Source organism: Chelon labrosus, assembly GCF_963514085.1.
Source record: "Chelon labrosus genome assembly, chromosome: 4".
In the NCBI taxonomy this organism is placed as follows: Eukaryota; Metazoa; Chordata; class Actinopteri; order Mugiliformes; family Mugilidae; genus Chelon; species Chelon labrosus.
Window position 1 is genome coordinate 18,858,109 of NC_140340.1, and position 288,358 is coordinate 19,146,466.

The following is a 288,358-nucleotide window of genomic DNA, read 5'->3' on the forward strand; positions in this document are numbered from 1 at the left end:
CTCTGTTTGGGTGGCTAATTAAATGATCCAAATGTATTAATTATGCGTCCATATTTTAGGCTCCCTGTTTTCCTTTCTCCCCTCCGCCATGTTCGTTTAAATGGTTGAATCCAGGAGGAATTAATCACTCTCCACTGCGGCCGACATTCCTAAATTAATCAGGCTTTTTCCAGAGATGGCAGGGAGTCATTAGAGATTCAGAGGCAGGCAACATCAAATCTCACACTTCCCTGTTTAATTTCATTAGCATATTTTATGCACACATTTTCCCGGGAACAAACAATGTCCATCAAGCACATGATGGACTGTAGGTTGAGTTAGACACATGGTCAAGGATGTTTGTTGGGTTTTTCCTTTGTCGTAACTATTATATAGAACAATGTAATTTTTAGTCTGATGTAAGGTGTTTCTCATCTATAGTACCAAAATGAAAAAGATGTTAAGAGTAGTCAATACAAGCCTTGTTGATAAAGGAGCTTCACATCTGCCGTTACTTCATTGAAGTCCATTAATGGAGTAATAAAACTGTCTGCATAGGAGGACGCACCATAAATTAAGACACCTACGTCACCCTAAATCCTGCCTGAGTGCCAACAAAAGCTTCTCCAGTCTGGCCCTCAAAGGATATTTCTATCTCCCATTTGTCATATCCATTACCAAACCAGAAGCAACCTTCATATTCTTGTAGTTTTAAAAAAAATCAACTCTCTTCAATGAAATGCCGGTGAATTTTTTTCTAAAGATATCCTGCCAAATGCTCAAAGGCTTTAGCTCAAAGGCAACTGTCAGTTTTGGCTGGAGCTAACACAAACAGGGTGTTTTCTCAGTGAGACTTCCTGGTATAAGTAAAGGTTAAATGAAGACAGCCATGTCAGATCCTAATGCGGGGGTCATGACGCGGTGGGTGCTCTCCATTGGCTGACTAACAGGACGTCCGGCTGAGTTGAGCCGGAGCCAGGGATTGAGCGGATGGACTGATACTGTGCTGGCTGGGCCGACTCCAGCTCCACTCCAGCATCTCCTGTCCATCTGTCCCCACCACGGTCACACAGGGGGAGAAGTCACTCAAGTGTCTCGACCTACTCTGCTCAATTTGGCAGACTCAGTGTGAGTAACTCTACCAGTAATTGGCCACTGAAGAGTAATATCTGTCTCACACACTGTATCGCCGTGTATAAATCTGAAGTTTGCTTTTCTTTTGTTTACAACGGATGACATTTGCACAAATCTAAACGAATCAATCCTAGTCACAATTAGTCTTTTCACAAAAACCATGTTTGCTTTCATTAGTTTCAGAAAGCTGAGATTTGGCAGGACATTTTGTCTCTAAGATTGACATATTATTTATTTTGGGCAAAATGTTGTCCAGCCAATTCCCTCTGAAATCCCTCAAATCATCCGGCCGATGAGTCCCGAAACCAGTCTCAGTGTTCATTTATGTGCAAATGTTTTGAAATGTTTGCAGGGGAAGCGGTGACATTTCTAGATTTAGGTGGCCTCTGGGTAAAACTAAAGAATAAATTCATGTGCCGGTTTTCAAAGAGAAATATGACCTTAGCTGGTGGTAATCGAGTGCAATCGTTTTTCTAAATCTTTCTTTTGCTACTTGATATAGATATCTTAGATAATGAAACATCAATAGGTGTTTCAAGCCGGCGAGTTAGATCACAGAAATCTGACTGAATCCTTGAGCCGCCTGAGAAAGAAGCAGAAAAGAACGGTGTTTTGTGTTTATTGATTAAACCGTGGAGGTGTCTACTTTGTGTTGTCCAACAGAATCCTGTTACTTTGTATTCTGCTTGTTCAAATCACTCAGCAAACTTCCAGGTGAAGACTTGTACTGCGATTTGCATTGTAAGCTTTTCTGAAACTCAAGTGCTATTCATTTCTCAACAAGAAATAATATATAAGACTGAGCTCTTGAGGCACAACAGCAAATAGCAGACCAAATGATATTTGCAGAGCCAGGTTTGAGTCTGGCATGACCTTAAACAGCAGACACCAGCAGTGCCACCCTGGGGTTAATTCAGTGTTGAGAGTCTCTAGTCAATTCCTTAGAGGAGTTACAAAACAGGGGAGAAATTAGCAAGAGCTGGTGGCAAACGGAGGTGGGGAGGCATGCAGGCAAGCGGCACCCTCATAGTTTCATCCATTTTTGTTCTCCCGGCTTTGGTCACGTCTAAGGCGTGCAGTCATGCTGCTCAGTGTTTACCCTGGATTATAGAGACAGCTCTTCGCCCTGCGCAGTCCTCCCTGCTGAATTCTCCGCCTCGCCACTCAGACACGCTCCAGCCCAGACGTGACTCATTCACACTCACACACAGGAACACGGTTTGCTGTGGCCTCTGGGGACACGAGCTCACAGCGGGCACCAATCACAATGGCAGAGGAGAGAGAATCCAGCCCCTCGTGGTCCACAAACACGACCCTCTGACCTGGATCAAGATCAGTGGAACCAAATTCATCCTCTGGGTTCAGCTTTTATTGGGGTGAAATGCTGTCATAGCTTCTGTAGCGCCCTGTTAGGCATGATTCATGGGACAGAAGGGATGTTAGGTTTTTATTTATTTCATTTTTTTTTTTTATCTTGTGTTTGACCCATCCACAAGATGAACAGAGATAAACAAAAATGTTCCCAGGGGATCTTTCTGTTTTAGTTTATCCATGTGTATCTTTTTCAAAGCTTGCTAAAGTTTGGCAGCATAAAGTTGGGCTTTGTGAGCAATGTTCAAATTTTCCATTTTAAACTCAGTTGATTATGACTATGAGGTTTATAAGGTCAAATGTATCTGCATTCCAGCAGCATGTTTCATAAGATGGTACATGATATGATTTTCACTTATAATAAAGACGGATTTAGCACAAACCGCACCGCGTTACACAAGTTTATCTTGTTTATGTTTTGGATTATAGATCTGTGTGAGATCGGGAACACTGTTGACAGACTGTGCCGGGATCTTTCTAAAGGTCAGAAGATACATCTCTGTTCTCACACTTAGTCAACAACAGGAGTCATTGTCACTCGCATCAGAGGTGATAAAAACTGTTTTGGTTTTTTTTTTGGCCTAGATTTCTAAGTCTGCACAAAGACAATAACAGTGTAAGGGGCCACGGGGGCGGAAAAGAGTCTGAACTACAATAGTCATAACGGCTTCTGTCCTCCTGATTACACGCCGACTGTGGAGAAGTGTGCCGGGTTATAAAGTTCCTTCTAGAAGATCATTTTAGATTTAGCTGCAGTGCTTCAGAGCAATGTCTGCGCTTATAGTATGTAAACTCATATGGATATTTTAGCCTGAGGTTTTCAGCAAACGCACACAGGACAGTCGATGGGGGAAGGGCCGGCGTTGTACACTTTACACATGGATGGGCTTGGAGGACGTCAGTCGCAACAGAACTTGACTTCCAAATGAATAAATGAAGGCAATTAGTAGATCTGTTTACAATGTTGTGGAGACAGAAGTAGGTCAAACGTGGCGGAGACAGGAGGGAGGAGGGAGCCAGCAAGCCAAAGCCAGCGGCTGCCGCTGGTACCTACACTGATGAGTCGGGGAATTAGGACATGAAAATGCCGTCTTTATTAACGATGACTTTTAAATTAATGTCATATTGAATCCCAAGGGACCAGTGTGGTTTATTAGAAAAAGCAATGTTTTGTGATCAGCCCACTGTGTTTTATCTGTGGCTGCGATGTGGAAGGGAGGCCCAGGGCGACGGGCGCCGCCTTCGAAATCCCCTTCACGGAAACAGAGACTCAGGCCTCAGAGGGCATAATGTGTAGCATGGATACTCACGCTGCAGATACCCACAGGATGTCTCCACTTTGATGCCTCGCAGTGAAGTTTTGTGACAGTTGGCCTGTGGTTACTTTTCCTCATTATGTGCTACATTGTAAATTGAAACAGCGTCGCTTCCCCAGACATTTGTCTCAGTCAGGGGGAAGAAAAAACTTACAGCCAGTATTTAGATTAATGGTTCTAACACTTTGTGATGCGAGTACTCTCAGGAAACCCACGCATATTGTTGTAAAGTCATTTAGTTTTGTTGGCAGCTCTTCTGGCATGTGCGTGTGTCCGAGCAACATTTTATATTAACAGAAATGAACCATAATTGCCTTTTCTCCACGCTTGTTGTTTAGTTTATTGGTCAGCTCAGATATTGCAGGCTTTAGGACTCTCTTGCCAGCCACTAATCTTGATGGTAGAGTAGCGGGGGATGCCAGAGGGGAACAGTAAAAACGGCACTATGTCATCGCAACACGTTCGGCTCCTAATAACTGCAGGATGCTGCAAGGAACCTGGGCAGAGGCAAATGTGACATAGGGGACCCATTCCAACACATCACCACAACAGAGTCAGCAGCCTCCTCTGCAATGCATGCCATTATCTCAGGCCGTATGCATTATACATGCAGATACAGTAGTATATCTGAAATTGCTGTTAAGAGCAGGGACCAGATGAAGGGCACTGCTGCCACAGCCAGATTTACCCATGCATGCATTTCTCCTCCCTTCCCTCTTTCTCAGCACTGTCTCCTCCTCCATAAATCTCATTGTTGGTCTTCCCTGTTTAATGGTGACCTCAACTGCCGAAGCCCTTGTGTTGCATATATGATGAGCATAGAGGGAAAAGTCAAAGTGACCTCCAGCATTGTGATGAAAACCCGTGCAGTTCGAGTGCAATAGAGGGTCTTCTATAATTCAGCAAACGCAGAGGAAGACAGAGTGAGCTGTGTTGTCTTTAGAGCCACACAGTGTTCGGCTGCATTGACTGCCCGGCTCCCCTCGTCCATAGAGTCGCTTAAGTGCAAGAAGAAGAACAAGGGGTAAACAGAGGAGTCCGACCAGAGTTCGGACTGATCTGTGGGCAGTGCAGCTGAAGGGAATAGAGAATGAGCATGGCGAAATGTGAGTGCTACTCTCAGGGCATGAGGCAAACACAGAACAGTTTTGTTGTTTCCTTTAGCTATGTTTAACTATCACCCTTATATTATTATATACTACCTGCCTCTAGCATGACTTAATTTTATTTTCTGTTCCAATCTTCTTAGTCTTTGTGTTTTTCGTCTGACTTGTCATTGCTTTTTCTGTGGAGCAAAGCTATATTTCTGCTCAGACTGATTCACTTACAGATGGCCAGGCCTATATTGCTTTTGCATGCATAAATCATGGAGATCTGACAGGGAAAATACATTACATTTGGCAGAAACCAGACCCCTGCAAGTGTATGAATGAGAAAAATAATCAAACACAGTGATGCAGTGCATCCATGTGAAGCCGTGAAGCACATATGTCCGTAATTCCCACACCACTGCACACAGAAATCAAAGAACTTATTCCAAAGAAGCCTGTATGTCTCCTCGGCTTCCTCCCTCTTTGCCCATATGGCTTCGTGGGGCGGAGGATGCCAAGGTTGGAGGTAGCTGGCACGAATAATTACGATCAAAGAAATTACAATGCAAAAGGAACAGCTGCTGCCTCCACTGCTGACAAATCACTGTGAGCAAGAGGAGACGGCAATAGACGGCAGGCAGGAGAAAGAGAGGAACAGGAAAGAGGAGGGGAGACAGTGCATGTTCTACTATTCAACAACTTTCCCTCTAAGTATCTGCTGCTCCAGAACCCATTTAACATTTAATCCGCATTGCAAATAAGGCCTTTGGTGGCCATTCACCCAAAAGCTGTACAAATACAAGCATCTGCCCAGATTATCTCAGTCTCTCTCGCTGTGGTCGGCCCATCCCGGCTTATTTCTAATTCTAACCTAGACAGAAACTTTATCCCGTTTCCCTCTCTTGGTTTTGAATATGCATAGTTATGTCCTCAATGTTCAGAAATAGAAACAGCCTGGTAAAATGACAATGAACACACAGCAGAGAACGTTTCCCTTTGCTCCAACCTCTCCCTCTTAATAGGAATACATCCTGGAATTTAATATAAATTCTCCAAGTCTATTAAGTCCTGTCCCACCTGGTTTGTGGCAGCCAAGGGCTGATCACTATGCAGCAGTCTCAAATATAGTCCAGGTAATCTGGGCTTCTGGGAAACATTGCAGGTAACCTTGTAGGTAGAGAAGCTCCCACTGAACTACCACACTTGGCATTTTTCCAGGAAGTAGTTTTTTTAAGATCAACCCAATGCTTTTTAGCAAGTTTCCTTAAATCCTCCATCTTCTCACTGGAGAAAAACTCTCAATGGTGTCATGGTGTCCAGTAATGGTAAAGGTGTTCCATAATTCAGGGCAATTGTAAGATTTTTTTATAACTGATCCTAAACATCTTGTTGTATTATTATTTATTATACTTTTTAGGAAACACAAACTGTACTAAAACTGATAAATATCACGTCAAACTTAGATGTTGCAGATTTTTTCACAAGGGAAGGGTTTGACGTACAATATTTGCTGTATTTCCTATATTTGTATCATTCAGCTCTGTGAACCCAAAGTCACTGGACTGTTTCCGCTCACATTTCTCCTGTGCGGTGCATTTTGTACCCAGGGAAGTTAAACTCCACTGATGGAACTGACTCTCTCAACCTTGTCTTAGACAAAATACGCAAAGTCAGGACTGATTTTTGCAGCTCCAAATGTGCCTTCTTGGCAACAATACAATAATAAGTCCCTGTGTTAAGTCCCTTTGGCTTTGACTGTGTGTCCCAAAATATTTTAGAAAAGTTTCATTATCCTTTGAAAGACTGGATTAATGTTACTCAAAGCTTGAAGAAATCTTTTATAGCATTTAGTCATCTTCTGCAGAATGCTTAAAACCAAGTCCACCACAGACTCTGACGATTTATCAAGCATCTTAAAATAACTCAAGGGAGCACAGTGTTCAGAGACCAGAAATGTCAGAGTCACTTCTTTAATCTGTCAGCTTTTGTGCTGGGTGGTAGATAATCACACTTCAGAGGGATTAAGGTAGAAGTCAAAGACGTCATATTTTGTAAATTAGGTTTGTTTGCTGAAATGGGAGTCATGTCATGTAACGCACTTCCGTGACCCATTATACATTTTTATTTCCAATTTTAATTAATAGCTAATCTGAACGTTCTACAACTGCTGCCGTTGTCTTTCATATGAGTCAAAATCCAGAAACACTGAGTGAGTTGAGACCCTCCAGGTCTCCCTCCAGCTTTCAAATTTACAACCGAACATTTCTTATTTTCTGGCTGCAGAGCCACAGAGGACATCAACCAAACATATAATAACAACAAATTAGTAGTTTTACTCATTATAAGTAAACTGTTCCTCGTGTGTGAAAAAACTAGAGTCACACTTTACGACGAAAAAGAGGTGGGAAAACTCTTCAAACTTAAAAATAAGGTGTCATTGCTTGTAAGAGATGTGACATCACTCAACTTTGTCAGCTTTTCTATGACCATATGCTGTCTGCATACACCAGTGCCAGAGAAAATCATGCAAAACACACACATCAGCAAAGTTGTTGCACTGTTTGTATCAACAACAGTGTGACAATCTGGAGGCAATGCGCCATATTGCAAGACCGCCATCACTGCATGCTGAGCACTGCCAAAGCTGCCATCTGGAAGGTGAGCTGCACGCTTTCCACTTGTACCTCTCCTCCCTCTCACTTCTCTCCTCCACTGTTTGTCACCACCTCTCTTTCCCTCCGTCTCTCTGCCTGTCTGTTCCTGCCTTTATTAGTCGTTTTCACTCCCGCTACCTGTCTATTTCCACTTATTGCTTTGCTCTCTTCTTACTTCTCTGCAAGGTTCCTTTCCTCCACCTGTGTATCCACCTCCCTCCAGGCCTGGATCACACACTGAAATAAGCGGAAGCGTGAAGATTGAAAGGCGGATGAGGGAGAGAAAACAGAAAGGACAACAGCACCATCGGCTGTGCTTGATGATCTGCAGTATTTTGTTCTCTCTCTCTCTCTTTCCTTCTCTCTTCCTTTCTCCCATCAGTGTTGGTTTCATGTCACTGTTTGCTCTCCTTCGCTTTATTACATCTCTCTCCTCTCTCTCTCGTCTTTTGTCTCTTCTCTCCAGTGCATACACTCCTATGCAAAGACACACCAGTATATGTGCATGCGCATGTGTATGAGAGCGCACACATGCAAACACACACACACACAAAACACACACACTGGAGGCTTCGACTCCTTCTTCCTCAGGCTGTAGCATCTGAACGGTCGTGTTTAATCAGTGTCTCCATGGGCAACGGGAGTAGCGATGGGTGGAGGGGGTGAGGCTTGGAGGTGGAGGGGGGGCTCTAACTATGGGTAGAAGCAGTGAGCTGCTGTGCACTCACATAGCGTGTAATTGTGTTACATACACTAATTCTCCTGATGTATTGTTGCAGCGTCTGTGCGTTGCCTTTGCCCCTGACCCACATTGCGCGCCCTGATGTTCAGATCACTCCAAAATCAATGCCCTGCTTCGAACTAGTGGTCATTTAAATCAAAAGCAGTTTTTTCTTGTTGTTTTTAATTTGTGTAGTGGCGTTTTCCTCTTCTCAAAAACTTACAGCAGCTCATTAATCTCCGTAGATGTGTGAGGTAGCACTTAACTCCTAGCTTGTGGCTGAAAATGACAGAGACAGATGTTCTAAATTACTTCACCTACACTGGTACAGCGTTGCCTTCAGGATCAAAAGAAATAATGCAGCTACACCTGCATTCCTTCTACACTCAAGACAGCCACTGCTAAGACTGTTAAAGGTGAAGGAATTACAACACTCCAGAAAACAAAGTAGAAACAAAGAAGGACGACTGGACTTGTTGGGTTTCTTGAAAGCGTTTCACCATTCATCCAGGTAGCTTCTTCAGTACTAAATGAGTGATGGGGTGTTTAGTTTTTTTTTTATTCAGAAACACGTCCCTCCAAGTGAGAACACCCACAGATGTTAAAAATAAAAAATAAATCGTAATTAATGAAACCTTTATAGACAATTACAACAGTCTGTACACAGAGATCAGAAATCTTGTTTTCCTGCTCAGTCTGATTCTAAATTGTGAAAAAATTGTATGGATATACAATACAACCAGAAACTGAACCAATCTCTAAAATGTAGACGTAGTAAATAATGAATGAGGATTTCTTTGTCTCTAGAAAATGGCACCTACAAACCTCGACTTGTCTTTCCAGAGTCTCAGTGCTTAATCTACTGTTGTCGACTGTTTTCGTAAAACAGATCTATCAAATGCACTGTAGTCCCTATAAAACTGATCATGCACAGGTCTGAGGATAATCCAGAGAATCTGGGAGATTTGTTGCGTTGTCATATCAGACCAAAATGATCTGCGTGGCTCAAAACCACAGGAAGTCGGAATCGTCTTTTTGTGTTTTTGGACAAAATGACCTTTTATAAATGGATCTAATGCCAAGTTGTGATTGGTTAACCATCAATAACGCCTGCAAAGAACAAAAATCCTGCCAAACCAAACCTCAGTTTCATTTACTGCTGTCAATGCAGCGGGAGAGAAAGAGACAGAGCTAATGTGGAGAATCATTTAAATTCCAAAATTAGCAGGCAACTGATAAAATGCCGAAGCGCATGACTGGCATGAGCACACCAAGAGAGAAGCCAATCTTTCTCTCTCTCCCTCTACGAGAGGCTTTACCCACTCTGGAGGGGCCAGGAGAATAAAAGCTAGTCCAACTGGCCGGCCAGATAAGCCGGACCTAGAAGAGCGTACAGAGAGGAGAGGGGTTCATCTGGTTTGCATGAGAGTCAAAGAGCTGGGGATCTAACTCCCACCACTCCTCATCCCCTCTACTACCTCACAGACAGACAGACAGACCAGGAGACAGACAGGGCGCTCGAACAAAGATGCACTAGGTCAACATCATTGTAGAGGCTGGCACTGCTACAGCTGAGTGCGCTTTAGTTCTCCCGGACTCCGGCTCCATCTCAGCCCCTGCCCAGCCTTATCGACATCCCAGTGGCTTCTGCTCTGCCCCAGCTGCCAAGGCTGCACGAGCTCTGGCTGCAGGAGGAGACAGGGCAGCAGAGGAGGGCTGACTTATCTCCAGGCTAAATACTTCACTCTGCTATTCTCCTGGTCACCAGTGATCTGATCTGATGCCCAGAATTATCCACATGAGTTCGGGGGGGGGTCGGCACAGGCAGGCTGCTGTAGCAGGCTTTGTCTGAAGTGGAGTGACTGATAATGCAATTATTTGCACCAAACCTAACAGAGTGCTGCTGTGCCTGTTGTCTGTGGGTCTGACTGGTGCTGAAGCTGAGGCATTTACAGTCGCTCTGTTTTCTGAGCATCAGCCCGCATCTGCCGGTTGTTACAGGTGGTCAGTTTATTTGATAACTAAGTAATGCAGCACTGAAAACTAAACCTCGACTCAGACTGACACCTACTTCTTCTCACAGCGTCCGAGGCGCATGAAGTCTAAACTTCATGCGCCTCGGGCTGCACTACAAGCCGCTGGTCAGCTGCTAACAGAAAAAAAAGGATAGACTACTCACCTTGAAATAGTCGGAGACCCATTCATGAGTGGCTCAAGTCCCGGTATTTCGCTGCGATTTACGGGGAGAGGAACGTCCCGCGTCTCAGTGGGTCAGCAAATGAGCGTGGACGCACGAATAAAGCGCCGGTTCATTTATTCTGAGACGCTGAGGCGACGTGCAGCTTGTAAAGTCATCTGGACAGCAGTGAGTATCTCCCCGTCAGCCTCTGAGCAGGAGGCAGGAGACGGTATCAAGTGACCCTCCCGCCTGGTTCAGGGATTGATCATTCTCTCTCCCTCCCTCCCGCTCTCTTTCTCTCTCTGTGTCTCTCTCTTTCTCACTCTCTCTGTATGTGTGTGTGTGTGTGTGTGGATGATGCCGGTGGTACATGAAGTCACCCATCAGTTCACTTGCACCTCACGTACAGTGTGCGCTTTTAGACCCAACCTCCTTCGCGTCATTCTTTGGCACAACTTCATTACATTTTTATGTCTTTTCCGGCATGACCTGGACTCATCAAACTTTATGTATTATTCATCAGTTCAGGTGAATGTTAATAATTATCAATACTGATAAATAATTTGTAGATTCAGTGAAGAGCCGATGGACGTACCTGTCTGTCTGTCTGTCTGTCTGTCTGTTGCGTAAATTGACATCCTTCTATTTGCACAAATTGGCTGTGTAAATTAAAACGTGTATGCCCAAGTGAAATGAACTGATGTTGCAGCAGCATGATTGCTGTTTGGATCCCACTCGGTTAGTCAGATGGAGGCACACGGTCAGCCCACTGAGACTTTGTAAAGAACCCATTCACACATTTTACAATAAATTCACTGCGTTTTATTTTCATTCAGAAGATAAATGCACACACCAGCGTGCACAAGTTTCCTTTGAAATACCACCATCTGTAGGCCGCACTGTGTAACCACACGTTTGTCGCTCAGACTGTAAATCCTTTGTTTTAAAGCTTCATTATTTTAGTCGTGATTAAACACACATGAATACACAGTGAGAGGGGAAGTCACATGATCCACGGATATCCTTGTGTTTGACTGGAAAGTTGCTACTTCCACGGAACTGCTTAGATTGCTGAAAAGCTCAGAAGGCCCATCTGACAGTTTTCCCCGGTGCATGTGGCGGGGCACACGAAGGGTCCATCAGCCAGCTGTCTGCCCCTCATTATTTGCTGCTTGGTGGTTTGGAGATGAGTTGGAGATGTCAGACGGGCTACCTGTTAGGGCTGAGCAGCTCTGGGTGGCCGGCAGACTCCCTCAGGGCTGACCAGATGGCAGCTACTCCTCACTGGCCCTGCGTCAGGTGCTGGGGTTCGTGAACCCCTGTTACACAAACACACAAACACATACTGTAATGCAAACACACACACACCTGCAGACGTAAAAAACAAACACAAATACAGTGCACAAACTTACACTCGAGGCAGCGTATGCACATGAAGAGTGTGGGGAGTAGATATGCAGACGCACACAGGAATGGGGGAAAGCTGCATTTTCAAGTGAGAGAAATGACATGTTTTTGCAGACATGTTGAATGGGCTCTTAGAGATGCATGCTGATGTGATTTTGCTTGCAACAATTCTTTTGCCACTGTTGGAATACCTCCCTGTCTGTAATGAAATACAGACTGATATTAGTCATTTTATCCAATTCGCCAGTAAGGGAGCTCTCCATTGTGCTGAAAAGGACACGATGTATGAGTTACAGTAAACACTGAGATATGCACAACGATTCATTCTTGTATGAATGGCACTCGATAGTTATGTTTGTTTTTTTCAATATTAGTCAAGACGGCAATGCAGAATATGAGTGTGTGACTGAGTTGCAGGCGACTGTCATCTGCACTCCATGCAGCTCTAGTTGAGCATTAGTTTTCAAGCTGTTGTGCAAAGCTGCGTTATCGTTCCTGCCAGAGCAGCACTTGAATGCTCAAGACTAAACTCACAGAGAGCAGGTGAGCCACTCAAGTGAAGAACACCTGAAAGAGACTGCAGCACGCACTTTGAAAATACTGTCATTGCACCTAAAATGTACCTCTGGGAGTATATCAGTCTGGATTTCTGATAAAATGTGTTATGTACAGCAAAGAGGGTAGCAAGATGACTTAAAACAGGGCAGCTGGATTTAACAGATTTTCTTCTTTGTTTGGAGGATGCCAGTACAGTATTGACAGATCTTTTGTTAAACTTTCAAATGGGGACAAATACAGTAACAGTCAATCAAACTAGTGTACATGTTAAATTAGTGATTCTTGTTCTCTTTTCCTTTTAGGTCCCTTTTCCTTCTTTCCTTTTCCTTACTTTTATTTAAGAAAAGAAGTTGTGCTTTCATTGGATTGAAAGGCAGACATTGAGTTAATTCATATCATTCATTCATTCATTCATTCATCTTCTGTAACCTCTTGTCCTGTGAAGGGTCTCGGGGGAGCTGGAACGTATCCCAGCTGTCATCGGGCGAGAGGCAGGGTACACCGTGGACAGGTCGCCAGTCTATCACAGGGCTAACACAGTGATGCACACTCACATGCACACCAACGGCTAATTTAGAATCACCAATTAACCCAATGAACATGTCTTTGGATGGTGGGAGGAAGCCGGAGTACCCGGAGATAACACAGATACAGGGAGAAGATGCAAACCCCAAACAGAAAGGCCCCACTCGGCCTATGGAGTCGAACCCAGAACCTTATTGTTGTGAGGCATCAGTGCTAGCCACCATGCCACTGCGCCGCCCAATCATGGTCCTAAAACTTGCAAATCAAAGGCTAAAAAGTTAAGACTGTACCTAAAGACACGACATATTTATAATGAGAGTATTCTAAAGCAGCCAGACAGCCTTTCACAAAATTCAAGTCAGTGAAACATTGTGAAATATGTCTGTAACTGACAGCATAGAGGCTGCCTCTTACGTGACTCGTGTTATATGTTAAACAACATTTGTGCACGTTGCTCATATGTGTGCTAAAGTTTTAAAAGAAACTTGAGTTAACTTCATTACTTGGCAAATAATAAAATATGACGCGTAGTTGTTTTGATCCTTGTGGAGAAATTCAACACATGCAGGGAAAAGTACACAGAGGAAGATGAGTGCGCTGCACTGTAATTTGCTGTCGGCACTTAATGTGTCCTGTGTTTTCAGACCTTAATTATGCTGGGATAACTCTTACTCTTAAGGAGGCCCTTTTCTGCTTCTCAACAAGTTAATTTTATCGTAGAGCAAAATTGCAAATTTTAAATCACCAGTTTGGGTAAGAAAACCCTGAGAGAGAAAACAGGAAGACAGCCTGCTATGGTTGTCCTTTGAGATAGAAAGGAGACAGAGGTAGTGGCAGTATGAACAGGCATATGCTATGAATAGTAAAAGTAATCAATGAATGCATTTTTGCTTTAATGTCACACACACAAGAAGGCACCTGAGCCAACCACAAGGACCTTTGTTTGGTTGAAATAGTTAATTCAAGAGCTGCTCTGAAATGAAGTATACATATAAATAGATCCCTGACAGTGATCTTACACACAATAGGGATGCAGGATCTTTGCAAGCCCGTGAGTGAAGTGCAAACTGAAATAAAAGAACAGCCACCTGAGGGCAAATCGAGATCTACAGCTTCATCAGCTTTGCAATTAGTTATTTAGGTAACCGCGGTGGTCATTGAAATGGCTCTGGCGCGTCTGGTGTGTGTGATATTTTGCTCTGCCATTGTTCTGATATGTTCATTATGATTATTATGCTGTTGCTCCGGGCTTCACTCAGACAGGGCCCAAGTGGAGCAGCCAGCGAGATGCAATCTACTTCATGAAAATTACCATAACAACACAAAGCTTTGGAAGGAGGCAAAGGGAGGCGCATGCAAATGGAACAGCAATGAAAGAAGACCGCCGGCCCAATCAAGCTGTCATAAAACACAGAATAATAACAACTGAAAGCCATTAAAACCTCTCACTCCGAGCCGTTACACCTCACCGTGCGAAGAATAGGCCTGAAAGGCCCTCGTGTGCCTCATTTTGCCTTAACAGTCACACGAACACACCGCGCTGTATACCACTCACATCCACTATCTCCACATTATAATGAGGCATTCATCAAAAGGAGGCTTGTGCTGAAAAACAATTATTGATCCACTTGTCACTTGTTGTTGCTTAGACTTCTCTAAGAAATGTTCCTTTCCATTGTGTCGTACATATCGACATCTTCTGATGTTTTTTTTAGACATTTTTCCAAACAGAGGCAACTAAAACCTGGTGTAGTTTTCATGAAGGTTAATTCTCTGGTTTATAACATGGCTGTGTTGTTTCTTCATGATGTGACGCTCTTGCCTTTATCACCAGAGGTTGTGTCTTCGATTATGGAATTTAACTTTGGATAAGTATGACAATATTCATCCTGCTTAAAACGTGTCAATATATAGCATTTCTCTGTGCCATGAAGCCTCATAGTCAAAAACAAATAAGCATATTTCCTTAAATGTTAAACTGCTGCGTTAAAGAAGGATGAAAACAGCGTACTGCGAAATGTCTGAGCTCCATTCTTTTCCAGAAACTATTAAAAACACATCAGTGAGCCACAGCATTTCACCGAGGGACCTTTTCATGCAGTTTGATGAACATGGACATTGTACTCCCGCACAGCACACTGTCCTGTTGCCATAAATACTCACTAGAACACAAAATACATATCGATCCGATCCGGAAAATAGCTCCACACAAATGCACTATTTACTTCTGTTTCAATTTATTTTACTAAATTAGTAAGTGATCTGCTCCCAGTGCAGTTCTCTCATCCATGTTCTCAAATGATAAAGTCTATTTGCAGAAACCTATAAAAAAAAGTATGATGAAAGTCAACGGAAGCTTTTTGAAGTTGTTTTCTTATTTCTTTTTCAGCAAGTTACGTTATTATAAAAGATGTAATCATCAATTTTGTGGAATCATTAGTCGATACGTGCACAGTCATCATCCTTGACTTAGGTATTAATTGATCTGTTTTTATTTTTTTTCCTGTAGTGGCCAATTAGCCATGGACTGAGAGCCACAAACAAGCTGAAAAAGTGGGGAAACTTTTGTTTTTCACGATATTTGTTGACAAAAATGTTTGCCAGCCTTATCCTTGACTAGACAACATTGCGTGCATAGAAAACAGCTTTAAAGGAGTGTGTGAAAAGCTCTGTTTGTTGGTCAGTTTTAAAGCATCGGAGTTTTCTGCGTCTGACTCAACATTTTAATTTGAAGACGCATAAAACAACCTGTGTGTTTGACCAGTAAAAGAGAAAATCCTTTTTAAAATGTATTGTCTGCTGAAGCTCACCACGTCAAGCTGGCTGCATCATTTTTGGCTTTTTATTGAATTTACTGAAATAAACCCATTATCATGTAACTCTGGTCTATCACTACTTCTGCACTGCAGTGTGCGTCTTCAAAGCAAGATATACAATTACCGGAAAAATGATAAATATACAGGTGCCTCAGCTACAGAACCTGCTGTGTTGTGTGTGATGCAACAAAGGAAACTTTCACAATATCAGCCAAACACAAATAAGAACGACAGTCCAAATCCACTGCTCGCCAACAGCCAGAGAGCGCCAATGGTAGTTGCTAAACATCTCAAAGGTAAAGCCTCTTACACGTATACATATATCATACTTATAGGATAGAGTTTCAACAAAAACAACAAAACTGCAGTGAGGAAGCTGCTATATACAGCATTAGTTCAAAGGGAACAAAACCAGAACGGTGAGAGATTAACTGCACGTTAAACTCCATCCTCAAACAGCGATCGTGTAATCATAGCTTAGCCGTCATAAATCGACACATCTGCTGGCTTGACAGGATTGGAATTTCTCCACATGCTGAAACGCTGTGCTTTTCAAAAATCTTTTTTATCGATCTCCCACCAGGAGACATTGTACAGTGTGAATGTTACCACAATGGCAGGTCATGTTCGATTTGAGCCAGGAACAAACCGCAAACTCTGTATGTCTCGCACCCGAGCAGCTCTTGTTTTAATGATACCAGTCCCTTAGTTGAGGGATTAAAGGCAAACATCAGATCAATACAACTGGTGTCAGGTGCCTCGAGAAAGCGGGATATTTAAGACTGAACAGAGTGTCCTGTCTGGAAATATCAAAACTACTGAGCACAGTTTTTCGAGAAAGTTGATCGATTGAGATATTTAAAGAATTTAATCTCTTTTCTGTGCCTTGCAAGGATGGGATAAAACAGTGCCCACATTCCCAGAGTGAGACCCACAGCATGCTGCAAAGCAGAGAGATATCCTGTTATCTTCTTAGCCAATTCCAAATATCAGTTGCCAACTGGCATGGGAAGAACACAGGAACTAAACTGCAAGGAACGGATTAAATGAGGGGTTGATTCACCCAGCTACACTCAAGAGCATGCGAGCTAACAGTAGTTTGCTGATGTTAAAGGTTTTATAAAGAAAAAAAATGTTATCTTAGAGGGAAAGCATTGCAGTTTAGACTAAGCAACAATACCATTTCTAAAATATATAGTGTTATGTGACTGATAATACGAGGACTCTTGCTTTGAGTTTGCAGCTTTAAGAAAAAGAGCTGTGAAAACAAGAAACCGTGTCATTAGTTAAATTTAGCGCGTTGTGACGATGATAGGTGAAAAAACCCTATGGTGACGTGAAGTTGATATGTACAAGTTTAGGTAGAGCTCTCCAAAGGTTTACTGAAAGGAAACACTGTCCACCACTTGGGTATCTAAGGCTAAATTCAACATACTGATAGCAGGTTTGGCATGTCAGGTGAACTGAGATGGGGTGGAATTGGCAGTATTTTCAAATAGGGAACAGAATCAGAAGAATCAGAATCAGAACGAATAGAAGACCTAGCTCTGTCCATACGCTTACAATATTTTTATATTTTGTTTGTTCCACTTGGAAACATTTGGGGTTGCAAATATACAAGAGGGTTACCCTGGCAACCACAGCCTGGAATGTCCAGCAGCGACCTGCTGTCAGCTACAAAGTGATGGGTGACGAGCAGATCGCTTTATACTGTATATAGATGACACTTTAGTCTTAAGGCCTTCTCACACTGTGCAGTTTTCTGCTATCCGTCACAAAAAATTAAGGTCATCTTTGACCTTTAGTCCAAAGCTGTATTGCCAGATGATCGCACTGTGAGACACGTTTTTAGTGTCTAACAAATGCAAACAAACCAATGAGAATAGTACAAAGTGATGACAGAATACCTGTGTGGCATCTTGTTAGCAGTATTTCTGCCTTAAGTTTAGGGAAAACTACAAACAGAAAGAAAGAAAAAACACAGGAAGCATGAAGGAACCCTCTGAAGAGCTGTCGCCATGACAGGTGATGAAGCATAGACGTGACAGGTCTTTGGCCAAAGGTTGCAGATGATGCCAGCTTAATTAAACCCTCACTTTGGAAAGTTCTTCTCTGACATTGTCAAGAACCCTTTAAGCGGTAGTTTAATTAGCTTGTTAGCTAAAGCTGTTAAAATCTGCCCGTGATAGTATTATTTTAGATTCTCGTCCCCTTTCTACCTCTCTGTGAAATCCAGTAAATTTGCCAAACAACCAAGAATATTAAGGAGTAAATATAGCCATTTGTCAGTGTCATATACTCGTGGTGAGAATGACAAGTGCAGAAACAGTAAGGAGGAGAGAGCTCAGTGTAAGAAAGGAAAATGGGTTCCTTCAGCTCAGTTTTACATTTGGCAAAAGCCAACAGAAACTTTCAGCACACATAAAGCTTGTTGTCCACTCAACATGAATCTGTGTGAAGTAGCGTGGTGGTCAGTGAATCACGTGATCATGCTGGAGATAATCTACAACATTTGGCAGGACCAGATGCACCCAGAGCTGCCAACATAGTTTTCTCATCCATGTTCCCAGATGATAAAGCCCGTTTACAGAAACTTAGAAAGGGGATACTAGATGAAAACCAATGGAAGCTGCTGTTTTGTTATTTGGTCCGTCAACATATTGCAGTCGGTAATTGTGGACCTGTCTGCACACGACCCACTTGTTGAAGCAGTTAGTCTAAGTTACTTAAACACCTTTAGTCCAAGTTTTTTAGTTCCCAATGGTAAATTTGTCTTGAAGGTATATTAATTTTCCTTGTTTAACAACAAACATGTAGTGCATTCAGATGAGAAAGCACAATGTTAAGGTTGTTTGTGTCTTTGTGCGTATCATTTTGGGGAATTTGCAAAAGTCAAGCAGTACATGCTGTTTCATCTTTTTGCCCGGTTTTTATTTGTGAAGTAATTCGATTTGACTCAGTCCTGGGAATCTTAGCATGCTCCCATAGAAAAGACGACGCTTATTTGGTTAGATGTGGTGGATTAAAACACAGAGCAGTTTCCACCCCCCGGCATCTTCCCTTCATTCAATCACACCTGGTATTCTCGATACAAAATACACCACGAGTAAACATTGTGCCCAAATTACAGCCTGCAAATTACAGTGTAAAATCTTTATGCACGCTGGGCTCTAACACAACACTGCATAATCTATAGGTACAAGCAAAGATAGGCAGGAACAAAGGGGTTAATGAATTTGCATTTATATTGTTTTCTGTTTAATGGTTTTTAGTGTGGGGAAGACAGCGCTGTGTAATTATACCTGAATTAGTAATTCTACATATTGCTGCTCGTATTCTCAACCCTTACTCTGTAATTGCATTCAGAAAGAGGTGATCAAGGGACTGCTGTATTCCTTCAGCACACTTATCCACAGACCTACACTCCATCAGGGAGATTTCCTACACATTTTCAGTCCTTTTACTGGATGGTAGTGTTTTGTCACTAAACTGTAGCAGTCATTACCAGCTGGAATGTTTCACGGATGCTTTTCAAAAACGGCAAGATGACTATAGCCGAAAGGTCCAAATAGATCTCAGATATTATGCACTCCCAGCTTTGTGGTCTGAGCTTTTCGGGTGTATTCACATTCAGCTCACTCAATCCACAAATCAAATTAAATCGGCCAATTTTAAACTAATGACAGAGACCTCATTCACCGGTTCTTGACAGACTAGAAATGGGGCAGAAGATTTCCTCCTTTATGAATTTTATCGCCTCCGTTGATTGAATTGGGAGTAAATTGACCCGTTCTTCAGTTACAACAGTGTGAAAATTAAGTTCTCTGATCTGTTTATATGAGCACAGTGTTTATCATCAGCTTATTACCGTCATTGACTCTGAAGGTATTTTGCAGGCTGCCGCATCCCGTGGAAAAGAGGAGGAGGAGGAGAGGCAGACAGTGAGAGCCAATTGTGTGTGAAAGTGATATGAAAACATGCAGTTCGATCATCAGTCATGCATTTTCATCAGCTGACATTTGCTGACATTTTGTGGCTTCCCATTTATTCCAGTGCTTATAATGCACCATATCAATGCTATAAAACACTAAGGAAACTAAACAGGAGTGGAAAACATCAGGGCATGTTATGGATGCTGGGCCGCTGTTAATCTAAACTTTGAGATCATTAAATGCCTTCAGCCAGATTTAAGTAGTTTTAGGAAGTCGGCATTTGTGCTTTGATCTTCTTGAGTGTCACAAGTTCCATTCCTGTCGTTCATTAGCATGTAAAACTTATGATCGATTATACATATGTAGAATTTAGAAGTGGGGCCTGCTAAATCATCAAAACTTGTGAGGATTGTTTGGCAGAAACTATGGTTTTACATCAAAATCAGAATCAATAAACACAGAACGGGCACAATTTGCTAGAATTTAGACAAAAACATTAATTCCACTCAGAAGTTGTTCAGGTCAGATGATATCACTTCTCTCTTTGAAGCCTTATTTAATGTCTCCATGCCAGGAACAGCGAGAGGCATTATGCTTTCGAGTTGTTCATTCATACACTACATCCATGCGTACATACAGCCAGTCCATTCTTTTGAATGTAATACCTCAGAAAAACCTTGAAGGACTCTTTTCAGATTTGGCCCAAATGTTCCCTTGGACTCCAAGACGAGGTTTATAGAAGTTGTGGGTCAAGTTCATTATCACCTTGCAAAGTACTTTTTTGGCCATCAGTCAACTTGTTTATGTGATATCTCTGGAACACCTTCAGGGAAGTTCTTCAGATTTGGCACAAACATTCGCCTGGAGTCAAGGATGAACTGGTAAGAATTCGGTGGTCGAAGTTCACAGTGACCTCATGTCGGTTTGATGGAAATTCCTTCAGATTTGGCACAGGTATCCACTTAAAGGTCAAAGTCTCTTTAGCCGACAAAACACATATTTGGATTGAACTCAACTTGCAAACACAATATCCCAGGAACACCTTGAGCAAATGTCCTCAATTTTGGAGCAACCTTTACCTGAACTCAAAGATGAAGATTGGATTTTGGATAGGACAAAATTATATTTTCTATTCACTCTGACAGCATAATGCTCTGCAGACACACTTTTCAATTTCTCCTAAGTCTTCACAACATATGTTATAAGAGTCTTTGCAGATGTGGATGTAAACTGCAGCTTGACTACTTGACAGGAAGCAGTGGTTGTAGTTGTAATCTGTTAGTTATGGTAAGTATTAATCAGATACAGTTTCTTGTGGCTTCTTCACAGCAAAATCCCATATTTCCCCTACTCACTGAAAACTTTTTTTTCCTGTGAATCCCTCGTCTTCTGATATACAGACAGTTAAACAGCGGACTCCGCCGCCATCGTATGATTTCAGGGTATTTTTTCATCCACCTCACTTTAGACACGTCTTTGCCTTTTAGTGAAATTTCAGCTTCGAGTTCACCACACTCCTCTTTTCCGCTCTGCCTTTTATGGCTTCATCACTCCACTGTGCACTACCTGCACGCTTGGCTCGTGTGTGAACTCGCCCTGCTGGGATGTCTACCTGTTCCTGGAGGTCATTCCCTCTGCGAACAGGTGGACAGAATGTGATCAGCTCACTCAGCATTTCCTGTGGAGCAGGATGTACTTTTTAAGCCAAATCGCTCTGGTAACCTGCCCACTGCGCTCACTGGAGCTGTGTTAATCCATAACTTCTTCCGAAAAATGTCAAGCATTGTTTCTTTTCTGAAGCAAATTAATTATTATTTTTTTGTTTATTTTGTCGGCATCCAGGCAAGTGAAAGGCGCTTGGAATGAGTATAAGCTTTCATTCAGGACACTGCGCACCGGATTTTGAGAGCGCTTCCATATTTAGGCCAACATTCCTCAGCTCCTCTTATTAAAGAGGGCTTGAGAAATCTTGAATACGTTTGACCTTCTTTACAGGATTTCATTTGCATGTGGCTTGTTGGATGAAAGTACTTTTTTGGTGCCACGTAAATTGGCCTTTTCTTGTCCGAGTAAAATATGGCAAAATATTCAGCGGGAACAAACTCAAACCTTCCCCGCGGCTGCAAATTAATGTGGTGAAATACAAAATTGGGTTCTTAAGTAAGATGGAGTGAGTGAGTGTGGTCAACAAGGTGAAAACAAGTGGAGCAAGTGTGGATAACTGCCATTTAAACTACCAACTCGGAGAGTTTTCAGAATCACCCCTCCGGAGATGTTTAAGGGGCCACCTATTGAAACTTTATCACAAATGTCAGAGAAGATGTGGTTTATTTTACGCAATAAGGAATGTACCACAGACCTTGGGTGATAATAATTCTTAAATTGGCTTGTGAGAATGACTAGATGAGCCTGACTCGGGCATACTATAGTCTCCAGCGCAGTACAATGTGTGGCACTGATTAGATCTCTGCAGGGGTTCTCTCACTTTCAGCCTTATTATTGGATTCTTTCAAAATACACAGGGTGGATGAAGCCTGAGCTCAGAATAGAGTTTAATGTGCAGTGCCTTCACCTTGGTGCAGGAAATCATTGCACAGTGGTTGAGCAAAAAATAAATAAATAAAAAACTCAGAGAGAGAGAGAGTCTGCTCCAACACTGGAAAAGACGAACCGTGCATCTAAAATAAAGCTTCTAGTATAAAGCACAGAGCCACACTATATATGTTTACATTCATCTTAGTGGACAAGATGCTCTGAAGTGGAGATAAGCATCAGTCCTTTAGCGTATCTGAATGCCTTACACATGTGGACTAACTGGAAATTGACAAAAGTAGTAATGAATAAAAATGTACTGAAAATTAACAAATGGAAATCGGACATTGCTTTTGAATTGTGGTTCAACAGAATCGTTTTAAAAAATAAACTTATGAAACAGGCCTGGACACAATAACCCACTGAAAATAATTTGACCATAGGGGCATGTTAAACTGAGGTGTGTGCTGTAATTAGCATCACAGATGTCTTCAAACTTGTAATCAGACCGTCTGTCCGTTTAAAGGGTGAAAAGTAGTCACTGTACTGTTTGGTATCAATATGTGCACCACACTGAACATGGACTACAGGAAGCTAAGGAGAGAGTTGTGTCAAAATTATAGACAAGCATGTTAAAGGTAAAGGCTATAAGATCATCTCCAAGCAGCTAGATGTTCCTGTGACTACAGTTGTACATATTATTCAGAAGTTTAAGGTCCACAGGATGGTAGCCAACCTCCCTAGAGTGATGATGAGTTCAAGAGAAGGATAATATGAATGGTAACCAAAGAGCCTAGAACAACTTCCAAAGAGATTAGAGGTGAACTCCAAGGTCAAGGTACATCAGTGTCAGATCGCACGGTCCGTAGCTGTTTGAGACAAAATGACATATAAATTACATATAAATGACCATTTGAAATGGATTAAATGGAAGACGACCGAGGAGGACCCCACTGTTGAAAGCAAATCATAAAAAAGCAAGATTGGAATTTGCCTAAATGCATATTGACAAGCCACAAAGCTTCTGGGAGAATGTCCTTCGGACAGATGAGACAAAACTGGAGCTTTCTGGCAAGTCACATCAGCGCTATGTTCACAGACACAAAAATGAAGAATTGAAAGAAAAGAACAGTGTAACTACAGTGAAACATGAAGGACAGTTATGTTCCAGGGCTGCTTTGCTGCATCTGGCACAGGAGGTTTTGAATCTGTGCAGGGTACAATAAAATCTCAAGGCTATCAAGGCATTCTGGAGCGAAATGTGCTGGCCAGTGTCAGAAAGCTTGGTCTCGGTCATAGGTCATGGGTTCTCCAACCGAATAATGAAACAAACGCTCACAAGACCCACGAATGGCTAAGAACAAAACATTTGACTATTCTGAAGTGGCACTGATCTAAATCCTATTGAACATCTGTGGAAGGAGCTGAAACATGCAGTCTGGAGAAGGCACCCTTCAAACCTGAGAGTTGGAGCAGTTTGCTCAGAAGAAGCGGGCCAAAATACCTGTCAACAGGTCCAGAAGTTTCAGTGAGACTGTTTTTGTGAATAACAGAATAGAATAGAATATTAAGTTAGGGGTACCATCATTTATGTCCAGGCCTGTTTCATTAGTTTGTTTTTTTAAATTATTCTTTTGAGCCACAATTCAAAATCAATGTTTGATTTTAATTTGTTAATTTTCAGTAAATTTGTATTTATTACAACGTTTGTCAGTTTCAAGTTATTTTAGTGACCTTTGTATGTTTTCCTTCTTTAACTGGAGGGTACCGACAATTTTGTCCACATGTGTATGCTGTGGTAATGTCAATGGGCTTTTCATTAGAAACAAACCAATACCAATACAAGACTGAGAGTGAACATGCGTGACCACATTTACACAGACACTATCAACCAATAATCACAATAGTTACCCAATCAGAACAACTGCCCTAGTTGGAGCAGACTGGCCTGATCTGAAGGGATTTGCAGTTCAATTCAGAAGGGTCGTGTAAACCGTAAAAATCCATTCAGTAAGATAATTTTGATACCATTTTTTTGACGAGTAAAGTCATTACAGTTCACCCTGAGAAGGCATGAATGATTGTATGACATTTTATATCATGCTATGTGTCGAGACATTTAATTGAAAAACCATCAAAGATCACCAGAGTCAGTGGGATTCATCCTCATGAATCATGAGTTCACCATGAATGTCTGAACACTTTACCACACTACATTTATTCCACAGCTACAGTTACTATTTCCTGATCATCTCATAAGATCAAATGCATTGTCATATATTAAACTACTTCAGGGTATATCTGTTAAAACTATTTGCTTCTCAACAAACTACATTAAAACACTCTGTAACTGGGATACCAGCATATACAGTTGCATCAGTGATACGAAAATTTCCTTTTGATGATTTAATTGTATTTAATACTTTATTAAATAAAATGAAAAAATTCTTACACTTAAGTACATACTTGAGAAAAATCTTGAATGCGGAACTTTTCTGTCTTAATTTAGTAGCAGTTTGGAGAAGGGTGAGATGAAACGAGGTCTAATGAACAGGTCACACCCCCTGCCCTCCACCACCACTTAATCATAATAACAATAAAAGGGTGTGATGGGAGAAAGGTATCAACTCAGACAAACGGCCCTTAAATTAGCATAGACGATTTCTTATGTCGAATGAACAAATGAGCTCCAAGTCTCCTCCAAGTCTCCCTTCCTGTCTGTCACAGGAATTTAAGAGAACAACACTATCAGAAAGAAAAAAAACCTGTCTCTTTCTGTGTGTCATACATATATCTCTGCTGTCTCTGGCTGCTGATGAATCCCAAATGGAAAATGTTTTATAATAAAAGTAATGAAAATACATCAAAAACATCACTGCAGGTGATTTTTCATCTGCCTGCTGTCATGTATGCTTTTAATATTGCAGCTCTCTCATCTGTTTACTGGGCACTTTGCCATGAATGCACTCCACAGATAAAAATCCCTCTGATGGACACTGTGTTTATCAGTTTTTTTTTTCTTTTTTATTAATCAAAAGCATCACAGAATAATTGTTATATTTAATGCAATGTCTGTCAGTGTCAAAGCTGCAGATAAGGAAAGCAAACGCACGCTCCTTTATATGTCATTTTCAGCTCGGTGGACTGCTACACTCAGTCATCTTCCCCCGCGCACACTTTTGCAATTGCGAGTCCAAAGCAATCACAAAAGTTTTGATGAGTATATATATCTGCCTCCGCAGAGTTCTGGCGTGACACATTTACCCACAGAGTGCCCCCAGAAACAAGAAAACACACACCTGAGGCCAAATCCATATTTCCTTTTGGTGGAAAATAATTACACCCCTGACAGGCCTGTCCAGCCGTCATATCACACTATCATCCCTGCAGTTCCTTATCTGGTTTGACGTTTGAATTAGGTGTTGCAATGTGCACATTTTCATAGGGGAGGCCAGCTTGTGTTTGCTGTCACACACAGGCACTACGGGAGAGATGATGACCCGTGCATCATGCTCAGCTGAAAGCCCTAATAAGCGTAGTCCGGCACCCGCCCTGAGGAAAAGCTGCAATATCAAACATCTGATCAGCGGGTCAGCTGGGATTTGTATCTCTGGGCCTTGTCTGATGAATGAATCATTTCCTCTCATCTGTCTCTCAAAACACACTATGTCCACAGGCTGGATTGTGGAGCACATCAAATACAGACAGGGATGTGGAGGGAGAGGAAAACATAGACACTGTGCTGTCATAAATATATGAAAACCCTCTTCAGGGAGAAACATGTTGAGTGAAAGAAGAATGGATTTATGGTGGATGTCATCAAAGATATTTTTCATGGAATTGAAGCCACCCTACAGACGTTATTTCAAGTAAAATGTCAATTTAACTTTGTAACTCCATTGCCTCTGTGTCTTTTCCCTCTGTCTCAGTCTTGGCTTAATTTATTTTAATTAGGACCTTGGAAGTAATTGCACTTCGTTCTTTGCAAGCTGAGTGATTTTATTTTTGCCTGTGACAGTGGCTTCCTGTGAACTCGTTGTTAGTGTTTGGCTGCCTTTCAAGCTGGTTTTGTCATAGCCTTGCTCTGTGGGGCATATTATTAGAAAAGCCCCCCCTCTACTCCATCCAAGTTCTCCCTAGTTTTGTTCAGGATTTGCTGTTCCGGGCGGAGAAAAAAAAAAAGCCAACAAGATTTTCCATCTATTTTTATGTGCACATCATTCTGATTTATTACCTCTCTTTAAAGAAATACACCAACGTGCAGTAAATATTTAGGTGGAGCCATTAGCTGGTTAGCTTAGCTTAGCATGTGTCCTAAATGCAACAAAATCCAAAACGGTTTTAGAGATTAAACTAATGAGATGTAACATGTAACATATTGGTTTATATTCCAGCAGTTGATCCACACAGTGTCTACTCCGTTGGCCTACAGAATTGTGAACATTCATACTCTGCATCATTTCAGGAATCGTGGCTGGCACGCTATCTTTGTGTTCAGACAAAAAACATCTGGGTGAGAGATATGGATGAGAAAATGCATTTCAGACCCATGCACAGCTGTTGCAGTCTGTGCATGGGTCTGTGTTTCTGGGAAGGTGCACATCAGGCTACAGTGTAGGGTTCAGAGCTAAGGCGTAGATCCAGAACCATGATTGTAGCTTTAGAGTTTAGGCTGATTTAGGCACATCTATGCTAGCCGTTCAATCTTTGTCCTAAGCTCAACTGACCGGCTGCTTGCAGTGGCGCCACGTTCACCGCGCTGACATGAAAGAGGTATTGATCGCCTCATCTAGCTCTGAAAGCAAATAAGCACATTTCCCAAAACGGTGCACTGAAAAGATGCCTTAAAGTAGAAGGTTCACAGTGGTTTTATTGTTCTTCTTCAGTGCCAGAAACTACAAGCTCAACAGTGCGGCAACCCATGCGCTGGGTGACATTTTGCTTCATTTCAGTGAAGCAGAAAGGGCCGATCGCTGTTCTCATTCCCCTAAATACAACAGCTCTAAATGAGCATTAATCCACAGTGGAAATGTTTACTCAAGTTCGAATAACATTTACTAAAAGCTGCTAAGCTCAGTTGTTTCCAAAAATAACTGAGCCTTTGTTTAAGTAAATTCAGCACTAAGACCTAATATAAAGTGACAGGTTTGGTACCTTAAATACAGTACTGAAGCTGGAAAACATTAAGAGTCAGATACGTCCCTGTCTTTTCATAGGATTTGTTGTCACAGAAAATAAAAGTATAACACCGGATTTATCCTTTAAAGCAAATTTGATATGCACAGTTGGAAATAGCAGGTATGTCACAGTGAGTCATCACTGTTTCAACATATACTGCAGTGCCACAATTAACGTAGGATTACATGTCTTAATCATAGGATTTTAAGCTTTGAATGTCCGTGCATCGGAAGAATCCACATTCATATTCCACCACCTAAACTCAGATCAACTTCTGATGCTGCCCTTCTCCCACAATAGCTTCCATGAGTCGACTAATCCCCGGTTTTCTCTGCTAAGTCGTGCCGACATATTATCAAAGGTTAAGCTACGTCGCAGACACAGAGGAAGCCTGTAGAATTCACATATTCACTTGAAGTTGTGGGAGAGAGCTAATGAGAAGTGAGGGATTATCGGAGTTATTGGCCGCGATCAGGTCAATTGGAATGGTGGCCGGGCATCAGGCGGCAGAGTTAGGACATGATGTATGGCGGAGGAAGGATAGAGGACAAGGGGGGGACAGCAACAGAAGCCCCAGACTGTCTCCGTAACAAGGAGGCATGCTCTGGGTCATGCACAGTGGTAATTCCCTGAAAGGTCACACAAGATGACACCTAGCAGCATTAAGCCTGGCCCCACTCTCTCTCCTCTGTCTTCAGAGCTATAATCTGTCTGATTCGTCTTTCTAGCACTGCTTGTGTCATCGCTCACACTGCTTTCAGAACCCACTGATGCCACCTCTGGCAACAAAAGGGCAAAAAGGGCAGCCTCTGCCACATTCCTCACATGTAATGTTTCTCCAGCTGCATCGCGTCCGACTTGAAGGCAGAATCTCGCTGTGTTTTTTTAGTGCCGGGGAAATCAATGAGAATGGATTTCACAGGAGAACGTGTGTAACTTTCTATTATTTTCTTTTATTACCTGAGGAGGAACAGTATGTCAAGGATTTATTATGGCGTTAGCGTTACAATGCTGAAGCAATTTGGTCAACTCTGGCCGTAAATTGGCTTGTCACATAAGATAGCATTACCGAGATGAACGGGAAATGCCAGGGAGCACATTAAATTACGAATGATGGGAATTGTATTAACATTTAAATGAGGCGGTCATGGTCCAGCGGGATTACAAGTTTTTGAGTGTTTATGGTGTGGAATGATGTATTGCGAGGAAATCAGAAATGAATTCTCGTGTGTTATTACATGCCTGTGGTTGTTCTTTACACAACAGCAGTTTATTTCTAAATAGCATCCTGATGAAACTGATGTGATCACTAATCATCATGATAGGCCCGTTAACAACTGGTATGCTGAGGTGAATAAATAAGAGGAAAAAGGAGAGGCGCGGCAACAGAGATTATTTTTTTTCCCCATTTATAGTTACTTCATATAACTGCTTCTTGTATGAGAAATGTCTCTCACTGGGCGAGTATTTCTCTCAAATCACAGCTCCTCATTCCCCCTGCTGCAGCTCCAGCAGGCAATAGGCAATCACAGCAAAGCATGTCCAGAGGGGACGGGGAAGGAAAATGAAAGCAGCAAGTACAGGCAATGACCTTTGCAGACTCCTAGCATGATAAATGTCAAAGGTTTTCTGTTTTTAATTTGTCAGAGTTTCTAGAGAAGCCTGACCTATGCCTGCTTTCAGCCACGTCGTTCCTATCACAGCAGTCGCTGAAGCGGCACCTCAAAACCTATTACCTCCTGCCTTTTGCTGAGGCTGGTGCTGTCAAAGCTGCAAATTAGCCCATTTGCAACCTTTCATAATGCACTGTAGCAAGGAACAGCATGTTTTTCTCAGGGAGGGACGACGCTAAACGATGTAATGTTTTGCAAATGTGACATATTGCAGACAGACTGGAGAATATACATTTAAATTTGTCAGGTGTCACTATTGTGCTGTTCTGCAATCCATTATGCTCTCTTAGCAGATTTTGACCTTTTTGTGTTTCATAGTGCGGGAAGTTAATACAGTAAAACAGCAGGATTGTGCTTGGCTTTGGTGTTTGTGAAACTATCTTTAAATTCCTTCACGCAATGTCATCCATTTGAGTTTAATGCAAGTATCCCATAAGTCTCCCGTAGCCTCCTTAAATCTGTGCAGCATATCAACAAAGACACACACCACACCGTCTGTATCCTCCTCCTCCTCCTGGCATGTCTTTACCTGGAGAAAAATCACAAAATGATTTCAATTTTTCCAGGTTGTTTTCCTGCCGCTCGCCTTCTTTTCAAACAGTGATTTTTTATTTCAAAAAATAATAACGTTTCAGCAATCGAACGACAACAAATTCAGAGGTCAGAAGTAAGGACACGCTGGCAGGTAGTGGAATCCGGTAGACTCGTGTTTAAATCAATAGCTGCCATCTCTGTGCTGAACCCTAAAATTTAATGAAAAAAACTTTAATGTTAAAGACACTGAGTGGAAATTAATTTTTCCTTGGGGGTGAAATTTGCCCTTTTTGCACTGAAGTATGGTTGCGTCTCAGACTGTTATGCTTTTTCTGACGATAATGTTAGGTTCCGAATTTCCCTTAGTATATATGAACAGTTGATGTTTAGGATCAGTCCACTTGTACTGTAATACACTGCCGGTGTAGGGGGAAGGTTGCAGAAAGTAGAGATCATGTGATTATAGATCATTATTCGTTTTAAAAGGCTGAGCTCTGACAGCGTGCAGCTATTGGCTCAGAGTTCGGCCGCTCTGCCCGAGGCGGGGGTGGTTGAAGCTGTAGATGTAGTTATTGGTCGGACTATAGCTGCATTTGTGCCTTTCTCAATCAGCCTCAGCAGCAGTGGGCGAGAGAGCTGGCTGAATTTTCATCCCAACTGCAATGGTACAGACTTGTGCCTGAGCAGACACGGGTGCTAAATCCAGCATAGATAACACCGATATGGTTATTGTTCTTCAGTTAAAGGTGTGTAACGAGCTGTATACACAATATGGCATATTATCACCGTTGTGTTTACAAGGTGGTACAGAGAATATGATATCAACATATTTACATATCCAGAAGATCCGACAACGCATTACTTTGAAGTCACGCTTCCAGGCGCTTCTCTTAAAGGGGAATTACCGTTTTTTACAACCTGGACCTTATTTCTGGCATAAAACACGTTCGTTTACTCACCCATATAACTTTGGTGTCATTTGGAGTGATTCGGACGATATTTAGATCCACCTATATCCATATAGTGGGAGTGACTGGGGCACCGCAACGCAGCCTCTAAATAACGCATTATCTGCCGCAAAACTTGTTCATGTCACCAATATTTTGTTATGATACGCTAGTGCTATTCCCCGTTGAGTCCAGAGTTACCTGTTATCATCATCCAGGTCAGAGGTCTGTAGATTGACCTACAGACCTCTGACCTGGATGATGTCATCTCTGAGCGCCGCACGCACCCCGCACTGCTGGTTTACCTGTAATTTGCTACTGCTAGTTTTTTGCAACATGGTTGAATATTTTTCCGATTCTGAGGTTGTGGACGACGACTTTGTTTATGATGGATGTCCATACCATTTTGAGCCAGAGTATATGGATGAGGAGCTTGTTGAAAGGAGGATGTGGAGGCAGAGAGAGGAACAGCTGGCCAAAGAACAACAAACCGCTGTACGTCCGCAAATAGATAACAGGTAACTCCAGACTCAACGGTGAATAGCACTAGCGTATCATAACAAAATATTGGTGAAATGAACGAGTTTCACGACAGATAATACGTTATTTAGAGGCTGCATGGCGGTGCCCCAGGCACTCCCACTATATGGATATACATGGATCTAAATATCGTCCGAATTACTCCAAATGACACAAAAGTTATATAGGTGAGTAAACGGTCATATTTTATGCCAGAAATAAGGTCCAGGTTGTAAAACGGTAGTTCCCCTTTAATGCTCTGTTTTTGTTCTCCACCTACTTTTGGCCCTTTTGTGCCTTATTTGATAGTTGGCGAATTGCCTTCAATTTTGTGTTTGACTAGTAGCTTATGGTACATTTAGTACATCTACAGTATTCTGCCTTCTGTAGTCATACGAGCAGCTCTATCAATTAAGCTATGTTTTGAACTCAATTATTAGTGTGCCAATATGCTCACATTCACGGTGCTAATATGCTAACGTTAAACCACAGCTGTATTCACTGGAATAAAAACTGCCAATAGCACCCTCAATTTTTGGACTCTGACAAACCTTTTACAAATGTAAAATTGGATGTAAAATAAATAATAATAATAATAATAATATAAACAAGAAATACAGAGAGAGCCCACTGAGAAATATCCAGGTATAATGTTACGAACCCAACTACTGCACAACCCACTAGCCTGATGTTGAAAAATAAATTCAATGCACTGAGATTCTTCTGAGAAAAATGCCAAAACAATCAATACATTTTAGAGCAGAAAGAACTAGTTTGCTAAAGTAAAATAAATAACATAATGATTGGAGTTTTAAGTACAATTTGTGACCATCAACTAAATCTAAGTTTATCTATAAAGATGTTTGCTGGGGGATTAAAAATTCAGTTTCTGAAAATAATAATAATAATAATAATTAAAAAAAAATACATGGAATATGTGAAGTAGACCCTTATATATTATTTCAGAAACGGATATATGGGACTCAAAGGTTTGATGACTGATTTCTAAAGCAGCAGCAGAGCGTTTGTCCCCCTCAAAGCATTCTTTGTTCCTATCTTGTGTGAGTGCTTGATCAATGTACAGCTAGTAATCATTAAAAGACCTACTGGTCGATTTCACATTAGACTCCATCTTCCTTATTAATGGACTTTTCTGTTTCTGCCTCCTCCTACTCTGTATCGATAAAGTGGGGTGGTGTTTTAAGATGAAAGTCTCTGTGAGTGCTGGTCTCGCTTCATGATGTGAATCTTGCTCAGATGTCTGCTCCAGCTTCCAGATGGAGTTTTAAAAGTAAAGCAACACAATGACTCCATGTCACATCACATTTCTGACGGTATCTCATTAACAGGCCATGAATTATGAATGTGGGCTGTAACTGAAGCCTGACCTGTGCTCTGAACATTTTAATTGAAAAGAAAGAAATGTTTAAACAAGGTGTCAAAATGTTGTATATTCGGCGGCTTTCCCATAAATAATAGAAAGAGAGAAACCTTGAAAACTCCACCTGTGTCTGAAGTAGCAGAGCTCTTCAGCATGCACCGAGGCTGCAGCACGCTGACCTTCATCTCGTAACCTGAACCTTTCTCCCCTCCTGAGGTCTGACGTGCTGCTGGCTTGGACGTTTTCCAAGGTCAGGTGGAGGCCCTCGGTTCTGTAGGGAGGTGATGAGGTGATGTGTCCAATGCCCTCTGCTGTTAATGAGTGTATCCTGAAGGACCACAGGGGGATAGAGTGAAGGTGGAGAGGTTGCGATGAAAGGCTCTCACACCGTCCGCATAAATGGGCCAGGTGTTATGTGTGCTGTGAAGGTTCAGGAGAGGCTGTGGTGGAGTGGATGCACTGTAGACGACAGGTCATGCTTCAACTTGCTGCTGTTGCACGACACCTAGAAGCATGACCGTTTAAAATAGAGACAAAGATTGCTGCTAGATGTACACACCGACCTGTTAACAATTATTTCTAGGTTTATTGATTTACATCGATGGATAGGTTATCTTCTCTTTGGAAAAATGAGCATCATGCTGTATTTAGTTTTTCAGATATGCTGCCTCGATGCGGAAGAATCAGTTCTCAAAAACAAACACCAACACTACAAATTGGACTGCATGCTATTTATCTGGATCATATACCTCTTTCCAAAATGAACACTCTTGTCTGCCCTCAACTCTCTTCCAGGACACAGAATAAGAAATTAGAATCAGAATAGTTTCCCAGTGCTGGGATGAACAAGACTGTGCTGGGGGGAAAAAAACTGGCAGTTCTATAAAGGCTAATCTGACACTGCTGCTGTGCCATTGATCGTCTGGCTTACTGTGGCTCTCCTCCAGACAAATGAGTCAATACATTATTCAGTGCATTGAGACTCCGACAAAACCTGTGACACTAGAGAAAACCAGTGGCCTCGGCTGCCTGCTTACTTAAAATATCTTTATGATCATGAATGGAGCCACAAATTTGCGCTGCAGGATTTATTTATTTTTTTAAGTGTTGCTGCCTTTACAAATGTGTAAATGTGTGATATGGCACAAATGCAGTCCTGTTTAAAAAATGGTGTAATCCATATTTATACTGCTGGTTTTGAAGCAGGCATTATACTGCATGATGACAACACATATGTAAATATGTAAAAATGATTAGCCGACGCAGTCATCGCTGTTGTTCACTTTTGAAGTGCAAATGCTCAAACAGCTCTTCTCCAGCCTTATTAATATAAGCTTCTTATGTGGCCGGTCTGATCATGTTTTTTTTTTCCTCTCTCTCTTTTTGCTTACATAATATTGTTACTCGATTGTTACCGAAGTATGACGATGACAAGGCTGAACAAAAAATCTTTATTGGAAGAATTCTAGCATTTGTTTGGTGAGGTGGAGCAATTAGGAGCGCAGTCGGGACCAGGGCTGGTCTGAAACTGCCTGTTAAAAAAACGTCTGGACTTTTGACGGCGCCACAGTTAATATGTAAGAATTCTCAGAAAAGCTTAAACGGCTTTGTATATGTTAAGGAGAGTGAAAGTTGTGTAAGTAGCAACACTTCAAACCACTCTGTCAGACTTCTGCAAAAGTTTCAAGATGTCACAAATGTGAGAAGTGGAGCTATTAAATTTAGAGCTGCTTTTTGGTGCTGCCTATCGTTGTGAATATATGGCTTTCGTATATGTGCAAGTGAAAACATTAACTTCTAAAATCGGCTGTAACTGTAAATGTGTAAAAGGGGCAAAGGGGGCAACTGCCCCAGGCCCACAGACCTCTAGTTGTGCCAAACGTTCAATTTCTTGGTATAATGGTTAGCACTGTTGCCTCACAGCAAAACCGCTCTGGGTTTGAACCTTCTGGATGGCTCGAGTTGTGCTGTTTGGAGCTTACATGTCCTCCTTGTGTCTGCCTGGGTTTTCTAGTAGTCCAAAGGCTTGCATGTTAGATTAATTGGTGTGTGGTGAGTGCTCATGAGTGTAAATGTTTGCTTTTGTTTTTATTAGCCCTGTGATAGACTGTCCAGGGTACACCCCACCTCTTGCCTGATGCCAGCTGGGGCAAGCTGTAGCTCCTCGCTGCCCTCTACAGGATGAGGGGCAATAGATAATGGATGGATGCGTGGATTACTTACAAATCAGTTTGGAAATTTGCACCACTATACGACTATACCAGCTTATTCCTAAATCATTATGTATTCCTTCATCTATATGCACTTTTTCCTGTTGGGGGTGGCATGGGGGGGTTGAGCCTGTTCCAGCTGGTTTTGGGCAAGATGGTTTGAGGGTCCACACACTGACAGATCACCAGTCCCTCACAAAGAGACAAAACAGCTGTTTGCAGTCACTTCCACACCAGCAGCCAATTTAGCATCACCAATTAACCTAACAGGAATGTCTTTGGACTGTGGGAGGAAAACTCACCCACGCACAGCGAGAGCATGCAAATTCCGTACAGAAAGGCTCTCGCCTTGATTCAAACGAGTGTCTGTTGAAAATTCAGCGTTCCGTGTTCACCTTCATTTGCGGCAAGAACACATGTCCATATATATAAACTTAGCCAGGAAAAATACATATACCTAAGTGGGTGCCAACAGCTCCTCCCAGACATTCATCCAAATTAAGGTTGCTGAGGTTAATCAGTTTTTTCCTTGTCTATTACTGTATATAAATAAGGTATCCATGCTGTTTGTCAAGATGCATAAAGGGAGTAAGATTGATCGCCAGCATGCCGGCATGGGAGCTGAACGTGTGACTTGCTGTAAATCTCATGTGCATATAAGGCAGTTCAAGTACCTTGTGTTTGTAACTCACAGAATGTTTTACTGCAGCTTTTGGTTTACATGTGAAGGGCTCTGCCTCGTGTTCAGTCAAATAACCTTTGCTGCATTAACCATCAGTTTCACTGCGGCCGTTTGTTATATTGTAAACGGGGGGGGGGGGGGGGGGGGGGGGGAAGAAAATTACCCCTTTATTTGTAACACCTTAAGGAAATCAACAGGGGGCACTCTCTCTCTCTTCCCCCATTTGCAAGTGCTCAAGAGTTGACTACCTGATTTTGTAGCACCAAATAGCAAAATGTGCCGTGAGCGTGCACCTATTTTCTTTTAACACAAACATCAAAACTCAGCTGGTTGGAGTTAGGCGGGGATGGAAAACACAAAGAGACGGCCACAACAAAATCAGAGAGTGGGCCTTTTATTAACGAGGCTGTTCTCGCTGACCTAGACTGATACTGTGATACTCTCAGCTTGTATAAACTCTGAAACGGTTGCGTTTCACTCGTGTCTTTTGTAATTACTCTGACTGCAGCTGTGTGATACACAGACAATCCATCAGATCTATTATTCAGTTTTAAGTGGGTGGAGTGACACCACTTGTTCAAGAAAAAAGCACAAGGAGGCTCATTTTTTTGTCACATCATTGGAATTAATGCTCCTTATCATCCAATGCCAGCCTCTCCCCACTCTGGCCAATTTGTCTGCTGCTATACAATACATGCAGGATTGTGTGAAATATTTAAACCCTATGTAAATGTATATACAGTAAATACTCTTAGACTTCCTGCTGCTAGATTCCCAAAAGGCCAAATTTGTCAGATAATTTCTTACACACATTATTCCGCACGTCCTTCAGCTGCGTGAAGACTGATAGTGGCGAGATGAGATATGGTACGTGCGGCTGTTATGTCAGCACATGCCCCGTGTTGTATAACTTTACAAGGTCTGTTGCTCTGAGGCACAGATAGCAATCTAAGGCTGTTTAATAGAGCAATCGTAAATGTCTCCAGCAGCTTTGAATTTAGAGTTGTGTTAAAAACATCCTGCTGCTTTTAGGGCTTTTGGGAGAGTTACTCTTAGATGGACAAAAATATTGAATGATGCACTGGACTCGCTCAGTGAACTTATAGGAAATAAATGTTAACAACATTTAGACTTTGTGAACTGGTTTGTGGAAAGAAAAACTAAATCAGGTAACGCTGAGATAGCTGGTGCTAAAACAAACCCTCTGCAGGAGCCTCACAGCAATCAGCAGCAACAGTGGCAACTACCAACACTGCAGGACAGAGCCGCACTTTAGAGTAATAGCTTAACAAACCCCCTGAAGGGAGTATTAAGGAGGTGGGCATGATGTGCACAAGCCAAGCACCTCAACATACTGTTATTGCTGCGATGTCGAGCTCTGCAGGCTTGCTCCATCTTGTCTGCATTCCACAGCGAGCACAGGGAAGTAGCTAGTGGAAAATTCCACCTTTGTGGCATTTAGGGAGAAAGATGAGAATGATAAAGGGCAAGATCCTAGTTCTTGCTACAGTGTAAATTTAACATGAAAAAGGTTATGTTCCTCTTTGTTGAAAGGTCTCTCTTGGCTCCGGTGGTTGATTTACGACCAATTTTATATCAGTAAATCATGAAAATACAGATAATTACTTTGTAATTTGGTAACTACCAGTTAAGATGCTTACCTGTTTACTTTTTTACTCAGAGCAAGATGAGAGAGTAGCTCTGCTCTCATCGTTTCTGTTCAGTAAATGAATTATCATACTTAATTTTGTTGGTGCAATCGGAACAACAACTGAAGTTCAAGCGGTCGTTTTTCACTTGTGACTGGATGTGGATCATTACAGAGAAGAAAAAACGCAATTGGTGAAAACAATTTAGTGAAATTGTGATTTGAAAGTGATTTGACAGGACCAGGCTATCTGCTATGCCCTATTTCAAGTCTTCTTGCTAAGCTGCTGCTGACGAGAGAGTTGTGACAATGTTCTCATCTGATTATCCGCAAGAAAGCAAACGAGCATATTTGCCAAGTGTTCTTTTAGCGTTTCATCTTATTTCAAAGTGATTTCACAAGTACTTATATTACTTTTCCCCAACATGCACTGATATGCACGCAGTGATCAAGTAAGAGCTCCCAGCCTACCCAAAATAAAATACAAAAACAAGAAATTCACTGCGCCCTCTAGACGAATTTTAACACCCAAGTAAAACACCGTACCTGTTAGGCATGTAAACTAACTTTTAGTTTTTATTTAACTTAATTTATACATTTCATGCAGCACGCCATTTTAATGCCCCCCTTCTCCAGACGTGTAAAAGTAAGCTAGCAGATGAATGTCAATCAAAATACAAGAGTGATATATTTGCTGCACTACCCTTTCGGTGCACTGACGACCCAGTGACATGTAACGTCAAGCACATTCTTTGGAAATGCTTTTCCAAGCCTTCAGAGCCGGTGTCTTAAATTGATGTTTATTGTGGAGCTTTCAGCCTCCTTTTCAGCTGGCAAAATGCTCGATGGTGTTTGAATGTAGTGAATGGTTTGGCCATTCTGAGGCCTTGCCGTTCTTGTCAGTGTTAAAAGCTTTGGTTGCAGTGTGAAGGTCTGGCCGCTGAGATCGGAGGAATTACTATGTACAACGTTTATCGACATACTTCTAAATTCATCCTGCTTTCGCCATCATCTGCTCCATAATCCACAAAGAAAAACTGAGCCTTTTTTCAGAAGCAGCCATAAAAGCTCAGACCATGAAATTATATCCTTCGAGTTTGATTGATAAGGTCGATGCTTTGGGTCATTTCCATCGCTGGCGAAGGTTTAATTTTGATCTGTTCCTAAACTTTGTTCCAGTCTTTTCCGAGTTTCAGTCTTTCAACTCGCAATCTTCGCTGTATTGACTCTGTAATTCTACTGATGTCTTCTACAAATTGTGGATTGTGATGCGTTTACATTATCGGGTGGGAAAAAAAAACAAACAAACATCTGCACCCAATTGGATAGTCCTCCAACCAATCAGCAATCACCACCACCACATTAAGGCCAGCCAGCCTGGCCGGGCAGATCTTTGCTGGAGCGTAATCATTTCTCAACGGAGAGACTTCAGAACAACTTTCTGCCACAAAAAATATGTAGGCGGGGAAGGTAGTCTGGTTTCCGGGCTACTATCTTGGACCTTAACAAATATTTTCAGTTACAAATATCACAAGGATTCTAAATTGGCCGTAACTGTGAGTGTAAGTGTGAATGGTTGTCTGTCTCTCTGTGTTAGCCCTGCAATAGACTGGCGACCTGTCCAGGGTATACCGCGCCTCTTTCCTAATGACAGCTGGGATAGGCTCCAGCCCCCCCTGCGTCCCTCCAGAGGACAAGCGGTTACAGAAAATGAATGAATGAATAGAATAATGAATGAAATATCACAAGACTCATTCATGTGGTGGACACAGTAAATCCAACCCCATCTGAAGGCAGCGTAATGCTAGAAGAAGCTAGTAGAAAGCTAACTTAGGAAGTCTAGTAAGATCATGTGTTTTTAACTCATCCAATTAATTTTTTATTCTCAAGATTACTTTGTCAGACTTTATCAGATCCCTCTGGAGCCACAAAAGGATTTTAATCATTTCTTTTCACAGACCTTTAAACAGACTTAATGGTATCGAGTTACATCTGTCAGTCGGCTGTCATCTTTCTCTAAAAGACCTGAAGGTTCAGGAAATTAACAAACATTCCTGACATCTTGATTTAATGGGGAAAAACTCAGTGCGGATGCTTTCAAAACAACCGCACAAAGAGTTTTCATTAAATAATCAACCAAATACAAAGGGCAGTGATCAGAAAGTGTCTTCACACATTCCAGGTTCCCACACGTTCCCCCGGTTTGCCTTTAAAACAGCAGCAAGGTTATTCCCAGAACTTTCCACAGTTCTCGTGTGGCTTTAGTTTGACTTGTTGTCTTCTGTCTCATCATGTGATCCCAGACTGACTCCATGATGTTGTGATTATAGATTTATGGGGGTCACATTGACTGTTACTGGACTCCTTGTCCTTCTAGTTGCTTAAGATAACTCTTTATGGCCCTGGTTGAATGTTTCTGTTGTTGTACAAAGAGTTTGGACTGATCATATGCCTCTCTTATCGTTCTTCCTGATTTTAAACAATCCTAGCATTAGACTGTTCATATATACAACCAGGGGCGTAGCACCAAATTCTGGGTCCTGTACACTCTTAATGTCAGTGGGCCCCTATCCATGCCAGTGCACGAAGCGCGCAAGCAAAAAAAAAATAAAAAATTCATGGGCCCTCTCCCTACTCGGGCCCTGGGTAGTCAGATCCCCTTTTCCCTCCACTACCACGCCCATGTATACATAAATAGGCCAAGTTGTTTTGGAGGTAGTTGATTGTTGTGTAAGATCCAGCCTGTTGAGGGTTGAGTTCTGAGTGACGTAGAATTCAGGTATATTATACTGAGCAAGTAGTTTGTGGCATCTCTATTATTCCTGGAGTTTAATTCAATTTTCAAAGCGATTGTTTGAGCTCCCACTGTATCTTTTAACTGCAATCATTTTAACAGATTAAAATCTGGGTGCCAGCCTTATACTTTCACACAAGATTCAGCATGATTCAGCATCTCCTGGGTCCACAGGATTGGTTCATCAAAGGATAAATCTCTGATAACTGACATGTCGGCAAAGCCAGCATTATTTCCCTCTTTCACTTAAGAAAAAGAAGATATTTTGATCTCGGTAAGACTACCTGTATGAAGATAAAACAAAAACTAATTCACCCCAGAGTAACAAATTATGTGCTGCATATTGAGAGAACACTGACATTTCAGTTCATGTCAGGACAGGTTGCGGCTTTCATTTCAGCCGGTTCAAGCTGTTCCCCCCATCTTTCTGGTGAAAGGACTATTAATATTCAATTATTTCTCAGAAGTTTATATGACAACATTTCCACAGCTTTTTCTCTGTAACTCAGCTATCCGGCAGTTTTTTTCTTCCACTCCTTACTCCCTTCTTCCTCTCTTCCTTTCAGTGCGGGAAAAGGAGCAGCACATCTTGACAACTTTCAAGTTTCAGCACATCACTGCATATCTTACCTGAGCGTGGTGGAGTTGCAGCAAACTGCTGCCCCGGGGCCTCTGAGCCTTACACCACCCCCATTTGTCCTCACCGGTGCTCTGGAAACAGACATGAGCTGCTGTTCAGTCATAGATCATATAGATAACATCAGGCAGTGTTGCTAGTAGATTCAGTTTTGACCAAAAAATCCACTCTTTTTCCTCTACTGTCTACTTGACTTTTTATTTTATTTTTTTGTACAGATCAAACAATATATAACATTTTATTTATTGAGATGCTTGTTAGCAACCCTGGTATCAGTCTTCTTACCTAACCCCCTACAAAAAAACTAATAACCATTACATCTCAAATGTCAGACCTTTAATATGTTGCTGCAACACTGTAGATTAAAATCCAAACCATTTCACCCCACAACCTGCAGTTTTATGTGAATCAAACTTCCACCTCAACTCCACAAAATGGGTGTTAATCGGGATAAATTAAGAAGTATTGCAGTGTTTATCGAGACAGAGCAGGCCTAACCTTTGCCTCTGCTGTGTAAATTGTGATCTTGAATCCTGAATACAGTCATCCTTGCTAAGGTGCAGCGCAGCATTCCAGGCAAGTCCAAACTCGACCGTGTTAAACTGGGTGGATGCAAGGAAATGGGTCACACTACTCAGTAACTTGTGTAAAAAAACTGAATAAAAATCGTGTTAAACTCCGGCCACCAGCAAGATACTCTGATGTAAACTTTCAAGCACACAGTTTAAATATTTTCTTTATTTCTACTCGGAAGGACACACCAAACGTGAGATGAATTAAAACCACTTCTAAGATGTGATTTTTTTTTTTTTTTTTTTTTAACAGTGAGGTCTGCACTTAAAAAAAAAAAGAAAAAATCCAAAAACAGTTGATTTACATAAAAGTACCATTTTCACTGGTGTCATTCTCCATCAGCAGCTTCACTCAAACAGGGAATAAATCCCCCAAACAACACGTCTAAAGAAACTTCCTTTGAAGGGAAGGCAAAGACGGTATCGGCGCACTTAAAAAGGGCTTTTTACGTCTGTCATTTACATAAATTTTGGGTTTTAAAGTATCTCGGGATGTGTTTATTACTGACACATTTTCACCACCGCAATAAGCCCCCAAGTTTCGAGCTGTTAGAGTAAGTCTGAAATCTTCCCTACTGGAAAAAAAAAATACAGAAAAACACACCAGACAGGAGATTTCTATGAGATTAATCATCCAAGTTGCAGTTTTGTCCACAAAATAAAATTTATTGCAGATTAATGGATGGAAACTGGTTAATCATCCTTGCAAAATAATGAAATGTAGTTATTGTTCATTCATGTTTGTTACTTCAAATTTAATCACAAATTTCTGTAAGCATTTAGTTTCCGTAATTCAAACTTTGGTGTAACGCAGGGGAGGAGATGCAGTTGCTTCGGTTTGAGGCTGTTGGGTGGGGACAGGCTGGGAGGCAGAAGAGGGGGAGGTTTAACCCCCGCTGCTGCTTTGCCATTGGTGGACGGGGGGGACAAAAATCCCTGTACCTGGTGCAGGTAAACACACTGACATCAGGCACAGCAGAGGTGGAAGTGGCAGGACGTGTGTGCAACGCAACAATTTTATTTTTAACCGACCACTCTGGATGGACGACTTGACAGCTTTTTTTTTTTTTGTGCGTGTGGCTTTTGCACAGGTTTGTATTGTGTATGTTGTCTAATTAACAGAGAAACAGAAAGAACATTTGTAGTTTACTTAATTTGAAAATCTCAGGTACTGTTCCTTTATTGTTATTGTATTATTGTTATCCTACAGCTCGTGTGTGCATTTTACATATCTTGCCTTGTCGAACAGGTGAGTTGAGCTTAGACTAAGAAAAAAATCACATTCCTCAGGCTTTTTTTTTTTTTACTTTTTACTTTTTACACAGAATTAAGTCTTAGAAAGGAAATGTGCAAGGCATAAGAGTGAGACAGTAGGAGAGGGTAATATTTGTGCGGTCTCTACATGTTCAACACCACCCTGCATTCATCAAGCTCAAAGGACTCCAGAAGGATGAAAAACAGTGAAAAACAGGTCCTGTCTTGTGCAGGGAGAGGCCCGTCTGGCACACCCTGCATTCACACTATCACACACACACACACTCACACATAGAAAGAGACATGAGCGTACACTCCAAAGGAACCTGTCTTTCACGTATCTGTGTATTTTAACTAATCTGCCGCTTCTTTCCCAACAGAAAATAGAAACAGCGTCACTGACCAACGTTCCCAGAGGCTCTCGTGAAACCATCCATGTATTCTATCCTTCATTCCACCGGAGTCTGTGTAAAGTGCCAATCAGATTTCAGTGGTTTGAAGAGTAAGACACATGGAATTTGTCATCTGGAGTTTGCTTTGAAATTATTATTGAGAGTTTTAATGGTCGCAACTTATACAATAAAGGAGTGTTGCTCTGTGACAAAAGAAATGACCTCTAATGTCCTTTGATGTCAACCTGAATGCAACAGTTTCTGCACAAGCACAAGAAAGAGGACTTTTCCATCTCTACCTTTCCTGCATTGCGACAGCAGCTGAATGGAGCAGCACTGATTGCACTTTAGAGTTATTACAGGATCACAGAGTGCTGGCAGCCCCACTTTATGTCTTTTGGACTGTCACTCACAGAGGTTGTTATGTCCTCACCCCGTCTCTCTGCCCTTGCTTCTCCAAGACATGGCAATTACATAATGACTCACACACAGCGCCATGTCCAAAGCAAACTCTTCACAGCTTGTTTCAAGGTGTAGTTCTGTGTCCCTAAAGTCTTCTCATCTCACAGGTGGACCCAAACACCTCAGACATACATTGTCAGCATTATTACTAATTCATTGTGGAGTTATGAACATCCCTGTCTTATTACTCCTCTAAAGAATATATTTTCCCATCAGGTTTTTAACCAATTCTCTGTGGGACAATTAACCTGCCTCATTACCACGGGACATTTCCCAGATGCTATTCAAAGCCTTAATTAGAGCTAAATGGGCAGCTGGAAGTCATTTGACAGCTACATTGAGCTCCGGATCAGCCGACTATAATTCTTCCATCCAATTAAGATGGAGGGAACATAATAAATAAACTAAGAAAACAACATTGTGCCAGATCAGCAGAGATTCGTACAAACTTGTTACTGAGGAACAGGGTTGTTATGACTATATTCATCCTTAATTACAGGCAGTAACGCAATAATTCCCATCAGTTATCTTCTAAAAAACACATATAAAAACACATATAAGAAAGTTTGTTATGAAAAGCACTAGAGAGGAAAGAAGAGTTTGTGTAATTCCTGTCACAAGAGATTACACCCAGTAACGTTTCAAAGACGGAATGACCCATGTATGATCCAAACTTTAGAAAATTCAGTACAGGATTAATCTCAGCTTCGCCTCTTCCCCTGCAGCCCCGTGAACAATCATCCATCCCAGCACGCCTCACATAGTAGAAACACTTGTGGCTTTCTCCAGGACAGGCTTCTCTTGTGCTACACACCTCAGCCTGCTGTTCACCTTCCTGTTAGATGCGATGATAACCAGAGGGCTTAGTGCTGCATACAGTGAAGAAAAGAATATACGCAGGTCAGATATCAGAGAGGAACTCATTGTTTGCCTCACAGTGAGAGTGTACACCCACAGCCCATTATCTACCCCATAGAGGACCACATATAAGGTAACAAGTGCCACCACAGCTTTGGCAGCCCGTTGCTCAGCTCCACCACTTCCACCACCACCACTGCTGCTGCTGCGAAGACCCTTCACCTGCTGGCTGTGTTTGTAAAGAAAAACCAGGATGATAAGACTGGCTAGAGTCATGAGGATCATGGGCACCACATCTCTGCCCACTTGGGCTGCCCCGTTGGCCTCTTTGGACAATTTTGAAGGGAAGAGCACATAGCAGAATTGCACGTTGATGCCGTTGTTCATCGGACTAGAAGCATTCTGAGTACTGAAAGAGAACATTATGGCTGCTGAGGACATGCACGTGTTGACGATCCAGAGGAAGAGGAACAAAACGGCCAAATAGTGGGCTACAAAGGTGCGAACAGAGGCCCAGTGTGATCCAGGAGGGGCGATGCTGAGGCACTGGTAGGCACTCAGGAGGAAGGTGAGCCAGATTGAGAGGGAGCGAGAAGTTCTGTAGACAAAGATCACAGCTTTGCACCCTGTGTCGTCAAAGACATTGGCCACGTGGAAGGAGGCCAGGGTCTCCAGGAGGCAGCGCACGCCCACCACCAGCAGGTTGGCACAGGCCAGGTGGAGGACGATGGCATCAGCTGCGAGGAGGCGGTTCTCCTGGTAGAACAAAATGAGGAATGCAACGATTACAGCAGTGTTTCCCGGAACTCCAACGACTGTGAGGGACAAATAGAGCATCCCACGAACAAACTCCTCTGATGGCATTCCTGCAGAGATTAAAGAAAGCATATAAAATAAAATCACATGCATATACGTCTGAAAACCAGATAATCAAATAATACAAACATCCTTGCAGAAGTTCATACTCCCACCTGAGAGCAGTCAAAGATAAAGAGGTATGAAGTGGACCTTGTGTCTGACACACCGTGATCCGTCTCTCCTGAAGTAGTCAGGTTGTTTGTGTTCTTATACTTGCAAACAGGTACCGGCTGTTGGATCTGTTTTGCATGGTCCACTGACTTCTCTTCCCTCAGCCTCCAATTACTTGAGATCAATTCAGATGACTGCTTCTGTCCCCTTGTCGGGATTCAGACAGACAGGAAAACACAGAGAAAGCTGTGATTGTGTTCATTTACAAGGAATAAAGAGCTCGCCAATGGACAGAGAAAATGCTGTTAATGACAAGATAATACCTATTAGTCCCATGTTTATTGTCAAAAAAAGATTGCAATCATTCCTCATTGTCACAGTTTCCCTGAGTGGAGACTACTAAATCCATTTTCTAATTACTGAGCCTATATATAGATTTCCTTACAAAACCCTTGACATTACTTTGGTATTTTTCATTTCTGCAATCAATTTTAAAAGCCACTACTTATTAAAGACACTTCCTCGTGTTGGTTAGTGGGATACCAACACCACAGTGTCCTCCAGTGGACAAAGATGAAACTAAGTAGGCAAAGGCCGTTTCACTCGGCCTGTGTGATAGATCACCCAAAATTTTTTCATTACCAGAGTGTGGCATAGCATCCAATTTATGATTGTGTAATTCATGCGATGAGATCAAATTTCTAAAAATGGAATTAAACCTTAACTGTGAGGATGTTGTAAGAACAAATCAGTGTGGCTAGGCAACATGATTTAACTGCAATGTGTCCCACAGCAGGGAATTGGTAATGAATATTAAGTTCATTTCTCACGAGAACATAATGAGACTTGTCCTCTGCTGAAATTAAAATAGACCTATAATACTACAATATGACCATTAATGAAAGTGGTCACATATGCTGTAGCGTCATCAAATTTCTCATTTAAGCTGAATCTTTTGCTTTGGTTTAATTACTATTTATTCTGCACATTTACTTTTAATTGGACTTTTTTCAGTTTTCCTGCTCAGAAGGAAATGTTCTCTTTCAACAAAGCGAAGGCGCAAAAACGTATATTACATAAAGATGTATCCCTCCAGTTTTGTTTACTTTAGTTTGTTGCATTGCCGGTCAGTTTTGACATTGTCTGATCAGTATTGTTCATCCATGTTCGGCATTTTATATGATACGTATTCACCAATGCATTCTTCTCTTAATATATGGCATTTAATGCAGAAGACAGATCCCTGTGTCTCTTTGGTTGAGCTTCATTAAAAATTAAAGATTGATTTTTGACTGCTTGACTCATCTTGAGTATATGGATCACATTTGATTAAAAAGGCCGACAAAAAGACTGAGAGAAAACAGCAGACAGGTATTTACCCTGACAAATGGTCTCTGTGGACTTGATGTTGAAAGCACACTTTAAGAGTGCCGTGTGTGTTTTTGACATTATGCACAAATTATTCACCTTGGTTGTGTGTTTGAATGCACAAAACATAAGTAGTCTCAGAGTTTAAAACCAGCCAATTTAAGGTTTAAAGACAAACTGAATTTAAAGTCATGAGAGGTCAATGCAAATAAGGACACCAATATCAGAGTGAGAGGCTGCCAAGTCAAAAGCTTCTTAAACTACATCTCTGCTGTGGGACAGATTAGTTGGCACGTTAAGAAGTGAGTATTCCCTCTTTGCCAGACAAAGCTGTTGCCCTCACCAGCATACTTTAAAAGTAAAATGTAACACGTCACATATATCACAATAATATTTAATATTGCAACAATATTAAAAATGAACTAGTGCAGTGGTGAAAAACAATTTACATCAGCCATAATCAAAGACATCAAATCTCATGTCGGTTGCGGGGGTGGGGGTGGGGGGGTTGTGCGTGTTGCAATCCCCTGAGCAGGACATGCTTGAACTCGCCATTTTAATTAGCTCTCAGAACGTGTAAACATGTTAAAAACACACTGGGAAACAACACGTTATGGTGATTTATTCCAAGGCTTCGTCCCAAGAGCACGCAAGCTCCTCAAGCAGCACTGTTTCAGCACACAGTCTGAATTTTGCAAATGAGTAATACAGAAGTTAGTGGAAGGTTGGAGAGCTCTGAATAACACATTTGCCATTTTCAGTTTATATCGCTACAAAACTCGGGCGTGTAGCACATGTCACTGCTGAGAGTTACATTATTATTATTATTATTACTAAAAATGAGTAATGGCTGGTTGTCCCTATGCCCCCAATTAGTACAGACATGCATTGTTATTTGACTAATTGTCTTGCTCCTTTGTGTCTTTGTAACGTGCTCCGAGGAAATGAAGGAGTAAAAGGAGCATGCACTGAAGCACCAGCTGTGCATGTAAAGGCCTCTTGATGGCTCATTCAAGGCATCATCAGGCTGCTTTTGCATCAACAGTAACCACACACTGTTGTCTCCACTGGGGTTGTTTAACTATGATTTTAACTCCACAGAGAAATAGCATTACTGTGTAATATCTGAGAAGACTGACGTGCGGTCTTTTTGTAGTAGAGACTAAAAAGGGACATTTTACATTTTGAATGTAACTGCACTCAAGTTTTAGAATACTTCCAGGGTGGGAAGTGTGTTGGGACACTAACCCTTAGCATGGAAACACTAGTAAAACCTTTAGAGAGAAATATAAATTACAAAGCTATCTATGTGTTTTGATTAACTCGCACTGTAGTCTCATATTATCTTCCTATAAACAGAATGAAGACTTTGGATTATGTCCCCATTGCCTACACTGTAAGCGTGTTAATTAAGGTTCTTTTAATGAACAGGAGAAAGCAAAAACAGTTTTACGTTCATATGGGAACCTATTGTTTAAGACAGTGGTACTGATCCCCTTGCAGTGCTCGCCCCCGAGACGATCTGAGTCTCATCTTTAGTTTGTTGCATTAATTTGCCAGACTGTGGGCTGAACAGGGTGATCTTAGCCAATGCTCCCAAGGGGCTTTGAAGATTATAAGTTGTAGTTACACCGGTTATACGGTTCATGCTATTTTTCCTCTGCAGTTTCAGGTGAGCTTGGTACGATACAAGTACATACATGTTATCTGGTTGTGTAAGTTAATGGAAACTATTTGGAAAATGCTTGCAGCAATGTGTATTCATTCCCAGTTTGTTTTGCAAATCCTGACAGGGCTTGCTGCCATGGATCTGTGTGTGACCATCAAAGGGGTCTCCTTCCTCTTGCAAACAGGTATGGGCATCTTGGGCAACACTGTGGTACTGCTGGCGTACGCCCATATCATTTGCACTGAACCCAAGATCCTTCCTGTGGACATGATCCTGTGTCACCTGGCCTTCGCCAACCTGATGCTGCTACTGACCCGCTGTGTCCCCCAGACCATGACTGTGTTTGGGCTGAAGGACCTACTCAATGATCCCGGCTGTAAGGTGGTGATTTACGCATACCGCATTGGCCGGGCTTTGTCAGTCTGCATCACCTGCATGCTCAGTGTGTTTCAGGCTGTGACCATCGCCCCTGCTGGGCCCCGTTTGTCAAGGCTGAAGCCAGCTCTTCCCTCCCTTGTCCTGCCCACCTTTGCAGGACTGTGGCTCCTCAACATGGCCATATGCATCGCAGCCCCTTTCTTCTCCATGGCTCCACGTAATGGCACTGTCCCTGCCTTTACCCTCAACCTGGGCTTCTGTCATGTGGACTTTAGAGACAGCCTATCTTATGTGATCAATGGAGTGGCTGTCTCTGGGAGGGATTTTGCATTTGTTGCCTTGATGGTGGGCTCCAGCGGGTACATACTGCTGCTTCTCCACCGCCACAGCCGCCAGGTGAGAGGGATCCGTCGCTCTCATGGCGGTGGGGCAGAGACCAGGGCGGCCAAAACTGTGGTGACCCTGGTGATTCTCTACGTGGTCTTCTTTGGGATTGATAACGTGATCTGGATCTACATGCTGACAGTGGCAAAGGTGTCACCAGTGGTGGCTGATATGAGGGTGTTCTTCTCATCCTGCTACGCCGCTCTCAGCCCTTACTTTATCATTTCCTCCAACAAGAAGGTCAAGGCGAAGATTGTGTGTGCAGCTGAGCAAGACCAACTGTCAGCGGACGGTCCAGAGTCGAATGAGAAATGACTCTGTCTCTATCTTGACAACCTGCTGACTCACCTGCAAGGCAGCAGAGCGGTTCTCTTAGACTTTATCATTTTGAGCATTTGTGCACAGATGACTGTTAAGTTAGCAAAGCAACGGAAGCTTTAGAAAGTAGCACAAGAGAGTACCGTGATCATACGAGGCTTTATCTTGTATATAGACAGCATATTTAATCAGAAATCATAAATAAAACTGTGTCAGTTAATCAACTATTTTTTAATCAAGCATTTTCTCTGGATGGTTAGTCATACAAAAGCAACTGGAACATGGCCTGAAGCATCATTAACAAACTATAGAACCATAACTACTGTCATTTTGGTAAAAGCACTGGAATTCACAAGATGTGTATTTTAGGAGTTGAATTAATATGAAAATATGTAAAAAATAAAAATAAAAAAAAAATATAGAGCATGAACTCAGTTTAAAAAATCCGACCCCATCTTTTCATAGCTCACATGTTTATTCGACATAAAACCTAGTTTAGTTACGTAACCATTATTATCATGTCATATGTATTTGTTCAGTCGCTCACCCCTGCCGCGCTTTGATTGGCTGAAATATTAGATGACAAATTATGGGTCAATTTTTGTCCTCATGTTAGTCTCTCAGGCATTATTTTCCCCTTACTGATGTGCACTTAACATGAGAAAAACGTATACACTAACATGCAGATGTCAAATTATGTATTAAACGTTTAAGCAATGTTCATGTTTTATAGTCTGACAATCATATGTATGTGTAATGAGTCTGGACGTCGCCTGAAAGACCAGACTCGGGTAAAACAATCACCCATTCAACCAACAACAAACCCCGGAAAAGGGAAGCGGAAGAATGAGCTAAAAAGTACAGAACAGCTTAAACAAACGTATTGGGAAATAATTATATGCGTAATGAAGAGAAGAAATGTTAAAATGTAGCATTTTACAGCTTATTATTTGTCTCGAAACGTCGCAGAGCAGGTGAAGCTAACACCATGCGTAGCTAGCAGTGGGCTTAACTTGACAACAAGACGCTGCGACGCCCCTCAAACTCATAAAAAGAAAATATTTAAGGATCAGTTTGTGATGATCACTAAAGGATTCCTGCTGTTTGTGCCAAACTCAGCGTGCTGTTTAACTCCAGGTAAGATACTTTGGCTACTTTCCAACGGGCGGCCCCAGTTAGCTAACATTTAGCTAACTGGGTTTTGTTTAGTGTTAACAGGTGCATAATTAAACACTGTATTTACAGATAACCTGATCTACCTCTCGTTTCTGCTTTTTAGTCCGCTTCTACCTGTGCAAACCTGTTTTTGTTTTTGTTTTCTGTTTAGTGAACAAATCTGGATTTCTGCCCAGTCCTTCCCTCTTTCATGTGAAATGACCTGATCCGAGCTCACTGGTTCCAGTATCTAATGACAATGGCCAGAATAGCCTGGTATCAAGAGAAGGTAAGACCAATATTTATTTAACAATATATCTAAACTATATGTCAGTTTATTAACTAACCTATTAAGCTCCCTTTAGTTGTGAACGTGCCACTGAAAAGGTTTTGTGGTTATTAAACAGTGTGGTGAGTTAATGGAATACAAACATTGACATGGGTCATATTTTTAGGTCAATTTTCATGCTCATAGATGCAGACGACCCTAGAAAAATCCAGCATACACCAGCTCAAGTTGATTTATTGTGTTTGTTAAATTGACAAGGGTCCAGCTCACTGACAAAAAAGGCATAGACATTAGGACTAATTACACAACTTTTATATAAAATATGCAACCTTTTGTTGTTGTTTACTGTGCTACTATGCTGTTAAAATGTCGTAAGTCTGAGTCGAATTACTGTCAGAGGCATCATTGTAATTTTCCAGTTCATTGTGCGAGCTTAGGCGCTGTTAATCTGATTTGCATAAAATAACAATAAGATTTGATGTGCCTTGTGTAGACGTGTCTGGAAAGCAATGGAGTGTAAAAGAAAGTGATTTCTGCTGCTAAACTTTAACTATTACACTGCTAATTCAAAACGTTTATCTCCAGTTATCTCTAGTTTATATAGATTCATTTGAAAATGTCTGTTTCCTACCCATAACACATAAGAAGCTCTTAATTTGATTTTAAGATGTTTTTAATTACCCAGTGTTTGTTAAGATGCCAGCTTTCTCTGTGCTCTCTCAGTCTGTACAAAAACAGATGAAAAAACATGAAATTGGTATATATTGCATTTTGTGCACTAGTGCAAGTGCTGTGTCTTGTTCCAGATCGGGGCCTACGATCAACAAGTCTGGGAGAAATCTCTGGAAAAGGCGGACCTAAATGTAAAACACTCAAATTTTTCTATAAAGAAATAGATGTTTGTGGATTTGAGTTGAGAATTGTCCCTAAACTGAAGGAACCTCTTACCATTCATTTATCCAGGGTTTGGAGAGCAAACCAAAGAGGACAGGTTACATCAAGTCAGACCTCATCGATGTTGACTTAGTTAGAGGTGAGTGTGACTGAAGCGACATTTCCAATGATTTAAACATTCAAGAACAAAGAAAAAATCTGTAAATTTATACATGTACATTACCTGCAAGTCTCTACTTATCTCACAACTTATCTCAACTGCATGCTGTGTATGTTTGTGCCTGTGAAATCCTGCCTTGTGTCGCCATTTAAATTAAATGTAATTTGACTAGTGTGAGTCAGTCTACGTGGATACATTAATAATGGATTAAACCGTTTGTTTCCTCTCTGCAGGATCAACATTCAGCAAAGCCAAACCAGAGAGTCCATGGACAGCTCTGACCAGAAAGGGTTTGGTGAGAGTGCTGCTGTTTCCGTTCTTCTTCCAGTGGTGGATCCAGGTGACATCCAAGCCCATCTCCACCTGCATCCTCGTGCTCTACTTCATGCAACGTTAGCTCACCATTTCTAATCCTAGTCCTGTTCATACGTGCAAGATTCTCATGACACTGACCTAAATAATAGAATAAACACTTACATGACATGAATCAGGGTCTAAGTGATATGCGTAACAGTTTAAAGTGGCTCATAATGTGTTTACATTATTTATCATCACAAAAGATTTAATCTCTGCCCATATTTGTCTAAACCCTTCATGACCCCTTTTTTAACAACGGTAGTGATCATTAATGTTCTTAAATGGCCACAGAGAAGATGGAAGTGCTAACTCAGAGAAATGCTACGCACTTTGTACATAAAACATGTAACATTTATCCTTAAATGGGGACATTATGTGTGTGTTCATTTTGCTAACAGAAGAAGAAACAGTAACATCATTTAAGTAAATAAAGCACAAACTTAGTTATTATGTTATGTTAGATCCTTTTAAAATGTATAATGATTTTCTACGATTAGATTCAAGTTTAAGTCCATTCTTACTGCCTAAAATCACAGACTCTGTTTAGCACCATTTAAATTATGTGCCACAATAAACTTGTTATCCACCACACCTGAACCACACAGAAGAGACCTCATTAGTAAGCATGAATTCTGTTATAATGTCTCCCCTAAGAGACCGTTTTGTTTGCTGTTGCCAAATGTTTTGCTCCCCTCAGTGGCAGCGGTGGTGCTTTACTTGGAGGTCCCCGGGGCCAGTGCCAGCGAGGTGTTCGGGCCCATGTGTCTGATGCTGCTGCTGGGCACCGTGCACTGCCAGATTGTGTCGACTGAGTCCAGCCGGTGGCCCTCGGGCAGTCCAGCTGCCAGCAGCGCCACTAGCCCCGCGCGCAGAAGGAGGTGCTTTTCTCTTGTTGTTAGCCACTGTATTTGCTTGTGCTAACGCTCTCTAACCTCTTGGTTAATGCAGAAACTCCCACCTTGAGCACACAGTTAGACCCAAAGTCATGAGGTTGTGACTCTGCCATTCTCAGATTAAACACTACTACTATTTCATTTTACGTTCACACCATCACAAATACTGACAACTTTTACATTAACTACTTTTATATTACATTTTTTGAACATATCAAAACAGAAGAAGCCATGAATAAATATCAGAATCAACATACAAACGGTTTGTAATATGCAGCTAATGATCTGAGAATCGTCAGCATAGACGCATGCTATATATGGAGTTCGAAACCACAGTTTTAGACATTGCCTGCTGTGACTGCCACTTTTTGTCGTTGACACTTATTTTTATTTTGTCTCCTTCAGGCCGAGGAAGGGCAGAGGGGTGAAAAAATCGGAGGAGAAGAATGAGAGCGAGGACACTGAGCAGCAGTTCAACGAAAGCCAGCGACTGTTCAGCAACGAGGAGAGAAGGGTACAGTCACTCCTCTCTCTAGTCAACAAACTGCTTGTCAGTGAGCTGTCAAAACTATTTGAACACATTTGCCACTCTTCCTAGTGGCTTTTTTTACTTCTAAATGACTGATGGGGTGTTTAAGAAGTTATAGGAACATCTGTGGGATGAAACTCACATGACTAGGGCGTATACACAACCCTTATGTTGCAATTACAGGATGTCGTACAGATTAACCCGATGGTGTCCTGTGTTTCCCAATGAGTTGTTCTCTAACTTCCCACTAAATACTCTAGACTCAGCGTGAATGTGGGTGAAACCTTTTGGGCACAGATGTTAATACCGTTTCTCAGCAGTGCAAGCATTTTTCACAATTATGAAAAGTGAGTGGTGTTTATTTATAGGTGCCAAAGAGATCTTTAATTTAATCCTATCTGTTTTTATGTGCTGCATCTATAGAAAGGATTTGTCCTGGATTTGTCTCATTTGAAAAAAAAAAACAACAGTATAGTAAGAATGAAAGTGAACAATCCCCTCTTTGGTCATGACTAAAGCTCACAATAAACATTAGAGCTTTTATTAATGTAGTATTTGCACCACAGAGTTTGTTGGACTGTCTCATGCCCACTTGCTAATATACAGGTGTAACTAAACTAAAACTATCGAGCTCTTCCAGCTTTGTGTGTTTGCATACATACATTTTCACTACTGGAAAACATAAAATACCACTCGGATTTAGGAATAACTATTTTGAAAATACATAATCACTTTTAACATGTATGTGTGGCTCAATCTTCTGTCACAGAGTAAAAGAAATTCAGGGTTTCGGGCGTCGGACGAGCTCTCCAGTGAGGAAGAGGAACGCGTTCAACCTGTGGAAGTAATTCTACCCACACCCCATCACAAGGGGCACCCTACTCCAGCTAGGCCGACATTTGCAACAGCGTCTTCTGTCAGGAAGAGAAACCTAAAGTCTAACCTCAAACCTCCGCTGAGACCTCAGGTAAACCTTATAGCTTCACTGTGTGTTATTTAAACTGGTGCAGCATGTATTTTAAACACATAAAGGCTGGATTATGCTTCCGCATAGTGATCACGCAATGGTCACGCAATGTCCCACGCAGTTGCTTGGACGCAGTCGTGAGACCGTGATGGTTCTGCGTGGGGTTTACGTGTCGAAATGCAATTCAATGCCACACCGGTAGAGGGCGCTATGATTTTTTGTGACCGACCGACCGAGACTCTTGTGACGTATCTCGCCTCGTATAGTTATTTACCTTCCGGCTTTTGTCGTAGTCACAGTGAACGATGGACACCGAGACAGAGAGACTGGCGTTGGAGCTCCAAATTATTCAGACCAACCAAACTGAAGACTTTTTAAAAATGGCGGTGTTTATGAGTGGAAACCGGAAAAGCGGTCTCCAGCGGATGTAGTTAGCGGACCAATCACAGCCAATGCCGCTGCGTTACTGCTGCGTTGCTGTTGCGTCGCCTCCACGCGCGTCGAGGATTTTTGGGAGGTGCACGTCTGGCCCTTGCGTAGGACGTACGGGGGTCCGCAAGGACGTAATAGGTCCGTACGCCCCCTCGTGCTGTGTCAACGCGGAAGCATAACTTGGGCTTAAGTGTTTGATTGCTGTAGAAATTAGAGTATAAGTAAACTAAGTGCAAGATTTATGAGTTGTATACAAGTTGTAGAAAGCTTTTAAAGCTGGCACGGCTTTACCTGCTACCAAGGTGCATGGAGGAGGAAAAGGAAACTTGTGTGTTTTTATAAATAAAAGATACATTATTTGATTTGAGGGCAGGAAGGGAGCGGGGCTTCCATTATGGTGAAGCCTCTTGAGGTGGAGCGGCTCAGGCCAAACGTCGGCTCTCGCCCTGCCTCCGATACCGATGACACAATGTGGGAGGAGCTTCTCCAGGGCCCTGACTCCGCCTCCACAGGAAGCAGCGACAGCGAGGCGAACGGGAGGTACAACGCCGGGATGGCCCCCGCACAAACCACCCCTCAGAGCAGTGACGATGAAAACCTCCAAGGAATTGCCCGAGTAAGAAAATCGTGAATTCTTTGACTTCGTACAGACCATGACATGTCCACAACCTTCATCCATAAAAGGCCTCCGCACAATTACACACTACTTTTACACGCACTGGAGACATGAGTTTCTATTCTCTGTTTCTATTGTGTTTCATTTCAGTGCCAGCTGTCCTGGCTGCAGGCATGTCACCCATCCAAGGACCGTGTCAGTGCCATAATTTGGGAGCAGGGCGAGTGTAAGAAAGCAGACATGTCAGTACTTGAGATCAGCGGGATCATCCTCACACAGGTACACTACTAGCACCTTGGCTAGTGTGAAACACATGTGAAACCACACCACAGTGTTGAAATCCAGCATTTTCATTGTTACAGATGCAACTGGGTGTACGTGCAATGTTGCCTTTAGAGCAAGAAAGTAATTATACAATGATTACAATGTCAGCATGTGTTATTCTGCTTTTGTCTAAGATACATAATCACTTATAAACAATAGCATATACATTCATAATATGTGTTCATTCAAAAAAAGAGCTTTTATCTGTAATTAGGGAGCGATCGTTGCTAGTGAAGAGCTAAATTTACTGCTGTAACAAGAGGTTGTGAGAATAAATGTTTTGGTGCTTCAACTTCGTTGAGGCTCAACATCATAGAGTGGAGTCCCAGATGAGGGTAGTAGACAGGAACAGAAGCCTCAGGAGTCTGGACACTGGTGGTGATGGAGACTTCAGTTGAGACCCCCTTGACAACCATGGTGAGGTGGAGGTGGAGATGGGGAGGAGGGAGGTTAGGACCGACTGACAGAATATTTGAACAGATCTTCCCTATTGAACTTTCCCCTAATCTTTGTAACACTCCACCAGCCTAACTGGACATCTCTCATCTCAGATGACTCTGTTTTTCATTACCAGGTGAAGTTGGTGGAGCAGGGTTTGGGTTACCTTGTGCTTGGCGGGCTCATGACGGCAACCCTGGCGCTTCTGCCCTTTGCCTTCCGCTTGGCTCAGCGTCTGGACATATCGAACCTCGGCTCCCTGTCCGTGGCGGAGCTGGCAGAAATGGCGGTGGGGCCGCGTGATGTCAGGGCCTACACCTTCTACTTCATCACAACAGTGCAGAGAGTCTGCCTCACAGGACTGTTCTTCTTCATGATGTGCGTGGCTGAGAGAACCTACAAACAGGTGAGTGCTGGCTTCACACTGCAGGCAGAAGTAGAAGTTGTAGGTTGATACAAACAAAATTGCAAGCGTTTGCTACATCCAGTCTCTCAAATATGATAATTTGCTAATTTCTCTCAGTTTTGTAGATAAAACCAGCAATTTTATGGGGAAAAAAAACAGTTAAGTGAGAATATAATCACTGGGTTCATTTAAATGATCATTAGCTGTATGCTTAAATGTTTGAACCTTTCTCTCTTCTAATTTTAATCGTGCGCCTGTGTTGCAAAGCAGCTATTATCAGAACATAATAATAAACATGGAGAACAATTTTCTTAATGTTTTATTTACCTCATTTCCTCAGTCACACATGTTTTGCTCTGGTTGTGATTGCTGCATACCAAAAAGGGATTACTCCCTTGCTCATTCACTAGTACTGCTGAAGTGTTATATCTGACAGTTTATGTCCATGTTTCCTCAACAGAGACTCTTGTTTGCCAAGTACTTCAGCCACCTCACTTCAGCTCGCAAGGCCAAGATATCTGAGATCCCTCATTTCAGGCTGAAGAAAGTGCAGAACATAAAGATGTGGTTGTCGCTTCGCTCTTTTCTCAGGGTTTGTGTTCTCCTGCTTTAACACTCCTGTGTACTTGTATTGCTGCGTACTGTTTCACCACTAGAGGGTTGTCTTTGTAACAGCGCGTCATTGACTTGTTTTGTCATTGCAGAGACGAGGACCGCAGCGCTCCGTTGACGTCATCGTCTCCTCTATTTTCCTACTAGCGCTTTCCATTTCATTCATCATTTGTGCCCAGGTCAGTCGTATGTGCTGGAACAGATCTGTTTTCTTTGCAGAACGTTGAGGTGATAATATTGTTCAGATGAAGTTACTCAAAAAATGCCACTATTTAATCATATTACCTGAGTAAAGATAAGCCACGAAGGTAAAATAGAAAAGATAAAAAGTATTTAATCTGCTGCAGACTGCTTATATGAACACTTTTGCTTCTGCTCGACCTCAGCTCCTACACAGCCACAAGACATTCCTGGAGTCTATGACAAACTGGGAGTTCTTGGTGTGGGGCTCCTCCCTCATCCTCTTTCTGTTGCGACTGGCCACGCTGGGCTCAAAGACCAACTGCAAATACAGCAACTCCTCCGTGCTGCTCACTGAGCAGGTAGGGCCCCCTGGCTGCAGAACACAGGAGGTTGCAGGTTATTTCTCAGTGGGTGCAGCACACCACCAGCTGATTCCCTGTTAGTGTCATTTATTGCAAGTTTAAATACATCTTCACTGTTAACGGTGTGTAAAACTGATCTTGGTTGCAGATCAATTTGTATCTGAAGATGGAGAAAAAGCCCAGTAAGAAAGAGGAACTCAATATAGTGAACAACGTTTTGAAACTAGCTACAAAACTGATGAAGGTAAGAATATGTTTTGACTTTGTTTTGTTTTTTTAAGGTTTTGACATTCATCTGAAAAGGAAATTATCTCTGGCGTGTTTCTCAGAGTGTAAAAATATTGGATGTATGTTTTATTTCAGCCAAAATTTGATAAAGCAGATATTTAAAAGTGTCTTCCGGGAGTGTCCATCGGGTTATTTAACAGGGACGGTCTCAAATTAATAAATCTACCATATATTGTATATATATATATATATATATATACAATATATTGCTTGATTTTTCAGGCTGAATCAAACCTTTTCTTGAATGCTATTTATTTAACTTTTTTTTTTTTTTTTTTAAATCTAACTAAAAAAAATATAGCCCCTACACAAATTGTTCAAAAATGAGTGATGCCTTATTTTGACCATGTAGAAAGTGACCATGGCTTCTCTTGTCGTCTCTCTGCTAGTGCTGTCCATACTATCTAATGTTTAGCAGTTTAATCACCTTCCATACATTACTTTATTTCTCCTGCAGACATCCCTAATACACTTTTTCAACACATATAGAAATGTTTGTATTTGTGGTTTTGTGTTGAAATATATTTGTGTTTGTTAAATTTCCCCTGAAGGGTCAGTGGTCAGCCTCCGTCCATCCAAAATAAATTCTGGCTTTGACCTTTTTTTTGACCCCAGGTATTGTCCGTGTCTTGAACCTTGCGTAAAACACTGTATTTTCTCTTGCCTCCTCCAGGAGCTGGATACTCCATTCAGACTTCTGGGTCTGACCGTGAACCCTCTCATCTATAACATCACCAGAGTTGTCATCCTGTCTGCTTTGTCTGCTGTGGTCAGCGACGTGCTTGGTTTCAACATCAGAGTGAGTAGAGTCTTAATGAAAGAGGTTGAAATTACACCCCCTCAGTTTCTGTGTTTCAGTTTCTCTCAGTGAGCGTAATAGAACGAAAGTAAGTTGCATCGTGAGAAGATGATATTGTGTTCCAGTGATTTCTGGTGCTCCTATTTGGACAGATTTTTATATGTTAATTACCTCGCTTTAATGAATGAGTGAGCTTTAAATGCACTTTAAAGCTGCGTATTGCACTCCAGATTTTTTAGCTGTTAGTACCCCACAAGGAAGCCTCATGGCTGTGAAAAAACATGTAGCCCTAGTTTTGGTGGTGTGTCCTCCACCGTTGCAACGGGGTGGACCTCTGATGGCAGACCTTCAGCCGATCCAGCATGGTAAATTGGGGGAGGAATGCAGCCAGTCAGAATCTTAAGCTTAATGAACCAGTGGAGGTGAAGAGAAACAGAAGTGACAAAAGAAACTCAAGGAGAAAGTCAAGAAGGCACACACAGAATGGCTAGTCTGGTTTTTGTTCTCATCTCATCTGAACTTTCAAATCCCAAAAAGTTATAACATTGACATCATCATCCAGAATGAATAAACTGTAGACGACTGATCAACATAATTTAATTTCCTTTTACGTCAGTGCACAATGTATCTGCCAGCTGAACGTTGGCTGTAGTCTTTGTGATGTGTTCAAGTGCAATTTTTTTTGTTCCTTGCACAGTATGGTGACGTCACAGTCGTCCTCTGTTGCTGTTAGTTTTTTGATGTTGGTAACTTTAGTGACCTATATGAGGTTGAGGTCATCCAGACAATCTGGAAAAATCTATACTTAATTGTTTAGCAAGTACAGTACAATGGCAAACCTTCAATGAAAGCAGAAAATACTTAAGAAATGCTCAGTTGAATTGTTTAATGAGGGATGCACCTCTGTCACTTTGTTTTTTTTAAGATGTCTTCTTACCGTACTATTTTTTTTTTTAATGAAAACTTCTATGTCCTCTGTTTAATTTGCAGCTGTGGAAAATCAAGCCCTAATGTGAAAACAACTACTAACAGTCGAACACTGGAGAGCAAGGAAACTCGCTGCAGACAGCTTCTCATCGACAAAAAAATAAATAAATAAGTGTGCAAACCTACTGACAGTATATTTAGTTTTCCGTGCCTTCCAGATGAAACTTCCATCTGCGTTTCATCGGTCACTCACAAGCCTGAGATGCTCTGACAATCGCTCACATACCACTGCTGGCTGCTCAGCTGATCTGGCATACCACAGTTTCCATCAGCCGTGCCACAAACCCAGTGCCTCACTTCTGACCCCTGAATGTTCTTCTGGTTAAAAATAGGCTCCTGTGGCATCCGGATTTACAAAGATATCTTGTACAGGTGTGTGGACACAAATTGACCTGTAAATGAGTTGTATGCCGATAATGTACATAGTATGTTCAGTCTCATGTTTCTCATCAGTATAGTACAAGAAGACAGTGAAAGAAGGAGTGTGCTATTGAAAGCCAGTACATCAAAATGGGTGTCCGCGTGTGTTTAAAGGACTTTTCACATGGCTCCACTTTGATTTGAACCTTTTTATACTATTTAAGGAGGAACATTGTGATTTGTTTGTGCTTTATTTATTTGGGGGATCTGTTTTAGCTCTTGTTATGGTACCTGTAAATGGCTCTCGGACCACTATCTGCCTTTTTGTATTGAGGACCACTGTTTAATAAAATAACTATGCAAATAAGCTGGTTATGCTTAAAGAAAATGTTTGATAGAGGTGAATAAAGTTTTTTTTTTCATCCATGCTGCCGTCAATTATTTTTTTTTTAAAATGTTTTTGCTCCTCGTCTTTGTTCACCCGATCCTCTGGAGAGACTTTATGGTTTTGCTTTCAGGGCTTTTGAATTGGTTAACAGTGGACGTAGGTCTGTCGTGGGTCTATTATGAGCGTTACGGTAAAATCTGACGTAGCGTGCGCACCTCCAGTTTGGAAAGACGCCAGCCGGTTGAGGAGGAGGAGGAGGAGGAGGAGGAGGAGAAACCTTAGTACCAAGGACAGGCCGACCAGTCTGGGTCCACCGGCCGCAGCGGCGGACGCAAATCCTCGGTGAGGCAGAAGATCCGGTGCGTAACCGCGTCCGCAGAGGCGTTGCTGGCCACCAGGACTCATCACACAGAGAGAGACAGGTAAATAAACAACACATTTAAATGCTACGCTGTTGGAAAGGCGTCATGCGTGGATCAAATCGGTTCCACTGAGAGAAAACATGTTTGTCTGCCTCGCTCTCGTGCGGCTTTTTAAACACAGTTTCCTAAGCCAAGTGGATTTTTTCATTGACCAGATGATGTGGCATCGCTTTCTCTTCTCATCCTTTTAGCTCATCTGCGCCCTATATTCTGCAGTCGGCGTTGCCTTGGATACATAAATGTTAATAGAAAAAATGATAATAATCTACAGCTCTGTGTGTCTTCTTCTGTCAGAGGAAAATGCTGCACATGTGTGTTCTGTCTCTCTGTTTCAGACCCATGTCCCTCTGAGAGAGAGCTGCTGTTGAACTGAGCTCAAACTAGACTTCAACATGTCAAACCCTCAGAGGGAGAATGGCCCTGCAAACTCAACAGAGGCCAAGAAAGCAGACCAGAGGCTGTATGAGAAGAAATGCTGTAAGTAAACTTCTGCATGACTGCTTCAGGACGTCCTGTAATATTAGACCTTGCATTGTTCGCTGTGGAAGGAGCTCACAAATCACTTCTTTGTGAAGGAGAAGTTTCCCTCATTAAGGCTCCAACATACAAAGGCCAGTTATTAGGACACTGATAAATTAATTCTGACCAGTGAATTAAAAGTACTCTGAGGGAAACCTTCTGTGGTTTCTAATGTTCTTAAGGAAATTGCTTTTCTGTCCCAGGACGTTTCTTTTTCTAATTTGTTCTTTGAACCCAGTCCACAGACAATATTTTAGCCTAAAGTGACAATTATTTTTGTCCAGTACACACATGACCCAGTTGTTATATTAGCAACAAAAGGCTCTTCGGGTGCAGTATTTACATTGATCATTCATCAGCTGTGTTGAAATACAGCCTGACTTTTCCAAGATGCATACATTTACATCAACACTTTACCACACGCGTCTGCCTGTTGCTAAGCATTATCTTTTGAAGTGAAGGTGTCTAACGTTGGAGGGGTCAGATGTGGTTGCTTGGGACTTTCATCTATGTGCGTATTTCTCCTCTGCAGCGTGGGCTTCCTACATGACAAATTCTCCAACAATGATTGTAATGATTGGTCTTCCGGCGAGAGGAAAGACCTACATTTCTAAGAAGCTCACACGTTACCTCAACTGGATAGGAGTCCCAACCAAAGGTAGCACACCTCTCATTAAGTTTCAGCATGATTGTAAATTATAAGAAAAATATTTTGAGGGAAAGAATAGTTAATTCACGGCCCACATTTTAAGTTGCAATCGACATGGACATCTATATACAATATAGATGACTTTGTCTTATTCAGTTAATGTACAGTACATAATATTATGGTGTATAGACTATTATTTAGCAGTTTTATTAATTAATTAATTAACTTAGCATCCATATTTTAAATCTGGGTGCTGACTGTCGGCCCATCGCAAACAGAGTCTTGCCAGAAAATATTGAGTGTTGTTTTAATCATTTGGATTATTTAGAGCAGGACAGTTAGATTTGCTGGTGAGATGAGAACTTTATATATTTAAACTTTACAATACTTTCACTCATTCTTTGTCACATTAGTTAAATTGTATCCATGTAGAGCAAAAACAAAACAAAAAAACAACCCCTTTCTGAGACTGTAAATCTGCAGCCTGGGGAAGAATTTAAATTTAAAGCTCATGAAAATCTTTAATGACAGTTTCAAAGTGTACCCTACTAGATGTGTGTGTATACGGTGTTTAAATGTATGTCACAGTATCTCAAATCTCAAATTAATGAAAGTGTTGACTTTAAAATAAGCTCTGGGACCTCAGCCAGGGCACAGTGTTAATGTCATTTGTTCCTTTTGCAGTGTTTAACCTGGGCGTGTATCGCAGGGAGGCCGTCAGAGCTTATAAGTCCTATGATTTCTTCCGCCACGACAACGAGGAAGCCATGAAAATAAGGAAGTAAGTCCTGCTTTTTTTCATTATTACACGGGATCTTGTGCGTTATCTATACAACAGCAGAGAAGCTACAACACCTCTACTGCCTGAGTGTCACATTTCTTCCATTCAACATAAGTCTGTTTGCTATTCTGCAGCCTCCACTGCTGCATCAGTGACTAAGCTGTTTTTGGCCAACAGTCAATATTCAGCCGGGGTCATCCTGGTCTTCTTAAACTGACAGACACACACAGAGAGTAACATCAATAAATAACGACCGCCTAATTCTAGCAGTTAGGGACTCTGAATCAGTGCTGAGCTCTCCAGGAAGATGAACAAAGTCCTGGATCTTAGCTGGTGGTAATGATTTAAATGAGGTTCGCCGCGCATGTGACAGGCCCTTGACAGCATCCCAGTGCTGAATTGTGACCTAGATATTAAACAAGCTGCCGCTGTCACTCTGAGGCTGACACACGGCCTCCTGAGTGTTGTGTAAGTATCCATGCTGGGTCAAACGGTAGCTGTAAATAATTCTGAGGGTTTGTCATTTTGTTGAAGCTATCAGCTGGCGATTGACGGAATAATTTGACAGTGTGGGAAATTGGCCTTTTGGCTGTTGAGAAATCAAACGTGCCTTCACAGATTGTTCCAAATGTTAACTGTCGCAATGCAAAAGAGAGATACTGGTCGACATCTTAGGAATTTACATATCTGCTTAGCCTAGCCTAGCTTAAAGGCAGGAGACAAGGGGCAACAGCTAGTTTAGCTTTGTCCAAGGGTAACAAAACCCATCTGATAGTCCCGCTATTCTCCAATTTCGCTCTATGCTAAGCTAACTACAGCTAGTTTTATATCTATCCCACAGAAGGGATAATAGTATTGATCTTCTCATGCAGCTCTCAGGAAGAAAACAAAATCTTTCTTTCTTTAACTTAATTGAATAATTTTGTATTTGTCAGAAAAATCCCAGCCATCAGTCTACCTCCAGCTAGATTACCAGTACCTGTAATCAAGACATTTTCTGCAGATAAATACTGTTTATTGTCACTGAGTCATGTATTTCTTTCTATTCTATATGCCTCCATGTTTCTAGGGTGGCAGCAGAAATCTTAGTAAGATATCTCATATTTCTCTGACACATAAAAATCAAACTGTCCCTGTGGTTGGACACAACAAAAGGGAGATGGGAAAATTATCTCTTCACCCAAATACTACAGATATTCCTTACACTCACAAAAAAAGACATGAATCTTTGATAAGCAAAAGAAAAAAACAGCCTATAATCAAATATTCAAAAACACTAAGAATCAATGTCTGCCTCTCAGCTACAATGAGGTATTTACTGCAGTGCATATTCCAGTTATTGTGAGCTTCAGTGGCTTTTACGAAGGGCTGCCACTATGTTTGCCTTCTCTCTTGCAGGCAGTGTGCTCTGGTAGCTCTGCAGGATGTGAGGGCGTATCTGACGGAGGAGGGAGGTCAGATTGCAGTAAGTCCTCTCTCTTTGCTTTAATGTGCATCCGTTTCTCTGTCGGTGCCGTGTCTCTGTGTTGGCTCACTTCCAGTTTGAAAAATGTGATGCAGAAGTGAAACACATCTGGCATTAGGATGGTCTTAATCCTACACTGGCCTACAAACATTTCAGCACAGAGAAACACTGTCTGTGTTTCCCTGTCTTTTATCAGGTTTTCGATGCAACAAACACAACAAGAGAACGGCGAGACCTTATTCTGGATTTTGTCAAGGAGAATGCTTTTAAGGTAAAATTAGACTTTGTTTCTGTAATTGTAATGTTTGATCTCTTCATGCTGGTATTTAAACTCACAAGCTGAACTCAACAGTCTGTTTCTGTAAGTTTTTGTGCTCAACATGTTCTCCTGACTTAAAATGAGACTAGGTGCTGAAACACTTTTTGGACACATTCACAAAAAGATCTTCACTTCACTTCACTTGAAACAGCTGCTTTAAAGACATCGTTGTGTGCTGCTGTGTAATATATATGACAGTATAATGAGGTTAAGAGCAAAACGAGACATGAAGTCAAAACTTAATATTTGATTCGGGGCAGGAATATATTCTTTTTTTATTGAATCAATTTTCAGATGAAGATTGTGTTTTTTTTTTTATCTTTTAAATGTTACACAATCTCACTTTGAATTAAACAAAAATGGCAGTGTGAAACAATGGACACCTCTCAGGCTCAACTGTAGCCATCGTTTAATTTATCTTTCTTTTACAGTTCTTTTTATTGTGAAGTTTACAGTTATACAAGAAAAAAAAAAAAGCAATTATTATATAATCTCACCCACCAAGCAAGATCATACCCCAAACTCAGCTGTCACACCAAACTTGAGATTCTTCCATTCCATAAAAATCACACTGGACCATCACAGTGGCTCAAGGCACTTGGCAATGAAAGACAGACAAAAGAAGTTTCAATTAATAATCACACAGAGGCAGCATGTCTGGGCCACCTTATATCATTCCTACATCTATGTAGAGGGTTAATTAAGAAAGTGTTTCCATGATTTCCAAGTTTTAATTAATTTATTTCCATTTCCCTGTAGTGGAAATCTGATGTTTGTTTGTTTTTTTTTTTGTTTTTTTAACAATTCCAGGTTAGACAACACACACAAACCAAATTCAAAACTGCATATGGACTGTTATAATTATTCACTAAAGTGCCACGATACTGTTCTTGAATAGAAGTCATCTGCATGTTCATTGGGCTCATTTTGTAGTCGATAATGATTTGATGCCGCAAGAAACAGCAGCTACTGTTTGCTCAGCAGATCAATGCTAATATTGTCATTTCCAGTGAGTGCACAGCTTACTATGTTTGATTCGAAATAACATTTCTCTTTATAATGCACACACTACGCGATAAGTACACAGTGAGTTTTATTCTTGTATCTCGCATGTCTACTTGAGGACATACTGTACATACTGTCTATGACCTATTTAATGCACAGTCCAATCAAATAGTGACGGTGAACATACTTAAGCTTTGTCTATTTAGAATAGTGTGACCTTTTTTTTTAGAAATAAGATTATTTTATTACTGCCAGTAGCAAATAGCACATAGTTCTCTTCTCTTCTCATCTGTCAACAAGAAAACATGGATATTTTCATTTAGTCTCAGACCTCATTTTGAAGAGGTTTCACTCTTTCCAACAGGTGTTCTTTGTGGAGTCAGTGTGTGACGACCCAGATGTCATTGCTGCTAATATTCTGGTATGATCTTATGTCACCTACATGACTTTGAATTCTTGTCTAGGTCAAGCCCATGATCTATTAATAATCACACTACCTGCAGCCTTATGTAAGAACTGCATTGCATGTTCACATAGTCTGAATGTGCTAAATACCTGTAACAGGAAGTGAAAGTGTCCAGCCCGGACTATCCTGAGAGACACAGAGAGAGGGTAATGGATGACTTCCTGAAACGAATTGAGTGCTACAAGGTCACCTATCAGCCATTAGATCCTGATGACTATGACAAGTAAGACTTATTAACGTCTCTGTTTTTATTTTTATATGATAATTCATAATTACAATTCAAAATAAACATTAATACTACTTCATTGTTTAAGCAAACAGAAAAGTTACTTAAAAAAAAACTGTCCTTACAGTTCAGAAGATAGACACTAGATGGCGACAGTAAGCAACAGTTTCATTCACCTTCATGATACATTGGCATCTGCAGGGACCTCTCTTTTATCAAGGTTATAAACGTGGGCCGGCGTTTTCTGGTGAACCGGGTGCAGGACTACATCCAGAGCAAGATTGTCTACTACCTCATGAACATCCACGTGCACTCTCACTCCATCTATTTGTGTCGCCACGGAGAGAGCAACCACAACGTTGAAGGGCGCATCGGTGGAGATTCTGAACTTTCCCCTCGAGGGAAACAGGTTAGATTGTCCAGGTTCACCTACGTAATCCTCATTTTTATGAGGATTTTATTTAATTTAATCCTCTCCATTTCCCATATCCTTGCCTTTATCCATTTACACAATAATCAAATAAAACCGAAATGCCATTAATGATGGACAGGCTGATACGGATCCCTCTCTCCTTCTCTCTCCGTCTCTCACATACATCCCAGTTCGCCCACGCTTTACGCGAATTCATTGACGAGCACAAGCTGTCAGATCTGAAGGTGTGGACAAGCCAGCTGAGGAGGACCATCCAGACAGCAGAGGAGCTTGGCGTGCCTTATGAACAGTGGAAGATCCTCAATGAGATTGATGCCGTCAGTACCCTGTCATTTCAGATTTTAAGGTCATAACAATTATTATAGTTTCACAGGGCTCTGGTTTAGAAGGACGGAAGCTGTATTTTGGATGGTTTTCTGAGACAGAAATGTGTCAGTGCAGATGTAAGAAGTAGAAAAGCGCAAGTCATTTGAGTTTTTTTGTTCGTTTGCCACCTTGAAGAAACATCCTGAGGAGCAACTAAAGGCCTGATCATGGTCACAGAAAAAGGAACACGTTAAATGAAAAGCGCTTATCAGAATCAGAATCAGAAAAACTTTATTAATCCCCGAGGAGGAACTGGGTTCATCACAGCTACTCCAATAAAGTATACATGTACAGTATTAAAAAAAAACAGAATTATACATAAAAAGAAGGAACCTATATACAATAAGATCAGCCACAACATTAAAACCAGTGACAGGAGAAGTAAATAACATTGACCATCTTGTGACAATTCAATGTTCTGCTGGGAAACTTTTGGACCTGGCATTCATGTGGATGTTACTTACACAAAAACAGTTTAGGAACAACTCAAAAAACATTAAAAAAAAACAGCATAAGGTTTTGACCTGGCCTCCAAATTCCCTAGATCCCAAACTGATTAAATATCTGTGGGATGCTCTGGAACAAACCTGATCCACAGAGGCCCTAATCCTCAACCTATAGGACCCAAAGGCCCCCACTAACGTGGTTGTGTATCCAGACACCACAGGTCACCCTCAGAAGGCCCATGTCCATCCTCTGATGAGTCACAACTGTTTTGAAGGCACAAGGGAGACCTACACGATATTAGGAAGGTGGTCATAATGTTATGCCTGATTGATGTATGCACAGTGCTGTGAAATTTGAACTGGCCAGAATTTATATATTCTCCATCGAACAAATATCTAACTTTTTAATCTTTAAGATCACCTTAAATTTTCCTGGACTTATTATTTGTGAAACTGACTGAAGGGTTGTGTAGGTGATAGTTTCTAGCGTTTCAACTTTGTTTTCTGTAGTGAAATAACCGTCGACTTTTTTCTGTTTCGTTATCCTTTCGCAGGGTGTGTGTGAGGAGATGACCTACGAGATGATCCAGGAGACGTTCCCGGAAGAGTTTGCTTTGAGGGACCAGGACAAGTACCACTATCGCTACCCAGGAGGAGAGGTGACCTGAACCAGTCCTCACAATCCCTTGTGTCCCGTGAAACTGAATTTGTCTAGTTTGTACCTCATCACCAGACTAAAACAAGCGATCGGTTTAGCTCCATCCGCTTCCTTTCTTATCATTCACTGTTGTTTACAAGCTGTCAAAGTCCTTTTAAACATGACATTAATATTTTAGGCCGTAATTGTCTCCTTTTGCTCGTCAGTCCTACCAAGATCTCGTTCAGCGTTTGGAGCCGGTTATCATGGAGTTGGAGAGACAGGGCAATGTGTTGGTTGTCTGCCACCAGGCCGTGATGCGCTGTCTCCTAGCTTACTTCCTGGACAAGAGTGCAGGTCAGATAAACACCAACATATACACACATAGATGAAGCAGATCACAGAAGACGACGGTCATATATGGTTTACTCTTTACTCTTTTTTCTCCATACCACAGAAGATCTTCCATACATGAAATGTCCGCTCCACACAGTGCTCAAGCTCACCCCTGTTGCATATGGTAAGTCTTTGCCTGAAAACGTAATTATTACACTGTACGTCAACATCAGAAGAGAATTTAAATACATTCCATCTTTTATCTTATAGGTTGTATGGTGGAAATGTTTTACCTTAATGTGGAGGCAGTAAACACACATCGAGACCGGCCTCTTGTAAGTTGCTCCGAATGGAGCTGACAGAATCACATTGCTGCGTCAATGTGCATTCGGCATTATTGAATAAAAGCTTTAAATGAAGATCATATGTACAAAATATGTGTTTATTGTTTACTTGCTCACTAAATTAATAGGCAAATCTTAAGGTGTCGTTCAAAATGTACGACAAATGTAAAGGACTGTTGTTTGTTGTGTCTTGTTAGTTTAGTTCAAATGCAATGCAATCACACCTTATTCCCTGTATGTGAGGCTTTGCTTCCTTTCCTGTTTTGTTATACCCCTTTGATATTTAACCTTAATGAATGAGCCTGGCTTGAGCCATGAGCCTATGAATGTGACATAAGAAGTTATCTTGGCACAGTTTCCCCTTGATGAAAGCCACAGATGAGCATGCTGCCTTGCTTGGCTGATCTAATCATTACTTTTCTCTATAACTCTATATACTCTATAACAGACAGTTGTAATTTAGAAGATATACCCAATAGACAGAAGCAGTCAGAGGTGTACTGTTACTGTTCGTTAGTGTTTTGTGTTGTGGAATGTGGGTGGAAACAGTTTCTTTCATTAGCTTCGGTTGTCTGTTGCTGTGGATCAGTGTGGCGATCGCGGCTACGTTGCCTGGCCGTGTCTTGTCAGGTGTCCCCTGCTGTTGTGTGTTCACAGATCTTTTTTCCCTTAACGCATGCGGTATTTCATCTTCTGCCAGGATAAAATCCAGAGGGACTCTGCTCTCATGCATCGGCGGAATAGTTACACTCCCTTGTCCAGTTACGACCAGGTCAAGCGGCCCCGGCTCTACAGCGCGGGCAACCAGCCCTGGCTACCACTCGCCCCCACCCCATCGGCTCTGATGCCAGAGGGACGGCAAAGCCAAGTTAGTCACAGAGTCACGGGTTCCCCCTCTAAATCTGTCGCCGTCAACTGTAATCGGTCACATCCCACCACAGTTGTAACCCTGTGTTTGGCACCTCCTTACCTCAGTTTTGGATCCTCTCGATGATTTAGTGTCTGTGTTGCAACTGACGCACATGAAATCCACCTCTCCATCAGTCTTTCTCTCTCAGGGCATGTTTTGAATGGGTGGCCCTTGTCTTTTAATGTGCTCTCAGACGTTTGTTTTGCATGACCTCTGCCTCACCACTGGGCTGTCCCCAGCTTGAATATGCAGAACAGCATGTCTACCTTTTGCTGAGGAAAGCTCCTTAGTTTAGTCAGCCTTTACTGGATGCAAAAGACACACAAACAGCAGACTTACCTTGTTCAGTAGTTTGTTATAAACGATCATGTGTACATATTGTAAAAATCATAATCCAGTCATACTTATTCTAAATCCGTATACTTTGATGGGAAAAAATAAAATAAAAAAACGAAACAACTAATACAGCAAGTCAGAGGTTGTGTAAAAAAACACACCCAGACAAACAGAAAAAGTATCACAAATTTAAAGTGCATATTCATATTTGTATGTTTTGTGTATTTGTTGGCCTCGCATTGTGGGTTCAGTGCTTCAGCCCTTCTCCACATTTCTATCTGTTTCTCTCTTTCTCCAAACCTGTCTTTCAGACTCGGATAGGAAGCAGTTGTCTGTGAGTATTTTTGGAGACTCGAAGCTGGCCCTTCGTTTTCTTTCCCATAATTCAACTCATCACACTGTAACCCATGTGTTTATATGTTGTCACTGTGGTGCATTTTTTATGGTTTTTAGCCTTTAGGTTTCTCCAACTTTCTGTTACCTTTGCACAGTGGAAGTTGATATCAGGTTTGTTTTATCTTAGCGGCCTTAACAAGGACACGCCATCATATATCGATTCACTGTTACGTTAATAAATGGCTGCAGTAATAAAAGAAAAATAATTACTTAAGATGTACTTACTTAACTACTTAAGATGGTAATACATGTTTTAAAATGGTGAAACGGTGGCAAACAAGTGAATATATATTTTAAATACATTAAATTGTGGAATCCAAGGGTGTTTCAGTATTGATCAAAGTGAAGTGTTTATGATTAAGCACTCACTGAGAACATGCTAATGCAGATGTTTTACCTCTCTACACATAATTTCAAGTCGACTCTATTAGTGTCCTTAAACAGGATTTGCTGCTGTAAGGAATTCATTTGTGAATGTCAGTGACATTTCGTTTTTCTTGAAGGAGTCCCTGTGCGAAGGAATCGACTTTGACAGCCCCGAAGAATCTAATGGCTGTGTCCGCTTCTGAATGAAGATGGGTTCGTCTTCCTCCTCTTCATGGCATACTATGGGCAAGTTCTCGGTTCAGTCATAAGTCAAAAGAAATATGTCTTTGATTTTTATTGTTTTGAACCATAGCTATAGGATAATGTCAGCTGAAAAAGTCACTTATGCACAAGGTAACATGTTCCTATTTATCTCCAGCTTTCTGTTTATCTTTGGTCTGCATGCCAAGGCTTTGAACTAGATGCCCTATAAGTAGTATCATAAAATTAAAAAAATGACTGCATGCAAAAAAGAAATGCGTAATCCACCAGGAACACGCTGTATTACACAACCGGCTACTAATTATCATTGTAAATACTTTAATGCCTTACTGAACTTAAAATATATTGATAGAATTAGCTCCTCTGTGTGCCACTGAATGTAATAAGTTTATGCATTAATATGATGAAAATCAGTTTCCAGATTTGCAAATAGAACATGTTATAATGTAGATGCTAGAAAAATATTTTTATATTGCAAATGCACTCATATACGACATACAAGCAATCTGTAGTTGTGATTGTTGTCAAATGCATTTATAAGCCAATTTGAGAGGGATGTGTTGTTAGAAGAAACGTCACATTGCTGGACAGCAGTTCTACCTATATACCAGCATAAATTCTAAATATCCGTCTACTGTTCTTCTTGTCCTCTATGAAGGGATTTTGTGCAACAAAACTAACTTGTTTATTTTCTTGATAAGCTTGGGACATTTGTGTTCATGTTATCATTCTGGCCATGAATGTGTTTAAAATCGCTTCATGCAAATGTATTTCTACTCTGACACTCAAAATCTTTTCATTTTATTTAATAGCAGACTGCAGTCAAAGCTTTATTGAATGACTAATGTAATGTTTGAATGTCGATAAGTTATTGCCCTGCTCGAAGCAGCCTACCGTGCCTTTTAAGCAGACAATAAAAGTGAATTTTGAAGGGATATGAATTCGGTATTTGTTTGGTTTTTGCTGAAATGTAGGAAACACACATGAAACTTTGCAGCTTGTCTCATCTTCCAAAATGAGTGATCCAATTATGTCACAGGTTTTGTGAGTTAATTTGAAAATTTCTTGATTAATGCAAAAAATTGCAACAAAAACGAGAGAGCAGAAAAATGTACATAATATGTCGTTCTTAGTAAAAAATAGCCATTCAATTAGATAAAATTACTAGGGTTTCTGGTTAAGGTGACAGATAGCTATGGCAGACGTGCTCTTGCGATATATGACTTTAAACTGTCCCAAAATGTGGATAAAAATGTTAACACAATTTATAGAATAGGTAACCTGTTGTGGCAGCACTCGTACCAAAGATATAAAAAAGACTGTGTATGCACGTTAATCTCTTTCTGATTTGTTGTAACCCTTTGGTTTAAAATACAGTTTCAACCAAGGCTGCAAGTTTTTCAAAACCTTATCAGACTCAGTTATGTAAATCTAAAAGAAGCAGGGTTGAGCAGTTATAGGCTACATCTTTTATCATTACATTAATAGTGTGTTACAAAATAGAGTCTTGGTGATTAAAAAAAAATTGAATGACTACAGTTGGTACTTACATAATTTGTCTAATAAAATGTTTTTTGGCATAAGTGTAAATGTCATTGTCACGTTACGGCACAGATTTATGTCTATTAGGGTAGTTACGGTACAAGCCCATTGACCCCAGCCATTGGCTGAATGTACAAGCCGTGGTTTATTTAAGTGCGTAATGACGTCAAAAACACGTGCCGTGACGTTCTATACATCGTCTCTCTTACTGGATGTTTATTGTTTGAGGCAGGCAGGGCTGCAGTCAACGGCAGGTAAGAAAATAAAATAAATTAACTCACTGTCGTACCCCATATTGTACCCTGTCGTGTAAATATTTGTCTTTTGACAAGTAGCATACTTTATCAAAGGTTAAACGTATGCGAAACGTTTTTAGAAATGGGCAGTTAACGTCAAGTTAATGGGCAGGTTAGCATGCTAACGTTAGCAGATGATACATGATTACGGTTAGCTATCGTAAATTTGTCTTTGAGATCAAAGTTTGTTTCGTATTCCATTATTATTTCCGTGATGGTTCTATTGGACACGCGTGGTGGTTTTTTGAAACGCAACTCACTGTTGCGAGAACAAAGAAACCAAAACAAAGCAATGTCGCTGTCAGATGTTTCATTTGCTGCTATTCGTCAGCAGTTCAATTGTTGTGTCAAGTCTATTCAGATAGCGACATTACGGTAAAAACAACTAGCACAATGTATGGTATCCCACAGTTTGATACCATTGACTGTGTAGCATTGTCTAGCATATACCGTTAGCTGCTCCAAGCTAATGTAACTTCATGCTAGAGTACATGGTAAAGCAGCGGCAAACTGTCGAGCTGACTTAGTTTACGTTAAATAACCACTACAAAAGGAGCGAGGGAAAAAAAACGCTTTTCGATTATTACGTATGTCATCAAATTCGTTAACGATTAGATGATCATGTTTCAGTTTGTGATCATAAAATATTAGAATATATTTGGGTCACAAAGCTAACCGTTGGTGTTTGAATGCATGTTCCTTCAGCAGCCATAAGTCCTTATAAAGGACCATGTGTGGAGGGGCAGCTTGACCATGTCCTACATTGGTTGTTATTATTATAGGTTCATCTGTTAATCAACTATTGATTTTAGCAGACATTAACTGGAAACTGGAAAACTGTCCCAGTTTAGTACAAGCTGCAAAAGATAATAAGATAATTTTAGAGGCTGACATAATTGATTATTGAAACAATTACTGTAAAAAAATAGTAGCAGGCGTTCTCTCCCCAGGCCCATTTGCACAGAAATCACTTTTTTCTCATTTATACTTTTTTTCTCACTGATGAATTAAATGTTTACATTTGAACTCAGCAGCCAATCAGACTCACCCCTTTGAAAATGAGGTTAAAGTAACCATTGTCTGACATTTTGTAACCTCTGTTAAAGTACTTTAATGTTTTAAAATGGTTGCGAGAAATAAACAAAATACATCTGCAATATTTGCTCCGTTGGATTAACCATTAATCAATGTGCCTCCCGTGACTTCTGTTTTATTAGACCAGCGCATGGGTTGTGGCCTTCATCAGGTGTGTTCCAGTGCATCCCACGGATACTTGATCAGCTTGAGATCTATTGGAATTTGCTTGTCTAAGTAACATACGCATGAATGCCAGGTCCAAAAGTCCTCCAACAGAACATTGTGTTGTCAAAAGATGATCAATGTTATTTACTTCTCCTGTCAGTGGTTTTAATGCAGTGGCTGATAAGTGTACTGTATACGTTTGGTAAGTGTACTGTATACGCCACGCGTTTCTCGATGACACCGATGAAGGCCACAGGTGTCGGCCTAATAAAGTTGTTCCATATTCTGCTGGGGTTGCTGGAGCCTTGATCTTTCCAGAATTATTCCATAGAGCTCCGGGCGTTACGTGGCATATTTGCAGGAAAACTCAGGCCGCCAGAGTTTACTGCGCACTTTAAACAGATAGAAACTGACCAGTACAAAGCAAAACTCGACAGATTATATATCATGGACCCTTATCATGCCCTAGGTGCTTTTTTTCGAGCATTAAACAGCCGGCGCGGACAATGTTCAAGACCTTGCAGTATCCGGATGTATACATAACTACCTCATTAACTTTCCTTCCTCCGACTTCAGGGAGTCACTGAAACCATACAAGAGCCTCAAGGGGTAAAAATGGATGCAAAAGTTACAAAAGTAACTGTTTAATCCCAAATTTATTTCTCATTGTGAGTAGTTTTAGTGGTGAATCAGCAACACCCCTTTGTAATCCACGTTATAAATATTAGCCGAACTTCACTTTATGAAAAGAAATCTGTTGGACATCGTGTTGAAAACATGCTAAAGAAACAAGACATTACACTTGGAAAACGCTGGATTCTGTACCTGATATGAAGTGATCGCCACACAAGCCGAATCCGTTTCTTGAGGGATCCCACCGCTTAGTTTTCTCCTCCCTGCTTCTTGTGCATTTTATTGCAGTAATCCACATCTGCCGAGTTGCGGGATCTTTGGGAATCCTATAAAACGATTTCCCGTTTGCTTGTCCCCACTATTCTGGCATCCTGGGGCACAACAGCTGTCGACCATTTTAAAAAAAAGAAATTCACCATCATAAGTCTGATTCGCTGCTCTCCAAACCTCAAACAGTTTGTGCACATTCACAAGATGTGATGTACTTCAGTTAAGATTTCATAGTAATTTATGAACTGATATACACATTTCATAGCACTTTCATGTCTTGTCTTGTGTTTTTTAACTCATACTTGCAGATTTGATATTGTATGTGTGTTTTTTTTTTTTGTTTGTTTTGTTTTATTTGCAGGCAGGATGTTGCGGCTTCGCTGTAAAACCAAAAATGGGAGCCACATAATGCAGGGCTTGACTCATCAGTCATGTGTGCAGGAGCTGAAGACCAAGGTGGAGGAGCTGACTGGTATCCCCTGTGATGTGCAGAAAATTATGGTTGGTTACCCACCTTCAAGCCTTGATCTTCGAAATGGAGACGCTCACCTCAAGGACTACCCCATCAAATCAGGTATGTTGTTGTGGATGTTTTTTTTGGTTAGTTTTTTTGCCAAATGAAGTTCAGCTCACCTCCTTTGTGATAGTATTTTGTAGAGGTTGGGAATGTCAAAAATGAAAATGTCTTGGTAAACCTTTCAATGATTGAGTGGATGTTTAACCCATCTCATGTAAACACATCTTGTTTACATTTAGATAAACTCTTCAGATGTAAGCAAAAAGATGAGTTAAGAGTTTAAAAGCTTTAAACATGGTAATATTTCTCTTCTTCCCTTCCCAAACTGAAGTCTTACCAGGATGAACAGTGTTGTGTCATTGGTGTGTCATCCTCCACAGGAGACACACTCATCGTTGAGGAGGAAAAAAACAAGCCAAAGCCTCAGGATCATCCCGTTGTGACTAAAGCACCACGCCTGGAAGCCTCACCTGTGCTGGCGCGCCGAGTGGTCCCAGCTGACAACTCCTGCCTCTTCACCAGTGTTTATTATGTGGTGGAGGGTGGCGTGTATGACCCAGCGTGTGCCCCTGAGATGCGAGGTCTCATTGCCCAGATAGTTTCGAGTGACCCTGCAGCTTACTCCGAAGCAGTGCTGGGAAAAACCAACGAGGAGTACTGCGCCTGGATACGACGTGACGACACCTGGGGAGGAGCCATCGAGGTGTCCATCCTGTCCAAGTTTTACCAGTGTGAGATCTGTGTGGTGGACACTCAAACTGTCCGAGTAGACCGATTTGGGGAGGACGCCGGATACCACAAACGTGTGCTGCTCATCTATGACGGCATCCACTATGACCCGCTGCAGAAAGAGATCCCTGCCTCCGACGCCCCTCCCCAGACTATCTTCTCTACCACAGACGACGTAATCCTGGCCCTGGCGCTCGAGCTAGCAGACGAGGCTCGCCGCAAGCGGCAGTTCACGGACGTTAACCGCTTCGCATTGCGCTGCATGGTGTGCCAGTTGGGCCTGGTGGGACAAAAGGAGGCTCGTGAGCACGCCAAGGAGACGGGCCACACCAATTTTGGTGAAGTGTAAAAGTTGTCTTTTTTGTCCCTTTCACAAATACAACCACCACCAACCCCGTGCCCCACGTCTGGCAAACTTTGTTGGTCTGTCTGCTTGTGTGATCCTCTACCTCACATTATCCAGTGACATCTTTAGAGAGTCTGCAGACACTGTGTTCAGCCTATAACCTGGTCAGTATTACTTTTTAACTGCTGTCAGTCCTCAAATTCAGAAACGCTACTGCAGTGCTCCGATGTCATTGAAACATTGTGTTAATCTGGTTAAGGATGGTTACAAATCTGTTAAACCGGATCAAGTAAAATATGCAAACAATTCTTAGGGTTTGTTTTGATCTCGCTGGGTTTTATAGAATAAACCAAAAGGTGGCTGATGTGCCGTCTGTTAGCAAATGCACCAAATTGCCACTTCTTACCTATGATTGACTAAATATATGATAAAACCCTGTATATGGCTCCAAAACAACCACTAAGAATTATTTGCACTGTGACGTGATCCCATTCACTGTTGTCTTAATCGCAGCACACAAAGTCTGACTGTTATTCATCATGTTGGTTATGTAGCATGTTTTTTTTTGTTTATTATTATTTCCCTTGTGGAGAGATGTCAGAAGTTCTCTTTGTACTGGGATCACTTGATTAACTGTAGATGTCTGAATTGTCCAGTACACGTGGCCTGTGGTGAGGCTGAGCTGAGTTTATCTATATCCAGGTGTGCCATCTGTGACATCCTTCTGAATTTATTGAGCAGTGGCCAATGAGACTGAGGTTATGCATCTTAAAGTACAGTATCCTATAGCAAATCATGGGCCAGAATTAGCCTAATTACATATGTGGACTTTTCTTCTTCTTCATTTTTATTTTTTTTTTGTGTTATGTTGCATTCACTGATGAGCTCGTTTTAAATTGTCATGGGTATGACAGATTTTCAGGAGCGCCAGTTTTTAATTCTAGTGTGCAAGATTCAAATGTGCTGTAAGAACACGCTGTATGTCTTTAAAGATGCATTTAGTTTGAATTGCTGCATATTTTTTTAAAAGCACGATGAGCTGTTTGATCGTAACAAATCAAGGCTAGGAGGTGGAGTGTATCGACTCGAAACCTGAAATGAGTGTACGCGATCAATTCTGCTCACTTGATGCATTTACTGTTCAGGGTCTTTTGCTAATCCACATCACACACACATTTACCTTTTTAATATTTGTGACTCTGAGTTTGAATTGTGTACATTTTTGGTTTAATACACTCTGTTCCACTGTATGTTTTGCACAACTGGAGTATGTTCTCACATTTCAAGCTAACGTCAGGTGTCATCTTTATGCTGATGCACACACTGCCTGCAAGGACGAGGCGCGCACTTGTTCTTGTTAAGTATCAGGTCAGAAATGTTTAATTGGAGAGGGCCACGATGACAACAACTCTGGTCTTTAATGTTTTTCCTGAAGCCCATTCCTTCGTGGCCTCACATTACGTCGATAAAACAGTATTTCAGTTTCACAGGTTTTTGATGATGATATCGTTCGTCCTAAGTTGTTGCCAAAAACAGTTTGACAATGGAAGACTTGGTTCAGACTCAGATGGTGGTGGGAATAAATAAAAGTCAAAAATATACATAATATGTGAATTATGACCCTCCCCCCCATGTTTTACTTTAGCTAGTTTACTTGATTTTTAACTGTGGTTAATTATGGATTAATCCGCTTGCATAAAAGGTGAAAACTATGAAATGGCTTTGTTGTATTTTGTATTTACAGAGTTTCCATGACTAACAATAACGATGAATGTTGCACACAAAGCACTACAGAATAACTGGATTTACTTGATTTTTTCAGTGTTGTGTCACAATTAAAAGTTACAGCCAACAGTTTTGTGTGCGTGTCATTTTATAGACAAAAATCAGACGATAATGCTTTGCTGCTGTCTTTGTTTTTTTTAATTAACGTTAAATCTTTATAGATGAAAGCCACTGGAAATTAACCCCAGTTAGAAAAAACAAAACCACTGATCCTGTGCCATACTATGAGAGATTAAGCTATCTATGTACATGTTATTTTAAGGAACATCTTAATCGGATTTAAGCCCTGTTCACTCACTGACCAACTGCAGCAGCTACAAACACGCCACAAAAAATATACGAGTAACATACATAGTTTGTCCAGGGGTGATGATGATATATTTAACTGTGTGTTGCATTTGCACATTTTCTTTGTAAAAAGCATTTTTAATGCCTTCAGTTTAAAGATGTCTGAGGTGAAAAACCATGGCTGCCTCCCGTGCCGGTGAGTCAGTTTCAGGTTTCTGTACAGGCTGAGTGGGACACTAACTGGTCAATCCGGTCCTTTTCCACCTCCTGTGACTAAAAACTCTGCTTAACCTAACAAGAAGTATTGATGCATGTGCTAACACACCAATTAAACTGATTTATGTGTAGCAAACAGTTCTGGATTCATTGTACAAGTCATTAAGAAGATCTGGTAACTGATTCATTCCAGGTAATACTTTCACAATATCAAAGATTTGCTTTATCTGTATTCCTATCTATTTATTTATTTATTTCAGTTGTCCAAACAACATTGCATTCCAGTCTGGGACAATAATGCAGTGTCTTTTATTTAATAAATGTTACTACAGTTAAAATCTTATGTGGGACACGGCTAAGTTACCAAGGAAAGTAACTAAAATATGATAAACGTATGTACAAGAGAATAACATGTAGCCCTATACTTTCTAAAAGGATCAGCTTTTTTCCTTATTAAATATACTGGTGATAAAACCATCAGTGTGAGGCCGCCCTAAACACGAAACTCCCAACATTTACGACTGGGCCTTTATAGCTACTTTTAGATTCACTCCCAAGAGTTACAACTAGGTTTTTATAGCTACCTGCTAACCTGCTATCTCTAGCTGAATCAACACAATTTGAAGCTGAAGCTCTGCAAAAAGCTGCAGATAGCGGTGCCTTTTTTTGTTCATAATTTTACTTCATTTTGTTACCACAGCCTCAAAAAGTCTGGGACACAGCTAAATCACCAGTAAAAACAATTTACTTTAGAATATCACTTATCTTTTTAGCCAACATCTGTTGTCTAATACTAATTTATAGATAGATGTACTTGTCTTGAAAGACTGCAGGTACTGATATGGAGTAATTACTCACTATGGAGTATTTAAAATGAGTTTTAGTCTATGGATAATTTGGGCCCGACAGCACACCACAGTTGACAGAGAGGGTTTGACACAGATTACAGTCGCTTCAGTGACTCCTTGTCTTAAAGGAGAAAGCTGCTCCCTGATTGGCTGAAAGCTTAGTGCACAAAGTCCTTCGCTCAGGTGTCTCAGAGCCGCGCGCTCCCCTGCCTCTTCAGTTGCACAGGGAGCAGATGATGAGTGGGTGACACAGCACGGAGACCCAGACAGGTGTGTGGAAGACTAATGCTATTTATCGCAAAGAAACTACAGCTATACTGCTTTAACGTCATATCAGCATTGTTTCTACTCTTTAGAAACTATTAGCAAGTTATTTTTAATTAAGATAAGATACACCTGGATATCATGTAGCCTGCATGATATCAGGTGTGCTAATTTAAATTTACCATATGTTTTTTTTTTTAAATAATAATAATAATACTTTCTGTTGCCACATGATAGAGTATTTGTGTTTAGTGTCAAACTGTAATTTATGTCGATTTTAGTCGTTATGGTTACAGCGTTTATTCAGCCTATTGCTTTTCTGTGCCAGTTTACCACTTGTTTGAACAGACAAAAGAAAAAAACCTTTTGTATACATTTCAGCTTATCCGGTGGCTCTCTTGTATTTTGTATTATATATTACACGGTGTATTTGTATTTGTATTTGTATATGGGTTAGATAATCCTTATTACAAAAAAAAAAGTCCCTGAGGATTCAAAAGGGTTCAAGGTTTAAAAATTAGCTTGAGAAAGAGAACAGTGATGATTTCACATGTTACATAATCTGCTTTCAATGGTCGCATTAAAGGTAATAAAAAGGTTGGCCAGCTGCTCTTTTATGGCCATAATGAAAACAGAGATAAATGTTCCAAGGAATTTGACAGTTGAATTTATTGCTTCAATGTCTCCAGTTTTGTGATAGCTAAGGTCATTATTATTATTTTTTGCTACTGTCTTGGTTTGTGGAACCGAATAAAGATAACACTTTTTACTAGAATCAACCAGCAGGAGTTAGAGATTAATGTGAGTTTTATTAGTCTGAGGTTTTGTCTTGGTATGGAAAAACCCAAACCCAAAATAGAATATAGAATAAACTAAAAGGGGGAGACAAAAGTGATCAACACAAATCTACTGGTAAGTCTAACGTACTTGGTCAGTATTCTTTTCTGTTTCCTTGAAGTCACGGCAGCTGCTGCTTACATATCAGCACAGATTGCGTCAGGTCAAATCACAATAAACATTATCACCGAGTTCCCACTGTTCTGTCTCATATCCTGACCTGCATGTGGCAGGACAGATGGGGACAGTTACACACTGGCCCAGGCAATATGGGACTTTAAACCTTCACAGGGGTGGGATGACACGGCAGAGTATGAACAGGAAACAGCAGTGCTTTTGTGCCTCCTTTGGCCTGTCTGGCAACTCTTGCTTCTCAGGTGTCGAAACTTTGTCAAGATCAGACAGGGGTTCCTTTATACTAAAATTCTTGCTCTCTTTCTTAAATTTCAGTAGAACTAGAACATAAAGTTAGTTTATTCTGGCCTCAAATGGCAGCTAAACCACATTTACAGTGTAACGCTACGTTAGGGGTATACTTTTATCCAAAGATGTTATTTTCCTTATATTTAAAGTCAATTACCTACATTAGTGTGGTAAAACATTCAACAAACATCCCAAATTATTCCTAATACTGCTACAGTGAGACAGCATGGTCGAACTGGATATCATATGGCTTTCAGGAGATCATTGCTGCAGCCCTCTACTCCCTCTGAAACTGATCCGGGAAAGGAAGATTAGGAGTGGCATGTGTGCTGTAATCCAAGTCACATGCAGTAAGAGGACTAGTTAGATATCTGTCAGACATTATAACCCGCCATTCTGTGGCTATACGGTCGATGAGATGATCAGTACGCAGATCTGTGTAGAAAATACACTAGATCCTACTAATGTGCATCTTGAGAAGGAACACAGAAGTAGTTTTAACCTTTCGTCTACATAGTATTTTTTTTTGAGGGATTTTGTACAATAATACACTTCTTAAGTAGATACAGTACAATACAGTTAAAGTTAAGCAGGTTTAATGTTTTGTTTTTTGCATGTTAACACATTTTCCGAGCATGAGTTTTTCCAAAGCCTTGACAAAAGTTTTGCTTCTAAGAGCCTACATATAAGGCCTAGAAAACACTAAACAAATGTGGACGCTGTTTAAGTATTTATGCGTTTTTTTTTTTGTTGTTTTGCATTAAATTGATTGCTGTTCTGCTGTAATCGATACTCAAGTGTTAGGTGCATTTTATTTCAAAGGGTTTCTAAAAGCAGACAAGCAAAAACATTTTACTAGGGATCTGTTTCTACCAAGCCTTTAAAAGCTGTTCATCCGTAGTTATTGAGTTGTTATTTAACAACTTAAATCTCATTTCAAGACTTTTTAATATTCTACTTTACACATGATGTAGTTCTGTGTTATCTTTACATGCATTTACATTTTATTTAGTGTGAGAGCAAGTTATCACCTGCAGATTGGTTATTATTTATCTCTCAATATCTGCGCACATTTGTTTGAGTCAAATGTGCGGCCTGCTTTTCTTCAAGCCTTGTATTGTTGATCAGTGTCTACACTCTCTGCTGTCATTTGTTTATTTATTTATTTCAGGATCTAAATTTCTTTGCAGTTTCATTTCAACAGTGTCTCAGACTTCATGCTGGGCCATGAAGAATTTTAGTGTGCTGTTGATGAGTGCAATTAGGACTTTTGATTGTATTGAAGGTTGGCACTTGCTGTACTGATTGCCGTCTAAAATAAAATCTCAAATCTACTCCAAATTTTTCTTACCATTTCAACCACAAATGTCTACAGAGGAGCCATAAGAAAACATCCTGTATTAACTATAACCACCAACAATGTTTAGAAACTGACACATTGTGTACATGTAAAAAAATGGCCCACAAGGCCATGAATCATACGTACAACTAGGCAAAAATATGAAAAACAACTTATGTTCCAGTTAGCAGACTCTCACTATGAATGAATGTCCACTCTACTCTACCAAGGGGGACATCATAAATTGTAATTCAACTCTCCCTTTATTCTCTTTCACAGAGTGCAACAATAGTTTGTGCCACTAACCTTGGATAAGTAGGACGCTAAGATGCCCAAAAGTGATACCTGGCCAGGCACTGGATTGGAAACGATGAATGGCATGGATAGTGCTGGCAGCTGTGACAGTGTTGTCAGCGCCAATTCTGGTTTTGTAAGTAACTGAGTTTACCCTCTTGAATGTAAGAATCTACACAGTTGTACTAAAACTCAGTATCCAAAGCAAGTTGAACGAGTAATAGAGCTAGAACATGAAATCCAAGGGAAGCATCTGATATTGTTTTATGTCACTTCTGAGGGTGTCACTTTGGGGATATCTGGTTGTCCTTTTTGAATTTCAGAGTGATGATAGTCTAGAGCACCTGACTGCTGAGGAGAAGGCCTGCCTCATGTTTTTGGAGGAGACTATTGAGTCTTTGGATACTGATGAGGACAGTGAACTGTCCAGTGATGAACCTGACCTACTGGCTGCTTATGACAGTCTTTCTAAAAAAGTGGCAGACTTGTCAGCCACCATGAGCAAAAGCAAGCAAAACAGTGAGTCAAGTTCTAGGCACAGATTAGTCAGTGAAATACAAAAGACTGGTGTTTTTCTCGGAAAAACATGTACGTCCTTATTTGTCTTTCAGGTTCACAGAAACATTCTTTCAAGGAACCCATCAAGGGGAATGTTGATGCCAAACTCACGCAGAGCTACCCGATTCCTACACCTCTTGTTGTTGACAACAACAACAAACCTGGTCACAAACACAACCAGAAACCTGCTCCTTCTCCCATACCTATAGAAGTTAATGTTGTGAAACCTCCTTCCACAAAGCCCAGGGACTACTCAGTTAGGACACCTGAGGGTCCTTTATCTAGAGGGCCTCTGTCCTATGAGGCACTCGCTCATTTGCGAAAGAATGCCTCCGCAAAGAAGACCCCTTTATGTCCCACAATTGATCACACCATAGACTTGGACAAGAGCCTTCCAGCACCAAAGGAAGACTCAAACTTTGGAAATCCACCAAAATCTGACAGCTCTCACTCAAAGTCTAAAATAGGCCCTCCAGTTAAGGCAGGAAAACCCAAAACGTTTCCTCCCAACATATCTGTAAAAACACAAAAAGAAGTCTCTATAATCTCAGACTCTTCATACAGTGTTAAGCATGCAACTGATTCCAAGGTGGTGAGACTGGAAGCTTTGCAGAAGCTGGGCCTCCTGAAAGATGAAGCGTCAGAAAATGAGGAGGTAGCTGCGCCGTCTCACCCCAAATCTCACTCCTCTTTGGACCCAACAGCCAACAGATTTACAAGAGGCCCACCTCACTCTAACACATCAAGAAGTCCATCGTTTTGTTGCTCCAAAGTGTCCGCAGAGCCCAAGAACAGGGCTCTGCAGAGCAGTGCAAGTTTCCATCACTACTCCAGATGTGACCAGCAGCCTGTATCCGCATCACATCACGCACAATCCAATGGCTTAACGACAGCTGGTCTGGAGTGCCCTGCTGCCCTCCACAACCACAAAAGCAGAGGGAACTGCCCTCAACCGCAGCCCACCACATCAGCCAAACCAGTGAAAACCAGCACCACAGCCCAGCCTGTAAACCACAAACCCTCCAACTCAGTTGGATATACTGCAATGGTGGTGCCTGGGATGGGAGGTGATCGAAAATCAGCCCTCAGAAAGCTTGGACTGCTCAAAGATTGAAGCCAGTAAACAGCAGAAGTCTACCTGCGTAAATGCAGTGCTCAGTGAGAGTTCATCAGCTTAAAGAGAGTTAGAGCATTAAGTGGGAATTTGGCACTTGGCACTTTTGGCAAACCAAAGTAGCAGATGAGGATGAAGAAGAGGAATGATTTAAAGGGCAATACCAGCACTTATAATGTAGATCATATACTCACTTGCTTAATGCCAGTTTTTCATCCAAAGCAATTTTTTTGGGCCAGATTTCTAAAGTAACTGAAAATACATCTAATGCATTTCAAGCTGTTGAGGAACTGTTGATGATATACAACAATCGAATCAAAATCTCTTATCATGCTTGCTGTAATGAATGTCAGCTAGTCATGATCTGATAAATGACGATGAGAGTGAATAAGGGTGAGCCCAAATCAGCCGAATGTGTATGTTACTGATTGTTCCAGGATCACTGATGTGCCTGTAAGTGAATTATTGAGTCAATTTCTTAGAACAAAGGCTCAGAGAATCAGATCAATTCATGCAGATTTTCAATTATGTGAAAACAGAGGTTTGAAAGTGATTTTGGGGTGATATTTTTTAGTGTTTTATGAACAGCAGTAGCTCTCCACCACATGATTTTAATACCTTGTATCATTTGCTTATCTGTTCCTTTCTACTACATTTTTTTTTTTTTTTTTACTGTATGCATGCGTTGCATGGTCTTAAAATGTGTCCATGTAACTGCCTTCATTCTCTAAAAACTGGAGATTTTTTAAATGAAGAATAATTATTTCTACCTGCTTCCATTACTGTCAATGAAATAAAAAATGAAAATAAAATATTTTATGCAGCCTGATTTCTGAAATTTGTGTACTTTTGATGCTTTGTGTAGACTGAGTTAGCTTATGTTAATCAAGTCAGACACAGACCCTTTGACTGAAACTTTCATTTCCATGAACCTGTACAGTGTGCTTCATTCAGCTCTCCTGTTACAGAATAACTACCAGTCTTACTACTCCCCTTACAGGCCACTCAGATGATGAGAATGCCTGCTCAGCTGTTCTTCCATTATCCGATTATCTTGAGCCGTACTTCCGTGAGAACTTAGCAGACCAGTGCTTTACATTCTACTTTTTCTCTGTGTATCCCTCGCGTGTAAAACTTCTAATTTCTTCCACTGCCTTATTTTAATGGCCAGGCATTTCTTGTGTACCAAGTCTCGGCACCTTTGGATTAATGCGCTGTTAATTATTGCCAGAGACAATTAACGGATTCCTTCTGTAATGTTATCTCTGAAGAGTGTCTGTGTCTAGTATGTCTGTGCATGGGCAAATAAATGGTGTCATATTTCGAAACTGACACGGGTCTCTGCCAGTAAAGTAATATTAAACAATGGATGATGAAATCAGGCCACGGCCAAAATGAGACACATGACACTCACACAGCAAAGTGACCTATAGAAAGGATTGCAATTACCAGTAAAGAAACAAATACAAATACTACAGTTTCTGTAGAGTTTTTAGTAGTACTGAAACCAAACTAGACTTTTTAATTATGTAATTCTTAAAACTGGTATGGGTTATCTTTTTTTATATTGCATCCAAATCAGGTTATGAGACTTTATTTGCATTTGTCCCATGTTTTTTTTTATCTTTATTAGGCCCAAGTAAGCTCACACCAACATCTACAGTACTGACCCCAGAGGTCATGTGTAACACTACCCGTCAACACTGGTGCCTTAACAACAGCCCTCCTCACCCAGTTGTTGTGACACTACAAAGTAATGGGTTGTCTGAGATCTTATTTCTTACTACCATTCAGACTAAAATAGTCTGTAGTTCAGACTACCGTTAAGACTAAACTTTCTGAAAGTTAAATGAAATTAGTAATAAAGCAGGTGATTTAATTTATTATTACTAATTTAGCAGCAGTGTGTAATCTTGGGTACAGAACATTACCCACAGTAAAATACAGTAAGATCAATATTACATAATCTGGACAGGCATAAAGCACAAATAAAACTGTACAGTGAAAAAATACAAGGATGATTGCATACTGTAGGTAGCATTTAGTTAAAAATTAACATTCATGATGTGACTGAAAACACATGACTGGGGTCCAAAAGAGCTGACTCCTGGGTACATTTAGATTTAGTGGTAGCTACCAAAGATTCAGCATTTGATGATTTATTACACACTCTCAGTGTGATGAGAATCCACGGTCCGTTCAAATCCCATCATTATGAATGTGAGGTTTGCTTTTTTTGCGCTTCACCTTACCATTGGAGAGTGGGACACCCAGCGACTCCAGACGGAAAGGACGAAGCATGACGGACTCTGAGCTGACAGACGGGTTCATGTTGGAACCGCTCACAGAGAGGTGGGCTGGCACGTTACTCAGGGGAGGAGAATGGGTGGCTGCAGGAGAAGAAACCAGTCAGATGAATTAGACCAAAACACAAGGGAGAGCGGCACCGCGGCTGCTGCAGAAAGTCATGTCACTTGTAGCTTCTAAGTTTTTTATTCTGACAAATTAAATTACGTTTTTAGATAACTTGTTAAATCTCCAGTCATATATGACTAAAGTCGTTTAGCCTGGTACTAATTATTTGCTAATAACTGTTCTCCCCCAACAGCAACAGAACAGACAATTCATAAACTAAAAAAAGACAACAAAATAACGTCAACCTGCAAATTTCCTGCACTGAGAATAAAGAGGCATTCGGCAATAGAGCTAATTAACAAAACTGTTCACGTGTACATCCTATTATAAGCCTGCAGTTCCTTATCTTACCGTGTCCCTTGGTAGCGTCACCACCCAGCAGCTGGGTGGCTCTTTTAGACTTGAAGTAGCTGCTGGCAATGTTCTCACTATCACTTCGGTTCAGCATTTCCTTGTACCGGTCTTCTTCCACCTGCTGTAATGCACAGCGGTAAGCACCAGTCAGTGTTTCAGTGTGTGTACTTCAAGTAAAAGACACAAACGTGCACAAACACATAAAAACACACCATAAATGAATCTCCAGTCTCGGGACCCGAGCCTCTGTAAACTGAAGGTTTTGGAGCCACTGCTACAAGAAAGAAAGAACATTTACAGAAATGAATCTGGAATACATGTGCAGGAGTTCATTCTGATACTTTCTGTATTCCTCTATCATAACGCGTATGTCCCACCTGAAGGCAAAGTTGTTTTCTGAACTGTCACATCTGGCAGCCTCCAGGTAGAGCTGTCCTCGTCCCAGACAGATTCTTTTTTCAAGCGGTCCAGGTTGCTGTAGTTGCAGTCACGCCGCACCAGGGGCACCATACGCTCCAGAAGGCTGTGCAGCAGCTGGCCTTCCCTCTCCAGCCGGCGGATGGTCGCCAGGTAGTCATTCCTCTCCACCTCAAACTCCGCCTGAAGGTCACGGATCTCCAGTTTGGCTGCTTTCAGCTGTTGATGTAAATGTGGTTATACTGTCAGATGACAGAGCATATGATTCAGCACAAAAAGTTTGAAGAATTTCATTCTGGATGAACTCTTTTTAGTTAAGACAGAAATCATTACATCTACTGTCACTGTCACTCACCTTGCCCTGGGCTTTGGCCAGCATCTGGTTTTTGGCATGAACTTCTTCCTGGATGGAATTGTAGACATTTAACAGCACACTTTCACTGTCTTCGCTGTTCTCTGACAGAGCATGGATAAGCTGAACTTTCCTCTGGTCAGCCAGGTTCTTCCTCTGCCGGTGTCTCTGTTGCAACTCTTTGTTCCGGGCCTGTTCACCTCCTACCAACACCTGTTCCAACTGCTGTAGTCTGGGAAGACATGGATGGAGTAAGTATTATTACCATCATGTCATAATGAAACTACAGTATATCTATTAATACTATATGAGCTATAAACTGATCATGTATTCCATCTGTAATGATTGATGTAAGTATGAAATATCTATCATGTATTGACAAAAAAGAATGTCGTCAACAATATGTCATGCACAGACACAGTTTAACCCACAAACCTTTCCAGTACATGTTTCTGGTCCAGAGGCTCTGCTGCAGTGACATCAGTTGACTCTTTGACCCCATTTCCATCCGGAGCTTTTGGGACAGCTGCTGCTGTTGCACAAGGTAAAGCAGGCTGGCTCACCAGCATAAAGGAATAACATCTAATAAGTTGGATCCACAGTTGTGCTTTTCAAGCCTCATTTCAGCAATATGACATGCTTTGAGTGATTGGCGGACATGGTGGTGGACAGTACCTTAGTCAAGGATGTTTCTGCAGTTGTACTGTGGCACATGGGATCAGTGTTGTGGCAGAGTTCCTCTTCAGCAACCTGTGTCATGCAACTGGAGCTCACTGATGTCGAAAAGCAACACAATAAAACATATGCAACAATCTTGTCAAAGTTCAGTTTTGATTAGACAGTGAGGGGATTTTTCCAACAGGGTTCCTTATTGAGGCCGAGTTTCTGTTACCATTCTTAGGGACAGAGCTCCCTCTGCTGGCTCGGGCCTTCTCCAGATTGGTCAGCTTTGATTCATAGGAGGAGCGCAGAGCAGCAATGTCCTCCTGCAGCTTTGCCTTGGATTCTTGCTCAGCATTGTAGTCAGCCTGCAACTTGGCCAGCCTCTCCTCATAGTCCTGTGGAGAGAGCAGAATACAGACCATAAATCAGCCACTTCTTCTACAAAGTGTGCATAGATGTGAAGTGATATAGTGGTGTGGGAATGGTCTGAGTTCACCTCTTTAATCCCTTCCTTCTTGGCTTCAGTGGTGCTCGGTTGTGGCCTTGAAGGAACAGCATGGGACACTTCAGCAGACCGATCAGCCAGCAGAGCTGTAAGAAAAAAGACAAAACTGTTTTTTAAAAAAACAAAAGAGAGTAAAAGAGTCAGCAGACAACCAAATAAAATAAGATATTTTCTCTATCTCCTTATAGATAGCAACATCTAAACATGTTGTTTTTCTGATATCTAAAAGCTAGTCACAGATGTTATGACTTACAAGAAAGGTCAGCAGTGCCCAGCTGGCCTGAGATGAGAGCCCGCAACTTCTTGATCTCCTCCTGATACTCTCGTAGCAGAGCATCCTTGGGGTCCTCATTGATACGAGGCCTGTTCTGGATGCTCTTGGCTCTGTTTGCATACCGCAGAGTGCTCAGGCTTTCCTCATAGTTGTTGTCTGCAGGTGAGAGGCAGGCGATCATCAAGGTGCGCGTGTTTCCTCCTAAAGAGTCCTGAAGCAGCCTGGTCAGCTTGGAGTCCCTATAGGGGATGTATTTAGATCGTCCATCCACCAGGGCAGAGATGACATTGCCCAGGGCTGAGAGGGAGAGGTTGATCTTTGTGGCCTCGCGGAGTCGCTCGCCAGTAGCACCCGTTTTGGACTGACGCTCACTTCCTGCCAAGTCCACAAGGTTGAGTTTTCCTGCACGCAAATGGTCCTGCCCGGCCGCATCTGAGAATTGGGTGAGACAATAGAAATGTAGAGAACAAAAGCTCATCAATGGTGAACTGCTGGTGGCATCATGAGAAAAAAAAAATCAGACTAATCTGACAAGCAGAGGTTTATGTGTTTGAAAGCCTTTCGTGCAAATTAAAGAGACATTGCGTTTAAAGCATCGTATACCTGTATGTTTGCTCACCGGTGTTGCAGATCTCCAAGTGAATAGTGAAGATGGAGTGGGAGCGGGAGGAGTCCTTGTTCATCAGTGTGTAGCCCACTGCACGGTTCCTCCAGCCTTGCTCTATGATTCTCTCGCACTCCCCCACACTGTGCACAGTGTGCATGGAGAGGTCCCGTACATACACCCCACGCTCTGGGTGCTCTTTGAGCTAGGCATTCATCAAGCACAGAAAAAGCACAATCAACATCTGTCACCCTGTTCAAATAACTTGACCTTTAAGGAATCATGTAACGCCTAAGATTTAAATTCACCATAGCAACATGTACAGTAATGTGCACAAAACATCAGCACTCTGTGCAGTCAGGGAAGAGTTAAAGAAGCAGGGTTTATAATTATCGTTCTTACCAAAGGACAATAATCCCTTTGGCTTCTACTGTTACACAGTATGGGCTCATTTGTTTATTGGAACAACAGAGACTCACCTCCAATCTCTGTTTGGTGTCACTTCCCAAAAGGTCTCTGATTTCTTCATTGTATATCTCCAAGTAAGAGGCCCTCACCAGAAACTTTGTATTTTCTGCACACTAGCTTGCACACAAACATAAAATGCATAATTATTCTCTCTGAGACAACCAAGTTTAGACAAGCCTGGACAAAAAGCTGTAACCATCACACAGTGCATACCTGCACATGGCTCCTGCAGAAAATGTTATTTCTACAAACTGGAATGGGGACTTTTGGACTTTCTGTTACATATTTACGGATTTACAACATGAATGTGTTGCAGTTTCATACCTGAATGCTTTCAAAGATGTGTTCAAAGGCCCGTGGGATGACGCCTTTCTGGGCTATGGGTTCGGACACCCCTTGCATGGTGAAAGACTTGCCACTTCCAGTTTGTCCATAGGCAAAAATTGTGCCATTGTATCCTTCAGTGACGCCCTGTAAATACAAGACATTTTGCACGAAGCTTCATTAAAGGATCCGCACCGTCCTGAACTTTGCAGACCTCATTATTTACTTAACATACTGCTGTCAGTCACTTACAGTCATTTGCAATTAGACATAGGATACTGATGTTGGACTGAGGGTGTCCAGTGACCAGCGTGCTACTTTTGTAAAGCTTGGCTCTGAAGACTGGAAATGAAATCAAAGAAATCTGTTCCTTACCTCAACCAAAGGATAGGCAATCTCATTGTACATCTGCTCAGTTGTTTGATCAACGTAGTAGGTCCCATCAAAGGTGAACTGTTTTGGTGGCTCATCTGCCGCACCAGGCTTTTCTATGAAGCACTGGCAGCGCTGCAAGTCCATGGTCAGCACCATCTTGGAGCTGAGAGCCTTCTCCCTGTCATTCAGGGGCCTACACCTGACCACCACCTTCACCGACTCCGAACCCATGTCTTCACATTCAGTCCTCACCTATTCTCTTGTGTTACAGATAAATGCCTTTTTAAACTGAAGATAACCTGTTCTGGTTTATAGATACACACCTACAGAGCACACTAGCAGGCTCAGTAGCTAACCTGGACAATCAAATGACAACTTCTTGACAACTAACGGCTAACAAGAGTTAACTAACAGTCCACATTTCGATTTAAGTCCACTGACAAACGACAAGGAGCCGAGTGGAAGCGGAAATATACCCAGACACGTTGCGGACCAACCTCGTCAGTTAGCGTTTCAGATCCTCGGCCATTCTGCTCCGTTGCCCACGGCGTTTTGAAGTTGCTTAGCAACTGTAAACAACCGTTGAGGGGGATGAAACGGTAACAGAGCGGCGGCCATTTTGGAGAGGAGGCGGTGAGTGTGTTTAATGTTTTATGTCTTTAATTATATCTTTATATAAGGTATTACTACACAGTCGTGTTTTGAATTGAAGGTGGTAACAAAACAAATCGTTCTAACATCTAAGTAAAACTGAAACAGAAAAAAAAAAACAATTTCCAGATTATGATTGTGGAATGACCACCTACAGAGCCACAAAAATCAAGCCCCAACTCTAAAGATGATGGAGTAATTTTAATTGGTAACAATTTTATACTTGGATTGGACTGGATACTTGAATTATACTTGTAAAAAAAATAAACTCACCAAGTTAAAAAAAAAAAACTCTTCTTCCCTTTTCCATGTTATCTTAGCCACATGAAATCAACATCTTTCAATTTTTGACTGCTTTACTCAAATTGCCAGGAATAATGATAGGATGTGTTCATTCTAATCTGGCATTTACTATGGCCAACAACAACAAAAAAAAACCAACACAAACACTGACTTACTGACAATTATCCTAGCCTATTTGTGGTTTGCAGCATTACAGTATTTACGATGGAATAAAATGCTGTTTGTCAGTACATATTTAATCTGAATGCTAGATCGCAAAATCAGCCACTGTACACAAACTGTCCACTACACGAATAACATGTTAAACAGACGTGCTACATATCAACCCCAATAAGGTTGCAGGTGATGTGTTGATATCTGAATTCATAAATGATGGAAAACCAACCTTTCAGACGTATGTGGACCAAAATGATAGGAGCCCATTTAAAAAAATAAATAAATAAATGGGTGAAATATTTGAAAATTGGTATGTTGGCCGAGTATGGAAAAGGCTCGATGATTACCAAAGTCCCAGGACATTACTACAATTGATTTGTACCATGTTCTACTTAAAAATCTGGACACCATTTTAGAGATTAGAAAAAGTGGCTTTAGTTATAGTCAGCTGTACAAGAAACAATCATAACCATGGGTAACTGCAAACGAACATTAAAACATAGATTCGGAGCACAGCGTACCTTTTTCCTGCTCAAAGTGCTCACAATAGTTACAGTAATACACTGATATTGGCAAGATAAGAGAAGCACTAGGCGTCATCGTGAAAAAAATCACTGCATAAACGTCTAAAACATACAGAGTGATGTGCAAGCAACATTAAAATATAAGGAAAAAAGTTGCATAATATCTTTACAAAACAAAAAAGAAAAAAATGTCGGCTTTGCCATCAGGTGCAACAATCCGAGTGATCAGTTCAACTCCATAGATTCAGGTTTTAATTTCAGGTCTAAAACACTATTAAAACTGAAACTACTCTGATGCCTTACAGGCACATATAAATATATATATTTTTAAAATTATCTTGAAATAAAAATCAGCCAGTACAAAATATTACATCTTTGAGAAATAAGTATCCTCTGATTAATTGACTTATACTATATACATTAAGTGCCAACACTATTCATAGGTGCATTACAGTTTGTGAAGCCTCCCCACCGCACCAAGTGATTTAAAAGTAAATTATTTCAAGTGTGCAACAGAAATAAAGAGTGACTTATTTTGCATCTTCTTAGGTTGGCAGTCATCATGCTCTAGTGTCCAGAGTTTACACCCATTGCTTTCTGAGGGTACTTTTTGTTTTGGTTTTGTCCAGGCTTTTATGCAGCTTTACAGGCAGCTGTATGCTGGTACTTTCCTCCCACTCATAGCAGTGGTTCACTCGGGCACAGCTCAGCGGACACTGCAGCTCGCTCTGGGTTTCTGTGTAGTGTTCAATCAGCTCTGCTAGGGAGCTAAACTCAGACTTGCATTTCTAAGATAGACAGAAAAAAAGATCAAATCACACGTTATACAGAATGAACATTTGAAGTCAAACATCTAAAAGAGTTTAATTACACTAGTGGAATTTTAGACGTCGCCTCAGTGCGGTTTGGGGGTTATTGCACGGCAAGTCACTATAAATTCTTGAAATATTTTAGAATATTTGTACACACACCCAATATTTCTGCATGTTTGACTTGCCCAGATCCCACACTCTGTAAACACAACACTAAATCATAGAGAAAATATGCCTAAAATGCTCCACAGGGGAACATTTAATGCGGTTGTACAGCCCATATTTGAAATAAGCTTGATGAATTCACTCTGATATACCTAAGTGACAAAAAAAACTATATATACAGTTTATATGTAACTGGGGAGAAATATTTATAGCTATGTTTTGCATCTGCATACGAACAAATAATTCTCTATACCATACAGCAACAAGCCCACAGCCCATCATCTGCTCATGGCTTAGTATGAACTATCCTTACAAATGTTAATGACTCATGCTGCACTCAAAGGTGTATACAAAACACTTACTCAAATTTTCACGTCCCTCTTTGTCCCTGCCTTTATCCTTTACCAGCGCTACTGTCGGCTTTGTCTCCCGGCTTGTACCATAGACTGTATAATTATGGACAACATGTTGCCGCTTCCTTGCATTGGCCAAACTGACGCTATTTTCCCGCGGATATGGGCAGCGCCATCTTGTGGCTTTGGAGCCAGAGTCTGGGCAGTACGGTCCGAGAGTGGAGTCGATGACCCGACCACTCTTCCTCCAGACTCACTCACGTTTTCGTTTAATTAATACTGCGCTCTGCTCTACCTCCACCAGTTACAAGGAAATGTTGGATTATACACTGTACTTTTTTTTTTCTTTTTCTCCACAACTCTCATGGTCCCACAGGGCACTTTACGGAACGGTTGGCATGGTAACTGGTTGTCGCCCTTATGTCACATCCTGTTTCTATAGCATCAAATTAACAAACTAAAACGAACCATATCCAAACAATTGACACTTGAACATTCATCAACATTATATTTGCTTTAGCAAAATAATTACCTCCAGCAGGAATTTCCCTTTACGAGTGTTTTCTATGAGGTGGGTGACCGGGCCAGAGGGGAAACGAATGATGAGAGAACCACATTTGGGTTTCTTGGGATGTGGACACAGAAGGTACGAACCAAGAACGTCATCTGCAAGCAGGGAATAGCTGCTTTCACTGTGAAACCATAGAGAAAACCAACGAAGTATTATCAACAAGAGCAACCTTGGGATGACTATATGTGTCAGATGTACCATATACTGACGTTGCGATACCAGCCCAACACCACACCGCTTGAGCCAGAGCTTCTTCTGTTTCGGCCAAGCTCGGTGCCCGGGATCTCCTCGCTGGCATCTTGTCTTGTTCCTTTCCTGTTTCGGATGCAAGAAGAGAAATCGCAGTGAATTTGTTAATGTTCCAAAAGGCGGAGTCATTCCAGCAGCCATGTTTGTGCGGGAACGCATCCAACGTAATATCAACTCAGTGAAGGGAGGGTGGTGATGAAATAACCCCTAAAAATAACAAAGCTCATGTTTCAACATGTTCAAAGGAACATCAGCGGGACAAACTAAAGAGTGAGACATTATAAGAAAATGTGTTACAAGTCATGCGAGGCAAGACATTCATCACTTTGTGAAGTCATCCATATGACAAAAAACACCCTCCGACACCCCAACGGTGAGTTACTGCCCTTCACCTAACACTGGAGGGTTTGCTTTACCTAATCAATTCTTTGACTCTTGATAGCGCTCTGTGAACACTCGGCCCACCTTGTGACAGTCGCTCCTGAACATTGCGCTGTTTGAGTGGTGTGAATGTGAAGGAGCGGTAAGCACCGGAGCTCAGCACTTTGGTGCGCATGGCTTTCTTGCGCACCAGGGATGGAGAAGAGGTGGGGAAGACTTCATCTTGGCTGCTGAGCAGGTCGTCGGAAGACTTCTGATGTTTCTGTGGAAGGACGGGTAAAGAAAGGCCATCTTAGTGCTGGTGTTGACACTGTAGCCTTGATTCATTTAGGATCTTTAAACATGAGGATGCTTAGTTAAATCCTTAATTTAGGGCAGTCAAAGTTAGACAAGTTATTTTATTGTGAGGACAACCGAGTTAAAATTTACATATATTTCTGCAGATTTTTATTTGGTCAAAGTGAAATTTAAACCGGACTTTGTCATGCAAATATACACGATCAGGTATAACATTATGACCGCCTTCCTAATATTATCCTCCAAAACTGTTCTGACGCATCAGAGAATGGACATGGACTTTCTGAGGGTCAACCGAATGGGGCCTCTGTGGATCATCCCACAGATACTTGAGCAGTTTGGGATCTAGGAAATTTGGAGGCCAGGTCAACACCTTGTGCTGTTCTTCATGTTTATTTTAGTTGTTCCTAAACCGATTCTGTGTGTGTGTCCGTGTGAGGCTGCATCCTGCTGGGTATGGCTGCTGCCATCAAGGAGTGTCATTGCTATGGGGTGGGGGTGCCTGGTCTGGTCTAGGTGGGTGGTACATGTCTAAGTAACATCCACATGAATACCAGGTCCTTAAGTTTTCCCTGCACTTTCCCAACTTGCTGCTTGAGTCTAAATCCCAAATGGTTACTGCATTTGGGAGTGAAGTGAAGAAGAAGAAGAAAAAGAAGAAGATACAAAGGTCCAAACCTTTGTGCCTGCCAACAACCCTCGAAAAGGAGCTCTTCTAAATGATACCAGGGCGCTGACGCTAAGTGGGAACCCGTGGTTAAGCAGAGAGGGGTTGCGGCGAGGCGCTGAGCCAGCAGAGTCGTCCTGGGCCTCTTCTGGGTGCTTTTCCAGATAATACAGCTGGAAACAGCGGCACAGCAGCAGGTTCAGGAACTGGGCCTAAGGAGAAAAATGGGTGGATGCAGACAACGGAAAGTCAAAATGGGGTTTTCAGTTTCAGAGTAATTTAATGTTATGGCTTATTCAGTTGTCCAAAGATTTTTAAAACTTTCTTAAAATCTTAATTTGTTATTTGATAACCAAATTCCTAGCAGGTCCGTGATGCAGCTTAGAATGAGTCGTCTTTGAATGAATGTAACTGAATGTTATCAGTCGTAACTGGTGGCCGATAATAATTGGCACCCATGTGCAAGGCTGGTTTTAATTTATTTAAGATTAGGGATGGTTGAGTTTGATGTAAGGTGAGACCCCCGAAAGGACTGTGATCCCTCTAGGACATCACTGTAAATATCAGCAAAAGCTCCAGTCAGTTTATTCCCAAGAGAGGTGTTCCTGCAGATATTTCCAGAATCAAGCGAAACGACTGTGCGAAAATTGTTTTAGTAATATTTTTGGAACAAATTGTAAACTTTTGGTCAATCAAATTTTATTTATCTTTAACATGTTTCCTCCAGCTGTGCGCCAGAGGTCATGTCATTAACTCCAGACTTCTCCAGTGTTTCAAAACAAGTCTGTGCTAGCTGTGCTCATACCCTACACGAGGTTGAACAGCACAGAAATCTTCTTCACAGACAAAAGAAAACCAGCTGAATGACCTACGGCGGAGGTATTTTGTAATACAACTTGCAAAAGGTTAGACTCTGGAGATTCCTCACCGCTCTGGCGTGCCTTGCTTTAAAGACATGGCAGTAGAGCTGGGTGTCTGTGCTGCCTGGATTATGGGAGACGAAGGCAAACTGTGCGTCGGTGGGCCGGGCGGTGGACAGAGAGACTCTACGCAGAGCGTGAGCCATGAGAAGAGTCTGCGGACGGATAGAGGAAGACATAGGAGACGTCAGAGTGACCGAACCAGGCTAAATGAAACTCATCTCGTCTTTGTCTGCCATTAGAGATATAATCACTTACAGTCTCATCCTCATCGTACATTTTCACCCCTTTAATGGAGAATTTTAGGGAGACCGGCCTCCTCTTCTTGCATGCCTGCTTAAAGACAAACCACCGTATTAGCTGATTAAATCACCATCGCAGTTATGAGAAAAGAAACCACACATTTAAGGACTCACTTTGAGGGACTTCAGCTGTGTGTGCAGTTGCTTAATCTGGTCATCCAAACAGCGGTCATCCACAGGAAATGAGCCCACATACTTTACCAGTGACCAAGATACATAGTGCGTTTAAAGAAAACACAGACAAAAAGACACTAATGTTGATGTAAAAATCACTTCTGTGGAGATACCTCTGCTGATCGGGTCACTGTGCCATCTTCTCTGACCGGTGCCTCACCCATGCTGCCTTTTTATGTCTGTAAAACCAGACCGTTAGTTAAAAACCATTCAAATAAAGTTAAGGTTGGTATAGATTAACACGAAGACACCAAACAAGTCAGTTAGTAGTTAGTAATCAGTTAGTAATTGTGAGTGTGTATGCAGCAGCTGTTTTCTCACGCGTTTTTTTGTTTGTTTTTTTTAACACTGCTGCGCGTCTTGGTTCATTTTCCGCGCCGTAAACGCGTAAAAGTCGCCACTGATAAGCGAGACACGTTGTCCAAATCTAAAACAACGTAAGGCGAAAGTGAGAAGCAAACACTGGACAGACAAAACTTTTGATCCGTTTCCGCCCCGGCGTGAAGGCCAAAAGCACACCGGAGCGTTTCAACCTGCGCCCAAGGCTTTAAAATCTCAGAAACTCACTGTTCAGAGTCGGAGCGTCGCCGCCACCTCCTCCGCCCGCCCTGCTTCGTCTCCACACGCCGCAGCTGACACAAGACACACCGAGGTACTCCTCACCTTCACCTTCACCTGTTGTTGCTGCTGCTGCTGCTGCTGCTTCTGCTCCGCCGTCCAGGTGTGCAGCTGGCCCGAGGCGGGGCTCTAGGAAAGGAGGAGGAGGAGGAGGAGGAGGAGAAGGAGGAAGAAGAGGAGGAGGTATCGGCTTAATTGTGAAGGCTTCTCCTACCAGGACATGAAACTCAGCGGAAGATAACGCGTTGGATCACAGCACACCTCCCCCTTTTTTTTTTCTTTTTTTTTTTTTTCTCAGCCCTGCACATTCCTGCTCTTTGCGCAATCTCACCAAGGTCACGCCCAGCGGTGGCTTTTAAAAGCGCCAACAATGTTACACGTAAAAGTATCAGTAAAAACAAAACAAAAACCCTCCATTCAAAACCTACTGGAGTAAATGTACTGGTATGGTTTTATAGCACACTTTTTAGGGCGAGAAGCCTTTTCTGACACTGTTCCAGAGAGTTTTCCTACTTCAGACTAAATAAATGCATACATAAAAGCGTCTGCAGGATAAATCTGGTGGACCACGAGGTGATTAATGTTTCATATATTTCAACATGCACAGTATTTTGTCCACTGCTGTCAATGAAAAAAAACAAAAAACATCTAGGCCAACAAAGAAAACCAGAAAATTGGGTTGATTTAATATAATGATTGTAAATGAAATAATTTATTGTAGAATACTAACTCAGTGGGTTCAAGTTGAGCTGTACAAACAATGATTCATGTTAAACTCCACATTCACATATAGCAGGTGAGATCAGGCTCCCTGTGGACAGAAAAGTTGCTAAGTTCTCTCAAATCTGTTATACGTTCTGCAGGTTTGTGCAGGTGCAGATACTGCTAGACATTTAAAGCTTTCATCTAACCCCCTAACCCTTCCCTTTATTGTGGTTCTATTCAGTCAGCAATTCCGTTTTATGTACTTACGAGTTCTCTATAGCATTGTGAAAATCGATGATTATTTAAGGTGGAGGCTTCAAATAAGACCACGTGGGATGCAGATTATATCGCCATCTTTGTTTTTCTCACACTTCAATTGCACAAAATACAATAAAAGGAGAATTTTTAAACCAAAATCTTTCCCCACCTACCTTTTGCCACTCCCTACTACTACTACTGCCTCTGTCTTTTATCTTCACATGAAATCATTGTCATTTAAGCTCATTAATGCATAAACTAAGCTAACTGTAATCCTGCTACAACTAGAGTAATGGATACATTTGGAAAAATAGAAGCACTCCTTTGCTTTGAATGCACACAATACAGCGGATACAGTGGATACAGCAGTGATGTGATTAATTTAATCTTGAGATACACTTATCTTACAATTGCCTCCCTCTGACTTACTGCATTAAATGTAATATTATAGTATTGCCCTTATTGCCTGTGTTGAAAACATATAATTTGCATTACTTATTACAGTACACATATACCTTTCTTATAGTCTTATACCAAGAGATGGCTAGTGCATTTCAATTAGTCTCCAAGTTATGAAGGAAAATGTAAAAACCGCCCTCGGTCTCCCCAAAGAAGTAACTGAATTTAGTCAGTGCATTACTTCCCTCTGACATGTGTTTAAGACGGAGGTAACCATACTTAAGTACATGTACTGGACCGATAAGCAGGCAGACAGTGTACTATAGCTTCAGCTATTACAGTTTATTTAATGAATTTAATGATACAAGCAAAAATTAAATAAATATATAATATCTAAGTTTAAGATAATCCTGCCTTCAAAAAATAAGGCTTATAAAATGACTGACATGCTCGTGTCTCTTTGATGCTTCAAAGTACAAACATCCTCCTGGTTTCTGTCAAAGTTAATTATTTTCTCACAAAGACTGCAAAATAATACATTAACACAGACCAGAGAGCAGACCGCTTATGAAGATTTTGTTCTCGTCAAACACAAATTGAAGGCTCTGATTGTTAAGTTTGACTATGATGGTACATATTCTTTCGTAATTTCAGACATTCACGTCCCCTTGTTTACCGTGTTTGAGCGTGTTGGTGCGGTTTTCCGTTTCCAGTTGAGTAAGATTAGTCTTCAAGTTAACACATGACACCGTGTCTGGAACTCCTAGAATCTACAGATCTATATTAGTGAGTCTGTGCCAATTTTTTGAAAATATTTCTCCACTAATCAGAAATCCTCAAACAGCTCCTGAACATATGACCTAAACAGTGACAGGCTGAGACCACAATGTTCACATGAAGGGTCTGTATGTGGAAATATTCTGCTTAGGTTTAGACAGACGCTACATTTTCTCGTGGTGAATCAATGTGAATTTCCTTAATTAAAGACTGAAGGTAGTTAAAAGCTGTCGCATATCCTGAAATCTGAGAAATGTGTACGATATGTTCAACTTTTTCACTCTATGTCAAATATATATGTATATATTAAAAAAAAATGCAGTTTACAAATATAGCCATTTTATTAATGACTTGGGAAAAAAAGCTTAACAACACAAGGTATACATGCATGCAGGGTATGTATGAGCTATTTTCCTCCTTTTTCTTATTCACAACACACACTTCTTACAGTTTGGGACTGGATTACATCTGGGGAGCAGTTATCGATCTGTGTATATGCTCGTTTACACACATGTATCAAAAGACAGCTTTTCTGACTGACTTGAATACTAACATAGTGACTCGTCCTCTGGTAAGTCCTCATCTTGGCACCTGCAGGCCTAATCATACCAATTTTTTTTTTTATAATAATTATTATTATAAATAAACAAATTTAAATTAGTGTTAATAATCATTAATATGGTAAAAAGGATAAATGTGATAAGGATTCAAATTTAGATGCAGTGCTGCATGGCCAAAATGTTGTGGTTTTATCCTGGGATATGGGACAACAGTCTTTAAGTCTGTGTTTTAGTAACTAATGTTTTCAACTCACATTTTAAGCTACAAACGGACATTCACTTCACCCCTCTGAAACACTGATATCTCACTTCACTTGAGATTAGGAATGTGTGCTGCCAGCACCTAGAGGGGATGAGGAACCTATAAAAACAGAAGTCACTACATGGCTCTAGTTACAGTATGTTGGATCTTGCTATGCTTTCCAGAGCAGCTTTTAACGGCAACACTAACCGAGCTTCTCTATGCATGATGATTAAAAAAAGAAGCTCTAAAAGTACAGTTAACTTAACAGGTAGGATAACGTACTTATTCTACAATAGAAATAAAAAACAAAAAAACAAACAAAAAAAAAAAAACTATCGCCCCATTAAAAAGGGAGAAAATGATAAAAAGAGAAAGAGAACTGGAACAAAGTGGCAGACTGCTGCTAATTCACAGCAGCCCAGTTTGTGGAAGGTGCTCCTGTGTTCAGCGTCTCCCTCTCTTGGACTTCCGGCCGACCGGCTTCCTACTCTTCGCCCCTTTTTTGACTTCAGGGGAGGACTCCTCTGGCTCGGGCCGTCTGGACCCACCTTTGGTCGCCTGCCTTTTAACTGCAGGTCCCTCAGGGGATGACTCTTCAGACTTGGATCGCTTGGACCCGCTCCTCGCCGTCTCCTTTGTCACTACAGCCTCCTCGGGTGACGACTCTCTGGACAAAGGTCGCCTGGACCCCCGTTTGTTTAGCTTTTTAACAGCTGGTGTTTTGGGCTTTTTTGCAGGAGCGCCTCTCTTGACAGGTGTGGCTTTAGTTGGTGATGCAGACTCCTTCTTGGTGACCGACGGTTTCCTTCCCACTCTCTTGGCTGGAGACGACGCTTTCTTGGCTGGTGACGACGCTTTCTTGACTGGAGACGACGCTTTCTTGACTGGAGACGACGCTTTCTTGGCTGGAGACTTCTTTGGAAGCGCACGTCCTCTGCCTTTAGCTTTTGACTGACTTGCACTCCGCGATTTCTTGGATGGAGGAGGACGACGAACCTTGGGTGGAGGCCTCTTTAATTTCCTAAGAGTAATTTGAACAGACAGCAATTACACATGTAGAAGGGGCATAATTATAATTACATGCAGATGAGAGGATCATTTATATCCATCCAAAAAAAAAAACCTCAACAGATCTGTGAGTGTCCTCACTGGCTGCATCACTGTGTCGCTGCACTGTCTGCTGCCAAAAGACTCGACACACAGCAAATACAGCAGTATCTATACTGCTTATTTTAAGGCGAGAGAGAAACATCTTTTCGATTCTTCTGTAGGTCATGAAAATTTAGAGAATCAACAAATTTATTTTACGAATCTTGAATCCAGACGTTTGGCGATAGTTAATAACATTAAAGGACCAGTTAGTAGGATTTAACGCCATCTAGTGGTGAGGCAGCAGGTCACCACAAAGTGAACGCCTTTCCAAGCATGTATGAGAACCAACACCCAAGAAAGTGAAACCGTGTTTGGTTTGTCCTTTTTACGATAAAAACATGGTGGGATCTGTGGAAGAAACAAATTAATCTTGGGCATAATCACTCACCATGGAGCTCCCAGAGAGCTACATACTTACTACTACTTTAATTCCCCCCCCCAACCAACAGGAACGATAGGTGAAGTGACGCAACAGACCGCTGGCAGCTGGTACAACAACGTTCTGCACGACATCACAAATAGCCTCAATAAAAACATGTCGCTCCATTTCTCTGTTGTTTGTTCCAGTTTATACGGCTACAGTAAGAAACAGCAAACAGTTTTACCAACATATACAAGTTGCTGGTGCCGCTGGATTCACGTGTTTGGCTTGTCACTATACACACACCTATGATTCCTCTTGTTCCCAGGAAACGTACTTAACCTGAAGTAGGAATAAGAAGACACCCACAACAGAGGTCTAAGAACTAAGAGAAGTTCCTGCAGTGCGGAAACAAAATATGTGGGTATTTACTCCAAAGCAAAGAACTATATGAGTTCCTTTGGTCAAAAAGCACCTATCTATGTAGAGTTTCCATAGTCTCCCTGTACCTATTAAATCTTACAGTCTAGCCCGTCAATGTGTTTTTCTCTCTAACTTTTTTAAATGTTTTGCGACTGGTGTCATTATCATTTAAAATAATATTCTGACCGCTGACTGGAAAATTTGAGAATGATAACTAAAAATCAAATAGGAACTTTTACTTTTACACGTACCTGTTACGGGAGGGAGCTTCATCCTCAGACTCTTCCTCTTCTTCAGACTCTTCCTCGTCTTCCTCATCCAAAGAGTCAGACATCCTCCTGCGCTTGGTTGCAGGTGCAGCTTTTTCCTTCAGTAGCTCTTTAAATTTGTCTGGGTATAAAACAGTAGGACTGGAGAGAAAAAAGGAAAAAATGTCAAGACATTTAAAGACAAATATAAGAGCTGTGTAATTCCTGCTTTTAAACCTGTGTGTGGCTGAAATACCTTGGGTAGAAGGGGAACGAGAGCTGGTAGGTCCCTGTGAAGCCGTGACCAGTGATCTGCTCCATCCATCCGAGTACTTTACATTTTGTCAGGGTCCTCCTCAGGTTGGCCACTAAAGTAAAGCGACAGGACTTTGAATGCACAAACCACTTTACCCAAAGCTCACTGTGCATTGCTTTTAACTTTCATGCAACGAAAAAACAAAACAAGTCCTTAAAGTGACGCTCCACCCAAACGTGGCGGTAACTATTTAGGGATTGAAGGTGCTAAATGTGCTTCTACATGGTAAAATTTCCTGTTTTTGTCAATGGAGTCCGGTGGCTTTGATAGAGTATAGACTGATATAATGATGGAAAAGGCTGTCTGACAGCACGGTAAAACAATAACATTATTGTATATATATTTACATACATACACATTTTATGTGGGCCTTGTTTTAGGAGCCTTCCCAAAGCAGTTCATCACTTAACTTCTGTGCAGGTACTTTTATTAATATATTAAGTATGATAAAGAGCCTCATACAAGCACACTCCAAAGAAACCAAACTATCCCTTTAAGATCCAACATGTCTTTAAGGCTTACAGAATGGTTGCCTCTTTCCTTTCCATCAGTATAACTCTAGTCTCATGTCTTTAACGGAGTCTCATATTTGTAGTCCTATCAGTGAACTGCAACAGGAATTTTAACAACTTAGAGGTTGATCAAAATCCAGTGTACACCAAAGCTGGACAGGGCGGTCTGCAGGTTTTAAGACAAACCTAACTGGCAGCAGTGAATCACTGTAGCTTTTAGAAGAGGAGCTCTTCAGTGGCGACTGATGGCCCTGTTGTCAGCTCATCTGTGATTGACAGAGCGTTACTTCCTCATTTTAAGTATCACATGATCACAAAAGCAGCAGCAACGCCGATAGTGAGTATTTCTAAAATTACTGTACTTTTTAAACTGGCACTTGAACTGAACCGTAAGCTGACCGTAATCATTAAGAATGGTGATGCGTTCACTGTCATACATACAGTCATGAACACCTGTGCGATGTCTCACCTAACTGGTATTCCTTTCTGTCTTTGTTAGCGTCTAGTAGATGTTTGCGCAGGGTGGTGGTGCTGCAGGTTTTGGGTTCGTTCATGGCTGTGATGGCGGCTGTGATGGCGTCCTCCAAGGTGCCGCCCTTCAGCAGGACCTTGTTGCCGGTACGCTTCAGCTGTGATAGTTGGATGGAAACATGTAAGAATACATTCGTTGGAGCGAGTCAGTTCCCATCTACAGCATCTTTGACATGTTTTCCTCCTTTTGGGACAAAAACTAGTAAAAGTCAGTTTTTCAGTTCGGTTTACCTGGAAAGTCCCTCTGGCTCCTTTCCCAGTGATTTGTTCCAGCTGTCCTCTCTCCACTGCCTTCAGCAGGGCTGTCTTCAGGACATCTGGCCTAAGACCAAACCAGAACAAAAGAATCATCACTATAACCAACAAATGAACCTGTTCATATTATAGAGATTTACTTCAGTGAGCACTCTCAACACTGTTTTCACTTAGATTGAAGATTTATCTTCTTTTACAAGGAAAACATTAAGCATCTGTGACTGGGGTGGTTATTCTTTGCAGCCACGGATGCCTGCAGACTTGAAAGGTAACGTTCCGCACCTGTTTTCGATGTTAAGGCTGGGGAAGTGCTGCTCCAGGTATTTCTTGATCAGGTTGTACGAGGCCTCTTTGGGCTCACAGAGCCGAGTGATGATGAGAGGAAGAGCATCTCCAAGAGACTCCTGCTTCTGAGCAGCTTTCTGAAACACAGATTACAGACGTGACGGTTACAGCCAAACGCACTCCAGTCTCACAGGGAAACAGGCTACATCTTCAACACACATGGGATATGTTGTGCTGTCATCTCCAACTGAATCTGGTCCAGAATATAACCCTTGACTGAGGTGCCAGCTTGAATGTCTCGGTGAAGAGACACCGCAGTCCAAACAGGGTTAAAACATTACTCATGACTAAGGATAGACATCGATACCGATTTCCTGAGTTGAGATTTTTCAAAACAACTTTAAAAAACTGTCACTGATTTAAGAGATTTGTGTTATTCCCACAATATTTAGCTAATTATAGTTACAATCTTGCATATGGCTTATACTGTTGTCATTTTTAAAACCAATCAGCTTTTCTGGCCTGGTGGTGCTCTCAAGACTCTCACACTGGACTTATCTCACGAGCGTTGTCATGCAAAACCAGTCTAGCAAGGCTGCAGCACGATTTCTGACAAGATGATGCAGGAAATGGCACGGATTTTATTAATCGATAATGGATCTTTCAAATGAAGCAATTAGAATCTGAAAATCAATTATTTATTTATTTTTTTTTTAAACCCAGCCCTACTCCCGACTTCTCTGTTTATCCATTTAAAAAACAATACGAGCCTTAGCTTAGCTTAGCCGAGCACGGAGGCCGGACACAGGTGGAAACTGCTAGCATGGCTCCGTAAAGCAGTTACAAAACCCTAGCACATCTAATCAACATCCGTTACATCTGGTTTGTTTAATGCGTACAAAAGCTGATGTAGGAAATCAACTATTTGCTGTTGCCTGGCAACCAACGAGACACCAGGAAGTTTACCTTAGTGAGGGGAGTCTGCTTCCCAATGCTGAAGGTTCCTGAGAGGCCTTTACCCTTCAGCTGAGCCAGGGACAAAAGATAAACAGGAGTAAGCAGACCGGACATATTCACCAGGTTTCTACACATTTTGATGGAGTTTTATTCCATAAAACAACTCTTAATGCATTAATATCGCTACATAACCGTGATGTTCTTCACCTGTTTGATGGTGCCCTTCTCCAGATGTTTCTTCATCGCTTTCTTGATGAGAAACTTCTTCTTGTCGAGGTCCATCCCCGGGTATTTTTTCACTATATATTTTAGGACAGACTTGTACGAGACCCCAGACCTGTCGTTACATGACTGCAGAAATAGAAACGGACATGACGTTAAAAACGGACTAAATAAAAACTATTAGGAGTCTTGAGTGTCGACGGAAGGCTCCACAAAGTCTGCACGCACCGTGATAGCCTCGATGAGGATGTGGTCCACTTTGTTCAAAGTGCCTGCAAAGTTTGTGACGGGAACCTTTTTGCTCGCCGCGACGCTCGCCCACGCGGGGATCGTCCGCTTCACCTTCTTGACTTTGCTCTTCTCGTACTTGTAGCCGTCCTTCAACCTGTCGCCAGAAAAGGAGCGAGACACATGTTCAGTGAAGCGGGCAGACCGTTTCGGGAGCGATATTTCACTGTGATCGTTGCCACCCTTTATCTATATCGCATCCTCACCTTAGTAGGAGAACATAGCAGTGTGTTGCGCACTGTCCAGCCGCGCAGTCCTTGCATTTGTCACTTTGTCCATTTGTCACCGATGGGAAAGACAAAATTAAGTTTCAGAACATCTGTCTTAACGACCACCATGGTGCTTTGACTCTCACTGAATTGAAATGCAAGTGATCTATGTACAGCGAGGTGAATGTTTGCTCTGTAGTGGTCTGGGAGAAGAAAGGGAGGAGGACCAAAAAAAAAAAAAGTAATTTTCAGTTTTGTTAATGTTCAACTATAATCACCTACGGCTAAACTGAGGGTTTAGTTTTATGGATACAAACAGAAGCTGCTGCTCTTTCTCTGAGTTTTAAAATACGGACTAAGGCGTCAACCAATCATCAGACTGTCCCGACGCCAGCGTCCTCTCCTCCCGGTCTCCTCCAATGTGCATGGGGACAGGGACGGGCACACCTGTCTTCTAACACTATGGTACAGGAGGATGAATGTGGCGGTGACAGAAATGCAACGCTGTCCCCCTCCCTCTGTGAGAGGAGCAGCCGGCTGTTATCCAGCAGAGGTAAGGATCATAGAAACAGATAAAAGTGCTCTCATCAGAGTGAAATATCGCAGCGTTTACACTTGCAGACTCCCTCCCTCTCACTCTCTGTGGCTGAACTCACTCTTTCTTCTCGGGCGCTGCTCCTTCCTTCTCCGCCGTGGAGACTTCGTCGGCCTTCTCTCCGTTCTCCGTGGGCTCCGCCGTCTCGCCCGGGGTCTCATTCTCGGCCGTGGCGGCGGAGGACGCAGCCGGCTCCTCGTCTGCAGAGGGCGACTCCTCTGAGGATGCTTCGGGCTCTGAGAAGTCGTTGAAAGAAAATGAAGATGCGTAATAAACTTTTTATTTGTGTGGCATTTTTGCCTTTATTTATTGATGATATTGCAAAGCAGTTGTTCTTAAACTTATTTTATAGCCAAGGGCCTAAATCTGAATCTCATGTAAAAATCAGTACATGAAAATATGTTAATTATTTAGATGCACAACTATAACAATGACAGGAATTACTTGGGGATCTGGGGGTATTGACAACAACAGTGCAGTGTAAATGTCCTGTGTTGAGAGAAGAGTGAAAACTATGTGACTGGGTTGAAAACATGCCAGTGATGATGGTGCGTTCAAGGGTCTCCGGTTCAGGTGATTGCCAACCCCGGCCTCACCTTTCTCTGCTGCAGCGGAGGGGGCCTTCTCCTGGGTCGGAGTCGCTGCTGCTCGGCGAATCGGCATCACACGGGATTTTGACCTGGACACCGGGAGAGCTCGTTAGCGCAGCGCCGCCGCGCCGGGGCCCGTTATGAGGGTTATGTGCGCGGTTGGAAGAGGCGCTGCTGCCAAACCCACTTCATTCATTGAGGCCCATTATTCTCCTCAAACAGCAGAAAAGGCGCAGCTCGCGTTTCAGCGCTGTCCGCTTTAACCTCCAACCTTTGCACACACATTTCGCTCACGTTCGCACGAGCCAGAGGACGAACTGCAGGAAAATTTTCTGCAATTTCGCCATTTTGTCTGTTGGTTTACACACAGTAATGGCGTCGCACAAGGCAGACAAAATTCATTTCAGTTGCATGGAGCAAAAATAAAACACCGGACAATCGCTTTTAATTATTTTCCAGCATCGCGACCGTGCATCTGCGTGTTTAGCAAACGGCTCATCGAGCTGCGAGTCGCACTTACCTTTGAGTTGACGGGAAACAGTGAAATATTTTGGGGGAAATTTCTGCACGATCCTTTATTTCGATTTCTCTGTTTACGAGCCCCGCCCCGTTTGGACAGTTGGTAACGTGCTGCGTCACACAGGCACGTCAAAGGGTTCCCACCGTCACCGTCACCGTGGCCGCGGCCCCCCTCCCCCCTCCTAATCAACACAACTACATAAAACTAATATGAAGAATAAGAAAGAAAAATGACTTGTTGTCAAAATAAAACAAATAAACGAATTAATAAATTATATATATATGAAAGTAAGTACTTTCATGGCAGTCCGAAATAGAAAAAACATATTATAGTTACCTAAAATCATCAAGTAACAACCAAGAAAACTGTCATGGCAGCTCAGTAAAAACAAACATAAACACAAAACAAAGGAAACAAAAACAAAATACATCATCATAACTATCCGAATAAAGACTACAAAAAATGTAGAAAAAGTGTTTCTTGGTTAAAATGGAGATCTGCTGCATGTTTACTGCACATTAAAGCAGTAGATATTTATTCAACTTTTAGTATTATCAGAGAAGTTGTATATTTTTATTCAGCAGACCAAGAAACATGAATGAAACCCTTCATGGAAAACTGTGAACAAACAAATATTAATGAAGCCGAGCTAGAAAAAAAGATTCTAATACTGACGGAGGGCTAGATTTCTGATACTGCATCGTTACCTGACCCATTTGCTTTAAATCTGACTTTCAATTATTTCAACGACAGATGAGTTTGCTCATCATTTGTTTAGTCTACAAATTGAAAATAGTTTTTATCCAATCTACAGTTCAGAAAGTAGATAACTTTTGGATCAAATGAAATTTGGTGTTATTGCTGAAATAAGATTAAACTGGTTACCAGTGTAGTTTCCAGTTAATTAACTGACTTACATCACTTAAACTTGGGTCCATGTTCACAATGAGTATCTTAGATTTGGGGCGACCACAGCTGAAAAGATGAATAAATATATTCAAGACATGTGTGGTCATCAGAAGAAGAAGTGTTGCAATGATTTCAAAACCAACCACAGCTTGTGGGTTAATTGATGGCGAGATGCTTCAGGGACTTCCACTGATCCAGCTGCTCCTTCAGGTCAAGCCAAACAAATACTCTTGCTCCCACACTCAGAAAAACTGAAAACACCCCTCAGTTCATCAGACACAAACGCTAAGCAAACGAAGCAGAAACAAAGAATCCGGCAACAATTAAAAGAAGAAAACACGAGAATCACTTTTTTTTTTTTTTTTTTTTTAAATACCTTTTTTGTCTTTAATGTATTTACAAGCTTTAATCTGCTCTGTAGGTCTTATGTATTACAAGCATCTCATGTTCAGCGACCCTGGCCATTTGCTTTTTGAAGTTGCATTTTTGCATCTGAATGAATCCAGTTTGTTCGTCCGACTTGCGTCTTGAATGCATACGTGTCACCTCTCATGAGGCGTATGTACATATCAACGCAGGGCAAGCCAAGGCTGAGGGAAACTCTTCCTGGTTATTACAAAATAACCTTCGATCTCCGACAGTGTTTATAGTTCCTGTGTATTCTTTCCTTTTTTTGTTGTTGTTGTTTTTTTTTTTTTTTTTTTTAAATCTCTGCGTCTCCCTTCATCCCAAAATAATTTTGCTTTACCCTGTTTTAAACAGTGTGAAATCCAGGGAACCTATTTATTTCACAATTATTATTTTGTTATTATAATTAATTATATTGTTATTTTTCTGCTGTCATGGTCTCACTGTGAGCATCTGCAAATGTTAAATAACTTTCATATTTGCAGTCCTTAAAAAAATAATAAATTAAGGAGTCCAGAACCTATGCATCTTTTAAGTCTCTTTTAAAAAGTAACAAAAAAAAAAGTAAGTTAAAATTTAAAACAAAAATATTTTCTATGTATTATACAGGTATTTAGTGCTTCTGCCGTTGGAATCCAAACTCAAAATGGCGGCATGTTTCAGAACCGTACCGCAGAAAAAAATTCCAGCCGTAAACATGTCGTCCTGCCCGCGCACCCATTTTGAAAGTGTGTTCTGCTGTAAGGAGGCAGTTCTACTCTGTCGCCGAGTCCCCCTCGTCAATTATCTTCCGACTCCTCCTCCGCCTCCCGCAGCCAGGTGAAGAAGGCCGTCACCGACTTCAGGGCCACGCCCTTGCCCTGCTGCTCGGCGGGGTCTTTGCTCGTCTCCCACTTGTAGAAAGCGTCCTCCGAGATGACGTCCTCGTCATACAGACAGTCAAAGAACATCCGGAGAAGGTCTGGAAGACAGAGGGAGAGGGAGAAAACGGCCGTTACAAACTTGCCGCCTTCTCACATGAATCACACAAAATGGAGAACTGTAGGCTGAAATATGTGCAGGTGTCAAATTATAAATTGTACAAGCTTCTCTGTGACTGACAAAAGAAACTCAGCACTCTGCATATCAAAAGTATAGCGCTACAGCTTCTGCATGAACATGACTCAAGTTTAATATTCTGGTCTCACGTCTGAATACGAATTCCATTTATTTTCAATGGACTCACTATGTAAAACCTTTGCCAATATATGTTCAACACATTAGACTATGATGCGATAAGTGATTATAATAAGAAGTGTTTTTTTATCCCTAAATTAGTAGATTCACTCAGTGTCCCAAATTTAAATAAATACACAATTCCATCTCTCAAACTTGTGCACCATGTGCCAAATATCATGCTAATATTACTGTAAAGAATCTGAACATAAAATCCACTTGTGCAAATGACAGAAATCATTTTAGCGGATAAGATGGATCAGTGAGAACTCATTTTATGTCTGAAAAGGGCGGAAAAATATGTTCCTCTTGCCTAACGCTGTATTTTACCTTCTCCACTGCTTTCAAAAATCGGTAAATATATAAAGATCACTGCAGTAGCTTACCAAGAACGAGTAATCAATAACAGTCAGCACTGTCATCTATCATGTCTACAGTACCTTCTGTGGGTAGATTAAATGACTTACTCCTAAAGAACTGAACTACAGTTTGACTGAAAAGGTGAAAGAGATTAAATGATGCTGTTATCAGAGACTGAGACTCCGCTGCCAACTGTCCAATGATAACTTTGCATTTCAACTTCAATTAGAAAATATTTCTTAAAAGTTCTCAAAGGAGATCTTCAGCCCAGCTACTAAAATCTCTCTCTGGTGAGATTATATTCTCTACATTAATCTTGCTAAATCCACCGATCATTGTGTAGGTCTCCCTTGTGCCTCTGAAACAGTTGTGACTCATCAGAGAATGGACATGGGTCTTCTGAGGGTGTCCTGTGGTGTCTGGCAACAGAATGTTCTTAGTGGGAGTCTTTGGGTCCTATGGGTTGAGGGGAGGGGCCTCTGTGGATCATCCCACAGATACTTGATCAGTTTGGGATCTAGTGAATTTGGAGGCCAGGTCAACACCTTGTGCTGTTCTTCATGTTTTTTTAAGTTGTTCCTAAACTGTTTTTGTGTGTGTACCTGCAGGATGCATCCTACTCGGGATGGCTGCTGCCATCAAGGAGTGTCATTGCTATGGGGTGGGTGGTACATGTCTAAGTAACGGCCACATGAATGCCAGGTCCAAAACATTCCCAGTAGTACATTGTACTGTTTCAAGATGGTCGATGTTTTTTTTTTTTATTTCTCTGGTCTGTGGTTTTAATGTTGTGGCTGGTTCGTGATGTACTCTCTACATTAATCGAGCTAAATATAGTATTAAAACACTTGAGCATTGTTAGTAACCACTATAAGCTCTCTGATGAGAAATTGAAAAAAGGAAAAATACATCTCTAAGTCTCCTCAGGAGACTAAAGTATGACGCAGCACTTACTTGGAGGCTGATCGAGGGCAACGATCAGCGCCTGAAGTGCATAAAGTGCTTGCAGCTGTCGCTCAGTGTCTGAGTTAAGGTACTTGAGTAATACAGGCAATCTCTTCTGGATGATGGCCGTGTCCACTCGACAGCTGGTGTTTTCATCTGCGCAGTAAAGCAGGAGGCAGAGTGAGAGCACGGCGAGGAACCTCCGCTCAGGGTTTGGCAGAGAGTAAATATTGCAATCAGCGGTGCGACTTTTAGCAGAACGGAGAAGAGCCTCCTGCAGGTGGTGGAGTGCTTACCTTTCACTGCGGCCTTACACACAGCTGTCATCAAAGCCCTCAGGAAGGGAGACGAGCTCATCTGAGATTCATCTAGGTTTGCCTGGGAAGTGGAGCACAGAGGAGGAGGAAACTATGTCAGTCTCATGTGGCTCAGCTTAGCCGTGATGAAGGAAACTATTAAAGTGTGTGTGGAAGTGGAGCACGGTGCCACAACGCCTTATATTACACCGTTATCCACTGTGTCACTTAACAGCTACGTGTCCAGGACAGATCTGCTTATCTGTGCTTTTTTTTTTTTTTTGCGAAGTGTTTGAGTCAAGTAGTGCTTTTACCCTAAGTGCTCTGCAAGATCATTCATTCACTCACTCATTTTCCACCTAGCTCCAACTCTAACTAATGGCACCGACTTCCCATGCAAGATTGTGGCTCAGTGTGACAATCAGGAGTAACTGGGGCTCAGTGGCTCCATTTACATGGGCACTAATATTCCACTAATAATCAGGATAATAGATCAGTCTAATGTAACCACCAGACTGGCGTTATTGGAAGGAGTCAGATAAAGGGGTGGGAGTAAACCTCATCATTTGAACAGGAATGTATTTGCTCCTGATAACGTTGTAAACACCGACCCTTTCTCTTCCTGATTACGTTTTCCCTATCCTGTGTAAACATCTGGTGACGTGACGAATTTCCAGGAGGGACAGAAACATGGGAGTGACACTGGTCCGTCTCGTTTGAGCTTTTTATTTCGAATGAATTACGCATCGTCAAAAAAAGACGAGGAAAAAAATATTGCACACGTCAAAAGAGTCGCATCCTGATTGTTGTTGATTCGAGGCACGCAAACACACGTGTCTCATCAGATCATTTTATTTAGTGCCCATGTAAACAGTCAGGCTGGATTCTGGTTAGAATGACAACCAGACAGAAAGTCAATCGTTTCTACATTCTGAGCCAAATCAATCACCTGACAAATACTGGATTTACGATTTATCTGGCAGTCTATAGAATTTGATAATATTTTATTTAAAAACACATAGCTTAAACTAAAATCTTAATATAGATCCCTTAGATTTGTGTGTTTCGTTTTAATTTGTAAAAGACATTCTAAGTAAGACGGTTTGTTTCTAATTGAGCTCAGACGATTCGTCACTTAACAGCCAACATCATCTCCAGTAAATCAATATGAGCTGATTTAAGGGTCTAATTCTTAAATATATATATTAAACCTAAAGTTTTATCCAAACAGCAAACAAACATCATTTCCCCATTAAAACACCTGGTAAATATGAGAGTGTGTAAAGGAAACAATGAGCCGCCCTCGAGAAAGACCCAACACCCTAAGACTGAAGTCATAGCTTCCAGGTGTGATTGTGAGAACCAGGAGAACAGAAAAACAAACACATGATGGCTGTTCTTATGCCACACTTTAATGTCAAATAATAAATAACAAATCATAAAAGGACAGACTGCTCTCTCTGCTCGCTCTCAGGCACTCGCTCGCAGACTGGTCCCTTCTGAGAAATGCCCCCTTTTCATACCTCTACCCAGTCAAAGATCTGCTCGTCACTGGCCATGTCCTCCAGGAGGAGTTTCTCCAGCTGCCGGCTCAGCTCCTCTGGAGGCAAGATCCTTCCAGACAGAGTCGCCTCGGGACTGGAGCTGTCCAACTGGACAAACTGGAGTTTCTGTTGGTGTCGAGATGAGAGGGCGAGAGGGCATTGATATAAAAGGAAAAAAACATGGAACCGAGAAATTATGAGACTTTTCATATAATACAGAATATGTTAAATTGTCACTCACATGCTGTGAGATGAAAGCCTGGACATCTTCTCCTTCTGGTAGAACGTCGGTCCAGTTGAGGCCAGATTCCCTCCACAAAGAACCCACAGTCCTATGGCTCTGTGGAAACAAGAAGAGATAAGATCACACATCAACAGGAGAGGTAAGCCACTTTTGGAGGCACAGGTAAAGAGCACATGCGTAGATATGATAAAAGAGATGAGAACGAGCTATGCAGATTTGACTAGGATTCACACTTTAACATAAGATCTGTGTTGCTCACCATTTGTTTGCATAGTATGTGCAGTATCTCTGAAATTAAGATCCCAGCTCTTCCCACAGGAAGCAAAGGTTTGCTTAATTCACTGCGAACAAACAGAGACGACATGAAATTAAAGCGTGACCATTTCTTTCCTCACGCCAAATATGCATTTATACAAATAACCATGAAAGTTCGTTATTTCTCTTTACGGGAAAGAGGACAAAAGATGTAGAAGAAGTCAGCGACCAAGTCTGATACCACTGAAACAGCAGCACTCATCTACGTACCTAAAGAGCTCTCTCATAGAGAAGCCCCCCTCCTTCAGCACAGGGCTGAGCAGCTCGGCCAGGTACAGCCAGATGTGGGGAATGTCGATGGCCATGTCGTCCGCCTGCTCCAAGGTGTCTGCAAACCTGAGAAAGCACAAGGACGGAGTGGTGCTCAGAACTGGAACTGGATCGGTTAAGGAGGAAAAACACTGAATTGTAGTTTCTTTTAATAATTGCATAAGATGGGAGAAGGCTTCGGTTAATTCATTTTTTTATTTGTTTTTTTTACACAAATGAAAAACTACTTTTCAAGAGAAAATTTTAATGTAGTTTTTAAAGTGCGTCATGTCTTTCCTATATGTTCTGACCTCGTTTATAGCCTGGAAATATTATATTAAGATGACAATTAGCTTCCTATAGGTTTTCTATTTTTCTGGTCAATAGGGAAGTGTCAGATAAATCACTTACTGTTGCCACATAACTGTAAGAAAGAGGAGAGACTACAAACAACATTTTTCTAGATAGTTCCTAGTACCGTATTTTTCGGACTATAAGTCGCACTTTTTTTCACGGTTTGGCTGGCCCTGCGACTTATACTCAGGTGCGACTTATATATTAAAATATATAATTTCACGTGTTCGTTATTTTCACACTGACAGCCGTGAGAGGGCACTCTAGGCTTGTGTGCCAGCATCTGCTACTTCTTTTACTCCTGCGTAATAGCGGCGGTGCGCCGTCTACCTCCGGAGTTCGCGGAGTTGCTTAGAAGTGACACAGAGGATGAAGAATTCAATGGATTTAGTGATTTGGAGTGAGATCGAGAGTTTGGTAAACTTGTTATGTTATGTTGTTTATGCTATAGTTATCTGAATAGCTGTTAACATACCAGACACCTATGAAGCTCGTTGTTCTATTGTTAGTACTATAACTTGCCTTTCAAGATGAAATGTGTTCTTGGTCTCCGATTTTATCAAATAAATTTCCCCCAAAAATGCGACTTATAGTCCAGTGCGACTTATATATGTTTTTTTCTTCTTCATTATGCATTTTTTAGCTGGTGCGACTTATACTCCGGAGCGACTTATAGTCCGGAAAATACGGTATACAGAAGTAATGAGCAGGCAACTGGCTCCCTATCCACAGAAACTGCCTCATTATCAGGCAGAGAGCATTAAGCAGGTGAACTGACCCTTTGTAAAACTGGGTTTTGGGCAGGATTCCCTGCTGCACCAGCTGGAAGAAGAGCTGGCCCATGTGGTCCCGTGTGATCTGACTACGCTCCAGGGTCGACTCCATCCCGACGCGCACAAACATGTGCAGCTGAGGGCCCAGGTCCAGTTCGTCCACGCACTGCACAGCCTCCTGCATGAAACAAAGGCATATGATGCAATTTCATGAGATCAGGGAAATTAAAAAGGAGAAGCAAAAAGCATGTCACACATCTGAACACAGTTCTGCTTTAAACACATCTTAAAGAAACCAACACTACTTTCTGTAGATAACTGCTGATTTTTAAAAATCTGATTTACCTTAAAGAAGCTGCTATGTATAAAGTCTTTTTTTTTTTACTCATAAATGGGTCTTCAGGATAAATTGTGAAAACTTTAGCACCTAATAATCACTGGATTGAGGTGCCATGATATTTGTCTTCTGCTGGTTTTCTCATGAATCTTAATACCTTGTAATCATTTATGTGCAGGAACTCGTCAATAATGGCCTTGGACTTCCTCTCAATCTCCTCCTCTGACAGTGCAGGTCTGTCTGGGCTCTGGACCACTGGCTCAGGTTTCACTGTCAAAATAAAAACGAGAGTCACAACTGTGTCTGATTGTGCTAAGAGCCTGATTTAGTTCCATGCACCATCACAGACTCTTCATGTTGCGCACACAAGATAGAAGAAGGGAAGAAAATATTCCTCAGCATGTTTCCTCACCAGGCTCCCTAACTCTGCTGCGCTCCGGTTCCGTTTTGTCCTCGGTGACACTCGGCCTCCGGGGCTCGGCTCCCTCTCGCTCCCGGTCTCTTCTCGGCTCCTCTGGGGTTTGACTGTCCAGCAGCTCTTTGGAACTGCCTCCCCTGGTGAACGGTCCGGGTCGCGACGATGAGGGGGGCGCAGAGATCAGCGGCTTCTCACTGCGTTCCCTGCCTGTACTGCTACGACTGCGAAGAGGGAGGAAAATGCAAAAAAAAAAATCAGCCAAAAATCATGAGGATCTCTGAGAAACCAAGAGCCATACAGAAATCTTCCTTAGAGAGAAGGGGAAGAACAGTAGCTGCTGCACTTTACCTTCCCAGAGTTCTCCTGGAGTCGTAATCTTGGTTCTGTGGGGGTGTGGTGGAGGGCTGGGCTGACGGCGTGGACTGCAGTGCAGAGTAACGGTTGAGGCCAGCTGTCCGTGACAGGTCTGATATGAGGAAGTTATAACAGTTTACATCTCAAAGAAATGATTAGGGATTGTTTAGGGTTACATTTGTCAAAGTGTCATTCATGTAAATACAACTCATATCAGCAGAAGGGTTTAAAGTAAAAAATATTTCTCTAACTTTCAGAAATCAATATCTGAACCAGCTGCAGTCAAAATGACACAGATCACTGCAGCGCTCACAGTTTTCACCTTAAGGCATCTGGTATTGTTAAACAGCTTGAATCAAACAGCTCAAGGGTGTTAGAGAAACGTAAATCACTAAATTTGGAAGATTTGGTGTTTTGTCATAACAAATGGGCTCCTGAGACAGAAGACAGAAAGGTGAGGCAGAAGACTTGGCTGCGTGATGAACGGTGTTTTCACCATCTTCTCAGTTGTGGACCGCGTCGCTCGTGTAATAAATGGTTCAGGTCACTGCGACATCTTACCGGAGTCGCTGGCTTTGGCTCCTCCACTGCTGCCCTTCACCCAGGTGACTTGAGCCCGTGGGCCCAGCTGGATCTTCTCGTCCATTTGAGGCTGCAGAATGATTTAGAAACAAAGTCAAGCATCTCTGCTTTAAACAAGACCATAAGGGAAACTTATAGACAAAAGACGCAAGTTGAGAAAAATTACTCCGACTCACAACAACAAAATAAATGACTGACACTCTTTTGAACTCTGAATATGCCCAGCAGAAGGAAAAATAAATGTATTTTTTGTCACTGGGTAAATGTTATTAATCAAAGTAAGTACCAGCCAAAATACTGGATCAATATGATAAGTGTTTTTCACATGAGAAGTTCCAGACGCTGCATTATTGAATTATCTTCTCTCTGTGCAACTAGCTGACCATGCTGCCAGCAGATGGGGCCCCAAAAATAAACTGACTTTGCTTTACACGGCAGTACCTCACCCATCCAGCAGGGGGGCTAGAGTTTGTAATACTAAACATGTAAACCACAATAATGTAGATCAGATGACAGCAGGGAACGTTTTGCGTGAGCAGCAAAGTTAAGATGATCCACAGGATTCATCTCTGTGATGTGTAAACAGTTATTTTCTGAAGACAGCTGTGAGGGACCAACGTGAAAAAACACTCAGTGAAGGTGGGACAAACTTGTCACGACATGATAAACATCCTCCCCAATTAATCTAAATTACACAGCAGACCTGACAAAGTTCAACCAAGACTCTGTGTGCGCTGAATCTGCGGGCTGCTCAGACTTATTACACAATGTGCTGCAACAATATACTGTCTTTGGTCCAGTATGGATCAGTGATTGGTTTCAAATCAGCGGTTGTTTCGGACACCACCACTGTCACTGATACCTGTTGACCTGATGGATTATTTTACTAAACTGTGGAAGATTAACGTGACGCACAGAAGCCTCTGAGAGGTAGTGCTGGGAAACAGTTTGGACAACATATTTAGCAGATGGTTGAATGGCCCATCAATCACCGTCCATCACAGGCTACACAGAACAACCTGCAGCCTCATGAGACAGCGTAGCTTTTTAATTAGCATGTTAGTGAGTGATTCTTGTCGTCTTTCCAAGGAAAATTTGTGCCCAAACTGTGCCAATTCTTCCTCACAGGACACTGACTGATCTGCACTTGTGTGATCAGCCACGAGCCACAAGAATCCAGCTGCCTCTCAAGGAAAAACCTCAGGTCAGACATCCACTAGTATCCCGTAATATATACACTTTCTGTGTTACAGCTTGTAAGGCATGATTAGCCTTCAGTAGTCCGACATTAATTAAAGTAGCAGCTAAAGCAATTAAGATTACGGCAAGTACTGTATCAGCTTCCTATAACGAAGTATAATGTCGCTGTCAGTGTGACTGTTCTAGGGCAGGATAATCTAAAGAGGCTTTAAAGCATTCACACAACACTACTGTTGAGGCGGCGGCAGCAGCTGTAAAGGTGAGAGACTCCCTGCAATATCGTTTCCGACACTCAGCGCACTCTGCTTGTAGCACTCATTGATGCGCACTGTCACATTATTAATTGTGGCTCATTTATTTTGTAGCTCTGTGGGTCACTCAATTTCACCTCTGTACAGCCAACGCATGTAACCAAAAAATCAAGACTATAATGCAGTAAAGTGTTCTATAAACTGAACAGCCTGGGAAATCCTTTCTTTCAGATCTGATCAAAATCTCTTTAACAGTTTGGCTGCTACCTTTTTTTAGTAGAGGACACTCCTGTAGTGTCCTAATTATAGGCTCTGGACGAATTATCTGTTATATATGTAACTACCTGGGGATTTATGCCAGTTTATCATTGTTCGTCTGCAGCTATATGAGCAAATGAACCAGGTTTAGGCAGTGCTTTTAAATGATATGACAGCGAGCCGTCACAAGACGTGTCTCCAGTAGAGATGTCAGGTTTTTTTTGCCCTCCCGATCCGATACAACCTTAAAATTTCCTCCCCTGGAGATTCATAAAGGCTTTTATTATCTCACTTGTATTCTCCTAGATCACATGTGCACCATGCGACCGTACTATCAATGGGGCTGCCAACGTTAATGTAGCTAGGAGACAATTATAGAGTAAGATACTACAGGATTACAGAGAAAGCTGCTTTTTTCCGTTTGTTTTTTTTGTTTGTTTTTTTTTGGCGGCAGCTTTGACGCTAGCCAACGAAGAAGATGTTTTGACGCTACGTGGACGTTGTTTTGGTTTATGCAGACCTAAAATAATTAACTACAAAAGATCAGGCTTAGTGGAAGCCTGATATGGATCCGTTCCTTTTAAAAATGCCATCGGGATCAGGACATCTCTAGTTCCTTCCAGTCAGAGGTGTAGTGTAGAAATGCATGTAATGCTGTCAGTGGGACAGACTTTTAAAGCCAGAATAAAAATATACAAGCTATATACTGTATATGTCTTCCCCGTCTTTGGCACTCGTCCAGCTGTTGGTGCCCTATCAGTTAGCTGAAGATCAGGCTGCTGGCTCACCTTGGAGATCTTTGGGATCTTGGTGGGGTCGATGGTCCTGCTGTTCTTTGTCATAGGCACAGTGTTCCAGGTCTCTTCTCTAGGTGCACGCTGTTCTCGCTGTTCTCGCTGTTCTCGCTGATCTCTCTGATCTCTCTGATCGCGTGGATCTAAGTGGCCAAAGCGTCCACACCACATAGAGGAAGGAAATGAACAGTTTTAAAGAAAGAAATGATGTGGCCTTTTTTCAGTCAACATACAAGGGATCAGACAGGGAGACATTTTTCACAGTTCTCGCTATACTTGATGAAATATTGTAGGTCAGCTAACAGATGGGGGTGAGTAGGGGGCTTCCTGTCTGCTGTTGGGCACAATAGCATCAGTGCAGGCTATAGGGACAGGAAGTCTGCCTGTACGCTCACAGGCTTCCTGAGTCAGTGTAGCTGTGTGCCAATGTGATTCTAAGCCTTAAAGAGGATTTAGACTGCAGGTCTGACCTGGCCGTCTCTTGCTGTCCTTGGAGAGCAGCTGCTGGTGCACTTTCCTCTGCTCTTCTTGCTCTTCAATCTTAGCCTCCTTGTGGATTTGCTCTATGGTTTTGGGGCCCTGGTCGGCTCTCCTGGACACCCAGTTGTGCTGGAATAAAGGGAGAAGTACAATTATTTCAAACAGACAGTAGTACAGTAAACGGATTTCTTCACTGAAGCTCAATTCAAATATCAGTGTGTTTGTTTTATCACTAGGGATGGGCGATATGGACTAAAAAATTTATCCCGACAATTTCTGGTATTTATCACGGTAACAATAAAAATGACGATAAATAAACACCAATTCAGCCTAATCTTTTTTAACTATAATGCATCGGCAAGTTTTATCTGAGTTGTTTTTTATACCGGACTCTTTGGATGAAGTCGACGCTGCTTCTGCATCCTTGCGCATTTTCTGGCTTTCTTCATATTCTGGTTTGTGCTTGTGTTTGAGGTGGTGGAACAAATTAGTGGTGTTACTGTCCTTTTTATGCACTATTTGTTAGCAAACCTTGCAAGTTGTAATTTGCTGCTCCGCATCACTTTTTAACCCCTTCATGCCTAGTGTCGCGAATTCGCGACGAACTGTTTCCGTTCAGACTGCAGCCAAAGTAACGCATGTAATACTCCAATGTCGGTTTGTGCACATTCAAAAATTTCCTAGGAACCTTTTGCAAGCACTAGTTTCTCGTAGGACCGGCTGGAGTGGTAAGCAAAAATACAATCGCGGGATGACATATTCTTACCGTGGGGAATGTTTTTGACGATATATCGTAAACGATGAAATATTGCACATCCCTATTTATCACATATATCAGTTCATATAAAAGAAGACAGAGATAATTACTGATGAATTAGCCAGTGATTGCTTCAGGGAGACAGCAGCATTAACAAGGTTATCCATTTCATTTCGTGCCTGTCAGTGACTGTGAGCATGGATGTTTTGTTTTTAAACAAAGTGGATCCACCCTAAATAACCTTGCTCATTTTAATTTCAAATCTGACAGGAGCGCACCACAGCAGAGTTTGAATACATGTTTTCAATAGTTCTGTACGAGACAGGGACATGGATTAAAATGTCAAAAGCTCGGTTTAATCAATGCAGATGTCTCTAGTGAAAACTAAAGTACGAGAGGACACTTACATATTGAGTCGTTTGTTCCTTGTTTGTTCCTCTTTCTTCGAATCTATATATGTGTTTATATCAGTGTTGTGAGCCCAGAAAACGTCCATGTGTCCCCAGCTATTTATTCAGTTCTATCTTCCTACATATAGGAAAACAACGCATAATATGGAAATGTCTGAAGGGAATTAAAACTAACAAATAAAACTGCTACAAGTCTGTTTTTAACCCATAAAAGAGGTATATGCGTATGTCAGAGATGTACTATTCGTGAGAGCAGTTAAACTCTGTAAGTGAAGACAGTACTGCAATATATATATATATATAGCATGTGTAACAGAAATCCAGGTGTCGTCACCGGTTTCATCAGTGGTCATTAAAATTTAAGGCAGACTTATTATCTTATGTTATTTTAATGCGATACTCATTTGGTAAATTACAATTTTTTTCTCAAGCTACAAATGCTTGATATGAGCAGAGGTTACATAAATGACAGCTGGTCTATATTAGCTGTGGGAGGAAGGTAGATTAAAACTCGTGCGGAGGATCCTGATGTGCTCCCCTCCAGAAATTTAACTACACGTCACGGTGACGCGGGCTGCAACAGGCAGGGTTGATCTGAGAGGCATTTCCTCATTTATGTCTCTGAGTGGCAACCACAGAAAATTCTCCTTCCTTCTGCATCCTACAATCTACTCAGACGTATTCTCTCTTTTCAGTGTTGCATTGATTTACAGAAAGTATAAGAAAGTATCAACCAAGCCTTTAACTGAACTGATTTGCAATTAGTAATTTAGATTGATCTTTTTTATTTTTTTTTCGCAGAGTCAGATATTGACAAAATTTGAAGATATGCCTAATCTGTTGTCTGAGGATTAATACTTATGCAATTCGTACAGAATCATGTTTTACGCAGTAAAATTAACGGCAGCTTGTAATGCACTCGCAGACAAACATGTGATCGGGTATTTTGAGTTATTTTTATAGTGTATTTTCCACAAAGGGTTTCCTAATCATCAGTCTTTCTGGAAAGGTGTTTGAATATCAAGAGTTGAAGCACAAATCAGTTTAGCAGAATATTACCCGGATGTCATGTTTCAGGATGCAATAAAAGCAATAAATCTGAACAAAAAGCATCATGAACATGAGATGTGATGCAGGACGGTCCAACAGAGAGTCACATACTCACCAATCTGAGGTCAATAATGTCCTGCAGCATAAACCGTATCCGGGACGACGTCTTTCTCTCCTTGACAATTTTTTCCATCTGATTGAAGTATTGATCCATCCGAGGCTGACGAAAGAGGTACAGAGAGGGTTCAATTGAGACATGAAGGTTAATCTTCCGTGCCTCTGTTTAACCTAACGAACAGCAGGTTTCAGGGATTCTCACATCATTTCACTTCACTGGCTGATTATTCAGTTTATTACTTGGGACATTTGGGTACGCAGCAGAACAATAAAATGTAACAACCCTAAAAGAATAGACCCAATTCACTGTAATGGCCTGCCAATAAAAGGGAGGTTTTGAGAGAATTACCACATTAAAACAGGATTAACTCATCTGCAGTACAAGAAAGCTGATTTATGACCACATTCTTGACGATCTAGTGCTTTTATTTGGGTAAACAGTGCAAACAAAAAGGCGACAAAGCCGATTTCAGTTGTTATGGTGACTTTATAGCGGTTTCCCTACTGGTCAGAGGGCTTTTCCTTAGATGATAAGTATCAAACCACACATCACAGTGCAGCAGCGATGCAGCAGTAAGCCCTTCAGGTCAGTTGGGTCTCCCCAAGCATCTGAGGACTCTTCGCTGCGTGTCACTGATGTCCACATCTACTGTGGAAACACTGTGGGGATATTCTTTTTGTTTTTGCCAACGTACAGTATATAAACAGTTTTTTCTACTCTGCGTCTGGAAGTGAATGTAGCCCAGCTCAAATCCCATCAGAAAAATCTCTTTTATGTCTCTTAAAAGAGATTTGCTGAAGATCAGAATCAGCTCAGTACTGACTTAATTTGCTAGAAGGTAGAAAAGCATATCTTGGTTTATATTAGTACAGACATACTGATACTCTTGTGGCATGAATATATTCACTTCATGGCTCAATCCCTGAAAATCTCTGGCCGTTACATATGTCGGGAGCAACTAGACTACAACATAAATGTAACCTTACTGCAACTGACAGTCACATCCACATATATCATTTTATATTCTGGGTAACATTCTTATTTACTTTCTTGCCAAGAATTATGTGTGAGGACTGGAAATTAGATTTAACTACCAGATGGTTAGCTTAGCTCAGAATAAAGACTGAGAAGAACAGGAGGACACTGCTAAACTGGCTCTATCCAAATATACACAAATACATCTGCCTACCTACACTTCTGAAGCTCACAATCAACACATTTATTTCGTAGTATTGGGTATTTTAGTATGACACCAAAAACAGTGTAAAAATTAGTTTTGGTTTCTAACTCCCTGATTTTGAGTCAAAAACTCACCTTGGCTTTCTCGAAGTCGAGGTCCTTGCCGATGGTGGTGAGCAGCCTGCACAGACACTCCAGAGACTCCTCATCGTGGTTCTTCAGCAGCTTCACCACGCAGTCGTGCATGATGGCCTCCGTCAACATCTTGAGCTTGAAGAGCTCGCCAATGAACTTGATGTTGCCGATGGAACGCCGTCGGGCCTTGTCCTTGGCTTCTTCCAGCTCTTCCTGAAGCCGATCACGCTCTGTCGTCTGGGAAGAAAAAGACAAATGCAAATTGTTTATTAATTCATTTTTTTTTTTTTTACTTTATTTGCTGTGATAAAAATGGATTATGTAATAAAACTGTAAGGAAATTCAAAGAGCACACACCGATGCAGCAGAGTCCAGCTCCTTCTGCTTTCTCTCAAACACCACATCGTCCACCTTGTCCTTCTCAAACTCCTTCTGGCAGCGGTTTAGCAGCAGCTTGCGAAAGTTTACTGTGGTGTTGGGTTTGTCTGTCATCTGCACTTTGAGCTGTGCATGAATGGTAGATAGTAAATACAGTAAAGAAGCATTAGTACAAAATTAAGAGGAGAAAGGAAACTGATAAAAATATTAAATTATGAACACTGATTCTCAAGCAGAAAGTATGTTTCCACCAAAATCTTCCAGATAAATCGAGGATTTAAACCTCCACATTCACAACCACAAAACTACATCTCCTTTGATCTAAATTCTCCACACTTGACCCATTTTGATCGGCAAGATGCTCGGCTTACCGTGGCCAGGCAGCGGCACATGTTCCCATAAGCCACAGAGAAGCTGGGCTCATCGATGGCCTTCTCAAAGACCAGGTCGATGACGCCTTTGAGCCTCTCCTCGGTGTCGATGGTGAGGTCCGTTACCTGCTTCATCAGCTGGTTGAACTTCTGAGGCGTCAGCTTGTTGAGGATGCTTCGCACTTTCCTGAAGAGATCCTGTGGGGAATCATGCACAAGAGGCAGTTAGTCATTGAGTTGACCAAACACTTAGTCCCACTCCCTGGTAGATATGCTGAAAATATCTTTCAAAAATAACTCCGGATGCTGAGTCAATACATGCTGTGGTAGGTCAAATCACTCAGGAGCCAGTAATCATAGGATTTAGTCTGCTGGAGGTAGCTGGATTTTGTGTGCGTCTCTCCGCTGTGTTTGTGTGTAATTGCCTTTACCTGTGTTTTCTGCGCCTCTGGATCCTCTGCGGGGGCCTCCCTCTTCAAGCCGGGTTTCCAGGCGTTCTCTGATTTTTTCAGCTGAATGTCATCATTCACAGAAACGTTCATGATGATCTTCCTGGGTGGAGGCCGCCGTGCACCAATGTTCATTAGCTGAGAATGGAGCGAAAGAAATAAAGACAGGAAAAAGACAGGGATTATTCCTGGTGTCTATGAGATGAGTGAAAGGGTACGGACACAGCAACTCGGCATCAAAGTACTACCGGCAATGACGGCTGACTGTGATGTCAGCTCGCCGCACCTGTGTCTGAAGCCGAGTCCTAATAATGAGCTCCTCACAGTAACATTACAGCAGATTCACTTGAACGCGTTGCTAAACTTGATCGGGGTCATTATTTTCAAACAAATCTTGACAGTAAAACTGTTTTACACTAGAAAAGGTAAGTAGTGGAAAAGGGTGAGTGTGTGTGTGTGTGTGTGATTTTATGAATGACTGTGGCAGCTTGGTAGCTCGTGTGTGAGTGCATGTGTGACTCACTGCGGCGCCTCGTCCTCCGGTCATCTGCCTGCCAAAATCTGCGAACGCAGGTGTGAAATCAGGTCCTCTGGAAATCACCCTGGAATCCACGGATCGAGATGGCAACTTGTTTTGGTTCATCTGTGTGACACATAGCATACACAATACATCATCACACACATGTACGAACACACACACACGCAGCATGATCTGAACAGCAGGGGGAGCAGTGATTCCCTGGTAATAATGGTAACAGGGCAAAGCCAGGGATGAATGTGACAGTGAGTTCATGAATTTCTAAGTCAGTGGTTCTTTAAAGGTGACCCTGTTTAAATCAAGTCATGCTACATTAGCAGCTTCTGGTTAATGTTTTTTTTTTTTTTACTATATCAATAATAAATCAAGCTCGTCTAGCTCAGTGGGGCTGCTCGGCGAGAGACGTCAGAACCAGATGTGGAAGGGAAGGACAGAAGACAGGAACGCAGGACAGAGCGAGATAGTTGTGGGGGAGGAGGAGAGAAGAACAAATCCAGCTCTTTGTCTTTCAGCTGTCCTTGACTTCCTCTCCACTCTTTTCCAGCGAGATTTCACTTTCTCCCACAGAGAAAACGAGACGCTGGGATTGTACCAATCAACTGTTCGCCAGTCTGGTTGTTCTTTTTGGAGAGGCGGGGGAGGGGCCTGCACTCTTAACACTGCCAAGTGTGACATAATAGCAATGTGATTTTAATCAAAACAGCATTTCAGCAGAACATATGCTCCACCCATACATACAGTATGAGCAGATGTGAGGAACAAACCAAACTGGAGAGTCTTTGATCCAGTTCACACAATCTAAACTGAAACTAAGTCTTATAAAGCCTGTTGGTATGTGGCTACAAAGTCCTGTTTTATTATTAAGGCTTTATTCAAAAACAATGATTATTTTCATTACTGATTAATCCCATTAAAAACTATTATGACTTATGCCCATCACACCATCCCAGAGCCTGAAATAAGGTCCACTAAAGCAACAATCTAAAATCTAAACACTGAATTTACAATGATTATAAATCTCCACTTTTTTTTCCTTGGTAACAGACTTAACCAATTCCCTTATTTTCAAATTCTTTGCAGATCATTAATCGTTGCAGCTCCATGAGAAACATGCATTTAATTTCAATTTACAGAGACGCTGCAGACAAAATGGACGACTACACAGCGGTAGTGTCTTTCGACAGTAAAATTTATCTGCAACAACGGTGGGAAAGTCAGTTTAACTACTGTTAGATTAGGAGCAGATCAGAAAATTCATGAACCTCTTTCTATTTTAGGAGGTGCATTTATACAGATACAATTTTAAGCTAACTATTTATTAACATATATTTATTTTAATATTTATTATTATTAAATATTCATCACAATCCTGTCACCTAAACATCTATATAATCTCTGTAGGACTGCAGGGCTATTTGTAACCCACCTTGTCCAGCACCACATCACTGATCGGTGGGAGGCCCTCAGGCTTCTGTGTGCAGGCCGGCATGAACTGGAAGCCCAACAGGAAGTCCCTGTCATACTGACGTTTCCCACTGGACTCAGCCAAGTCTGGACCACCGAGCAGGGTTTGAGCGGGAAGGGGGGAAAAAAAGGTAATTATACATAAAACAAAGGCAGAACTGGGAATGACAAAAGCTCCAAAAGGTCAGAGGCAAGTCATGTGCCTAACTTGAATGAATACATGCAGACTTCTTGCGGTTTTGCCTAGGGTAGCTTAAAAATAAAAAAACTGTGGTCCATTTCACCTTCAATGTCCTGCGGAGCCCCTGTCGAGTTCTCCTTGTCTCCGGGGGTGGCTCCACTGTCGCTGCTCTCCGTCTCTGAGGTGTGGCCTGCGCCGTTTCTCATCGGCTCCAATTCTGCCTCGCCGTTTTCCTCTGGAGGTGCGGCAGTTTTCCTATCAGCCTCAGAGATGTTTGCAGGGACAGGAGCAGGGGTCGAGGTGAAGACTGGTGGTAGGAGCACCGGGCTGCCACTCAGAGGAGCTGACAGCAGGGCCTGATCTACAGCAGGCTGATCTACTGGCCTGGGTTCATCCTGTGTGGAGGCAATATTCAATCGTGAAACACTTGACTTGTATCCCCCGTAGACATACAAGGCTAATATTTTTAGATAATATAGTCCTGTACACACAATATACATAGAACTGGAATACTTTTTCACAAATGGGAACACAAGCATCCAGCAATTTTGATCATGTTTATGCAACATTATCAACACAAAATTAAAACACAGTGAGAAACACTGAGCAGCTTCTGACTCATCTAGCCTGTGATTTCAATTATCAGCCAGTTTCACACTTTGTTTAATCTAAATCTAAATGCATTGCTATTATAATGACATTTAGACTTGTCAATGTCAGATGATCTATGGGATTCAGTCCTCAAGTCCTCTGTGCTAGTCACCGTCTGTTAATGCTGTCCTCATGTGGCACCATCACTGGCATGTTGTCTTTTTGGTCAGGTTTAAGGCAGCCGTCTTAAGCTTGATCTGGCGCAGAGCCTGTGCCGTAGGGGGCTGTACTGTAAGCATTCGTACTTCTAGTGTGTGGTGAAATGCGTTTTGGATCAAACACAGCTGTTATGATTTGCGTCATCACAACTGGGGTGGTTGATTAAAATATACCATTTATTTACCAGCTGGTAATTGGTTGTGTGGGAACTCTCCTACAGCGACAAGCCTAAAGGAAAACAATAAAAGAGAGGAAACCAGAGCGGGACAGAGCTGATTTTACAAACGGTGGGCTGCGTGAGCCATGAAGATGATAGATAACTCCATGCTGTCGTTCTCGGAGAATAACAACACCCCAAAGTCGTTTATGTCTGCTTCCCTCACCACACATGTGGAAACGTTTTCCACTTGAACTCTAGCCCACATTGTGCCTTCCCTCTTCTCTTTCAACCTCTCCGTCCCACTCCTCTGACACTTTGCAGTCTTGCCCCGAAACGAAATACCAATCGTTTGAAAATAAAGTTACAAGGTATTGCCTCTTCAGTCTCCCTTGTCATTTTGCATTGCGAGCTGGCGGCCTCTTCTCTTACCTCCTCCTCCTTATGAGGTGCATCTCCAGTAGAGATCCCTTCATTTGGTTTTCTCCAGGTCTTTGGTATAGCAGAAGCAGTCTGATTAACTGTAAGGAAACAGAAGTTAGCCACAGCCAGTGGGTTAACAACCAAGCCACAATGGATTTAAAAGGTAAATTAGCTTTTAAGACCAATGACTGCAAGAAAAACATGTTCATGCTTGTACAAGCAAACCTTGTACAAGCAAAATGTCTAACCACTTAATACAGCTCTATCTGAAAAGTAAGGGGCTCATAAAACAGCCACTTATTTCAGGCTGGTTTATCACTACAGATCCCACAGTATTTAAAGTACAATTTGAAAATGTCACTTGCAAACCCAAACAGCATTAGACACTGTACCTGTAGTGGGACTCTTCCTGTTGAGTGCTTGTTGCTGGGTCTCTGTTTTGCTGTCAGTAATGCCACCATGCGCCTCTGTCCCTCCTCTGGGGGTGAGGTCTTTAGTGTCTAAGGACTTGGTCGGCTCTTCGGCCTCTGTTGTGGCCTGCACTAGAGGCGGAAGGCCAGGGGGTAGCATAACTGGCAAAGCTGGGACAGAGACAGGGCTTGAGGTCAGGGTGACTGGCACCACAGCCACAGGTGCCATCGAGGAGAGCGCAGCAGCAATGGGCACCTCGGGCCTCACGTCAGAGGGCAAGGTTTCAGAGGAGGAGGCTTCTCTGTAAGCAGGGGCAGAGGCCTGGGGCTGGAGAGCAGCTGAGGACAGAAGAGGTGGCTCATGAGCTGGGGCGTCTAAGTCAGTCCCAGAGTCTGCGAGGCCATTCAGAGCCTTGGGAGCCAGAGATGGAGAGGCAACTAAAGTTCGTGGGGTGTCTGAAAGAGGCTTGTCTGTGTTGGGTGTAGGTGCTGAAGAGGGTTTGTTCTCCCCAACTGAGGCGGGGGGAGAAGAGGCTGAAGCAGCGGACTCCCTTGCTGAGGGACGTTCACTGGTGTTGGCCACTGTGAGTGGGAGACTGACGGGGGTGGTCAGTGGGGCAGGGAAGGGAAGCTCTGGTTCAACAGTAGGCGAGGGCTCAGATAGAGGAGCGTTGGCCTCCGGTCTCTCCAAGGGAGCTTCGGGCTGCACAAGGCCAGGTGAGGAAGACTTCTGGACAACTGGCTCCAGTTTTGGCGTATCATCTGAAAGAGAAGAACAAAGGGATTCAGAATTCAGTCAGCAAATGTAATAAGTTCTCTAAATAGATACACAGATTGTTGATTATCTGCAGCAGGTAATACGAAATATTCGAGGATAAAACACAGACAAAACTTTATATGGAGTGTAGAACTGTGCAACTGACCCATGCCAATAAAGTTACTCTTTAAAAAAAAAAAAAAAAAGGCTGGCCAAATGTTCCACTTGAATACAGGAAGAGCAGGAAGTGTTGCTGACTAAACACTTTGAATTTCAAGAGAAATGAAACTGAATGCATTCAGTCGGCATTGTGTCAAAGCAAATACAAGAGTGATAGATAACATGTTTGGAAAGGAAATCCCTGTTCAAGGAAAAGATATCTTGGTGCAGGGACACTATGGTTGCTGCAATAAAACCACAGATGACATTCCCTCGTATGCAAAGCTGTGGTCCAGTGGTGACATTTGAGTGATGTTTATTATTATTTGAACATAAAAAATATAGCTAAACTGCCTTGTTTATTGTATTTTAAGGAAAGAAAGTGTTTGGGCAGACCTGGCCCTGGTTTGGTGTCTGAAGCCCCAGTTGTCAGCGGCTGCTGTGGCTGTTGGGGCTGTGGTGGCTGCAGTGGCTCCAACGTGTAGCCTACGGGATGGGCTTGCTGTTGCTGAGGAGGCTGAGGCTGCGACTGCTGCTGCTGCTGCTGCTGCTGCTGCTGCTGCTGCTGCTGCTGCTGCTGCTGCTGCTCCGGAGTCTGGCTGCTGCTCAGCTGCTGCGATTTGAGGTAGAAAATGTGAGGATAATGAGGGTGCGGCCATAAAAACTAGCAACACAGAAAACCAGAGAGAAAGAGAGAGAGGCACAGAGATGTAGGCAAGCGCACACACACAACAACAAATAAACAAGCCAAAATGCAGGTTTGAGCAGAAATAAAGAGTCCAAAGAGGTATGGTTATTTATTACAAGGACAGTGATGGAGGACAATACAGGAGAAACGAGGTGGAGAATGGAGATCAATGTGGGAGGAATGGCAAGAGGAGTGGAAAAGCTCAGGACAATGAAGAGTAAAGGATGTAGAGGGAAATATGTAAAGAAATGAAATCAAGGGGCACAAAAAGACAGAGAAAAAAGAGGAAACACACTGTTAACATCCACAGAAGGACACAGGGAGGAAGAAGTCACAACGTCCCTCTTCAGAATCCATGCAAGCTGTCTAATTTGGACTTGGGTTCGTTTCATTTATTAAAATGTGCCAAGACTCCATATGAAGACAATTCAATTTTATGCATCTGAAAAGGTGGCTACTTGACTTTTTACATGCATTGCCAGCTCCCAGTACTCTTGGATCTAAAGACCAGGCTTCAGCACCGCCACATTTCCATATTTATTCCAAGCAGTGTGCCAAACACATTCAATTTCTTTTTAGGGAGAACAGATCGGATGTTCAGTGGAATTAGAGGATCTGAGTGGATTCTGTAGAAGGAGTAGGAGTTTACAGACAGTACATACACAATCCACTATAAAAGTTAATGGGGGAAAAGAAACAGTGATTGAAAGAAAGCAGGTATAAGATTAAAGAAAGATGTTAACAAAGTTACAATGAGTTCATTACCTGGCTGTAAGACAGCAAAAAGTTTTTTCACAAGCCATGGCCCCAGTTCTATGTCTAAACATATCCCATATGTGATGAAATTACATGTTTTTATTATTAGGGCTCCTACCATGGTTACCGTTGCTAATGTACTTCCAATTCGACAAACAAATCTAAAATGGTCAAAGTAGAGTGAAAATGAGAGTTTTCAATATTTTAACAATATTCTAAATGTCCATGTAACGTTTGCCACCTATACTAAATAACGTCAAGAGTTCTGGGAACCCTGTCATTTCTGTAGCTAAGCTAATTAGGGTAGAAGTCATTAACGCATGTTTGCTTCTCTCTAAACAAGCGCCCAAAGCGAACAATGTCCTGAGGCTCTGGAGGCGGCAAGGACAGGTGATTGGTAATATCAAACAGATCTGTAGCATTCAGAATTTATAGACATAGCTGTGAATGTCACGTCATGTACACTGAAGTCCCTGTAGCAACGTCTGCTATCATGTTATGCTGGCAGAAATGGGAAGAATTACTATTTTTTTCCAGCAGCTTGTAGGTTTTGTTATTTCCTGTGCTGTACCCACACTCGTCAACTGCTTGTCTTTCATGTTTTCGAAGAAACACATTAATGAGTTTTAATAATAAGACTAAGAGTTTTCCCCAACTAAAAAAATACTAAAAAAAAAAAAAGGTGCTAAGAAAATGATGCGTCTTAAAATATGGGAGCAATAAACAACACACAGGTAACATTTTAAACTCAAAGCCATCATGAATTTCTTATGTGAGATCGGGAGAATTAGAGCTCACACTGTGACCAAGCAACATGAGACATCCCTCCCGTCTTAATGCTACACTATCGCAGGTGAGACGTGCGCGAGAGCGTCAGAGAGCCATACCTGTGGTGGGGTTGGGGTAGAGGAGGGGGGACCGACAGGAGGTGTTGAATTCCTGCTCCCTGAACCTCCCGCCATGATCTCCTCTGTGATATCCCTGCCACCCTGATTGGGGTCACGGATACGGATCTGGGAGGACAATGGCACAAAAAAACAGACCTCACTAAAGCGCACGAGTCTTTGAGCAGCCCTGCATCAGCAACATTTTCTGCGTGTTTCTCATCAGCTATGATAGGAGGGAGAGGCAGCCAGCCTTTACAAGAACAAGTAAACGGTATATAAATAGTAAGAGTAAGTATTTAGAGTATTTTTACTCAAGCACAAGAAGAATATCTAATAGCAAAATGACTTAGAGGAGTTAGAGCCTAGACAATCACAAGCTCAATGTCCGTCTTTCTTTATTAAAAACGGAAAGGCAGATCATATATTCACAGAAAGGCTATTTATGAATTTACTAAAAAATTTAATTTTCAAAATATAAAAACGAAAATGTGTATAAATAGGAAATCTTATCAAAAACATCAAGCGTTTTTTCCAAATCTGCTACCCACGACAGAAGTCAAATTCCACCTGCCGATGATCACACCGTGTGCTGATCGTAACTAAATACTCAAAATAATCTTGTAAAATTAAACATAAAAATGTTCTTACGGGACGTTTGCGGTGTGTAAACATTTCAGATGTTTCTCCTAGAAAACAAAAGCCAAAGGAACTACTAAGATACTCACTGTTTTCTTCTCACGCTTGGCTGGTAGAGGTTGCTGTGGTGTAGGCACTATGATAGGGGGTGAGGGGGGGTAAACAGTCTGTCCTGGGTAGAAGGGTGGACCAGCTGCAGGAACGGGCGCGGGGACAGAAGGTGAGACAGGTGGGTGGTACCTGAGGGGATCTGAATGAATTTGCGAGAAGAGAAACACAGAGGAGTAGACATTTTAATAAACACAGGTTAGGTTTTCTGCTACACACGTAGTTATGTATTTGAGCTACTAGATGGTTGAATTTAGACTTTATGGGTGTAGTTAGTACTGGATGTGTATCTGTGCTAGATTAATGACTCACGATATGGGGCGGGGTACTCCCCTGGCCCTGGACCAGGATAGAAGGTGCCAGATCCTGGGGGCTGAACAGAATACTGCTGAGGAGGTCCCACGTAGGGTGTACTGTGGCGATACTGGAAATATGGAGGACAAGGAGAGACGTCATCAGTGAGGACGAGACACATACTCCACACCTTCATTTCATTTGGATCTTGGATCGTGATGTTTTGGATAAACCCCTTGACTTATGCCTTGATCCGATTTATAATCTGTAACAAATCAATTACCAGCTGCAAGTAGAGAGTATTTTCAGTTTGTAGTCCAACTAAAAAAAAATAATATGATAGGTTGTTTGCTGTAACAAATGAGGGGTTTAAATATTTGCCATTAATTTCCACATAAGCCAGTTTTGTGTATCTGTGTAATGTAATCTGTGTAATGATAAATTATACCAAGAAATAACGTGTGTGTGTGAGTAAACTATGGCATTGACAAGCTTTTCTCTTTATATGATACTCAATTCATCATATTTTTCTATTAAATATATGGCTAGAGCAAGCAGATGTTAGGATTAGCTTAGTACAAAGAACTGAAAGCTGCTAGCCTCGCCCTTTATAAAAAGGTAAATAATTCTGCCTATCAGCACCTCTGAAGCTCTCAAACTAACATGTTGTATTTCTTATTAGCTTAACCTGAGCAAATATTGAAGTATAAAAACGACACATACAAAGGGTTACGGTCTGTATTATTTCCTGGCTTTGCACAGTAACTCTCTGGAGACAGTGTTCATAATAAATACTCTTTAATCCGTTCAATTATCGTATCTGTATTCACCCACTGATCTGCTGGAGATGAAGAGACAATAAAATACTTCTGTTTGACTTCTCTCTGAAACAAAATGCAACTCTAACGTCAGAGTTAAACAGCAATACAAGGAAAACTCTTTAAATTCGATAAGACCCAGTTCTGTGTGTTTGTTGTACCTGTGGGATGTAGTACTGTGCAGCCTGTGGAGAAGGGAAAGGCATGGGTGCCATGGTCATCATGATTGGTTGATTAGTGGGGTAGACGGCCGCAGTGGGAGTCTGTGAGCCAGGCCGTATGGAGGGCGTGTTTGTCGGGATGGTGGGCCTCGCAGTCTGCATCTGAGCCCTCTGAAAAAACTGAGAGCAACAAGCGAGGGGGGGGGGGGGGGGGGAGAAAAAAAAAAAAAACAGAGAAAAACAACAGGAGACATTAAACACAACCCCACAGGCTGCAGTCTCATATCGTAGCGTGCTGTCATGCTTTATCTGAAACACAAGCAAGTACAGATTTTCAGATGTGTTCACTATTTGTCTAACACATTTCTCACCCTTGAGCCCTTGGTTTTTATCAGAAGAAAAATTAAAAGGAGAAGAAAAAAAGGAGGCCCTGCATCACAACTCCATCTGAACTTCACTTCTGTGCATCACTCAAGACAATTACACTGAACTCACACTAAACATTATTGCCTCCACAATCAGCCCATGATCTCCTCCAGGAATGCCTTAACAGCCTATATTATGAATTATGGAAATGCGTTGGCATTTAGCTTCGTTGAGACACACATGTCCTAAATATTTCATCCCACGGTCATTTAATCTGAAGCCTTAAAAGAATCATCATTCTAACAGAGGCAAAATCTTAATGAAAGGAACCCACGGCGCATAACTCTAACCGGTCTGCTACAGTGTGAAACCTCTGACGTACGTTATCATCTTAATCACTGACACCTGCACAAATTTCTCAATTGAGAAAGTGTGGCACACCCACACATGACTGAGGTGGTGGATTATTGAGGATTTACAAAATGGAGTCCGGTCCCACAACTGTGTTTCTGTTAAGGGACATATGTCGCATCTAGATCTGATATCTTTGTCAACCTTTGTCTATCAGTGCAAAAAGATATTAACGCAGTTTGACCTGTTATTCTTTGTCTGTATGTGCACATGTAATTGTTTTTATGGTCATTTTCATTAATGAATACAGAGAAGAGCTTTCCGTGTGTGCTCTTTGAACTGTTTAGTTTACTCCCATCACTTTCGTTTCTTCTCATGCACTGGTTTGCCAAGATTTCTCACTGACGCACTCCGCTGCAGATTCAGCGTGTTGAATCGGGTGAAAAGCCAGCGACAGGGATCAGACTAGCGGCAACAAAAAAAAAAAAACTAGGATCCTAGACTATCACAGACAGCTTTTACACATCCAAGTGGTTTAATTCCGTGGTCGTTTTTGGGTCTTTAAGTGTTTAAATGTCTTTTAAATTTTGCCAAGTAGTAATTTGATATTTTTAATTACAGAGTCAAACCTCCTGATATCTGCCTGTGTAATCATCGCTTTGATCACAAACATATTTATCCTTAATAAAGATATGCGAGTTGACTGTTTAATGAAATCTTCTTACAGTTGGATAAGCAGCAAATTAGTTATTTTTTTAAAAACTGAAGCAGACCAAGCTCCTGCAACATTAAGGGGAAAAGTGAAAGCGTAATTTCGTTCCTATTTTTAAGCTCTTCATTTTTAAAGTTTCGCCAAGTCTGGGTGCACCAGGCTGCACAGCTGTAAAAAATTAAAGCTGTTGGGACTATTGAGAGGTTTCAACTAAATGTTTTGTGCCTGAGCTGCTTGGCCACCCTTCCAGTTATAGTGAATGTGTGACACATGGCATGGCTCTGCTCATCAAGCAGCAATACGGCCTTTATTTGATGCATCAGAGAGTCCTGAAAACACAGGAATTATACACACACTGCCAACAGCGCCAGCGACTTCTATGAAGCACATGTCACGATCACTTAAAGTTGAATATTGAGGGGGTTTTGTGTTTGGACAGCCCATAAATTATATTGTTCAAATCAGTGTGTGCCGGGCCCGAAGAAAGACCACTACCAACAGCTGTGACCGACTTCCAAACAACTAGGGCTCAAGCTGGGAATACCCAACCACAGTCACAGTATGCTCCAGTGGAGGAGAGCAGAGTAAACAATGCTGTTAAAGCGTGTATAAATACCCAGGAGGGAAATCACCTTTAACATAATAAATCAGATTCAATGGGTTTATTGTAAATAGCTCAATGGAAATCTGGAAAATGAGCAGGAAACCGTTTGTTACCAGTTACCCGAGGACGGTCTCAGTAAAAGTGGTGGCGAAGCAAGAAATGAGAGTCAACAGACACAACTGCTTTTCAACACTGTCGACAGAAAGGAGCTTTGTGAGACAATCACTAAAAACAACGACCCCAACATGACTGAAACCATATAGGCATCCAAACATTAAACATGACATTAATCCAACACTTTTCTTAGTACACGGACATAAAAAGAAACTTAAAAAAAAACATATATCTTAAGAGGGAATACATCGTATCTCTCTGTCATTAAGCATGCTGTTCATTTAACGGTGCAAGGCCATTAGAGATGAGTGATGGATGGAGCAGAAATTACAGAAGTATGAGCTGAAAAGTCCATTAATGAATCCCTAATCGATTGAAGACAGGACATAGGGGATAAAATCTACTGAGCAAACACTATAGTAAGGATGAGAGGGTGTAAAGGGTTAAAAGTTAGGAGGGATCATTTAAGGATGATCCTCATCATGCCATGCAGGTCCGCAGAGATTTTTGACAACAGAGGTAAATGTTACCTGGATTGGCCTGAATCCTCCCTTGAGTTTTGAAAGCAGGAAAGAGAGAAAAGCCAATGGGAGACTGTACTGGTAAGACTTGAGCAACCACACACATCAACAGGAACCTACCCAATTATTTCCGTCTACCTAAAACAGAGACTGGTTCTGAGCCACTTTGATTACTCATATGACAGAAAATAACCTCCGAATGGGGGCTGGTTTATCAGCAAGTGGGTGGAAAAAAAAATAAGCTTAGTCACAGTTAAAATGTCTCATCAGTGTTTGATTTGTGGCCATGTGCCACCCTGACGTGGCATGCACAGATGCACAGATATCCACATGCACAAATGTCCACATCATCCAAAACATGCACTTTAATTCACTTTACATCTTCCTCAAATTGTGCAGATTGAGCCTGTGCGCTTTTTTTAAACTGGTGGTTCCCCAACCTGGCTGTCACCCGCAACGCTGACTAAGCAACAGGGGTGTTAAAGCGGCATGACAGGGTGACTTGCAGACACCTTGTCTGTATATGGAACTGTTAGGTGTCACTTCCCCTGGTATTTCAGCATGCCAGAAACATTAAATTTCTCCCCGTCTCTTTTTATAGATTGATAGCTGTCTGTGCAGAAGAGAAATAACAGGATGAAAACAGACTGACATGAAGAGTAAACACAGCAACACAACTGCTGCCAGAGTGACCCAACACTCCCTGTAATTTGAAACAAACTCCTCATCAGCGCCATGCCCTTGTACGGCGCAGGTTCAGGTGCTGATAAAAAATTACATTTCCATTATTTAGAGCCAACACTCAGAAAACATTCACAGGCAAAATTCAGATTAATAGAATAATTTACTGTAGGGCAGAGGTGTCAAACATACAGTGCAAAAGCGGCCTGCCAGAGGGTCTACTTTGGCGCCTGGCATGAATTTGCAAAGTGTGAAAATTACATAGAAGACTATAACTGTCATTTTTCAATAAAAGTAACAGCTATTCTTAATTTGTCTACTGTTTTAGTAAGTGGACAGAACACAACACTCAGAAATTAACAGCAGACAGCAATGTGCCGAAATTTGCATTTTTCATAATATACTTGCACTACAACAAAGGGAAACATTTTGAGTTGTCCTTATTTATAGGTTGTTATGTTATTATGATGTTACATTACTGGTCAGATCCCCTTGAAATCAAATTGGGCTGTATGTGGGCTTAGTACTAAAATTAATTTGCACCCCTGCTCTAAAGGAACTGTTATTTTAATGATAACACACACACAAAAAGTGAGTTTGATATCCTGACAAGTTGGAACAGAGAGAAAAAGGATCCTCATTTGAAAACTAACTTATAACTTGGCCAAATGATTCTTCTGATCTCTATGCTCCCATTACTGAGCATCGAGTGTGTTTCATGAGGACAATAGCCGTTTTCTCCATTGATATAAAAAGCCCAGTGTTTGCCTTCATCTGCTTTCCGATTCCACTTCCGTGGTGGCACAAGAGGTATCAGCGCCAGTTTGTGACAGCCAGAGCACGCAGTTGTGTGTATGTGTGTGTACACTAATGCCAGAAAACACACCCGTAACACTTTGACACCCGACTATTAATAGTCTGTTTAAATTCTGCCCACACACACACACACACACACAAGTGTCCAGAAGGTGAGGATGTTAGACAACAAGTTACACAGGTCACATCATAGGGTATGTGGGTAACACATCAATCTCAGAAAGGGGCAGCTGTGTGAATCATTATGGTGTGAATCAACAAAACCAAAGATAACAGGAAGCCACATGGACTGAATGTCAGCGCAAGTCTAAGACTTCACAAGGTGATACACAAACAGCGTTGTAAATACTCAACTGCCAGACAGTAGCACATTAACATGTCCTTCAAATTCAACCGTCGCTGGTTCCCAAAGTGTCTACTCTCAAGGCGTCATTTACACAAGTGTCAGCTATGATCACAGACAAACGCTGGCTCTCTTGGTTTGTTCCTTGCCCACAGCCTACCTGACCACCAGCTAGACCATATCACACTGTGTCTTTTGTTCTTTACACCTCAACTATAAAAGTCACCATAATCTTATGACTGATTCTTAAAGTGTCAATTGAGATTGTGGTTTGCAGCTGTGGTTGTGAAGAAATCTAGGCCACAAGGCTCTCACCAAACAACAAACAACAATAAAACAGCATTATCATGGTGGTATTACTGGAAACATGTGAGACCATGATCTCACATGTTGCTGGAGTTTTTATATATATATATATATATATATATATATATATATATATATATAAAAGTCTGACAGATTTAGCTGCGTAAGCATTTCAATAACAATGCTACACAGAAGAATCTTGTGTATAAGTACCTCTGCCAGGTACCAGGCTGTTGGCATGCTATAATGTCTCTTCTTAGCATTAAATCAAATTGTACAAATCCCTTAAAACAACCTTTAACATTCCACGACCAGACTAGTAATTTAGTGTCAGACCATAAATAAATAAGACATTTCACAGTGCTGTTAATTGAAAATACTAGGGAAGGCTCGATCCGATACTTAGGATCAGTATCGGTCCGATATTGGTCAACATTTCAGGATCGAACATCGAAAAAAATAACTATAGCCCGTCCGATCCGATACCTAAGCCCAAGTGCTCAACTTAACTTTGCGCGACATGCCGTAAACAGAGAGCAGCTGCTGTAGGCGTGTGTAAACAGAACGTCGTGACAGTGAATTAGCCTAGCGCTCTTATCATGTCAGCTGTGTGGAGTTACTTTGCACGCAAGGAAGAGAAAAGTAAAACAGCCGAATGCAACTTGTGCAACGCGAGTGTCTCAATGGGTGGCAGCAGCACCGGACGCAAGTGGTTGTGACAGTTATTTAAAGTTAGCAGTCACTTAAAGCAGCTATATGTCCTATAGCAGGGGTAGATCGCGTGCATTGGGGGAAAAAAAAAAGTTTTAGATGTTAGTCTGGCTTAACAATTATCTGTTGCACCTCCAAAACAAACAGCAAGACAAACGTTCATCTTTATTTATTTTACTTTATATTTACAACATACCCTCAGTTCAGCGGCACAACTTCAACCACAACAACTCAAGACTAGGGCCTACCGTCTTTCTTAAAGAGACAGCGCTGTTTTTCTAAAGGTGCAGTGCACCAATTTTTCTTGATAAAAATAAAAACAAAGATGGGTAGAGCTTTTAACACTGTAGCAACAATTAATATGACTTAGGATAGGTAGATCACTTTGACTTGGTCATTGTAAAAGCAGCTTGCAAGCCAAAGAAGTGTGGGCACCCCTGTCCTATAGTCTTCAATGGAACATTGGAATTGAGTCCATCCTATATCTAGTTTGATATGGGTGTTTTACATACAGTTCAACCCCAGAGGTTACATGTGAAAGAAGAAACATTCAAGTTTGCAGTTTGCACTGATTTGAAGTTTAAATAAAGAGCTTATGGCTTGAGGCACATCGTGGGCTATTTTATTTCTTCCCTTAGGGGAGCAGAATATTTGTTGCACAGTTTGACCATGGTGTTTTTAGATGTACATATTAAACAAAGTACATCTATACAAACTATATGTATAATTAACAACTTAACAGAGGAGAAAAGAAGGTATCGGATTGATATGGGTATCGGCAGACACTCCAAGTTGCAGTATCGGTATCGGCATCGGACATGAAAAAGTTGGATCGAGCCATCCCTAGAAAATACCACATTAAAATTCCAATGATGTAATTGAATACATAGCTATTATTATCAAGGGACATATACACGCTTCAAGAGTATGTCAACTATGATTATCTCTCAAGGCATATGCATTCAGATATATACTACGTTCACACGACGACAAAAGCTACAAAACGGCCAAGCTGGACATTGAAGTGTCACTCAAGCAAGTAGCTCGTTGATGTGAAACAAACACATCAGATTCCCTGTTAAACATGCTGGTGGCACCATTATGACTTGTATGGAAATCACACACACTGGCATTTACTGTTACTTTGACTGCTGACAGGAGCAGCAGCAGGATGAATGCAGGGCAGTCATTACAGTTGATTACATTCAGTCAAAGGCACCAAAACCCATTGCACCAACCAACCAGGATGAAATATCCTTGACTGTCTGAGAGTGAATCTGATCACAAACTTGCTGGAGACCAGACAACAAAATTGGAGAGACGGCTGCAGTGAAGGAAGGTGATCGGCTGGCAACTATGCGTCAAAGACTTCCGACACAGACTATTAATTATGATTATTTAGTTTGAATTCATCTTTCCAGTTACTTCTGAACTGGGGGTACTGTGTGTTAAAAGTCCCCCCCCCCCCCCACACACACACTTCTTTCTATACTGATTTAGAGCTAAAGGCATAATAAAGTACTATTATTTAACAAGAAGAACACGCCAAAGAACAGAGCCTCGAAAAATAATAACTGTGTAGCTGTCCAAATACTAAACTAGTTCCTATATTTAAACAGCTGTACTGTGTGACAACATGAAGCAGAGGAAACTTGAATCCATTCAAGTTTTATCATGTAAAACTACTATATAACTATAATCACTGAGAAAAGCTTTGCAATCCATGTAAGCAAGGATGGCTTCCACTAATAATGTGTAAACTCTGTTATTTTCCCCACTTACAGACTTGGCGGCCAGCAAGCGTCAATATATTTAAACCTGATAAAGACAATATTATTGGAATGAATTAAGATCAATCTCAGCATAAAAATAAATGTACATAGTTCAAAAAACAGCCCCATGATATCTTAATTATTAATGATATCTTAACTGGCAGCACAGAAACATCCCAATATAATTAAAACCTCTTTTCCAAGATTCTTGAAGGCTTTGAAATCTGACTTTCTTTTTTTTTAAGGAACAGCAGACGCCCCACAAACAACCCTTTGCCAGCAGGGATGAGCAAACTGCTTTGATGATGATGATGCAAGAGAGGGAGCAGGAGGGGCGTTCAGCGGGGGTAAATTACCTGATGGTGGGTTGGTCGAGGGCCCGTAGCAAACTGGTGGGGGAGGGAGGAGAGGTCCAGCAAGGAGATTGAAGCAGTGATGGCAAAGCGGGGGGAAGAAAAGAGCACAAGAGAGACACAGAGACAGTATAAGATGAGCGATGGAGGCATTAAAATACATCACAAAACCACAGAGCAACATAGCTAACACATGGCACATGATGCAGCACCAGCACCAAGTCACAGAGTGTATATGCAAATTATAGCTTGAATTCTTCATTATTCTAGGCACCAGATGTATCAGGTTTACAGACAATGTAAATGTTGCAATGCCAAATTGTAGAAAAACATAATTCGCATGCTGTGGTGAATATCGTAGTGAAATTAAAATAATTTCCAGCTTACTATGTGAAAGAGCGAACCAAGATAACCACACTGTTACGGTTTGTGTATACACACACTGACTGAGGTCTGGTTAGCCTCACTCTCCTGGTGCGTGCTGGGCAAGAGCCAGGCAAGATTTATAAATAATGCAAAATCATATTTGGATTTTTATTTATTTTTTTCCTGTGCTTTTCATGATGGGAGACTTTTCACAATATGTTTTAAAGCTGTTGTCAATACTGAACTGTCTTTCCTTAGGCTGCACTAAATAAACAGTAAGATTTAGTTTCACAAAATTTCAAACAAATACCAAGAAACAAGAACAACACAAGACTGCAACAAAGCCAGTCACAATTTAACTGTTTGTAAAAACTAAAATATAAATATATCCTTTCTTCTAAAAAAAAAAAAAAACAACAACTCAATATATACTGTATATAATATATTGGTGGAGTTTCCTTTTATTCAGCCTAGCTTTAATCACAATATGGTCTCCTCCGATGATAACAACACTAATGAGCTAGTCTTTGACAAACAACTCCAACAACAAATTATCTGGCATTTGGAAAAAATCATCTAATCGTTCAATCCGCTATCAATCAAGACCAACCTGAACTCTTTTCTGCAACCACATGCTATTTATTTTGAATCATTTTTTCCTTTATTTTCAGCCATGTCTAACTCTTAACTGCGTCATTCATAGTGTTAAATATTCACAGTGAGGCCTACTGAGCATCAATGATGCCATCAACAGGTTCATCACCACCAACAAGCCATAAGGGGACAATGAATACAGTTTACAGTGAAGCCCCTCGCTGCCATGATCAGACTTAAGGTACGGACACATCAACAACCAACACCAAAGAACTACTGACAATGAAGACTGTCTCTGATGCTGCTGGTGTCTGGACCAAAAAGTTGCACTGGAACACACCAGAAAGACTACACCAAACGACCCGTGACGAATACAGGCTACGGCACCTGCTAACTCAGGTGGCAGCAGTGTATTCATCATTCAAAAGGGGGAAACTGGAGAAGCTACTATTAGCTGGGTGGCTAGGAAGCTAGGTAGAGCTACAAACCGTTGGCCTCTCCTGAATCATGCTGATCAATTGGTCTAGTTTATTCATTATTCACTTTTGTCTCTTCCGTCTCTCGTTGGATAAAATACAGTGTTAAACTGTTGCACGGATGTTCTCTCTATTTGTAATTAAATATTAGACTCTCATGCTTCGAAATCACAGGTATGTTAGGAGGGGGAACCTCACACAGATAAGGCACAGATGCACCCAGTCTATAGCTCCTATGTTGTGTCTAGTTAATTTCACAAGGCTATCTCTAGAGTGGGACCTACTGTATATGAGTGAATGTAACCTTACTATGGTCAGTCGATTCTGTACTTGCTAGAGTGCATGTATTCACTTACTCAGTGAAGCCTTCAGACACAGTCACGCTAAACCACAAACTGTTTGGGTACTATAAGGCAGGAGGGCTGTAAATCTAGGACCAGAGGGAGACTCACCGGGCGACTCTGTGGCTGTGCATTCATTGGCTGCGTCTGGGGAGAATACACTAAAGGAGCGGAGCCAGCATTTTGCCCCGGGTTGTAAGGAGACTGTCAAAAGAAAAACATGGAAACAGAAAAGGAGAAGGTTTGTCAAGGATACTGATGAGAAAATGCACAGAAATAAGTCACTAAACATTGGCATTGTAAAAGGCACTGTAAAATAATACACCAGACATAACAGCCCCTAGTTACTTTGAATGTTGGTGAGAGAAAGTCTTGCCCAAAGATAATTGATACCATCAGGACGGCAAATCTTTTATTCCTTTATACTTGATTTGGTGAGCAGGTTAGCGGAGCAGAGATGGCTTTAGCAGTTCTCCTCTCTTCTTCAAGCTGCTGCTGCTGCTGCTGCTGCTGGTATCGTAGTGATAATTTGAGTTTGTGCTGGCTGACAAGACTATTTACAGAAGACTGGTGAGAGACTAGAGCTGCTTTCGGGTGAGGCAATGGGCCATTAGGCTAGAACAGCAAAGAGGAACAGCTAGATTCCTCGTAAGTGTAGTCACATACATCCAAAGACGCTGAGTCATGGAGTCAACACGCTTGTAAGCAAGAGTGTCAGGGCGGTCTCAGATGCCAGCATCACAGCTGTTGTGTGATAGTGTTTATGTCTTTGGAATTAATGGACTGACCTTTTACACAGTTACCTGTATAGATATAGGGATTTTCCCAAATGATAGGCAAAACATGCAGTAACCAAAGGATGAGTCTATTTCTAAAGCTCAACCCTGATTTGTTTCGTTGTGGCATTCTAAATTTTGCCATTGCCCAATAACATGTGTATTAATATCGCTCCTTTTCAGACACAGACAGAAGTCCCTGCTGATTTCTCCCATGTATTTAACCCTTACCTAACCATCTGAAACCCAAATTAACTAATTAACCATGCCCTAATCAGAGTGCTTCTACTCATAACCCAGAAGGGATCTAGGAATTTATACCCCTTGTAACATATTCCCAATCCTAATTAATTATTCCTCACAGTCACTTGTTACAGTGCTTCTTCCCAAAATGACAGGCAACAATTTAAAATGCTTAATTAATAACAGATGTGGCTCCAATATGTTAACACACAGACTTGCAAGCTCTCTGAATTTAGGAACAAATGCTCATGCACCATAACCTCCTAGTCAAATAACATTGATGTGAATGTATGCAAAATGGAAACTAACAAGGGTAGATTGTTTATCTCAGTTTTGCTACATTCTTGCAGGCATACCGGCCTCCAGCTCCTTATCGAGATTAAGTATCACATACAGAATGCACTAGATGCACGTTTGTCTATAGGCCGTGGTGTGAAGGAACTGCTCTTAGGATTCAAGCTTGTTTTAATCATATAATTGTCTGAATTTTAGGAAAAAAACAAATACACTCATGCAACCGTGACTTACTGCCGTTTTATAAAGTAGTGAAACGACAAATACGTTTAAAACCAATAAAAGAAGGTTAGGTGTGGGAAACACAGGCAAAATGAGTTAAAATTATCAAAACATTTCCTCAAAATTTATGCCATTATTGTAACCCTTATTCATTCAGACTTTATTTTAATGAAAGAAGTATTGTGTAAAAAAAAAAATATATATTTATGTGTCATAAAATAAACAGTGTGTAAGAGAGGATGACGGCGGTCGCAGTGACAAACTCACCCCTCCGCCTGTCTCCCAGCCCTTAGGGTAGCGATATGGGGAAGCTGTGGGTACTGATACCTGAGAGAGCGCTGGGGAGTGGGCATGGCCGGGCGGGGTGCCCGCCAAGTTAGGGTGTCCCTTTGTGATGTCGTGAGCAGTGTAAGGAGGGCCAGCATGCCTGGGTACCTGTATCACATGAAGGAGTAAAGTTAGCACAAAGTGAGGTATGTCTGTCTTTTCAGATGTCAAAGAAGAACAGCAGCAGTGGGATTCCACAGGTCATTAGTCCTCCCTCCTGCTGAGGAATGTAAATTAAGCGCTCAGGCAGCAGGATTAGCCCTTGTATGTGTGCAGAGGATGTGCATGGCTGTTGAAGCCTGCTGCTGTTGGGTAAAGAAAGAAGATTCCAACCTCTTCTGCAGCCGACTGTGCCAGACCATGCTGTGCAAGAATGTCTATGCTTCATATGGCAAAACTGGATCGAATAGTCATATTACATCCCACTCATCTGTGATAGATAAAAACCACCTGGTAGAATAGATACAACCCAGTCATGCTGACCAAGCCTCATTTATTTGGGCCAACTAAGGGTTTCAGGATGGACACCAACTGAGTCATAAGTATAAGGAAAGGATGAGATCTGATTCAGTTCTTAGTTTGTGGTGTGGCAGGATGGGCCTTGGCTGCTGCAGCGAAGGGCTGGCAACACTGCAGGTGCTGCTTGTTGTTGCAGCAGGCCTGACACACAAGGGAATGAGACAGGATACTGCAGGAAGAAAGCAGTAAGCAGAGGCGAAAAGGAAAGCCGGCTCCAGGGCTCTTACAAATCCTGACATTAAAAGATTTAACAGCTCTTTAAAACGGCAACTTAAATTGAAAAACTAACATCTCTAAATGTTTATATTTAAATGTACTGGGGACTGCAGTCAATACTCTTTACAGTTTCTATAGTATCTCTCTTTTCCGCATCTCTATGTCTCCGCTGTGTGGCCCACTTCCCTCAGATGACCTGGGATAAAGCAACTAATCTAGCTGCTGTTGCCAGGGGAGGAGCCTGCCCCGCTTCAGGCGAGTGACTGATTCTGAGGACATACAGAGTGATGGGATGGGGGAGGGGAGGCAAGCGGCTGTATGGGGCCTGTACATGAGACGGGGGGGGGGGGGGGGGGGGACCGGGTAAACTCCATGACCCTACAAGAGCACCATTTATTTCCACCAGTGTCATCATTGTTGCAGCCTAAACCCCTAAAACAAGCTTTTAGAGCTTGAAAAACATGTAAAACCCTGAATGTTTCACACTAATGACATGTTGCCAGCTGAATAGCCTATCTCGAAGCATAAAGTGGCATTCCTTGTGCGACTTGCACCTCCCACATTTCAGAAATGTACTGGAACATTTTCTTTGCGGTGTCAAAAAAGAGGCAGTTATAATGTATTTCTGTTACGAATTTAAAAGCACCAAGAGGCAATGAAAACACAAATGGCCACTACACAGAAATCTATAAAATGAGAGGAGAAAATTAAATCAATACCATTTTCTTGTTCCTTTATAAACAATCTTTTACAAAGACGCGCAAAAATAAACACAGGCGTCTTTGCCTTTAAATGTAGGACTGTCCGTTGCTAATCAGTGTCTTACAAAACCTGCAAAGCTCTCTACCATTCTAATCGCCTCGCTCCAGGTAAACATCAAACCTTGAGGGCCAAAGTTCAAAAAGCACTGCTCAATATCTAAGACAAGATCCTCAGAGGAAGGGCAGGATGCTATGTCTGTATGTCAGGTTTGTTTTTGTCTTTAGATAGAGACTGAAGAAACGGCTAGCCGCTGAGAACAAGACAAGACATTCACTGGCTCCAAAGTTCAGCCAAATCTAACTGACCGAATCTAATCGTCTACCTGATCCTCCTAATTTACATGTTGATGCTGCAGGCAGGTGAAAAAAAAAAGCCACAGAGAATTATTGGAATATTACTGTGGAAAAGATCGGATGCAGAAAATGTTAACGAACTCCTAAAGGAGTCAGTGAATGGCAGAGGTGCTCTGAGGTGACAAACTTGCACAGCAGGTCTACTGCTGTCAGATCACACCATTTCTTTTGTCTCAACAAGTATTCCTTCTCCTATTTGAAGAAGAATATTCACAATATTAGGAATATCAGGTTCCTCAGTATCAAAACAAAAAAACAAAAAAATACACTTCTTCTCCACTAAAAATAACACCCATTTCACTCTAGTATGTAGTTTTGAGTGTATTTACATTAGGGCATGATTGATTAGGGCATGATTATAATAGCTACCTAGCTATAAATACAGTTCTGTGGGGAGCTATCTACTCCACTTTTATCAACAAGGACAGACTGAATATGATGCAGTAAAGTTTGATGGCACAAAATAAATAACTGCCTCTAAAATTAATCAGAATCAATACCTCCCTAAAACAGTTTCAACCAAAACAAAACATTACAGCCTTCATAATGTGAGCGTTGTACAGAACTGCATTAGTTTTAGGGCAGGTGTACCTAATAATCTGTCAACTGAGTGTGTGTTTTAGCGCTGCGACTATGCATCAACCGTATTAATAACGTAGACTCCTTGAATACGTCGTTCGTCTGCTTTCATCACCATTCATGCCAAGCAATCTAAACTTTGTCTGAAAACGTCCAAATCCCACCTCTAAAGCAAGAGAAACACTTAAACAGATGGCTAATGAAATGGACATCCTACAACAGCAGCACAACCGCTAAGCATCAACATATCAACAGAGGCTTTCCAACTTCAAAACAACCAGGGAGCAGCGGCAGTATTTGGACTTTTACAGTGGTCTCAATCTTGGTTGGTGATCGGCGCCTGGCAGACGTCGTTTGTTGTGTTGCACACTAGAACTTAATGAAGCATAAATGCTAATGGCTAATATGGCAGCGCTTGCTCTCCAGTACATGTTTCCCTGCATATAGATCTATAAAACTAAATGACTTAGATTTCCATTAATGTGGTGCTCTTATTTACCTGCAAAAGTAATCTTCTGCAGATAAATAATGCAACAGCACAGGATATTAAAGTTATATTACATTCAACGCAATCGTATTAATGGTAGATAATTAGTAAGCAACATGTTTCCTAATAATGCCTACACTAAATAAATCCTAACTTTTATAATGAATAGTAAATTTAGTTAAAAGCGATTAATTTGTTTGTTAATTTCATGTTAAATGCCTGAAAGGTTGGTTAATGACAGATGTTACGGTTCTATTTAGTGGTATAATCAATCAAATCTTTGTTGCACCCCTTAACTGCACACTGTTCACACTATGGACTGTATGAGTCTCATACTGTGTCTAGTTTTTACTTCAAGTGTGCACTTTATGTATATGTCCTGCAGCATACAGTGCATACAGGTGGAAACGCAAGTATTTGAAAAGGGGCTGCACGCAGTGACTCACGCTGTAGACTGCAGCGACTCCAGGCTGTGTGTTGAAGATTCGGTCGTCCAGTGAAGCCTGAACCCGTGGGATTCTGGAAAGGGTGCGTTAAGGAAAGTTCAAGAAAGCTCCAGCTCAAGCTAAAACAAGTTCTGTGTCAGGTAATAGCTGGACAGCTCAACAGGTAACATCCCTGCCATGTTTTATGTGGTCATGTAACTAATGTAATAAATATTGTAGAGTAAATCTGGAATGTTTGAAAGTTTCCTTAAACTTCAGCTGAATTTACGTCATCTTTTAGCTCTACGTTTTTATGCAATACTTTCAGATTACGCAGGGCTTTCCTCAGTAGATCGATCTGAAGGATCCCACGACCACACCACTCCGCCCAAAATGCCCCATCTCTGAGAGTACACTATGTACCTTCACCATTTTGCAAGAGTTAAAGGGAAAATCTGAAATGGATTTCTGAGCTATTTCAGGAGGGGGGCAGCCAGAGCAGAAGATTAGACAACTGTTCAGCACTTAAAGAGGAATACCAAGGAAGAAACCTATACATGTAGAAAATATTGAATGTAGAAACTACATTCAATATTAAGTATCCTCTTGTAGAATAATAATAAGTTAGAGAAAAACCTCATTGTGACGCTTGTAAAAATCCACAAGACTCAAGGCTTTATTAATGCTCAGGGTAGTGTCTGAAGAGAAACCAGAACAGAAGATAAATTTCTTTACAGATTCTGATAAATGTAATAATGAGATTCCCTTGGGAGACATCACTGTGATGTTGGAGGAGACAAAAGGGGGAACGTGTAACAGCCACATAGAAGAGGGAAGCCCTGTGGTTAGTAACCTGCTCAGGCAGTTGTCTGCGACAGACCGGCACTCACACTGCTGATCACATGGTTTAAGGGAAACCGAACGTCTGGCTTTCTTCCTTTCACTCAACCGTGCCTCCCTCTGCTTTAAGCCCTCTTCCTTTGCTGTGCTCTTGCCTGCAGGGGCCGTCATCTCTCCTGGCCCCCTGCCAGCGCCACTACAAGGAGCCGACAATACAAGGGGGAGAGAGGCAGATACGGAGAGAAAGGAATTGTTTAAAAAGAGGCCGGCGATTCGAAACGCAGAAGCGCAGCAGGAAGCATTATCTGTTTCATTGCTGGGGAATTTGGAAAAACAACACGCCTACCGCTCCACACACACAGTACACAAGACACAGAAATTAGTAGTAATTAGAGCCTCAGTGTCTTCACAATGATCTGACAGTCTAGGTGAGACGGAGCACAAAAGATAGTATTCATAATTTTCATATTATGTCCATGTGTTGCGAGCTTCAGATGCAAAATATTTCCCTTTTCACTTGAATATCAGAAAGACTGATTTCTCAAAGATACACAGATTACCCAAGAGGTATGAGGCTGATATGTACAACATCCAAGAAATGCAGCCCTTAAAGTAGATGGGAAAACATGAAATAGAGTTTTTCCGTTTATCTTTGTCAAACATTTTGATTCCAGTTTCTTCAAGGTGCTTATTTTCTTTGTTTTATATCACTCTAAACTAAAAATGTTTCACCTTTAGAGAAAAAAAACACCAGATATTTCAAGATATCACCTTGATCAAATAATAAAAAAAAAAAAAAAAAAAAGCCTAATAATCAATGGTTGCAATAGTATTAACAACATGAAAATAATTTTTGACCCAGTTCTGAAAGGGGACAGAGAACGAGACATGAAGTGGGGGCTAACAACCTGATCTGTCTGCTCCACATGACCGCTGGCTTGCAGGGGCAAGTGTGGAGTCTGTAAACATTGGGTGGGGAGCTAGATGTAGAGAGGTGCAAGAGGGAGTTCAACCTGCTTCAGCAACAGGTGTAACCCCACCTGGAATTTAGGACGTGAAGGCAATGCAACTGCAAAAACAAGAGCTTATTTAGATGTATCCTAGCCAGCAGCATGCAGATTTCTGTTCTCTCAGATGGAAACCACCTGCTGTCATGCAGAGTGTTGTTATTCCCAGACTGGGAGCTTTATTTGAAGAGCAAGACTTGTGTCATACCTTTAATTTGGACACATTTCACATGCCATGTTTTGGGCACAACGTAAGAGTTGATATTTAACAGAAAACCGAATCCAAAGCACCCACAGCAAAAGCCTTATTTATCAGAAACCTGATCCAGTTTTTGTTTTTCCCCCCAGTCTTTATTTGTGGTTGAAACTAGGGCTGGAGCCAGACACATGTGTAGCAAAGCTTCCCTTTGATTTGACCAGCTTTTTCAGTTCTTGGCTGCATAATCCCTGAGAGTTCACAACATTCAGTGAGAATAATTGAGCGAGATTTATTCTTTTTGAAGTTTATTTTCAACTTAAAAGAATAAATGCTGCAGTTAGAAGCATTTCAATCCTATGCTGGCAGTTTGAACTGTTACGCTGTGTCATATGCAGGTGACCGCGCTGAGAACGAAAGACGGTCTAAGGTGAAACATCATTTATGTAAAAGCGTCCAAGTGGGTGGGCCAGGGAACCAGATGGTTGCAGTCGAGCTCTAATGCTTATATCAGGCACAAGCTGGCATCAGATGTCAGTAATTTGTTTGATCTGTTGTTCATTTTCTGCTTAGGTAAAGAGGGCAAGTACAATGTCAACTTAAGGACTTGCAAGGGAGTTACGGCTTCAGAAAATTAAAGTGTCAGTTCTGCGGAGTAACTACCTGCAACATCCAGCTGAAATTACGCCAATGGTGGGTGATCACATTTGACCCTTGCTGAGATGGAAAGCAATGGAGCTCTCGCGTGAGAAAGGATTGTGAGTGCATAATCTTAAATTAACTTTTCCTCAAAGTAATTCAACCGAAAGCACATACAGAGACAGTGAACGCAGGTTTCTCATAACACTGAGAAGAAACATCCGATTGTGTACGAGTTGAACTGCTGTTCATATTCAAGAAAAACACATTGTTCATGACAATGATCATGACAAGCCCCAATCAAGCCTTTCTTAAAGGAAATCACACAGTAGCTCCAACCTCTCCTCCTAGTCCTCCCACCCCACTGTGACCTGTAAGCCTCATTTAGGAGGAGAAAGCTGCTGCAGCTCCTGCTTCATCATTAGCTTACAGTAAAGCCACTTAAGTGCTGAGAGTATGGGAGAGAGAGAAAGGGAAAGACAGGAGGAAATACAGCTTAAAAATAGCTGGGGGTAGTGAATCAAGAGGACGGTGCAGGTCAGTAGAATACAGTCTGTTATTACTGAATCAGAGCTGTACAGCTGACAACCCGACTTCTAAATAAATGCCAGGAAGCAAGGTGAGCTTCGCCACTGCTGACTTGCCATATGATTACATTTCATTTCACGGCCACAGCAAATCGTTTCAGGCATATATTACATTGATCGACTGGAACCTGTTGTCTCATTTGAATGATGATGAAGACTACCTGGAAATCTCAGTGCTCTGAGGGCTCAAAGTGGAGGTACAGGAAGCGAATGGAGACGGCCCAGATGGTGCAGATACAAACCCTCCTTCTCCCTGCTGGCTCACTGGCCAGTCACACACACACACACACACACACACACACAAACACACACAGCGTTGGATAAAAGCGAAGCTCACAAAGCTCTCACTGCCTGCCTGCTGTTGCTGAGACTGCTCTTTCACTACAGAATGAACAATAGGTGGTAGGTTGGTGGATTCAACTCTAACAAACCAAATCTTAAGCAACAATGGCTCTGGATGCCTATAGAACAGAGACCATTTGTTTTTAAATTAAGAAAGCAGGCGGTCAAGCTGCACTTTTAAGGTGGTTCATTGCGGGAAAATGGAGGACTTGCAGAATAAAAATGGCATCAAATATAGCACTGACAACTGATTTTGGTTATTAAAATCATGATGAAGGGATGATGTGATGATGATGAAGAATAAAATAAATAAAACTAATTTAAGGCAACATATTAGCATTGTATACTTAACGGAGAGCCAGTACTAGCATAACTTTGAAGCCTGCGTAAGTCTTGTCTGTTGGTGGCTATAAAGCAGCACATGAATCTCTGAAAGGCTGTCAAGGTGCATTAAAAATGTGAAGTCATTACTGTCACTGTTAAGTCATCTGACTGTTACAAATTAATGTAATACATAAAGACGGGTGCAGGTGGTGACAAATGACCAATAAATGAAGAATTTGCAGGAATCCTCTGAAGCGGAAGCAGAAACACTTGCCAGTAGTCAGAAAGCAGCCAGGAATACTTTATCACCAGGTTACTGGTTTATATTTAAAATAGCAGCAGCACTGAGCTTAGACTGCAGTTGTACATGACTGAACAGCCACCAAGCTGACAAAAAAACACTTACCAGGAAGATTGAAGCAAACAAAATAAAGAGTATGACAATTAACCAGTCAATGCAAACGAGGACTTGAGACAGAATTACTTAACATTACTATGATAATGATGATTACAGAAGCATCTTCACAGAAGAACCACATTTAATACATTCTTGCTCTGATGCAAATATTAACATTGTACTGACGAAGATGTACAACTTGTCGTAAACAAGCGGACATAAACATGCTCAGCTTTATCACAAACAACCACTGCCGCATCAACTTGGACACTAGTACTTTGCCAATATTAAGAATAAAAGGCCAATCAGGACGAAAATGTCTCATGTTACCACCTCAGTCAGAACAGATTGATATGGACACCGGTACAATCAGAGGAATTTTCAATGAAATTGAGAGGGAGATATAAACATTTGATAATCTGTTCACTAGGAAAATATCAGCTACTTATAACGACGTAATCGATCCGACCATTTTCTTCCTGGTCGGAATAAATGCATTATTTCTGTGAATGTTTGCCCCTCACAGGGTAAACTTCAGGTGATATGATGAGTTTGCTGGAGGGACAGAAACTCGCTGGTAGCAAAACAACAAGTTGTTCAATCAAGTGTTTCGGGAAGATAAATTAAGGTGGAATCAACGTCGGCAGTGCTGTTGAAAATCAGTCCGTCCTGGTTCATCATCTTCTATTGAATGAACTCAGCGCTGTCAATACAGGTAGGGGAAATAAAATCTTCCACTGTTACATTTCAGGCAGATTCAACACGCCACGGCAGGCAGAACCACTTTGTTAACAGAGGTCTATTCTGATCGATGTTTTAGGTCACATATGATCAAATTTAATAGACATAGACAACAGAAATATTGTCTAAATGTAGCCACTGTGTGGGTGGCATGGCCCATTATCAGAAAATGTCAGTTTTCACACAGAGGGTATTCGAAACACTTGATGTGTTAACGTCACCTCGGATTAAAATGCTGGGAGAGTATTGACAGTGTGCAGGATGTCTTCTTCAACAGGCCACTCCCTCTCTGGAAAGAACGGTCCTGCATGCTGGCTCATAACAAGTCAGCAGTTTATTTATAACAGCCCACAGTGAGTATGCTCATGAGAATATCTTCTCATGCAGGCTGCACACACCTGTCCTGAAATACAGGACTGCTGTGCTGCGTGACGTACCAGCTGGGTACATACATTACGTCGCTGTACCGCATAACTAAAAAAGTAGTGTGACTGCATGCCGGGTTAAGATGACAACTAGCAAAGTTGTGACTGAGAAAAAGGCCATTTCAGCAAGTACACCGCGAACATGAAAGCTGAGAGGTAGGAGGGGGTGCAAAGGGAAAAAAGCAGGGGAAAATGGGGAGAAGCCCTCAGTGTTCTCAGCTGGGTCAGCAGTGGGGTGAGGTAAGTTGCAAGGGGGGGGTGGAAGGAAATGAGGGAGGGCTGAGGCAGGCTGGGTGACCTGGGCCTTTGTTGGCAGATGGTGGGAAGCGCCACCTTGGCCCCTCTCTCTGAATGCTAAGCAGCAGTGCTATTGTCTGGCAAGTGCAGCAGCAGCAGACGCATGCGCTGGGCGTCTCTCTGGCAACCAGGAAAAGAAACAAACTCCCCCCCTACCGCACCGTTCACAACCCGGTGCAGTTCAGGACTTGACAGACAGAAACATCCTGCAAATGGGAATTCCCATACACTGAGACCTCAGGCCAGACAGCGAGTAACATGCTCCCACACTCCTGACCTCAAAGGGCCAAGGGACCAAGCGAGAGTGAGAGGTCAGACTAGTGGCAACACTCGGAGGGTCCGTTTTCATAAAGACATGAAAATGCTGTGCAAAAACAGGGTTCAAGTACCATTGTAGGGATCTTGCAAGTTACACTAAGGTCCCAACACAAATTAACATAATTTTCTTTTGGTAATTTCACAAATTTGATGTTGGCATAATGCATTCCTACTGTTAACTGCCCACCTAAGGCACAAACAGTCATGTCAGGAATGAATCTTTATTAAACAGAAAATAGCACCACAAAATACAGACTCAACCTAGTTGCAGCAACACACCTTTGACCCACACTGTAAATAAAAAACGCAATAAATGTAGGATTTATTGATTATAGCACTGGTTTGAATTAAAAGTAGTATACTGTCAAATGTACCTAATATTTTCCATCAACCCGTAAAAAGAGGGTCATGTACAAAGCTTATATTGTATTGGCCGTTTAGGTTGGAATTAACTTGAACAGGCATTCATGATATTATCTCCATTTCCTCCATTGCTAAGCCATAATGAGATCTTAGCCATCGATGGCATTTAAAAAGATGCAGTAACAAGAACTGAATGATGCAAACCGCTCTTGCACAAGCGATCAGAACAAGTCAAATAAAAACAATTCCGACAACAAAAACGAAAAAAATATTTACCATTATTATATTTTTTTCACGAATCCCTCTACTTTACACGTGTAAATGACGAGTATGCACTTCTCACAGGGGAGACACTCATGATCGTACAGTTGAAAGTAGGTTAAACAAATTCAACAGTCATTTCAGAGGCCTTAAGAGTCAAAGGAGGACATGACAAGCCGAACAGAGAGAGCATTGTCTTTTGTGTTGTGTTGGGTTTTACTCATCTAACTCAGAGACAACTCAAAAGTATCCCAGCACAATGCAAGAGCAAGAGAGGGCTTCACATGCTGCCACCTGCTATTCCCAGCTACTTACTGCCCCTCACAGATGTCAGAAACATAGGGCGGCTATGATCGTGGGTGTCAGGAAATCAGGTTGAGACATCACACCCCAAAGCTAAGCCACAACAGACGCTGTCAGATCACAAAAGACACATCTCTCTGCCACTGGCAGGCAGGAGGCATCAACTTAATCCTCTCTCTCTCACACACACACACACACACACTACTGACACCATGCTGTAAATAAAGCAGGAGGTGACATAACCACTGTGACTTCACTCCACCAAAAAAGTAATGTAGAGTGATACTGGGTCATCCCTGAGTAAACTCAAAAGGTAAATGTGTATTTTTGGGGTGGTGACAGTGCACATATTAGAGACAGATTTCTGGGGCAAATAAAAAAATAAATAAATCAAACAGAAACAACTGTCACGATAACCATGAAGCAATTTTAACGTGTTCCTCGTCTGTTGAGGTTTTAACAGTTCATACCGATCAATAATCATTAACTTCCATGAATCTCTTTCCAGCTGATAATCTTTCTACCACCTGCCCTCCTGGGAGCTCTACCCCGGCACTGACAGGCCTGTCAAGGTGCACAGCAAAGCGCTCCTTCAAAAGGCTAATCTTACGCGAGATGAGGTGCAATTCCCACAAGATGGGCCTTGCACTAGCTAACATTAGCCCCACTGAATTATAAAGTCACAGGTCATCACTATCAAACGAATGAAGCTCTGCTGCTGCATTCACTGACCGGTGCACTTGTTAGCCACAGACGCTACTCTTAAATTAGCTAGGCTAGCTAGCTAGCTAGCTGGCTGGCACAGGGCTAACGCACCTTGCTAGTCAACTGCCAAAACTGAACAAAGCCGGTAACCGGTGTGGGAAGCCGGTGATGAAGCTTCCCTATACCAATGCCACTGTGTCTGTTATTAATGTACGATGCTAGTATATTCGTATGACAACTATATCTAGTGGAAATGTAAGCAGAAGCAGTGGTACCGCGTCAACAGCCCCGAATCAAACTGACATTTCCGTTAGCTTTGACAACCGGCTTGATAAGCTAACGTTAGCACACTTAGCTAGCTAATTGTCCCCTCCCCTCCCAGCTACCTCCAAACGAAACCATCATCCCCACATCCAACCTCTATTATCTATCACTAATAAACAGCCGTGTTATTGTCATAAAGAAAAGTTAAATGCACTGAATAACAACATGTTTTATATTACCCGTATGAAAGGATACTGAGGTGGTGGTACAGCGCCTTGCTGAGGAGCTGTTGGGGCTCCCGGCGGCAGAGACACGGAGGTCAGGGTAGCCCGCAGTTGGCTCGACGGAGAGGGGCCACTTCCAGGTCCGCTAACTGCGACAGCGGCGGGTTTGGGTACCACTTTCGGTGGCAAACTCATCGCAAAAAAATCAACAAATAAAAACAACACCTTAATAAATACCGATACAAACAACGCCTAGCTTGCATACATAGAGCAAGCGTAGCAGATTCTTGAAGCAGGGCCCAGATCCCTTTAACGGACTGGGATAACGAAGCTCGAATAGCAACACAAACGTCTTTTTTCATGGAAAGTCGCTGTTCGGATCAGCGGTGCTATTCATGGGGACGGTGGGAGGTTTAGCCTCCCTCGCCCGTCCGGAACCTCTGCGGATCCGGTTCGGTCCGTTTCTTTCAAACGAAATAATCGCCGCGATCTTCGACCTCCCTCGGCGATCTACCTTTTCTTCTCGGCAAGTATGTTTTCTATCATTTTTTTTCTCACAGAGATGAGAGACTTCGCCAACATGGCGTTGCGGCCGCTTCCAGCAGTCCGGGCAGGACAGATGATTCGGCAATTCTCGGCCAGTTACGGAGTCGCTCGGCTAATCAACCAACCTTCAATCAAACACAGGCACGGCGTGGTTGACGTCCTCAAGACGAATACGAAACAACATTTTTAACTTTTTTTTTTTTTTTTTTTCCGTTTTCGATTTCGTTAACAATATTAAATCCAGAATATAAAAACATATTTTATGATTAATACATTAAGAAATATAAAAATAGACACAGGGAATTGCACTGTATGTTAAGCAATGTTTCCAGTAATTTACGTGTCTGCAAGGCCAAAAACAATCATATTTATTTAGTTATTGACATATCAGAGTTCATAGCCTGTACTCTACCCTAGCAGATGCACTACACCATGGACTTGTGTATTGTCGGCGCCATCTAGCGTCTTTCTGGCTGCTTCGCATCTGCAAATGTGCAAGATATTTTTGAGTTTGATGCAGTGTAATTGGCTAAGTAATGAAATCTGAGACAGTGTTTACTATCTGTATATAAATATAAAATCAGATGAGGGTGTGTTTGTTAGAAATTGAGACTTCGAACAAGAGAACAAACTGTGAACTTGAAACACACATGTTTTAAGACTGGTTTTACTATACAAAATAATTTGTGACAAACACTCACTTGTAAAAACAGGTATGGCATATCCTGGCTTAGCCTACATGCCCAAGTTCTGAATGACACAGTTTGACCTGCTTGTACACAAGCGTTTTTTCAAAATGTTGCAGCATTTCAAAGAAGAAAAAAAAAAAAGATGATGTGCTATTAAAACATATTTATACCACTTCTTAATAAACGGCTTTAAAACTGTCCATAGGTGAGCGACTGTTTTGTATTTCTTTAGGTTATACAACCTTGCAGGTCCCAGCTGGTTCACTGTTACATATAAAAATCTGACTATAAATAAAATTACAATTAAAGTAAACCGGAGCAAATCCACGCACAGTGGAAACTAACAAGAAACAAAAAATAAGTTTACAAAACTTGAGAGTGGTTCTCCCATTTTTGTAAGCATCCGCTGGATTTCCAGTGTTCAAAAGCCACATTCATAGCTACATTTAAATTGTGAGTTTGGGAAAAGCGGTCTGCTAAACCAACAGTCCTTGTGGAGAAACATTAAAAGATTGCAGTCCACCATTCAGAACAGGCACATTTTGTCCTGGCGAGCATTAAGTAACAAGGCAGTAAGAGTTTCAGTGGTTCTTGCATTCCCGTGCAGAAACTTTGTCGAAATCTCAAGCTATTTTCCCCAAATGTCCATTTCACTCTTGGCTGAAAAATAGCACAGAGCAATGAGGCATCACCACAGCTCACACTTGTGTTTAGGGTTCATGGGAGCATCTGGTTTGCAGCCAAAGTGCTTTGAGAATTCATGAGAATTGGAGATGGAGCCGATGACTCTGAACCTTGACGGACTGTGAGGATCTGTGATTATACCCTCATGTGAGCTCTCAGGTGTCCTGACAGAGCACCATACCTGCAAGAGTAACAGAGAGACACACAATAAAGAATTAGTTTTTTTCCAACGTACTTATTTGAACTTGTGCTGTTTGAAGAATTATAAAGACGTTCAGGAGTCTGACTTAATTTTTGCATTAATTAGCACTCATTTGTTATTATTACAGCTCTGTTGAGAGTTTAGGAGGTAAGTAATTTAACGTTTAGATAATGTTTAGGTCAATTATTAACTCAATGTATAAAAATTAAAGTACAGACTAGACGGCTCACAATCATCAGCTAGAAGTTGACTTCGGTGCTGCAACTTTTACACAATGACGTTCGGGGATGATTTGGTTAGATAACAACTACTGTGGAGCCAATCATGTTATCAGACTTGCACAAGTGTTGTACTTACACTTTAAAGAATACAGCATTTTTTCAATGAGGGAGAATTTGTAATATTTATTGGCAGAAGCAAGAAAGCAGAAACAAGCTATATATTATTCCAGGCAAAGTACTTTGCAGGTAAGACATGGGATAAAAGCAGGAGCAGCATAAGTATGCAGACATCAAATGAGAGGAAAGAATAACCTGTAACTGATACAAACCTGTGCAAATCCAACAAAAAACAGCTGATGGTTGGTCATTCCCAGGGCGGGCAGTGTGGCCTCCTCGCCGTTCTTTTCGATCCAGTTCACATAAGCCTTCAAAGCGACAAACGATCATGTTACACTCATGCCTACACTCTTTTGTCTCCACATAGAAAAGTGTAGAGCTATAAACATCAAAGGAATCAGAAGATCAGCTTTAGGTCATCTATAGCGGGATATTTTTTTTTTATGCTGTGGGAAACATGCACGTCTTAATACAGGGCGGCTTTTACTTCCTTATGTTTTGCTCATCTGTTTCATAGCTTATGACCTTTCATTACACGGAAAGAATGTGTGCATGTGAAGAAGTAACCAGAGGCTGACAAGGCCATTCATAACCACCTGTTGCATTTCCAGGCTTCACTGTAAACAAGACAACCAACTTTTTCCAATACAGATTAATGGACATGATCCGTAACAGCCCCAGCTAATAAACTAGCGCACGGGATCAATGCCACATCTCTGCGGAAGCATGCAATGTGATAATGTAGCCACAGGAGACAAAAATTCTGCAGTTTTTATTATACTGCTCACTGTAAGTCATTTTCTGCTTGTTTAACAAAAAATCCTACTCAGAAAGATTCAGATGATCTTCAAAGTGAGTTATGCTTCCCATCTGATGTCAGACCTTGTAAGCAGCCTTGAGTCCTCCATTGTCGGCGATGTTCTCTCCCAGGGTGTGCCTTCCATTCAGAGGCTCTTGGTTGATGCTGTAGTTGCCGTACTGCTCCACCATGCACTGGGTCTGCTTCTTAAAGGCCTCCACGGAAGAGTTCTTCCACCAAGGCCGCAGGTTTCCGTCCTTGTCGTATTCTCTGCCTTTTTTTTTAAAATAAAAGTATGGATTAACACCGTGTTGTCTTGATTTATTTAAGAATGCACTGTCAGGAGTGTCATTTTTTTATTTTGTGACGTGTAAACGTTTCTTCACCAACCTTGGTCATCAAAAGCATGAGTCAGTTCATGGCCCATGACGACTCCAATTCCACCAAAGTTAAGAGCTCTAAAATATAAAAGATATACACACATATGAAAAAATATACTCACATAAAAAGTATACATAGCCTGAAACTACATCACAAAGAATTAGTTCTTTACATTTGTGTGTGCAGTTTGCAATAATATGACATTATAGAAAATGTGCCGCACTGCTTTTAAAGAATAATATGCTACAGCTCTTATATTTCTACATGAAGTCTTAATCCTCAGCCAGCAGCTGTTAAATGTTTGGCTAGCACAATGACAATGTTATTCTGGCTCTGTACAAAAGTAAAAAATTAAGCCTACAAGCACTTCTAAACCTCATTAAATATGGTAATTTCATGTTTGTTGACTTAATATGTACAAAAGCCAAAAGTGTAAAAACAGCATTATATTGTTTTAAGAAAGTGCATATGCACGACGATATCTTCAGCCTTTAAATATCTACTCACATCTCTAACTTGTTCAGCAATGAAACGAATCAAATAAAAGGAATAAATGAAATTAAACAAAACAGAAATCTAGGCTAATTATCAGGTGGCAGTACGCAGTCTACAGCACACCATAGGACTCTATAAAGATGTTCTGTGGATAACGCAGTTTATTTTCCACTTTACTGCATTTTTATGTGGTTTTTAATGTCAACAGTTTGTTTTGTTGCACAATTAAGGTGTAGTGTGCTCATTTCTGCTAAAAATGTGTCCAACATTATTTAGCAAGCTTGAAGTGCAGGGTGGAAGACATACTTGGGCCAGGAGCGACTATAGAACGGAGCCTGAAGGATTCCCGCTGGCAGAACCATCTCATTCTTGGTTGGGTTGTAATACGCATTAACGGTTGGAGGGGTCATGCTCCACCTGTGAAGGAACACAGAGCCACCATATAAGCTAACATCAAGGTCACAATAACATCACAATATTGATTCTGCACAGGCTGCGGTGCCAGGCTGACTGCAGATCAGTTTGGGGGGCATGGGAACTCTTATGTTAGTCCTCCCCCCTCAGCCTAATTAGAGCCAAGGATCTGTTCAGCAGAGAGAAGCTGGTTGCCTGGGAACGTTGGCGGATGGCAGCAGTATTCTGCTGAGTCAGTGCAATGGGATTGTGTTCCCATCGGAGCGTGCCGGTGAGGAGGTGGCTTTAACAAACTCACTGGTTTCTGTTGGGAATTTTCCTCAGCTGGTCTGCAGTCACTCTGCATGAGAAGTTGTAGTACTGCATGACATTTTGGAAGTAAAGTTCCGACACCACCATGAACTAAAAGACAGGAAGGAACAGAGTTCAGCGTCTTAACAAAGCAAAATGAGACTATATGATAAGTAAATATAACAGCACAGTTCCACATTTACCTACATCATTGAACACTTTATCCAGCTTTGTGGCGTTCATAATGAATTCCGGATACCCCACCATGTTGTATATTGCATCTGCCTGTGACATGAGAATAAAAAAAAAAAATGTAAAAGTCACATTCTCACACCAGGTGGCAGTGCTGTAATTCTCAGCCACACTTCGCACACAGAAACAGATCAGTTGTCAGCTAGAAGCATCAGTGTTAGCAGTTCCTGGAAAAGAAAATACACAACGTCTTTCTCTCACCTTCTCTTTTGCTGCTTTTTTTGTGTCTGCATCCATCCACTTCACATATTTCAGGCTATCCTCAAAAGCCCATTTTATATCTGCAACCATGTCTTCAGCCTGTAGCACAAGAGAGACAGATATAAGACAAAGTCGCATCATCTCAAACAGGAGGAGCAGTGATTGTGAGAGAAGGACCTTGAACCACTTACAATGGCTTTGCTGTCCTCGGCGAATGTGGCTTTGACGAACATGGCTCCGAGAGCAAAGCCCAGGGCGCTGTCTGTATCGCTGACACACAGCTTCCAGCGTGGAGTGCAGCTCTGCAAAAATTACACAACGTTGAAGACAAAGCCTCATCTACATATTACATTACGTTAGAGGATATTTGGAAGGTGTGTTTTCCTTTGAGTATGCCTGATTAAAACTATTTTGTCTGCTTCACTTGGTCACTTCCCATAACGAGAATGACTCACCGGTAGACAATGGCAGGGATAAAACAGCTGTAGTGAAGTTAAAGTGTTTCTAATAAGTCTGCTAATTCCATTAACAGTCTACTGCTATGGACAGTCTAGTTTATGTTGGTACAGCTGCAAACTCCCATGACTCTGAACAGATATAAAACTGTTGGATGGATTTCGGCATAAATGTGATGTGGTGATTTAAACCCTTTTGATCACTTTCCTACTAGAAGATTAATAATTATCTTGCCTTAATGATGCCAATAGCTTGAATTGCTTTTTCTTAATGCAGTGTTTTAGCACATAAAACATAAATGAATATCAATATACATATCTACTATCTATTTATTTATTCAGATGTAATAAGACACGATTTCACTCCTAATGCTTATGCTGACACAGAGTGAATGTTTTAAAAGCATATGTGGATAAATGTATGAGCAAGTGCAACAAAGTGTTTTTATTTTATAGGGAAATGTTACTTATTTATTTACTTTTCATCCACTTACTGAGTCTGTTTCTAGTCTTGCACCTGAATGATAATAAAAACTTTTTTCCAGACACACACCACAGTACTCTGTGGCAACAACAGGACAGCCCACGTGTCAACTTTTACCTAGTTTGCAGTTTAAACTAAAAAAAAACAAAAAAAAATTGCATGGGACTCCACCAGCAGAAAAAGAGCAAAAACAGAAACGGTACCTGAGAGGGAGGGATTTCATATTTGTACGGAACGATTCTTTTGAAGATAAGACTGATTTGTCATATATGTGGTTGTATGTTTTGACAACTCATACCTGATGTACATATTTAAACTTTCATTTCTGACTTTCTTACTGCTTACTTTCTTAAAAATCCATATTCTTATGTGATTTTCATTAAACCATTCTTTTAGCAAGATCCAAACACAAAACTATCCCTGCATTTCTCTTAAAACAACGGTTTTAGAAGTGAAACAGTCACTAATAATTAGTTGAGTGCCGGTAGAAAGTGGTCCCTATATGATAAATTTATTATCGGGTAGGAGGAAGGACAAACGTAGCTGCATGTACAAGTACTGAAACGGCACAAGGTCACATTGAGGAAATGAGGAGTATTCTGAGCACGCAAAGCTGTAAAATCTACACGGTTTCACATGGAAAAAGAGACACAGCTGCACTCCCACATACACCAGAAACAAAAAGAGATACGCATTAGAAGGTTTTGGTTTGTTATTGCAGCTTGACCCCGGTGGAGCACAAGGCTGAGGGAACAGGATCTTGCTCAGATAAAGGCTGGGGTCGCTGGAGCCTTCACAATCTAACAGCCACTCACTAAGAAGGAAGCACAACTTGCTGATGAGCCAGTTCGATGCACGCTCACTTGCGTCTGATTGTCTTCATCCGAGAGTCTAAATGGTGCCTTTGTCCATTTTACAAAAATCGTTTCTCTCATTGAATTGTGTAGCGGCGTGTTGCAGCGCAGATTGTTTTGGTTTACGGTGTAGATTTCAGCTTCCACCCTTATACAACAGAGCTAAAAGAATCTGTGGTATTTCACAGAACTGAATAAAATACATTTGAAAAACAGAAGGTTTCTGTGTTGAATGTTTCGTCACAATCTAGACAGTAGTTTGATTGAAAACTATTCACCATGTTGTCTGCAGATTATCTGGAATTAGTGATTTTATCAAAATCTGCAACTGCAGATTTTTTTGAAATATGTGTCTTGAATTTCAAATAAATGCAAATCCACACGATCTGCAGCATACTTTTAGATTTACAAGTAGACCTGAGAATTAGTTATTTTTTTTGAGTGAATGCACACAACCTCAACATAAATGTCTCCTAATTATTATATATGTATGTCCTCATGGGAGTAGTAAGTTTAACATCTATTAAGACTGTAATACATACATCAGTGCAATCTATTTAGAGTTTTTCATAGAATTAAAATCGCATGTGACTCACTGTGTCCGTATTTACAGGAGAAAATCATATTTAAATGTGTTTATTTCAGCTACATTACATTGTTGTCCTATATTCTTTAACACTGCTGCCCCAGAGACTGTCACCTGTCCTCATTACTTGAAATGCACACGTGATAACATAAACACCTTATTAGAAACCGGGCTACGTGGCCAAGGCTAAGGCCAAGACGTGAAAACTTTAGATGCACTAGGCTGATTTCTCTTTTAAAACTCTTATCCCAATTAATGAAATCAGGTTAGTTGCTTAAGATGAGCGTATCAGGCCGCTGCAGAAAACTGCAGCAAAATGACTGCGCTTGTTAAAATGTGAGACGGGAAATTCCGGCTCTGTTGGTGGCTATTTTCATTTATCTGTGTTCAGTCAAAATGAACCCTCTGTGCCGCACACAAGAACAAGGGGTCAAGTGAAAAGCTCTTGAAACCCAGCTGTTTGGCTTAGGGCCACATCCTCTGCCAGCATATTGTATACTGAACTTCTAAAAAAGTGCACATACACTTGGGATGACACTGTTTCTTCTAATGCCTGGTAACAGTTGAAACAAACATTTAATAGTGTTTTTTTTTTTTTTTTTAAGCAGTAAAATGGAGACAAAGCAGTGTAGTCCATCCTCTGTGTTTAACTCTATCTGTGTCATATTGAATTACAGTGACTATAAAATTCCTAAATGTCCCTCGCTTACCTTCTTAGTTCCAGACATGACTTCAAGGAAGCGCTGCTCTGCGTCCTGGAACCTTTGGTCCAAAATGGAAACCATCTTTCTCACCACCTTCATCATCATGTAGTTGTTGAGTAAGCTGCAAATAAAATGTCAGATTGTTTTTCTGCTCTCTTCAACACTGGCTTCTATTGTTCCTGGGCACAATAGGCAACTACTCATACTGCTCATATATACTGTACTCACAGTCACTTGCTAATTTATTAGGTGCACTAGCTAAACAAATGCATTCTAATACAACTGTCCTGCACTAAATTGCCTTTCATGATTGTTATAATGTTCAGTTTATGATGAAATAAAGTAAGAAAGGTAATTTAACTGGATGATCATTTAGGAGGCTGTAGTTTGTAGTCCTGTTGAACAGTTTTGAAATGTTATTTAGCCTAGCCCACTCACTAAAAACAGTTTAATAGTAGTACAAACCACAGCCTCCACAATGAAAACACAGTTGAATCAACAGCTCTCTCAGTTATTTTAATGTGTAGGCGTGTATTATTGCATTACACATACATTTTTGTGCCTACCAAACATCTTAAAACTAACTTTGATGTATGAATGGAAAACCTATTAAGGTGACTTGGTGTCTCACCTTTTGTTTGTTTTATTAATGAGGTCAGAAACTTTCTGGAGGTATTCTTTGGCATAAACAACCACTGGCTCTGAATCATTGAGCGGGACAGGAGCAAACACCTCCGTGAGGAATGGCATCCAGTCCACTGCTGGAGCCAGGGTCTGCAACGGCAAAGATACACACTCTTTAGTAACGCAATTTATTTTCTTAGGTATTGTACTTCTAGCTCATACAATGAAACCAGGAGACACTCACTGCCAGGTCCTTGGCCTCCATTTTATGGTAAATTAGCTCCTCATCTCTTCTCTCCTCCTGAGGGACTGTGATGTTGGCCAGGGTGGTTTCAAAGTTCACGATCTCTTCCATCATAGCGCGAGACGTCTCCTCTGAGCCGCCCAGAAGGACTCCTAACTCCACCAGGAAGTTGATGTATGCCGTGAGATACTGCAAAGACCAAGTTGGTCACACGGTGAGTTGGTGGTGTGGGCAGTGGTGGAGATGAGGTTTGTGTGTGTTTGTGTGTTCAATTTAATTAGGAAAATAATCCTAAACTATGCAACAACAAGCTTCTATGCAGCCTTGATTTGATTTGTTTTTTAAATTACTTCCTTTGCACATGAAGAAAGCGCCTTTGGGAGAGAATTCGTAATATTTTTGTTCTTATTACTTCCCTTCAGCTAGCACACAATACCTTTTCATTTGCCGTTTTGTTGAGGTAGTAATCCCTTGAAGGTAGTCCCAGGCTGGACTGATCCACCTAGTCAAGAGGCACATCATAGGACTTTATGTACACGCCACCATTTCAACTCTCAAACAAACTCTTGTTTTCATTCCTGTGTTGCCAGCATGCAGGCTAAAAGCAGAGGCTCACCAAAGATCATATCTTTACCAGTCTCATGACACCCTACAAAGGAGTGAACTCTAAGTGTCAGCATGAATCCAACACCACTTCAACAACAGGCGCATTGTTCCAAGAATATCAACAGAGGTACAATCTGTCCCTGTAGGGAATAGTAAATAAAAGCTGCTTCTGTTGGAAGGAATATATAAGTATGAGTGTAAAAACGGAAGGCTATGAAAGCAGTCTTTATACAAAGCTCTCTCACCTGGATGATGTTACTGTTCGAATTTTTGGAGTCCGTGCTGACAAACACGGTGAAGAAAGGCGATGTGCGTAAGCTGGCAGACACCGTTCGCAGAACTTCTTGGAAGTTGTCCTTGTCCCACGGTTCAGTCAGAGACCATCCTCCTATCTGAGACAGACAGACAGTAGCACTCAGAAAAGAACTCACTTCTTTCAACATAATTTAATAACTGAAATTATGAATATGTTTGATGTTTGACTGCTTGAGGAAATTAGCATACCTGGCTGATTAGCTGCTGTAGTGGCTTAGCACCTAATTCCTCAATCTTGGCCTCATTCATGCAGGCCTGATAATATCGCTGGGCCTTTTCCTCAGCCATACTCAAACCTTTCATTGTTGTGTTTTCTGCTCCAGTGAAGATACAAGATAAATGATGTCAATGAAAAACCTAATCCTGAAAAATGTGCTGGGAAAAACACAGTACACCTCTGCCTGGGGTGAAGGCGTTTAAGAACACCAAACTCTGCTCAAATAAGGACTCTCACCTAATAAATGCTTCATTGCAAGCATGTTGTGCTCCCACAGGTTACTGAAAGGACCCCAGCGGGACTTGCCCTCAGGGAGGGGGTTTTTCTTCACCCAGCCCCCACAGGCAAAGTTGTAGAAGTCATGGCAGGGGTCCACAGCTCGGTCCAGGGCTCCAATGACCGCACTGGCCACAGTAATGCATGGCTCTGTAAGGCACAAGCCTGGGTGAGCTGCAGGAAAGAAAGAAACATAATTAAAAATGTCAAGTTCATAAAAACTTCACTTTCAGGTTCATCGTCTAGTGGGAAACCTTACCACAGTGGATAATCAGAAAATATTTCCTGGTAGGAGAAATGTGCGTGAGGGTATTCAGACCATATGGAAGCTATTATTTTATGCAAGGTAAAGGCCAAGATATACAACCTGGAGTCTTCACAAAAATCCTTCATAAATAATTGGAGGAATTGTCATAGAGGATAAATATGTCTTCCACTGTTAACTACTGCCAACTAATTGTCTAATAAATAAGTAAGAGACACATAAACAGATGAGGACAATGGACCCCGGATGACTCATTTAAATGTTTCAAAACTGAAGTATAGGTGAATCACTTTTCTTCTACAGCATTTAGCTAGCTGACTCATAAAGGTAACTTGTCCTTGGCATGCAGCCGTTCCTAAATGTGACTTCCATTTTCCCGATGTTTTGTGTTCTCTGGTATAATGTTAAGAGGAAGCACTTGAAGGGGCCGCAGACTGTAGATGCTCTGTGTTACTTTCTACAGTCTAAACACAAAAGCTCTTTAACAGGAAGAGCTTTAAAAAAAAAAACTTTCAGTGTTTAGAGAAGTGTAAGAGTTAGTCATTTCAGGGTGCTAAAACAGTTTCAGGGAATGGTTAACCTCTGATACTTGGCTTGGTGTGAGACCGAAACATCTGCCCATATAAGGAACGAGACAGAGACGGAGACAATGTTACAGGCAGCGATGAGGTTAGTAGCCTGAGGAGAGTACATCTTTGTTCCTTTTATTATTTCAAAGTGTGACCTGGCATGTGGTGCTGAATGAGAGGAAGTGGTATTACGTTTCCCATGGTACATTTGAGGAAACCAACACTGATGAGACGCCACCAGGATGTGATGGTAAATCCTCAAGTCCTGTTTCCATAATGATCAAGCTCAAGGGAGAGATTTGGGGTTGTTTTTAGGCAGCTTAGCTGAAGGTGTGGCTTTGGATGAAATAATAAGCCACATATGCTGTATAAAATTTCATATTTTGCTTAATTTGTATATATATAGATATACTTTCCAAGTACCTGGGGGTGTACAGATGAATTTCTAATTTGAACACTACTATTACTTCACATTATACACAAGCATTGCTGATTGGCTATGCACTATCCAAATAAATGTTTGTCAAAGCGAGAAAGCAACAATTCCAGCAGAATTTCCAAAAGACAAACAGACAGACCGGTATTGGTGGAAACTATACACTGACTCGCCAGTTCATTAGTGAAAACAAAGGACAATCCTGCACCAAATCTTAGCTCCACGAGCGTTACAATGTTCAGTTTATGTAAAAACAAAATGTGGTAATTCAATATGTGCTCTCTCGGTTATTTCAGAATCAGCAACGTTCCCCTAACTTTGAACTATGCTCTTTAAACCTGTCGCTGCACCATGACCAGACTGTTATCAAAACAAATCCATCTGACATTTTCATAAGGCTGCAGATCATGGAGCATCCAGTGAAAAGGCCCCTCGCATTCATTACAGTTAAAAAAAAGCTTAATTTTTGCAGCATCAAACTTAGTGGAGCGCAGTTGGCATGTTTTTAGAAACAGATTCATTAACAGTGACTAACTTACAGTTTTAAGGCATATTTATTATCCACAGAACTCAGGTTTGTTCATTTTGGCTTTTGACTTGTGAAGCTGTTCCTGAATAAACGTGGGGTTGTTTTTAAAGCGGTAATTTAAGGACGGAAAGAAAAAGCATTTTCATCCGCTGTTACCCGATCAGTCTACTCCACAGGTGTTTCTTTTCAGCGCATGCCGCTGCGACAATGAGCGTAAATAAAACACTGAACTTACACTGTTTGTAGAAGACCCCAGTTGTGATGACAGATATGAACAGGCCCACCGATAAGAGACACACCAGAAACAGCAGCCGTCGCTCTCTGTGTGTCCTGTCTGACCAACATGAGGGGCCGCGGCCATGCAGAAGAGTCACCTGCAAACACACACAAAGCGTCTCTTTTAATCAATTAATTTAAATTACATTAAACAGCTTAAACTAAGATTTTCTTGAGCGGATACAACATGGAAGATATTGCGTAATCAGACAGTTTACAGGTTTGGTTTCAGAGCACAATGGCGTCTCCATCACTGCCTTCTCAACGCCCATTCTTCTATTGTTCCCTCCTTCAGAAAGGACATTCTCATTTTGCCCCAGATTGAAAGAAAAACATGATAATCCTGCTGAACAATATCTGTTGCTTTTGTGGTTCACCTGTGAAAGAAAGAAGTTAAACAAGGACAGAGATGTAACGATACAGATACTGGCTTTCTGAAAATGGTAAAAACCTCAGAAAATCTGTTTTCTGAGTCCATTCATTGTGGTCAGTGATCAGATTTTCCAAACGACAATTGGTACATTGAATCTTGCACCAGTAAGCCCTCCAGCTGTACATTTATCTACCAAATGCTGCTTCAGTTAAAGCTGCCAAGAGAATTTATTTTCAACAGGAACGATTCCAGGAGCCCGCCATAAATCCTTCAATGGTCAAATTTAGCTCTCTGGCCCGTCTTTGAGTGTCCCTGCTGTAAATAAAAATGCAAGCTTTAGGACCTCACATTAGCGCCATAGAAGCCATAAGTGACTTTCACGGTGTGCATGTGAGGTCTATTATAAGGATCAGATTTACTGCTGTTTGGTCAGATGAGGGTTCAGAAGTCAAACTTAATGTGATCAAAGTAAATGCCAAAGCCACAGTGGCTTCTTAATCCCAGGAACTCAGCACTTTGGGTTGGTTTGGACCTAAACTGTATCTCTGAGTGTAACTGGTTGCATCTGGCTGCCAATGACTGTGCAATTTCCAACTGGTGTTTATCGAGATCCCTGGAGGCTACATTAAATTAGCCCAAAGACAGTACAAAATGATAGCATTGTTTGAGCTATTCAGGTATAATTCCTGTCAAACAAAGTATCTGAGGAATGAATGAAGTAAAGGATGACCCACATAGCAGAAGGACAGATGTACAATATGCTGTTTAATGTAGGGATTCAGGCCCAAATGCTTATTGTCCAGCAATCTCAAGTTGATTCACTAAAGATTTTCAGACTATATCACAGCAGATACCAACGATTGAAAAGATCTGATCTGGTCTCTGTGCGTGATGTAAAATGTGTATTTGATGCCACTTAAAAGTCTTGAAAACAACCACCATCATTTTATTTTTATTTTTTTATAGATCTTGTATCCCAGCTAGCTTGATTTAATTTCTGTGTTAACATTAAAGCAAATACACTACAATCACCCAATCTTCTTCCCCTGGTCCAAGCCTTGCGGTGCAGTACGAAGCATCTGTTAAGCAGATACACACTTCTTGAAATGCAGGCCTCCATAAACAGACACCTGTAGTGTTTCAGCATGAGAACACTCTGTATTTATCACAAGTCAAGGAGAGACAGACACGTGAGTTTGACATTTTGATCGAACAGGTTCGTCTTGAGTTCAGCTGGATTTACGGCCCCGTGCTCCAGTCAAAACCTTTCAAAACAGCATCCATGATAGAATAAAATCAGCGGGTGTTCATCTGTTAAACTGAATCCCTCTGTTAAACTTAACTTTTTTGAAAGGGTTATAGCCTTGTAGATCATTTCCTCTGTGCTACACTGCAGTGCTGAATGCGGCGGACTCATTTATTTATTTTTGGCTCAAGGTGTGTGCATGGTTACCTGCATGGGTGACGATGGGTATATATCGTCCCCGGCGGAGTCCACCAGGTCCTCCTCGTCCAGCGTGGCTCTCTTATATGAAGACATCTGAAAAGTCAAATGAAGAAAGGAGTCTCTCAGTGATTCCATGTTCCTTCAAGCCTGTGTCTTCTATCTTCTCACGCTGATGTGACGTCTATTCCTCAGCGGTCTCTAAGGCTTCCCAGTGGGGCTGCACTTTAAATTCCATCAGAGAGAATCTGGTTTATCCAGTTGGAGCTCTTTCACTCATACACAGAGTTTGCTTCAACAATGTTGAACCCTCTCCTTTCAAAGCAGTTTTCTACTCCCTTCAAGCCTATCAACACCTCTCACAGCCCCCATGGCTGCAGGGAGACACCCCCAGGGGCAAACTTCACCACACCAACAAAAACCTCCTCCCGAAAGTCCTAGTAAGATCTCCCTGTGGGTCCTCTCTCCCTCTCTTCCAAGACAAACGTGTTTCTAGACTTCCCTTTCAGCCAAATCTACGCAAACACGGCACGAGAGAAGACGGAACTAGTGAAAAACAGGAAGGAGCTCTGACTTGAGCGATTTACATGACTGAGACGGAGTGTGTAGATGTGATTGTGTGACTCGGTGTGTGTGTGTGTGCGTGTGTTTGTGTGAGTGCATTCCCCAGTGTGGTTTCACTTAGGTTCGGGGAGGGAACCTTACCGCCGTAGTTCACACCCATTGTCCTTTCCATAGGTTAGGACACACTCGGGGGAGGAGCACAGACAGAATTACCTCCTCCTACTACACGCTGTAACCTCTTCCCGTGGTAGCTGAGATAAAGACGACAGCCAGTTTTTCTCCTCTTTAACCTCTCACCCATAACGGGACACTAAATATTAAATAACTGATTCCTCATTAAATGCAAAAAAGCATTTGAAGGGGAAAAAAAAGGGTTGGGAATGTATAGCTGCATATTAACTGATTGCTTGGCATAGCTGTAAAAACTCCTTTCAAAATGCTTAAGATGTAGCAGATTAGGCCTTCAGCGCTTTTATTTAATACTGTTGTTGCCATCGTTTTTCTTATTTATTTGATTAATTATTGTTGATGCTGACGGACGTTGAAGAAGACGGAGACTTAGTGACATAGTTTGAGTCGTGTTACTTTTCAGCGGTTATTCATTTATGAAACAGTTTAACGCCCACTTTCAGTCATTTTCAGCAAAAATGTTGCACATTTCAACAACTACTTTCATTACTGTTATATTTCATATAATGCTTCAGATTGGCCTGATAGCGGTTGGATTGTAACTCATAACAAAAAAAGGACTTACAAGACATAACAAAAGGAAAAAAAAAAAACATCACTACTGCACTTTGGTGGCCTGAGGTCTGGGTCGCAGCCCAGCCCAGCCCAGCCAATGAATCACTCCCTTGTCTGTGTGCATGGGCTCCCTTTTAGAGGCTGCTACTAATTACATCTCAAGTCCTAGCACTGAACAGGTGGGCTCCCTCCCCAGACTATACAATATCCTGGTAAATAATATAAATAAACAAATTCATCCACTCAAAATACCACTACTTTTATCCACCTCGTTTAAAAAGCCTCATATACCCAACATTCACTCACAGCAATTATTTACAGTCTTCCAACATTTGCTATCCTCCTCTCCAGTTATTCTAATGGTCTCCCCCAGGACCTTTAAGAAGGTGTTCAGGCCTCCGCTGGACTCTCTCAGGCTGAACACCTGAGGAGACAGTATAGGTAAGAAACATTTTCAACATAAGATTTCAAAATATACAGACAGGCTGCACCACTAAAGCAATCTACTCAAGTAATGTGTCTCTCTCCACAGGACAGGCGCTCATCAGTAGAAGCTGAGAGGCCCCACCAAGAGAAACACACAATGAAATACATTCAAGCCTTCAGCTTTCTGTGTCTGTGAATTAGTTATTTCACCTTATATTGTTGAATTGTTAAAACCCGTCATCCATGCGATGTTTTGGCAATCAGTCCAAATGATGAAAAGGACCATCAGAACAGATGGGTTAAATGAAGAGAACAAATCAGGCATAACATTATGACCACATTCCTAATAGGTCTCCCTTGTGCCTCCAAGGCAAGAATGGACATGGTCCTTCTGAGGGTGTCCTGTGGTGTCTGGTAACAGAATGCTGTTAGTGGGGGCCTTTGGTCCTATGGGTTGAGGGGAGGGGCCTCTGTGGATCATCCCACAGATACTTGATCAGTTTAGGATCTAGTGAATTTGGAGGCCAGGTCAACACCTTGTGCTGTTCTTCATGTTTTTGAAGTTGTTCCTAAAGCGTTCTTGTGTGTGTGCCTGTGTCTGGCTGCATCCTGCTGGGGATGCCTGCTGCCATTAAGGAGTGTCATTGCTATGGGGTGGGGGTGTCTGGTCTGGTCTAGGTGGGTGGTACATGTCTAAGTAACATCCACATAAATGAATAATTCATATCAAACTCTTTTTCATTTTTGAAATGGAGTGGTTATTCTGAAATAGGCATTAGACCACAACCTAAATAAAGCTTTTAATGTTTTCTAATGCTGCAGATGATTGTTCACATGAAGGTTGTAACGGTCGGTAATAATCAACCTATTCAATTTTTTATCAACTATTTTATGGAGCCAACACATACTAAATTACACTAGAGAACAAAGGCCATATAGCTGAAACATGAGACGCTACTGAAGCATATTTACATCTAATTTTGTTAAGCTACAATGCCAGCAGTGTTAAGAGGGCAATGATTAACCCCAGCTGCCTGTCAGCCTGACAGAGAAACGGCTCCTTCCCAAGCACAACACAATGCCACAGTTTTGCCTGAACTGAAATATTTTAACACCAACATCCAAAAATAACCTTTGTTCCCTCGGTGCAGTCTTTGTCGCTATACTTCTGGGCAGTGACGTTCATGCTCTGGCTTGACTCTACCCATGTCAATTCCGTGACCACAAGACAAACCAGCCATGGGTTTGTGTGAGTTTAAATATTTACTTGATTAAGACGGATTAGATTTTCCTGTAAACACAGCCGGGGAGAAATACTGTCGCAGATCCACTCTTTATTTTACTTCCCACTTGTTTCACATAAACATGCCTTCGAGGAAAAAAAAAAATGATGTTCCCACCACAAACATCCCTGAGAGTTCCAGGCAAACCGGGAGCACAGATTCTTCTTAAAAACGTGTTTTTTATCAAACTAGTTTGCTGCTAATCAAAGCCAGTAACACAGGGTGGAGGGAAATGCCTTCTGCCTTATCTTAAACCTAACACAATAAAGTAGAGTCAAATCGTACATATGTCCAAACCCTTCCTGTGCGGGGGTGTTTATAAACTCTTTGAAAGCCCAGCAGCAGCTCAGCCAACTCACACAATCAGCTTATGAGAGGTCTGATGGAGGACTAAAGTGATGAGTGATGCAGACAGAGAGACGGGGAGAGAGACAGGGAGGGTTGGGGAGTGTTAAAGTAAGAGGACACCAACAGTTTGGGGACACATTCAATTACACAAATGGTTTCAAATGACCTACAGCTGAAAGCAAATGTCTAATGGGAGCATGCATTGACTGTCTCCCTTTTGACATGCATACCTCTTTTGTTCCATCAATATTTAGCCTACAATTCGTCCATCGCTGCTCCCGTGACAGCTTCAGTGGCTTAGAGAATTACTCAAACTGATCTGTATTATATGGAGAAAAAAAAATAAAATACCCCAGATTTAATCATTTGGTGTGCTTTGGATCACAATGCAGAACAACAAATAGCGGTATCCGCTGGCACAGGCCACGTTGCTGTCGTCACACATTCTTCTGCACGTATTCACTGTTTTTTCAAACTCTTTCCTGGCATCGGGGCCTGTGCAGATGTACTTGCATATGTTGCCACACAGATTGTCGCCCGTGAGCCAAATCACTGCTCAGTGACAACATTGTTTCCCCTTTCCTGTTACGAGACATTTCTCAGGAAGTACTATACGCTTATATTTCACGATGGTGTCATTACGTGCAACTAGGATAGGAGGCCTGCGTTGAAAAACATCTTAAAAGACTACTGAGGATCTTCCTGTTGATGCCCAACCTTAGAGGAAGTCACGCCAAGTGGCAAGTGGGAGCCATTAGAAAACACAAAATGACGGGCGTCTCGCGCTAATACTCTGTGGTTAAGGTCAGCTCTGAAAAGTATGGTGTCCCACTTGGCGTGAAGAAGTCTTCCCAAGGAAAAGCTGGCAGTATGGTATGATTCTCGGAAACGGCGTGGGACCACAGCCTTTGAGCGAGGCCGTAAACCTCAAACCTGCGTCAGTAATTCGTCACTGATCCTGCAAACCAGGCGATTATTTGTAGCGCAAGGGGCATTCCTCCAAGAATAACTGGAGTATGTTTGTGTTTGGACGCTGCATGCACTGTGGCTCACAGTGTTTGACAGTTTATTTCTAAATAATTAAGAGAGAAAAGGGGGCGGGGGGAGGTTAAATTCGTGCAAGAATACAGATGATTTATTGGCGTGTTTGACGCAGGCTGCCAGTTTACACATTCAGCATCCGAATAAAGGCGGCCCAGTCAACCGCCATGGTAAGTTAATGAGATGCTAGGGCTAGATGTGGTTGCAGACCACATAAGATCAGTAATTAACGACGACATGCAGAGAACAAGCGACAGTCTGAGCCTCAAACTTTGTCACTGTGATTAGAAAGCACATTCCCGTTGAAATCCGACTTCTTCTTATCAGTACTGACCAATAACTTGCTCATAACTTGTTTGTCACATAGAGGTGACTCAGAGACCAGAGGTACGACAAAACAGCGGCTTCTTTTCAGGCCTCGGTTGACCCCTTCACGTGAATCCTAAAGGAGGAGATAGAGGTCGAGAAAACATTCCAGGAATACCCCAACGTCAAACACATACACGACTACAACAAGTACAAACAGTATCACCCAGTTCAACATGGCATTAGAAGTGCACATGCCCACGCTGCCACTGTATTATATATGAGGTTGTTTACTGGAGTGTTAGTGGGATATACACAGCGTGTCACCATTTACGGCGCCCCCCCCCCCCCGTGACTTGTATGCAAGGTCTTGACCCTGCGCCACGTACAGCATGTGCTTGTGTGTGTGTAAGCTGTCCGTGTGTCCACATATTAAACGAAGCAAACGACCTGCAATGATGACTCAATGTGTGGACACAAACTCATCCACTAGCCACTTCAGTTGTAAAAAAAAGAAAAAAAAAACTTAAACTATATTTATCTGAAGGCCGCAGATAAGACAAAGTTGTCTCAGGCTTTAGCTCCTGACCTCTGACGTCAAGACAGCACTGGAAATTTCTTCTCGCCACAGAGCAGGGATGTTTCCTTTGGAGAAAACACCCTGATAATGAAGTCTTAGTGACAAAAAAAAATAAATACTTTCCCAGGCAGCCGGCTTTATCCTCCTCTGGAGTAGGATTGTTAAACTAAGCTGAGGTACTTTACCAGAATCATAACACTTTTGGTGTTAAGTTCACCGTTTCATGTGCACTGCTGCTTAGCCAAAGTAAAGAGCTTGCATTGTCGCTCGTGTGGGTTTCAAAATTCAGGCTCTTAACCTGAAATTCCTCAGATTCCCGGTTAGCAGATGACTAAATCATTACTCTGTGCACATTTCAGGTGACGCGTGAAAGTACGTCACACACGTCATGTTTTATGTTCAATCAGCTCGACGTGACAAGATGCTCTATATTTTCAGTACAGTATTCTCTTTAATATCTATAAAGGGCACCAAGCAAGACTTTTTCAGCATAAGGTCAGGATTAAAAGGAGTGGCACATGGAAGCCTGCACAGGCAGATAACAGGAGATTACCTGTTCCTGCTGTTGTTATGGCGCCCTGCAGCACACTCCCGATCACACCTAGGTAATGAGTAACTGCAGAGTAAACCAAGTACCCCGAGTATAACAATCAATCACCCAAGGCAGGAGGCTGTATAATTAGTATTCTATTGTCTGTGGTGCCTGCACTCGTTTGAGAAAATAAACCTATCTATACTGATTTTAACTTGAGTGCTGACAGCTTTAGGTGCCTCGTAGATTAGAGGAAGTGGCAGAAAAGCAGAACTAGTACTTGATTGAGATGAAAACGCATTAAGTAAAAGGAAGTTGAGAAGTGCACGGCCTGTGATGATGAGAAATGCAAGAGAAATGCGCTCTGGTGAAGAAACAGACCCTTTACCTACATGTAAAATCACTCAGTTCATTTTAGCCTTTTAGGCTTTTGTTGCAAAACATATTATAGAAGAGCACCGACATGTTGCACAATGCCACTGACGCAACATGGAAAGTAAATGTTTTCTTAAAGACAGGCTCCATATGCTTGTGAGTATATATTCAGCTCACTGCAAGGCGGTGAAAGTCAACATTCATTCTGTGACAGTAAAATCAAACAGCTGTTTATGGCTGTGAGCATTTGCATAAATAACTGAGAGAGCTGTTGATTTAACAGTGTTTTCATTTCGGGTTAAACTGCAGTGCTGAACCCACGCATGTTCCCATTATTTAGACACTTTAACTCAGTCCAGTTTAACAGCACCACTGAACCACAACCTTCACAGTGATCATAAAGCTGAATCACCACCTATCACACACACTGTGTCACCACAAACTGAACATCATGACAGTCATGAGGGGGGACTTAGTGCAGGACGTTTGACGCTGTACCTAATGTTCTGGCCAGTCAGTGTGTTTTTAATGCATCAGCAAAACCTCCCGTCCCAGTTGGGATATGACGGCGATTTCAGAAGAGATTTAAAACACAATACAGGCACGGTAAGGTCACTGAACTTCATGCAGTGCTCCTTATATAGCCTCCCCTGTAGTTATATAAGAAACATAATCACAGACTTACATCAGTTTGGAAAAAACAAAAACAAAAAAAACATGTTCTCTCCTGTCAACAACTAGGCACACGCCTGTAATAATCAACCCCAGCGCACAAATGAACACGTGTGAAGTTGTGTCACTCCATAAAAAAGATAATTAACCCGTTTACTTCACGCTAAATCTTAGCGTCGTGTACAGTCGGAGGACGTGTTCTTGGCGTGGACGGATGTGTAGCATGGAGAGGTTCTTACCTTCCTGTCAAGCGGTCCGACGCCGCTGCTGTGACTCCGGTGCGCTTTCTGACCAGGGGACAGCCAGCGAGCTTCAGCTAAAACAACCAAAGAGTCTTCGCTTCAGTGCCAAGATAGTTCACGTCCTGCCGAAACTTTTCCCCGCTGCGTCGTTTCCCAGGAAACCATCACCCACTCGCGTACAAGTATCTAAAAATACACCCGGGCTAAATGAATCTCCGTGTGTAAAGCTGACCCATTAGGATACCTACCTCTTAAAAAAGGTCACTTAGATTTTGAGTCCATTAAGATAACTTTTAATTTATGGTTTTCTTTTTTTTTTTTTACCCACCCCAGTTCATGCAGTGCAAAGCCTAACATAGTCCATCTGTTTAATGTTTTCCCCTTGATAATTACACAGCTAGCTAGCCAAAGGTTAGCTTACCCCACTCAAAAGCACTTAAGTTCCACACCTGAGAAAACAATTATAAATTAATATTTAATTAATTAATTACACTAATTAATTAACACATGAATGCACTACACATTTGTCTTTGAATTATAAATAGGCTAACTGGTGTGTATATTTATATTTAACTTTATGTATTTAAATTTATCTCTGACATTTCACATACCGTTCACGCGCATTTAACGTTAATGCAGACCGTACATAAAGTATTACGATGTCGCCTAATATAGTCTTGTGCCGGCACAGTGAAGCCTCAACAAACTAACTAAAGCTATTTTAAAATGACTTTTTTAATAAACCAGACCTCAAAAGAAACAATAGCGGAAGTCGGTGAGGATAATAAAAGAAACATAAAAACAGAGGCTCCAATGTGCTCAGTGAAAGCTCTTGATTGGCCTTAGCCTACTGCATCTGCTTCTCCTCTGTAAATATTGATTTTCCAGGGAGACCTCTCTAAGGACACAGGATGCTCTGGATCCAATCGAAATGCGTTGGCAGACTTTACCCATTAAAACAAATACATTCAACAAAATCGATCCTGTTTAAAATGACGCTGGTGGGTTCAAATACTGGACAGCAAATATTGAGGAAAAGGTGATCAAACACATGTGCCCAGGAATGACTTGCGGATTCCTTGTTAAATTACATGCAAATTAACTTATTGCGAGTTTTAAAGAGAAGTAACGAAAACAAGCGTACAGAAAATGTTACAGTTCATTTGACAATTGAGAGGTATTCATGTTTTCACTGTTCAGCAAGCAGGTCCTACAGCGACACCCAAAGGAGGACGCAGTGGACAGCAAGGAAGAGGGATGAGTAACAGTCACTGGATAAAACATATTCATTTACATATGTAGTGTAGTAAATGTATTTAACTTTCAAACGGAGTGATTCATTTGAAGAGTATTTATCTAACTGCATATTATAATTTAATAAAGTAAAGTGAGGTAACATGAGATCACATAATGACAGTGTTGCAGTTGCAGGAGTAGAACAGTAACATATGGGATCAGTACAAATAACTAAGCATGTACAATACAAAATATTAAAAAAATATAAATAAGAATCAGTATAAATAGCAACCAGTAAGAATTAAGTAATAATCAAATAATCTACAATAAGTAAAACATAGTCTACTGTTGTCACTAGTTCAAACAGTAAAGGTAAAATTATTTTTAATCACTGAAATACAATCTGAGATAGCTGTAGCCGAGAAGTTACTTCTCCTCTTTCCTGTTACATTTCAGAGGAAAAATATAGTTTAATTATATGGCTTAATTTAATATGGTAGGTGATATTGTATTGTTTTGTATGTTTTCTGTTGTTGTTTGTATTTATTTGTATACTTATACCCTTAACATTACTGACTTATGTCTATTTAAAGGACTTTTAAATGGACAAGTCAGTCCATCAGCCAAATGAGGACTGTAATTTTAATACTTGATTCTTTAATACTCACTTTCCTTCTCTCTGGCGACACCTATGTCAACAAGTGGTAATTACAGGCATGTTTTTGAACCTCATTTCCCAGAGATCCAAACTTTTTCGCCTTGGAGACATCATCAGTCATTTAAAGTTGTCGCTGCTACTGGGTTCCCTTTACTCAAACAAACTCATAACCTTTCAAACAAAAAAACAAAAAACAAAAAAAGACACACACACTTACTCTGGACAATATATCTGTTGGTACCTCTGGAACTGTTTATATTATTTCTATTTTGTATTAACTTGTAGAAGTCTTGAAGTCTTATCCATAAACCACTACCAGAAGAAGTGGGCGGAGCTAATGACTGATCATTAATCACGGGTAGGTGTCTGGGTCACAATAACTGCCTCGCTAGTGATTTTGAGCAGCCATGTCTCCACAGACACTCAGTTCTAAATACTAAAAATGAAATATCTTCAAAGTATTTTCATCAGTGGTTTAAGTCAGTGATTGACATTATGAAAATGGAAACGTCCTCCTGTTATGTTTAGGGTCAAATTGACCAGTTTTGAAATACAAAAAAAAAAAAAAAAAACTTTTTCTGCTTGGATTAATTAGTGTAATTAATGCATATTATGAAAATTGTTAATTTCACATATTTGCAAATATGTTCGCAAACATATTTCTCTTTGAGTGAACTGACTGCAGAAACTTTTTGGTAAACATTTTAAACATTTTAGTAACCCTTTGGTACTTTGGACTGGACACTTCCACTAGCGTTGCACCACAGTTAATGGTTGCTCTGTCCTTGGAACAACGCACGGGTCGTCAGGCAGGCGGAGCTCTAGGACCGTCTAGTCCCGCTGCAATGGCAGGGCATCGCTATTTCTAAGGGGTTTTGTTTTTCCTCCCTCGTGGGATACAGACCGCTATTCTCAGACCCGGGAGCCGGAGTCGAACAAGTGTGGCCTTATAAAAAGGATCGTGAAAGCAGCGACAAGGACACATTTCAAGGTGAAGGACTGAATGAACTGTGTGCACATTTGGATGTAGATTTCTGCTCCGGGAAAACCACCTGCAGTAAGTAAAACTACAATGAACTTTTTTTCTCCTGCTTTCCTCACATAAGAGGTTGATTTTGGAGAAGCCACGCTGTCGGGGAAAAGGCTGAAATGTATGAGATCAGCTCGTTTTGTTCTCGTTTTTCTTCTCGTTGTCTGCTTTTCTATTGCTGCCATTTAATTTTTATTATAAAGCGATGTTAATTTACCGCTTCTGATTTTTCTCTTTTTGTTTTTTTGGTCATCTGTTGCGCCCAGTCCCTCTTACTCCTGCCATTTCCACCAGGATTAAGTGCTGGTCACCGAAGGGCTTTTGCAGCACAATTTCAATTCGTTTATTATAATTTAAAACATGATTTTATGTTGCAAAGCCACTGAAAGTCCTGATTTAGTCATTAAGAAGTGAACGTAACTTGATTTATAAACGTATAATGTATATCACGGTGCAATAATATGCAATGACTCCCATTTGTGTGTGAAATTCGGTTGAAGTGTTGGATATTCTGTGTGCATACAAGAGGCTGGTGAGGCAGCCTGGTGTGAGAAGAAAGACAAGTTGTATCTAAGAAGTGGCCGCAGAGTGAACAGAGACAGGAAAGATAATGCAATCATGTCTGTCCGAAGACAAGACACAGCACTCACGTATCATGAGCCTTTATCTGTTATGATCTGAGCATAATTAAAAGCCTAATCCCTGCTTTGGACCTGCCTACCTCAGGCATCAGCAGCAGCAGGGGCAGCAGCAGTTCAGGAAAGAGCTAAAGGAGGTGAAGCTATTTGTTTCTGGCAAACTTAACCCCGTCTGACACCACTTTGGATTGACCGAGGCAGCTGAATGTTTGGTGACACCATGACTGAAGTTGGATATAATGTTATACTGACCACTGCGCTGACTGCTGCCCTGCTGATGGCAGTTGTGGTGCTGCTCTGCTATTTCACCTGCAGACTGGCAGCCTCGATTCCTCTGGGTGGACCTGGTCGCTTCTGAGACGGTAGCCTCAGCTTTCCTGATGCATGTAAGAAATGGTAATAGGAATTCCACTCTGGCATCAATGTGGCATCCTTTTATTATACCAACCTACAATAATCAGGCATAACATTATGACCACCTTGCTAATATTGTGTAGGTCTCCCTTGTGCCTCCAAAACAGTTGTGACTCATCAGAGAATGGACATGGGCCTTCTGAGGGTGTCCTGTGGTGGGCCTTTGGGTCCTATGCATTGAGGGGAGAGGCCTCTGTGGATCAGGCTTGTTCCAGTGCATCCCACAGATACTTGATCTGTTTGGGATCTAGTGAATATGGAGGCCAGTTCAACACCTTGTGCTGTTCTTCATGTTTTTTGAGTTGTTCCTAAACCCTTTCTGTGTGTGTGTGCCTGTAAGGCTGCATCTTGCTGGGGATGGCTGCTGCCATCAAGGAGTGTCATTGCTATGGGGTGGAGGTTCCTGGTCTGGTCTAGGTGGTTGGTACATGTCTAAGTAACATCCACATGAATGCCAGGTCCCGAAGTTTCCCAGCAGAACATTGTACTGTCACAAGATGGTCAATGTTATTTACTTCTCCTGTCAGTGGTTCTACTGTTGTGGCGGATGAGTATAAATTGACGTCTGCCTAGTTGGTGGTGGACTTTTTTTAATTAATATTATTATATTTCCAGGTTGGTTCAGACTTGTCTCCTTCTCATTAATCCAGATTGATCCTGACATGTCTAGACAAGCTTTTGGAAGTGCTAGCAAAGTCTAAAAAAACTTATTTGAATTTTATCTGCAAGAAGAGATGAGTTCATAGATATTGTACAGACAACAGGCCAGGGCTTGATAGGAAGCAACGTAGAGTGTGATTATGTGATCTGATGCAATTAAGAAGGCAGGGAATCATAGATGTTTGTGCGCAACGCTGCACTGGACTCACACCAGAGGCCTTATGTCACAACTGCTTAGATAAAAGGTATTTGCAATCACCGCCATCAGTAGTAGTTTTCTTCATTTTTCAGAGGCGGACGTGTCCAGTCAATCATTTGGTTTTAATCGGCTTTGTTATGGCTCTTAAACCTTGCAGTGCTATGGAGCTCAATCCCATTAAAATGACCTTGACTATAAGCGCGGGGAGGAAAGGAGGAGGGTGTGGATAATTATAGTTGAAAGCCTGATGCCAGGAACCCATGAGGGCCCCTGTTGTGAGTACTTACATTCACAGCGAGGCCTCAAGCTCAACTTTACCACGCTCTTCTTTTGTTTCTCCTGCAAAGTGTTTGTGGGCTGGAGAGGTCCCCTTTTTAACAGGAGAGGCCAACAAATCAAAGACATATCTTTCATTCACGCTGCAACCTTGATGGTTGTGCTTGATTTTTATTTATTTCTTTTTTTGCCTCCCCCTGCAGCCTCAATGTGCCTGCTTCTTTATTTGGAGAGCATACAAGGAAACTGGTAACGTCACTCAGCTCCACAATGTCTCCTTTTTAGAGACAATGTTTGTTTATGCTGCTTTTCAACAAGAAAATGCCACCAGTCACCACAAGAATGAAACATCTATTATCCTTAAAATATGATCATTTAAATTCCAGGATATGTAAAGAAGGATATCTAAGATGTTCTTGGAATATATTCTATTTACTACGGGCTCAAAAATTAGCTTATGAGTAGAGCCTTTAATTTAAAGACTGGGTAAACTGAGAAAAATGTTAACCATCAAACTGCACATTAAGAAAAACGAGGAGACACTTTTACGCCGCAGGATGAATACCTGTCTACATGGCTCACCTCCCCTCATCTCTCATGTGTTATTTTCCTGAAACACGTTTGCTTAGTGAAATCATCCCGGCATAAATACACATTAAACTTGTGTGTCAGACTCGGTGTCTTCCACGTGACACATACTTAATCGCCACCCATGTTCTCATTCTTTTGCAGCTGTGACACGGCCGCCACAAGCCTCCCTCAGCGCCTCAAAGTGGCACGTTATCTCAGGCAATCCGTCAGCCGCACACGGATAACAGCATGAAGGCGACAGCCCTGCTTGTCATTTGCTCGTGTCTGATCTCGGGGAGTTTGGGGAAGCTGCCGTTCCCTGGTAAGTGACTGTGCTGTGAGTAAAAAAAAAACAAAAAAAAACCAACAACATGTTTCCGAACGTTTATAGTGTGACAGGAAATGTGCAGCACATGCTGAAGATTTCCAAGTTTCTTTTAGGAGCCCTTTATTTACGCAGGACATTTCTGAATTCAGTTTTTCCCCGAAAATAACAGGAATTCATTGTTTAAATAACTTTTCAAAGATGGAGCATCCTGCTGCCATGAAGGAGATATTTGTGTAATTACTGTGTGACAAGGTGCAGTCATCACATTTCATAACAAAACTTCTCCTAAAACCGTGAAAGAAACTCAGTGTCTTTACATGTTATTATAATGGGAGAGTAATGAAACAACCAAATATTCACATTTGAGATGCAGGGATCACTTACCTTGGCTTTTTTTTTTCTGAAGGTTCAAGGTTCAAGGTTCAAGGTTCTTTATTTGGCCATTTGTGCATAAACCAATAGTCCAGGCACATTGGAAATCTTGTGCAAGGCTCTCAGACTCAACAGTTTAGGTAGTTAAGAATGAAAAAGAAGTATAAAATATAGAAATCACTATACAATGTTAGGAAAGGCACTGTAGTAACAAAAATATAAATACAAAATATAGAAACTGTATAGAAAATGACTTGCGTGGCCTCAATCAGTTATTATTTGTTTGGCAAACTAATCTGCTAGTTTCAGCTCAATTGTACATGCTGTGGTTACAATCTTGGAACAGAGCTCAGATTGTATGACAGTCAATGCATGATCTTTAGATAATATATCAGTATGGTGCAATCCTAGTGTTGACTGCATTGGTTGAAAACACGATTATCGTCTCAATTAACTGATTGACAGCTTTCTTGAGCCCCAAGTTAAGTCCTGACAAGTAGAATGCACAGAACATGGATTCCAGACGTCTCTTTAGATGATTTGATTTACTGACAACGTGTTTGTGGTTCATCATTTGGCCAGAACAGAACATCTTGACATGTCTTGTTTGATCTGAACAAGTGCCAGACTTAAAGAAACTGAGCTTGTTATGCTGGTGGAATAAAGAAACAAACAAATATTCATATTTGAGGGGCATTGTTTTGGGCAGTGACTTATAATCACCTACCAAAATTACCAGATGTATGATGTAGCATGTCAATCAATGTCAGTGCATAATCTGGAAGTAATGTATCGGTTTGATTTCATCCTGCTGCCCTGGAGGAGATATTTGTCCAGGTTAATTATTGTGAACCTTTCAAAGCAAAAGGTGTCATAACGTATGAAATAAGATCCATCCTTCAGCTGACTGGGTTGACTGAAAACATGATTATTGTTTTGATTGTTTGATATATAGTTTGGCCTCTAAATCAGTTTTCCATAACCGAAGTCCTGACATGTCTGATTTGATCTGAGCAAGTCACAAAAGCTAGTTATAATGGGAGAGGGAAAAAAAACTTCCTAATATTCACATTTGAGAATTTTTGCTTAAAACTTGTTTCCTCCACATTCGCCACACTGCACATTATTTAAGCCGGGCCTGTATATGTCGATTCCCTGTAGCTATCCGCATCTAACCAGACTTGTTTGCTCCGACACTCAGAAAAAGAGAAAGATCCCAAGTTTTGGAACACTTGGGCGCAGGAGACCCTGGACAACGCTTTGAAGATGCAAGATCTCAATAAAAACATAGCAAAGAATCTCATCCTCTTCCTCGGAGACGGTAAGCCCTGGCATTTTTCATCTTTTGCATCTTTTGATTTGTGGCAAGAGGTTTTGAAAGTTTGATCTTCATGAAGCTCATCACTTATTTGTGCAGAACCCCGACCACTTTCATAGATTAATTACAAGCTGTTTTATTTAATCCGGAATGAGGTGATAGATGCTAGAAGATGAATGAGATTTTTTAAATGTTTTCTAACACGTGAGGAGAATGAATAGCTGCAAACAAAGCAACCCTGCTGCCACCAGATCACCGGGCTTCTGTTTGTGCTGGGCCGCTCAGTGGTTGCACAAAAACTTTTATCCTCTCTCTCTCTCACTCTCTCTCTCACTCTCTCTCTCTCTCTCTCTCTCTCTCTCTCTCTCTATCTATCTATCTATCTATCTTTGAACTACAGGCACATCATGGCATTCTTGCACCGTGGTGCATTCACAGTCACGTTGCAGTTACAGTATAACAAGCATAATCTTAAAAATGTAAGAAGAATTTGGCACGGCAGGGAAAAAACAGGGAACGGTTGTCTGGCTTGTATATGTTTGCCAAGTATTGTCTACTTTATACCAGGAAAATCACAGGTTTAAGGAGCAACAAACTGTTTGCTGTTTTCTTAAACAAATCTGAGCCTCAAATAGGCAGGGGAGTCTTCAAAGGCACAGAATGCAACCAGCATCCAGTTCACAGTCCAAGGCTACCTATAAAACAACTCATTTTCCTTCCTGTGTACAATGCAAGAATCCTGAGGTTCAGTGTAGGATGCGTAGGAACATTTTAACTGTTACATTTTTACAAATGAACCACGCACAGAAAAAAAGTTAAATTCTCCCCCCAAGTTACTGATTAATTACGAAAGAGTCACTCATCTTTATGGCCTTTGTGTATCTGCTTTGGTTAGCATCAGCTCTGAAGTAATGTGTATCTGAGAAAGTGTTTTACCTAACAGCAGATATCCTGTTCTGAAATGTCAATGAAAGCAAATCATGTTCGTGTGTTGTGAGAACTAGGACAAAGAAACAGTGAAGGAAAATCGTTAATGTTTGATGAGTCCCTGCTGAGGGAAAACCGATCCTAAAAGTCAACCTGCTTTTGGTGTTCAGGCATGGGCATTCCCACGGTGACAGCAGCTCGCATACTGAGGGGTCAGATGCAAGGACACAGCGGGGAAGAGACGCAGCTGGAGATGGACAAGTTCCCCTTTGTATCTTTGGCCAAGGTCTAACTCTCATATCATATGGCACAATGTATTGATCTTGATGTGGCTGGGAATCGGTTCCTGACAAGGTCATTGGGTGTGTCACGTTATACGGGCTGTGTGTTATGTTACAGCTTTATTTAAAAAAAATAAAATCTCAAATCGCAGAATAGATCATATATACCTCACAAATCATCAGCAACTGTGACCTTAAATGAACCATTTAAACTTTAAGACACGTCTCTATTTTTCTTATTGTCAACAAAGCAAACAATAGATTGAATCAAGTAACCAGTGATATCTATGTAGATACGCCCAAAAAAGCCTCTTTGTCACGGAGCTCAATTGTTCTGCAAAAACAAATAACCGATACTCCTCAGTGAATCATAAAAATGAAATAGAAATAAAATAATGTCATAATCCTGGTGACAAACAGGATCTCTTTGGATTATGCAGAGGATACATGATTAGGAGATTTTCTTCGAGTAAAAAAGTGGGACACAGTGCAGACCATCGCACTGTCTAAAAATTAGGATCTGTATGGAACGGCTCATGCAAAAACAAAATATCTAAAGATCTGATCAACGACTAATTATTAAAGCTCAAAGCTGCAACTAAAATGACACAGTGCACAGTTAAAGACTGCACATATTCCTGCAGACGACTAAAGGGATTTAGCTGAAGGCTAAATCTCAAAACTTTGTGACATGTTTGCAGGCATTTCCAGAAATGGCTTCAGTGGATGTTTAGACAATATGTTGTAAGTTTTCTTTGCAATTTTATAATATGTCAGAGGTAAAATGTTGATATTCCAAAGAGCGTCATCCTTTCAATTTACCTCTTCTTCTCCTACATTAAGTTACCTGGTTGTTAGCCTAAGCGGCTTCTAGGCGACAACAGTTGCCTAGCAACAGTGTTCTCATAACTCATGGCTGATGTTAAAACTCGAACGGCAAGCTTACAAGTTCAATTTGTTTTGTCATTTAATTGGCAGGAATAGTGTGGAATCAAAAGCCTTCAAAATGTTTGTGAGGAGAAGCTGGTCTGGACTTGCTATGTTGGGAACTGATTCTGCCGCCGCAAAGACCTGCCGGGCCAATCAAGTCGTTTCATACACACCATCTGAGGATCAGAATTTGTTTACACTAAAACGTCACTGACTGGTCGTAGGACTATCCCATTACATATTTCTTTGTATCGGTTTGAACACACCGCATATTGAAATCCAAATGGCTTGCACGCTGGCAGGCATAAAAACAAACAAACAAACAAACAAAAAAAAACATATTTAATTTGCAGAAGAAACAAAAGAGAAAATCAGCAAATGTTTACGTTCAAGAAGCTGGATAATGTTGGCACATTTGCTAATTATCATTATAATTTCAATCATGAATATGCTCCAGTGCACCAAATGTGTATTAATCCACGACTTAAAATAGTCCCCCAAAATATTATATCTAACAATAACATAATCAGTTTTTTTAAAACTAGTGTATATTTGTGACCAGTTTAACAGAGTTAAGTTAGCGTTGTACTGAACTCTTTTCATGGGATTTGTCGACAATTAGAATAATTCAAGACATGTCCTTTAACTCTGCAAAAGCATATTGTTATTGTAGGAAGAACACGAGTCTTGTAATTGTCATGCCCATCGCAAGCTTATCAGTATGACTAGAAACAAATCTGACCACACGTCATCGGCTTGTGTCTCTGCAGACGTACAACACTAACGCACAGGTGCCAGACAGCGCCGGCACAGCCACAGCTTACCTCTGCGGGGTTAAGGCCAACGAGGGCACGGTGGGCGTGAGTGCAGCCGCTGTCCGCTCCCAGTGTAACACCACAAAGGGCAACGAGGTCACATCCATCCTCAAATGGGCTAAGGATGCAGGTACAGTGACATTAAAGGAGCGTAAACATTTCCACAGTATTTTGTCTACAGGGGATGCAGAATTGTAATTTTATGAATTGTAATGCAATTTATGTCTGAGGAGACTATGTCTGTAGGTGATGTTACTGTGAGGTGGGAATACTCACGGAGCGACGGCTTGATCGCTCAGAGCAATGACTTTGAAGTGTTCTTGAAAGTGGTGCTCTGAATACACTTTTCTTTTCTTCAGTCGGCTCATTTCTGTGTTCAGCTGTGCATCCTTTGAACCAAAGTTAGCCTTAGAGCAAATTGTAAGTGAAATTTATTTGACCAAAAGAGTTATTTTGTCCACACCAACTTCTTTATGTGGGCATCGTCATTCTGTGCCTTGATGTGGAGCATCTGCTGCCTCTGTTTTAATATGTTTCTTAAAGTTGGTAGTTAGCCTTCAGTTCACTTCCAGAAAACTAAATTGCAAGACATCTCATACAAAACAGTTTGGATCGAAAGCTTGAGAGATGATTACCTTTGCTGATTATCCCCAATGAAGGACCTCTGATTTGCTTTACCCTTTACCCTTTACAAGTGCGCCACAGTAGTGGAGACAGATGTACAAGGAATGTGTACCATGGATTTTCAGAGGGCAGTGGCGGGGATAAGTTCAGGATGGGTGAGGGTCAGGATGTGTGTGTGTGTGTGTGTGTGGGTGGGTTCAGGGGTCAGAGATAACAGGAAATCCAATCATTCCTCAGGGATCACTGCAGGCAACGGCTGACCTCCTGCACAAAGAAAAACAAAAGCAAAAGAGCAAATGGGTGATTTTACTATACCGATTTACTTCTTCACATCCTTGCAATTACTATTATATTTTTATGGTGAAAAACATTGATGCATTCATTGATGCTTGGTGTTGCAGCAGAATGTCTCAGTCATTCTGTTACAAATTTCTCTGCCTCGACTGAACCACAGCGTGGAGACACGGACCAGAAAGAAGGAATTTTGTGCTAAAAAGATTGTATTTCGTCAGAGTCTGAACCTGTGCTTTAACCAAACATTAATTCAGACAGCCACTTCTGTGTGCACACTGCAGGGAAGTCCGTGGGAATAGTGACCACGACTCGTGTCATCCATGCGACTCCCAGTGCTGCTTACGCTCACTGTGTGGACAGAGAATGGTACTCCGACAACGAAATGCCAGCTGAAGCGCTGCAGGCCGGCTGCAAGGACATCGCCAGACAACTCATGGAAAACATTCCCAACATTGATGTGAGTCAAAAGTTGGCATCTACAGTATGTGTTTTTTAACTGATCGATCATTTAGATGTTTGTTTTAACAAATAACTCAACAACTACTGGATGAATTGCCACATAACTCTGAATGGACATTCATGATCCAAAGAGAATCAGCACCAAGGACTTTTGCAAGCACCACGTGGTTCACATTGATTGTTTACCATAGAGTCAAATATCTCAAATACCATTGGAGAGATATACACTGATCAGGCATAACATTATGACCACCTTCCTAATATTGTGTAGGTCTCCCTTGTTCCTCCAAAACAGTTGTGACGCATCAGAGAATGGACATGGACCCTCTGAGGGTGTCCTGTGGTGTCTGGTAACAGAATGTTGTTAGTGGGGGCCTTTGGGTCCAGTGGGTTGAGGGGAGGGGCACACCTTGTGCTGAGTTTCATGTTTTTTTGCGTTGTTCCTAAACCATTTTTGTGTGTGCCTGTGTCAGGCTGCATCCTGCTGGGAATGATGCCATCAAGGAGTGTCATTGCTATGGGGTGGGGGTGCCTGGTCTGGTCTAGGTGGGTGGTACATGTCTAAGTAACATCCACATGAATGCCAGGTCCAAACGTTTCCCAGCAGAACAGTGAATTGTCACAAGATGGTCAATGTTAATTACTTCTCCTGTCAGTGGTTTTAATGTTGTGGCTGATCGGTGGAAATGTCCTTGTCAATCAATCAATCTGGCAGGAGATCATAGAGAGAATGCATTTTTCTTCAATATGCCTCAGGCATACTGTAACCCAGTTTAAGTTTGTGCACCATCTTCATTGGACAAACTGTCAGAGACTGAGACAGATATTGACCCTATATGTGACTGATGCAAACAAGCTCCTGCAACATTGCTGCATATGTTTTGGTCATGTCCCAAAGTATATGCACTATGGCAGTCTATAGACCTATTCTAGACTACGTGGGAAAACAATTACCCCATCTCCATTAATCTCACTGTTTGGTGTGACCCAAGTGGATGTTTCTCTTGGTGGGCACAATGTACATATGATGGCTTTTAGGACTCTTGTATTCTGTAATACAAATAAAAAATAAAAAATAGAATAAAAATTGTTCTGTGACCCAGTATCATCATAACTAATCACACTTGAATCAGCTGAAGTCAAATGCTATTTTTAATGCTAATGCTAATAACAAGCAGTGGTGATCCAAGCGGAGACTTACGTTTGCTATCCCTCAACTCAAAACTAGGGTAGACAGAAGGGGTCCCTACGGGCGGCCGTGAAGTATTGTTGATGCACTGTAGTGCCTTCATAGGTTTAAGGGGGTTAATGGTGGCCTGTCCTGACAGTGGGGCCATCCTAAAAAAGCTAAGCTTTGATTGTAAACATGGCAAACATTAGACCTGCAGCACCATAGGCATGCTAGCACTGTCATTGTGCTAACGGTGGCTTTTAATTCAAAGTACTGCTGTGTCTAAGTATATCCTCACAGCAGCATGTCAGCATGCCTCTTATTCCACCTTTGCATTTCCTACGCTAATTTGCCTGGTGGTTAGCTTGACAAAGTTTTAGCTTTGATGGCTTCTTGATGATCTTATGACTTACAGCTGATATTGAATACTGACCATTTGAAGTATTTTGTGCACATGATTTCCAATGACATAATCATAGCATGAGTGCAGTCTTGTGGGCTTGAGTCAGTGTTACGAGACAAGCAACGGTTTGATGACATCACCTTGGATATATACATGAGCAATGTCTGTTTATAGAAGATTTTATGTCCCAAACAATGAATGGATTAATTGAGAAAGCAAATGATTTAGGTTGCACTGACCTGAAAGATGCACATCACCTGCCTTTGTTCACTTTGACATTTAATTAAACAGTGGAGCTACATTTTAAAGCTGATTTACAGTTTGTTTTGTTGTTTTTAAATGCCGCTCTTTCTCACACAGGCCATGCTTTATTTGGTCGTAAAATTCTTGTGATTAATTCCGGTTTTGTGGCATTTCAGGTGATTATGGGTGGTGGAAGGAAATACATGATCCCCAAAAACCACTCAGACGTAGAATACCCTAATTTAGCAAAGCACAGCGGCACACGGAAAGACAGACGAAACCTGATTCAGGAATGGACTGACAGAATGAAGGATAAAGTATGTTTTTCTTGCTTTTTGCTTTTCTCGTTTTTTCGCTTCCTCTCTATCTACCAAATTACATTTTCATATGTTGCATATTAAATGGGTGCTGTATTTTTTTTCTTTCTTTCTCAGAAAGGCCATTATGTATGGAACAGGAAGCAGCTCTTATCCTTGAACCCTAACAACGTGGATTACTTACTGGGTGAGTCTCAGTGTATGTAACTCTCATTGAAGCGTAAATGAAAAGCATTGTGTTTTCATTTTCTGTAGGCATTTTTCCTATTTGTAATATTCTTTCTCTCCTTGCACCATTTTCAGGTCTCTTTGAACCCGGGGATATGACATACGACTTGGAGAGAGACCGTGAAACTGATCCTTCACTGACAGAGATGGTGGAAGTGGCCATCAAGATCCTCAGGAAGAACCCCAATGGATTTTACCTCCTTGTTGAGGGTGAGATTATAGCCCTTTGTGTGGTAATATTTAATAGCCGTGTCGTGTTCTGGTGTCGGTTTCACAAAGATGTGTCACACTGGTGTACTAAATTTGTCATCCACTTATCTGCTCATTGGACTTTTGGAAACTAAAATAACTGAAAAGGTGATCTATTGGTGCTGCTGTTGTAGCTGTGGTATTGTTATCTTACAGTTTGCAGCGTGTGGCTTTCATGCCATTTAAAATATGGAACAATTTTCACATGAGAGTTAAGGTTTTGGGTCGTAGTTTTTATGAGAGATTTACAGATTTATAGAGATTACAGATTTGGACCCTGAATGTCTCTTTATGCGTGGATATACCCTCTGGTTGTTAGGCCGATTATAGTCATTAGTGTACACGATTTGGGCATCACGACTGATCAGTGAGAGCATGTTGTTTGCAGTGTTTTGGTGTGTTGCCATTTGACATTATCATTAGGTTTATTAAAGCAATAGTTACTGGGAAAACACAGGTTTGCTTTCTGAAACAGAGATGAAACAACTGAAATAATCTCATAGTTATGCCTAATCGAAGACATTATTTATTGTGACATATGCCTGCAGGGCTTTTTTTTTGTCAGAAAGCCTTGCAGAATGCCCATAGGAAGTTAGGAGAGGAAGTATAAAGACCAAGGAGGAGGTCATGGCTGAAGAAAGGGGCCAACACAGGACTTTTACCCTGGAGCCTGGGCTTTGTGTCCCAAGTGACACCAAGGGTTTAAAAAATCCTGGTTTGGGTTAAAATTGACCCTGTCTGACAGAAAAGCCTGAAGGCAAACTTCTCCCTCTATCACGTTACCTACACTCGACTGCAAACATTTTGTCCGAGAATCTGCTATGTTAGCTTTGTAGCTAATGTAGCTTCAGGTTACAGTTACTGTAAACCTTTCTTTCTGAAAACATAAATAGTCTGTGTTAAATGCAGTAAATACTAGGCAGCTTGTTAATATAGCTTTAACAGTGTTGATAAATGTTTTTTTCTCTCTGAACAGAGTGAGGTTAGCCAATAATGTGCTTCATACAGTAATGTGTTGCAGTAAAACATTCTCCAAACCATTTGGTTCTTTTACACTGAGGAACAGGCTGAATTCTTGTTCAAATCTGTTGATTTGTCGAGGTTTTATTTATTTTTTGCAATGGTGGCAGCTAGGGAGAGCTACAGTTCTTTGGTTGGGACACCACTTGGATGGAGTGGCATTAAATTTTGCAGACTTACATGTTCATTCTAAAGGATACATCCTCTCCATGAAGAATTGAAGTTTGATGTAAAGCTGATATACTTTGACATTTTCAAGGAAATCTTAAAGGGGCATCATAGCCTTTCATTTGTGAGACCATGGCCTGCTTGTGCTGTGGTCATGTGGACCCCATAGCAACATATAACAGAAGACATATGAGTGACAGCTGATAGAAAGTGCAGGGTGGTGTAATCATAGACATATATAGTAGTGATGTTACGAGACGTGTCGAGGCTTCGAAGCGTGTGTCGAGAATGGAGGCGGGGTTTCCGCGAAGCGCGTATCGAGGCTTGCTTCATTTAGGGGAGGGGCCAAAAATAATGACGTCCGAAGCCTCGCTGCCCGGTTGTACCACGTGACTGATTCAGAAAGTGGTTCTGATTTTCCCGCGAGGTTTGACAGCACTATAAACCCCTCGGGGTTTTTGATAGAGTGTCAAGTTGCGGAGTTTGGATAGAGTTTATATAATTTGGAGATAGTTTGGATAGTTTAAAAAGAGAGATATAGTTTGAAGATTTAGGAGAGTGAGGAGAGAAAGATAGGTAAGAGGATGGAGCCAGCTAGGAAGAGACATAATGAGTGCCCTCTTCCTAGTTCCACAAGCACTTTCACTTTCCTCTGCCTGTTTAAGCCCATGCCATTTGCCTAAAGTGACGGAAAAACACACAACCTGCCATATCATATCATACTACCATTTTGGGAAAAGTTACACACACAATATATATTGTGTGTTTTATTCAAAAAATATCATACACCTGTGATAATTTAAGTAGAGAAATTATTTGGTCATACACTTTTTTGTAATTCATAGTCATTCCCAAGAGCCATTACAGATAGTGATGGCCCTCTGACACCCGAGGCTCCGACACATGCGCCGTAGCTCATGAAGCAATTGTATCGAACTACTGTGCCGAGGCGTGGTTCGTTCGAAGCAGCTGAGTGACGTCCGAAGCAGTTCAAGTGCTTCGGACGTCACTCGAAGCACTTGAACTGCTTCAGACGTCACTCAAGTGCTTCGGACGCTTCAGCAGCAAACGAATCACCTGAGGGGTTCGGTTTGTCATGTGAATCACTTGGCGGATCGAGTGTGTTCAGGGATTTCCCGGATACCCTATTTGGTGGTGCTCATTTGAATGTTTCTTTGCAGAGTGGTTTGTTGCTGTAGTTGGAGTTAGTTGCGTATTTTGTGGAGATAGATCGTAATTAGAGATTCAGAGAGAAATAGATAAATTAGTTACATAGTTAGATAACACTGTACTGATAGATAGACATAGTTACATAGATAGTCCTAAATAGCGGTATATATAGATAAGACAGAGAGAGAGATACAGATAAGATATAGATATATATCTAATATAAAACTATAGCCCAAAACTATACACGCACTTCTGACTATATATAGTCACACTACTAAACCATGATACCAAGAGCAAAAGAAAATAGTTGACGTAAGCGCTGAAACATAAACATTAGTGCAAATTAATGACGGTCCACAGAGTGTAGTAGTGACGTAATGAAAATGGTCCAACGACAACCGAGCGCCATTAACGGGTTTAGTGGCACACTGTGAAATCACCGGTCTTTCGTTATTGAATCAAGGGATCGATTCCCATTGTTTGTTTGTTTTTTTATTTTTTATTGTTAGTATGTATATAATTTTCTTATAATCAACTTTAAACCACATATCCATGTAACGTAGTCGAATAGGAATGTGCATGGCGAATCAAGTCCCACACAAGCATGAACCAGTAAGACACGTCTCCATTGCACTACATTTTATTGTCCACTAGATACAAAAAATAGAGCACGGAGTCACTGAAGCTTCGAGTAATGAACCTTTTTTTAATCACGTGTCGAGGCTTCAACAAAACCTCGATTGCCCATCACTAATTACAGACACAAAAAAATCAATGCATCACACATTATGTGGTTATACACCTGGCCAGTAGGTGGTTTCATGTGCACATGAAGCTTCGAGAAATGAATCCTTTCTCGAACCAGTTGGCTCAAGTGGTTCGATGCCTCATGAGGCTTCATCTCGCCATCACTAATATATAGATAGACGCGACATTGACTGTGGAGGGACGTGCCTAAAGCGCCGCCATCTTGGTACAGGGCTCGCAGAGGCAGCGGTGCATGAACATACGAAGGAAAGAGGTACTCCTCAATCTCAAAGTAGAATTATTCGCTGAATTTTGGACCGATTTCAAAACGTATTGAACTGTTAAAAACGTCACACATGTAGATATGATAAAAATATGGTTTTACTACCCAAATACAATTTTTACTTCATGTTATCAGCAGACTAGCTTCTGACAGAGGATTGTAAAGAAAAGATGCCGGACTTCAACTGAGCGATTTATGATCACTTTTATTGTGTAGAAACCCCATTCCTCCATAGATGTAATGCGCTGTAGGAGCGAGTGGCCCTGTTCCAAGATGGCCGCCCTGTAGGCACGCCGCTCTAGTAGACGGCAGCGCTCAATGTCGCGTCTATCTATATATGTTTATGGGTGTAATGGTCTGTCCAGCCGGAGGCCGGACCCCAAAGCAAGAGACTCAAGCATTGCATGTTAAAGTCAATAAGAGTGAGTTTAACAAAACTCAGCAGGGAAGTAAATCCCAGAGCAAAAAATTTAAATGCAAGGAGGGCAAACAAAAGGCGCTGGAAACTTCAGGGGCGAGGGAAACAAAAAGACCAAAGTGGTTGCAAGGGCAGGAATCTGGTAGGGAGGCAAAATAGAAAAAAACAGGAGGAGATAAGTTCTATGTTGCAATGAGAGATTTCCACAAAAGGGCAAGTGGAGACTTGAGAGCTGGCACAAACCGTAACATGTAGAATTATATGGAACTGGAAGGAAGCCACAGCCAGCCTTTTAAGGACAGTTGATTGATAACAGGCCGCAGCTGAGTCAGGTGATTCCGCCCGTTGCCTGCCCAGGTGAGCGTAATGACGAAGAGAGAGTGCAGGGAAAGAGAGAACAAAAAATAGCACCGGATGCACTGGAAACCCAGGACCATAACAGATGGGCTGTGATTAGTGAGACTGCTTTTAAGCTAGATGACTTGGCTTTACTATGGCTAAAAGATGGGCAAACCACCAGACCTTTATGTTGTGTTTCCATGGAATCTACATTAAAAATCTCAAACTACTCGATCCTTTCAAATATAATGGGGCACTGGAAAATTTTACTTTACTAACAGTGCACCACACAATGAAACGTCCCTCAGCTTTTACAGTTCGAAAGCAACATGTATCTGTATATTTTTTACCCTTTTGCCATCTTCAAAAGTTCAAACAGACTGTTAATACAATATTAGATACAACAGGAACAAGACGTTTGAGTTTGATAATTATTGAGCAGTGGTGGGCCGTCAGGGTCAGCAGCGCCTTCTCTGCTGGCCTAAACTTTGACTTACATTTTAATATTTTCCCATTAATCTTATGAAATGATTCCCAGTAGCCTATTCTTTTGATATTGTGGCTTGTCTGTCTCTCAGCTGCGGTTCTTCTAACAGTGTAACTATGCATTAGAACTTTTATCCAATCACATTTCAGCCATCATGTGTTGCTGGAGTCAAAGAAATCTGCGTGGGCCTTCACAATTAAAACTGCAGGCAGCTAAAGCTTGAAATACAATGTAATGACACTGTCCTCTTAACCAATCACATTTCAAGTTCGCATTCCTAGGCCTACGTTAGCATCAGTGTTTTCGCCTCCTCTGATTGGAGGGCTAGAGAGCCACGATGGCTTTTTACTTAGGGATAAGATTGATCAGACTGTATCCAAAACAGACTGTTCAAAAAAGGCAACTGGACTTGTAGTTTTTTGAGAAGACGTTTCACCACTCATCTGAGTAGCTTCTTCAGTTCTAGGGGACTGGTGGGAAGTCTGAGGTTTAAATGGGAACTCCTACTGAAACTTGCTTGTTGTATTACCAACCAGAAACCGGTGTAGCTAATTTCTATTAAAGGTTGGGTACTTACCTGTCGTTGAGGGGGTACTGTTTTTTTGTCCCCGTCATCTCTTGTCACTCACTCTTGTCCGTCAGAGGCTCCAGTGTCAAGGTGTGAATGGGGCTGAAACTTTTTGGGGACAGAAGTTAAAACTGTATTGTAAATAGATGGCAGATTAAATCTCAGTCCACCTCCTCTGTTCAGAGAAGGGTTTTCCAGTCTGATATAGATGGCTTCCTTTACTCCTCTTTCAAACCATTGGTCTTCTCTGGCTAAGATTTGGACGTTGTTATCTTCAAAGGAGTGCCCTTTGTCCTTCAGGTGTAGGTGGACCGCTGAATCGTTTCCTGATGAGCTGGCTCTCCTGTGTTGGTACATGCGTTTATGGATGGGTCGTTTGGTTTCCCCAATGTATAAGCCTGTACACTCCTCACTGCACTGAACAGCGTACACCACATTACTCTGTTTTTGCCTGGGTGTTTTGTCTTTTGGGTGGACCAGTCTTTGCCTAAGTGTATTTCCTGGTTTGAAACAAACTGGAATGCAGTGATTTCTGAAAATTCTCCTGAGTTTTTCAGATACTCCAGCCATGTAGGGGATGACGATGTTTTTCCTTTTGTTGCTCTCCTCCTCTTTGTCCTTTCTGGGATATCTTTTTGAGCCTTTGACGAAGGGATATCCACAAGTCTTGAGTGCCCGTTTGATGTGTTCCTGTTCCTTCACCTTACCATCCAGTCTTGTGGGAACAGTCTGTGCTCTGTGCTGAAGTGTTCTGATGACTCCTAGTTTGTGTTCCAGGGCGTGGTGTAAATAATAAGTGCTGATCAGTGTGAGTGGGTTTTCTATACACTTCAATGTTGAGGCTTCGGTCTTCTTCCACATGCACCAGACAGTCCAGGAAAGCCAAACTACCTCTGCTGATGTCCTCCCGGGTTCTTATTGCAACCACTTTTTGTGTGTACAAGCATATCCCAGCCTTAAGAGTGTAGTAATAGCTAAATGGGAATGTTCACCCCTCTTCCAGGAGGCCGAATTGACCACGGACACCATGAGGGTAAAGCCAAGCAAGCCCTGCATGAAGCTGTGGAGATGGACCGGGCCATCGGCAGAGCAGGTCTCATCACCAGCGTTCATGATACATTGACCATCGTTACCGCTGACCACTCTCACATGTTCAACTTCGGAGGCTACACACCCAGAGGAAACACAATTTTTGGTACGTAGGATGTCATGGATACTGCATACTGTAGACCTGTGTGGTACAGTTTGTGACTTGAAGCACTGTGTGTTGAGCTTTCAGGGTTATGGTTTGGTTGTGATAGTAATGCCTAAAACTCTATCCGTATCCACAGGTCTGGCTCCCATGTTGAGTGATGTTGATCAGAAGCCATTCACCTCCATTTTATACGGAAACGGACCAGGTTACAAAATTGTCAACGGTGCAAGAGAGAATGTCTCCACTGTCAATTACGGTAAGTAAAAGTTTCTTGCCCTGTGGTGTCAAATGTTCAGATAACGGTTTAAAGAAAAATCACCTCTAATTCTATAAAGGCTGCCGTTAGTTGATTATCCTCATCCCCATATATCATTATTTGGGCCTGTACACTTTTCCTTTGTGTCCCTTCCTTTCAGAGGAAAACAACTATCTGGCCCAGTCAGCTGTACCTCTGAAGTCGGAGACTCATGGAGGAGAGGATGTGGCTGTGTTCGCTAAGGGTCCCCTGGCTCACCTGCTCCACGGGGTCCATGAGCAGAACTACATCCCCCACGTAATGGCCTATGCAGCCTGTATCGGCCAGAACAAGAACCACTGTAGGGCACGCAGCGAGGCAGCCGGTTTACGCCCAGTCTTTTCAAGCATCGCAGCCCTTCTCACCCTCACCCGACTTCTCTGCTGACCTTCCCCAGACACATCATCCTGTTTTTACCAGTTTTACATTTCATTGTTTCATACATTGTTTTTTTTATTTTATTTTCTAATTCTCTCTTTTGATAATGGGACCACTGTAAGACACTTGTTGTCTGTTGTCATGATAATTAAATGACAAAATCAGTTTTAGGTTTGTCAACCAAGTCAATCACCCCTGATGCACTGACTGAGAAATCACTGTACAATTGATATCTTAATTGTGATTTGTCTGTTGTTAAATGTAAATCCTTAAATAGAATGAATTTGGAAATGTTTGAAAATTAAATGTGCAGTTTAACACTATCTACCTCACAAGCGTTCAAAAGATCAACCATATAATGATGGTGTGTTCACATAGTCATATTCAGAAAAACTAAATTTATGGCTGAAACAGAGGCAACTGAATGTATAATCAACGAAACTCTAAAATGTATCCAAAACTATTGTCATACATATTGTGCATACTTGCAGAAAGTAGTTGCAAAACACCCACCTACCATAGCTTTGTCCAATAACAAGTTGTAACATCTCTTAACCAATAAATGAAATGTTTTCTGATTCAGATTCACGTTTATTTGTCATGTGCAGGATTAACAGTGCAATGAAATGTTGTGAACAAGAGAACTGATCAGCTAAGCCGTAAGTAGCACAAAAAATAAGAGTATAATTACTAAAATTAACAGCAGCACAGCAATGTATCTGTTTTTTGATAATCTTGTTTTGTTGCAGCTTTAATGGTCTAAACCTAGCCTAACTGGCCTTTTGATCGGATTCGATTTAGATAGTTTCACCCACCAATTTTCCCTACTTTGAAAGTCTAGACGCAAATTTGCTGAAATATGACAGTTATGCAGATTTAATTCAACTGACATGGTACAAATTAAAAGCTGAAACCTCAAATAAACACCATTTTGATTTGAGCGTCAACGTTAAAAGGCCAAACTTTACAGCAGAGATGAACATATTCACAGCCTGGTACAGGGGTGAACTGTAAAATAACGATGCTGCTCAGGTCTGATAGAGTGTAGAAAAGTGTCTCTTCAAACCTGAAGCCAAAGCATGTGGCATAGGTCCCAGTATTACTCCCACCGCTTCCATCTTAGTGGGTCAGACTTGGGCCAAACTAAAACATTAAAGTACACATCAAATAAGTTTTTCTTCCAAAGGGGGTCTCTGATATTTTAGGTAGTTAACTTGTATTTTCAAGTGTCCATTTTGTGATGAGTTTCGTTTTAGTTATGTAGTTATATACGCTATAAAAACAGGATGTGACATCACAGTAGACACTTGTGATTGACAGTTACCATTAACAGCCACTCTGTGATGCTGCACCTGTGCACTACATTTCAAGATCTATTAAGAGTAGGAATGTTAAAACAATTGTTAGTTTGAAACCTGTAAACTGTGCGTACCAACCTCAAGGATGTGAGGGATCTTTGCATTTTTTTCGGTAAGTAAGCTTTTTTTTTTCTTTTGGCAGTGAATTTGTAATTAGTAGGTAGCATTTACAAAGTCTGAATCCATAATGGTGCTTGTTATTTTTTTATTTTTTTAAAAAAAGCACAGATTATAATCCACCATGTCTTTGTAACTTTTGGAGGTAGAGCAGAGTGCAGTATTAATTTAACGCAAATGCGAGTGAGCCTAGCAGAAGTATTGGGCGGTCACCGATAACGGGGCTCAACTCACAGACGGTACTGTGCAGATTCTGACTCCAAACTGGCAAGATGGCGACGCCCACATACATGGATTTATGGCCTCACTTTGGTGAAAGAGGAGTAAGTGGTGTCTGAACTGGTCGCCAGGGCAGAGGCATCACCTTCCAACCTCATCTCCCTGTAAGATCCACCTCTTGGCCCACTTCTGACACAGTCTGGCAGAGTAAGGAACTGACAAGATGGGACAGCCTTCAAAACTGTCTTTTCAGAAATCCTATGGGTGTTGGAGATTTCAACACAAAGCAAAAGTACCGTCTTATTGTACAACGCAAATGTGCATTTTATCCCAGTCTTTTTTTTTTAGGGTGTCAGACATGTTGTATGTAGTACTTTTCCATCTGCTCTGTTATGGCTTGCGTGGAATGCGAACAAACTGAAGCCTCTCATTCCTTGGCATCGTGTGGTCACTGGGAAAACAGGACTCTTGTTGGATGAAGCATAAAAAAGAGGTTTAGCTCATGCAGCTATAAAATGAAGTCATCATGCTGTCACTTGTACATTCTCAATATCAGCACGTATAATAAAGAAACTTGCTTTGCTCGTTAGGATTTTTCTTCCTTTCCACTTGGCATCTACAAATAGCCATCCTGTAATCCTGCCTTATCTTTTGCATACTTTGTTTAGAGACTGATATGCTGGGCATCAGACTGTACAGTATGCCGTGAATATTCAATTCCTCTCTGACAAATACCGTATGTGTACATGACTCACAAAGCACACATATCCAGAATAATGAAACATCCTGCTTTGTAAAATGATGAAATGGATGAATCCAACTGAGCGAAGGGGTCAGTGGTGGCTTTAAAGTGGTTGCCTAGCCAAAGTCTTTCTATTCAATCCATCGACAAGGCAAGCAGTTAAGGTAACGAACAATTGCCACTGATGTCCTTCGCCTTGAAACCACTCGCGTGCCTCAGCTGGAAGGTCTATAGAAATGCGTGAGGTGGCCTCACCAGACGTACAATTTTCTCTGGTAAGTCATGGTCTCTCGAGCATCACAAAGCCATGTTTAAGGCTGTAACACTCTGAGAAACATCATAATTTTCTGGTCAAGCCTATCTCCTTAGGGACTTTTATCCAGCCAATGTGCACACAATGTCCACTGTTAGTGTACGGTAGTTTGCATTTGCCCGACCAGAGATTCTTACGTACTACAATCCATGTCCAATCTTTAGTCCACATATTTCAACAGTTTGCAAATCATGTTGCTGTCTCCCGTTTTTTTTTAGATTGTTGGAGCAGACTGACTCAAACATTGTGAGCTGCCTTATGGCCCACTGCTTACATTGACAGTTTTTTCATCAATTCAAAAAGTCAAATCTTTTGCCGAATGACTGTCACATAAATGTTCCTCTAGCAATCACTGCCATGGAATAACAAACCTATAGCGGAAATAACAATCACCTGACTCATCACACAGCGTGTGGGTGTCTTTCACTTTGTTGTTTTGCTTTGGTTGGCCACAATGTTACTGTTAATGCAGGTAAACCACACACTCGCCAGGTCCGTAAAACTTAACAACTTAATGTGAATGCCGTGTCATAGCTGGGATGTGTCCAAGAAAGCTTTATTTTTTTACGTGCAACAAATCATCTGTTCAGTGTGATTAACAGTTTTGGCAGTCACCGGCTAAAATGGGATAAATGATCCACCGACTGCACTGTACTGATCACTCACAGGAGATGTATTTTGACAGAGTAATGCTCAGATATTTCACAGCTGTCCACTCTTTCATTATTTGTAATTGCTTAGAATTGATACAAAAAATGGCAAAAAAGAAGCCTGAGCCAACAGTTGTCTGCTTGATGGTACATTACTGTAACACTTGCAGAAGTACATAATCTGCTCGCTGTGAAGGGTACTCATATTGTGTAAGAAACAATTGTAAATTCAAAACCGCAGAGCTTTCTATTTAATTACATGGGACAAAAAAAATTAAAAAATGTCAGAAAAGAGCTGTAACCAACTGATAACGTTCATGTTTTGTGAATATGTAAATAATCTTCAATCATTCAGATACTAGTATGATCCCAGTTCCTCGCTAGCCTTCCTTTTAATATGTAAAAATTGCTTGTGAACCAATGAAAAAAAAAAAAACTTTTTCTGCTACAGATATAGATCTTCATTTTTCATTTATTTTTTTTAAAGTTCTGACTGTGTCATCAAAGTAAGTGTCAGAAACCACCAACATGAATTGGTTCATCAAAGACCTCAATCACTCCGAGCAGAGTGCCATGACAGCTCAATGCTTTCCATTTCACTCCCTCTGTTCCCGATCCCTCCCTTTGATTTGGTCACTTTTAGCTTGAGTTGAGTTTTATATCAGTCAATCTCTCCCTCTCTGGATCAGGGACCCTCTACAATCTGTGTCACGATCTACAGAACTTTGATTTGCTGTAGGCATGGTTGAATAATTGGAGAAAAAAAAAAAAAAGGAGTGTATTGGGATTCAGAGGCTCAGGCAGATCAAACTAAGAAAGCAAGGCAAGGCTGACAGCTACAGGGCTGCTGTATAAAAGGAGCAGTGAGGCTGCAAGGAGATGCAAATTCTTCCCTTTTCAAAGCAGAGATCTGTCTCGATGCAAAAATGAAGCTGATGACCCACCTCCCTTCTATCTGGTTCAGATGAGTGCATTTAATAAAACCAACAATTACCCTCAACCTAATTCACTATGCTAACAACTTACTTATGAGTATAAAGAAGAAAATGTAACATTTAACGCCTTAGAGGAAAGCTTCAAATTGAATTTGGATCTAATGTTTTGTATTCACAAGGATAGAGGTTAGCACTAACCATTAAGCTTGATAATTATTCAGTTGCTATGCTCAGTACATTTATCATTCCACATTTTCTTACACACTTCTGTTTCAGTGTATAATCTCACAGTCCTGCTGTGAAGAGGTGCATTTATCCTAATCGCCTTTCCCCCCCCCCCCACACACACAGCTTCTATCATTCCTCTGAGAGCAGTGACCATGAGGGCTAATCCCTCTGCAGCTAATGAGGGCAGAAAGAATGAGGTCTAGACCCCGACTTCTGCACACCATGCATGCTTCCTGCATGCAGCCTCACGGCCATGAATATAGTGGCCTGAAATGTGCAGGGAATGAAGTCTGCAAGAAAATGACGAGAGTGACACCAACAATAGCGGTCAATTTTACGGGACGGCATGTGAGATGTGCTCCGCGAATTTAAATACCAACAAAGAGAACATAAAAACAAGCTTTTAAGAAAAAAACATTTACCAGAATAACTTCTGGATGGAACAATAAAGCAAAAGCGCAAAAATGTAATTGCTTCAAAGTCATGCCCATACAAACATTAGACACATGTGTTTTCAGTTGGCGGCTGATCTCTCTGATCTTGAGGAATTTAACCAAGAACACCACCAAACAAATCCACAATTCTTTAACGTGTCAGCGCGCTGGGAAATATGTAATAAACAAGCAGCTGTGTCACCGATTGTACACTGGAGTTTCAGAAGTTGGGTTTGTTTGAGATTTGTTGTCTGTATGTTGTCTGTGCAACAGCCAGACTCATTTCACATGATGCGTTCGCCAACTGTTAGCCATCGATAAGGTTATGCTTCTATTTTCTGCTCTGCTGTCTCTTATCGTTCCGTCACAGGAGGTGCTCCCAGTCTCCCATTCACTGTCATTGGAGCGACTTCAGAGAGTCATATGATGGCAGCATAGATTACCGTCTGGAAATGCTGCGATGGGATTCTGTTCGCAATGAAAAATCTATGTCCTCTGCTTTTAAATTGTCCTTGACATTTGAGAAAAAAATGAAAAGAAGTGTTTTGGATTTTTTTTCAAGCGTTTACAACACACCAGTGTACCTGATGGAGTTCCTTGACATGTACAGGTGGAGCAATTAGCCTCATCTCACTCTATTGTGCAGTGGAAGTCAAAGAAAAATGTGTAATTTTATCATTCATATTTGGAGACTACCAGGCTGAAATCATCTTCTCTCATGCACCCAGGATGACATAAAATAAGGACTGATAAGATCGTGTGGAACAGCCCGGGGTGCTGCATTAAGCATCACATGGTCGAAGTGACCCAATGGCTGAATGTTAAGGTTACATTATACATGGGATGAAATGCCCTCAGTTCCCAGTTTGACTCTCTCCTTCTTTCACTGCCTTCCATCGCTATGCTTTCCTTCCCTTGGTTTAATGTTTCAACTCTACTGAGCTATCAAAATAAAAGCTCTCAAAATAAAAAGAACTGTGCAGAAAATGTCCAATGTCAATGACCAATTTGACAATTTTTATTGACTTATCTCAAGTCAACAGACAAGATTTTATCATTTGTTATAGCTGTTAAAAATAATCCACCACAACACACCATATCAATAGCACAGCAACGAAGCATCATTCAGACAACCCGGCATTTGTTTTGACTGAACCCGATGATTCATCCTGGATCACACGTAATTTAGGTCCCTAATTAATGTGTTTACTTTGACAAAAGTTCCCATTTGTATTTACAGCTTGTTGACTCTGATAGGAATTTACATGTTTGAAACTGGTAATTTTAGTGACTACAACATGGAGAGAAGGACATGTTAATCAGAACTTGAGTCCTCCATTACTCTTTGATTCACCAAGGCCTCTGCCAAAAGTGAAATTGCTGTTGTCAACACTGAATGCAGGAACAGTCTTGTCAAACTAATGACATAACAACATCTTAATGGCAAGCTGTTCCACAATATAGCAGTAGGATTAATGTTCAGCAGTCTCAAACAAACTTGACAACTGACAATTTTTGAATTGTACACTGTAAATGTGAGGGCTATCTACTTACTCATAATACTGACTTTATCTGCAAACTTTGACAGTAAAAAAAAAGGTGACTGCTCGCCCTGTCGATGGATTGAATAGAAAGACTTTGGCTAGGCGACCGCTTTAAAGCCACCACTGACCCCTTCACTCAGTTGGATTCATCCATTTCATCATTTTACAAAGCAGGATGTTTCATTATTCTGGATATGTGTGCTTTGTGAAATACCAAAAAATAAATAAATACCAGTATTACACAATTTTGCTTCCAACCTATTTTTGTTATTTCAGGTCAGACCTGTTTTTAGTGGTTTGATATGAGTGTGGTTTGACATTAATGTGTGCAATATGCTTATACGTCTGATACTGGGCGCATTTTAAAGGGTCCAGGTTAACTCCAGTTGGGGGCGAACATGGCAACCACACAACTCGGAGATGGACGAGCACATATTTCACAGTTAAATACAGCCCGCACGACAGTAACTCCAGTCTATTTTGTTACGTGCTGTTCCACATCTTGTTTATTTTTACAGAGGAAGCTGAGAAAATTTTACAAAGTCTCCATCTATTATCCTGCACAAGTTAATATTTATTTGATTCGATTTAAAGCTACTTTTGTGTAGTTATTGGCCTGACTAAACAACGATGCTGTCCAGTTAACATATTATTGTTTTCCCACAAAGGCTTTAAAAAAGTAATAAAATAAAATCAGTTTTGGCCCTCAGGCAGGGAAAAGCTCCCAGTCTTGAAGCTCCCACTTCACAATAAGGGTGAGGCTAGAAGACAGAAGGAATGGGGGGAGGGTGAGAGACAGGAAGACTCAGAGAGACTGATTTGAGAAGGGAGTTATGAGCACGGCGCAGTAACGTCAGTCTTCATTATCCCAAAACAGAAATTTGCAGTGAGTACAATATGAAACAATCCTGCAAAGATGGACAGAAAAATTAAAAACAAAACATGAAAAAGAACACACAAGCAGGCACAGAAAGAGTAGGAACAGTAAAACAAGTGATGTACGGGAATACTAACGCTATAATACGTTAGGCAACGTCAGACAATGTCTTTGTCAATGAGTACTGTGGTGCAAATTTAAGAATGAAGCAACAAGAAAAAACTGTTGAAGTTATCACTTCTGATGCAATCCTTAGACCGTGCAATTCACAGAAAGTAAATGGTATGACCACATCCTGTACTAACCACACTAACGTATGTGGTAATAACTGACAGACATTCTATCCTGAGTGTGGGTACAAAGTGTTAATTTAGTCTTGACAATATTTAACGCATAACGTTTTTAAAGGCAAGGCATGTTAATTTATATAGAACCTATGGCCCCTTTTGCATAAGTTCTTTATATAATATCAAGATATATATCTTATTTATATATATATATATAAAAGTAAGTATAAGTAAGTATATAAGTATACACTGATCAGTAAGTAAATAACATTGACCATCTTGTAACAATTCAGTGTTCTGCTGGGAAACTTTAGGACCTGGTATTCATGTGGATTTTACTTAGACATGTACCACCCATAGGGTGACCAGATGTCCCGCTTTGTGCGGGACAGTCACGCATTTTCATTACTTTTCACACGTCCCGCAAATTGAGACGTTGTCCCGCATTGTTATTGACAGTCAGACTCCAGTTTCGAAATGCATGTTTTACAATCTGGCATTTATCAAATAGCTGTTTGGAGAAAGCAGTGAGGGCTGTCATCAGGGGTCGGGGCGGGCTGTTTGATCATGTCAATCAAACTGGGAAGCGGACGCAGGTTAACGGCGCGCCCACCAACAACAAACAATGCAAATCAGATCAGAACGGCATGCAGCGCGAGACATGGAGGGAAGCACAACCCGTACGACTGAGAAGAGGAAATGCAGCTATAATAAAGGCTGGGAATCTATCTATCCAATCCAAGGCAAGTCTGGTAAAGTTTGCTGTGAAGTTTGCTTGAGTCATTTTTCCGTTTCACACGGAGGTGAATACGACGTGAAACGACACAGACAATGCGAGACAAAACGTGTTGCTCACCTTGTGAACTTGGGAAATTTGCATTTAAGCAAGTTTTTATATATATTTATATTGTAAAATATATTTGTTAAGTTTTTATTTGCAGGCTGTTATGTCCTACTGAATCAATCAGATGGCAAAGTAATGCCGTAAGCAAAGGGGCAGAATAGAAATGTTTATTTTTTCTCATAGTTCTTTTAGACTACCGTGATGCATTGGTATCTCACATTGTCCCACATTGTCCCACACAAACGTAGTCTTTGTCCCACGTCTGGCGAATTGGGATCTGGTCACCCTACCACCCACCCAGACCAGAACAGGCACCCCCACCCCATAGCAATGACACTCCATGATGGCAGCAGCCATCCCCAGCAGGATGCAGCCTGACACAGGCACACACACAAAAACAGTTTAGGAACAATTAAAAAAACATGAAAAACAGCACAAGGTGTTGACCTGGCCTCCAAATTCACTAGATTGTATGCCTCGTCTCAGCTTTAAAACGAAGGAGAGCTGATCTCTTTTGTAGTCTCCTGGCTTGCTCATATCCCCTATGCCCTCTCCTTCCAGTGCTACATCACCTCCCCCACACTGGCGTCTCGACTCCCCTCTACGGCTGCATGTATAAGTTGATCCACACAATGAATGTGGCACCATTGGGAGTGGGAGTTAACCTTTAATGAGTGAATGCTTGGAAGCAGTCTCTGCTAATTGGTGAACACAGATACAAATCTGAGAGAGCAACAGTATCTCTATCACACGTAGAAGTATGTTCACTTCTCTGGACTAGACTGGAGATTTCCACTGAGTGGCATCATCTATATTATAATACTGTTTAAACTATCTGGATGGTAGGTGTTAATGTAAAACACTGATAAATGGCAGAACGACATGCTTGTCCAGTACGCCCATTTAACATGATCGGACAGGCAGTGGTTCAGTGACTGAGGTACAACACTCTCATGTTTTTTCTTCAGCTCTTGTAAGACAATTGCGACAACCTTAGTTCGTGGCTTAGGAGATTTATCCGGTATAGATGAGGTGACCCTTTGGTCTCATCCAGCTTTACAGTATCAATCCTTTGGAAGGATCCTAAAGAAGATCAACTAAAACAGGGCAGCGTTGTTCTAATCTTGCACATGACATTTTCTGGATGTTTGTTGAGAAAATGTCATGTGATAAAGTCACAGTCAGTGTTTTTCATCACCACAGTGATCTGTTTCATGAGGCGTAAAAGTTCCTGGGAGGAGACTGTCAGGGCTCAGAGAATCAAACACATCTCTGGATCGCAATCACAGCAAGCGTTTAGACTTGTTGACATATTTAATTTTTCACTTTAATTTGTTTTTCTTTGTTTTTGTGCTTTGTCAGTTAAGTTTTTTTTTTTTAACTTTTTACCTTCTGCATTATATCGGTTAATACTTCGTACAATATACAGATATATATTGCTGTTTGCGTATGTATGTATGTATGTACGTATGTATGTGTATATACACCTATACCTATTATTATGCTCATGCATTATAATGCCTTTACGTGTGGTATCATAATCATGTTATCCATTATTATTATGGAAATTAATATAAAAACCAATAATATGGCCATAAAGTATATGTGTGGTGCATGCACAGCCAGCTCAGCTATAGGCAAACAAAAAAAAAACAATTTTCATAACAGTGTGTTTGGATCCAGGCCACTCTGGGGGCCCGCTAAGAGTTGAAGCATAGGGGGAGGGACTGGGGCCAGTCACGATCATGCAAATATCCCTATGACTTACTACAGCCATGACAGCTCCCTAATAAACACGCTCTCCCGTTTTTTTTCCTTACATACATATACCTTCCAGATTCACCAGTTTCACTATGCACCCACACAACTCACCCCACGCTTACACACACACACTACCTAACCTTCTATGTAAATTATTTGTTTTTTTGCATGGATGGGCTTCAGCTGTGTGTCAATACCGGCTGATCTCACAAAACTGTCACATCCATCTAATGAACGCAGTAGAAAATAACTTGCCAAGTACAGTTGGGATCCAATTAAGCTGATTGGTGAACCTCAAATCTATTCTCCCACAGGCATCTACTGTCAATAATGCCCCCAATTAAAAGACACTGTTTGAGGCACTAGCCTTGCTACGTGGCATTTTACAAAGGGTCTAGCAACTCTTTGTTTGAACAGATAGCTGCTGGTTGTTTATTCAAAACGGCAGCCTATGAATGGCCGCTTGAATTTCTGCTGACACAGAGGGCTCTTTGATAAGCGCTAATGAGTGAATATTGGGATTCAATCATTCTCAAGTAGCAAGGGTTAATCGTTATCTAAATGTTTCCCTTCAATGAACTGGAGCCATATATGAAAGCAAACACAGGTTTTCTGCGGAGTAAAACTCTTAACAGCTCAGGCAGACATCTGCTTGTATCGAAACCTTTTTGAATATTACGACATTCATTTTTTTGTGTATGTGTGTGGACATTGCAAGCTTATGGTTTTAGAGACAAGTCTCACTCTCATCTACCTCATTCCTAAACCCCACTGTGTCTTTCACTCCATCTCATCACAGACGTCCAAGCACGAGTGACTAAAAGGCCACTGTAAAGAAGGAGTTACGAAACATGCTGTTAATCACAGTGTAATCCCACACTGTTGAAGACAAGATCTTCTATCTTGCCCATCTGGCTGGAAAATAAGATTAATGGAATTAACTGCCGATTATGTTAGACTGAAAGGCAGTGAGATAAAGTGGTGGTAAACATACTGAGAGAAAAGGGGAGAAGTGTTAGATTTCCTTTTTATTTCTTTATTTTTTCCGATGAGAGACTTGGTTAGGTTCTGGGACCACAACTGTATATTGTAAAATCTGAATTTGTTTTTGTATCTGCAATGGTTAACCCCCCCTTATGGATGATGTCACGTCTATAGTGGAAGGTGGACAGTGAAATATGTAAGCTTGGTTAAATATTTGGTTAAAAAGCCTACATTTGCTGCTACAACATTTAAAGTACTGCATTGTTCTGCAATTACGCTGCTAAAATGCTTGCTGCCAGCTAATCAGCTTTGTTGAGATTCTCTGTGTACTCCAACCTACAGCGACTGGAACTAGGAAGTTGGAGGTATGTCGTGTGTTCTCCTAGATCATGTGAGCACCGGCCAACTGAATTAAGTCCAATAAATAGGGTTGTCAAAGTTCATGTAATATCGTGCCTTGGCTCCAGAAAACCTGCGTTCTCCACTCCTTAAACGCCATAAACTATGAAACCCTCTCAATAATATTTTTCTACTTGGTGCTGTCTGTGGAAACCTCTCTCTTCTGTTTAATGCAGCGTTCAGTGTTTGTTGTTGTTTCAGTGCAGCCTTTGCCTGAGCGGACTCCATGCATTCCCTTTTGTGTGTTGTTTTTTTTTCCCCCAACAGACGTATCGCGTATTTCCCAAGATACGTACGTGTATCCCAGTGAATCATCACAAACAAGAGTTGTAATGAGAAAAATGTCAACCGTACTGTGGCGCAAGATTAAAAAGTCAGTAGGATTCATCCTCTCCTGACAAGAAATGTTGAAGATTTCATGTGGATGTCCTAAGTGATACTTATTTGTCTGACTAATGGTTTACTTCAGGGTGAACGTTTCTCTGGACCTGTGCGCTTTCCTAGGAAAGTTACGATTCCTTCCCAACACCATTGTCCTGTAAGGAAATGTGGTATCCTCTTAAGGATGCCACAGGAAAGGAGACTAACGTCGTGGGTGGTTTTGGTTCCTCTGTTTAGACTGTTTCCTTTTTTTGCGCTTTTGTAATGCAACCTCTGGGGGGAGGACATCTCAACCAGCCAAACGGATTGCCAAAGATTGATTGAATCATTCCATGTATTTGTTTGTCATTCCATTCCTTGACACAATATTTGAATGTGCTAGGTCACATTACATTTGAGGAGATTTCTTAATTTCTGACATTTCTGTCAGAAATTAAGAAATCAGACCGTTGTTGTGTGTGTTTAATTCAGCATCTGCATATGGGCTCACAGCACAGGCATTAATAGTGGCTAAAGAGCCAAGAATACACAGCATAGATCTGTTTTATATCTACTGGAGGTCACATTTTTCACTTCTTTTAGCCATCTGTCTAGCTCCCAGGCACAGGCTCTGAAAAAGCACAAGAGTACTACAGAACATAATACAACATAAACCTCAACAGACCAATAGTTTAAAACAGCCTCTAAATGATGCATATTGTGTAAAAAAAAAGAAAAAAAATCCATCACAGAAAAGAACAGACTCTTGTTTGTCTTGTGGTGCTCTGTGAATAACACCGCCAGTTTCTACTCGAATAAAAAGAAGGGGGAAAATCATGAGAGGCAGACGAGACAAATTTTGAAAACTTCACAGCACAGACAAAGCACCAAAAGTGATTAATGAGCAAAGATACACAGTGTAGATCTGTTTTATATCTACAGGTGGTCACAATGCTCACTTCTTTCAGCCAGTAATAATTATCAAAGGGAAACATTTTAGGAGGATGAAACTGTCAATTGTTATACAATAAGCTTAATTTTCTCTAATTTAGTCAATGGACATCATTTGAATGCCCTGCGATAGACTGGCGACCTGTCCATGGTGTACCCCGCCTCTCACCTGATGATAGCTAGGATAGGCTCCAGGGTTCCGTGACCCTTCACAGGACAAGCGGTTACAGAAAATGACTGAATGAATGAATGGTAAACTTTCTTCGGTTTCGCTGCTTCCTATTCCAGTTCTACTCCGTCAAGCTGAGAATTGAGAAGACAGTTTGTGCTGTGTTCTGGTTTACCTTGGGTATAAGCAGGCCCACTTTTAAAAACAAATGTCTTTTTTCATTTGCTGCTGTTCTGGAAACAAACAAGCCCTGTGTGAGGTGAACAAATGTAATGCAACATAACAAACACTACAGATAAATCTGAGAATACCAGTTGCCAGACAGTTCAGATTATTATTCAGGAGACAAACATCCTTCTTCATAGGCACACTATGAAGAAGGATGTTTGTCTCCTGAATAATAATCTGAACTGCTGCTATAAAAACTAAATCTTTTTAGGTGGAAGCATGCTCCAGGAGAGATACATAAGGGCCACAGATTAACTTTTTTTTTTTTTTTTTTTTTACAAGGAGCACTGTGGTCCCTTAATGACTGAATTATGCATATTTTCCCCTATTTTACTGCATTGACGGACGTTTTAGACATAAATAGACCTGACTTACAAACATTACAAGTTCACAGGGATATGGTGAGTAGAATTTGAACCACAGCTTAATAAATGCACATCCGTAGATGCAAACCAAATAGGCATTCAGTACAAAAAAATCGCAACTAAACGAATACAATAAAGGAAAAAACAAGGTAAGTGCCCATTAAAGCAGCTCATGCTTCTCCTTATCCTGCATTACAGCACATGTGTCGGCATGGTTCTGTAATTATGCCACTCAACTGCTAATTGAATCCATAATGGCGACATGACATGCCACCATTAATCTGGTTTTAGATGTTATAATAGTGAGACACGCTGATGAGTGTAGATGAAATGACGTGCACGGATTACAAAATACTCCCACAGTCCCTCCCACTCTCTCACACACACACACAGACCTAAAAAATTCCCAGTTGTGAAATTTCCCCGTTTGGTATAAAAAAAAAGAAAGCATTGTCTCAGATTCTATATTGTTATTCTACAATAAATGTGCATGTTCATCCCCAGGTTTGCCAGCTCGTGCTGACAGGCTTGGTGAAAATGATTAAAAAAGGCTGAGCCCGATCAGAGTTATAAAACACAGCTGTAAAAACTCTATGCACAAGCATCTGAATGAAGAACATTCATTGGGTTTCTGAAATCCATAACAATGAGAGTGTCAGTATTTGGACTGTTACTGAGAGTTTTGTCTGATTCTTGGGTGGTGGTTATATCCTCGGTGTAGCAGTTGTTTCCTTATCTATGGTCTTTCAGACAAGAACTCAGCAAAGGCTCTCCATATAGGATAGATGCCAGTGGCTTGTATAGTGCATATTATACATACTATACTATACCATATAGACCTATAAAACAAAACAACACATTTCCATTAACATTACGTTCCAACTGGGTCTAAGATCTCCACTGGTGCATTTCCAGTTACAATCAGAACAAGCTGTTAAAGTCAAATCACACATAGTCAGCACATTAACAATCCTACATTTAGTGATGAATACTATCATTAGGGGAAAGTGAAAATTTGATATGGGTTATTCATTCATAAAATTGTAGTTAAAATGTTTCATTATGAGGAAATGAAGGGTTTAAAGATTAATGATTAATGGTAAAGATTATGGTCTATGCCCTAAACATGATTATTTATTATCTAAGTATAATTGAAAGAGAATGGGGATGTAAAGTTGACAAGAGTAAATATTTCCATTGTGGATTATATTGTAAATGAGTCACTGTTCGGTCAGTAAATTGAGTCACACCCGTGGAAATGTAGAGGGATTTGGAGGTCATCGAGAACCCCCAACTTCCCCTAAGATATAAAGATCTGATGGCAAGAAAAACATGTCAAACTTTAAAATAATCATCATCATCAACATCTCAAATTGTGGCACATTGGCACAAATCAAACAAAACAACTAGACTGTTCTTGATTTAGACTTTTTTGACCAAACAAATGAAAAGCTTTTTGTTTTTTCATCACTTCACAGACTATATTTTTTTACTATACTAGTGTAAATGCAAAACCCATCTGTAGACCGTTAGATCGAAGTTTGGGGTGACTCGGAAACAGATGTGGAACGGCGCAGGACTCGAACCATTTGCTAAGTCCCTACTTCAAAAAGCAGGTATCCAATCATAGCTTAGGAAGTTAAACCACGCTGAGCAGCTGGTAGAGTTTAGTGGTGTCTCAAACCCACCCCAAAACACAGCTGTAAGGCATTAAACTGTGTTTTTATCTGCTCTAACATGCAACTGCAGTCCTTATTGTAACCCTATATTCAGCAAACACACTGGTTGGTCATCACAGCCTTTCCTCTTACAACACAAAAGTGAGACACACTAAGATAGATAGATAGATAGACAGATAGATAGATACTTTATTTATCCCGTTGGAAATTCAGTAGGCAAGAGATGTATGGTGCATACTAGAGAGAGTTGCCTGCTTTAACCTAATTCTGTTTGGCATCAGTTGCACACAAGAACAGGAAACGTGTTGAACAGGTGAGGCAGCAGTAACAGACGGAAACAGGCTTGAGTGCTGTTGAATTTACGAGGATTAGCCTGCGGTGCAGAATCTGAGGGAAGTGTGGGAGGTTGAATCATCTGATATGACCAACAGAGACATGGTGAAATCTAGGGTGACTTTTGAGGATCTAAAGCTGGGTTTTGAGTAAATGACTGTTTCATTCATTCAGAAAGGCCCCAGTTGGCCTAGGGATTCAAACCCAGAACCTTCTTGCTGTGAGGCATCAGTGGACATCAAAGTCAAAACTTGTATATTCTCACTTGGTTTCAACAACATTTTACAACAGGAATATTTGTGCTCACCCGCCGGCTGGGGTCTTGCGATGTGAACTATGCATGCCCTTTCAGAGTCTGAAGACATGCAGATTAGATCAGGGGTTTTCAACATGTTTTCACATTTTTTTACACAATGGGATATGGGCTGAGTTTTATTTTTGCCAGTTTGCAGCCAGAGTCTGGAGCAGTGTAACTGGTGACCTCCCCACACTTGCGCTAGACTCACTGCACTCTGCTCTACCTCCGCCAGTTACAAAGAAATGTTGGATTATACACTACACTTTTTTTTTATCATTTTTCCAAATCTCATGGTCCTACGGGACTGTTTTAGGGAGCAATGGTCAAAGGCAACTGTCAACCATCATGATGTCATATCCTGTCTATAGCATCAAGTAACCAACTAAAACGAAGCTTCTATGAAAAACAGACACTTGAACCTACATCAGTATTATATACGACCTGAAATGGCATACTTGAACATTTTTTATTTTTTTTCTGAGGTGTACTTTAGTGTTGTAGTTACGCCCAAGCCCCATCCTCTAACACGGAGAAGGTGGAGCTTATGATCGATACTGCAGCCAGCCACTAGAGGGAGATCCTTTGGCTTCACTTTTGAAGAGCTGTCATGGCATCCACTTTTTTTTACATGTCAAGTTCAGTGTAGAGTAGGTGCTGCCCTCTATACATGTATACTGAGATAAGATCTAACATCTTGACCCTGAACAGGATAGGCAGCATAGACACAAGATGGAATGTTTCTCTTATTGTGCTGTTGATGTGCTTCTGTGCCTCAGTCAACAAACAAGTTTTTAAAACACAAATTGTATTATTTTCAGAGCTTCCATTTTTAAGGTAAAAGAAAATATAACGAAAGAAGATATTCAAACATGATGCATCATTGAAATTCTCTGAACACTGAATGGAAAATGACAGATTTTTTGCTTTGGACATGTTTATGCACCTGCTTTATGTAACTGCTGTAAAGTCAGCAGGACAGCATGTGGTAAACAGCTATTAGTGAAATTATGCCCTCTGGTGTGTACTGTGTCAAATAAGCACACTGGGAACAGAAAATAGATTTCAGGTGTGTGGGGAACATATAATATCTGTTTCACAAATTAAATAACATAACTTCAAAATGTCCAAAGCATCTATGCATCTTACCCTTGCATAGCTACTACACATCAACATACGTTGGCCAGTAGTCTGTACAGCCACTATGTGCATCTCTGTTTAAAAAGGATTTTAATTTGTATTTGTTGCAGCCAATGTGGTGTGAGTTTTAAGTACATGATCACATTTCAAAAGTAGAGTATATGGAAAACAAAAAAAATAAGGGAAAAAAGTGTACTTTATACTCAATATGAAATGTCAGAAAATACTGAAAATAGTCACATTTGCTTGCATTGATTGTCCAATAACAAACATAATATTTATCCCTGATACATACCACGTGATAGTCGGTGTTAAAGCATTAACTGGAGGGTCCGACTGAATGGATTACTGAAGCTTCTATTATATTTTAGTTGACAGTTGCCAAACAACCCATTATGTTTGCATTTAGTGTTTTTTTGATCATTTTCCTTACAGTTCAGTAGGAGACAGGCCTGGTCCAAGGCCCGGTGGCTGGGTGGCGCTGCATCAGAAGCCCTGGAAGCTATTTTGAATGAGGCCCTGACACTGACTGTCAACATGCTTGTCTCTATAACTGAGATAAGCTCTAACATCTTGACCCTGAACAGGATAGGCAATACAACAATCCTCCTTCAGAAAAATATGTTATGGCTCCTTGCAGGAAACAGGACTGGGGTTACTGTAAACTTTGTAAGTATGCAGTGTCAAGGACTACTCTTGTATGCACTAACTTGTCTTTTGATGTTTTAAGACTTAATTTTGATTCCATGAAAAGGAAAAATAAATGGCATAGGGAGTAGGGTGTTATTGTTGTATTCATTTATCCCACAGTATTTCGAAGTCCTGAAAGTATAATTTTCAATAACATAACAAAAACCTTCTCTGTCTGATATACTGAAACAATGAATGTGATATATTGTGTTGCACATCATAGGTAAGTCATAACACTGGCAACTGGCAGACAGCAGGAAGCTCCAGTATGAATACAGGGTGAGGAAGCCAACATGGACAAAGCTGTGTCGGTAATTTGGCTGGTTTACACACTTAAACTAGATGTAAGGTTTTCAGTGATCAACAAATAGAAACCCTAATCCAGCCCCATAGCGATGGCACAGTCAGCTAGCAACTTTAGAAACCGCTTAAGCCATAAAATACACCACTGAACACTTTGAGGGACATCTGTTACAGGCCTTACATACCTGAACATCCTCTTACAAGACCCAACAATATATACTGAATAGTCTTATTATATAAAGTATTATTTCTATTGTTTCCACATAGGAACAGGGCGGGACGTGGAAACTTCCTCTTCCTGTTTGATAGCACGGACCCTCTACCTGGGGCACAGAAACATTTAGCAACAAAAACTAACAAAGAAAGCGATTTGGAGCAAATAAATGGATTTGTATATGTGGGTACAGTCCGTAGTTATTTCTTTAACACATAAACACTGACGGTGTGCGTGCTGAAGAAAATTAAAATACCTAGAAATCAGGTAGACCAGATTACCATGCTAAATCCACGCGCTGCATTGTTCTACGCATTGTTCTACATTAGCCTCACATTCACAACTACCAACAGGAACTCTATTTTGCTGGCTTGATAGAAGGATTTGAAGGACTTTCGTGCAAACTCACAGTGTAGGTTGCATGAGTTGTCACCGCGACACCAGGGATATGGTTAGGTCAGATTATTCAGAATTTATTAGTTTGAATACCAAAGTCCCACAGAACTACCTTCAAGTGAACAGTATATATGTTTGTCCAAACCAGTGTGTCTATTTTGCCTATTTGTCTATACCATGCTGTTGATGCGCTCGTGTGCCTCACTTAACAAATACAAGTTGTTAAAACACATAATGTATTATTTTCATAGTTTCTATTTTTAAAAGAAAGTATATCAAAAGAAGATATTCAAACATGATGCATCATTGAAATTCTCTGAACACTGAATGGAAAACGACTGATTTTTTGCTTTGGAGGTACACCTTTATGCAACTGCTTTATGTAACTGCTGTAAAGTCAGCAGGACAGCATGTGGTAAACAGCTATTGGTGAAATGGTGCCCTCTGGTGTGTACTGTGTCAAATAAGCACACTGGGAACAGAAAATTAATTTCAGGTGTGTGAGGAACAAATAATATCTGTTTCACAAATTAAACAACATAACTTCAAAATGTCCAGAGCATCTATGCATCTTATCCTTGCATAGCTACTACACATCAACATACGTTGGCCAGTAATCTGTACAGCCACTATGTGCATCTATGTTTAAAAAGGAGTTTAATCTGTATTTGTCGCAGCCAATGTAGAGCAAGTTTTAAGTACATGATCATATTTCAAAAGCAGATTATATGGAGAACAAATAAAGTAAGGAAAAAAGTGCAGAGTAACAACACCTGTCAAACTTGTGAAAATAAGTGTGCACAAATTTAAGTTACATTTATTATTCGAGTAAAGGCCCTTTATAGTGCATTTAGACCTATAATTACCTGCATGATTGAGTTTTACTTCATACTCAAAATGAAATGTCAGAAAATGCCGAAAATACTCACATTAGAGAAACTTTGAAGTGTTAACTTGCTTGCATTGATTGTCCGATAACAATCATAATATTTATTGCTGATACATACCACGATATAAAGCATAAAGTAGTCAGTGTTAAAGCGTTAACTAGAAGTTCCGACTGAATGAATCACCGAAACTTTTATTATATTTTAGTGGCAATAACAAAGTTTCCAGACATACCAAATCTTTTGGTCTGAAATTTGTGTGTGAAATTCCGCAAAATCACCATTTGCACTATGATTTGATTTCATTATTTCCCTCAGTGTAAACATTAAATCTTGAATGAAAAGCTGAAATAAACTCAGAAATATGCTTGCTGTACAGCATTGTTTAGCCAAATGTAAAGTTACGTAATGGGGAATAAAACGGATAACTTGTATGCTAGTTAATTATTTTCCCTGTTTTATTATTAAATATTTGCCAACCTGCGTCATAACAGTCGTATAAACGTGACTGGGGAGGAAAAAAAGTTGGGCTCGTCCGGGATTTGAACCCGGGACCTCTCGCACCCTAAGCGAGAATCATACCCCTAGACCAACGAGCCACGTGACAGAAACCCGCCATGTACCACATCGGAGGTGACGTAGGAGGGGATACTTCGAGATAGTTACCAGCATAGACCAGTATGTGCCTGTCTGTACTTTTTCCTCATATAAATGTTTAAAATATTGCAAAACAAACGGTATTGATGACACACTACTTACCACCCCTTCTAGTTGTTTGTATTTGTCGACTTGACTCTCGTCGACGCTTAATGTGATTTGATTTTCTCCTAAAACACAAAACATCGCCCAACATATTAACGCCACGTTAATATTCGGCCACATTTTTAATTTATGTTTTGGTTAAACTCGGCATTCAATTTAAAGTCACTGAAAACGACTATTATTTGGACGGTTTTAATTTTAAATAACGGCCAAGGTTCGTTGGTTACGTCTGATTTTTGAATGTTGACGTTCGTTGTAACGTCACTAAAACACCGCGAGAGGTCGACAGTTGTCAAGAAGAAGAAGAAGAAGAAACCGAAGATCCAAACGTGACAAGAGGTTTCACTCCCTCGTACTTCGGTTCTTGCCTGTTAGACATTAGGGTCAAACTCTGCTTCTCCTTTTTTATGTTTTTAGTAGGCTGACTGTTTCAACCCCCTTATCTCTATGTTATATCACTTATTCAGTTTATCTTCACTGTTTACATAAATGTGTCCCTTTCCCTTCCAAATACAATGCCACTACAATAAGTGACTGGAAATAAAATACAGAATAGTACATTTGTGGAGTGCATTTTTATTTTATTGTTTCATCATCCCTGAAAACAAACAAAAAAATAAATAAATAGGCAGTGTCAGCTTGAATTTCGATTATTTTAATGTTGGAGGAGATATGTCTGCAGAAACCTGCACATTTGCCACCAGGGTCTAAAGCTGCAACTGCTGAGGTTAAAAATTTGCATTCAATCAGTGTATTAATTAACTAATCCATTAAACTCGCATTATTGTAGGGTGTATTACAGGCGGCAGAGGAGCTTTAAGTGAAAATGGGAGTCCCCTTAATGACTGATGATCATATGTGACACCTGCGACATCCATAAAACGCTTGGGACAGAAAGCAGGTCACAGACATCATGCTTATTGATGCTGAAGGCCAATAATACATAATACTAGTTGCTTGTTGTATACATTATTAGTTGGCAATCAGATGAAATTTGACTGTGTCATATCGGAGTCATGGGATAGATTATAGAGAAAATTCGACACAAGCAACGGCCATGCAGATCAAAATATGTTTATTTCGGAGAAAACAAAGAACCCAAATCAGGAGCGAGTACATGTCATGCTTTGATACGTAAACAATTTTGTTTAAACTAAGTGATTCATCTAAAAAAAACAAAAAAAACAACTAAAAATCTTTCATTTAAGTAGTACTTATGATAGTTTCCATATCTCATTTTCATTCAGTTGCTTTGAAGCAGCTTTGTGTGCAGGCATCTGTGAGTTTATATCCGTAGAAAAGTTTCAAGAATGCAGAAATTCATTTATATTAGTATTGTTAAGAAGCTGCCTCACATTCAATAAATTAACAGTTCAAGGGTTTTGCTTACAAAAGACTTAAACACATATAAAATGGCAAATAACTCTGATTTTCATGTAACTATCATCCAAAATCTGGTATGTTGACCAGTATGTTGAGTCACAAGACCCGCTGGATCTGGTTGCTGGGTGACGGGACAGGTTTGTAATCCTCATGGAAGCCTCTCATACATACAGATGCGGAAGAACTGCAGAGCATGATGTGTTTGTGTGTCTAGCAGATGGCTGCCTCAGTCCAGACATCCGTAGCAGGAGGGGTTGGCACAGATTTCGCAGGGATCTGTAGATGTCATGATAAGTGCTGCAGAGAGCAAGAAACAAACATAAATATTCATCTGACCTACAATATGTTTTGGCCCACCCAAGGGCCTGCTTGTCAGTTTCATGAAACACAGTTAATAGAGATAACGACAGCCATTTCCATCTCAACATAGTTGCAAGTGTGTTGTCTGTGCTAATGAGGTTTAATGGCCTCCAAAGACTATTTGCTTTCCATAGGCCTCTTGTCTGGCGTTATGAGCCACTTGATGGTGCAGCAGTTCCAACACTGGACTCCAGGAATCCATGTGAGCAAACTGTGCCTTTTAATCTGAGAGAATGTGTAGGGGAGTAATAAAACGGAAGGTTAAACATCAACTTTAAGCGCCTAGGTGTGACTGTTTCCAATGTGAATGCGACAAAAGCCAAGAATTGACATTAATGCTGACTGAAAAAGGGGTGCTCCACAGCGGGAGCTCTGGTGGTGGAGCAGGTGAGTTAATAAAGGAGTAGTCTGACATTTTGGGGAATACACATATTCATGTCCTCGGCAAAACAGCACTGATACAACTCTGCTTGTTCGATAGGAAGCTGTGCAGCCATGATCTACACAAAGCCTGAAAGGAGGTCCACTACTGTTACCTGTTTTTGTGTCAAAGTAACTACACATTCATCACTGTCGGAGTTGCCCAAAACTGTACAAATGATCCACGCCGCTGCACTAGGGGGGCATGTTCTTTTATTATCACGAACTTGGTCAATGTGGTTCAGTCACGCCATTAAAAATACATTAAGAGTAATAAGTGTGAATTGATCTCTAGCTAATAATCCTTAACAAACACTCAATATCCTCTTGTCTGACTGAGTTTTGCTTAAAAACTACAGTGCCTGGCTGTTTTAGGGAATTATGCTGCCAGTTTCTGAAAAGTAAAGTTACATATTAGTGATCCGTTACAAATGATTTGTATCTTCAGACTTTAGTGTCACAGAAAGAATTGATAAAAAAACAAAGAAAGCTAAAACGAAGGCAACTAGACATGTTTGAGTTTACTTGAAGACGTTTTACCACTCATCCAAATAGCAACTTGCCTACTGACCTGCAGTTAGAGGTTGTTGATCAGATTTAACTGGGCTTTTTTTTATCACAAATTTGTGGTTCTTTAACGACCCTCAAACTCTCCAGACTCAAGGTGTGAATGGGTGTGAAACCTTTTTGTGTCTGCGTTGTAAGTCTCCTCAAAAAGTGAGTCCAGGCGAGTAAGTGGGTCATTAACAGACCATGAGGGTTTCAGGTTAACACCACTGTTTTAAATAAAAAACTGTTGTTTAGAACAGAAGAAGTTACTTGGCGTAAGAGGTAAAATGTCTTCAAGAAAACTCACTAAGTAAAGTTTTACTTGGATGGCCGATACATAAAACACAGACACATGAAAAGAATAGGGAATTCAGGAAAGTACTGGTTGGTTTTGATCGCTTCATACGATTGATGTTATCACGTATGTCTTTTTGTTTGGGTTCTTGCTTTAATCCTGCCATATCACTGACTGAATACCCAATAGTATAACATCCTGGCCCATACCATACCCTCTAAAGGAATGCATTTTTACATTTGTATGTAGACCAAGAAATGCATTAAGAGTGCGCCTAGAGGGGAACCCAATGCAATATAACACCGTAATGAGTTTGTGACAAAATAATGTAATGTCCAATATTCCATATCTATTTAAACCCCTGTGGTGCAACCGTACCTAGTTTTGAGAAAACAATCCCAGCTCCCCTGCCTTGGCACACTGGCCGAAAGACCTGCGGTAAGAGAGGGTCACGGCAAACAGCTGCACCGCTTGTTTGTCCGAGGTGAGAGCGAACGTCGCCCTGTAAATCCATCAGCTCCTTCAGCTGCTTCACTGCCTCCAAGGGGAAGCTCCTGTCTCCAACCTGGAGGAGGAGGAGCAAGGAGAAGTTTGAGGTACGAGACGAACCTTAACCGGAGATGTAACTGGAGATGCAAGAGTTAAAGTTATCTGCGCATTCTCAAACTTGAATGAACACAGAGGACCAAATGGCCTCTTTAACGGTGGTTTTGCAGGATGGAGTGACCACAAACGGACAGTAATATTGTCAGGCACACCCTCCTTTCCTTCTGAACACATTGATTTTCCAAAACATATATAGATATATAGATAGTGAAAAGAAGTTGAGACAGTAATTTGAAAAACAAGGGATACTCACTTTGACCTGCACACCCAGTGCTCCACTGCACACACACAGCACCAAAACAAGGACAACGCTAAGAGCTCTCATTTTCAGAAGATTCCTTTCAGTTCAGAGGAGTGTTTCTTCTGTGGTCACTGCATATCTACACGCCTCTTATAAAGCGGTTGAACTGATTAGTCTGTGATTTATTAACAAAGACAGACTGCACTGTGATTGGAGTAAAGGTAAACACTGCTAGTACCGTACTGCAAGTGCCTTAGATCCTCTTTTTTAGGTTTATTACCACTACCTCGTAATTTGTTTACAACCTTTATCTGTGGTGTTTCCACTGTTGCCACCATATTCCTGTGTTGACTTTGGGTTTCAGACGCACCAGATGCCCCAGTCCCATCTGATAAGTCTCATCTCTCTCTCTCACACACAGATATTTGTCACTGAGCTGTCTGATAAGGAAGCAATCGTTAATGTGCAGAAGCGAGACATATAGGTCACTTGTTTATATAGCGGTGATATTTACAAATGATGACATCTTCCCAGTAGCATTGGCAATTTTTGTTGTTTTGTCACACAGTCAGGAATATGCACATTGAAACAGAAGGTAATCGAAGCTTAAAGTGAAAGAAAATAGGTATCAATTTGGTTTAAAAGAGGAAAAAAATAAAAGCAAAAATGAGTAAAGCAAGAGGTCAGACTCTGTGACGTTATTGTGAGTCACAGTCTGGAGCTTCCATCAATGATGAGTAGTAGATTGACCCGTATGAACCCGGAGGCTTTGTTTCACATCAAAGTAAAAAACATAAAAATAATCGATAGGCTTTACTTTTGCTGAGTTAAAAAGAGGTAACTGAGGCTTTAACATTGTTTCTTTTTTCTTAGTATACCTCTGTCTGAAACAATCACTGTGTCAGAAAGAGGTTCATTTGCAATGCTGCTGCAGTCATTTTATGGTCATTTGGTGAAAAGTTATATTTGCAAACTGTATGACATCCTCCGCCCGTTGAACTTTAGCTCTGCCTGTTGTATCTGAAGGAAAGATAACCGCTGGGTGACGGATCATGCGTCTCCAACTGTCTGTGGCTTTTGTGTGGGAATGTGACTTTGTTACCTCATTTGGTGATAGATGGTGACTTAACAGGTGTTTGGTAAACTGAAAATCTTCAAGATAGCCACTTTAACTTTAAAATACTTCACATAAATTCATTTATTATTACAGACAGAGCAGGATTTAGATCACTGACACAAGTTATGTGAAAGTATTTTAGTTTATAACATTTAATGTAACGCCACATTGCACATCAAGAGTATACCTACCAATGCTTGAGATTTAAAATGCAGAAGTATACCATCATATTCTCCTCAAATTAAAACACAACCACGTAAAGTGTGTGTCCATGCACGAAATAGCTGTTAATAAAAAACTAAGTATTGTTCTTAAAATCAATAAAGACTGCTCTAACATTTCATTGATTTTTCACTGCATTATGTAACTACTAACTGACTAGCTCATGTACAGTACTGTGCCAAAATATGATTTAATCCACTTAGAGAATTTGACAGCTTTTCTGTGCATTCATGTTGTCCGAGTGTCTTCTGTCTCATCACCATTGCAGATTTCCAGGTCTTCTTCGTGACTCTTTCTTTTACACTTTGTAAAAGTCAAAATAAAGGCAATACATTGCAAAGTTAAGGAGGAAAAGGAGGCTAAAAGAAGGGAAAAGTGAAATACAGTGATTCTATTTCTCCTGTAAAACGATTAAACTGGGAGAGAATTTGCCTTGTTTGCTTTTCATTGCTACTTTAACTATTAGCAGGCCTTCAGGTATCAGGGTTGTGTATATTGCGAGTCTCAGGGCTGGTATGCTGACCCTCCCCTGGTGTCCTGTATTGACAGTAAATCTGTGTAATGAGGTTGTTTAGCTGCACAAAATAAACTATTCTCAGTAGTGAACATTGACATGCTGCCTATTTGAAATGAACACCAATTTGTGTTGGTTATGCTTTAGAGCAGTGGTCTGTGCTGTAGTGTAAAAATGGAAGGCACGAAGGTGGCAATGCCACCACTCATGTAGACACGGCCGCTGGTATCCAGGCAGGGGCTGTCAGCATGGGAATTTTAAAACATTTTCAAACATGCATAAACACCTGAAACAGACCAACTTGTCACAAAGACCCAGTGGGTAGAATTTGAAAATTTCAGACTTCAGCAGTATTCACACAGCATGCGCATTACCTGGGGGGCAACCAGGTCATTTAGAAATTTCCCCCATACACTAATACACATAACAGAACTCAGTGTATTCCTTGAACCTGCCTACATTATACCTGGATATGATGTCATAGCTCTGCTACTTTCTGATTCTACTCTAGACAGCTAGACGTTTGACATATTTAGTTACTTTGCAGATTTTGATTAGTAATAAAATAAATAAAAGTGTTTTTTATATAACATGATATGATGTGACTGGGGATATCCCATTTGCTCCACCTTCACTGATGTGATCATGTCATCTATAACTTCATCCTTTTTTTCCTGTGAGACCCTGTATGCTGTCTGCGGTACCTGGCATTGCACCCATACTGTTGATCAAACTTTTATTTAAAATTGCTGACACAGCCTTCATAGTTCTTAAGCAACTAGAGGCAGAATGAAAGTGGCAAATAAGACAAAACTGCTTGAAAAACACACCCCAAATTGTAGATATTAGGACCGGAGGGTTTGCAGATCAATTTTTACTGTAACAATTAGAGACATGGTTGATTTCCATGTGATTAAGATCACAGATGACCTCCAAAACCGTTACAAAATACCACAAGTCTCCACGTAGTACTAGTCCCGTGTGAAAAGGGGTTGTGATTCAGTTTGATGTTATAAATTCGACTTTGATTTTGCGTATGCACACTAACTGTATTTACATTTCCTACGCCACAGTATACTCCCCGTAAGCTAGCACCGCACCAAATAACAGAAAGTTAAAGGTAGCATGAAGGAAGCCCTGTATCTACTGTAGTAGTTGAACCTGGATAAGGTTTTCAGGGGAAGGAGATGGATGTTTTTTGGATGACCACAGAAATGGCTTTTTTTAAAAAGAAAAAAAAAGAAACAACAACAAACATTTTACTGACCCTTACTGGACCAAAAAGAATTGGAACAGCTTTAAGTATATTTTTTTGAAAATAATCTTCGACTGACAGCGTGCAAACAGTATTAGATGCAGAACTGCCCGAGGGCTAGAAAAAGAGCATAATATACACATGAGGTGAAGTCAAGGCTTTTTATTCCAAACAACATAAAAAATGATGAAAAATGCAAAAAGACAACATCTCTTTAAATATGCATATAAAGCAAGGTAAAAAGACAGAAATGTAACAAACAATAAAATGCCTAAATATAATGTGTAATAGAGAACTTTTCCGCAGAAAAATAAAATAGTAATTATGCTACAAAGTAACAGTTTTCAAAAACATTCCTCTGTTTCTCATATCTTTTTGGGGCATTTTTTGGTCTAATAAAAATAAAAACATCACGTGGCCGATGGGCCACAGTCAGATGGTGAAGGATATAGTTTCAACATTGCAAACAAGAAATTTTAAGAAATTCCCTGAAATAGTTTGTAAGAGGGTGAAAAGAAATCACAAGGCTTAAGCTGGGTAAGATGTTTCTGGCTTGCTGTGTTAGTTTAGCAGCCAGTGCAGGCAGCATAGGCGCAGATCTCACAGACGTCCATGGGAACCATAGCTAAAATAACAAGGAGGAACAGAGAAATGACAGATTAGCCACAGTGCTGAATCGCCTGAAATTTAATATTGATGACCTGACTAAGACTGACTAAGATTCAAACAGTGCTGTTGAAGTCATAAATTCATAATCATCTCACCTAATCTGGCCAGGGATGCGGAACCTCCTCTCTGCTTACAGATGGGAAGAAACTCCTGTGGGAGCATGGGGTCAGTACACAGGGACACAGTGCTCGTCCTGAGTCGTGGGCTTGCTTGGCCCATTGCCTCGCGGCTCTCTGTCAGCTCCTGGAGCCTTCTGACGGCTTCCAGTGAGAAAGACAATCCATTCTCCTGGAAGAAGAAGGAAATGTTATGGAGTTGCTAACAGAAAATAACAAGTTTGCAAAAGTTTGGTTCCTTATTCACAAATTGCAACCTCCAGTGCAGACACTGCCATATTCTGGGTTTGCAGCCTCATTATGAACACATCAGCTGTGAAGAAACGTTAAGCCAGGGACTTACTTCAACTTGCACGGCCTCAGAGGTCCAGCCGAGAGCCAGGACCAGGAGAGCAACAGTGACGAGTGTGGCCTTCATGGTGACAGTTGACAGCAGTTTGTCTTGCAGCCTCGTACTTTCTTGCTGTGGATGCGCTCAACAGGTGCTCAGCTCAGTGCGTCTGCTTTCCCTCCATCCACCAGCCTCCCTTTTAAACCCTTGCGCCTCGCAGCCGTGCGGTCATGTGACCAGAGGTTCTGCAAATGGGAGCAAAGTTTTTCTCATGGGTTAATGAGTAAAGACAAACTTTTATGAGCTCGCAATGGGGAAATCCATAAATCTTACTTTGACCTCATCACCTGTCAGATTACCTTTGGATCTCTGGTGCACTTGCCTGTCTCTGTTTTGAATTGATCACACCTTAGGTGGGTTAAAAAGTTACCGTGGGCTCTATTGATGATGAAGATGATGAATACACACCAGCCCATTGTTAGACAGTCTGGTTACTCACACATGCTAATTATTGGAGTTTGCATAATCTGAAGAAATGTCTGCCAGTCCTAGAAAAAAAATCTGCAAAATTTGAGTTTCCTTTTAGCGGGCTTCACAAAATTGTGCAGCATATTGCTTGTTACAGACAAAAAGGGTTATTAAGTTCATTGTCAAACACTTTCCCTCGATATATTTGCCTGTCCTTTGAACAAAAACACACACCAACTGCACTTAACTAGGATAGAGCAAACTGTTGAATCTGCATGCAAATATTATTCTCTCCCAAGTGAGATGCTCGCTCTCATCAGACCATGGTGCAGAATACTCAATTGGTATTTACTTAATGCTGGCACACTGATTGACGGCTGTTGCTGCTTCTCCCACATAAAACATTACATTTGGATCTGAGTTAATTATCTGGAAAAATGTTTAATGTGGGCATACTATTTTTTTTTGGAACGCTGGGCACTGAGTATGTATTAAAGCATCTGTTAAAGCATTTATGAAGTGGGTGTGAGGTGAATTATGAACTGCAAAGGACTCGAAGTTGATGCGAACATTTCAAATATCGATAGAGAAGCACTTCTGTGCAGGCTATAGAGTTGTCTTTTGAGCGATCCAGCTGCTGCAGGAATTAAACCTGCGACCTTCCAGTGTTTCAAAGACTATCTAATCATTAATCAAGGACAGCAGGGAGCTACAGAAAATGCCAACTGATTCAGTGTGACGGCAAATGTGCAGTCGCATACACTGCAACGTAAGGGTGTGGCAGCCATCATCTCGGAGGTTTTTAATGAGCTCATCAAACACAATTCTTTTACGCAGAGCATGAAGGACGTATGTATTTATCCACTGACACAGCGTGACATCCCGACACTGTTGTCATCATCTACTTTGAATTCCATCACACAGAAATTGCATTTGAAACAGAAGAATCTTTCAAAAAAAATAAACTCATACCATCTTTAGAGATTTTTGTTACTGGATCTGTTTTCATCTAGTATCACTCCGCCTAAAAGAAATACAAATTCATGAAAAATATCATGTAACATAATTAATGGCTTAAAAAGACACCGGAAAGTATGATTGCAAGTTTCCTGATGTATTGATTCGTTGAGTTAAACCAAGCAAATGTGGATTATTCGAGAGTTACGGAAAAAACGTGGAGGTGTGTCAGTGCAAATTACATTAGCAATGATCTCCACTCAAAGTAGCATGGGCAGCACTATATAGCTGGTATAATCAGAGCTAACATCAATATAAGCAATAGACTTTTATGAGTTTTGATATATGTTCGATGGAGGGATTATGAATTATGATGAAACAAACTCTCAAATGATCAATTTATGCTCATTTTCAGCAGAAATGTGTTTTTTAAAACACGCTTTGACATATTTCTCCAGCCAGAATCTTTCTTTCATATTTGTGACTCTACTACTACACTACTTTGATCACCTTTATCTGGTTAAAACATCATCTGTGCATTACCAGTCTAGTCCCAGTTTGTGTCTCAACTGAAAGCATCTATTTCTCTTTGTCTTTGTTCAGTAAAAATAAGCGAACCCAGAAAGTGTTTTAAAAATGCTTACTGCTATTCTGAAGGTGCTTTCAGACTCTACAGAGACTCTTCCAATGACATGGGGTGAAAACATAGAGTAAAAAAATGGAACTCCTCGCCTGTTTTCTGGACAGGGAACCAGAGCTGTAGCTTGAGAAAGGAGTTAAAAGTCTTTCAAGCTGTGCGGCAGATTGAAGAGTTTTTCCATCCAGATGGTGGAAGAAACATCACTGACTGTTGTTAAATGGCCTTCTGTTTTTTATTTAATTTATCTTTTAGGAAATACGATGCCGCTTCCAACTCAGTATGTATTCTTTTGCTGGTGCCACTTTTTCCTGTCAGGAAGGGAACAGTAACTGATTAGTCATCAACGCTTTACTTTTGTGAATTAAATTATTTTTAGCTGTCTTTGTTGATTTACTTTTACAGTGCATCTTGTCTAACCACAGTTTATGGCATCTCATCTTTTTTTAAATTTATAATAGCAATCACTGCGGTTTGTGTTTCATACAATAAAATGCGACTGCCTAACTTTAATGGAAGTGTACTTATCTCGGCGGACAATAAGTGCGTCATTCGGACAAGTTTATGGCATTTATTGCATAATAATGATTTACACATAAAACCGCTACATACTGGGATTAAATGGCTCCTGAGCCAATGGACTTTCCCTTCTGTATTTGAGTTTGGCCATTTGGAAAAGAACACTTTTGATTTCCAACATACTGATATAACATGTCGTTAGAACTGTTGTGAAGTGCCATATTGCAGTACCTTGAATGGCCCGTTGAGGGTGACACCAAAAGAGAGTCAATTCCCATAGGCCCACGTGTTAAAATGCCCGACTTTACAACAGAAATAAACATGCTTAAGCCTGGGATTACAAATAGTTTTGGTCTGTGTATTTAATTTATCCATTCGCAACATCTGATCAGGGGTAAACTAAAGCTTAAGATATGGTTTGAGTGACAGATAGGTGCCCTAACAGGTTGTTAACTGTCTGCCGTTCTCCTGGGAATGTTAGAATTTAGGGTGCATCCATCTTTATAAACAGTCCATGACTAATAATGTATCCCGAGGCCCCTGGAGGACCTCTGAGTAGAAATCGATTTGAGCCCTGAACAGTTTCCACATTTGCTCGAATTTTTGCAAGTTCCATTAATCACAAACATATACACACTACACAAAGAGTGTGAGAGGGCGATTAACAGAGGCCCACAGCCGACGTTTCTCCCAACAGTTTAATCCTAGCCCACCTGACTGAATTTCCTCCAGATGCTCGGGTTTCTGCCCACAAGCCAAAGACATGCTTGGTGGGTGTGTGAATGTGTATGTGTCACCTCTGTGACATGCTGGCAACCTGTCCTAGCCCCTGAACCAAGATTATGAAGGGATAGGCTGTGACGGTGCACTGGATAAGCAGGGATAATGGATTGATAACTAATGAAAAGCTAAAATAATGCCTGCTTCATCCTTTAAAGCCTGTATTAGTCATCGGTAGTTGGACTGTGTGCATCATCCAGCTGATGCAGACCAGTGGGAGTAGTATCTGAGGCTGAGATTGCAGGGTTAATCGATAATCTTGACCTCACACAGGTAAGAAGTCCGTTTTGAAACAAGGCTGCCAAGAAGACAGGGAGGCTGCCTGCCGGAAATGTGTGGGCAGAACAGCAGAGAATAAAAAAAAAAATAAAAAATTCAGATAAGGTGATGCCTGTTAATAATTAATATTTGTTGAAATATTCAAAATGCAGCATTTTCATGGTCTAATGAAATGTGATGTGAAGCAGACATTAGATTTGACTTGGTCTGATATTTTACTGCGTTCAGTAATCTCTTTCCAACTTCATTAAATCTGTTTGTGCTGCTCCTAGAGACGGTTTAGATGTTGGTGGTCGAGAAATTGAAGTGATTTAAAGAGATTCAGATGTATTGATTTTAAGTCACCGTTCATCCGAGGTTGTCAAAATCAACTGATAAACAGTTTTCTGTTGGTCTTAGAAGTGAAAAATAGTCTCTAAATCCCGGGAAAAGGACAATTAATCAGACAGCTAAGACAAATGACGACCATTTAGGGTGGAGGGAAGTAAATGATCAGCCTGAGAGAGAATAGAAAATCTCTATTTATCTGACCTCCCCTCACCACAGACAACTTATAGTCACGTGGGCAAGCGAGTGGGACCACTTCTTTAAGTCTTAGAAGACGTTAAGATCATAAAGAGTTGATGGGTGTGTGTTGCTTGAGGGAGGAGAAGGCAAATGATCCACTCGACTGGCTCGATCCAGGTAGTCCAGTTTGAGTGATAGATTGAACAGTTTGAAGGTTTAACAAACCACAGTACGCTGCCCAGGGGCTAATAATGATGTGATTTTTCAAAATTTTAAAGGAAAACATCAAGAAATACTTTGTTATTTGCATTATTAGGGATATACTTGAAATAGTTTTAATCTTTCTGCTTTTCTGAAAAATGTTGTAAATCTTGACTCGGGTTAAATTTCTACAAGGTGGCTCTGGGATTTTTTATCAGATTGTTCTGTGTTTTCTCCATTAAAGGTGTATACAGATGGAGCAAACCATCTGTCAAGACACAGAATTTCCTGAAGATTAGTCTTGAAGCTCAGTGTGGTGTTTCCAGCTGTCACTACATTGACTGTGCCTGACGTCACCTCACTGCAGGCAAATTTAAAAATGGGCAAAGAGGTGTGTTGTAAGTGGAGAAGAAGCCGAGGCAGACAGCTAGTAAGCAGTGAAAGCAACCATCTTTTACTCAGAGCAACCACGCCATTAATTATGCATGTTTAATGCTTGATGTAGTTGATATAAACAGGTGAGTTATACAAAAAGCTGCCAGGATACAATATATTATAATGGTAAGATATCAACTATGATCTCAAGTAAAAAAAGGGAATTTATATTTTTGAGGCCATAAATTATTTGGAAAGGTCAAAAAGTATATTTCACAGAAACAGAAAGGAAGCTCACATGAAAAATATCACGTCCGTTTCACATTTTAATCAAATGTCTAAAAATGATGTCAGTGAAATTAAGATTTGTGAAATCATTTGTGAAACCTGATTTTGCATGTAAACTGCCTCACTTTCTTTTAAGGTTTAGAAAACAAAAGCTGTTAACTTACTTATAACTTGTGTAATGTTTCCTTCTGCATTAAAAACCTTTGGCCCCTGATCAACAGATCTGCACCGGAAGACAAAATGTGATTTCAAAAACTCTCTGAGTCACACATCCTTTATGACAATGTCTGAAATAAGCAACTTCATTCACATAAATGTTTGTCAAAGTGGGAGTGACTAGAGCAGAGACAATATTAATTCATAATATACTATTGTTCTTTGACACTTTCTTTAAAATAGCACCAAACTTTACATGAAGTTTATGAGTGTTTCAGAAAGCACTCGTGCTCCAATAACCATCTCCTCTCAGAGATTAAGTGGTTAATATTAAAACCGATAACATAAGAAGAGAACATGAATGGAAACTTAGTTTTTAGTTTCAGTTTCCTCACTGTGACTTATTGTATAGTATTTACAGTTGCTTTAGCATTTTATGAATCAACATTTAGTAACCCATAATGACTTGACTACAGAGGGACTTTAGATTTCATTGCTTGGTTTAATGAAGTGTTGTATATTTGTACAGCTACACAGGTGATTGCCTTTCCAGGCATTTCTCAAAGACAATCAAAGCAAATGCAGTCGAGTGGCTGGAGTCTGGAGTGAAGAGTCTGAATACCTTTGTATGTGAGACAATTCAGTTTAGGATTTTTATAGATTTCACAAAAAAAATGAATAAAACCACATTTTAAATTTGTCATTATGAAGCTATATTTATCAGAAAAAATACACTACTATGACATCTAAAACAGAAGTAACGCAAGACTGATCAGAAGACGGTTAACTTAACTTAGCACAAAGTCTGAAGCTAGTGTGCTTGTTGGAGGTTACAAATAGTTAATCCATCTTAATAGGAGATGGAAACATCTTTTAAGTTCAGACGTAGTGTAACTGCCAGCGTGAAACATGGGCAATACTGTCAAAAAAAGAAAATAGAAAAATCAAGAGGTTAGCCAAGAGTAATGACGCCTATACCGCCACCTTCAGATAACTCCTTGTTGGTTAATTTATTTACTAAGACCTAATCAGCTTTTTCCAAAAATTAGCATCACATTTAAGAAATAGAGACAGAGCCGGTCTTTATGCTAATCTGAACTAACCAGATTATGGTTGTACAATATTTTAATAATTACCATACAGACATGAGAGTGGTATCATATCACACCACTCTCTGTAGGAACATGAACAAGGCAGCGACATTCCCTGGAGAAAACTGCATTTTCATCCAGGAGTTTTTACACGGTCCTTGAAAACGAGGGCTTGACGCACAAACTCGCTGAATGTCTGTGAATGTCCTCATGTAAAATCAATCAAGATACAAGGTCTTAACCAGGTGTCATGATCCGGGCTTACGTGGCCTCCTCTTATCGGAGCCTCTCAGACACATTTAAAGCTGTGAACTGGACAAATCATCCATATCAAACATGTTGTGTCACTGGGCGGCCCGTAAAAAGATAAAGAATTGCACAACGAAATGCCAAAACACTTGAAAAAAACAATGAATCATATTTTATGCTTCTGCTCAGTCACAGAAATACACGTAGAAATGTCAAGTGAATACAGACTGAATGATGCTGTGATTAGCCTCACAGGAAAATACTCATGATCTAATAAAAGGCGTGAATCGTGATTTCTGAGAAAATGAATATATTGTTGAATGTTCAATCAATATCTGGTGTGTTTCGGTGTTGTTTACTGTCTTATATTCTTGCTGTACGTGATGTCTGCCTCTGTTTATAACTGTTATGATGGGAAGTGCAACATAAAGTCTGTTACTTGTGCTGTACATTTTGGTAGATGCATCGCAACACACAACACAACATACAAAAAATGCAATATAAACTTTCTTACCAGCAAATGATAAATAGAAAACAATGCACAAAACACTTTTGCTGCAAGGCCTCACAACCCTGTCATCAGTTCCACGATGCTTTGAAGGTCAAGGCATGAAAAACCCCGTCTGTTATGGAGAAGCTCATGACAGGTCTCAGGCTGTAGTTCACACCTTTTATTAGGCCATAAATCGACTCGACCAGACAAAACTTGTGGAGATTTATCAGGAGTGTCAGATTTATGCCTGGATGATTTAATCCTCCCCAATAAATCAGCATTGTTTGCTTCACCTGCAGCTCGGGAGCGTCACTGGAGTTAGTGCTGTGCCAACTGCTACTGTTCCCATCACTCTGCTGTCCTCTGATTACTACACCAGGGATATTTTTTTATTAAAGGTTCTGATGCCGTGTCATAAAGACGAAAGTTTTTTTTTCCACAATAATAAAACTTACAATAAGCCTGGATGCCAGCTTCCCAATGTAATAAAAATAGTTTGAATTTATTTACCTTAGAATGATCCTCATATCAGGGACAGGAAATAATTGCCAGGATACTAAAACAGCAATATGTCTTTTTTTCTTACATAAAATGATGTCACTGTCCTGTAATCTTTTTTTTATTATTATTATTATTATGAATTGTACTCCTTTCATGGTATTGGACCTTTTATGGCCTCTAAAAATAAAACAAGGGGTAAAAAGGTTTGAAATATTTATAGACATAAATATGAATCACACAGAAATTGCTGAGTTTTAAAAGGTTTATAGCTGTAGTGCAGGACTTTGGTGTATTCCAGCCCTTGCTAGTGATGATTAAGCTAATCAGGTCCAGGTAAAGCTCCCAGGAACCCGGAAAGTGTTCAAGAAAATGTTCTTTTCGAGAGCCGTTCGGAAGCCGAAAGAGCCGTCTCTTCTTTGGGAACCGTGGCACAGGATCCGTCTCTTTCGGCTCCCAAACGGCTCGTTATTTAGTATCGTTTATAGCCTAATATTTTAGCCCAATTTAGCAAATACATACGGTTTGAGTGTTGATAAGCCCTTTTGCATTCAATGTTTTTATGAGCAGCCAAATAATTGTTCCATTTTGTGTAGTTATTCTATTACAAAAGCATTCTTACTTTTGTTTAATATTTCAGTTGTGCACACAAATGACACTGCAATCGAATGCACACAAGCTAAAACAGAACCAAACTCAGTAAACAAACGGTATAAATGTCCTTAATGCATATTGGCATAGAAAAAAATCTGATTCCTCAGCTTCGACAGGCTGATACAATTTCTTATCTCCATGAGTATCTGCTCTGTTCACCGCTGTCTGCTGTCTTAGTCAGCCAAAGCGTGTGTCCCCCTCGCTGCTTTCACATAATGTATGATCATAAGTCCTCAGATGTGATTGGCCACATAGCGGGGAGCCGGCTCTCACTCGATGGGAATCGGCTCTTCTGATTCACTACCAAGCATCGACTCTTTACTAATGCTCAATATTAAAAAGAAACTATGCATTAAGAGGAAGAATTACAGTCCATCAGCAAAACCGATAGAGTTGCATATACTGTAGACAGGTTGGCATTTGTAAAATATTTTACCTACTCTGTGAAACTGTGTACACTTCTCTGTACTTTTTGCAACTACTTCTGAACACAAGCCTCTGAGGTTCCAGAACGAGTAGGCATAAGCCACACCCCCTTGTTAATAGTGTCTGTGTTATTGCGCTCTATGCCAGAAGGGGGAGACAAAGATTCAGCACTGCAGCTTTACAGTTTTTTTCCAGTTGCTAACACAGTAAAATGACATGGATAGCACAAATATTTAAACTGACACATAGGGAGCAAAACCTCATCTCAAATCTCCAAAACTTTAAACACATTTTCTGCTTTACACACATTTTGCAATTCGAAATAGCACTTTTTAAGTGTACTGAACGCGGTTCTCTGCATAAGACACAACAATCTGACATAAAGTCACATGTTTGCGATTTCAAAACACTGCCATTTAAAATTACGCACTACATGAGCTCATTGGCCACTATATGTGCTACCTGGCCAAACAGGTGTTATGTAATTGTTAACACTTCAATCAGGAAGTAAGCAATAAAAGACCACAGGTGAGCATCTTTTTTTCTTTTACAACAACGATGGAAGACATTGCTGAGAGAGGAAGAGGAAGAGGGAGGTTGAGAGTGCGATGTTGACGGGGCGTTGTGGCCAGACCTAATTGTCTAATTATTTTGCTTTCCTCTTTATTTATTTATTTTTTTTATTTTTTCTGCAATTGTATTTTTTAGCTTACTGTTTTATGAGCATATTTTAGTTCACTCCAATGTAAATATATCTGCTGTGCATATGTTGCACTGACTTGTTTGGTGAAAAATAAAAAAATCAATATTTCAATAGCACATGTGTGTATCTGCAAATATTTCTGTGCATGTGAACAATCTGAAGAATTCTCCACAGTTTGAACTATGTTAGCATTATGGCAAAGCATACTAAAGATGAGAGTGCTTTTCATTATGCCCAACAGTCTGCAGTTGGTTAGACAAAAAACTGTAATACGAATGAAGTGTGTACCATCTGGTGCAAAAGTTTGATTTTGGTTGCAGTGCTTCATTTTGCGGGATATATGAGGTATTTTGCAGTTTGGGTGTGTGGTGAATTGTGTTAGTATTTTGATAAAACCAGTCTAGTTTGCAAAATTGTGTTTAAGCAATTGGAAAAAACTGTAAATCAGGGTGAAAAGTGAGATAGTCCTTTATTTATCCCACTTGAGACTGGCTCCAAAATTGAGTCAATCCTCATTGACCTCCATGTTAAAATGTCCAACTGTACAACAGAAATTAATATTGTTATGACTGTTAGTCATATGGTGTGTGTTGTCTGCCTTTTCTTTTTCTTTTTTCTTTTTCTGCTTTCTGTGTGCTGGGCAGTGATTAGAGGACAACTGATTCGGTATCCAGTTTATCCAACAAGACCATCATACACTGATCAGCCACATCATCACGACCACTGACAGGAGAAGTAAATAACATTAACCATCTTGTGACAATGCAATGATCTCCTGGGAAACCTTTAGACCTGGCATTTACAGGATGTTACTTACTGTAACATGTACCACCCACCTAGACCAGACCAGGTTCCCCCACCCCATAGCAATGAGCAGCAGCCATCCAAAGCAGGATGCAGCCTGACACAGGCACACACACACACACACACACACACACACACAAAAAAAACCCTCAAAAAACATGAAAAATAGCACAAGGTGTTGACCTGGCCTTCAACAGGTTGAATCCAAATACAGAAAATAGTCAGAATGTATATACACAAAAATAATGTCAAAAGTGAAAACTGAGGGAATTGTCTGAAATGCTCAGTTTTCTTGCTGATTTGTTGTAAATTTGCATTGATTTTTATCTTATCTTTTTTTTTCTTTTAAGAATTGTACCAGTATATGCCTTGCACAAAACAATTAGGCCAGTGTTTATCTAATCAGGTAACTCATTATCTAGCTGCACTGATTGGAAGGATTCCACTCAACTGCAGCAGCATGCACATCACGTACAGACTAAAACACACAAACTGCAGCGTGCTTTTGTGTTGATGTGGTGATGATGGTATAACATGTGCACATATATTTTGAGTTGGAAATGAGATAATATAATATAATTAGGCCCTAATGTAGGTTTTGCTTGTGTGGCACCTACGCAGTAATTTCTACTGTTTTATTATTATTATTATTATTATTGCTGTCTTTCCTTAGTTACACATTGTTTATTTTGCCCCGAATTATCAGTCAGTACAAAGGTCAGTCCGCAGCTGATTGATCTCATCTACACAGATAAGTAAAACATTTGTAGAAATTTTACTGATAGCTGAAAAATGTTTGTTTTGGAGAGAATCTACTCCACTGTCACTTTGTTGTCCTCTTTATCAGTCAGCATGTCAAACACAGAATGTTACAGTAACACTCCTGGAGTTCAGTTTGAAGTGTTGCTTCTAAAACCGACATTTGAATGAACTTGAAGACAAAAGTTTAGTGATTTGACTTGTGACCAGATATCTGGAAATGCAGTCACTGCTTTACTAAGGACAGTCTATTCATTTGCAGTGTGTGAAGTAGCAGCTTTAAAGGACCAATATGGTCGATTTAGTGCCATCTAGTGGAGCGTTTGCACATTGCAACCAACTTAACTCTCCCGCTTTCCAAGCATGTCAACATCCTACAGTGGCTGCTGCTTCAACGTCAAGGCCCTCTCTAGAGTCAGGGTGTTCTGGGCTATTGTAGAAACATGGCGACACAATATGGAAGAGGATGTGCTGTCTGTTTAGATGTGAAGGGCTCATTCTTAGGCATGGGTGGTTTCTCCATTGGGACGACCGGTTGATACCCCGCCAAAGGATAAAAGAACGGGATTTTTTCACACATTCAGCTACTGTGTTTGGCTAGCTGTCAATGAGATCAGCATAGCATACTGTCCGTCAAGCCATCTTCCATGAAGTAAAGCTAATCTGCCCCTTTAGGTAATTTTGACATGGCTTCAAAAAGGTCATTCTCATAGATTCTCATGTTATGGTTGTTTTCACAAACTGCAGATGCTGGAGTGCAATCTGAATGACTTCCAGTTCACAGCCAGTTGACTAGCAATAAAAACATTCAAATGAAAGGCAAGGGCAATGGCCATGCTTTCCACAGAGAGAGAACTAATCAGAGTATTGCCTGATTTCATAGAGAGGGGAATCAATCATTTTGCGGCTTTGAAAGTGATGGCATTTCTTGTATATTAAATGCAATGGTGGAATTGTAAGTGTAATGGTCAACCCCAGTGGCACTGCTCCGTATTCTGGATTTGCTGCACCCCTTGTCCTACCTGAGAGATGAAGCTGGAACTGCCTCTGTTCTAAGGTAACAAAAAAAACATAAATTCAGTAACCAGTGATTACAAACGTTACATATCAACACTATGTTCTATATTTATATAAAACTACATGATATGTTTCTGCATACTATATTTCTGTTAAGGCTAATCTGAATTCAAGGTATGTCTATGACAAATCCTTTTTGTATTTATTAGCTATTTCCAAGCTCTGACTTAATTGCAACTTGTAACAAGAAGGGTGGGTGCAGATGTATTTTCTTTATTCATGCAGATTTGTCATTCAGCATTAACAGTAATTCCTCTGTTTCCAGCTGAATCTTCCAGTAAATGTCATCAGTTCAAACACCATTTTAAATCTAGTTTAAATGAGTTCTTGTATACTTTTATGTGGGTATAATGTCAACCAGTAAAAAGCCCTATTCGTATATGAGAAATTTCATGGGTGTCACCATGGTTACTGATCACACACAATAAAATAACAGCCACACAGTCAAAATGTATTTGAGATGGTTGCCTTTTTTTTAAACGAAACAGCTTAACTCTTTGATGCTGAGGCCATTGTCTGAGGTGATGTGTGTGGCTCTGCATAAATTGTGCTTCTACTCTATCAGCAGTGTATTGTTGAGGGAACAAAAACGTGTTCTGCGCTACGTAGATATGTGCATACGCCGTGTACTCGATTGTTTGTCTGTAAATCATCACCTCAAAGCAAAGAACACAGCCCCTTTGATTTATGCCCCTGGTGTATTTCAGACCATTTTCAAGGACACCTCGAAACAGTGAAAGGCCAAATGTGTTCACATGATTAAGATAAGAGGAACTGCTGCAGAGGTACCTGTGAACAACACATTATGCAAGATGAATAGCTCTTCCCGTCTCCTCAGTGTTAAATGAGATCTATTACATTCAATACACTCTCTAGAAGTAATTTTAAGGCCTTCGTCTCAGTGAGATTTATCACATGTTGTATACACAATATTACTGTACTTGGCACAGTAACAATCAGAAGACAAAAGTAAGCTGGGCTATTTGTTTTAATTGTTTTTTTTTTTTTTACTAAAAGATATTCATCAGTATTTGGTTGTATAAATATGCAAATTCAAAAGCTCTTTAATTTACAGCTTCTCCACCTTCTAACCCCTTAGTGATGGCAACTGTATTTGAAACCCACATCATCCATTACAAAGTTGGCTGCATTTCCTCCTTTAGCACTGTTTGTCCAGCTTAACTCTCTGGGGGAGGGCTCAGCGTTGAGTCGAACATTAGCATGGTCAGACACAGACGTCGGGTGATAAGGCCTGGATCACATTCGAGATCTCAGCCTCTGGGTGATGGATGGGGTTGTTGCTCAGGTCGGGGTTCAAGTCCTTCAACGTCAAAACAAATTTTCTTTGAGGAGCATGAAGAGCATTCCCCAGTTTGCCGCAACAAAGTTAGCAGCACTAAGGTCTATACAGCAATCAGGTATAATATTATGACCACCTGCCTAATGTTGCGTAGGTCTGCTTTGTGCCTCCAAAACACTTGTGACTCATCAGAGAATGGACGTGGGCCTTCTGAGGGTGTCCTGTGATGTCTGGCAACAGAATGTTGTTAGTGGGGACCTTTGGGTCCTATGAGTTGAGGGGAGGGGCTCTGTGGACCATCCCATAGATACTTGATCTAGTGAATTTGGAAGCCAGGTCAACACCTTGTGCTGTTTTTCATGTTTTCTGAGTTGTTCCTAAACCGTTTTTGTGTGTGTGTGCCTGTATTTGGCTGCATCCTGCTGGGGATGGCTGCTGCCATCAAAGAGTGTCATTGCTATGGGGTGGCGGTGTCGGGTCTGGTCTAGGTGAATGGTACATGTCTAAGTAACATCCACATGAATGCCAGGTCCAAATTAAAAAAAAAATATATATATAACAGGATCTAAGGAGAATTTAATTTGTACTTTTCTAGCTTTGTATATAAACAGTTTCTACATTCTGCGGTGTTAAAACTCTGTGCTCACACTAATTATTGGATACTACTCCAGATAAGTGTTCCATTATTATTATGGTCATAAACATGGTTATAAATATCACACGGTTCATGTATGGCTCAATTTCAGTGTGAGTCACAGCCTGAACTTACTGTGCTCTCTGTTGCCAACCTCAGGTGTCAAGGGCAACGAATGCTCTTTTGCAGCACCTGTCTGTTCTGCAGCTGCAGCTTCATAAGAACACAGGAACAACAACTGTGAGACAACACACATGGGAGAATGAAGGACAAATAAAATGTTTGTTTTCCATGATTTTATGTCACTGAAAAAAACTGGAACCACTTGTTTGTCAAAAATAATTGCAGCGGTGAGTCAGAGCTTTATCAAAGGCTGTAATCTGTCTCTTGTCTGGGCTGTGGAGGACATTATGTTTTAGGAGAATGATTATGATTTTTTTAACGCTGAATAGTTAGTGAAGCTGTTATTGTTCGTTTTCCAGCTTAGCAGTTTTTGCGTTGAAACAAATGAATGTCACAGTCGATCTTCCTGTGTGATTAGAATATATCCGCTAGCAGCTGATATACAAATTCAGTCTTAATGGATTTCACTTGGTGTTGACCTGGTGTCCGTCTTGAATATTTATTGGCTCAGAAAAGGTCTAGACGTGAACTTGTTGTTGTCAGATTTGCACACTTGTCGTGCATCCTTTTCTTTTCTTTTTGTATTTCAACTTTTTCCATTTACAAACTCAAAACACACATAACACAAGATAACTTATGTTATATGTGATTTTTTTTTAAGAGGTATACAACTATTAATTTCCAAGGACCATCATGTAATGAGGACGGGAAAATCAGATTTCCTTTTCACAGCGACACATTTTCTGGCCGCACATAAAGCAACATCTATGAATTTGGTTTGGGATTTAGTCAAAGATCCAGGTCCCCACACATTTAAAAACTTTTTGTATGAGTTATGGATTGAATAACGGATTTTCTCCAGGCTCAGACAGGACATGATGTCCCGCAGCCATTGAGCATGGGTGGGCGGGGCAGCATCTCTCCATCTTAGTAATACTGCTCATCTGGCCAGAAGAGAGGCAAACGACAGTGAACAGCGTTTAAATGAAGTCAGACGAGAGTCACCTCTTCCAGTAATGCCAAAGAGAGCGATCAAGGGTTCAGGTCTTCTCGTGCATTCTTATCCAGAAATAACACACAGCACCAGGTTGATAGCGGTGTATTGATTAAACACATATAAACAGATATAATTAGAAATACACATCATATAAGCAGACAACTGAAACAATAAAGACAGGGCAGGTATTAAAGCAAAAATATCCTCACAGCTCATTGGCAGTTCTGGGATAATGTGGAAGGGGTTACTTGTAGTGATGAACTTCACCACAGAGAGCTTTCACCCACCTCCATGTTTTTGGTTAAATAGCTTGCAGTGACCACTCTGTTCTTGACCCTCGTTTCCACAGCAGACATCCATTTAAGACCTAAAAGCCTGCTATATACAACTCAGTAACAGATGAACACGCATTCAGCATTTCGCTGCTAATATTTCCCTTTAGAATTTGTGACGAGGCCAAACAGATCTTAAAGGAGAGCAAATATTGGACTTATATTCAGCAGATGACGACAAACACAACTCCAAACGAATGCTAATGTTGCTCCATTTTCAGTAACAATATGGGAGGGCCTTGACTCTCTGCACTCATGACACAGTTGCCTGCTGGGGCTTGCTGTGCTGGATTCACAGTACAGATGGTCTGATCACACCAACAACCACCTGGTTGAACTCTCACATGTCACACCTCTTCTGCGTTCCCTTCTGCAGCTTCCTGTACCAATGCTGCATCTTGCACATTTTCCAGAGAGGATTTTTTTCTCCATACTCTAATATGAACTCTATTCTCAAGAATGAGCTGCAACATGTTGCTCGAGCACTCCACTTTAGCCCCTGCAATTGCCAGCAATTGTCAGTTCTCATTTTATTTGCCGGTTTTTGTCTTCATTATGAATTCTGAGCCAGACTGTGAGTCAAAAACATCTCTTGCAAATGATAAAGATATAATTAGGAATTTAAGGGATTACACCACAAAGCTTGCAGCAAACATTTTCCTCTGCATTCACTATTTCTCCAGTACTAATTATCTTGTATTTATGCAAAACAAAACGGCAAATAAACAATATAGATAAAACAGGCAGCTAACATAAAGCCAGTTTTTCTTTACAGTGCCTAAACTCATTTGAAAAACGGATATGGATAAATAAAAAATAGCCTACACAAGCAATTTTATGCACTATAAGAAAGCAAACGGAAAGTGAGGATCTAGTCATCACAGAAAAGGAGAAATCTCACACAAGTATACTAAATAAGAATCCTCTGTATTGCTTATAAAAGTAATGGTATTTTAAGAATGCATTTGAAGCAAGTGGGTCATTCATTCTTCACAGGAAGCAGCTTGAATAATTATACTTGCAGAAATGTGGCACTTAGTCCATTTGAAACGTTGACAAAGCAGATTACTGCAGCTGGTCAAACTTGAATCCAATCCATGTATTATGTATGAATGAACGCCTCTGAATTGATTGTGCCTATAAATGTAACCTTTGCTTTCACAAAGCGAGGACAACAGAGTTAAAACTCAGTCAAAGCCTTAATATCAGTGAATTTCTCAGAGTGCGGGTTATGGAGGTTCTTTACTGATGCCACATTTATTTTGTCTTCAGCTGCAGACAGGTCAGCTTTTGTAAAGTAAATTTTCTGACGTATTTAATGAAAAAGATAGGAGTCCAAAAAGTCAAATTAAAAATTCTCCATTCCAACCTCTCTGTGGTCAGTAAGAGATGTGACCGCAGCTGACAGCAGTCTGATGAGATAAGGTTAGTGTGGAACACATAAATTACTGAGAGGCGGTACGACGTTACACATATGTGGTTTGAATTTTCCTTAAGGCTGAAATCTATTTCAGACATTTGACTTGGGTTTAAATGAAAACACCCCGTGGCTTTTATTGATGAATTCTCCAGGGCTACAGAGTGCACACATATGTCTTTTTTGAGGATCTACAGCTCATGTACTGCATCATGGGTCCTATCACAGTCTCCGTCTGTTTTCAAATCAACGCAACTAACTGCTGAACTGGTCTGACTCTCAGTCTTTATGCACTATATATACATCAAAATGTACAGTCATCCTTGAATTCATTACACGTGTATCTGACAGCAACTGAATTCAGATTATAAAATACATAATTTCAAGAACGTGCACGCAGATCCCACACCTGCACGTTAAACTATAGTCATTGGCTATGTGTTCTGCAGGTAGTTGATTGGTGTGATCTGGAGGATCTGTGGTGTCCAGTGTGTTAAGGTTACATAAACATCTAATCAGTCTCTCTCTGCTCCCCTCCGCAGGCACGTCACATTCCGGTTTGTTTCCGTTCTTTCAGATTATCTTTGTTTTCTACTCTACAGCATTCGCACACATTCCCTTTCCACATGAACACTGCACACCTCTGACTTTAAGGACCTCCACATTTGATATGTTGACTGTTAGTATTACACATCAATTTAATGAAAATGAAAATTAAGTTATTATATGTACTTATATATAGTCTCAATCCCTGGGTTCCTCTACTATCACCCTTGTACACATTTCATCCCATCCCTTCGACCTCTTTTCATCCCATCCCTTTGATCCCTATCATCCCATCACCTCGAACCTCTTTCATCCCATCCCCTTGACCCTTTTCATCCCATTTCCTTTGATCCTTCTCATCCCTCCATCCGTGCTTACCAATAAACTTATTTGGATCAATTAAGGAATGGTGTTTGTTAGTTAAGTAGTATTCTTACGATATACTGTTGTGTTTCTCTTTGGTTGTAGCCACTTGAGTTGGGTTATGACATTTTAACTCTATGGCTGATTGTTTCCACACGGTGTTAGTTGTAATTGCAATACATTTACAATAGCAGAAAAAGAAAAAGAAAAAAATCCACTGATGGAATAACCTGGTCATTCAGTATATTCAGGTAGTCAGCTGACCTCATTCTTTGGGCACATAATGTTGCTGAACCTAAACCTGACCAACTGCAGCAACCCCAGATCATAGCACTGCCCCCACAGGCCTGTACAGTAGACACTAGGCATGATGGGTGCATCACTTCATCTGCCTCTCTTCTTACCCTGATACCCCCATCACTCTGGAACAGGGTAAATCTGGACTCATCAGACCACATGACCTTCTTCCATTGCTCCAGAATCAAATCTTTATACTTCCTGGCAGATTGAAGCCTTTTTCCAGTTAGCCTCACTGATTAGTGGTTTTCTTAAGGCTACACAGCTGTTCAGTCCCAATCCCTTGAGTTCCCTTCACATTGTACGTGTGGAAATGCTCTTACATTCACTGTTAATCGTAGCCCTGAGTTCTACTGTTGTTTTTCTTTTTCGCCAGTCACCATCAATCTGGATTTTTTTCTGACTACATTTCTTCCTCAAAGACAATAGTTCTCCACTATTCTTCCAGTTTCTAATAATGCATTGGACAGTTCTTAACCCAATTTTAGTAGTCTCTGCTTGATTTCATGCCAGTGATTTGACCCTTGTAATGTCTTTTCCACGACCACAAGATGTGTCTTTCGACATGGTTGTTTAAGAAATGAGAAGCTGCTCATTGCATCAGTTGTGGTTAAATAACTTGTTGCCAGCTGAAAGATAATCACCCATGCAGTAATTATCCAATAGGAGGCTTGTACCTATTTGCTTAGTTAAATCCAGGTGGCGACTTTTTTTTTTTTGGCCAGGGAGTGTATAATTAAAGTATTGGTAAGCCAGGAGGTTTGATGCCCATATCAATAGATAAACCCAGAATATGCTTTGAGTTTCGGCTTAAAGATGGACGACCTAAGCTACAGCTATGGCAGGACTGTCTGAGGTAAAAAAAAAAAAAAAGGAAAAATATCTTTCTTGCGCTTATCTAAGTCTGTGTGATATGCTTCCTTTTAATGCATAAAATCTCAAACATGGTGTGGAAATTGTCTCCAAAATATTTTTATCCATATTCCAAAAAAGACAGTATATTTTGAGTTTCAAGCTACAATGTGTACACACCCAAAGAGTTCTTCTGAAATCTCACTAAAATCAGTGTCTCACAATTTTCCATAGGTAAATGTTGCATTCAGAAGAAAGACTCATTTGAAATATCCAAATGGGAAAAGCTATTTATATGACCCATCTCATATTTGGAAACATTAGTATGCTTGACTGACAACCTGACATTCATCATCATTATTAAAGCAGGGAAGTCTCCAGTGAGCAAAACTCCACCAGACAGATGGACTTATCAAAACTGTATTAGTGACAAAGCTTTACACAGATCAGCTTTCATTACGCTGGTTTGTTTAATTTAATCGCAGCTGTTACAGATAAGCTTAAACCAGAGTGCACATGACTCAGTCTTCTCTATCGATTTTTGTCAGTCTAGTTTGGACAGCCTTTATTAGTCATTCTGGCTGTTCAATTTTAGGCCAAGGTCTTACTTTATACATCTGGAGGGCATTTAAAAAGTTGTTGCAAACAAAGACCTTTTGATATGTTTTTTTTTTTTTTTTTGCTCATAAATAAGCTATTCACTATTTAACCGTTAGGCTTAGAGCTGTGGTCTCTCTGAAGGAGTTCTAAAGAAAGTCATACTTCAAGGTTGAGTGAAAGGCTGTAAGGGAGGAGTTTTTTTTTTCCACAACAACACAACAAACTATTGAACTTATACTTCAGTCTTCCTACACTACAGCCAACCTTCCATTCGCTTCAAATGTATCTGACAGCAGCTGAATTTCTTGCCATGCAGAATTGCAGATTTTAAAATACATATGTGCCATCATTTCAACAATCTCACTTTGAGGCTCTACTTGTCATGAATGTGAACACTTCCACTGTAGCTCCACAAAATTCCACCTGACGACACACAACTCAGTCTCCTCTTAGGCATTCCTATTTCTCATAAAAATCTTTCTGGCTGCTCTGTATTTAAACTTTAATCAAGGTCAAGGTGTTACTTTACACATCTGGAGGGCAAAAACAGAACAGGACAGTATTTTTTGCTCAGTATCTTTGATTGCATTGCAGTATTAGTAGTACTAAGACCTCCAAAGCTCCAGGCCCCAGAAGCTTTTTGATATTCACTGCAATCTTTAGGCTTGAGGTTGGGTTATTATTTCTTAGAACTGCGTCTGTAGGTTGTCTGCGTTAGAAATGACGTGTCTTTCTTTAATGCAGTGTGAAGAGAAGGCTGTCACATAGAAAGGCAGAAAGACATTATTGTTGCATTGTTGCATTATTGCGGGACTAATAAAGGTTTTTCTTATTCTTATTCTTGTTGAAAATCTAAGATAATTGCACACACTTCAGGGATACACTGATGATGTTACATGAATGTAAAGTTTAAACATATGTCTGCCTTTCTGACTCCTCCCTGCATAATTTCCCAGTCACTGCATGAAGTGAGTCTAATGTCTTCCGGAGTTTAGGGCTACCAAGCATGCGTGAAAACATCTAAATAAACAACAGATATGTGCTGCGTATTTATTAAGACCTGGTTAATAAACTGTGCTGGTATGTGCTTATACCCAAAGGTATAAGGTGGCCAAACTTATTGAAAGTTATTGAAAAAAATTACACAGAAAAGCATCTAATCTGCATTTGTGAAGCTAGAACCACGGTGCCGTAATCGTTGTCAATTAAACTGAAAATGAGTCTCTGACCTTTTTTGATGTTGTACCTAAAATAATCGGAATTGGAACTAAAAGAAAATAACGCTGATTACTACTAAATGGAACGTAAATAGCAGATAATGCGCTAATAAGGACTTGTTATGCTTTGTCAGGCATACCCATTATGACCACCTGCCTAATATTGTGTAGGTCTCCCTTGTGCCTCCAAAACAGTTGGACATGGGCCTTCTGAGGGTGTCCTGTGGTGTCTGGCAACAGAATGTTGTTAGTGGGGGCCTTTGGGTCCTATGGGTTGAGGGGAGGGGCCTCTGTGGATCAGGCTTGTTCCCCTGCATCCCACAGATACTTGATCAGTTTGGGATCTAATGAATTTGGAGGCCAGGTCAACACCTTGTGCTGTTCTTCATATTTTTTGAGTTGTTCCTAAATCATTTTTGTGTGTGTGCCTGTGTCAGGCTGCATCCTGCTGGGGATGGCTGCTGCCTGGTCTGGTCTAGGCAGCAGCCATCATGTCTAAGTACAGTTGTATACATACCCTGGCAGAATTTGTGATTTTTTGGCCATTTTTCAGAGAATATGAATGATAAGAGAATTTTTTATTCACTCATGGTTAGTGGTTGGGTGAAGCCATTTATTGTCAACCAACTGTTTACTCTTTTTAAATCATAATGACAACAGAAACGACCCAATTGACCCTGATCAGAAACTTACATACCATGTGATTTTGGCCTGATAACATGCACACAAGTTGACACAAACGGGTTTGAATGGCTACTAAAGGTAACCATCCTCACCTGTGATCTGTTTGCTTGTAATTAGTGTGTGTGTGTGGAAGGTTATTGAGTTTCTTTCATCCAGTGCTGCACTGACGTTTCTGGATTCTGAGTCATGGGGAAAGCAAAAGAATTGTCAAAGGATCTGCGGGAAAAGGTAATTGAACTGTATAAAACAAGAAAGGAAGGAATTGAGAATGCCAATCAGCGGTATTCAAACTCTAATTAAAAATTGAAAAATTAGGGATTCTGCTGAAACCAAACCACGGTCAGGGAGACCAACAAAAATTCCAGTCACAACTGCCAGGAAAATTGTTCAGGCTGCAAAGAAAAACCCACAAATAACTTCAGCTGATATACAGGACTAGTGGTGATGCTGCACAATAAGGAGGCACTTGAAGACAAATGGGCTCTATGGTCGAGTTGCCAGAAAAAAGCCATTACTACACAAATGCCACAAAGTATCCGACTTACAATACACCAAACGGCGCAGAGACAAGTCTCAAAAGTAATGGAACAAAGTAATTTGGAGTGATGAGACCAAAACTGAAGTTGGCCACAACTATAAACGTTACATTTGGAGAGGAGTCAACAAGGCCTATGATGAACGGTACACCATTCCGACTGTGAAACACGGAGGTGGATCACTGATGTTGGTCAACATTGGTGGCAAGATGAATGCAGCATGTTATCAGAAAATACTGGAGGAAAATTTGCACTCATCAGCCCGGAAGCTGCACATGGGACGTACTTGGACGTTCCAACATGACATTCCTGTCATTGTCTACAGCAGAGTAAAGTGAAGGTTGTGGAGTGACCATCTCAGTCTGCTGACCTCTATCACTGAGCCACTCTGGGGAGATCTAAAATGTGCAGTTCTTGCAAGACAGCCCAAGAATATGCAGGAACTGGAGGCTTTTTGAAAAGAAGAATGGACAGCTTTACAATCTGAGGAAATAAAGAGCCTCATCCACAACTACCACAAAAGACTTCAAGCTGTCATTGATGTTAAAGGGGGCAAAACACTGTATTAAGAACTCAGGTATGTAAACTTTTGATCAGGATCATTTGGGTAGTTTCTGTAAATCATTATGATTTAAAAAGTGTAAACACAATTGTTTGATAATAAATTTCTTCACCCAACCACTAACCATGAGTGAAAGTAAAGTTTTTGTGTTACCATTCATATTCTCTGAAAAATGGCCTAGAATTCATGAATCCATCATAAAAACTATTCTTTTCTCATCAAATATCCCCTCATATCCCCTCCTTAACATTTTTGTAGTATCTTGCATCAGTATTCCTCTAGACAAATGTAATCACCTTAAATACCTGCCTATAATATGATAGCTGCATTTTTTTATGAATCTCTATCTTGTCTCTAGTTTTTGTGAATGAAAGCTTGTGCACGTCTTCTCTGATCCAAACCCTGCAAGCAAATGCGTGATCCCTTGAGTCCCCCCTCTCTCTCTCTCCCCCCTCCCTCTCTCCCCTCTCTCGCTCTCTCTCTGTCTCTCTTTACCGCTCTCTCCCTCTCCTTTACATCTCACCAGATTAATCTCTGTCTGGAGGGGGACGTGGTTGCAGCACAGTTGCAGTCCTCCTCTGTGGACCCTCCATCTCCATCCTCTAGCTTGCGCCGAACCGAAGCTCCTCAACCAACTTTTGCATTCAGCTGGTCATATTGGTTATATCTTTTGCACAGTTTGTCTCCTTATTTCCCATCATGACTGCCCAGAGAGCGCAATCCTGGAAGCGGCTTGCAGATCAGCAGCACCAAGGTGAGGATTTATTTCTAACATTCACCTCATAAACAGAAGTTAGACACTGCTAGTGTTTTATCAAGTTTTAATAATGCACATTATTACTGTTGTATTTGGCATTAGTATTTGATTATTGATTGATTTTAAATTCCTCCAAAAAACAAAAAGTCAAGTGTATCATGTCTGAGTGTCTTTAAGGTTAATTCTGACAAAGCAGCTGATGCCATATTTGTCACATATCCTTGGATTGTCCAGCGTGATATGTGGAAACATAATTAACCTCCCAGACAAAGTCATTACCATATATCAGTGCAGTGTGTGCAATGGCAATTATCTTCAACACTCTGCAGCTAACGAGAATGATTTGAACAGTATCATTGTGACAGTTAAAGCATAATTTCCCAACCCAATCTGCCATTTTGGTGCGTGACACGTGGGGTTTTTTTTTTTTGCACTAATTGTTTCTCTCGTCATCCTCCATCAACAAAAAATGTCTTTTGTCACTAAGAAGATGTGATATTCTGAAACGGGGACTTCAGGTCCAGGTCACACTTATTTGTTGATGTGCTTCTTGCTGTTTGTTCTTTTTGAAAAAAGGCAATGAAATTCTGTTTTAAGCATCTGTGTGCTTTACGTGTGCTTTATTTATTATCCGGAGAGATGCATTCCTGCTCTCAGCTCTTCATAGATCACCCTGAAAAATGAAGCATCTGTTGTTGCTTCAGCAACTTTAGGATGCCAGACGTTCTGTCATCCAAGCAGAAATATGAAATATGAAATTATACAATTCATTTGCATCTGTTCTAACGTAAGATGAATTGCACTGTCAGATTCTCACCTTTGGGTTTTAAACTGATATAACAAGGAGGATGCCAACTTAGGCTCCATGAAGTTACAATAGCAATTTTATGTTTTTTTATTTCATTTTTTTATATATTTTACTGACAAAATTATGAATCAATTAATCAAGAAAATATCAGATAACTCAACAATGACAATAATCTTAAGTGGCAGCCCCGATCATGGTATGTAAGCATGCCAATAAATGAGGAAATCAAAACCTTTGGCTGAGATATCATTTAGGTCTTTATGTCTTGTTCATGTGCCAACAGAGCAACTTGATAAAATGTATATTCAACTGAAGCTGCATATCAAAGGTGAGCAATGATTACACGTCGACCGGTCATGTTTCACCAGTTATCAGATGGCGCCACCAACAATTTCTACAACTGTAGCTGGCCACACTTGACCGCTTTGTAACTTTTGTTGCTCGTAGTGTGAACGAACGCAGCGCAAAGTTTACTGAATCTGTAAATCAGTTAAAAAGTTATTTTACAACAGAAGCTGAAGAAACCTTGAGCAGAAGTTTGTTCCCCGTGAGTCTCATCACAGAGCTGTTAATCAGTATATTTTTCATTTTATTAATAACAGGCCTCCGAAGCTGAACCAAACCCAGAAATCAGCCCTGGATGTGTTAATACAGACCAAATAGTTGGCACTAGCACTCCTCTCTACAATGGAGCTGTCTTTGGAGGGCTTCTCCAACACCAGCATGCCACCTAACGCCACGGGGAATTACACCAACAACCAGTTTGCTGAAGTCAACCTCTATGAGATCCTGGGTCCAAAACGATCTCCATTCTTCTTCCCGGTGACTAGCATTTACCTGCTTATCTTTCTCACCGGCTTGTCTGGGAATCTGCTCACGTGTGCAGTGATAGCAAAGCACAAGAAGATGCGTAACCCCACCAACTTTTACCTTTTGAGCCTGGCTGTGTCGGACCTTCTTGTGCTTTTGTTCGGGATGCCCTTGGAGATTTACGACCTGTGGCAGAACTACCCGTTCCCCTTTGGTGAGGGCGGCTGCTACTTCAAGACCTTCCTCTTTGAGACCGTGTGCTTCGCCTCCATCCTCAATGTCACAGCTCTGAGCGTTGAGAGGTACATCGCTGTGGTGCATCCACTCAAGACACGCTACCTGTCCACTAACCAGCACGCCAAACGGGTCATCAGCATCGTGTGGGTGGTGTCGATGATCTGCGCGGTCCCTAACACCTCTCTGCACGGTATCTTCTACCTACCAGAGAAGATGGAGGAGTCGGCCATATGCACTGTGCTCAAGCCCCTCTGGATCTATAACATGGTCATGCAAATCACAACTGTGTGCTTCTATTTTGTGCCCATGATGATAATTAGCATGCTGTACTTAGTGATGGGCCTTCATCTGAGCAGGGAGAGGCAGCGGTCCAGCAGGAACCTGGGAAAGAACTGCAGCAGCACTCGAAGGAAGATCAGTGTGGAGAGCGGGCGAAGGAGACAGGTCATCAAGATGCTCTGTGAGTGTTTTTTCCTCTTTCTCTCTCTCCACAAAGCATTTCTTTGGCAGGGAGCTGTGAACTGAAAACATATCTCCTCTAATCTGTGTTATCTATGCCAAGACATGTTCCCAGAGCCACATGGCAAGAAAACAGAGCAGAAGATTACAGAGGACTGTCAGGTGTTCACAAGGATAGTTTGAAGTCGGAGGGGCTTCATTTTGATTCACACGCCTTAATCTCTGCAGTTTGACCAGATTTCACACTTTGTTGTAGATTGATAGATAGATAGAGACTTTATTGATCCCAAACTGGGAAATTTCCCTGTACATTGTCTGACACATTTAACCCAGTTCTGTGATAACTGCTCTGCTCTTTTATTTCTCATCAGTCACCTTCATACGAGGAGCTAAATTACAGACTATTTTTTCCATTACCTAAAACAATTTCACGTTGTGGATCACGTAGCTGGTATGTTGTCATTTTAAGGCCCAGTAACATGAATCAGAAAGGGGTAATATTTTTTTCATACTGAACAAGTCCAAGTATATATAAAAAACAAAGCTAAAACAAAGACAACTGGACTTGGGGACGGTCCATGGAATTTTTGGTATTTCAAGTTTAGTTTTAGACTCTAAAATAAAAAAACATACAAACTTAGAAGCAGAAGTTTTTGTAGGTCCAGTCCACCCCTCTTTTTTAGAGAGTTTTTCAATTTTACATAGACTTTTACTCCTCTTTAAACTTTTTTGTCCTCTATGGGTACATTGTGTCCATCGTTGTCCTTTAAAAGAGTGTGTCAAATCCCTCAGATGTCGTTTTACCAGGTCACAGCATGACCTGGTTGACTGACAATATTCACAGACATATCCAGATGTAACACACCTTGTGCGGTAATGTGTAGCATATAGCATACACAGTTAAACAAGAGAAGTTACTTAAAAGGGTAGTTAACATCATGTCGGCAAAAAGTGCAACATTATCAGGGTAGTTATGCTCGTTTTGCATAGCCAATTTTTTTTAAAACCACAAAACTTTATTCTAAAAGTGTCTAAGCATGCCTAACATATCAGCCTAAAGTTTTGCCAAAATCTGTTTAATAATTACTTCTCTTTCTGTTTGATGTACGCAGCATTTATAGCACAGCCCACGTTCTCACAGGGTGAACATGTTACAGGTTTAATGACGAGCTGGAACAAGATGACACAGAATATATACGAGATGAGACTCTGTCAAACTGCGAAAGAACATGTTTATTTCCAAACTTGGAGCTATATATAAGCAGAAGACGCCTCAAAAATTTGAAATCAAGTGTTAAATGCCCGCCACTGAGACATTTCTATAGTGCTACCAACAAAACAAACCTGTTGCCGTATGTTCAGCTTTATCTGTCGGACACAGGAGAAATGTAGCTGGGGGAATAGTTTCCTAGATTAAGTATGTTCAGTTACATGGGTTGAATTGTGAGTTTGTCTTCTGTGGATGCTGCATTTGACTTTTTTTAAGATTATCTTTAATCGCTTGTTTTAAATTAAGCAATTGGATCTGCTTTATATGTTTGATCGTTTATTTTAGTGGCTAGGATTCGAGCCACATAAAAAGTAAAAAAAAAAAACACAAGTTCTGTGAATGTGTTGAGGTTTTTTAAAACTTCTGTCTAATCTTTTCACTTCTCAGCACCTAAAGCAGTTCTTTAATAGAGTTCAGGGGGGAAATATCTCCACAGTGGGATCCCATCAGATCATTAATGCCCGAACAGTTATAAGTGGCTTCAAATAAACACTTGCAAACCAAAACAGTCACTAGAATGGGCAGTTTAATTTTTAATGATGCAGTGTATCCTGTAAAGTTGTCTGTAAGCATGCTCTCTCTCTCTCTCTCTCTCTCTCTCTCTCTGATCCTCCAGCGATTGTGGTGGCTGTGTTTGGAGTCTGCTGGGCGCCCTTTCACATCGAGCGGCTCCTGTGGAGTTCTATCAGCCAGTGGACCGACTTGATGCACAACATTTATCAGTATGTCCATATCTTCTCAGGCGTCCTCTTCTACCTCAGCTCCGCAGTCAACCCCATCATTTACAGCCTGCTCTCCACACGCTTCAGGGAATGTTTCCGGGAACTCGTGTGCTCCCACCCGGAGGAAAACAGCTCCGTCAGAGACTCCCCTCCCTTCCCCAAGATTTTACTGGACTCCTCCCTCACGAGCTCCAGAGTTGAGGCCCAGGGTAAGGACTCCAATGCTTTCCTCCCTCTGCTTAACATGACACTCAGCATGGACAATGGGATGCTCACGTGTGCGTGTAAAGAAGCGACCTATAAGACCTCTGTGTTCTGACTTTTGATGGGAAGGAAGCAACTTGAACCGCTAACATGTTCACGATTCAGATCATAAGCCTATTTGCTTTCTTGCAAAGAGTTTGATAATTAACTCTCATGTCTGTACAATGAATGTGAAACTGCTGCCTGCAGACAGTTTAGCTTAGCTAAGAATAAATGCCCAGACGCATCAAACGGTCATGAAGAAACTACTGGCAACGTAGGCCCGCTGTGACAACACTTTGGTCTCTGGATCTGAAAGTTGCACCCAATCACACCGACAAGACAACAGCCAACAGCCAACAGCCAGCTGGCACGAACGCTTTGTGCTTGTGTGAAAGGAAATAACTCTACATACCAGGAGGTGGCAGTAGTCTGTCTTCATCCCTTAAAAAGGGAAATGCAGGATAACTACTGTTAGCTTGGAGATAAGGAAGCCAGAGCTACGAACGATCGTAAGGAGCTCTCCTGAACCATGCTGATCAGTTGGTCTACAGTTTATTCATTCAAGATGATCATGTCGTGGTGAACATATTTGTGTATTTGAATGTGCCCTTTGAACCTTGTCACTTTGTTCACTTTTGTTTCTCTTCTGGTGCACTGGTTCTCTAAACTCGACAGTCAACCAGAGTGATCCCTAGGTAGCCTGGAAGCCAACGCGTATTTCCCCCCACCCACAAATTTTTTTTGGTGGACTATTGGTCTGGAGTCTCTCCATTGAGAACTAATTATGCCCTGACAAATAGCTACTAGGCCAGTCAAATCATTTGGGTGGGTATAATGGTTTAAATTGCAGAGAAATAAACCAGAACGCGACCTTTCAGAAAATCTCAACTTGTTTTTTGCACTTTGTTGTATGGATTGAATCCAAAACTTTTCAAACTAATTTGAAAAGTAAGAATTAAAGGTGTTATTTTTGTTTTTTACCCAATGGACATATGCTTGCTATTCCACTCTAATTACAGTGTTTATGCTAAGCTGCGCTATCTGTCTTCTAGGTCCAACAGGCTGTACAGATATTTTCATACAGGGAAAAAATGCTGAAGTTTTGTCTTAAGTTTATGACATGTTGTTAAAGAACTTGTATGTTGCTTTTATATGTTGTTTTTTTGCTATGGATAATACTGCTCAACAGTGCCTGCATATTCCACCTGCTGTCTTATTCTGTAACTGCTGTATGCCTTAGAGAATGAATCCAGTGGGAGTGTGACAATTGAGTCTGTTACAAATGACGCTGTACTTGATTATTTCTGACCTTATTTATGACTCAGTGCATCGCTGAGCAGCAAAAGTCCTTCTCCGTGTTTTCAGTGGTACCTGTGAACAAAGAATGTGATGCTTAACTGCTTTTCCTGATCTCGTTCTGTCTCATGTTGCATGGCCAGCCGCCACGTACTTGATTTGAACAACTGGCAGGCTCTCGTTCACTGTGATTGCAAAGATGATTATGGCTATTGTGTGATGCCTAATTTAAATCTGCACAAATAAATGTCGAGCTGTCCACACATAACTATTATATGTTTGACCTGTTGAAGCCAGGTAACATTTGATTAGAGTTTAGTTACTTCTACGATTGTACGTATGTATCTTAATGCTGAAGCGTTTTGTTCATTGTCATGATTGCACTGGGTGATTATTTCTGCATAAAATCTCACATTTTACCCAAAATAACAAACCTCGACAATGACATGGTGTAATTTGGACGTTGGTTACAGTTTTTGTTCCAGTTCTGCTTGAGCCTTCCCACTAACCATCAGAATAAGCTTTAATCTGTCGAATGTGACAACATTGCAGTGTACAACAGAATGCCGGTTTCAATTTTTCATTTATATTCGGATGAAACAGAAAGGAGCTTTGCATTTACATTACCTTGATTTCCTTCATTGCACAGGTTGCTTAAAGCATTTTCAGGACCTACTCCACTTCCATAACATCGTCATACAGGCTGTGTATTACAGAAACATACAAAACGCCAGCCATTGTATGATGAGGAATATTTTGGCTCTCTTCATGAGCTATTTTCCTGCCACAGTCAGAGGAGAGTGTCATTAGTATTGGTGGTAGAGGCTGAAAGGAATTTGAGTCCATGTTTGGGGATTATACAAGCAATCAGAATCAGCCTTGTCTTTGGTCATGTGTTATTGCAGAGTGGAAATCAATTTGCATCTTAGTGGCACATGATTCTTGTAATGTGTGGCAAGAATCATGTGCCACTAAGATGCAAATTGATTTCCGCTCTGCAAAAACAGGTCAAAAACAGTGGCAACATACTCAGTAGGTGCTAATCATGTTTGGAGTTGCACAAAGGAATTTAATAATGTTTCCATCATGAATGGAAGATATGAATATACAGTATCTGAGCCAAAGGTTTTATGCAACTGCAACAACAGGACATGTTCTGCTGATCTCTCTTATGAAAACTCATGAGCAGAAGCGAATGTGAGAGCAATTTAAACGAAGGCAGGAAAAATACAAGCACTGTATCACCACGTTGTGAATGTTCAGCTCAGAGGCATAATGAAGGAATTGAGGAGGACATTCACATATATCATTCAGCAGTGAAAGACATTATACGGCTGCAGATACGTAATCATTCCCCTCTGAGCTCGCTTTATATGAAGTTCAGAATCCTGTCTGTGACTACATGTCAGAATCTTTTCCATTCAGTCTTTCAATATTCACAGGTTCCTTTCCATTTTGCAGTCCCCCACACATCCCAAGGACACACCATTTGCCTTTAGGCCACAGCACTACTGTAGTTCAGCTGGAGAAGGACGGCCTGCGGGCTATTCTGACCACATTATAAGTGTTCAGTCCTGGAGCATCAAAACCAGGGGACAAGCCCTTCTTATTAAACACGTAAAAGTTAAATAACTGGCCGTCTTGGGCTTCAAGAGATACTGAGGCTGTGCCGACTTGCAAAACACAAGGGTACTCTTTTTCAAACACCACTCTGAACACCCTGTCAACCAGGTAGTTGAGCTTTATTGTCCTGTACTTCTCTGGGATCAACTCTTCAATTTGGGGACCAAACTGCTGCATGATCAAAACTCCATCTGGCCCAATTTTGATCTCATAGAAGGTGATGTTGCTGTATGTGAAAAAGCCTACGTACGGCACTGGGTCTGGGGGAGCAACGAGGACCTTCTTGGCCTCCCTGAAGGCTTTCTCTATTGCTGGGATAATGTGGTTATAGGCCTTTTTGACCAGATCCTGGTCGTGAGGGCGGCTTCCTGCCATGAGCACCACCAGGCCAAGCTTCAGCCTGGGAACCAGGGAGAAAGTGGCGGAGTAGCCGTCCAGATCGCCATCTTTACGCACCACCTCGTAGCCCATCAGCTCATTCACCTCCCATGGTGTCCCAGTACGGTTGGCAAAGTAGTCCTTATCGCACCTGAAGAGAGGGGTCAGCATGATCTTCAAGGAATCTGGCTCCAGCAGCTTGCGGTGATAAGCACCCAGCAGCATCATGGCCAGCTTGGCCATGTCTGCAGCTGTGGAGAACATTTGACCAGAGGGTCGATACCAACCCAGATCATAGAGCGGGGCTGGTTTTCCACTGGAGTACACTCCCACGGCTACCTGGCTCTGCAACCCTGGGGTGAGGTCAAAGCCAGTGTCTTCCATCCCCAGCCTATCCAGGATGTTGTCTGTGATCCATCTCTGATAATCGACTCCGACTACTCGCTCCGCCATCACATGAGCAAGCAAAGAGAAGGCAAGGTTACTGTAGTGACATCTGGAAGGAAGAAAATTAAGAGAGAAAGGATGTTTTGAAAAAAGAACTGTTCAGAAATATTTTGTGCAGAGAGTTGGAGGATGAACATGAAGCTATAGTAAACAAGGAGAAGATTAACTTAGTTGATCGGCCTGACAGCACTTCTAAAGCTCATTAAATAGCTGGTTATATCCGAGAAGATACCTGCAGGAATAAAAAACAAAACCAAAAAGGCCACTTGAGGCTGACTCCAATTGAGAGTTATAGGCGGTTTAGACTTCTGTGTTAAGTTGACACAGAAGCTACAGCGATAGTGCAGACCCTGTGCAGACCCTGATGCCGTAGCTGACGTGCACCTCCCCAAAATTGTAACTATGAGCTGCAGTGAAGCAGACAGCAAGAGCTGTGATCCGGTCTGCTGGTAGTAGCGTGTTTCCGCTTTAGTATTTCCAGCTGGTTCTCCAGCTCTGCAATTTTCAAACTGATTGTTACAGATGGAACACATCAAGGAAAGCTTAACTGAGGAGGTTCGGAGATACAAACATTTGTATGACTCGGCTTCTGCAAAATTTTGGCGAAATTTTTAGTCACCATTGTCGAAAGTGAAGCAGGAAGTAGAAACTTGCCGACTAGCGTTTGGGTGGCGTTGTTACAGAGTCTGACGAACGCGCAAGTATAAATGGCTACATGCGTGAGCCACGGTGTCTAGGTCCCACAGTACTCTAAAAGAGCCTTTAATCCCCATAGACCTCAATGTTAAAGTCCTATAAAGAACTCTTTAGGTCTGTTGTATTTTTTAATTAGATAGATATTTTGAAGCAAACCTTTGAAACATCGAAGGAGAACTGTAAACATTGTCACAATATACAACAAAAAAATGAGAGCGCTTCTTCCGTGCCAGCCATTATTAACCAGGTTTCATGCAGAGGTGATGCAGGGAGGCTCCTTCACTGATCAGACACATGGCTCAAGTTTTTGCTGTATCAAGACTCATGTGGAAAAAGAGAAACCAACTCATAAAAACAAATCTTACCTGGTGCCTGGATCTGCGACAAGGACGTCATCTTGAAGTAGACTGATTGCAGATTGTGTTTTTCCTTTCCAAAGCAGATTTGTGCCCCGAAGTCTCCGCGGGAGACCTGGATCAGCCCACAAACAAACAAACAACTAAATCAATGCATGAAAATGACTAAACTGATTTTGTATGCATTAGACATGTGTTCCTCTTCTCTCTTTCCCTCTCAAAAATTGGCTCTTCACTTTTGATTTTTCTGTCAAGGTTGTTTCACTTGTCTTGAAACTCCACTTTATTGGTACGTGACATATTCTCTGAACGTGATCATTATGTCCAGCACTGACATGCTGATGAAAAACTGAGAGATGGAAGATCTGTTATCTGTCTGGCCTCTTCCTGTCTTCTTTTATTTTGATTCATATAAACAGAGTGAAGGATTGAGACAGAAAAAGTTAGTCAGATAAACAGGCACCAACTCGTGTGTGAAAAGCTCAAGGATGTTATTTGATTTATCATCAAATGTGACTTTGCGGAGAAGCAGTAAAGACATTAAACATTTAGTACTGGAGCTGTTCATATTCATGAACAACGCAATTCAAATTTCACATTGAATGAAACCAGTACATTGTAATGTAAAACTAGACTGGAAGCCAGAATAACTTCCTGCCGACACGTTTTTTTGGAAACATTGGAAACTAATTATGCTCAGGCCAGTGATTTGGTTGTAGGATGTCCAACTGCATGCAAAACTATTTCTTCCTCTGTATTAATTGAAACACGCCCAATAATGAAATGGGCATAGACCCAGACTCTAAAATATGTATATACAAAGACAGAAGTTTTATCTTCAGAAAACGCAGTAAACACATGCACAAAGAAACAAAATGACCAGAAACCACTTCCTCCTATTGCTTTGAAATTGCGATCCCATTTTTAGACGCTTGCGTTTAAAACAGATGCCTTTTCACACATCAAGAACTGCAGAAGACATAGAAGTTAACATAAAAGAACATCCGGCCCCGTTTTATATATATATATCTTTTTCTAAGTCATCTCTCTGGTGAAAGGATTACTGGGCGTTCAGTACATTCATTGTGAGCCGTTACCTGAGAGCTGACTGGCCATCCTGCGCAGAGTGACTGTGGAGGAGCGGATCTGAACCTCCCCACTGTCCAGAAATATCAGGCCATCGGTCACATATTTCAGCTCTGAGTCTCGTGACTTGCCCAGGGGGTTTTTGATGGTGAAGTTCTCCACATACTTCTCCAGGGGGTCATCTAGGGAGCCAATCTTCCCGTCCTCCCACAGTTTGTACAGCATCAGCGTTGGGAAGATTTTGGAGAGGCTGGCTATTCTGAAAGACAGATGTCGGGACTGGATGAGTTTCTTTATGATGACACACTGATGAACAATTTCTGTTTCCTTTCTGGTTTCCCTGCTGTTTTATTTTTTACTTTTTGCTCTATGAACTTGAGTTCATGAGTGCCTCCTCCTCTGCCAGGCTGTGTGACAGAACTACTAAATATGTTGGGCCATTTATATAAATGCATTCCCAAGCAGCAACACAACAAAATGCAGCCTGCTGTGTTTCCAACTCTCAGATGTAACGACTGATTGAGAGTGGGCACCGATCAAAAGACTGATAGCAGTATCATATCTGTAGGCTGAGTATGAAGCGACTGTCAGCAGCTGGAAACTGTCTTTTTAAAGTTAACAAAAATGACCTACAAGCATCTTTAAAGCTCATTAACTAACATGGTACATCTTATTGGTTTAGTCTAAACTAAAGGGTCGAACAATCAGTGGTTTAATGAGTAGAATATGTTCTTTGTCAGACTCCGTAACTCAGTAAGAGTCTTGTAAATTACGACTTTGTAAATTTTGACTGATTTGTGGATTATGGGATATTTGGAAGTGGATTTTCTGTTTTCTGTATAGTAAACTAATGATCCTATCCTGAATGGGAGGAATGAAACAAAAACTGCAAATAAAAAAAACAAAACAAACTACACTGAAAAATATATCCTCCAATCAAATACCCTTGAAATTAAATGTGACCCTAAGTCAACTTAGGCGGCTGACTTAGGGCTTCATTAATTCTCTCTGCTTTCTGATGAAACCCTGCTGATGATTTGATTCTTTAGAATAGACTTAAATGTAGTAGTAATTTCTAGGGAGAGCACACAAATTCACAGCCTTCACCATTTGCCTTAAGGCAAATCAATCCCGTTCAGTATTTTTAAAAGTTTATCATATTTGTAACGTAACATACCATGTGCACTCCTTTCATTTCAACAATATATTCAAAGTTAACATGGACCGTGTCTCCATGCAACAGCTAAATTGATCTGCAAAATGATTGATTATGTGCGAGCTTGTGCGTGTTACTCAAGTAAGTGTTTTTTTAATTTTAGTATTCATTTTAGTAAAAGGGTCGATATTCAGGGCAGTTTAATGAGGACATTTACCAAAGCATACTTTCATGGCAGTGCTCAATAATCCCTGTAAATCCAATAATGTCACAATTTTCACCCTTAAACAACACTGTCTCTGGAGCATTACTCAGTCTTTAAACACGGTTGTACTCACCAAGGTCGGAGAAAATAACCCCTTATCATACCATCAGGGCTTGAAAAGTGTTTAACAATATTTATCAAACTTGAAAAGCAAAGTTTGAGATGTGAGCAACTTATCAGATGAGGGGGGTCAGATGAAAGTCAATCTCAGCTTCTTCTTCTGCACTGATTTCAACCAGTCCATCTAACATCCTCCAACAGTTTGAATCACTTAGCGAGGAAAACATTTACATTTTTGTTTTCTTGGTTTCGCCCTTGCACACTTATAGCCAACATCCTGCGATGTATGTGTGTTTATACTTCTCATTTTCTGCCTCACTTTTCTGGAGTCCTGCTTTCATGTAACATCGTTGCTCTCTGTCACTGACAGATCAGTCCTGTTGCCACCCTGAAACATAAAACCAGACGCCAACCGGCATGGCTCTCCAATTCCTGACTTCCACTTACATCGCCTTACACGCACACTGAACTCAGCTGTAATTATTATGTGTATTGATTGGACTGGGTGTGATTCTGAGGCCCTCGTCTGAGTGAAGACTGTTTACCAAGGTTGTGTTACATTCTGACAAGGCAAGTACTAGCAGGTCAGACAGTCTAGGATTTATTTTCCACTTTCCATCAGGCCTCTTTTTGTTGTAATTATTGCTTTGTTTTGGCAGGATCCACAAGGCCATCTCCCATGTTTTACTTTTTCTTATTATTCAGTATTTTAAGTGGTCACATTTCATTTCTTTTAATTTCATATCAAAACAAGCTCCTGCAATAAACAATTTAAGTGCCAGTTGCAACTGCAATACACTCCAAGCTCTGACTTAACCATTCTAATTTAACATCCAGGGATAAAACAACCACCATCAATTACATTTGACAGTCAGGTTGTATTATTTTTTTTATATGTGTATTCATATATACACTATATTACCAAAAGTATTCGCTCACCTGCCTTTACTCATTCCATGAACTGAAGTGCCATCCCATTCCTAACTCATAGAATTCAATATGATGTCGGTCCACCTTTTGCAGCTATTACAGCTTCAACTCTTCTGGGAAGACTGTCCACAAGGTTGAGGAGAGTGTTTATAGGAATTTTTGACCATTCTTCCAAAAGCGCATTGGTGAGGTCACACACTGATGTTGGTCGAGAAGGCCTGGCTCTCAGTCTCCGCTCTAATTCATCCCAAAGGTGTTCTATCGGGTTCAGGTCAGGACTCTGTGCAGGCCAGTCAAGTTCATCCACACCAGACTCTGTCATCCACGTCTTTATGGACCTTGCTTTGTGCACTGGTGCACAGTCATGTTGGAAGAGGAAGGGGCCCGCTCCAAACTGTTCCCACAAGGTTGGGAGCATGGAATTGTCCAAAATGTTTTGGTATCCTGAAGCATTCAATGTTCCTTTCACTGGAACTAAGGGGCCAAGCCCAGCTCCTGAAAAACAACCCCATACCATAATTCCTCCTCCACCAAATTTCACAGTTGGCACAATGCAATCTGAAATGTACCGTTCTCCTGGCAACCTCCAAACCCAGACTCGTCCATCAGATTGCCAGATGGTAAAGCGTGATTCATCACTCCAGAGAACGCGTCTCCACTGCTCTAGAGGCCAGTGGCGGCGTGCTTTACACCATTGCATCCGACGCCTTGCATTGCACTTGGTGATGTGTGGCTTGGCTGCAGCTGCTCGGCCATGGAAACCCATTCCATGAAGCTCTCTGCGTACTGTACTTGGGCTAATCTGAAGGTCACATGAAGTTTGTAGCTCTGTAGCAATTGACTGTGCAGAAAGTCGGCGACCTCTTTGCACTATGCGCTTCAGCATCCGCTGACCCCTCTCCGTCACTTTACGTGGCCTACCACTTCGTGGCTGAGTTGCTGTTTTTCCCAAACGCTTCCATTTTGTTATAATAGAGCTGACAGTTGACTGTGGAATATTTAGGAGCGAGGAAATTTCACGACTGGATTTGTTGCACAAGTGGCATCCTATGACAGTTCCACGCTGGAATTCACTGAGCTCCTGAGAGCGGCCCATTCTTTCACAAATGTCTTGTTTCACAGTCTGCATGCCTGAGTGCTTGAATTTATACACCTGGGGCCAGGCCAAGTGATTAGAACACCTGATTCTGATCATTTGAATGGGTGAGCGAATACTTTTGGTAATATAGTGTATATATATGTATCCAGAACTTATGGTCCCATTACAGCAATACAAAATTAACAAATTTCACCCCACAATGGCAACGGTTACTGTCACCCTTCATCCACAGGAAGCATTTTATCGTTGAATTAAGTTTTACCGACAGAAGATACAAGAAGCATGGCATCAGCTGTTTGATAAGTGATCCCATTGAAGATGGTCGGGTAGTTTGAATTCTACTCTTAAAACAGACACATTTCTGATTCCAGTATTTTTAGATTCAAATAGATAAAGCAAAATAGGACATAGGACACAGAACTACCAGCAACGAAGGCCAACTGTGACGTTTCTCTAATTCCCTGTGTCTGAACAAAAAAGTTATACACACACACCGCAAAGACTACTGTCAACAGAAAGCTGCCACATACGTTCCATACCCTGTGTGAAAGAAGATAACTCTTCCTACCAGCAGACAGTAGTCTGTCTTCATCATTCAGAAGGGAAATCCAGAAGCGCTACTATTAGCTGGGAGGCTGGGATAAGCTACATACCATGTCACAGCGCTGATCTCTCCTGAATTTTGCTAATCAGTTGGTCTACTGTTAATCCATCCTAGATGATAGTTATGTTGTAAAAAATATTTGTGTATTTAACCACTGAGTACCCTTTGGACGTCAGTCATTTTTGTTACTTTGTCATTTCTCTTCACGTGTGGTGGTTCAATAAACTGACCACCACCAAAAATAAGGACACAGATGCTCAGTAAAGGACACAGACGTATAGTAAACTATTGACAGTGGTGTGTGTCACACCAGGCCAGCGGTGATAGCTGAAGAAAATATAACAGTATTATATTTAAACTCTAACCGTACTAAAACTTACTTAAACTCATTACCTTTGTCTTCTGAAAGCCTTGGCTACTTCACTGGACTTTATATATAAATACAGTGCAAATGCATAAAAACTACTAAAGACGTCATCACAACCAAAATATCAAACCAGTCTTGTGGTTTTCCACACGGTATGTTCACCTGTAGATTGTGTACTCGTTTGGCGGCCCTGAGTTAGGGTCACTGCCGTTCCTCTTTCCAAAGTTCCCAGTCCAAAGGACGGTGTCATTTAAGATTACGATAGCCGACATAGCTGGAAGGCTGACGGGGTTGATGCTTTGTCGAAACAAAACATCCACCTGGAAGAGACAGGACAGGAAGTGACAAGTCAGTTATAAAGTATTTTTTATTTAAATGCACGTGTAGACTAGTTTACTACTATACTGTGAGAGTTCATGTATATATAGTTCACTGTATGAGACTATCACTTTTTTTATAATTATTTTTAGTATCAGTCTATTCTATTAAACAACATTATAACAGGGCAATTGGTGAATTTCATTCCTTAAAATTCGAAATCGATATACATATAGTGTAACTGTAAATATAGTTAAAGTGCATGTACTTTACTTGTTTCTGTTTAAATAAATGCTCCTAATTTCAAAAAGAATTCTGAAATGTTTAATTCCACTACAATCCACTGATCTGTAGTCTGAAGAATATTCAATTAAGTAAGAAAGGATGAGATAAGATAAATTACACTTTAATTTCTCCCACAGTGGGGATAAAATAAAATAAAATGTATCGCTGAAGATTAAATCCGTGTTTCAAACATTTCTGCACTTTTTTCCGTTACAAAACACAAACTTTTGGCTGAGTTGTCTGGAGCCATGAGACCATAAAGCAACTTTTTGATTATACTTTCTTTCTTTCTTCATTTAAATAACAGTTTGAGGCCAAAACTTTAATAATTAATCAAAAGAACCCAATATCAGACAACAGATGAAAATGTATGGGATCATGACCACTCTGACTGATCCTGTGGTCTTTTGTGAGAGTCAAACTGCAGTGCAAGCAACATTACTGCAACAATCTTGTAATGCCATGATAAGATATCACTCAAGGACGATAGTTATGTTTGTACTTTATATGCTTCCACTGATAATACAGTGTACAGTTACTTACAGTAAGTAGGATTGTAAATAAATAAGCTTCTACTTGTTGTAAAAGATCTGAATATTTCTTCCACCTCTGCAGGTCGGACAGTACAATATGAATTGTTTTAGATTTAACTGGTTAGGCATGTCAGCAACAACAATAACATGTTTATAGCAGCACAGTTGATACTGGTAGTTATGCAGTTATGCCATTTGCATTGAACCTACAGGTACAGAGTTGTACTCTTTAATTACTCTTTAAGCAGCAGGATTTTTTTCTTACTTTGGTACTTTGATTGCAGTTTTGAACACATGAGCATCACAGCTTGAATGCACTTTCTGGCAGTGTTTTTATATTTTGTTTTGTGTGCGTTAACTTTGGCTTATGTCTCTTATTTTCAACAGCGTGACAACCCATAATCATTACTTTGATCTCCCAAGATGATATTAGCTCAGCTCAGTAAACTCAAACTATGAATTATATTCCTGCTTTCATCAACAGAAATCAGTGTAATTTGCACTGTAAATGAAATATGCAGATGCACAAGTACAAACCAGAATTTAGTTGGCAAAATTTAAATAATTTGTCAAGTTAGAACCTGACATTAATTTATTCCTTTGCTAAATGCAGTTATGTCCTCATCACTAATGTGCACTCTGCAGCCTCACATTCTGTCATGGTGAAGTGCTGCTTCCTGGGTACAGCAACAACCCTTTTGCTCAGACAGACACTTTTTTTTTTGATCCGCTATATCTTTAATCTCCTTCTGTCAGCTGAAAAGACATTTGGTGTGAAGGATTAACAGCGAGGCTGCAAATTTCCTCGGACTTGAGCACGTATGAAAAAAAAAAAAAAAAAACACCCGCAGATTTAAGAATGTGCACTAGGAACCTCTCTCACCTTTTCCAGTGCCTCTTTTAGACTGGGGATAGGATGCTCCAGAGGGAGAGGCTCAGGGAAGCGGGGACACATCATCTCTGCTTTAGCGTTGCCGCTCATCTCTTCATCTGGGTGAAAAACAAGAAAGAAAAGAAGAGGAAGCACATGGGAACATGCTAATATAATTCCCTCTTGACAGATTGAGGATAATGTGGTGGCACAAAGGCAGGTTATGTGGTATAATTGGTTGACTTAGGGCTTCATTAATTCTCTCTGCTTTCTAATAAAACCCTGCTGATCTTACCAGATACACTAAGACAGCGTGTATGATATACGACTCGCTGATCAAAAAAGATATGTCCTGGTCCTGCTGTGAAGTCCACACGAACACTGATATTTCAATATATTTCACTGTAACCTCGGGCCACTATTTGCCTTTTTCATTTTAAAGAAGCACTATACGTGAGAAATTCATTTTGTGGAATATAAAAAGATGTATCAGGGCATATCAGGCAGTATGACTCAGAACCTGCAGGGAGATGTGCTTTTCCCATTTATAAGATCTCCTGATGTTTCTGAGGTGAATGTTAGCATGTGTTTAATCAAACATATGATCTGAAGCTATGGTTCCCAACCTGGGTCCCAGCCCTCTAAATGGGGTTGCAAAGTGTTTCCTTCTTTGAGGTTATGGTTGTCAAAATTAGATATGCACGTTAAATATCATTTAGTTTTAAAAATCATAAAAAAAACCTTGATGGGTAATCTAAACTGTAACCACCTCACAGTCGGACAATCACTATTCTATGAACAGAAACTTAAAGTGCGGTTGACTCATCAGTAGACATGACCATCTCTGTGTGTGGTGTGTGGGTATTATTTCAATAAATAAAAGAGTAATTTTTTTTAATAAAAAGTAGTAGTTATGTTCTGTTGAGGCTTTTAGGGTAAAGGTTACAATTAGACACAGAGATGGTAAGGGCAAGGGCTAGGGTCTAGGGAAGGCATTAGTGTATGTCAGAGTAAGGTCCTCGCAGAGATAGAAATACAAGTTTGTGTGTATGTGTGTGCTCTTGTTTTTATTAGTTGGGGGCCAAACCCTTAGTAATTTTGTGGGACCATGTTGTCCTCATATTTTTGTGTGACAACTTTTTGAGGGTCAAGATTGGTAAAGACTTAAGGTTAGGAATTTTGTTGAGATGGTTAAAGTTAGGGTAAGGAACCAGGGTTAAGGAAGTGTAAGGGGGGTGCTTGTCCTACTAGCGCCACTAGCACCATTTTTGACCGTAATGCAGATATTTTGGATTTACACTCTTTTTTTTTTCCACTGGTTAATCACAAATCTTGTTTTTATTCTGTATTTTTTAATCTTGAGAACGTTTTATTCTGTACTGTACCTGACACTACTTTGTTAAAATTCTGCCAAATATACACACCGAGCACAACAGCTGTGGGCCAATATTTAGCGAGCTCGGGTTTGATCCGATAAGCACAAGATAAAGATCGCACAATTAAGAGATTGTTCTATCTCTTAATTGCAAGATCTGTATCTCTTAATGATGAGACAATGATCTGTCAACTGTCAACGTTTACAGTAGGAGCTGAGGTTGTGGGTTGTCGCTGCAACCCGCAAGCTTTAGCTGTTAGCTGTGACTCACTATTCATAGACACTGAGCTACAGCGCTTATTCAAATGATTAATTTGGCTCTGACAATGTTTAGTTACTTGTTTTGGTTTTTGTTTTCACCAGCAATGATCAGTGTGGCCCATTTTAAATAAATTATTCATCCAGGAAAAAATTAACTAAATATGAAAAACATATTTCAAAATCAAATTTCAAAAAAGGCTCCAGGTAACAGCAGAAGTGAGTCTCAAGTGACTCAACACAAATCCCAGATTTGAAATCTCAAATAAGTCACAGTTCAGCATGTAGTTAATTATTTAATGTTTCTGCTGTGTCTCTTATTTTATCTGACTATTAGTAGTACTGAGAGGTACTAATCTCAGACATGTATCACCAGACACTGATCATAAGTCTTGGTCTTACCTGTCAGAGCCTTTGGCAGTTGATATTGCCAGAAGAAGCATCCCGTCATCACCAGAGACAGAACAAGGAAGAACACCATACCCAGCTGGCTCCACTTCACCTTCATCTTGTTGGTTTTCGTGAGTCCTTCGAATTTAACAGCAGCAGCCGGAGCAGCCTCAGGCGGGGGTGGCTGAAGAACAGAAAAACACAGAATTTGTACAATTTTTACTTAGCATCATCTTTTATACACGTTCTACTGGCTAGATTTCCTCCATGTTGGTTTCAGTTGTGAAACAAGTCGGATATATCTGTCACCTTGTTCTGTAAGACAGTGATCCCTGCTGCACTTAACGGTACTCACCACCTGATGCATCACAGGCCAGAGCGGGATTACCAGTGACACAGAAATCTACTTATCACTCCATCAACATCCTAAACTGTTACTCAGTATTAGTTCTGCCATTTAAGCAATTCCTACACCCCAAAGACAGTAAATGGTGGATCTTGAGAAAGGCACAGACATGGACTCCCATCACTGATTTCTCAGTAACTGCTGTAATCCCGGGCCATCGGCACTCCCGTACTGCACAATTCAATTTCCTCTTCAGCAGCCACAGGCTGTTGACATCATAATCCCCAGATTTACTCCACCAGAGCGGCCGGGGAAATCTTAATCCCTAATCCCCGTGCATCTATTCACTTCAACCCAGCTTCGCCTTGTGGAGTCCACCAGCGAGCCGCACGAGCTGACAAAGATGGCACCCACTCAGGCAGCACAAGTTAGGATGAGGTGTTAGGGTGCGCTTTTTTAGCCAGAGCACGAGCAAAGTTCAATTACTTTGCTGCAGCAAATTTGGGTCAACCGGGAGGGGTATTTAAATAATGACCATGGATAACATGCACTCTCATTTCTTCACTGTAACCACTGACCGCAGACATACAGACTGCACAAAGATACAATATCTAGAGCAGGATTTTTAAAGCTAGGAAGACGAATTGAGAAATTCTTCAAAACTGTAAATGGTAATGTTGTCAACATGGATTCCACCAATGTTTTTTATTTAATTAATATTACCAAGTACGCGCTGAGATATTCATTGACAATAATATTTTGTTACTTATTGGCCAACTAAAATGGCAATACCAATTAAACTGGGACAAGATGATACAAGCTAGTATATAGACGCATAAGATACAAAAAAATAAAATCATGTTCTTGCTGACAGTAAATAGTGCCAGTACTAAAAGTCTGTGCTCATCTGACTTTCATTCAGGACTAAAGACTAAAGCCTGCCCATCTTATCTTCTTATCTAGCCGTAGGGTTCGTTAAATCAGTCATCTATACCATGAGAAAGATTTACTATACACTATATCAAAGTGTTTATCTTTCTAACATTTCTGCTGGCCATTGCCATCTCCCTCAGATTTTAAGATACATAAAAATACAATGTAATATAGTAAAATAAAGTGAGTTATGGCCATATAAACACCATGCTCAAATACATAGATTTACCTGTACATACTTAGAATACCACCTGCTTCTTCTCTTTCATTGAATAATCCAGAACCAATTAATAAAAAATATCATTCATTTCAATAGTTAAAAGAAGGGATTTCCAAGATTTATTTTGCACTATTATGAATCGGATTCTTCACTGTATTAAGTTCATCGTTATGTAATCTCTATATAGAGATATCCGGATATACAGAATGCTAAATCGTCATCAGGAGTTGGCCGATGGGTTCAAAGATTGCTGATAATGTTAACCAAATCTAATGCAGCACTTTCACATTAACAGATTAAGTAAATGCTCAGCAAATCAAGCTTTTCAAAAGACTTTTACTATGAAGCAGTCAGAGAAACTGTAGTTCATCAAAAATGCATCTGAAAAACAAGAGGAGGCAAAATGTTGGGCATTTTCTGACATTAGATCAAATTGAAATATTGCAGGGAGCAATGAAACAAGAAAGAGTAGCCATAGTGAGCTGTTAGATGAGGAGCTGCAAGCAACACTTTCACTTTGTCCGCCTGTGTACAGACTAATGCTGTGTGTAGTATAATATCAGATCACATTTGCCCAAAGAATGATGGAAAAAGGCTTTTATTAAAACAACAGTAGTGCCCTCAGAATTGTGCCATCTGTAGTATTTAAGCGCATTTGCTGTTACCAACATGTTTTCACATTATGTTTTTGTAAGCTTCAGACTCAGTTACTTATTGTTTCTTTACTTAGGAAGCAGTCCTTTACTTAAGAAACTTAACTTGGATAACAGTGTATTGTATTTTCTTAATAAACAATAAGAACATTTAAAATTTACAATAGTTTTGCATCAGTCTGATACTCATTAAATTATCAAGCAACTACACAGGGGCCCTCTGAGGTTTGCAGATAAAAATATTTTTAATGGTCTCTATGGGCATAATGGGGCACAAGTTACTTTCTCAGACACAAACTTGAACAAAGATCCTCTTACAAAAATCTTGTTAGTAAAAACAATTTCAATCCATCATTGGGTACATCCAGTGACAGTGATCAGTCGCTGTATTCACTGGATATTAGTAGCAGGAATAGTTTGTCCAAAGCCCAGTAATGTTTTTTTGATGATTATAGGTAAATATAGATTGAAAGCAAGCTGCGACTGATCCTGGTTGCATAACCTGTGATAGCTGAAGAACACAACAGCCGAGAGACACGCACACATTTCTGGCCACAGTGTTTTTACAGAGATACATTTTTTTATTTGGATTTTCTGCTTGTGTGTGAGTGGGCTTGTGTCTGTTTACGTCTACATGCAGTGGTTTGTATGGCTTGTGCATGTCAAGTGGCTGCTCTTACCTGTGTTTGAACCCCATCCACTGAGGCTTCTCTGAGGACTTTACTCCCCGCCTTGCCCATGGTTTTACTGCACCAGCTGTAACATGAACAGCAAAAACAATTCAGTTATTGCTTCCGTGCAAAATCTGAGTGCTTTGTTTCTCTGCTGTTAGATGGCAAATTTATAGTCATCGCATGCATTCTGTGCGCTTCTTGCACAGAGGGAGCCGCTTCAACCGCTCCAATGACAGGGACAGGAAAACACTATATGATTTGTATGGCAGTTAGATAGTGCTTTGCATAATAGCCCACTATGATGAAATATTCTACTCTGGAGGATTCACCAAAAAACACATCTGCAAACCCAACAGCTGTAAGAGCAAAACAGAGAGGGGAATTAACCAGGCACTAAAGTGTTCAAGTGGTGGAGAAGTAAACCAACACCTGCTACATGTCAGGCTAACATTTCACACTGTGATGACCTTTAGATTGAGTAGAAGCTAAAAGGAAAGGCAGAAAGACATCAAAAAGCTGCAGCTACTGACCTCATCCTGTGCCTTTGAACATGACATCAATCAGTGAGTCCAGTTTGCTATAAACAAGGCCCAAGAAAGGGAATGTTTACCTGGGCTTCCCATGACAGCCTGCCTATTTGCCTTTATGAAACAAATGTATTGTGTCTGGATATTGATTTCTGAGAGGTACTCTCTCGCCAGATAATGCCACAAAATTGCTACCACTTTGGATACTTTTGTTCTGTTGCACACACAACAAACCGCAAATTTAGGATATTTGAAAACTACCCAGCAGTCAGCGTAGCAAACTGTAGTTAGCATGTTGCTAGACGATTCTTTCCATTTTTGTAAGGAACATTTGTGCATTGGAGTCACTCTTATGTGTGGTATCTACAGCAACAGCCCAGACCCTACGTACTGGAGATCCTAACGCCGTGACTGACGTGCACCTCTCCAGAAATGTAACTATGCGCCACAGAGACACAGACTGCAAGAGCAGTGATTGGTCCGCTTGGTTGTAGCGTATTTCCACTTTAGTATTTCCGGCTGCTTCTCCATCTCTGCAATTTTTGAATGGATTGTCAGACATTTAGGTGAAAGTTTCAGTCGCCATTGTTGAAAGTGAAGCAGGAAGTAGAAATAAAATTTAACCCGACTGGCAAAAAAGACACGGCGCTGTCGAGTGTGCTTACGTGCGCAAGTTACAGCATCTAGTCCTGCAGAGGCATAAACCGCACTTCAGGCGTTAGGGCTGGGGGTAGGGTCACACCTAAAACATGCCCAATCGCCAGCAGTTCATAACAAGACACTGACTGGTCTGCACCTCTGAGGATCAGCCACAAATATATCGCTTGAAGCCTGACGAGATGGTTTGTTGTGTGATCATGTACCCTTAGAAATCTCCAGAGAATCGGACTACCTCACACAGTAACTTTTGAGAACATCTAATGGACTGGGTGTTGCTGTGAGTAGCCAAACAAAAGGGGTCACACTTTAAAGAACAAGAGTCTGTTTGAAAGGGCATTGTCACATCTCTCTCCGGAGGCATCCATTCCTGCAGCTATGGGAAAATCTGACAATTGCAGAGGACTTTCGTTTGTTTACTTTTTATTAGAACCCTTTTGAGGAGGGAATGTGTTACGTGCCTTTGCACCCCCACAGGCCTTGAAGCCACAGTACAAATATGTTTGGCTGGTGCATGGGTTCCATTAGTCTAACCAGCCACACCTGAGGAGGTATGGATAAAAGGCATAGCTGAAAAGGCCTGGAGGGACACCACTAGTACTTAAGCGCCACTTGCACAGCAATCGCCACAGAGTTAAACTCTGTGGACTAAGGAAACCAAGACCATTGTGTTTAATTTGCAGTTTTATTATGACTTTTACATTAAATCTTCTCAATTGTTTGCTTAAACCTTGAGAGGAGAAGGCTTTATGGATGCTTTGACGGATGCTAGGCTATCCAAGTTTTCTTTATTTTGGTGAGGTTAGCTGATATGAAGGACTTTTGTAGTGACAGAAACACAAAATAAAGAAAAGCAAAATAGCCTTCATACGGTCTTGCTGGTTAATAAGTTTTATGGACTTTTGAACTGTTTAGATAGAGCAGTCACGGATTTTCAGTTCTTGTCCAAAAGCAGAAAACCCACCAAATCACAAAAGGCTGTTCATAAAAATAAAATGACACAGGTTTCCTGTACAGCTGAAATGTGAGATGTGGGTGCATCTGCTTCATCTCATTCATTGTCTCACTTCACACAATATTTAATTGATGGATGTTGGGTTTTTTTCAAATGATTTTTTTTAATTTAGACTTTGAATATGACTGAATCAGTTAGTCAAACTGTGACGACTACACTGGATCATGCATGTTAACCTTTGATCCTACAAAGAATCACACGAAAAAAGATTGTAGTTTGTCCGACATTCCTTGGTCCCTCAAACCAGATCATCAGATATTCAGAACCAAGCTACAACCTGACCTTGCACTTCGGCACCCATTCAGCGTGCCAGAGGTAATGAACTCAAACTAGTTGCTGCTAACAGAGCAGCTACATTTACATACCAGGCTGTGTGTTTTCAGCATTGCCTTTATTTTTGATGCAACGCAGCTGTAGTTGTAATTTGTCCAGTGGTTATGAGTTATATTGCATACAAATTATTTTTGTCACTGTTTGCATAAAGGCAAGAGCTTTAAGAAATACATGCTAAAGTAACAAGCAAAATTTCAGAAAATGACTAAGCGACTGGCTAAAACACAAGCCTGCCAACTTTATGCGTTAGCATGTGCTTTGAGCTACATGCTAACATCAGCAAGTTCAACATTTGCCAATTAGCCTGATCACTGTGAACGCCATTAAAAAGGTAAAAAAAACTTAACAACTCAGGCAAAACTTGAGATAATTTTTCAGGTCAGGTAAGTCACAGTTTGTCTGACGATGTTAAAGAACCAAAAGTATTTAATTTTGTGGGAAACACTCGGTCTATCTTTCTATCTAGAGAAAGTTATGATCATGTTCTATATCTGTCGTTTGACTATCATACGTAGTTTTTTCCTACCGGAAGGGGCAGCACTTCTCCCCTCTGTAGTCTTACTAAAGTGAACTTAAGTATTGAATAAATTCAATGCTTTGACCTGAAGACAACGCTATATATAAAGTAAGAGATGAGCTTTGGAACAAACGTTTATGAAAATGAATAAATGTGATAGCTTATGAGTCTGGATCAAATCAGCTGATCACTAACTAAAATCAAAAAGTTAAATCTGCATATTTTATTAGATCAAGTATTTGGTTTTACAGTTAATATAATAGACCCACCAATGAGACATAATTTGGGATAAGTAAAAATAAATAAATAAATAAAAACCACTTTAATATCACTAAAGAATATCACTCAAGTGTAGTTGGATGTTCTAATTATTTAATTACATTTAATTTCAATAACTTAATGAAAGTTAGCTTTCATAATTTTCATATTACACTGTGTATCGTATTGATTTTTTCAGGCCATTATGCATCTTGGGAGTTAGTCTGCTTATTGTCATCAAAATTAAATGTTCAATTACCATTGCAACACTTTGTGTTTATGATTTGTTGTTCTTGGTCTTCCTTCAATGCTCCCTGCTGCTGCTGCTGCTGCTCAACTGTTTTTCCAGGGATCATTAATATTTAATTTCATCAGTCAATCTAAAACCATCATACCCGCTGGCCTTGTTTTTATGCCATTCACAGGACGGCTTGTCAAACTGTGACAACATTTACGGCGAGTTTAGGCTGCAGTTCAAATATAAAGTGGAAACTTTTGCGTGATAACAGAACATTTTGTGACATTTTAAAAGTAAGTGCGTCAATCAACGTGACACAGTGGCGACGCTTTGTAAAGGTTTATAGTGCTGAAAATCAAAACAGACTGTCAGAGTGAGCCAAACAGTGAGACTCATTATCTGGGTTTAACTGGGCTGTTGCAAATCTCAAATGACTTACGTGTTCATTAGCTTTGGTGTCGCTAATCACAGAAGAAGATATTCAGTACAGTGGGCTTTTATGTAACCAGATGTAGCAAGTTCATCTTCTTATTACCTCAAATAAACTCCCCTTCAAAAAAATCTAAATAAAATGAGACTTTAATCTCAAAAGTCTCTCTTTTCTCAAATGCATTGGTCATTCTCAAATGACGATGAAAACCAGAGTAACTGTTTATTATATTTAAATAAATAATTGTGGGCATGGTCAAACCAGCACAAATAATCTTAACTAAAACTAAATTTAACACCAAACACTGTAACAATCCATGTTAGTAACTCCAATGAATTCAGTTTGGCATATGGCTGAGAATAAGCTATAATATAAACAAATACAAATAAAAACAACTATCAGCTTTTGAAAACACAGGTCCTACGAGGACGCTCACTCATTCTGAACATAAATCATTATATTCATGAGCTTTTAAATACAGAACACATGTAAATGAAGTGCTGCGCCACATGCATAGCGCATCTAGAATCCAGGTTGTAGGAAAACATGTTACATAAGCTGCAGTGAATCAAGCACCTCTTTTCTAGGCCACGAAATATCCTACATTGATGAATTCCTTGTACACTTACCTCGGGTTCTGAATCTATTAACGGTGTTTCCCCTCCTCTGTACCCGAACGGTAAGACAAAAAATATTCCGCTCTTGTCCCGTCTGGGTCTGCGAGCTCAGGAGGGGATCCTGACAGATGTTAGTATCATGGTTATGGCTAAATCCTGCTTGTATCAAACCCAGTATTCTGGATTAACCATCACAGCCAATGGCTACATCTGCCACATCTGCCACAAAAATAGGTGCCCTCTGAGTGTGTGCGGCACGAGTTTTGTGTGCATCTGTGCAAGTACACTCAACAAAATAAAAAGCCAAGTGGAGCTGTCTGCTCAGCTGAAAATACTTTTTACTGACAGGGAAAGATTACAGGCCCTAAATGAGGTTATGAAACGTGATGTTGTTTATTTTATAGAGAGTACATCCTCTGATAGAAAAGGATGTGATAGAAGTTTTAGAGATAATGCAGATGCATAAAAAGTCTTTTGGGTGGCTCATGTGTGTGAGCTGTACATTGTTTCTTTAAATTTCCTGGCACGTTTATTCCTTCGTCTCATTATTTTGGACCTGTTTCTTGGAACACATACAAAAGAAATTGGCAACTCTTTTCTCCTGGCTCTGTTTTGGGTCCATAAAGGGGATCTGACCTAATTATCTGCAATGTTCCTGTTGCATGTTGAATATGAAAGTGGAAAACGTCCAAGTCTTTTCATGTCCACGACCATGATTGAGCATACGTGGATTTGTTATTTTCAAAGATAATGAAATGCTTTTGGGGCACTTGCAGCAGCAATGATGAGGGAATGGATTTGTAGGCAGCTCTCGTTAGTGCACGTGGCTTATTGCACGGAGTTGCAGGCTTATTGCAATCTGAAGCACTCTTTGGCTCTTTAATTATGTACAAGATCACCGGTGATATGAGCCTGCTGTATTAAACGGTCACTATATCGTGAGCGTTACACAAGCCCCTCACTAATACCGTATCTGGATTATAGATATGTTTTTAGACATGAATTGATTACATTAGAGGCTGTAGACATAGGGGAAGACGTTCAGGCAGTTTATTGAGTTACACTGTTATTAAATAAAATGGATTCTTAATTTGAGTAAGTCTTACCTATAAATTCACCTGGCTTTCCTTATTAAAGGTCCTCACATTCACGGTTTCCTAAACATCACATCCACCTCTGATCTCTACTCCATTTAATTAATTCTATGTTCAGTAAATACTATACGGTATATAATGTATGATTACTGTCCACTCTTTCCAGCTGCTACCAGTAATCCTCAGACTTTGGTATTAATAGACTAAAGATACCGGAGACAGAAAATCCAATCCTTTGTTTTCCATCAACAATCAGAGATAATGCTCCAATGCATCAATACAATCTTTATTTATTCACTTTATTGGACCTGTGCAGTGTATACTGTATATACTGTATATTATATATGGTCTGTTATAATATAATATAATATGATACAAACAAAATCATATGCTTAATGCGCTGTGGACATGGGAATGTTCCTGGCAGTATGATTTACAAAGACCACTGGGATGGCGGCAAAGTAGAAAAACAGGTGAACTGCGAGGGACTCATTCATTCATTTATTCATTCATCTTCTGTAACCGCTTGTCCAATTGTCTCATTAGAATCACCAATGAACCTAACATGTCTTGGGACAGTGGGAGAGTACACGGAGAGAACCCACGCAGACACAGGGAGAACATGCAAACTCCACACAGAAAGGCCTCAGTCGGCCTGGATTCGAACCCAGACCATCCTTGCTGTGAGGCATCAGTGCTAACCACCACCTCTGTAAAGATTCTCAATGATCCAGACTAAAGCTGAAGGCTAAAACAAAGGAAATGGACTTATTTGAGTTTTCTCGTATCCAGCAGGTTTTATTAAATATTTTGCTGCTAGTAGTAAACCCTGTACGACACAACTCTATTGCAGTTAAAGTCCCCATAAATACAAATGAGTGTTTTATATGAAATGTCTTGCACTCTATGTTGCAGTGGTTATGTGACAGTATCTTAATATTGACAAATAGTATTTCAGAGTTTCTCATTTGCTGTAAATTGATTGAAAAAATGTTGATGACTCATCCTGCACTCAAGGGCGTGTATTAATTTAGTTCAAATGAAAATGCTGTCTCCAATTTTCATGACTTTTCCACCCCTGCGTCTCTCCTCCTCTCGAACATGTATGGGCCGGTATGGGGGGACATGTATGGGGGACAACCCGCCCAGCTGTTGGAACGACACACACATATACAGAAACACATAGCACTAGCCTTAGATGCAAAATTTAAAGGAAGCTCAGAAAAACGTGCCAAGATGACATTTACATGCTCTCTTATTCCAGCAGCTCACTAAGGGCGTTCATTCGCTCAGTGAAAACCATTCAGATTTCGCCACAAAAAGGTTAAAATTGTCCCTTTCTCTGCTGCCGCTGGCTGTAGTTTCAGAGCCAGCTTGATCCCCTGCTTCACATCTCACCCATCCAGTTCCCTGCGCATCCAATCCTTCCTCATTTGGGTCTCCAGTGAAAAGGTGGGGGTATATTTCTGTTCAGCTCATGGCACGATTACCCGGCTTAAAAATAGGGATAACCAAAGACTGTGTAAAAATTTCTGTAGCTTTTCCCGCTGTTTACCTCATGATAAATATATGCATCTAGTCTTTAAGCCTTCGTCTCTCTCTCTCTTTTTTTTTGACTGCACTGCACTGTTTTATCCACCTTCAGAATGGCCTGGTTGGAGGGTCTTGAATACGTCTTAATTATATAAATCCTTTCTGCTAATTTTAAGAGAAGGGTAATGGCACAGTGTGAGAAATCTGTCAGGGGCTGAGATGCGACACAAGACCAATGGTACAGTGATCAAATCTGGACAAATCTGGCAAAACACTTCATTTGCTTTCTTTCCAAACAAGTTGGAGTAACTGATTTGCAACAGCCTTAGTTGTTGTTTTCATGTTGCAAGCAACAAGTCCTGTAGCAGATTCAGTTTAATACTCACCAAAAATTATACTTTCACTGATCAGCCACAACATTAAAACCACTGACAGAAGTAAATAACACTAACCATCTTGTGACAATGCAATGTTCTGCTGGGAAACTTTTGGACCTGGCATTTTTGTGGATATTACTTAGACATGTACCACCCACCTAGACCAGATCAGGCACCCCACCCCATAGCAATGACACTCCTTGATGGCAGCAGCCATCCCAGCAGGATGCAGCCTGACACAGGCACACACACAAACAACCCTGTATTTTCAGACACCACAGGACACCCTCAGAAGGCCCATGTCCATTCTCTGATTAGTCAGAACTGTTTTAGGGGGCACAAGGGAGACCTACACAATATTAGGAAGGTGGTCATAAAGTTATGCCTCATCTGTGCACGTATTTGGAATGTGACTCAGTTTAAGATACCAATTAACTCCTTACTTTAAGTACAAACATGGCAGTTTCTTGCTTTTTCTGAATATGGGTCTATTTAATTATTCTACGCTTTAATATTTTTTAGTCAGGGGCCTAACTGTAATTGTTACTCTCCCTATTTGGCAGATCCTAGGCTAACTGTTAAGCATCTGCAAATCATGTAAATGCACTTGCTGGATCATTATCTATTACACATTTAGAGCTCAGCAGGGTGCCCTTTATAATAGCAATAATAAGTCACCTACTACTGCCGTTAATATAAAGCATTGTTCTAACACGTTACTCAGGTGGGGTCACTGTCTCAGACTGAATGTTGATCTTTCACAGTGTTACTTTTGTTTTCACATGAGGGTGTAACTCAAATTGAAAATGTGCAGCTGGTTTCTTGTTTACTTTTTACAGGATTTCTGAATTACTTAAAAACTAGTTTCTGAACCCTGGTTTGTGGCAGTTTAAAGCCTTTTCTGATTGGTAATCACTGTGATTGTGATCATGGCCCTTACCCAATACTGCTTTCATAGTTTCACTTCCAAGGCCTAGTATTTAACCTTTATTAGAAGTGTATCTCGCTCTCACACACACAGTGATGGAATAGAAATAGTACTGTAAAGCAGGTTACACTGACCCCTTGCGGACAACGTGTACACTACACCCTTTTGTAACGGTTTAATTATAATCCATTCTTTGAAGTTTAACATGTGCTTTTATGTTAAACAGAAAGGGTAGATTATGGAAGGATCAAATATATCTGGATTGATTTTAATTTCCTATCCTTAAAAGGTCTGAAAAGATGACAGAAGAGATGAAGCTTCACTGACCGCTGTCCCTGTAGTAACTTTGAACTTCAAAGCAAATATCAGAACAAGAATTATCTGTTTGAAATTTCTCATGCTTTGCACGGACTGGTTCTCTTTATACGTGGCTGTCAATGTCTCTATGAGCTAAACGGACAGATTAATTCCTTTACATATCAGTTTAATAAGTATGGGGCGCCGTTAGTAAAGTTGCACGTTAAAATGAACACGCAATTTAGCTCCACATTAAGCTCCATAAACATTAAAAAATTAGGTGTGAATTTTTTAAAGTCATTTTTATATCACATTTACAGCAATATTTATGGATTTTTACGTATTTACTGTTCTTGTAAAATAAATATCAAATGTTAAATGCTCTATCTAAATGTTAAATCTAAATATTAATATTTAGCTAATATGCTAATTCACACTGCCTCGTCAGCAAAAGTACGTATGTGTGCAAGGTAGTAGTCGTGGCGGTGTGACCATGCATCCAACTAGCGTCCAGACAGTTTAGTGTTAGCTTGTAGCTAAAACTATTTAGAAGAATTGATACTGTATTGATCCCACAAGGGGAAATTATCTCTCTGCATTTTGACCCATGCACCTGACCCATCCAGTCGTTCACAGTGGGCTGCAGCAATTTGGGGGTTAGATGCTTGCTCAGGGCACCTCAGCCATGGAGGGAGTCAAACCTGGGACCCCCCCGTTCCCAAGCTGCACCTCTAACCACTACTCCACAACACTATCTCAGCAGGTGTAGCCTACTCTTTGCTAGGTTGGTTAGTGATCAACATGCTCCGTGCAAAGTGCCTTTGTTTTGATTCTGCAGCACTGTCTGCTGGACATTTACAACATGCATAATTATAAAGCTAATCTGGACATGAATGTCTCCTCAGAGCTCCACCAGCACTGCTCTTCAAGGGGCCAAATTAAATGGATTGTTCTCAAACACTGTTTTGTTCACAGGATATACAGCGCATCTGGAAAGTATTCACAGCGTACTTTTTCCACGATTTGTCATGTTACAGCCTTATTCCAAAATGGATGAAATCATTTTTTTTTTTTCAAAATTCTACAACACCCCATAATAACAATATGAAAAAAGTCTGAGATTTTTGCAAATTTATGAAAAATCTAAAACTAAGAAATCACATGAAAACAAGTATTCACAGGCTTTGCTCAATACTTTGTTGATGCACCTTTGGCAGCAATTACAGTCTCAAGTCTTTTTGAATATGATGCCACAAGCTTGGCACACCAGTCTTTGGGCACTTTTGCCCATTCCTCTGTGCAGCACCTCTCAAACTCCTTCAGGTTGGATGGGAAGCGTCGGTGCATAGCCATTTTCAGATCTCTCCAAAGATGTTCCATCGGATTCAAGTCACGGCTCTAGCTGGGCCTCTCAAGGACATTCACAGAGTTGTCCTGAAGCCACTCCTTTGATATCTTGGCTGTGTGCCTAGGGTCGTTGTCCTACTGAAAGATGAACCGTTGCCCCAGTTTGAGGTCAAGAGCGCTCTGGAGCAGGTTTTCCCGTCCAGGATGTTTCTGTACATTGCTGCATTCAACTTTCCCTCTATCATACATGACCCCTGGTATTCACGCCAGAGAGAATATTGTTTCTCTAAAGAGTACTTTAGGTGCGTTTTGGCAAACTCCAAGCAGGCTGCCATGTGCCTTTTACTAAGGCGTGGCTTCCGTCTGGCCACTCTACCATACAGGCCTGATTGGTGGATTGTTGCCAAGATGGTTGTCCTTCTGGAAGGTTCTCCTCTCTCCACAGAGGAATGCTGGAGCTCTGACAGAGTGACCATCGGGTTCTTGGTCACCTCCCTGGCTAGGGCCCTTCTCCCCCGATCGCTCAGTTTAGATAGCCGGCCAGCTCAAAGAAGAGTCCTTGTGGTTACGAACTTCTTCCATTTACAGATGATGGAAGCCACTGTGCTCATTGGGACTTATAAAGCAACAGAAATCTTTCTGTACCCAAGCTTCCCCAGATTTGTGCCTCAAGACAAAGGTCTCAAAGGTCTGCAAACCATTCCTTTGACTTCATGTTTGGTTTGTGCTCTGACATGCATTGTCAACTGTGGCACCTTATATAGACAGGTGTGTGCCTTTCCAAATCATGTCCAATCAGCTGAATTTACCACAGGTGGACTCCAGTTAAGCTGTAGAAACATCTCAAGGATGATCAGTGGAAAGAGAATGCACTTGAGCTCAATTCTGAGCTTCATGGCAAAGGCTGTAAATACATGTGGTTTCTTATTTCTTTTATTTTTAATACATTTGCAAAATTCTCAAAAAGTCAATTAAAAATAATATGGCAAATAAAAAGACCATGTCCAATAGCAGACAACAGTGGCGAACATCCAGCCAAATGAATAAGACTCTTGAAAGGACCTGTCATGTAATTATCCAAGTCTACAATGAAAAGAAGACTTCATGAGAGCAAATACAGAGTTAACCACAAAGAGCAAAGAGCAAATAAGCCTCAAGAATACAAAGACCCAATTAGACAGAAAATAAAAACAAACATCTAAAGACCCAGAGTAGTTTGGGAGCATTATTTGGACTGATCAAAGGGCTATGTATAAAAATGGATGTAATTCCTATACTTTTCTTCCAATTTGGATGTAAGTACCCTCAATTTTTATTATGTACACACCGTAACATTATGACCACTTTCCTGATATTGTGTAGGTCTCCCTTGTTCCTCCGAAACAGTTGTGACTCATCAGAGAATGGACATGGGCCTTCTGAGGGTGTCCTGTGGTGTCTGACAACAGGTTCTTGTTAGTGGGGGCCTTTGGGTCCTAAGAGTCGAGGAGAGGGGCCTCTGTGGATCACACATATTTGATCAGTTTGGTGAATTTACAGGCCAGGTCAACACCTTCATGTTTTTTGAGCTGATCCTAAACCGTTTTTGTGTGTGTGTGCCTGTGTCAGGCTGCATCCTGCTGGGGATGGCTGCTGCCATCAAAGAGTGTCATTGCTATGGGGTGGGGGTGCCTGATCTGGTCTAGGTGGGTGGTACATGTCTAAGTAACAGCCAGACTCTTCTTTGGATGTGCAGCTTCTTGCTTTCTTCCTTCAACAAACAAAAAAGTTTCAGTGTCCAAACATACAGTATACGGAGCTAAGTGTATAAATTCAGTTAGGACTTTATGAGCTGATTTAACTTTAAATATCTTGGTCTGATCAGCCAGATTAAGGATCATTGTGATCATGGGATCATGGCCCCGAAGATGAGAAGATGATGAGATATTGTAGTCAATCAACATGTTTTGATAGACTCAGAAAGAATCACAGTAAAGATTTAAAAGCAATCCACTTTAATTAAAGTATATGATTGTTCGATCACTCCTGTGTCAGCAGCCTTAAGATCCAGATAATGCACCAACAGACATTTTCATTATAGTAAATTGATTTTGTTTTGCTGCTTCAGTTTCTGCATTGTGATATTGTACTCACTGTCACTCATACCATGTGTTAATGGAGGACCTGATCAGGTCTGTGTCATCATCATCTGTTTATTTGATGTGGTTTTGATGCTTTGACCACTGAAAAAGTCTGCATTCATAAAAAGACCTACATAGTTTTGGACAGCTGCACATATGCAAGTTTTTCTTGACCAAGAGGGATGGAAGCCTGCTTTCTAGACATTTATGTGCGTGCTCCACTTCGTCGACGTAGTCCTGCTTAGCGGTGACCTCTGCCACTGCTCCTCTGCCACTAGATGGCACCAGTGCTCCACTCCACAATCAGGTCTCTGGCGCCAGGGTCCTCTGATCCAGTGGTACCAAGCCACCCTCAAATGAAGCACAGTGCATATTTGGGGCAACCAAAGACCTTGGAGTGGCTTACATTGCCGTGCTTTTGAAAATGCCTGTGTGATAAAAAAACAAACTTGTGTGATAAATTATCACGAGGCTGTACTGTAAATATGTTGGTAATCTCCCTCTGTATCTGTTTTCCAGCACAGGAAAACACTATTAAGTAAATAACACTGTTGGCTTGCATTGCATCCTGGCTTTCCATCGTCTTTTTTCTTCTTCTTTTTTTAAACACATGTATTTGTGTGCCAAGTCTCTCCAGTCTTGCCAACAGTTGCCACCAACACAAAACCCACAAGACTTTCCATCCCTGATACAAAATTGCAATCAAGTTAGGTCCCCAGGGAAAAGTCAGTATGCAGTGTCTCGGTTTGTGATGTTCTGACTGTCGTGCTGCGTGCCAGGATGTCGAGCCAGGAGCATTAGAGAGGGAAAAGTGGAAAATTAACCCGTGCCAATTGCCAGAATGCTCATGTGACTGCAACACATGGGAGCAATGGTGAGCACGGTTTTGCGTGAGAAAAGGTTCCAGCAAATGCATCGACACCAGACACTCAATTTCAGTGTCAGGTTTTTTTTCTTCTTCTTATTTCTTTTTTTTTTTTTTTTCTCAAACTCTGTAAACAGCACAATCAGCAGTTTAGTTGTGTCAGTGAAACATATA

The 288,358-nt window shown here is 41.0% G+C and overlaps 16 protein-coding genes across 25 annotated transcripts; 7 read left to right on the forward strand and 9 right to left on the reverse strand.

The window, feature by feature from the left end:
- Positions 1-42,838: 42,838 nt before the first annotated feature.
- On the reverse strand, positions 42,839-46,100 carry ora2 (olfactory receptor class A related 2). Its single transcript, XM_084542060.1, has one exon. It carries the CDS (start codon positions 44,863-44,865, stop codon positions 43,855-43,857), a length of 1,011 nt encoding a protein of 336 aa, XP_084398186.1. The 5' UTR covers positions 44,866-46,100; the 3' UTR covers positions 42,839-43,854.
- Positions 46,101-47,856: 1,756 nt separating this feature from the next.
- Positions 47,857-49,121, forward strand: ora1 (olfactory receptor class A related 1). Its single transcript, XM_084542285.1, has 2 exons — positions 47,857-47,965; positions 48,087-49,121. Exon 2 carries the CDS (start codon positions 48,098-48,100, stop codon positions 49,037-49,039), a length of 942 nt encoding a protein of 313 aa, XP_084398411.1. The 5' UTR covers positions 47,857-47,965; positions 48,087-48,097; the 3' UTR covers positions 49,040-49,121.
- Positions 49,115-60,519, forward strand: phtf1 (putative homeodomain transcription factor 1). The gene is made up of 17 exons (XM_084542284.1): positions 49,115-50,179; positions 50,370-50,486; positions 51,293-51,349; positions 51,450-51,519; positions 51,774-51,932; positions 52,595-52,775; positions 53,196-53,304; positions 54,089-54,286; positions 55,092-55,334; positions 55,485-55,613; positions 56,233-56,502; positions 56,963-57,094; positions 57,207-57,293; positions 57,501-57,656; positions 57,808-57,903; positions 58,621-58,746; positions 59,737-60,519. The coding sequence occupies exons 2-17, from the start codon at positions 50,451-50,453 to the stop codon at positions 59,755-59,757; spliced, it is 2,070 nt and encodes a 689-aa protein (XP_084398410.1). The 5' UTR covers positions 49,115-50,179; positions 50,370-50,450; the 3' UTR covers positions 59,758-60,519.
- A 630-nt stretch (positions 60,520-61,149) lies between these two features.
- Positions 61,150-72,450, forward strand: pfkfb2b (6-phosphofructo-2-kinase/fructose-2,6-biphosphatase 2b). 4 transcript variants are annotated; one of them, XM_084542575.1, is made up of 16 exons: positions 61,150-61,380; positions 61,955-62,080; positions 62,756-62,852; positions 64,251-64,317; positions 64,514-64,588; positions 66,006-66,062; positions 66,206-66,330; positions 66,535-66,742; positions 66,937-67,083; positions 68,133-68,237; positions 68,443-68,572; positions 68,673-68,735; positions 68,822-68,886; positions 69,596-69,763; positions 70,453-70,475; positions 71,041-72,450. In XM_084542575.1, the coding sequence occupies exons 1-16, from the start codon at positions 61,296-61,298 to the stop codon at positions 71,108-71,110; spliced, it is 1,611 nt and encodes a 536-aa protein (XP_084398701.1). In that variant the 5' UTR covers positions 61,150-61,295; the 3' UTR covers positions 71,111-72,450. The 4 variants fall into 4 exon arrangements, with proteins under 4 accessions (XP_084398701.1, XP_084398700.1, XP_084398699.1 ...); XM_084542574.1 differs by lacking the exon at positions 70,453-70,475; XM_084542573.1 differs by lacking the exon at positions 69,596-69,763.
- Positions 72,451-72,620: 170 nt separating this feature from the next.
- Positions 72,621-78,554, forward strand: yod1 (YOD1 deubiquitinase). The gene is made up of 3 exons (XM_084543000.1): positions 72,621-72,921; positions 75,470-75,682; positions 76,006-78,554. The coding sequence occupies exons 1-3, from the start codon at positions 72,828-72,830 to the stop codon at positions 76,701-76,703; spliced, it is 1,005 nt and encodes a 334-aa protein (XP_084399126.1). The 5' UTR covers positions 72,621-72,827; the 3' UTR covers positions 76,704-78,554.
- A 4,250-nt stretch (positions 78,555-82,804) lies between these two features.
- LOC311486687 (uncharacterized protein) lies at positions 82,805-85,287 on the forward strand. The gene is made up of 3 exons (XM_084542642.1): positions 82,805-83,130; positions 83,318-83,513; positions 83,606-85,287. Exons 1-3 carry the CDS (start codon positions 83,029-83,031, stop codon positions 84,664-84,666), a joined length of 1,359 nt encoding a protein of 452 aa, XP_084398768.1. The 5' UTR covers positions 82,805-83,028; the 3' UTR covers positions 84,667-85,287.
- A 1,017-nt stretch (positions 85,288-86,304) lies between these two features.
- On the reverse strand, positions 86,305-92,069 carry kif17 (kinesin family member 17). The gene is made up of 14 exons (XM_084543619.1): positions 91,418-92,069; positions 91,043-91,189; positions 90,730-90,831; positions 90,266-90,455; positions 89,626-90,078; positions 89,364-89,458; positions 89,097-89,262; positions 88,880-88,977; positions 88,640-88,758; positions 88,208-88,436; positions 87,813-88,071; positions 87,648-87,709; positions 87,433-87,556; positions 86,305-87,056 (listed from the first exon to the last, which is right to left on the reverse strand). Exons 1-14 carry the CDS (start codon positions 91,646-91,648, stop codon positions 86,866-86,868), a joined length of 2,466 nt encoding a protein of 821 aa, XP_084399745.1. The 5' UTR covers positions 91,649-92,069; the 3' UTR covers positions 86,305-86,865.
- Positions 92,070-92,236: 167 nt separating this feature from the next.
- Positions 92,237-98,672, reverse strand: sh2d5 (SH2 domain containing 5). 4 transcript variants are annotated; one of them, XM_084542287.1, is made up of 10 exons: positions 98,606-98,672; positions 98,056-98,121; positions 97,883-97,963; positions 97,725-97,802; positions 97,475-97,621; positions 96,558-96,758; positions 95,667-95,844; positions 95,162-95,267; positions 94,914-95,073; positions 92,237-93,839 (listed from the first exon to the last, which is right to left on the reverse strand). In XM_084542287.1, exons 2-10 carry the CDS (start codon positions 98,104-98,106, stop codon positions 93,633-93,635), a joined length of 1,209 nt encoding a protein of 402 aa, XP_084398413.1. In that variant the 5' UTR covers positions 98,107-98,121; positions 98,606-98,672; the 3' UTR covers positions 92,237-93,632. The 4 variants fall into 4 exon arrangements, with proteins under 4 accessions (XP_084398413.1, XP_084398412.1, XP_084398415.1 ...); XM_084542286.1 differs by having other exon boundaries at positions 92,238-93,839; positions 98,510-98,649; XM_084542288.1 differs by having other exon boundaries at positions 92,239-93,839; positions 97,725-97,799; positions 98,510-98,649.
- A 2,349-nt stretch (positions 98,673-101,021) lies between these two features.
- On the reverse strand, positions 101,022-109,051 carry hp1bp3 (heterochromatin protein 1, binding protein 3). Of its 3 annotated transcripts, XM_084542442.1 has the most exons (13): positions 108,968-109,051; positions 108,454-108,536; positions 107,919-108,093; positions 107,260-107,322; positions 106,994-107,150; positions 106,751-106,894; positions 106,553-106,612; positions 105,584-105,723; positions 105,278-105,368; positions 104,985-105,144; positions 103,944-104,055; positions 103,691-103,849; positions 101,022-102,524 (listed from the first exon to the last, which is right to left on the reverse strand). In XM_084542442.1, the coding sequence occupies exons 2-13, from the start codon at positions 108,518-108,520 to the stop codon at positions 101,948-101,950; spliced, it is 1,905 nt and encodes a 634-aa protein (XP_084398568.1). In that variant the 5' UTR covers positions 108,521-108,536; positions 108,968-109,051; the 3' UTR covers positions 101,022-101,947. The 3 variants fall into 3 exon arrangements, with proteins under 3 accessions (XP_084398568.1, XP_084398570.1, XP_084398569.1); XM_084542444.1 differs by lacking the exon at positions 107,260-107,322; XM_084542443.1 differs by lacking the exon at positions 108,968-109,051 and having other exon boundaries at positions 108,454-108,904.
- A 554-nt stretch (positions 109,052-109,605) lies between these two features.
- eif4g3a (eukaryotic translation initiation factor 4 gamma, 3a) lies at positions 109,606-158,886 on the reverse strand. 2 transcript variants are annotated; one of them, XM_084543002.1, is made up of 34 exons: positions 158,242-158,886; positions 149,999-150,071; positions 146,637-146,744; positions 144,886-144,978; positions 143,001-143,033; positions 135,348-135,527; positions 134,387-134,498; positions 134,056-134,216; positions 133,331-133,456; positions 131,396-131,612; positions 130,066-130,845; positions 129,683-129,771; positions 128,387-128,678; positions 128,065-128,189; positions 126,624-126,743; positions 126,083-126,238; positions 125,652-125,849; positions 125,260-125,406; positions 124,903-125,139; positions 123,586-123,690; positions 121,244-121,382; positions 120,768-120,916; positions 118,250-118,340; positions 117,683-117,800; positions 117,329-117,555; positions 117,074-117,186; positions 116,585-116,757; positions 115,414-115,539; positions 115,148-115,229; positions 114,886-114,984; positions 114,624-114,770; positions 113,101-113,182; positions 112,814-112,960; positions 109,606-111,245 (listed from the first exon to the last, which is right to left on the reverse strand). In XM_084543002.1, exons 1-34 carry the CDS (start codon positions 158,403-158,405, stop codon positions 111,064-111,066), a joined length of 5,391 nt encoding a protein of 1,796 aa, XP_084399128.1. In that variant the 5' UTR covers positions 158,406-158,886; the 3' UTR covers positions 109,606-111,063. The 2 variants fall into 2 exon arrangements, with proteins under 2 accessions (XP_084399128.1, XP_084399127.1); XM_084543001.1 differs by having other exon boundaries at positions 146,577-146,744.
- A 521-nt stretch (positions 158,887-159,407) lies between these two features.
- ece1 (endothelin converting enzyme 1) lies at positions 159,408-173,293 on the reverse strand. Its single transcript, XM_084542117.1, has 18 exons — positions 172,769-173,293; positions 170,902-171,040; positions 168,829-169,041; positions 168,564-168,688; positions 168,305-168,451; positions 167,890-167,955; positions 167,454-167,642; positions 167,217-167,359; positions 166,592-166,706; positions 163,694-163,804; positions 163,503-163,601; positions 163,257-163,334; positions 163,057-163,160; positions 162,651-162,761; positions 161,859-161,926; positions 161,552-161,742; positions 160,882-160,977; positions 159,408-160,310 (listed from the first exon to the last, which is right to left on the reverse strand). The coding sequence occupies exons 1-18, from the start codon at positions 172,895-172,897 to the stop codon at positions 160,134-160,136; spliced, it is 2,301 nt and encodes a 766-aa protein (XP_084398243.1). The 5' UTR covers positions 172,898-173,293; the 3' UTR covers positions 159,408-160,133.
- A 9,369-nt stretch (positions 173,294-182,662) lies between these two features.
- alpl (alkaline phosphatase, biomineralization associated) lies at positions 182,663-202,963 on the forward strand. Its single transcript, XM_084543376.1, has 12 exons — positions 182,663-182,823; positions 185,716-185,875; positions 187,455-187,574; positions 188,669-188,784; positions 190,480-190,654; positions 191,724-191,899; positions 193,895-194,035; positions 194,153-194,222; positions 194,339-194,473; positions 200,716-200,907; positions 201,044-201,163; positions 201,324-202,963. The coding sequence occupies exons 2-12, from the start codon at positions 185,803-185,805 to the stop codon at positions 201,587-201,589; spliced, it is 1,584 nt and encodes a 527-aa protein (XP_084399502.1). The 5' UTR covers positions 182,663-182,823; positions 185,716-185,802; the 3' UTR covers positions 201,590-202,963.
- A 20,630-nt stretch (positions 202,964-223,593) lies between these two features.
- LOC311486703 (guanylin-like) lies at positions 223,594-226,232 on the reverse strand. The gene is made up of 3 exons (XM_084542660.1): positions 225,911-226,232; positions 225,430-225,616; positions 223,594-223,724 (listed from the first exon to the last, which is right to left on the reverse strand). Exons 1-3 carry the CDS (start codon positions 225,980-225,982, stop codon positions 223,654-223,656), a joined length of 330 nt encoding a protein of 109 aa, XP_084398786.1. The 5' UTR covers positions 225,983-226,232; the 3' UTR covers positions 223,594-223,653.
- Positions 226,233-228,687: 2,455 nt separating this feature from the next.
- LOC311486342 (guanylin-like) lies at positions 228,688-230,209 on the reverse strand (the record flags this gene model as incomplete). Its single annotated transcript, XM_084542153.1, has 3 exons — positions 228,688-229,631; positions 229,771-229,963; positions 230,135-230,209. 3 exons carry the CDS (start codon positions 230,207-230,209, stop codon positions 229,573-229,575), a joined length of 327 nt encoding a protein of 108 aa, XP_084398279.1. The 3' UTR covers positions 228,688-229,572.
- A 24,546-nt stretch (positions 230,210-254,755) lies between these two features.
- On the forward strand, positions 254,756-258,837 carry nmur3 (neuromedin U receptor 3; the record flags this gene model as incomplete). Its single annotated transcript, XM_084542350.1, has 2 exons — positions 254,756-255,575; positions 257,461-258,837. 2 exons carry the CDS (start codon positions 254,756-254,758, stop codon positions 257,883-257,885), a joined length of 1,245 nt encoding a protein of 414 aa, XP_084398476.1. The 3' UTR covers positions 257,886-258,837.
- Positions 258,838-260,513: 1,676 nt separating this feature from the next.
- On the reverse strand, positions 260,514-275,097 carry lactbl1b (lactamase, beta-like 1b; the record flags this gene model as incomplete). Its single annotated transcript, XM_084542576.1, has 7 exons — positions 260,514-261,605; positions 262,618-262,723; positions 263,706-263,953; positions 268,338-268,495; positions 270,195-270,301; positions 272,218-272,389; positions 275,038-275,097. 7 exons carry the CDS (start codon positions 275,095-275,097, stop codon positions 260,627-260,629), a joined length of 1,830 nt encoding a protein of 609 aa, XP_084398702.1. The 3' UTR covers positions 260,514-260,626.
- Between the last annotated feature and the right edge of the window lie 13,261 nt (positions 275,098-288,358).

Excerpts from the sequence above, each read along its gene's own strand:
- ora2 (XM_084542060.1), bottom strand. The coding sequence starts at position 44,865 with ATGCATGTGATTTTATTTTATATGCTTTCTTTAATCTCTGCAGGAATG.
- ora1 (XM_084542285.1), top strand. The coding sequence starts at position 48,098 with ATGGATCTGTGTGTGACCATCAAAGGGGTCTCCTTCCTCTTGCAAACA.
- phtf1 (XM_084542284.1), top strand. The coding sequence starts at position 50,451 with ATGACAATGGCCAGAATAGCCTGGTATCAAGAGAAG. Across the intron at positions 52,776-53,195 it reads AGCCCCGCGCGCAGAAGGAG|GCCGAGGAAGGGCAGAGGGG; the intron begins GTGCTTTTCTCT and ends TGTCTCCTTCAG. Across the intron at positions 57,657-57,807 it reads CCGTGCTGCTCACTGAGCAG|ATCAATTTGTATCTGAAGAT; the intron begins GTAGGGCCCCCT and ends TCTTGGTTGCAG.
- pfkfb2b (XM_084542572.1), top strand. The coding sequence starts at position 61,296 with ATGTCAAACCCTCAGAGGGAGAATGGCCCTGCAAACTCAACAGAGGCC. Across the intron at positions 64,589-66,005 it reads TCAAGGAGAATGCTTTTAAG|GTGTTCTTTGTGGAGTCAGT; the intron begins GTAAAATTAGAC and ends TCTTTCCAACAG. Across the intron at positions 68,887-69,595 it reads CACATCGAGACCGGCCTCTT|GATAAAATCCAGAGGGACTC; the intron begins GTAAGTTGCTCC and ends ATCTTCTGCCAG.
- yod1 (XM_084543000.1), top strand. The coding sequence starts at position 72,828 with ATGACGTCAAAAACACGTGCCGTGACGTTCTATACATCGTCTCTCTTA. Across the intron at positions 72,922-75,469 it reads AGGGCTGCAGTCAACGGCAG|GCAGGATGTTGCGGCTTCGC; the intron begins GTAAGAAAATAA and ends TTTTATTTGCAG. Across the intron at positions 75,683-76,005 it reads GGACTACCCCATCAAATCAG|GAGACACACTCATCGTTGAG; the intron begins GTATGTTGTTGT and ends CATCCTCCACAG.
- LOC311486687 (XM_084542642.1), top strand. The coding sequence starts at position 83,029 with ATGCCCAAAAGTGATACCTGGCCAGGCACTGGATTGGAAACGATGAAT. Across the intron at positions 83,131-83,317 it reads TCAGCGCCAATTCTGGTTTT|AGTGATGATAGTCTAGAGCA; the intron begins GTAAGTAACTGA and ends TTTGAATTTCAG. Across the intron at positions 83,514-83,605 it reads GAGCAAAAGCAAGCAAAACA|GTTCACAGAAACATTCTTTC; the intron begins GTGAGTCAAGTT and ends TTTGTCTTTCAG.
- kif17 (XM_084543619.1), bottom strand. The coding sequence starts at position 91,648 with ATGGGTTCGGAGTCGGTGAAGGTGGTGGTCAGGTGTAGGCCCCTGAAT. Across the intron at positions 88,759-88,879 it reads CAGAAACATCCTTGACTAAG|CCTGCTTTACCTTGTGCAAC; the intron begins GTACTGTCCACC and ends CTGGTGAGCCAG. Across the intron at positions 87,710-87,812 it reads GAAAACAACTTTGCCTTCAG|CAGTGGCTCCAAAACCTTCA; the intron begins GTGGGACATACG and ends TCTTTCTTGTAG.
- sh2d5 (XM_084542287.1), bottom strand. The coding sequence starts at position 98,106 with ATGGGTGAGGCACCGGTCAGAGAAGATGGCACAGTGACCCGATCAGCA. Across the intron at positions 96,759-97,474 it reads AAGCAAGGCACGCCAGAGCG|GCCCAGTTCCTGAACCTGCT; the intron begins GTGAGGAATCTC and ends TTTTCTCCTTAG. Across the intron at positions 93,840-94,913 it reads AAGGGAAATTCCTGCTGGAG|AAATGCAAGTCTGAGTTTAG; the intron begins GTAATTATTTTG and ends TGTCTATCTTAG.
- hp1bp3 (XM_084542442.1), bottom strand. The coding sequence starts at position 108,520 with ATGCCGATTCGCCGAGCAGCAGCGACTCCGACCCAGGAGAAGGCCCCC. Across the intron at positions 105,369-105,583 it reads AGCCTTAACATCGAAAACAG|GCCAGATGTCCTGAAGACAG; the intron begins GTGCGGAACGTT and ends GTTTGGTCTTAG. Across the intron at positions 104,056-104,984 it reads CAGAAAGGAATACCAGTTAG|TGGCCAACCTGAGGAGGACC; the intron begins GTGAGACATCGC and ends GCTTTACTTTAG.
- eif4g3a (XM_084543001.1), bottom strand. The coding sequence starts at position 158,405 with ATGAGTTTGCCACCGAAAGTGGTACCCAAACCCGCCGCTGTCGCAGTT. Across the intron at positions 134,499-135,347 it reads CACAGTACTACATCCCACAG|TATCGCCACAGTACACCCTA; the intron begins GTACAACAAACA and ends CCATATTTCCAG. Across the intron at positions 125,850-126,082 it reads CAGAGGCGCAGAAAACACAG|GATCTCTTCAGGAAAGTGCG; the intron begins GTAAAGGCAATT and ends GATTCCCCACAG.
- ece1 (XM_084542117.1), bottom strand. The coding sequence starts at position 172,897 with ATGGAATCACTGAGAGACTCCTTTCTTCATTTGACTTTTCAGATGTCT. Across the intron at positions 166,707-167,216 it reads ATTAATAAAACAAACAAAAG|CTTACTCAACAACTACATGA; the intron begins GTGAGACACCAA and ends TTTTATTTGCAG. Across the intron at positions 162,762-163,056 it reads AAAATTCCCAACAGAAACCA|GTGGAGCATGACCCCTCCAA; the intron begins GTGAGTTTGTTA and ends GTTCCTTCACAG.
- alpl (XM_084543376.1), top strand. The coding sequence starts at position 185,803 with ATGAAGGCGACAGCCCTGCTTGTCATTTGCTCGTGTCTGATCTCGGGG. Across the intron at positions 187,575-188,668 it reads CATCCTCTTCCTCGGAGACG|GCATGGGCATTCCCACGGTG; the intron begins GTAAGCCCTGGC and ends TTTGGTGTTCAG. Across the intron at positions 194,223-194,338 it reads CAACGTGGATTACTTACTGG|GTCTCTTTGAACCCGGGGAT; the intron begins GTGAGTCTCAGT and ends CACCATTTTCAG.
- LOC311486703 (XM_084542660.1), bottom strand. The coding sequence starts at position 225,982 with ATGAGAGCTCTTAGCGTTGTCCTTGTTTTGGTGCTGTGTGTGTGCAGT. Across the intron at positions 225,617-225,910 it reads CACTGGGTGTGCAGGTCAAA|GTTGGAGACAGGAGCTTCCC; the intron begins GTGAGTATCCCT and ends CTCCTCCTCCAG. Across the intron at positions 223,725-225,429 it reads GATTGTTTTCTCAAAACTAG|CACTTATCATGACATCTACA; the intron begins GTACGGTTGCAC and ends TGCTCTCTGCAG.